The 230,503-nt window shown below is 41.4% G+C and overlaps 3 protein-coding genes and 2 long non-coding RNA genes across 9 annotated transcripts; 3 read left to right on the plus strand and 2 right to left on the minus strand.

The window, feature by feature from the left end:
* Nucleotides 1–12,301: 12,301 nt before the first annotated feature.
* LOC140714336 (dual oxidase maturation factor 1-like) lies at nt 12,302–38,985 on the minus strand. The gene is made up of 8 exons (XM_073025501.1): nt 38,774–38,985; nt 34,378–34,546; nt 31,818–31,875; nt 24,678–24,812; nt 21,043–21,256; nt 18,071–18,285; nt 16,338–16,516; nt 12,302–13,576 (listed from the first exon to the last, which is right to left on the minus strand). Exons 2-8 carry the CDS (start codon nt 34,522–34,524, stop codon nt 13,556–13,558), a joined length of 969 nt encoding a protein of 322 aa, XP_072881602.1. The 5' UTR covers nt 34,525–34,546; nt 38,774–38,985; the 3' UTR covers nt 12,302–13,555.
* A 22,523-nt stretch (nt 38,986–61,508) lies between these two features.
* On the minus strand, nt 61,509–184,244 carry LOC140714337 (uncharacterized). The gene is made up of 5 exons (XR_012095862.1): nt 183,584–184,244; nt 182,044–182,146; nt 119,839–119,978; nt 103,076–103,187; nt 61,509–61,562 (listed from the first exon to the last, which is right to left on the minus strand). It is a non-coding gene; the product is annotated as an uncharacterized lncRNA (long non-coding RNA).
* On the plus strand, nt 89,807–135,767 carry LOC140714334 (sorbitol dehydrogenase-like). The gene is made up of 9 exons (XM_073025497.1): nt 89,807–90,103; nt 96,911–96,944; nt 99,320–99,484; nt 105,129–105,288; nt 116,546–116,664; nt 118,668–118,733; nt 123,048–123,226; nt 127,362–127,483; nt 135,387–135,767. The coding sequence occupies exons 1-9, from the start codon at nt 90,047–90,049 to the stop codon at nt 135,655–135,657; spliced, it is 1,173 nt and encodes a 390-aa protein (XP_072881598.1). The 5' UTR covers nt 89,807–90,046; the 3' UTR covers nt 135,658–135,767.
* LOC140714486 (uncharacterized) lies at nt 146,969–150,396 on the plus strand. The gene is made up of 3 exons (XR_012095883.1): nt 146,969–147,114; nt 147,698–147,982; nt 150,320–150,396. It is a non-coding gene; the product is annotated as an uncharacterized lncRNA (long non-coding RNA).
* Nucleotides 184,245–184,392: 148 nt separating the features above from the next.
* Nucleotides 184,393–229,714, plus strand: LOC140714328 (sorbitol dehydrogenase-like). Of its 5 annotated transcripts, none has more exons than XM_073025487.1 (10): nt 184,408–184,530; nt 187,127–187,302; nt 197,160–197,193; nt 206,322–206,486; nt 211,361–211,520; nt 215,077–215,195; nt 219,642–219,707; nt 224,805–224,986; nt 226,796–226,917; nt 227,919–229,714. In XM_073025487.1, exons 2-10 carry the CDS (start codon nt 187,246–187,248, stop codon nt 228,082–228,084), a joined length of 1,071 nt encoding a protein of 356 aa, XP_072881588.1. In that variant the 5' UTR covers nt 184,408–184,530; nt 187,127–187,245; the 3' UTR covers nt 228,085–229,714. The 5 variants fall into 5 exon arrangements, with proteins under 5 accessions (XP_072881587.1, XP_072881588.1, XP_072881590.1 ...); XM_073025489.1 differs by lacking the exon at nt 184,408–184,530 and adding an exon at nt 186,074–186,135; XM_073025486.1 differs by lacking the exon at nt 187,127–187,302 and having other exon boundaries at nt 184,393–184,530.
* Nucleotides 229,715–230,503: the final 789 nt, after the last annotated feature.

Below are 230,503 nucleotides of genomic sequence, written 5' to 3' on the forward strand. Positions count from 1 at the left end.
ATTCAACAATTGACTCTGTTGTACTCAAATGATTGATGTGTCACCTCCAGATGGTATCAGATGTAACCTTCACTGCGTGGGAGAGCAGTCTAGTTCTGACCTTAATCTTTCTTAGTTACCCACTTCTGATCACCTCAGTAGTCCCTCACCAGGACTGCTTGTCCAGGAGTGAAACATTGAACCTCCTTGTTTGAGGAGCCTTCAATTTGCCTCAGCTGTTTGTCCTGCATCCTCCTTCTGAGAGTGGGATTGAGGAGATCCAAGCATGATCCAAGGGATGACCCGGGAACAGCATAGCTGGTGAGCTGTCGGTGTGCTGCATTGTGATATGCAAGGAAGAAACTGGCAAGTGTTACTCTAGTGTGTTCTCCTGACACTGCTCACAGTGCATTGTTTAGGCTCTGAACAAAACTTTTGGTGTAGATGTAATATATATTATTCCCTTAGTTTTTAGGAATGACTGAAACTGTTCCATCACAAACTGTGGTCCATTGTCACAGATTAAGTGTTCTGGAACACCAGTCCTTGTAAAGAGGGTTCTCAACGCATCGACAGTGGGCTAGGCTGTAGTGGAGGCTACTAGGAATAGTTTTGGCCACTTCATAGCTGCATCTACTACCACCAAGAAATGTGTGCCCATGAATAGTCCTGTAAAATCCACATGAATACTTTGCCAGAGCAATGCAGAGCATTCGCAAGGATGGAGAGGCGCTGCTCTTGGTATCTCCTGGACATGTCAGTATCCCGCGCAGTGCACGGCAAGCTGCTTGATCTGCTGATCTACCCCAGGTCACCTGACAAAGCTTCGAGCCAATGCTTTCGTTTTAATCCACGCCTAGGTGACCAGCACGTGGCTCCGCCAACACTTCAGCTCTCAGCTTGGAAGGTACACAAATCCTCACAGAGGCATCTTCCATCAAGTGCAGGTTCATCTTGGCACTGGTGAAAATGAGGAAACTGGAGATTCTATTGCACATTCAAGCCGCTTTTGGTGTCCATGTAGACCTGAAACAGTGTGCGATCTTTTCTGGTTGCCCTTTGGGAGACTTTTGATTTGCTTTGAGGAGAGCACATCCAGAGAAGTGTCTTTTTTTTTGTAAATTATTCCAGTGTTTCCTTTTCCAAGGGTAAATGGGCCAATCCATCAGCATTTCCATGATTAGTTGTCCTCTTGAATTCAATCTTTTAATTATGTCCTCCAAGAATCAGAGTCCACCTCTGTATTTGTGTTGCTGCTGTTAGTGAAACACCCTTCTGTGGACTGAAAATAGACACTAGCGGTTGATGATCAGTAACGAGGGTAAATTATCTCCCATACAAGTACTGGTTGAAATGTTTTACACCTCAAACCAGACTCAAGGCTTTTGTGTCAATTTGTGTGTAATTTTTCTCTGCAGTGGTAAGGGATCATGATGCAAATGCATTCACTTCCATAACACATGACATGACTGCATAAGGTGAGGCATCACAGGCAAACTTCACTGGACAATGTGGATCATAATATGTGAGAACAGAGTTTGATGTCACCATTTCACTTTCCTTTTTGAAAGCCATCTCACACTGCTTTGTCCATTGCCATTTCTTCCCGATCTGCAATAATGAGTTCAAGGGTGGAGCACAGTAACCGGATTGGCAGGAACCTGTTATAGTAGTTGACAAACCCTAAAAGGGATCACAACTGTGACATGTCCTTTGGCCTTGGGACATCAACCATTGCATGAATTTTCTCTACACACTTGTCTAATCCTTGTGTGTTGAGGGTGTGGCCACAGTAAGTGATGCTTGGGTTAAAAAGTTCACACTTGTCACATTGTGCTCTGAGCCCATAATTTTCTAACATTTTTACTCTGTTTTGAGTTTTTGTAGATGGTCTTTGTCATCCTGACCAGTAACAGTTATGTCATCCAGGTAATACTGAGTGCCTGGGTAGCCCTACAGGACCTAGTCCATAGCTTTCTGCCAGAGTGCAGATGCAGACACTATTCCAGAATTAAGCCTATTATAACGCTAAAGCCCTTTGTGAATGTCTGCGGCGAGAAACATTTTGGACTCTTCTTCCACCTCAATATTTAAATAGGCCTTAGCTAAGTCCACTTTGCTGAAGTGTTTTCCTCCAGAAGGGTTTGCAAATATATTCTCTATCCTGGGCAGAGGGTATTGATCTACTTGGCTCACTGGGCTCATTGTAACTTTAAAATCACTACAGATTCTGACAGACCCATTCTTCTGAGCCATTCTGAGACCACTGACATTGCCCATGGGCTCCACTCGACCTTAGAAAGAATTCTTCCAGTCTCCATGCAATCTAACTCATTGGCTGTTTTATTATGGATGGTATAAGCAACTGGAGGGGCTTTGCAAATCTTGGGTGAAGAATTATCATTTAACACTATTTTACCCTTGATATGTTTGAGTTTTCCAATGGCATCCTTGCCAAGCAATGAATCCTTGATTCCACATCCAGCTGTGGCATCGTCCCGTACCTTTCTTACTTCGCTTCTAGTTGGCTTCATTGCCAGGGATGTGGCATGAAAATGTTGGCTGGATCTCCAATCAAATTGGCTTTGTCTCAGCCAATCATGCCCCCACAATGCCTGTCCTCCCATTTTAGCCACATACAAGCTCAATGTGGCTTGCTGGTTTTTGTATTTCATGGTACGAATGTCATTCCCACAGATGTTATCTTTGCTCCAGTATGAGTTCTCAGCAGGTTTCAGTTTGGTATCTTTGAAATACTGTTCAAATTCATTTTATAGAATGACTGAGAGGAGAGGCTCAGCAATCTTCTCCCTCACCTCCCACAGTAACCTGGGGTATATCTCTTCCGGTCTGAAGTTAATTACCATTAACTTCTTCTCAATTTCTACCTCTCATCCTTAGAGAAGAGACAAATTATAGATGATTGAAAACTCAAGTCAAAAAGAGAGGTTTTGGGAAGCTTATTGGAGGATAGAAATGTCTGTGGGGTGGTAACAAGTAGTTATTTGCATTAATTTACTCATCACTCTTAAATGTTCATTTATGCCCAGCATTTTCCTCCTTTATTTGCTGTCTCCAAGTAAGGCCATCACCCTTGCCACCTTCCCAGAGGCCATGAGCCCACAGACCTTTTCTCTGGTGTTAGTGGCCTTCTGGTAGCTCATAGGTCACCTACTGAAAACATTCCCAGGTTGGTTGTTTGGTTCACCAGAATGAAGTCCCACACCATTGCTTCCCATGTCCTGTCCACAGACAGCCGTTTGTCACAGACTTTACAGAACAGCAGACAGGAACAGGAATCTTTGGATATCCCCCATCGTCCTCGCCAGGGGTCAGGAACATAGTGTTGGGGTTTTGTGCACAGGTGACATTTTGTGCTGTCATAGTAACATTGACAGTATGTTCTCGTAGTATAAATATGCACTGGTAAAAACCTCTGCCTGTAACTGCCGATTTTGTCCTCCCTATAGTGTGAACATCTCAATAATTGGTCAATAAACCACTTCCTGTTATGGTTTGTAACTCCACAACATGAAACTATTTGAAAGAAAGACAAGGGAGCCGGAAGATAACTCTTGTACGTTCCTTTTTAAAGCAAGATGTGCACATGTGATGTGGTAGCGTAATGACATATTCAGTTCACTTATTTTTACATATAATATGTAACAAACTATTTAAATGAACAAGAATGCTTAATCAAACAATACATTTACAATATTTCTTAAATACTACTAAAACATTAAATGCACAACAGTCCTCCTTATAAACACCCTACAACTCAATGTGGAATGTATCACCACTATATACACTGTGTACTATATAATACAAATCCTATAGACATTCACAGCAACAAAATTTTTAAATTGTCTCATTCAGGTCTAATGATTTAATCACTGTGGAGAATTTCATACTCTTGCTCTTGTGGGTAAGCACCTTTCCTGACAAAGGGAATCACTTTGCTTGGCAGGTGAGATTGTAACTGCGAAAACAATCTCAGATTCTGCGGCCTCCTCCATGGTGGATATAGAGTTGTCTTCAAGTTTTCAGGAAGTGGTTCTGACAGCTGTTGGATCTGCTTCGATCCTTTCTTCTCTCTCAATCCCAGCTTGTTTCTCTCTCTTTATCCTGCTCTTTTCTTTTTCACATTCCTTCCTCTTTCACACCTTTCTTTTTCTTGCTCACTTTCATTCTCTCTGTATCGGGTCCTCCAGTCCTGGCAAATCCTTGTTAAGTATTCTCTGTATACTTTCAATCTCATTTGCATCTTCCCTGTAGGTGGGTGATCAAAACTGTACACAAATTAGGTCTCATCAATATCTCATACAGCTTTAACATAACATCACATTACATCTCCTGTACTCAGTAGTTTGATATATGAAGGCAAAAGAGTCAAAAGCTTCCTTAATGACCCCATCTACCTGTGGCGTTACTGTCAATGTATTGTATTCCCAGATCCCTTTGTTCTACCACACTCCTCTGGGCCTTACCGCTCAATGTGTGAGACATATTCTAGTTGGTCCTCCCAAAATGCAATACCTTACACTTGCCTGCATTAAATTCCATCTGCCATTTTTCAGTCCAGTTTTCCAGCTGTCCAGATTCCACTGTAAGCTTTGATAGTCTTCCTCGCTGTCCATTGTATCTTGTGTCATCTGCAAATTTGCTGATCCAGTTAATCACATTATCATCCAGATCACTGATCTAGACGACAAACAACAGCGGATCCAGCACCAGTCCCTGTGGCTCTCCACTAGAAACAAACTCCAGTCAGAGAGGTAAGCAGTTAGTACCACTCTTTGGCTTCTCCTGCAAAATCAATGTCTAATCCAATTTGCTACCTTATCTTGAATGCCGAGCAACCGAACCTCCTTGACCAACCTCCCATACAGGAACTTGTCGAATGCCTTGTTTGTGTAGACAACATTCACTGCCTTACCTTCATCAACTTCCCTGGTAACGTCCTCGAAAACCTCTATAAGATTGGTTCGACATGCCCTGCCATGCACAATGCCATGCTGACTATTGTAATAATGATCAGAGAGACACAGAGAGGTCTTACCAACAAGTACCTTTATTGTTTAAACAAACATGTACATGAATTAATACACTGAATACCTTGTGTGCTCATGCACTAAGTATCCTTGACTTTCCTGAATAGTCAAATAATAGCAAAGGTATTACCCAGGCAAAGGTATTGCTCGTAGCACACACAAAATGCTGGTGGAACGCAGCAGGCCGGGACAAGGAGTCTCGGCTCGAAACGTCGACAGTGCTTCTCCCTATAGATGCTGCCTGGCTTGCTGTGTTCCACCAGCATTTTGTGTGTGTTGCTTGAATTTCCAGCATCTGCAAATTTCCTCGTGTTTGTATTTCTCGTAGTCCTGATTCACTCACCATATGTTCCACGCAGGGTCACTCACACTTATATCTGCGATAATTATTCTTTGAGGTTACTGCTGCCAGCATACACAAAGTGTTCACTTTTATATCCATTTCTTTTCAATTCAACTATTGCATTCCAGTGTCATTGGCCACAGGTCATGTGCTTGACCTTTAACACTTTGTTATTGGCTCTGCTCCAGGCTATCATCCACTTATTGCCCTCTTCCCAGCAAGTGACAGTCGACTATTAATGCCTCTTTGTTCTCAATCAGGCACCAACCCCAACATTGATAAACCTGCACGTTACATCCAAACAAACAAGTAACTTATTTGGAAATGATATCTAGTCCAGCAGATTACCTGGAGCATTATTGTGTCTACCTTAAGACATTGATCATGCCCTCAAAACTGAGACCAGAGTACCTACTCAAAATGGCAACATCCATCCCAAAGCATGCGGCAAGAACAAAGACAATTAGTTTGTTTGCCTCGACTGTCCTCAATTCATTTGAATTCATTGTTTTTTTCACTGTCATTCTTTCTCACCAACACTATTCTTTATCAGTCCATGTCTATCCAAATACTCATACATCGGGTCCTTTAGAACACCTTCCAGTAATGTTCGCACTGTTGAAGTCAGGCTCACTGGCCCATCATTTCCTAGTTTATTTTTAGAGCCTTTCATAAATAGCAGACAACATGAGCTTTCCTCCAATCCTCCAGTACCTCACCGGTCACTAAGGATGATTTAAATATCTCCGCTAGAGCCCTTGCAATTTCCGCACTTGCCTCCCACAGGGTCCGAGGGGACACCTTGTCATTTCCTGGGGATTTGTCTACCCTGATTTGCCTCAAGACAGCAAGCACCTTCTCCTCTGAATTCTGCAGAGAGTCCCTGACGCACATCTATCAATATCGTCCCCATCTACTAAGTAAATACAGATGCAAAAAATCCATTTAAGATCTCCCCCATCACTTTTGGCTCCATGCAAAGATTACCATTCTGATCTGCCAGAGAACCAATTTTGTTCTGTCTAATCCTTTTGTTCTTAACATATCTGTAGAAGCCCTTAGGATTCTGCTTCACCTTGTCTGCTAGAGCAACCTTATGCCTTCTTTTAGCCCTCCTGATTTCTTCCTGACATGTTTCCTTGCATTTCTTATACTCTTCAAGTACCTCATTTGTTCCTACCTGCTTATACCTGCTATGCACCTCCTTTTTTTCCTTAACCAGGCCTCAACATCTCTCGAAAACCAAGATTCCCTAAACCTGTTATCCTTCCTGTTTATTCTGATACGCACATACAAGCTTTGTGCTCTCAAAATTTCACTTTTGAAGTCCACCCACTTACCAAGTACACCTTGGCCAGAAAACAACCCATCCCAATCCACACTTGCCAAATCCTTTCTGATACCATCACACAGCTCTGATGAAGAGCTTTAAAAACCCAGTCTATAAAAGAGGGGTATGGCCTAAAGGAACAGTCATCATGGGAGTAGTCGTCATCGGAGTAGACTGAGTCAGAGTAGTAAGGCTTTGGCTCAATAGGGCTTCAGCAAGAACAGACGGAGGTAAGGTAAGTAGTTAAGTTCATTCCTTATTTCTTTTTTCTTATTTAACTCTTGAGAGGATAGGGGGTGTGTCTACAGGACCAGTGTTCTGTTCTGGGGGTCAGATGTGGGATTTCCAGGACACTCCCAGCCTCCCCGATGGCTGCATCTGTGCCAGGTGCATCAAGATGCAGGTCCTTAGAGACCGTGAGGGAACTGGAGCTGCAGCTCCATGACCTTCACTTGTCAGGGAAAGTGAAGCAGTGATAGACCGGAATTACAGGGAAGTAGTCACCCCAAGGGTACGGGAAACAGATAAATAGGTGACTGTCAGGAGAGGGAAGGGAGAACATCAGATAGAGGAGAGCCCCCCTGTGGCTGTCTCCCTCATCAATAACTACTCCATTTTGAGTACTGTTGGGGTGACGACCTACCTGGGGGAAGCAACAATGGCCGTGCCTCTGGCACAGAGTCTGGCCCTGTGGCTCAGAAGGGTAGGGAAAGGAAGAGGATGGCAGCAGTGATAGAGGACTCTATAGTCAGGGGGACAGATAGGCAATTCTGTGGATGTAAAAAGGAAACACAGATGGTAGTTTGTCTCCCAGGTGCCAGGGTCTGCGATGTTTCTGAGCGTGTCCACAATATACTGAAAAGGGATGGTGAGCAGCCAGAATTTGTGGTACATACTGGTACCAATGACATATGTAGAAAAAGGGAGGAGGTCCTGAAAAAAGAATACAAGGAGTTAGGAAGGAAGCTAAGAAGCAGGACATCAAGGATAGTAATCTCGGGATTGCTGCCTGTGCCATGTGACGGAGAGGATAGGAATAGAATGAGGTGGCAGATAAATGCATGGCAGGGGGCAGGGATTCAGACTTCTGGATAATCGGGACCTCTTTTGGGCAGGTGTGACTTGTACAAAAGGGATGGGTTGCACTTGAATCTGAGGGGGACCAATATTCTTGTGGGCAGCTTTGCTAGAACTGTTGGGAGTGGTTTAAAATAATGTAGCAGGGGGATGGGAATCAGGAGCCGAGGATGAGCCAGGGGGTTTACAAGCAGATGATGGATATAACATGAATATAAGTAAGGACAAGCCAATGATTAAGTACAAATGCAGACAGAGCAGAGTAAAATTGTACCACAGAGGCAAAATTCAAAAGGCTGAAGAACGCAGGACTGAGGGTGTTTTATTTAAATGTACGTAGCATTCAGAATAAGATAGCCAAACTCATGGTGCAATTAGAGATTGGTTGCTATGACGTTATGGGCTTCACTGAGTCGTTGTTGAAAGAAGGCCATAGTCGGGAGCTTAACATCAAAGGATATACTTTATATCGAAAGGACAGACAAGAAAGCATAGACAGTGGTGTGGCTTTGTTGGTAAGAGATGGAATTACATCTTTAGAAAGAAGTGACACAGGAGCAGAGAATGTTGAATCTTTGGGGGTGGAGTTAAGAAACCGCAAAAGTTAAAGAAAACTATTATGGGAATCATATATAAGCCTCCGAATAGTAGCGAAGATGTGGGGTTGAGATTGCAAAGGGAGTTGGAAAAGGCATGCAATGAGAGTAATGACAAAATTGTGATGGAGGACTTCAACATTCAAAGAGATTGGGGAAAATCAGGTTGGTGTCAGATCGTCAGAGAGGGAATTTGTTGAATGCCTGAGAGATGGCTTTTTAGAGCAGCCTGTGCTCAAGCCTACTCAGGGAAAGGCTATCTTAGATTGGGTGTTGTGTAATAATCCAAATCTTATTCGGGAGCTTAACGTAAAGGAACCCTTAGGAGACAATGATTATAATATGATTGAATTTGTACTGTAGTTTGAGAGGGAGAAGTGTAAGTCACATAAATCGGTATTGCAATGGAATAAAGGGAATTACAAAGGCCTGAGAGAAGATGTGGCTATAGGCCCAGGTGGATTGGAAGGGTATACCGGCAGGGAGGACAGCAGAATATAGGTGGCTGAAGTTTCTGGGAACAGTTCACAGGGCACAGGATAGAAATGCCCCACAGTAGAAGTTCTCAATGGCAGGGCTAGGCAGCCGTGGCTGACAAGGGAAGTTAAGGACTGCAAAAAAGCCAAGGAAAGGGCAAATAAAGTAGCAAAAGTGAGTGGGAAGTTGGATGATTGGGAAGCTTTTAAAATCCAACAAAAGGCAACTAAAAAGCTATAAGAGGGAAAAGATGAAACATCAGGGCAAACTAGCCAATAATATACAGCAGGATACTAAAAGTTATTTCAGTTATATAAAGAATGAAAGGGAGTTGAGAGTTGATATTGGACTACTGGAAAATTATGCTGGCGAGGTAGTAATGGGGGACAAAGAAATGACAGATGAACTTAATATGTACTTTCTGTCTGCCTTCACAGTGGAAGACACTAGCTATAGACCAGAGATTCATGAGTGTCGGAGAGCAGGAGTGAATGCCATTGCTATTTCAAAGGAAGAAGTGCTAGGCAAATTGAAAGGTCTTACAATGGGTAAGTGGATGATATGAACAAGAGATGCTGGAAATCCAAACAACACACATAAAATGCTGGAGGAACTCAGCAGGCCAGGCAGCATCCATGAAAAAAAGTACAGTCAATGGTTTGGGCCGAGACCCTACAGCAGGATGATATGAAGATAGGTAAAGGAGTGCTGAGGAAGCAATATGATTGCAGCAGGATTAGACAAGTTGGAAGAATGGGCAAAAAAGTGGCAGATGGAAAACAGTTTTGGGCCTGCACTCCCTGGAGTTTAGAAGAATCAGGTGCATCTCATTGAAACCTATTAAATCTTGAAAGGACTAGATAGGATGGATGTGGAGTGGATGTTTCTTATGGTGGGAGTATCTAGAACAAGAGGGCACAGCCTGAAAATTGAGGGACAATTTTTTAAAACAGAGGTAAGGAGGATTTTTTTCAGCCAGAAAGTAGTGAATCTGTGGAATGCTCTGCCACAGACTGCAGTGGAGGCCAAGCCCATGGGTATATTTAAGGTGAAAGTTGATAGTTTCCTGATTGGATATGGGGAGAAAGCAAGTGTATGGGGTTGAGTGGGATCCAAAATCAGCCCTGATGGAATGGCAAAGTGGACTCAATGGGCTGAATGGCCTAATTATGCTCCTATGTCTTATGGTCGTATTTCATATACTCATCACTTCCTGCATGAAAAAAAGTTGCCCCTTGGTTCCCTTTTAAATCTTTCTCTTTTCATACCAAGTCTATGCCCACAAAATGCTGGAGGAACTCAGCAGGCCAGGCAGCATCCATGGAAAAAAGTACAGTCGACATTTTGGGCTGAAATTCTTTGGCAGGACTGGAGAAAAAAAGCTGAGGACTAGATTTGAAAGGTGGGGGGAGGGGAGAGAGAACCACCAGGTGATAGGTGGAACTTGGAGAGGGAGGGATGCCCCTACGTCGGGAAAAATACTTTACCATCAACCTTATCTAAACCGGGTATAATTTTAAATATTTCTTTCTTTAAATATTTTCCAAGGAATAAAAACTAAATATATGAACTACATATTCTATCTAATAAAGGGAAGGATCCTGATTGTTTTGTGATTACATAAACCTTGCAAACACATTTCTATGGATGCCTCAGATATTAAACCTCAAAGCAACTGAAATGAATTCTGATAGTAAGATCAAGGTGACCAGCACAAGTCAGATGTTTATTGGCCTAGACTACACCAGGTGCCCACTTAATTAGGTATTCCTGCTCGTCAATGTAAGTATCTAATCAGCCAATCATGTGGCAGTAACTCAATGCATTAAAATCATGCAGACATGGTCAGGAGGTTCAGTTGTTGTTCAGACCAAAATCAGAATGGGGAAGAAATGTGATCAAAGTGACTTTGAAAGCAGAATGATTGTTGGTGCCAGACGGGGTGGTTTGAGTATCTCAGAAGCTGCTGATCTCCTGGGACTTCCACACACAACAGTATTCAAATGTATTTATTTATTTATTGAGATTCTGGCCCTTCAAGCTGCACCGTCCAGCAACACCAGATTTAACCCTAGCCTAATCACAGGACAATTTTCAATGACCGGTTAATCTACCTAGAGGTAGGTCTTTGGGCTATGGGAGACAACCAGAGCACTCCAAAAAAACGTACAGACTCCTTACAGATGACAGCAGAATTGAACTCTGCCATTCTGAACTATAACAGCATCGCACTAACAGCTACATCACCGTGGTGCCACAAAGAACGGTGCGAGGAACAAAAAGCATCCAGAGAGCGGAAGCTCTGTGAGTGAAAATGCCTCGTTAATGAGAGAGCTCGGAGGAGAATGGCCGGACGAGTTCAAGCTGACAGGAAGGTGACGGCAACTTGAATAAACAAGTTACATCAGTGGTGAGCTGAGCGCACAACACGCTGAACTTCGAAGAGAATAAGGTACAGCAGCAGAAGACACTCAGTGGCCACTTTATTAGATACAGGAGGTAGATAGTAAAGTGGCCACTGAATGTAACTGATCTTTTGCTCTGTCTTGAAAACAAGCTACTTCTTTCAGGGTTTTCAGTTCACCCTTAAAAAGTTCCTTAGAATGATAAGGTGGATTCTCGACCTCACAGTCTACCTTGTTATGATTTTGCTTACCTGCACTACACTTTCTCAGTAGCTGTTACACTTTATTCTGCATTGTCACTGTTTTATCTTGTTCCACCTCAATGGACTGTGTAGTGATCTGATCTGTGCAGGTAGTGTACAAGACAAGCTTTTCGATTTCTCATTCCAGTGAACTAATTCCCCCTCCCCACCCCTGCTTCCTCTTTTCCCCACTCTGACCTTTCACTTCTTCTCACCTATTGCTTCCCCCTGCGTCCCCTCCTTCCCTTTCTCCTATCAGATTCCTTCTTCTGCAGCCCTTTCCCTTCTTCTGCAGTCCTTGGGTAAGGACACGTTCTTTCCCACCACCCACCTGGCTTCACCTATCACCTTCCAGCTAGCCTCTTTCCACCTCCCTCACCTTTTTTGGCATCTTCCCTCTTCCTTCTCAGTTCTGCAGAAAGATCTTAGCCTGAAATGTCCATTCTCTACTCTTTTCTGTAGATGCTGACTGAACTGCTGAGTTTTCCAGAGTTTTGAGTGTGAAGACTTTTCACTGGAACTCACTACATGTCCAACAACAAGAAACAAGTGCTGGAGAAACCTAGTGGGTCAGGCAGAGTCAATGGAGGCAGAGGGATAGGTGACGTTTCAAGTCAAGACTCTGTGTTGTCTACCATCCCTCTGCCTGACCCATTGAGTTCCTCCTTCAATCTGATTTTTGTTCCAAATTTCAGCATTTGTAGCTTGTGTCCACAGATCATAGAATATGTTACTAATGCCTTCCTCTTATTGAGAAGAGGCATCTCATTTGCCAAGGTACTTAAATACTTAACGTCTCACTGGGAGTATAGCAATGGTACTTTATTTACTTTTTAAACAAATATAAAATAAACATGCTTATTATGATGTGTACATTTACAAAGGACAATGTTTAGATCCATTGACAGCTCAGGAAAATTAATAAAATGTATTATTCTTCATTTTGCGCGCACACACACACACACACACACACACACACACACACACACACACACACACACACACACACACACACACACACACACACACACACACACACACACACACACACACACACACACACACACACACACACACACACACAAATTCAATGATTGTAAAAATGTTTATGTGAATCCAATATGTCCTAAGAAACAAAAAAAGGAAACTTGTGCCAGTGATGAATGAGATACTGAATGTCTGCATTGACTGAAACCACTAATTGCAAAGCAAATCCTTCCACACTGGTAACAATTGAGAAATATTTGCAGGTGCTCACTTTGCATCCGCCTGTCACTTACACTTGCCTGTTCAATCATTTAGCAATAGTGACACCTTTCATATTCTACAGGTACAAGACAATAGACTATAAGACATAGGCGCAGAATTATGCCATTTGGCCCATCGAGTCTGTTCCACCATCCCCTTATGGCTGATTTATTGTCTCTCTCAACCACATTCATCCTATCTTTGCCCTGTAACCTTTGACCCCTTTACTAATCAAGAACCTATCAACATCCACTTTAAATAGACTTGATGACTTGACCTTCGCAATGTCTGTGGCAATGAAGTTCACAGTGTCACTGCCCTCTAGCTAAAGAAATTCCTCCTCATCTCAACAGATTCTACAGGGATGTCCTTCTATTCTGAGGCTGTGGCCCTCTGGTCCTAGACTCCCCCACTACTGGAAACATCCTCTCCACATCCACTCTATCTAGGTCTTTCAATATTCACCGAGATCGCCATTCATTCTTCTAAACTCCTCAAATGTTCCTCATGTTAACCCTTTCATTTCCAGAATCACTCTTGTAATATTTAACTCATGAGGTTTGAGTAGTGCTCAATTTATTTATACCACAATTTGATGTTGATCTAACATTCAACATTCACCTTGCAGAGGCTTCAATTGTGTCCAACTTTATAGTAAATTAGAAATAAGTTTAAAATTATTAGTGTTTCTCTCCTTCCATCTAACATCTGAAATTTCAGTTTTTGCACAGATGTGGATTAAAGTCCAAGTACTAAGTAGATATCAAGTAGATACATATTGGAGACATGGAATCATTCCTCAGCTGTTTATACGGCACCTTCCATACTCTGGAAACAAAGAACACAAAAACATATGTTAGTCATGTGTAATGTTTGAAAGATTAGCATTAAAACGTTTTGGAAATTGTTTATAATGGTGAAATGAAAGAAACAATTGCTTTGAATTTCAAAACATTAATTTCCCAAAGCATGTTATTAGGTTTGTATGAAAGGGTCACTGTTTGTTAGGATTGAGGTTCTTATTCTGTGTGTATTAACACTGGAGCTATAATCATGACTGACAAGTTCATTATTTATTCCCATCCTTTGTTCACTTTGAGAAAGTTATAGCAAGTTAGCTTCTTGCCCTGTCGAGTCTGTGCTGTTAGAGAGAATTAAGTGGAACTTCCTATTAAAGGAGGGGTCCCCAACTCTGGGGTCCACAGACCCCCAGCTCAACAGTATAAAAAAGGTTGGGAACACCTTTCTGAGTTGTGTCCAGACTTGGGTGTGTAATTTGGAAAGTGACCTGGATTTGGTGTTATTCCATTTATTTCTCCACTGGTCTGACAGACCCTGCTGAGAGATTCAACCTCCTGAAAATCCCAAGCCTTTCTTTAATCAACAAGGCACGTCAGGAATGTGCTGCTTTGTTCTCTGCTTGCCTGGATGCACATAGCTCCAGCAATGCCCAAGAATGTCGACACTCTCGGGGGGGGGGGGGGGGGGGGAATGTTAGTCTGGTTGATTGACTTCCCATCGGCCATCTTAAACTTTCATTCCTCCCACCAGTGGCACTGTGACTGCAGAGCCCTCCAACTGCAGATACTTGGACTATTCCAACACAGCTCCCAAATTTGTGACCTTCTGTCACCAAGAAGGACAAGGGCAGAGACAGATGGGACCACCACCACATATAGGCTCCCTTCCAAGTCACACACCATTCCAACAAGAAAATATATTGCCATTCCATTTGATGTGGAAACCATAGACAGGGTGCAGAGGAGACTTACAAGGATGTTGCCTGGATTGGGAAGCATGCCTTATGAGAATAGGTTGAGTGAAATCGGCCTTTTCTCCTTGGAGTGATGGAAGATGAGAGGTGACCTGATAGAGGTGTACAAGATGATGAGAGGCATTGATCGTGTGGATAGTCAGAGGCTTTTTCCCAGGGCTGAAATGCCTAGCAGGAGAGGGCATAGTTTTAAGGTGCTTGAAAGTAGGTACAGAGGAGATGTCAGGGGTAAGTTTTTAAAATGCAGTGAGTGGTGAGTGCGTGGAATGGGCTGCCGGCGACGGTGGTGGAGGTGGAAATGATAGGGTCTTTTAAGAGACTCCTGGATAGGTACATGGAGCTTAGAAAAATAGAGGGCTATGGGTAAGCCTAGGTAATTTCTGAGGTAAGGACACGTTCGGCACAGCTTTGTGGGCCGAAGGGCCTGTATTGTGCTGTAGGTTTTCTATGTTTCTATGATCTTAGTCTTGGAATTTCCCATCTAGCAAAACTGTGGGAGCAACTTCAGCAGAAGGACTGCAGTGAAGATGATTGACCCAATACCATTTATCTTAAGGGTATTACCATGGGTATAATTAGTAGGTTTGCCAGCAGCGCATAAATCCTGAAAGATTATTTTTGAAAAACTTGACAAAGAAAAACTGTCATTTGTTGCCACAGGTGGTGTGGCCAAAGTGCAGTACACATATACTCTAATGAGTCCAAATTTGACTCTGCATGTCACTTAGAAAACAGTCCCAGTTGTTGGTACCAATATGTACCAAGACCTCTGGCTGTTCACCATTCCTCTTTAGAATGCCATGGATCCAATCCAAGATATCCTTGACTCTGGCTCCTGCGGAACAAGCCATCCGTGGGTCTCTTTCACATCCACACAATCCGCTTTCTGCTCCTATAATTATGGAATCCCCTGTCACAACTGTATTCCTCTTCTCCTCCCCTCACCTTCCCTTCTGAGCCTACAGAACCAAACTCAATATTGAGGGGAATGGCTACAGGGGTACCCTGCACTGCCTATTCCCTTTCTCTCTCCTGACAGTCACCCTGCCTCCTGCAACTTAGGGGTGACTACATCCCTGTAGCTCCTGTCTACCATCTTCTTATTTTCCTGTATGATCCAAAGGTAATCGAGCTGCAGCTCCAGTTCCTTAACATGGTCTCTAAGGAGGTGCAGCTCAATGCTCTTTCTGCAGATGTAGTTATCGGGGAGACTAGAGGTCTCCCAAATTTCCCACATCACACTCAAAGAACATACCACTACCTCCGGATCCATCCTCTGTGCACTAGCTATGTACTAACAGAAAAGAAAGTTACTAGAAACTTTCTTACTTACTTAGAAGCTTCACCTGTGCTTGTGTAAGCCTGTTCTTGCCTAAGCCTGTTGAGCCAAAGCCAGACCACTCTAACAATGCCCCACTCCAATAACGGCTGCTCTGCTTACACCTCCTTTCTTTTTATTGGTCCCACACTAATTGCTGCCTGTCAAGAAAAAGTGCTGACAAGTTCCCAAGCTGCTGAGGGATAAATGACGAGAACCTTGGTTACAAGTTACAGGGAAGCATCTTAAAGGAAGAGAGAGAGGGGCAGAATAGATTCTGCATGTGCTGGGGCAACTCTCACACACAAAATTATGGAGGAATTCAGTGGGTCAGGTAGCATCAATAGAGGGAAATGGAGAGTTCATATTTTGGGACAAGACTCCTCATCAAGACAGAGAGGGGTCAGAGGTTCAGGGAGAAAATTCCAACTGAAGTCCACAGCTATCATGCAAGGGTAGCATGGAGATCTCAGAAAAGTGTATGGTCTAGTACTCACTTTCAGTTGTAAACCATTGGTAGGCTTGTTTTCCTCCTGGAAGCTGATATTATAATAATGATCCATCGATGTGTCTTCATCGTTGTTATCGTCATTTATTAGAAATACTCTGCTCAAGATCTTTGGAGCAAAGAAGCTCAGCACAATGATGGTTGCTCCAATGAGTAAAGTCAACAATGCTGTGATAATACAAAAAGAGATAAACTGCTTTCACTTTTCACATTTCTGTAACTCTGTGTAAAAGATTCACAAAACATCGAATAATTCTCTCTCTCCTGCAGAGAGTCTTGTGGTGTTTTTTTTAAACCCCAAACATGGACCAACCTGGTCTTGGTTACCAACGGCCAAGACCCATCGTTTCCCCAATCTTGATTGGCTGGCCATTAGGTAGGCTCAGGGTGAAAGTTCTCCAAGGCCAAACAAATACTTTACTAACACTAGCTCTCCCATTTCAATTGGCCATTCTACTCCCACACTGAGATGTCTGTCCATGGCCTCCTCCACTGCCACAATGAAGCCAGACTAAGGTTGGAGAAGCAACACCTCACATTATTTCTGGGTAGCCTACAACCTAATGCAATGAGTATCAATTTCTCTAACTTCTGGTAATTATTCTCCCATGCCCACTTCTCTTTTTTGCCATCTTCCTTTCTGGTTACTCCCTCACCCCCTTCTCTTCTCTTTACTTGTCTGTCACATCCCACTGATGTCCTTCCTCCTTCCCTTTATTCCACATTGCACTGTCCTCTCCTATGAGAATCTTCCTTCTTTAGCAGTTTAGCTTCTCCACCCATCACCTCCGAGCTTCTTACTTCATTCTCCCCCTCATCTGCCAACCACTCTCTCATCCCCCCTTTCTCCTCTGCCCACCAATTCACCCTCTCCCTCACCCATTTTCACCTATCACTTGTCAGCTTGTACAGCTCCTCCTCCCCCCTCATTTCTGGCATCTGCCCCTTCCTTTCCAGTTCTGAAGCTTGAAATATTGACTGTATTCCCCTCCATAGATGCTGCCTGACCTGCTGAGTTCCTTCAGCATTTTGTGTGTGTTGCTTTACAACCCATAGAGATGAATTTGCCACCTCACTCTGACCTGCCCCATCCATTTCTTTGTTAAAATAGCTCAGAAACTGGTTTTCCTTGAAAGATTGTCTTGAAGCAAGGTTGCGTACATGGTGTGGTGCCAGAATCAACACTGAATTCCACATTTGTTGACAATCAGCCTTGATATCTCACATTTCCGGTTTCAGTATATTTTCTTCCTTATTGTCAATTGTCTCCCATGTGGACCTCCTCCTGGTTTATCTTTATTTTTTCAGTAACTCTCACCCACTCTCCCTCAATTGATTCCATCATTTTAGTTGCTCATTATCACTGGTCTTTATCACAATGGCTGCCTCACCCAATGGCAGTTTTTTAGCATTTCCAGTTGTTCTGACAACAAGAATGAAAGCTTTCCTCTCCTCCTTCCCTTGCTCCCATGGTCCACACTCTTCTCCTATCAGATTCCTTCTTGTTCAGCCCTTCAGCTTTTCCACCTATCACCTACTATCTTTTAACTGCATCCCCCTCGCTCCCTCACCCACCTCCCTCCTCTATCCTTTCTATCACCTGCCAGCTTGTACTGCTTCCTCTCTCCCCTTTTTTATTCTGGCATCTTTCCCCTTCTTTGATACTCTTACTAATCAAGAACCTCTGCTTTGAGTGCACCCATCGGCTGAGTTGGTGCTCACCTATTGCCAATGACAGCCAAAAGGATGGGCCAAGAGCACTGTCCAGCTTCACTTGGTCAAACTGAATATCACAGAGTGGTGTCTTCCTTGTCGTGCCAAAGGAGATCACTGAAAATATCATGAAGAAACCGGATACCAGCATCATATAGGCTCCATATAAAAGGACATTGATCCACAGCAGGATATTGGCCAGCATCCAAGCAACAAGGGCAACCCTGGGAAGTAAGAGAAATAAACAAATTTACACCTTTAATAATTAACTTAATAACATACATCTTTCTTTTGTACAACTTGGAACAGAGGGGTTAAGCAAGGCATGGTAGTATGGTGCGGAGTTTGGCATAATGCTTTACGATGCCAACGATCAGAAGATTGGGCTTCACTTTCTGCTCCTGCTGGTAAGGAGTCTGTATGTTTCACCTGGGACCTTCGGTTTCCTCCCACATTCCAAAAAAACAAACAAACATGAGAGTTAGGACGTGCTCTGTTGGCGTTGAAGTTTGGCAACACTTCTGGGCTGTACGCAGCACATCCTCGGACTGTGTTGGCCATTCATGCAGACGATGAGCAAATCTAATCTTCAAAGTATAGTTTGGTTTTAAGGAGCCCCTTCCAAATCTCCAGGGTCACAGCACCCAAAAAACAATAAAGTGCAGTAACGTAGTGGTTAGTGCCACATTTTACAGAGCCAGCGATCTGGGTTCATTTCCCACTGCTGTCTGCAGGGAGTTTGTACGCTCTCCCCGTGACTGTGTGGGAATCCTCTGCATACTCCGGTTCCCTTACACATCCCTAAAAGGCGTACGGGTTAGATTAGTTGTGGGCATGCTAAGATGGCAACACAAGCATGGCGACACTCGTGGGCTGCTCCCAGCACATCACAAAAGGTGCTGCAAATGGCACATTTCACTGTATGTTTCAATGTAACAAATAAAGCTAACCTTTTCTCTTTCAATTGTAAGGGTTAGATTCACTGTTTCCTCAAATATTTAATCAAGGCTTCTAAAGTTACTTATTAAAGGTGATTGATCGTTATTTAACGCTGTGTACTTCACAGTCATATTGAATTCAATTAAGTGATGCTCAGTCAGTAGACTCCTTTAACACTTCCAGCTTTGTCACATTTATTCCAAGTTTCTGATCTTCCAAATATGGCCAAATCTTTCCTTCAGGTTAGGCCTGTGTGCTTAGTTTGTCCATAATTGTTGCTTAATTTAGACCAGGGGTGTCAAACTCATTTTAGGTCACGGGCCGGATTGAGCAAAATGCAGCTTCATGCAGGCCGAATCAGTCGGACGCGTGCGAACGCAGCTTTCGTTGCCTCCATTTTTTCAGCCTGCTCTCATGTGTCTCAGTCTCTGCTATAACTACAAAGTGTTTCACTTTACAAATTCCATTTCTTATGAAGAAGACTGCCGAATAAACACTAAAAACCCTGAAAACCTGGTACCTGAATAAACTCAGCATTAGCCATATCATACGCCATAGGCGCTTCGATTACTGGGGCCAGCTTTAATAGTAATTAGATATTATCTCGCGGGCCAATTCCACCGCGGGCCGGATTTGGCCCGCAGGCCTTGAGTTTGACATATATGATTTAGACCCAAGGTGCACACAGAGTGCTAGAGGGACTCGACAAATTAGGGAGAATCTATGGAGGGGTTTAAACTGTTGATGTTTTGGAGCAAGTTCCTTCATCAGGATTGGAAAGGAAGGAGAAGCCAGAATAAGAATGTAAGAATCTATTTCTGTTTTGAGTTACCCAGTGACTCCATGATCCTATATTACTTGTTACTATGTTTTTGTGAAAATGCATGTCCTCCTTGCCAATGCCTAGTTTGGACTTTGCCACAACCTTTCAGCTCCAAACCACATGCTGTTGCTGGCTGAATTGAAGGTGGTGATGAGTCAGCCTATAGGAAGGAGACTGAAAACTCACCACCACCAGTTTCAGGAACAGTTATGAACACAGTCTTATAGAGAAGACCTTTCCTTCTCATCTGGTTTCACCAATCACCTGCCAGAATGTATTTCTTCCCCTCCCCCTGTCTTATTCTTGTTTCTTCCCCCTTCCTTCCCAGTTTTAATGAAGAGTCTCAGCCGAAATGTTAACAACTTATTCCCTTCCCTAGATGCTGCTTGACCTGCTGACTTCCTCCAGTATTTTTTTGAAATGAAATGAAATTAATTTATTTTGGTCAGTACAAACATAACAAAAAGCATCATTTACAACAATGATTTCATTACGATGATTTCACTGGACAAAATTACAACAGGAAACACTGCTATTCTTTAAAACAGACCGAAAGGGTGTAGGCTGAAGCTACAGCTTATTACGCCCACCCCTCTTACTGATACAAAAACATATTTGGCGTCAATCATCACATCACAACAAAAAATTTCAATCTTTTAACACAAAATCCAATTCCAAATATCATTTATTTACATTACTCCCATTCATTTAAAATCAATTATTTTATATTTATCCATTAAATAATTTTCAAATAATGTTTTAAACTTGTTAAGTGTGGTGCATGTTTTAAATTCTTACTACAACTGTTCCATAGATTCACCACTCTGTTTGAAATACAATGATTTTTTACATTTGTTCTTATCCTTTGTTTTTGAAATACACATGCTCCTCTCAAATCATGTTGACTTTCTCTCATTTTAAATGACCTTTGGATACTTTGTGGTAGCTGTCCTTTTTTTTTTACTTTATACATAATTTGCATTATTTTAAAGTCTATGAAATCTCTGAATTTTGAAGTGTTTAATTGAATAAATAGTGGATTGGTTGGCTCATAATAACTTGTCTTATTTACAATTCGTATAACTTTCTTCTGGAGTAGAAAAATTGAATTTGTATTTGTTTTGTATGTATTTCCCCAAACCTCTGCACAGTAAGTCATGTATGGGACTATAAGTGAACAGTATAATGTGTGTGTTCTTTGCTTTGTTGTGTGACTTACCACATTGTAGCTGAGGCATAAGTACCAGAGACTCTGTACTGTAAGTAAACACCACAGGGGCTGCTTGGAGTGAACTTTTCTGCTACATACAAAATTGGATCTGGAAGACCCCTCTCCAGCCCCTTGCGATACTCGTTTTCATAGATTCTTCCATTCATCCACAAAAATTCTTCGTTGTAATTGATAGTTTCGTTCAGCTGGTTTTGAGGGAGCCCTGCAAGAAAATTATCATGAGATATCAAATAAGCTCATCGTTCCCTTGAGGTTTAGCCTTACAACGAACAAATTACTTCCCTGAAACCTAATGAAAGCAAGTAAGAGTTTGCCTACAGTACTGATCATTCCTAAATACACTCAGTGGCCACTTTATTAGATACGCATGTACACCTGCTCATTAATGCAAATATCTAATCGGCCAATCATATGGCAGCAACTCAATGCATTAAAGCATGCAGAAATGATCAAGCTGTTCAATTGTTGTTCGGATCAAACATCAGAATGACAAAGAAGTGTGATCTAAGTGACTTTGACTGTGGAATTATTGTTGGTGCCAGATGGGGTGGTTTGAGTATCTCAGAAACAGTTAATCTCCTGGGGTTTTCAGTCTCTAGCGTTTACAGAGAATTGTGAGAAAAACAAAAACATCCAGTGAGTGGCAGTTCTGTGAGAGAAAATGCCTTGATAATGGAGGTCAGAGGAGAATGGCCAGACTGGTTTAAATTGGCACAAAAGTGACATTAACTCAAATAACCATGCATTACAACAGTGGTGCACAGAAAAGAATCTCCAAATGCACAATATATTGAACCTTGAAGTGGACAGGCTACAGCAGCAGAAGATCGTGAGTATACACTCAGTGGCCACTTTATTAGGTACAGGAGGTTTCCAATAAAGTGATGAAAAGTGATGACTCCACGCATACCCTGAGTGATTATGCAAACTCTTCTATTTAATAAAATGTATTTAAATTCTTCCTCTGCTTGTATGTCATTAATGCAAAACTCCTGGCCGTTGAGCCAATTATTAGTAAATTCAGCACTTAAATTTAAACAAACTTAAATTAAAATCTAGTTTGAAAAGCCATTAAATTAGCCACTATGCTAAGTCCATCTCCGTTGCCACATCAATAGACAATAGGTGCAGAAGTAGACCATTCAGCCCTTCGAGCCTGCACCGCCATTTTGAGATCATGGCTGATCAATTACTATCAATACCCGGTTCCTGCCTTGTCCCCATATCCCTTGATTCCCCTATCCATCATACCACGTGCATTTCGCTCGTGCGCTCTGTCTCCACCGACAGATTAAAGATTAGCTTTATTTGTCACATATACATTGAAACATCAAAACATACAGTGAAATGCATCACTTGTGGCAACGACCAACATATTAGGGATGTGCTGGGGTTTGCCCTGGTGAAAGCCCATGCTGTCACAGAGAGAACGTACGAACTCCTAAAAGACAGCGGCAGGAATTGAACCCCGATCTTACAGTTGGCAGTGTAAAGAGCTGCACTAGCTGCTGCACTAATGTGCTGCACACCTGGACCGATTGGCACTCGACTCCATTAATAAACTGTCATGATTTTTAAGATTCTCGTTTTCAACACATTCCATAGTCTTACCCTTTGCTTGTTCTGTAACCTCCTCCAGAATTACAGCCTTATCCCTGCCTCTCTAACCTTGGGCCCTTGAATGTTTTTGAACTTAATCACTCTACCACTGGCAGCAGGAGCTTTGGGTGCCAGGCACCGAAATGGAACTCCCTCCCGAAACCTTTCCCTCTCTCTCAACTCTTCCAAGGTCTTGCTTAAGACTTGATAAACTTTTGGTGTCTTAAGTAGCTTATTCTCATATTTGATTGATAGCATTCTTGCAAAGCACTTTGAGATAATTTTCAATGTTAAAGGTGAGAGTTGTTATTCCTTGGCTTAGACTGAGAATGCTGGCCAATGGAACTCCTTTGTTAAGTCTTGTTAATAGATTCCCTTCCCTCAGGAGAATTTTACATTAATCTGACATCTTTCATTCTCAATCATTTTTTTTTTTAAATCCCAGCACACAAATAGTCAGATTTATTGAATTCACTTTTGCAACTTGCTCTGGAATTATTGTAGAATAGCATTAGGATGTTTGTCCCTCCAAACCCACACCAGCTTTCCTTAGAGCAACTTCAGCTTTCTCTTTCCCTTGCTGTTTCCTCACAGTCCTGTTTATGCCTGTCAGACTTCAGAGAAGTTTACTGTCATATACTGCAGGGTGCAATGAAATTCTTTGCTTGCATGAAACTTCTGATAGCCCTAATCTGTCACGGTCCAGTCCATGAAGTCTGCATTCCGGTTCATGGTCCGGTCCATCGATCCTTATTCTGGGTTTTCCTGTTTTCCCTGGTTCCACTGGGTGCCTTAATTAAGGCACCTGTTTCTCGTTTTGGGCTGGCTCCATAAATAGCTTTGGGATTCAGCTTCAGGCTGTTGGTCTGTTCCCTTCCTTGTGCAGCCATGTATGAAGCCTTGCCTGCCCAGGAGTCCTGCGTCCTGCCCAGGCCAAGGCTCCGTGTTTCCAGTCTCCCAAGACCTAGTCAAGGCTTTGTGTCTCGTCCTGTCCTGTAGCCACGTCTTGTCCTAGCCTAGACCCGGGTTCTGGTTCTGAGTCAAGACCCAGGTTCCTAGTTCCAACCAAGACCTAGGTTCCGGGTCCTTATCCAGGCTCTGTTCTGGAGTACCGTGTTCCAGCCCTGTCCAAGTCTGAGCTCCGTGTCCTCGCCCAGCCCGGTGCTGGAGATTCCTTGTCCTGTGCTGTAGCCATGTCCTGTCCTTGCCATGATCTTAGTCCCATGTCCTCGCCTGGATCCGGGTTCTGAGCCCAAGTCAAGACCCATGCTCCGGGTCCCTGTCCGGTCTCTGGCTCGGAGTCCTACTCCAGGCTCCTAGTTCTTAATTCCTTATCCTGGTCCTGCTTTCCTAGTCTTAGTCCTAGCCCAGGCCCTGTGTCCTAGTCTCATCCAGGGCCTGTGTCATTGTCCAGTGTCGTTTTGTCCCTACTTCCCTTGCTTTCTTCACACACCTAGTCCTGTTCCTAGTACCTCAGTGTCTGTGTCTTGCATTTGGGCCCGCTACCCAGCACCCCCTTATGACATAATCACCTTCTTCCACCACTCTTGCAGGTAGTGAATTTAATTAATATTTTAAAATTCAGAACAGACCCTTCTGGCCCAACAAGCCACACCACTCAGCTGCCCACCTATTTGACCTTGGCCCAATCACAGGACCATTGACAATGACTAACTAACCTTCTAACCAGTATATCTTTGGACTGTGGGAGGAAACTGGAGCAGCTGGAAGAAACCTATGTGGCCGTGGGGTGAACATACGAACTCCTTACAGAAGGTATCAGAATTGAACTCCAAACTCCAACACCCTGAGCATCAATTTTCACCTCTCTCCCTTCTCTGAAGTTTGCCAATCACTTTAAACTTCTGCACTGACCCAAAGCGCCCGGTCTTCACACCCTTGGTTAATAGAAACTGTTCCTCTCTATCAGCTTTCATTAAACCCATCAAAATTTTGTACCAAGCCTGGGTTCCTGATCTAATATCACAGTCATGTTCGGCAGTCAAGGAGGAAAGAAGCCCTACCTTTTAGGGTTATATTTAGTCCTGCTAATCCAACATGAAGCCCGATTTCTGCCACGACATTAGTTTTGCTGAATGATTTATACGTTGTGTTCACTATGGCAAATCCTCTTTCCCAGTTTGTGGTGAAATTAACAACTGCAAGAGAAATAAATGATATGATTGAAGTGCCCCATCATTCATGAAAAAATTCTTCAAAGTCAAGTTTATTGTCAGATGCGCAAGTCCATGTGTGTGCAGGTGCAATGAAGAACATATTTGCAGTGGCATCACAGGTACATCACATCAAATAAGCAGTATCCACAAGAAAACCATAAATATAATATAAATTACATGCAATTTTTACAGGAAAGGACACAATTAGAATAAAAAAAAGGAAGTCCATTTTAGTGTAAAGTAGACATTGTAGTGATCAGGGTTTTGCCAGTTGGTTCAAGAAGGTAAGTGGCAGATCTGGAACCTGGTGGTGTGGGACTTCAGGCTTCTGTACCTTCTGCCTGATGATAGCTGTGAGAGATGGCATCAGTAGTCCCACTTCATTGGATCGTAACTGACCAACATGCAAGGAGGTTCTAATCTAAACAAACGTGTGATTTTGAGTTTCTCTATTTTATATCTAAGTCATCATGATTATGCTTGGAGATTTTCTTTCATTAGGTGGGAATACCGCAAGTCACCGGTTCCTCCCTGCCAGATTTCTCAGGTTCCTGAATTTACCAGTGTCGCTCCAACTGCTACACTATCACGGCACCCTGTGGGTTAGGACTTTATCCTCCAGAGGGTAGGAGAATCGGGAGATTTGATAGGGGTATACAAAATATAGTTAGGGTAAATGCCAGCAGGCTTTTAACATGGAGGTTGGGTGAGAAAAGAACCAGAGGTCGTGGGTTAAGGGTGAAAGGTGAAATATTTAAGGGGAACATGAGGGGGAACTTCTTCACTGAGAGGGTAGTGAAAGTGTGGGAATGAGCTGCCAGTGCCACTATGGATGCAGGCTCAATTTCGACATTTAGAAGAAATTTGGGTAAGTACATACTGTAGATGGGAGGGGTATGGAGGGCTATGATCTGGGTGCAGGTCAATGGGAGCAGGCAGCTTAGTAGTACGGCATGGAATAGATGGGCTGAAAGGCCTGTTTACGTGCTGTACTTCTCTCTGATTCCCATTCATTCAACCTGTAAAAGTGTTGTGTAAAGTACAACATTTTGCCTGGCCACATACTTAAGCCTTCAAGTACTTCATTATGTAAAAATAACTGTTCCTTTATCATTTGCGCAAGGATTTTTTTGTTGTTAGTTCAATAAACTTTCAGTTAATTTTCACAGTTGCCTGCAGCTAACTTCAAGGGTCCATTCCAAATCAGTGATCACTGGGTTTATCTGCTGCCCTCTCCTGGAAACACATGTTACTGTATAATGCCTGTCTAAATACTCCACACCACAGGAGTGTCTTCTTACTGTGGAAAGACATGCCTAATTATTAAGCTAGGGATTTCCCAGAGGCACATTTCTCCCATGATTGTGAATTTCCTTTCATAAAGTACACCTTTATAATTGTCTTTATATAATTGCCTTTATTTTCAGGCTGAATTTCCCCTCTAGCTACTGTGGTATGCTGTGACATTACAGGAACAGGGCTGAACAATTTACATCACTTGAAAAACGCTGCAAAACCACTTGCGTATTGTGGAGATTTTTGGCATTGAAGAACTTGGACTAACACACTGTGTTTTTTGTTTCAACTTTGAAGCCACTTACAGTCTATTTCCTTGTCTTTAGTTGCAAGTTAGTGGAGGCATGGAGTCCTCTAGCACAGAACCAGTCCTGTTGCCCCATCTTTCACACGCCAGTTAAGGTGGTCTGACAGGGTGCCGCAGTAGTTAGAGCCACAAGGGCCCGGTGGGGAAGGACCACAGTCTAGGGTTCTTCTCCCGTGGGAGTTGAGGGGTAGGGGGTGCGGGGTATATACCCCTAAACAAGTGTATGTAAATATGGAATAACAGAGCGCCACATGGGTGGCAAAAAGTGTGAAAATGTAAAGATAGCAACAGTTGTAAAGGATTGAAAGTCATTGAATGGTTTATTGTATATAATTTATTTTTGAATAAAGTATATTTTGGTTAAAAAAAGTAGTGCAGTAGATAGAGCAAATCCCTGGACAATGGGGGCAAAAATGTTCCCAGTGTCACCCTCCCCCTGATGGCCAACTTCGTGTGTGGCTGCATCAGGTTGTGTGTGGATCCCAGGTACGTGGGCACCAAGTACCACTATGTGCCCAGGTTCTACCCGTCACTCTGGCTACGAAGGATGGGTCTGGCCCCACTCCCGTGCAATGCCCCAGTCAGCTGGTTGTTGCCGCCATACCCGTTTTTCATAGAAAAGTTCTTTCAGGTCAACGCCTTTGACCACAGGGCCATCAGGCAGTGGTCAGCACGTAAGGTCCTGCAGGCACTGTAGGAGAAGGACGTGATGGACACAGTGGGGTGGTTCCCTGAGCAGACTGTCCAGTTCATCTGGCAGAATGCCTCATCGCCAGACCTCACCAACAGGCACCAAGACCTCGCCTGGCTGGCGGTGAGAGGGGCCCTCCCAGTCCGATCCCTCCTGTACGCCCGGAACATTGTCTCCACACCCCTCTGCCCACGGGAGGACTGCAGTGAGGAGGAGTCGGTGAACCACCTCTTTGCACACTGTGGGTTCGTGGAGAAGGTGTGGAGGAGGATGGAAGGGACAGTGTCAAGATTCATCCCCAGCAGCTGCGTAACACAGGACTCTCTGATCTACGGGCTGTTCCCGGGGACGCACACCGAGACCATCATCCGGTGCTGCTGGCAGATCATCAACTCGGTCAAAGACGCACTTTGGTCGGCCTGAAACTTGATGGTCTACCAGCACACGGAGATGTCCATGGGGGAATGCTGCCGACTGGCACATTCTCGGCTGCAGGAGTACGTGCTGAGGGACGCACTCAAACTCGGTGCAGCCACCGCAAGGGCCCGGTGGGGAAGGACCACAGTCTAGGGTTCTTCTCCTGCGGGAGTTGAGGGGTCGGGTGGCGGGGAGTTTACCCCTCAACAATGGTGGGTAAAGATGAACCAACATAGGGCCACCTGAGTGGCTGAAAGTGTGGAAATTGTAGAGGAAACGTCTGTAACGGATTGAATGTCATAGAATGGTTCTTTGTAAATAATTTTACTTTTGAATAAAGTATATTTTGTTTAATAAAAAAAAAAGTAGTGTAGTAGTTAGAGTGACATTGTTACTGTTCAGGACAACCTGAAGTTTGGAGTTCAATTCTGTAAGATTTGTATGTTCTCTCCAGGAACTGCGTGTGATTCTTCTGGGAGCTCCAGTTTCTTACCACAGTCCAAAGCCATTCTGGTTAGTGTGTTAATCAGTCATTGTAAATTGTCCTGTGATTAGACAGGTAGCCTGCTGGGTGGTACAGATCATTGGGCCAGAAAAGCCTGTTCCGTGCTGAATCTCTAAGTAAATTTGCCTATGTCTGCCCTACATCCCTCCAAGCCTTTCCAATATATGTATTCATCCAAATGTTTTTTAAATCTATCTTAGATCTGGTATGACCGAATACAGTTTGTGCACGTGACGCTAGCCCAACCTGAAGATTCACTGGTTCTAAAAGAATCCAATGAATGAAAAACATACAAATATATTTTTACCAGGAGTTCAGTGCTCAAGCCTGCTCCACCATTCCAACAGATCATGGCTGACTATAATCTCAACTCTGCTTTGCCATCCACCCTTGATGACCTCTTGTCTGCCAGTAATCTATCTACTTCTGCCTTAGAAATATACAAACGGTATGAATTGTTGCATTTAATTAACATGGACAAGAGTTTAATCCTAATATTCGCCATGTTTCTTGTTTGCAGTAACTCCTGGGTCTGAGAGAAATAAAGATAAGACATAGGAGCAGAATTAGGCCATTCAGCCCATCAAGTCTACTATACCATTCCATCATGGCTGATTTATTATCCCCCTCAACCCCATTTTCCTGCTATGCTTCCATTAGTGGGAGAACCTTGAATGAGAGAACATAGCTACAAGGTTAGGGAGATGTCATTTAAAACTGGGGTGCATAGGAAATCTTTCTCACAGCCCTGTTCCTGTGATGAATCCTTTATGCCTTTACTCCAGAAGGTTGTTGTGGCTAGGAAATCAGTGATATCCAGAGGACGCAAGTACATTTTTAGAAGGTTAGGAAATTAAGGAACATTGGGAATTGGCACAGATAAAGGGACAGGCCCAGGGACAGATCAGGGCCATCTCAGTGGTCTAAATGAGCTATTCCTGCTCCTATGTTCTTGTGTCCTGGGTTTGCCTACACAGAAATTCTGAAATACTGAGTTAATTCTTAACCTGTTCTCTTCCCCTCCCCCCCTCCCCCCACCCACCACCACCTCCACCTGACTGCTGCTCTCACTGTTAACCTAGATCCCTTTCAGAAGAGGAACCCCAGCACACAGTACTGCACCAATATGGGGTTAGAAAACCCATACTTTGAACAGATGACAAATCATTAATAGAACATCATTCCATTCCACAGCAAGCGACAGCATATCAATTAATTTCAACAACCCCATGAGCCGCAAGGTAATGTTGCATATTTATAAAACCCTAGTTAGACCACACTTGGAATACTGTGTTCAGTTCCGGTCACCTCGTTATAGAAAGGATGTGGAAGCTTTAGAGAGGGTGCACAGGAGATTTTCCAGGATGCTGCCTGGATTAAAGAGCGTGTCTTATGAGGATAGGTTGAGCGAGCTAGGGGTTTTCTCTTTCGATCAAAGGAAGATGAGATGAATTGATAGAGGTGTACAAGATAAGGGGCATAGATAGAGTGGACAGCCAAAGACTTTTCCCAGGATGAAAATGGCTAATATGAGAGGGCATAACTTAAGGGTGATTGGAGGAAAGTATGTGGGGGGTGTCAGAGGTAAGGTTTTTTTGGGGGTTTTCTTGCTTTTTTTTAAAAAAACGGAATGGTGTGCATGTAGAGGCAGATACATTACAACCATTTAAGAAAACCTCAGACAATCACATGAATGCAGAAAATTGGAGGGTTATGTACGAGGGAAGGGTTAGATTGAGCTTATAGCAGGACAAAAGGTTGGAACAGCATCAGGGGCTGAAGAACCTGTCCTGTGCTGTTATGTTTTCCGTTCTGTGTTCCAACCCATCAACACTCTGGTATGGTGATTCTAAACATGAGCAGCACATTTCACTATATGTGTTGATATACATGTGATAAATAAACTTGAATCTTGAAATATTCAGTCTCTCCACCATTATGCACTGTGATTACAGGGAGTTCCATCTTCAAAAAGCTCTGCAGATCACCGTTAAAGAAAAGCTCTAAAAATGAACCAGAACATTATAGGCTGGTGAGCCTGATATCAGTAGTGGGAAAGTTACTGAAAGATATTCTAAGGAACTGGATATATGAATACTTGGATAGACATGGATTGACTGAGGATAGTCAGCATGGCTTCATGCATCGTAGGTCATGTCTAACCAATTTTAGAGTTGTTTGAGGAAGTCACCAGGGAAGTTGCTGAAGGCAAGCCAATGAATGTTGTCTATATAGACTTCAGCAAGGCATTTGAGAAGGTCATGGGTTAAGTGTGGAAGGTGAAAAGTTTGAGGAGAACATGAGGGGAAACTTCTTTGCTCAGAGAGCTGTGAGAGGGTGGAACATGCCGCCAGCGCAAGTGGTTCATGGGAGCTTGATTTCAACATTTGAGAGAAGTTTGGATAGGTACGTGGACGGCAGGGGTATGGAAGGTTGTGATCCTGCTGCAGGCCGGTGGGAGTAGGCAATTTAAATCATTTAGCATGGACTAGATGGGCTGAAGGGCCTGTTTCTGTACTTCTCTATGACCCTGACACTCTCATTACTCTGCCTGCACCACTGAGACTTGCGAACCCCACCACTGAGAAAGACAAAGAAGCCCACTGCTCCAGCTTCATCTCCATACTGACCAGAAAGCATCTCACTGTCCCTGTATCATCAGAGGGTTTAAATCCTGGCAATTTCACAGCACGGTGGGAGGACTCCGGCCAGAAGTATTGCAGTGGTTCATGGACAGAGGCTGGACAATGAACGCCCCTTTATTTCTGGGCTTTTCACCCTCATCAGGAAAAGAACATCAGTGTGCCTTACTGTGCCAATGTGTGGTTAGTGAACCCATGACAAACAACCACTCGAGCCTCATTCCATTCATAGCAAGCAACAGCATACCAATCAATTTCAGCAGCCCCGCGAGCTGTGAGGTCACGTTGTCTTTTTCTTTATTTAGAAATACAGCATGGAAGAGGTCCTTCCAGCCCAACGAGCCACACTGCCCAATGACCACCCATTTAACACTAGCCTAATCAGGGGACAATTTACAATGACTAGCCTACTAACCAGTACACCTTTGGACTGTGGGAGGAAACTGGGGCACCCAGAGGAACCCCATGCACTTACAAGGGAAATGTACAAACTCCTTACAGATGGTGCTAGAATTGAATTCTGAATTCTGGAAAGCCATGAGGTGTAATAGAGTCATGCCAACTGCTGATGTTGCATCGCTATAAAACCCTGGTTAGAACACACTTGGTACTTTGTATTGTGTTCAGTTCTGTTCACCTCACTAGGGGAGGGATGCAGAGGTGATTTACCAAGATGCTGCCTGGATTGGAGAACGATGTTTTAAGAAGGTAGGTTGAGCATGCTAGAACATTGCCTTCAGCTGCAACATCACTACTCTGGAATTCCCTCCTTAAACATCTCTATTGCTCTCACCTCCGATAAGACACTACCTTAAACCTTATCTACACTGCTCCAAAGAGTGCTATAAGAGGTCATTCTTACCCTTGGCCATTAGGCCCTAATGAGTCAATCTATAGAGAAGTGATGACTCCCCTCCTGTTAGACTGTTTGAAGTAATTTATTTTATTATTCTTTCTTTCTTTTCTTCTAATATTTGTATTACACTTATAATGCTACTGTGACACTGTAATTTCCTTTGGGAATGATAAGTACCTATCTTTCAACAGCCCTCTCAGCCTGCTATATTTTTTGTCTTAAGAGTTGCTACACAATCAATGTAGAATGACGTTAACAAGAGTTGATACTCACCAACGATAACAACTCCGATAAAAAGACTTAGAGTTACTTTCATAAGCCCATGAAGTCTCTGTAAAACGATCACAAAGAGTTTTAGCACAAAATACCATCCACTAATAAAGAATGCAGATGTTATAATGACTGTTCCTCACCAATATATCAATTATAATGTACATGGAAACCAGTAGATAGGTCAAAAAAGTCTTAGCGATACATTTATTTATTAATTTGTGTTCATTACTACAATGCCATCACAAAAGGTTTATTCCAAACTTCCCTAGTACTGAGGAAGCAGTAAAAGTCAACCATATTGGTAGGTCCAAAGATTGTTAAGGTACTATGTAATCAATGAAATACCATGGATAGAATTGGTAAATAATCAAAAAGCCAAAATGGTTGTTGGACTTTATACACAGAGGACAGGAGCAGAAGAGTTATCGAGCAATATAGCACAAATGCAGGCCCTTTGGTCCAACTAGTTCATGCCAACCACATTGTCCTCTGAGCTAGTCCTATTTTCCTGTGTTTGGCCCATATCCTTCTAAACCCTTCCTCTCCATGTACTGATCCAAATGCTTCAAAATGAGGATAGAAACTACATTCAAGTTATAGGAAACATAGCATAGGCCACATGAGAAATACTATAAAACACAGCTGGCCACCAAATGCAATGGATTTGCAGTGTCGATTTAGCAGAAAGCCACTGCTAGATCAGCACTAAGGTAGCAGAGTGATTAGCGCAATGTGATCACAGCTCAAGGCATTCTGGAGTTCAGAGTTCAGTTCTGGTACTATCTGTAAGGAGTTGGTACGCTTCCCCGTGAACTGCAAAGGTTTTTCCAGGTTCTTCAGTTTCTTCCCACAGTCCAAAAACCTCTAATTAAATCTCCTGTGTTCTATGTGTTATATATGCTTTGTATGTTCTCAGTTCTCTATTAATCTAGTCATAGGTTAAAGACCACGAGGCCACCAAGAACCTTGGGCAGAGTGGCTGCATCCACCTAAATCAGAAAGTGGAGCTCTTACAGTCAATCACACCAACTCTAACTTTGTTGTAGTGTACGAAAGCTACTCATATCATTGGTTCTTATTTCGAGTTAGATAATGTTCAAATAAATAGATTTTTAAAATATCTCAGTTAGAGCAATGGCACAATTAAAGTTTTGTGACTACAATCAGTCATAGCATTTCAAACTAATTACAGTGGATTCCAGTTAGTTGGGACACATCGAGACCAATTACGTTTGGCTCAATTAAGCAACTTTACTTTATTGTCACCAAACAATTGATACAAGAGCGTACAATCATCACAGTGATACTTGTTTCTGTGCTTCGCGCTCCCTGAAGTACAAATCGAAGTAAATATAAATAAAAATTTAAATTATAAATCATAATTAGAAAATAGAAAAGGGAAAGTAAGGTAGTGCAAGTCAGGTCCAGATATTTGGAAGGTACGGCCCAGATCCGGGTCAAGATCTGTTCAGCAGTCTTATCACAGCTGGAAAGAAGCTGTTCCCAAATCTGGCCGTACGAATCTTCATGCTCCTGAACCTTCTCCTGGAGAGAAGAGGGACAAAAAATGTGTTGGTTGGGTGGGTTGTGTCCTTGATTATCCTGGCAGCACTGCTCCGACAGCGTGTGGTGTAAAGTGAGTCCAAGGATGGAAGATTGGTTTGTGTGATATGCTGGGCTATGTAACTGCACCAATTATCTGAATTTTCATGGAAATAGTTAAAAAAGGTATTTTAAAAAAGCCAAACTACTATTTGGCTGATTAACAAATTATGTATTGATGTGAATACAGAACCAATTAGAACACTATCAGTATCACTACAGTACTATAAAACTGTATATTAGTTCATAATGATTATCAACAGAGGAATATCATCTAGTAAATGTTGGCATAGTGCTCAATTGGTAAATTATCCATTCTTAGCCCCTTAAAACATTCATGTTTAACACTTTTTCCAATAACCAACATTTTTTTAATATAGTTCCTAACATAAAAACATAGAAAACCTACAGCACAATACAGGCCCTTTGGCCCACAAAGCTGTGCCGAACATGTCATTACCTTAGAAATTACCTAGGGTTACCTATAGCCCTCTATTTTTCTAAGCTCCAAGTAGCTATCAAGGAGTCTCTTAAAAGTCCCTATCATATCCACCGGCAGCCCATTCCACACACTCACCACTCTCTATGTAAAAAAACTTACCCCAGACATCTTCTCTGTACCTACTTACAAGTACCTTAAAACTGTGCCCTCTCATGCTATCAATTTCAGCCCTGGGAAAAATCCTCTTACTATCAACATGATCAATGCCTCTCATCACCTTCTACACCTCTATCAGGTCACCTCTTATCCTCCATTGCTCCAAGGAGAAAAGGCCGAGTTCACTCAACCTATTCTCATAAGGCATGCCCCCCAATCCAGGCAACATCCTTGTAAATCTCCTCTGCACCCTTTGTTAGGAACCTCTGATCTAAAGCCTTTGATTAAATAAGTCTTCCTTGATAATTCCCATGTTTTTTTAAAACAGTGAATAAAACACCAAACGATACAAGTACTTACTTCAGTTCCACGAATGCCAATAAGTACAATGAGAAAAGCTAGCAGGAAGACTAAAAAGATGATAATAACCACAATTTGAATGGTGTTGAACACGACTGGTGGCCGTGCTATTGGATAGAAGGGGTAACGGCCATCATAAAAGGTCATATTTGCTGTCTGTTGTGGTTGCCTGGAAATGAATGATATCAATACAAGAATCAGAATCACTTTAATGCCAGTTCTGAGAAACATACCAGAATTGATTGTGGTTTGGGAGCCAAGCATAAAACACAGGACATCATAACAGACAACACAATGGCAATCAACAAGTTACAAGACAATAGTGTAAACAGCCATGAGCAGTCAACAGTTTGATTGCGGTCACGTGCAAATGTCAATAATCAACTTAAAGAAATGTGAGCGTATGAACAGACTCAATAATTATCAACACAACAAGGAGAGCAGAAAAGACCATTTAACGGACATTGTGCATAGGGACAGTTAGGGTACTACAGTGAGAGATATCACTGTCACAACAGTGATAACCATTTATACAGATCACTTCATTACAACAATACAAGGTCAAACAGTAATAGAATGCCTCAAAGTGTTGCGTTTACAGAGGAAGTGCACTACAGGCAGACAAAAAGGTGCAAAGCCATGACAAGACAGATTGTAATGTCAAGAGTCCATTTTATTGTACTGGGGCCATTTAAAAGTCTTATAACAGCAGGCTGGAAGCTGTCCTTGAGGCTAGTGGTAAGTACATATAGCTTCTGCCCGAATGCTCGAGCTGAGTGGGGTCTTTGATTACACTCAAACAAGAGAAAATCCGCAGAGGTTGGAAATCTGAGCAACACACACAAAATGCTGGGGGAACTCAGCAGGCCAGGCAGCATCTAGGAAAAAAGTACAGTCGATGTTTCGGGCTGAGACCGTTCAGGAGAACTCCTGCTGAAGGGTTTCCGTACAAAACGTTGACTGTACTATTCTCCTATATGCCGGCTGGCCTGCTGAGTTCCTCCGGCATTTTGTGCTGCCTTTGATTTTACTGGTGGCTTTACCAAGACAGCAAGAAGAGCAGACAGAGTCCATGGAAGGAGAACACAAGAAGTTCTGCAGATGCTGGAAATCATGTGCGACACCCACAGAATGCTGGAGGAACTCAATAGGTCAGGCAGCATCTACAGAGGGAAATAACCAGTGGATGTTTTGGGCTTCACCTTTCCCTCCAGTGTCTGACCTGCTGAATTTCTCCAACATCTTCTGTGTGTTGTGTATAGAGGGGAGACTGGTTTCCGCAATGAACTGAGCTGTACCCACAACTTTCTGCAGGTTCGTACAGTCATGGGTGGAGTCCAATAAGCAAGTAAGCAGATACTGTTCGGATGTAAGGACATTAAGGCAGGTTGCTTTTAATAGGCTGCACTGCTATTTTTGTTACTGGGAGTAATCTTCAAACCACTACCTCAGATGCTGTGGAATTTGAAACTATTTACATTGAACTTTTAATTATTATCTTCCTGGTTGTAGATTGCCACAAGCCTCTAGTCGCTTATCCTCCCACTGGACACCCTGTTGTACTTTTCTGTGACTTCCTCAAGTCTTAGAAAACTATTTGTCACAAGCTGCACGGTTGTCGTAGTAGTTTTAAAAGTCAAATGGCAAGTTCAAACAGTTAACCTTGGTTCTAATCAAGTTGTGAGGATATGGTTCAATAGGTTACAAGCTCTTTAACTATTATACTTGTACCATTATAATGATAAGAGAATTCGATAAATGCCCAGGCAAACTGCATATACAAACCCCATTTCCAGAAAAGTTGGGATATTTTCCAAAATGCAATAAAAACAAAAATCTGTGATATGTTAATTCACGTGAACCCTTATTTAACTGACAAGAGTACAAAGAAAAGATTTTCAATAGTTTTACTGACCAACTTAATTGTATTTTGTAAATATACACAAATTTAGAATTTGATGGCTGCAACACACTCAACAAAAGTTGGGACAGAGGCATGTTTACCATTGTGTTACATCACCTTTCCTTTTAATAACACTTTTTAATCATTTTGGAGCTGAGGATACTAATTGTAGTAGATTTGCAATTGGAAATTTTGTCCATTCTTGCTTGATATAAGACTTCAGCTGCTCAACAGTCCGTGGTCTCCGTTGTCTGATTCTCCTTTTCATGATGCGCCATACATTTTCAATAGGAGATAGATCTGGACTGACAGCAGGCCAGTCAAGCACTCGCACTCTGTGTCTACAAAGCCACGCTGTTGTAGCCCGTGCAGAATGTGGTCTGGCATTGTCCTGCTGAAATAGGCATGGACGTCCCGGGAAGAGACGTTGCCTTGATGGCAACATATGTCTCTCTAAAATCCTTATATACGCCTCAGAGTCAATGGTACCTTCACATACATGCAACTCACCCATGCCATGGGCACTGATGCACCCCCATACCATCACAGATGCTGGCTTTTTGCACCTTTTGCTGATAACAATCAGGATGGTCGTTTTCATCTTTGGCACGGAGAACTCGACGCCCGTTTATTCCGAAAACTAGCTGAAATGTGGACTCATCTGACCACAGCACATGGTTCCACAGTCTTTCAATCCATCTGAGATGAGCTCGAGCCCAGAGAACTCATCGGCGTTTCTGCATAGAGTTGATGTATGGGTTCCTCCTTGCGTAATACAGTTTCAAGTTGCATTTCTGGATGCAGCGATGGACTGTGTTAAGTGACAATGGTTTTCCGACGTACTCCCGAGCCCAGGTGGCTATAATTGTCACAGTAGCATGACGGTTTCTTAGACAGTGCCGCCTGAGGGCTCGAAGATCACGCACATTCAACAGTGGTTTCCGACCTTGCCCTTTACGCACTGAGATGTCTCTGAATTCTCTGAATCTTTTCACAATATTATGTACTGTAGATGTTGAAAGACCTAAATTCTCTGCAATCTTGCGTTGGGAAATGTTCCTTTTGAACTGACTAACAATTCTCTCACGAATTTTGGCACAAGGGGGTGAGCCACGACCCATCCTTGCTTGCAAAGACTGAGCCTTTGATGGACGCTACTTTTATACCCGTCATGATACCTCACCTGCTACCAATTAGCCTGCTTAATGTGGAGTCTTCCAAACCGGTGTTACTTGAATATTCTGTGCACTTTTCAATCTTATGTTAACTCTGTCCCAACTTTTGTTGAGTGTGTTGCAGCCATCAAATTTTAAATTTGTGTATATTTACAAAATACAATTAAGTTGGTCAGTAAAACTATTGAAAATCTTTTCCTTGTATTTTTGTCAGTTAAATAAGGGTTCATGTGAATTAACATATCACAGATTTTTGTTTTTATTGCATTTTGGAAAATATCCCAACTTTTCTGGAAATGGGGTTTGCAGATGTTAAACTGCATCTCAGGTTTAAAGTTAGCAAATATATTGGAGAGACAGACAGAGAGAGAGAAAGATTAAGTCTGCTTCTCTCTCCATAATCTCTGCCTGACCTACAGAATGTTTCCTGACCTATAGAATGTTTCTAGGATTTTTAAAGAGGCAAATGTCCGGAAGTTCAGCTAACAAGTGTAACATGGTTGGAGAAATAAATCTACCAGTTTGATCTTGACAGAGTTAAACTGGCCATCTGCAACATTTTTTGTTTTATTACATTATTTATTCACAAAGGTTTATGCTTCTGACCATGGATAATGGGACCCATTACTTTTACTTTCTACTCTATAGCGTTCAGTGGATCTCCAGTTACAGCTACTCTCGGTGTTAAATACGTGAAATAGACTATAAAATAATCCGGACAACGACTCAAGAAGTCTGCTCACATCAAATTCGTGAGGGATAATAAGAGACCCGGTAATGATTGCTGGCTTTCCCATCAAAATCTAAATTCCAAGTGTTATTAAAGTAGGTTCTCCCTTCACTCAACACACACAAAATGCTGGAGAAACTCAGCAGGCCAGGTGGCATTTTGTGTGATTTTCTCGTTTATGGTTGTCTTCCTTCACTCAAGCTGCCCAGCCCATCGAATATTCACTCTACATTCTCGAGTCCTGTTTTTATTCAATTTAAGATGAGCGGGTGGTTGGCATAAACTTGTTTTTTTTTATTATGTCTTGATATTCGCGGGAACTATTTTCACAGACATCCCACAGTTAATCAGCGCAGCGAGAAGCCCCCGGACCTTCAAAATCAAACAGCATAACTCTCATTTCTCCAACACGTTACACTCCTTTGTTGAACATCTTCGGGACATTTGCCTCTTTAAAAATATCACTAAACTGTTTATATACATTATTTATTTCATTTTACCAAACAAGATCCTCGTGAACTATTACCGATTGCAAGTCAATAGTTTCTCGTTTTGTCGTTATATCTAAGTTCATAAACAGGCACTTACCTCGCTTTAGCAGACAAAACACTTTCAGTATGAACAAGAGGTAGTTTTCTTTGGCAGCTTTGGCGCACGATTTCGGAGTTATTTTATAGTCATTCGTTTCCCTATCCTTTAGAATTATGCAAATATTGTTCCTCCCCTCGAAGATTGCGAGAGGGATGGAATCCAGGCGGCGGAGGACTTTTTCAAAACGAATCTATTTCCTCCTGCAGGAATCCTTGAGCATTTAAAGTTTTGGAATCAGCTGATTCATTTCTTCCATCCCCTGGACAATGGGTCTATTTATGAGCCCAGTAATTGGTACGCCATGTTCCGTAAGGACAATGAAAAGATACTCGATCAGCCTCGGCTTTGTTCTGGATGAGTGAACTTCGAATCTAATCTGCAGTTTCAAGTGGAACTCTTAATGAGCTTTGAATTCGACTGCCACAGATGACCAGAATTAATCTTTGTAAGAGTATTTGGTTTTAATTGTTCGTAGGGTGTTGGCATGACCGATAAAGCCAGAATTTATTGTCCATCTCTACTCGCCCTGAACTTGGGAGGATTGAGAATCAGAAAGTTGAACACTCGAAGAATTCTGAGCCCTACGTACACTCAGTGGCCACTTTATTAGGTACACTTGTTCATAATACAGATATCTAATCAGCCAATCCTGTAACAGCAACTCAAAGCATAAAAGCACACAGGTGTAGTCAAGAGGTTCAGTTGTTGTACAGACCAAACATCAGAATGGGGAAGAGATGTGATCTAAGTGAATTTGACTGTGGAATGATTGTTCATGCTACTCCTGGTAGCTGAGTGTCTCAGAAACAGAAACTGCTGATCTCCTGGGATTTTCACACGCAATGGTCTTTAGAGTTCACAGAGAATGGTACAAAAACGTCCAGTGGGCAGCACCTCTGTGGGCAAAAATGGCTTGTTATTGAGAGGTCAGAGGAGAATGGCCAGACTGGTTCAAGCTGACAGGAAGGTGACAGTAACCCAAATAACCACACTACAACAGCGGTGTGCAGAGAAACATCTCTGAGCGCACAACATGTGGAACCTTGATGTGGATGGGCTACAGCATCGAAGGAGCACAATCATAATCAGTGGCCATTTTATTAGGTACAAGAGACAACTAACTAAAAGGCCATTGAGTGTATAACTACGTTCAGATGTTACAACTCAATGTATAAAAGTAAATAAACATGGTCTTGCAAACAGACATACATCGACTCCATTCTATCTTCCTTGGTTCAGTCCCTTCCTGTCTACATCCGCAACTCTTCTCGTGCTCTTGATACCCTCTGTAGCTTTCAATTTCCTAGCCTTTACTGCCTCATTTTCACTGTGGGCATCAGGTCCCTATAACACTTCTATCCCCTATCAAGAAGGCCTTGAAGCTCTCTGTTTCTTTCTCAATAAAAGAACAAACCAGTTCCCCTCCACCACCACTCTCCTCCGTCTGGTAGAACTGCTCCTCATCCTCAACGATTGTTTCTTCAGCTCCTCCCACTTTCTCCAGACTCAGGGAGTAGCCATGGGCATCGACATGGGCCCCAGCTATGCCTGCCTCTTTGTTGACTATGTGAAACAGTACCTGTTCTATGCCATCCTCAGTAATGCTCCCCAACTCTTCCTCTGCTACACTGGTGCCTGCCTCTGTGCTGCTTCATGCACCCATGCTAAGCTTGACAACTTCATCAACTTTACCTCCAACTTCCACCCTGCCCTTAAATTCACTTGGTCCATTTTTGACACTTCCCTCTCCTTTCTCCATCTCTCTTTCTCTACTTCTGTACACAAAGACAACTGACCTTTTTTATAAATCTATGATTCCACAGTTATCTTGACTATACCTTTTTCCATTCTGCCTCCTATATAAATGCAGCCGTCCTTTCAGAGATATTCTCCTTCTTCGAAGAACAGGGTTTCTCTTCCTCGCCATAGTTGCTGTCCTCACCCGGATCTCCTCCATTTCACGAACATTACATGCTCACTCCATCTTCCCACAGCCTTAACAGTGACAGAGTTTCTTTTGTCCTTACCTACCACCCCTCGAGCCTCCACATCCAACACATCATCATCTGCAATTTCCAACATCTGCAAAGGGATCCTACCACCAAACATATTTTTACCTACTCCCCACTCTCCACATTCCACAGGGATCACTCCTTCCATGATTCCCTTGTCCATTTATCCCTCTCCACTAATTTCCTTCCTGGCACTGATCCCTGCAAGTGGCCAAAGTGCTACACTTTCCCATTCAGCTCCTCCCTCACCTCCAGATGAGTCCTTCCAGATGAGGCAACACTTCACCTGCAAATCTTCCAGGGTCGTCTATTGTGCCCAGTGCTCCCGATGCGGCCTCCTCTATACTGGTGAGACCCATCATTAGTTGGGGGACCACTTCATCGAGCAGCTCTGCTCCATCCGCCAAAAGTGGAAGTTCCCAGTGCCCAAACATTTTAATTCTGGTTCCCATTCCCATTCCAACATGTTGGTCCATGGCCTCCTCTTGTGCCAAGATGAGGCCTCCCTCAGGATGGAGGAGCAACACCTTATATTCTGTCTCGGTAGCCTTCAACCTGATGGCATGAATATTGATTCCTCCTTCTGGTAAAAAATTCCATCCCTCTTTCTCTATTCCTCACTCTGACCTTTTAACTCTTCTCACCTACCTATTAGGTCACCTCCTAATCCCCTTTCTCCTATGGTCCACTTTCCTCTCCTATCAGATTCCTTCTTCTCCAGCCCTTGAATTTTCCCACCCCCTGGCTTCACCTATCACCTTCCAGCTAGCCTCCTTCCTCTCCCCCACCTTTTTATTCTGGCATCTTCCCCCTTCTTTTCCAGTCCTGGTGAAGAGTCTTGGCCTGAAATGTCGACTGCTTATTCATTTACATAGATGCAGCCTGACCTGCTGAGTTCCTCCAACATTTTGTGCGTGTTGCTTCATATTTTGTTGCCTTGCCTCCACGTTATTTTCTTATTATTTTTGCACTATTTAGTTACCTTTGTAATTTATTGAATTTTATGTACTGCCACCTCAAAACAACCCACTTTGTATCATATGTCAGTGATGATAAATCTGATTCCGATTGTTCCAGATAATGTACTTCTCTCAAGTTCAGAATTCCCATCTACAAGCACCCTTCTTATGTACTTACACCTGTGATCTATTTACCTCTAGCTGCTGCACTGTGACCTACACCTCTCTGAACTTGTTGTGTTCTGCCTAATATTGTTATCAAGCCTATGCAACACACAATATGCTGGAGGGACTCAGTAGGTCAGGCAGCATCTAGTGAGGACCTGCATTGGTCAGAGTAGACCTTGGATATTACATCCTAGCTGTCTAGATACGCAAGCCAGGGCAGCACGATATGGAGAGCAAGCTTTGTCCATGTAGCAAGCTCCCCCCCCCCCCCCTCACGCATTTTTATGAACCCAAAGGAAAAACAGAGACTGATACAGTTTGGTGCCAGCAGTGTCGCAGGAGTTGCCAGTCAGACTTGAACTCAACGTAGGACTGCCTCGGGGACTCCAGCTCCAGGTTTTTCCCTCGGGGTTTACTCCCGAAGCTTTCCCCATGAGTGGGTATAGCCACAAGGCAGTGGAGGTTTGAGATCAGAGTTTTCATTCTCCTAGATGAGCTGCTGACCACAGCTAACAAGCCCATCCCCACAGGCAGCATCTATTATGGAAAGAAATAAAGAGTCAATATTTTGGGTTGGGACACTTCATCAGGATTCAACGGGTTTGTTATCAAACCTGTCACTAATGAGTGATGCAGGTCTATTTCGGACACCCCCCTCCCCTTTCTAGATCTTTCTGTTTCTATCTCTGGAGACAGCCTATCCACCGACGTCTACTACAAACCTACAGACTCCCACAGCTACCTAGACTATTCCTCCTACCACCCTGTCTCCTGCAAAAATGCTATCCCTTTCTCTCAATTCCTCCGCCTCCGCCGCATCTGCTCTCAGGATGAGGCCTTTCATTCTAGGACAAAGGAGATGTCTTCCTTTTTTAAAGAAGGGCTTCCCTTCGTCCACTATCAACTCTGCCCTCCATCGCATCTCCCGTATTTCACACACCTCTGCCCTCACCCCATCCCCCCGCCAGCCCACCTATCACCCTACCAGCCTACAGATTCAATGCATAATCCTCCGTAACTTCCGCCACCTTCTACGTGATCCCACCACCAACCACATCTTCCCCTCCCCCCCACTCTCAGCTTTCCGCAGGGATCGCTCCCTACGCGACTCCCTTGTCCATTCATCCCCCCCATCCCTCACCACCGACCTTCCTCCGGGCACTCATCCCTGCAAACAGAAGAAGTGCTACACCTGCCCCCACACTTCTTCCCTCACCACCATCCCAGGCCCCAGACAGTCCTTTCAGGTGAGGCACCACTTCACCTGCGAGTCAACTGGGGTGATATACTATATCCGGTGCTCCCGATGTGGCCATTTATACATTGGGGAGACCCGCCGCAGACTGGGAGACCATTTCGCCGAACACTGGCACTCAGTCCTCCAGCAGTGGCGGGATCTCCCTGTGGCCACACACCTCAATTCCACAGACCACTCCCACTCCGACATGTCTGTCCATGGCCTCCTCTACCGTCAAGGTGAGGCCACACGCAGGTCGATGGAGCAATACCTTATCTCCCGCCTAGGTAGCCTCCTTCCTGCCGGCATGAACATCCAACTCACTGACCTCCATTGATACCCCTGCCCCCCACCCTTACCCCATCCCTATCTATTATTTTAGTCTGGTTCTTTCTCTCTCTTTTTCCCCCCTCACTATAAGCTCCCCCCAGCCCTACCTTTCTTTCTCTTTTATTTCCTATAATTCTCCACCTTCCCCCTAGCCCATTTCCCTCCAGCCTATCACTTCCCAGCTCTCTACTTTATCCCTCCCCCCACTTCTTATTCCCCCTCGACCATCCCATGTTACTTCACTCCTGATGAAGGTTTTCGGCCCAAAATGTCGTCACTACCTCCTCCCATAGGTGCTGTCTGGCCTGCTGAGTTCTGCCAGCATTTTGTGTTTTTTATGAATAAGGTAGAGCAGTGGATGTAGTGTATATGGATTTCAGTAAGGCATTTGATAAGGTTCCCCATGCAAGGCTTATTCAGAAAGTAACGAGGCATGGGATCCAAGGAGACCTTGCTTTGTGGATCCAGAATTGGCTTAACCACAGAAGGTAGAAGGTGGTTGTAGATGGTTCATATTCTGCATGGAGGACAGTGACCAGTGGTGTTCTGTAGGGATCTGTTCTGGGACTCCTCCTCTTTGTGATTTTTTATAAATGACCTGGATGAGGCAGTGGAAGGTTTGGTTAGTAAGTTTGCTGGTGACACAAAAGTTGTGGGTGTTGTGGATAACCTGGAGGGTTGTCAGAGATTACAGTGAGACATCAATAGGATGCAGAACTGGGCTGAGAAGTGATACTTGGACTTCAATCCAGATAAGTGTGAAGTGGTTCATTTTGGTAGGTCAAATTTGAAGACAGAACATAATATTAATAGTAAGACTCTTGGCAGTGAGGAGGATCAGAGAGATCTTGGAGTCTGTGTCCATAGGACACTCAAAGCTGCTGAGCAGGTTGACGTTGTTGTTAAGAAAGCGTATGGTGTGATAGCCTTCATTAACTGTGGGATTGAGTTCAAAAGCCATGGGGTATTGTTAAAGCTATATAAGACCTTAGTTAGACCCCACTTGGAGTATTGTGTTCAGTTCTGGTCACCTCATCTCAGGAAGGATGTGGATACTATAGAGAGAGTGTGGAGGAGATTTACAAAGATGTTGCCTGGATTGGAGGGCATGCCTTTTGAGAATAGGTTCAGTGAACGTGGCCTTTCTTCCTTGGAGTGACGGTGGATGAGAGGTGACTTGATAGAAGTGTGTAGGATGATGAGAGGCATTGATTGTGTGGATAGCCAGAGGCTTTTTCCCAGGGCTGAAACGGCTAACACGAGGGGGCACAGTTTTAAGGTGCTTGGACACAGGTACAGAGGGGATGTCAGGGGTAAGTTTTTCACACAGAGTGGTGGGTGTGTGGAATGCACTACCGGTGACGATGGTGGAAGTGGATACAACAGACCTTTAGATACGTAATAGGAACTTAGAAAAATAGAGGGCAATGCAGTAGGGTAATTCTAGGCAGTCTCTAGAGTAGGTTACATAGCCAGCACAACATTGTGGGCTGAAGGGCCTGTAATGTGCTGTAGATTTCTATGTTCTATGTTCTATGTGGGTTCATTTTAAGAGAAGTTTGGATAGATGCATGCAGATGGGACTAGGCAAAAAATGGGTTGGCATAGTCTTGATGGGCCAAAAGGCCTACTTCCATGTTTTGTGTGTTCAGAGATGCTCTTCTGCACACCACTGTTGTAACACATGATTATCTGAGTTGCAGTCACATTCCTTTCAGCTAGAACCAGCCTGGCCGTTCTCCTCTGACTTCTCTCATTAACAATGTGTTTTCGCCCACAGGACTGCCACTCACCCGATGATTTTTGTTTCTCTGTAAACTCTAGAGACAGTTGTGCGTGAAAATCCCAAGAGATCAGCAATTTCTGAGATACTCAAATCATCCTGTCAAAGTCACTTCGATCAAATTTCTTCCCCACTCTGATGTTTGGTCTGAACAACAGCTGAACCTCTTCACCACGTCTGCATGCTTTTATGTACTGAGTTGCCACCACATGATTGGCCAGTTAGATATTGGTATTAACGAGCAGGTCACTGAGTGTGTTTCTCTGCACTTGCCGGGTGGTGTGGCTACTTAAGAAACTGCAGAGTCATCGGTTTAGAGAGACCGGTTGTGTGGAATAGAGAGAAAAACTTTGTTTTGAATTCTGTTCATTCAGATCATTTCATCACACCATTACATTGAGATAGTCAAGGGATAAACAACAGAATGCAGAATAAAGTGTAGCAGTTACAGAGAAACTGCAATTCAGGATGACGGGAATTGAGTGTGCTCTCCTGACTTTCTCTTCCTGAATCAGTTCCACAATCAATTTCTCAGCTCTGCTGACGTTGAGTGTGACGCTCTCTCTCACTTTATTTTTATAAACAAAGGAGATTTTATTACCTATAGTTTATTTTGTGGGTGCATATTAAACATTAGTGGTACGTTGCATTGTTTGAATAGAAGCGATTGTTTTTCAAAGAACTCCCAAGGTGAAATTGGCAGCCTGTACTCAATAGCGTCCAATTACTGCCGGGAGTTCACAAGGAAACAGTATTTCTCGCCAAAGCTGTTAAATTCCAAAGTAACTTGTAAATGGTTCTCTAATTCAGTGTCAAAATTACATTTTAACCTAATCCGCCAATGTAATACAAATGTTTGTGTTTCCTAATTCACCAATTGCATCTTATCTGATTTGTTCAATTAGGGTCAAGCACCATCTGTGGTGGAGGAGAAAGTGGATGGTTGTGGGGGTGGGGGGGGCAGCGTGTGGAGGAATTGTCCATGTTTCTGTTTGAAACATTACATGAGGACTGTCTAGGACCGTTGCTAAGTTCAGATGATCAGGGTGATTGTTGAGGTCCAAGTGTCCACAGCAGGAGGAGGAAGGGTCAGAAATACTGGCTGACTCTCTCAAAATCCAAAAATGCCTCACTGAAATCATAAGACACAGGAGCAGAATTAGATAACTCGACCCATCGAGTCTGCTCCACCATTTCATCATGGCTGATTTATTATTCCTCCCAACCCCAAACTCCTGCCTTCCCCTGTAACCTTTGACACCCTTACTAATCACCAACCTAACAACCTCTTCCTTAAATATGCCCAATGACACAGCCTGCACAGACATCTGTGACAACGAATTACATAGATTCACCACCCTCTTGCTAAAGAAATTTTTCTTCATCTCTGTTCTAAAGGGATGTCCTTCTATTCCAAGGCTGTGCCCTCTGGTCCTAGACTTCCCCTCTATAGGAAACATCAACTCCACGTCCATTCTCCCTCGACCATTCAATATTCAATAGGTGTCAATGAAATTACCCCCCCCCCCAGTCTTCTAAACATTATACGTCAATGATTTGGATGACGGAATAACATATGAGGAGTGTTATAAGCTCCTCATATGTTAACCCTTCCAGTTCTGGAATAATTCTTGTGAATCTCCTCTGATTCCTTTCCAATGTCGGTGCTTTCCTTAGATAAGGGGCCCAAGACTGCTCTTAACATTCTTAAGTGTGGCCTGACCAATGCTTTATAAAGCCTCAGCATCACATCCTTGTTCTTACATTCTAGTTCTCTTAAAATGAATGCTGACATTGCATGTGTCTTCCCTACCACTGACTCAACCTACAAGTTAAACTTCAGAAAATCCTGCAAAAGGACTCCCAGGTCCCTTAGCACCTATGTTTTTTTGAATTTTCTCCCAATTTACAAAATTATCTATGCCTTTATTCCTTCCACTAGAATGCATGACCCTACACTTCCCTACACTGTATTCCATCTGTCACTTCTTTGCCCATTCTCCCAAACTGTCCAAGTCCTTCTGCAGACTCCCTGCTTCCTCAACACTACCCGCTCCTCCACCAATCTTTGTATCATCGTCATACTTGGCCACAGTCATCAATTCCATCATCCAAATCATTGACATATAATGTGAAAATGAACAGTCCCAATACCCACCCCTGTGGAACACCACTAGTCATTGGCAGCCTCCCAGAATAGGGCCCCTATCATTCCTTAACCTTCCCAATTCCAAGCACTATAGCAGAAGCCAATTCCATGAAACCTTCCCTTATAATCTAACCCTTGAAGCTGTAGTTACAGAAGCACACATGGATGTAAGAAATAGGAACAGGAGTGAGTTCTTCAACCATTCAATTCTGTTAAACATTCAAAAGCATCTCAACTGATTTCACCTTGAACTCATCTCCAATTTTCCAGTCCAGAGACATCAATCTAAGGAAGGATGTGCTGGTACTGGAAGAATGATCCCCGAATGAAAGGCCTAACTTATGAGTAATGTCTCGGGGAATCTATCCAATCTACATTACCTTTGATTCCACTACAATCCACTTGTCTTAATCAAGAACCCTGTGATTAATCCTAATGATGCCAATTTATTGGGATGATTTATAGTGGTCCTGGGATATCTTCCAAACTTACTGCCTCGCTCATCTACACCCAGTATGGAAGGCAAACTATGTGCCTTCCAAGATATAAGAGCAGAATTAAGCTATTAAGCCTATCGAGTCTGCTCTGCCTGTTCAATTATGACTGATTTTTTCCAGCCCCATTCTGCCACCTTCTCTCCGTAATCCTTAAACTCCTTAACAACGTTCTTTCTTTGTTTCACAGCTGGACAGATCAACAATTGCTCTGAGATGGAAACTTTTACATGGCCTAAGTTTTTTTTGTAAAATGCATACTATGAATATTTCAAATGAAAATTAAACATCACATACTTTTGATTTTATTTGTTAATTGAAGGGTATAATGAAATGCAGTTTTGTAAATCACGTTTTGTAAACACTTTCTCATTGGTCTTTATTCCAGCTGCGTGGCAACAAAGGCTACAAGCACGGGAGCGTTTCAGTTATTGCGCAGCCATGCACCCATTCAGCTTAGAGAGAACAGTGTTCCTTACCAGTCAAGATATATACATTTCTTCCTTAATACATCCAAAATGTGGCCTCCAGAGCCTTCTGTGGCAACACAGATTACCGCCCTCCAGTTGAAGAAATTCCTCTTCATCTCGGTTTTAAAGGGATGTCCCTTTACTCTGTCTATCTCTTTAGATCCTAGAATCTCCTGCTAGTGGAGACATCCTCCATACATCCACTCTAAACAGGCCTTTGAGGATCTGATAGGTTTCAGTGAGATTCTCCTCATCCTTCTGAACTCTGTCAAATACTGGCCCTCAGATGCTAGGCCTTTCATCCCCTGGATCATTCTTCAGTACTTCCTCTGGATCTTCTCCAGGGACAACATATTCTTCTTTAGACATGGGGCCTACACTTGCTCACAATTCTGGACCATCTGCCTCCAAAATTTCTCCCAGAACATGGACTACTCCATCACGATCGGGGTTGCAGTCAACTGGCCAAGTTGGTGTCAGCCTGTCTAGGTCTGTCTGCTTGCAGGTATGGTCTGACTGTAGGGAACGGCTGTCCAAAACAACTGTGCACATGCGTGTGTGGAAGAGAGGGATGGGGCTTGTTTTCCTGTTATTGTTCTGTTGCTTGCTGTGTTCTGTGTTGTTCTGCCAAGCATTGTGGATATGGAATGTGTGGTCACACTTGTGGGCTGTCCCCGGCACATCCTTAGGTTGTGTTGGTTGTTAGTGCAAATGATGCAGTTCAATATACATACAGTGGATTCTGGTTAATTAGGACACATCAGGATCAGTACATTTTGGCCCGATTAAGTGGCAGCCTCAATAAGCCGAAGTTTCATGGAAATAGTTAAAATGACATAAAACAGACAAACTACTATTGAACTGACTAATCAATTACTTATTTAATGAAATACAGAACAATTTAAAACACTATCAATACTATTACAGTGCTATAAAACTCTGTATTAATTCCTAATAGTTGTTTTGGTGGTTGTCTGTCGTACTTTAGAATGACAGGAAACCTGTGCAGGAGAGGTTTTAAAGTGGAAAAGCCACTGCACTGGGGCAGTTCCACTCTCTCAACCTCAGAAGTCCGGGTCTAGTGGTACAAAAGTCATCACATCTGGGGCCTTCCTTGGTTGCAGTGGTTGACCATGTCGTTTTCCGTGTCTCATCATACCTTTCATTCTCCACAGAGTGTTGTAGAACCACCTTCCAGGCCGTTGGATCTCACTGTTGATCCCATCTGCCCAGTCTGTCAGAGCTGACTTTGCATGCTAGAACAGGGATGTCCCTATCTCACCGGGCCATAAGGCCTGCTGGCTACCCTCACTTGGCTTTGCCCTCCTGTCCAAGCAGCGTACCTGGGTGTGCCAGCTGTGACACAAAACATCTCCTTTGGGCCACAGGTGAGAACTGAGTGTATGCTGCCATGTTCTTTTGGTTGACTAAAAATAAACAAAATCACCACAGACACCTAGTGTAGATAATGAACTGCCTTCATACCATTTTCAATGATGATTGCCAATATCTTCAAATTCTTTGTAAATCCTAGCTTGCTGAAGTAGTGAAATTGTTTCATTTTCACTCCTGGCCATTTCCGGCATCTCCAAGTCAGAATGCTCCAGACTGCAATGAGCTCTTACTGCTTATTTCTCACTGTTTATCAGTGACAAAAATCACTGTTTTTTAAACAGAATCCCACACAACTGATGCTATTTTAAAACTGTGCACTCATACCACAGTGTCGCATCTAACAGCCACACAAGTGCGAATGTCTGACACTAGTTGGACAGCACAGTGTCCCAAATAAACAAAGGGAATCCCAGCTATTTTCTTGATTAGTTTTTGTCCTTTAAAAGTTATACTAGGTAAGCAGTTACCCAAATTAACCGATGGCCAATTAACTGGAATCCACAATAAATAAAATGAACCCGAATCTGAATCTAACTTTAACGTTTTGTAACCAGGAACCAGCTGACCTCACGCTGGAAGGAATAACTGTATGAAATGATAAATTTCCATAGCAAGGACAGCTGAGCTTGGAACCCTGCCCTGAGGGACTGTAGCAGTGATGTTCTGCAACTGAGGTGATTGGCTCCCAGCAACTACAATCACCTCTCACTATTCAAGGTATGGCACCAACCTTACGTCTATGTCCTCTAGTTTTGATTTCCTTTCCCTGGGACAAAGACTATGTGCATTCTTGACTTTTATGCTCTAAACCCCAGCAATAAGGCAAGCATGCCACGTGGCTTCATCACCCTATCTACCTGTGTTGCCATTTTCAAAGGTGTATGGACTAGGATCCCATGATGCCTCTGTACATCGATGCTGTTAATAATTCTATTAACTGTGTATTTTCCCTTTACATTTGACCTCTTAATTTGCAACACCTTACACTTGCCCTGATTAAGACTTATGAGAACATTGCTTGAGTTCTAAGAAGAGTTTTCATTCCTTGCAGTGTAGGAGACTGACTGGTAACCTTATAGACATGTATAAATCATGAGGGGCATTGAGAGGGTGAATACACACAGTCTTTTTTTCCAAGGGAGCAGAAATCAATAACTGGAGGGCGTAGGCTTAAAGTGAGAGCGGAATAATTTAAAACGGACTGAAGGGCAATTTCTTCATGCAGAGGATGGTGGATATATGCAATAAACTGCCAGAGAAGTGGTGAAGGAAGATAGAATAACAACATATAAAGGACATTCAGGCAGGTACAGTCATTGGAAATGTTTAGAGGGATGTAAACCAAACACTGGCAAATGAGGTTAGGCTGCACTTGAATGCAGTTCTTGCTGCCCCATTACAAGGTGAATGTGGAGGTACTTTGCCAATGCTGCCTGAACAAGAGGGTATTAGCTACTTGGAGAAGTTGGACAAACTTAGATTATCTTTTTCTGGAGGGTAGACTCCAGAAAAAGCTCATAATATTATGAGAGTCATAGATAGGGTCGAAGATATGGAAGACCCATATCTCTGAGAATCAACTCCAACTCAAGAAAAAAACAAATTAACAGCAGACCCTCAGATTCCTATTGCCGGTCAATTCTGAACCAAGAAGTAAGCATACAGATTCCCTTGATATTTATTGCTTTCCACAATAATTTATTGCTAAATTCCAGTGAAATATTATACAGCTAGACTTCAACAAAGAGGTATTGTGCCATTAAGAGAAGTAATAAGTTAATGCAGGATGCAGTATGTCTCAAAAATATTATATATACACACCCTACCACATGAAGTCAGAAGACAATATTGAGCAACAATTATTACAGTATATTAAAGCTACATACTTCTTTAAACTGGTTCTTCAAGTGTACCTGAAATGTAACAAAGAATAATTTTATGTTATGGAAAGAATTTTTGGACCTTAAGTAATTAGTACCTGCAATTTTCTGTAAGATGTATTCTTGAGAAGAGTTGGCTTATTAAATAGACTGAGGCATGTGTTTGCAGAAACTTAAGGAGACTAGCTGATGGAACGCAATGTTATTTGGAATCAAGCTCAGGAACAACTGAACTAGCAAGAATCTTCATGTGTAAAGTAGGCTGACATTCTAGTATCAGAATCAGGTTTATTGTCACTCATGGCCCAACGAGCCGCGTTGACCACCAATCCACCTATTTAACACCAGTCTATTCAAAGAGCAATTTACAATGGCCAAGTAACCAATTAACTGGTTATTTTTGGACTGTGGAAGAACACTGAAGCACCCAGAGGAAACACATGTGGTCACATGGAGAATGTACAAACTCCATGTAGACGGTGCTGGAATTAAACTCCGAACACTGATGCCCCGAGCTGTAATAGCATCACACTTATTGCTAGGCTACCATGGGACTGCAAATTTCATGGTCAACAACATGGAGATGCCAGGAATTGAACCCAAACCTTCATGCATACACAACGTGCATTCTCCCCTGAGCTATATATATTAAAGATACAATAAAAATAAATAAACAATAGTCCAAAAGAAGAATTGGGGGTAGTGTCCGTAGGTTCATGGACCATTCAGAATTCTAATGGCAAAAGAGAACATACAGTTCCCAAAATGTTGTGTGCGAGTCTTCAGGCTCCTGTACCTGAGAGATACAAGCTTCCATAAAAGTTAGTAATATTAATGTTAGTAACTTTTATCCAATTTTAACAATATTGAAACACTTGAAGTGCCAGAAAGAACTTCAAAACACTAAGAAACTACAAAACAGCAACTTAACTTTTCACTCAAGGTTGGTAACCACATTCAAATGGAGTCAACCATCCTTAGTATAAAACCAAAGTGTGGGAAGCTTTTCACATTGGGTCCTATATTCAGGAGTCAGCGGATCATCTCCATTTAGTCAGAGCCTTGGAGTCATGTGGCTGAGTGGGGAGTGGAAGGGCAATGTGCCAGGACCAAAAATTTCACTTCAAGACTTATTCTTGACATGACACCAAGACAATGTAAGGGCTCTCCTGGACAGACCTCATTATGACAGTTTAAAACAAATTCAGCCGAGCATAAACATAAGAGGTTCTGCAGATACTGCAAATCTAGAGCAACGCCCACAAAATGCTGGAGGAACTCAGCAAGTCAGGCAGCATCTATAAGAGGAATAAGCAGTCAATGTTTCAGGCCAAGATCCTTTATCAGGACAAAGTCACTCCACTTGAACATCAGACAGTAACTCCAAGGCTGGAAGGATCCATTTTCTGGACCTTCACAGCCCTATCACCAGGCACTCACGTGTGAATTTGTGCGTGTATAAATGCAAGATGGTGCATGACTCAGATACCAAGTTCCAGGTTAACCTTTGGTGCAGTGGAGTACCAAGGAAGTGGACACTGTCATCTGAGATGCTGAGCCAGATCCACTCCTACCCTCCCAGCTGGGTGGCAAGGTTTTGAGGAGAACCGGGTAGATTTTCCCTGAAGTCCACAATTCTTCACTATTTCAACAGGTTTAACAAAAGACTTTGACATTCCTTTCACCCATCAATTCCTTTCAAACCTCAACAAGTCCTGTATTCCAATATTCCTCTGGACCTTAGAGATACAAGAGACTGCAGACACTGGAATCTGAAACAACACACAAACGCTGGAGGAACTCAATAGATCAGGCTGCATCTGTGGAGAAAACTGGACAGTAGATATTTCAGGTCAAGACCCAAAGTGTCTAACCCACTGAGCTCCTCCAGCATCTTGTGTGTTCCTCTGGATCTTTCCTCCCAACCTTTACCCTTATTGTGTTAATATTACCCCTCCTGATCTCCCCCTTCTGCTCCTAACCAGAAACCTTGGCTTCATCCTACTGTATCCCCTCTCAAGGAATTTCATATGCAGAAAGATGTTGAACTTTCCTTCCGCAGCCTTCACTTCCCTTTTCTTTGGCTAGGAATCTTCATCTCGGCTGTGGACCCCTTCTTGTGTATTGAGAATACCTCATCAAGCTAGTCTCACCCTCCGCAATTTAGCTTCTTACAGTCGCTGTTAATTTATTACTGACTGCTGCTGTGACATTAGAATTATGGAATCATAGGAACATATATGACATGAAATAACCCTATCAGCCCTCCTCATCCATACCAATGTGATACCTATTTACACTAATCCCAAATGCCTTAGTCACATTTTATTAAGTACACCTGTATACCTGCTTGTCAATGCATATATCTAATCAGCCAATCATGTGGCAGCAACTCAATGCATAAAAGCATGTAGACATGGTCAAAATGTTCTGTTGTTCAGACCAAACATCGATTGGGGAAGAAGTGTGATCAAGGTGACTTTGACTGTGGAATGATTGTTGGTGTCAGATGGGGTGGTTTGAGTATCTGAGAAACTGCTGACCTCCTGCAATTTTCATGCACAACTTTCTCTAGTTTATAGAGAAGGGTGCAATTTTTAAAAAAAAAATCCAGTGAACAGCAATTCTCTGGGTGAAAATGCCTTGTTAATGAGAGAGAGAGAGCAGAGGAGAATCCCCAGACTGGTTCAAGCTGACAGGAAGGCAATAGTAACTCAAATAACCATGTATTAAACAGTGATATGCAGAGGAACATCTCTGAATGCACAGCACATTGAACATCGAAGTGGATGGATTACAGCAGCAGAAGACCATGAACATACATACATACATTCACCGGTCACTTTATTAGGTACCTCCTGTACCTAATGAAGAGACCACAGAGAGTACTTGTCTTCTGTCAAAGAGCCTGGAATTAAAAGGCAAGCAGAAAATGCTGGAAACAGTCAGCAAACAATGTAGCTCCAATAGGAAGTGAAACAAAATTAATATTTCAGGTCTGAGGTCGGAGTTCTGATGAAGATTCTTCAACAAGATATGTTATTCTCTTTCCAGAGATGCAACCTTACCCAGTGGGTGATCTGCAGTCACTTATTTTTAAACTTACATCTGGAATTTAAATTATCCTCTCTTTAGCAAACTCAGTCAAACCTGTCCATTGGAGATAAGATAGAAGAATGTCCTTCTGAGGTATTCTGTTAATCTCTGGAGATCAAATGAAAAATAGTTATCAGTGAAGGCTTATACTTCCTGTTTGGTACATCATGTAGACTGACAGATGGTTTGGGGGAAAGGTGTGGCACTCCCAAACATCTTACTGGACTGACTAGTCAGCACTGAAAAGGGAGTATTTTGCTCAAGGCAGCCATACCATTGAAGCAAAGAGTTATAAAACACACCTGTCACTGCTTATGAGCATTGACTAAAAAATCAGGAAGTATGAAAATCAATTGAGAATACTGTATTAATTTCAATCATGTAGTGGAATAACTAAATCCTTGCCAGAGAGTTAGAGTTTGCTTTGTAACACTGTGAATTGTGTTGCCACAAGAAAGCAACATCCATTATCAAGGACACAAAGTTGGGTGGCAGTGTGAAATATGAGGAGGATGTTAGGAGAATGCAGGGTGAATTGGACAGGTTGGGTGAGTGGGCAGATGCATGGCAGATGCAGTTTAATGTGGATAAATGTGAAGTTATCCACTTTGGTGGCAAGAACTGGAAGGCAGATTACTATCTGAATGGTGTCAAGTTAGGAAAAGGGGAAGTACAACGAGATCTAGGTGTCCTTGTTCATCAGTCACTAAAAGTAAGCATGCAGGTACAGCAGGCAGTGAAGAAAGCTAATGGCATGTTGGCCTTCATAACACGTGGAGTTGAGTATAGGAGCAAAGAGGTCCTTCTGCAGTTGTACAGGGCCCTGGTGAGACCACACCGGGAGTATTGTGTTCAGTTTTGGTCTCCAAATTTGAGGAAGGACATTCTTGCTATTGAGGGAGTGCAGCATAGGTTCATGAGGTTGACTCCCGGGATGGCGGGACTGTCATATGTTGAAAGATTGGAGCGATTGGGCTTGTATACACTGGAATTTAGAAAGATGAGAGGGGATCTGATTGAAACATATAAGGTTATTAAGGGATTGGACACGCTAGAGGCAGGAAACATGTTCCCAATGTTGGGGGAGTCCAGAACCAGAGGCCACAGTTTAAGAATAAGGGGTAGGCCATTTAGAACGGAGTTCAGGAAAAACTTTTTCACCCAGAGAGTTGTGGATCTATGGAATGCTCTGCCTCAGAAGGCAGTGGAGGCCAATTCTCTGGATGCTTTCAAGAAAGAGGTAGATAGAGCTCTTAAAGATAGCGGAGTCAAGGGATATGGGGATAAGGCAGGAACGGGCCTTGATCATCAGCCATGATCACATTGAATGGTGATGCAGGCTCGAAGGGCCAAATGGCCAACTCCTGTACCTATTGTCTATTGTCTATTGACCACCGCCATCCAGGCCTTGCTCCCTACTCTCTTCTATCATGGGCAAGAAGTATAGAAACCTGAGGGTTCGTGTTCACCAAATTCAAGAACATTTATTACCCTTCATCAATCAGGCTTCTGGTCTGGTGTGGATAACTTCACTCACCTCAATGCTGAAATGATTCCACAGGAACTCTACAACTCACATTCTCAATATTATTTACTTACCTATTTATTTATTGTTATTATTATTTGTGTTTTATTTCATTTTCACTGTTTGTCTTTTTAGCACATTGGTCCTTTGCCAGTCTTTCTTTGTTTGTGGCTTTGCACTGATTCTACTGTGTTTCGTTGTTCTCCTGTGAATGCCCACTAGAAAATAAATCTCAGGGTAGTAGATGGTGACAGATACGTAGTTTGATAATAATTTTACTTCAAGCTTTGAAACGTAAAAAAAGCAAAAACAATTATTCACACGGTGTCATGTTTTGTAACTTCAAAACATTAAAGTAATTCAAAGGAAGATGTGGGGAATCCAAAATATGGATTTAACTTCATCTTTACTTCAAGTGAGGCGTGTACATATCACTTGGTAGCGGGATGATATATGCAATTAATGTATTTATATATGTAACCCATAATGATTTTTTAAAAATGAACAAGAATGCTTAATCAAACTATATACTGTGTGTATATATATATTTATGCAGATACACACACGATGACTTAGATGTTATTGAAATATTAAACACACAACACACAGTGTTACTGAATAATGTATCGATGTGGTGTCAGGATGAAGAGGTAAGTTCCCTTTCCTATCCTGCACCCTGCTTTAAGACTCTACTCTAAGCAACTTTTATAATCACAGTCTGAAAAAAACATGAGGAAATCTGCAGATGCTGGAAATTCAAACAACAACACACACAAAATGCTGGTGGAACACAAACATGTCAGTTACAGTCATCCCTCCCCATCGCAAATTGTTTGATCAGCTGTGGAAGCTGTAAGTTAAGGGTTAATTAATGTACAAGCAAGAGTTGTTTACAGATTGAGTGCAGGGAATTTCAGGCAAGAGAGTCCTTTGAAGTAAGGCCTTTTATGGATGTAGCACCCCTCTTGCACAGCAGGAGACAGCAGCCATTTTGGCTTACTGAGTCAAGACAAGAGTGTAATGGAATAGTTCAAGGAACACACACTAACTAAGAGACAATTACTTTATGAACTTCAAAGTAGCTTCAGTTGTTAGCTTGTTGTTCTTATTGACATTTAATACATGTATTGTAAATGGGTATTGATCTAGTAAGTAAGGAATTTGAACATACAAAGTTCACTGATATCCATAACTGCTAGTGAATTTTGCATAAAAATGGCATTTCTTTGTTCAGACTTTCAAGCAGTGTGGTGACAGGGGCCATGCCGTTCCTCTTGTGCAGAAGTAAATAAAGTGTGATGGAGGAACAAGCGTGACTTTCCAGAGTCCAGTTCAGCAGCAATGTCACAACAAGCAAAGGCAGATCACCAAGCTGAACACAGAGATAAGAGGGCATAGTCTTGACCTCGACCACGTAAAGGACGATGGCCCTATGTCTTATGCGAGCAGCTGGAGGCTCCCTCCCGAACCACAAAACCTCTTTGCATTTATTTGTTGGCCTTTACTGCATTTACTCTGCAACTGGAACACTTAATTCTGCATTTCCTTCCAAGATGGCGGCGTGACACAGCTTGCAGCAGCCACTCCGGAGCTGATTATCTGTTATTTGTGAAGTGGAGTGCCGTGCGCAATCATAATCAATTGAAAATGGACGTGGGAGCACGGAGGAACATTGGGAAATCTCCAGGAAGACCTTCTTCGTTGCTGCTGCTGCTGTGAGGTCCGGGACTCTGCTGGGAAGAACAGGCCCCCAGTCCTCAGGGTCGCGTTGCCGATGGCCGTTGGTGGGGCCGTCTTAATACGCTCGGCAGAGGATGGTGCTCGGAGAATCTGTGCCGGAGGGGATGGTTGTCGGCTCGGAGGTTCGACGGACTCGGAGTCCGCTGCGGTCAGGTCGCTTTTGGTGTGTGCTGTGTCTGCGAGGCTGGGTTCGACGGAGCTTTCATTGTGTGCTGCGTCTGTGAGGCTGAGTCGGCCGGCGCCGTGGAAGTCCATCGCGGGGGTATTCCCTTCTGCCGCCAGCGTGGGATGGTGAGTCTGTTGGGACCCTGGAGACTTTTGGAAATTGTGTGGTGATTTCTTTTGAACTTACAGTCCTTTAACATCTTTGGACTATTTTTACTGTGCCCATAGTCTGTTTTTTTTTAATCAATTATGCTATTGTTTGCACTGTTGTAACTATGTGGTTTTGTGCAGGTCTTGTAGCTTTAGTTTTTGGTCTTGTTTGTCTGGTGATTTGGAGCTCCTTTCCGGGGAACGCGCTAAGACGGCAGTGCGATATTAATACGCAGCAGCCTCTCCTGACTCTGGATTGGGGATTGCCAAACGTTATGTGGATTTTCTGCTGTAGTCTGTTTTGTCATGTGCTTTTGTGATATCATTCTGGGGGAACGTTGTCTCATTTTTTAACTGCATTGCATTTGTGGTTTCTAAATGACAATAAACTGAATCTGAATCTGAATTTTGCTTTTCATTTTACCTTTTCAATGTACTTATATATGGAATGACCTGCCTGGATGGCATGCAGAAGAAAAGCTTTTCACAGTACCTCGGTGCATATGACAAAAATAATCCAATGCCAACAATTTCAAAATACACTCAGTAGCCCCTTTATTAGACACCTCCTGTACCTAATAAAGTGGTCATTGAGTGTATGTGGATTCCTGTTACTGTACCCCATCTCCTTCAAGGTTCGATGTGTTGTGCATTCAGAGATGATCTTTTGCATACCACTGTTGTAACATGTGGTTATTTGAGTTACTGTCAGCTTGAACCAGTCTGGCCATTCTCCTCTGACCTCACTCATGATCAAGGCACTTTCACTCACGGAACTGGGTGTTATTCGTTTCTCCCACCATTCTCCATAAACTCTAGAGGCTGTTGTGCATGAAAATCCTAGGAGGTTGACAGTTTCTGAGATATTCAAGTCACCCCATCTGGCACCAACAATCATTCCACAGTCAAAGTCACTTAGATCACATGTCTTCCCCACTCTGATGTTTGGTCTGAACAACAAATGAACCTCTTGACCATGTCTGTGTGCTTTTATGCATTGAGGTGCTGCCACAAGATTCGCTGGTTAGATTTTTGCATTAATGAGCAAGTTTACAGGTGAACCTAATAAGGTGGTCACTCAGAATATATTGTCATATGGTCATCATCACCAGATCTAAATCTTCCACACCACCCAACAGTAATACGGGAGCACAATCCACAATTGCCAGAGTGACCATATCAGGTCAGGGAATGTATTAATTTTTCTGAGCTCATTAACTAAATTGTTTAATTTTATTGTTGTTTAGTTGATTAATGGCTATACTTGGTTTACATAACTGTTATCACTGTATCTTATAGATCAAAGTTTCAAATTCTTTGAACTTTTTATGAACTTTTTTCATACACTAAACAGAGGTCAATTTATGGTAAACCAGCTGCTCAAAGTTGTGTAAGTGAAAACATCTTAGCCATTTGATGGCTTAGTGGAAAATGGTAGTCCAGCGGAATATCTGACTGGAATTATCAACAGGAGAAAGAGTGCAGCTGCTGGAAATCCAAAGCAACCCACACAAAATGCTGGAGGAACTTAGTAGGTCAGGCAGTTGGAGTTGTTTTCTCAGCAGAGAATAGAAACTACTCCAGGGAGTCAGATGTATAAAGTATGCCATTCAGCACTGTATCTATCTGAAAAAGTTCTCCTCCATGTTGTATCAGCTGGCTTTATCAAGTAATGGTGATCATTTGTTACAGGATCAGTTTTTCATTTATTTAATAGAAAGAATGTTTGCCGAAAAATCATACTGTTGTTGAACACAATTCCAAATTGGAAATTCCTGTAAGAGGGCTATCTCATTGACTCCAATGATTTCCTCAGAATAGAAGGACATCCCTTTCGAACAGAGATGAGGAAGAATTTATTTAGCCAGACAGTGGGGAACCTGTGGAATTCATTGCCACAGACCACTGTGAAGGCCAGATCATTGAGTTTATTTAAAGCAGTGTTTGACAGGTATTTGATTAGTAAGGGCATCAAAGATCATGGGGAGAAGGCAGAAGGATAGGGTTGAGAGAGGTAATAAATCTGCCATGATGGAATAGCAGAGCAGACTCGATGGGCAACTGGCCTAATTCTGAATTCTGATCCTGTCTTATGGTCTATTGTCTTGTGCCTGTAGAATGTGAAAGGTGTTACTATTACTAAATGATTGAACAGGCAAGTGTACGTGACAGGCAGGCACAAAGTGGGCACCAGCAAATATTTCTCAATTGTTACCAGTGTGGAAGGATTTGCTTTGCAATTTAATGGCTTCATTGGATGCAGAGACATTCAGTATCTCATTCATCACTGGCACAAGTTTCCTTTTCTTTTTATTAGAACATAATGGATTCACAGTTGGTCAATGGACCAACTATCACTAGCTAGTCTCCTCTGCATTCAACAGCTTCTGTCACCAAAATGTCTTCTAGCCTATGATTCTCCCACGAGTTATATATTTCCTAGATACTTACCTTTTCTGCGTCAATGATTGCTTTTGATTAACACTCAGCCATGACACGTAGTTCCCAAATCCTGGAAAGCCTGTCCTCTCCATGTGTTAATCCGTTTTAAAATTGGTTTATTATTGTCATGTACTGAGTAAAGTGAAAAAAAATTGTCCTGCATGTCATCCATACAGATCATTTCAGCACAACAGTGCATTGAAGTAATACAAGGGAAAAACAACAGCAGAATGCAGAATCAAGTGTTACAATTGAGTGCTGGTAGACTGTAAGGCACAAACAAGTACATGACATGGTAGAATGTGACATCAAGAGTCTATTTTATCATAGTTGGGGGAATCATTCAATTGCCTTATAACAACAGGGTAGAAGTTGTCCTTGCGCCTGGTGGTATGTAGTTTTAGACTTTTGAATCTTCTGCCTAGTGAGAAGGGAGAATACCTGTGTTGAGTAGGGTCTTTCATTATGTTGTCAGCTTTACCCAGGCAGTGGAAACAAACTTATTTATGTCATCAATTGCATTAAAACTTCAACAGATTAATGCACACGAGTTGGAAGCTACAGTATATGGTGACTGTGACCTAACTATTGTCAGTACAGTAAACTAGGACTGTTAATGGTAGGACCAAACAAAGCTCCATAAGCTACTTCCTAAACTCCTTCCATAGTGCATGAAGCTCAACATCAGTAGTTAGATGCATTTTCCAATATAGTCAGACTTAGTATTATGTTTTTACCTGTAGCTGTGAAAAGTCCTGAGGTTGTCGTTCATTCAGAAGATCCAGGGACCACTACACCAGGGGGAGAAGTTTTTTAGATATATTCAAGAACAACTTAACAAAGGTTCAAAGGTTCATTTTAATATCAAAGAACATATACAGTATACTACCTGAAATTCTTAATCTTTACAGACATCCAAGAAGTAAGAACCCCATAGAATGAATGATAAAAACATCAAAGCTCCTGAAGCATCCTCCCCCTCACCCTCACACAACTTACCCATTACACAGTAAATTCTGCTTGCTCAGAGTGTGTCCAGTACTTTCTATTACTACCTGGAACACAGAACATGAATGGTATGGCACAGAAATAGGCCCTTCAGCCCATTGTGACTGTATTGATGCCAAATTAAACCCACGTCTTCTGCCTGAACATGCTTCATATCCCTCCACTCCCTGCTAAAAGTCTACCTTGAATCTTAAATCTTGGCATCCAACCCTCCAGTTCCGAACCGTAGGAGGTATCTGAAGAGCAATCCTGATTACCTACTGCTAAATTACAGGAATTATCTTTTGCCAAGTTATTTAGACATTGACGCACCATTCAAATGCCAGATAAAGGTTATTTGAGAGCAAAGTTTTGAGTTGGGAACAGAAGTGAGAATTAAAAGTAATTGTTGGCCCAGTCCCCTGAAAGATGTTGCATTAGTTACTCATAATTTGATTTCTGAGTCAGCTTTGGCTGGTATCGAGAGAGAGAGAAAGTGGAATTAGATGAAGTAATTTGTATTTCCATATTGTGGCAATCTATTATTACAGGAGAAAATATTCAGGTGTAAAAATTCAGCTCTGGTTGAGTTGAATTGAATGGTGGCATCTGAGATTTATAAAGATGTTGCCAGGACTGAAAAACTGTTGCAGGGAAAGATTGGGTGAAGTAGGGGAGGTTGAGTGGAGACTCATTTGAAGGGTACAAAATATGAGAGAACTAAAATAAGTAAACAGATGTGGCCTATCTCCTTTGGTTAAAAATTAGAGGGCATAAACTTAAAACACAAGAGGTACTGCAGATGCAGTAAATCTAGAGCAATACACACAATGTGCTGGAGGAGCTCAGCAGGTCAGGCAGCATCTATGGAAATGAATAAACAGTCGAGATTTTAGTTCCAAGACCCTTCATCCAGTAATGAAGAATGATGAGTGCCCTGATGAAGGGTCTCTGCCCGAAACGTCAACTGTTTGTTCCCATCCATAGTTGCAGCCTGACCTGCTGAGCTCCTCCAACATATTGTGGGCATCAAGTGAAAGTACTTGGTAGGAGAATTAGAGGGTGCCAATAATCTGTTAAGGATCTTTTGAAAAGGTAATGAAGAGGATGGGTGAGGGCAGGGCAGTGGATATTGTTTGTATGGGCTTTGACAAAATTCCGCATGGAAGCCTAGTCTGGAGTGTAGAAGTGGTAGAGGCAGGTTCGATTTTGTCATTTAAAAAAGAATTGGATAGGTATATGGACAGGAAAGGAATGGAGGGTTACGGGCTGTGCAGGTAGGTGGGACTAGGTGAGAGTAAGTGTTCAGCACGGACTAGAAAGGCCGAGATGGCCTGTTTCCGTGCTGTGATTGTTATATGGTTGTATGGAAGGTAGACCACGTGGGATCTAAGGAGAGATAGCCAACTGGATTGGTATTTAGCTCGATGCAGGAAGTAGTGGATGATGGTTAGTTTTTTGAACTGGTGGCCTGTGTCACCACAGTGTGTGTCCCAGGGGTCAGTACTGGGCCCATGGTTGTTCATTGTTTATATAATTAATTTGGATTAGATGGTACAAAATTCAAAATAAATTTTATTATCAAAATATATATTTATGATATATCACCATATTCAACCCCGAGGTCCATTTTCCTGTGGGCATATTCAGCAAATCTACAGAATAGTAATTACAACAGGATCAATAAAAGATCAGCCAGAGTGCAGAAGACATCAAACTGAGCAAATGCAAATATAAATAAATAACAAGAATATGAGATAATGAGATTAAGAGTCTTTAAAGTAAGGTAATTGGTTGTAGAAATATTTCAATGACGAGGCAAGTGAGGGTCACTATCCCCTTTTGTTCAAGAATCTCATGGTTCAGGGGTAGTAACTGCTCTTGAACCTGGTGATGTGAGTCCCAAGGCTCTTGAACCTTCTATCTGATTGTGTAGTGAGAAGAGAGGAAGAGCACGATTAGTAAGTTTGTAGATGATACCAAAATAGATGGCATGGTAGACAGTGACGGTCAGCAATGTTACCGGGGGGGGGGGGGGGTGGGGCTTCTCCTGTTAGATAAATATATCAAGGAATGATAAATGGCATTTAATACACAAAAACATCAGGTGTTGTATCTTGTCAAATCAAACCAGGCAGGACTTTGAATTAACAGGGGGGCATTAGGGAGTGTTGTAGAACAGATCGACTTAGGGGTACAAGTGCATAGTTCCCTAAAAGAAACGTGACAGTTATAGAGGGTGGTGAAGAAGGTAACATAGAAACATAGAAAACCTACAGCACAATACAGGACTTTCAGCACACAAAGTTGTGCCGAACATGTCCCGACCTTAGAAATGACTAGGCTTACCCACAGCATTGGACCACTGGTCATCACCAGTCAAAGCTTTGGGTATAGACCTTGCATTCTTGGGGCATGAATAAAGAATTTTCTCCTGAGTTCCCAACTGGATTTATTACTGACCAGCTTTTTTTTTGGAAAGATTATATTTATTTATCATGTACATCACAACATACAGTGAAATGCGTTGTTTTTATCAAGTCAAATTAGAGAGGATTTTACTGGGCAAACTGCAAGTGTCACCACTCTTCTGGTGCCAACACAGCTTGCTCACAGCTTACCAATCCTAAGCACACGTCTTTGGAATGTGTATGGAAGCTGGAGCAGCCGGAGGAGACCCATGTGGTCGTGGGGAGGACATTCAAGTTCCTTAAAGACAGCGGTGGGTATTGAACTCTTGCCTTACAGCTGGTGCTGCAATAGCGTTATAGTAACTGCTATACTCTGTGCCAACTTTATCCTAACTTACTTTACCTTGTAAGTTAGCTAACTAGGGACCAAAGAGCAAGCAGACTCATCCTAAATTTGCTTGTCTCTTGCGTAAGATGACCTGTTTCTTTGTTTAAACTTTTTGACACTCTGTGGCCACTTTATTAGGTACACCTGTACACCTGCTCAATAATGCAAATATCTAATTAGCCAGTCACGTGGTTAGAAACCCAATGTATAGAAGCATGCAGACATGGTCAAGAGGTTCAGTTGTTGGCGAAGAAATATGATCTGAATGACTGACCGTGGAATGATTGTTGATGCCAGACTGGGTGGTTTGAGTATCTTAGGAACTGCTGATCTCCTGGGATTTTAACACACAACTGTCTCTAGAGTTTACATAGAACAGTGCAAAAAACAACAAAAAAACATGTAGTGAGCAGTAGCTCTGTGGGCAAATTGCCTTGTTAATGAGAGAGGTCAGAGGAGAGTGGCCAGACTGGTTCAAGCTGACAGGAAGGCGACAGCAACTCAAATACTCACGCATTACTTCTGAGTTCTACAGAAGAATATCGACCCTTATGAAATTTATCATGCAAACAAATTTCTTGGAAATGTTGTCAAACATGTTTTATTTGTTAGAAAGGTTAATCACATAATGGATTCGGCGTTTCTATCAATAATGGTATCAGGAAGGCAATGCAGAGCAACAAGCATTGTTCTATCTAGAGCAACTTGATGTTGAACAGATATGCAAAAATGTAAACAGAGGATTCTGCAGATGCTGGAAATCCAGATTAAGAACTCAGCAGATCAGGCAGCATCTATGGAAAGGAATAAACAGCTGACATTTTGGGCTAAGACTCTGCATCAGGACAGGAATGGAAGGGGTCAGAAGCTAGATTAAGAAGATGGGGGGGGGGCGTTGGGGAAGACGTACAAGCTGGCAGGTGATAGGTGAGACCAGGTAAGGGGGAACGTAGGTGGGTAGGGAAAGGAGGGGGGAACGAAGTGAGAAGCTGGGAGGTGATAGGTGGAAAAGGCAAAAGGCCGAAGAAGAAGGAATCCAATAGGAGAGGAGAGTGGACCATGGGAGAAAGGGAAGGAGGAGGGGCACCAGAGGGAGGTGAAAACTGTGTTTGTCTTTCACTTTGTGCTATCTTAAAGTAATGCATTGGAAGTATAGTCATTATTGTAATGTTAGAAATCATTCTGGAATTTACGTACAGCAAATTTGAAAGCCAGTGATAAAATAATAACTTGTTTCAATAACATGGCTAAATGTTGGGCTTGGCACTGTGGGGAACTGCCTTTTTGTACTATAGGAACAAAAGGGGGAATACTTCAACTTAAAGGCACAAGAGACTGGAGGGACACACAAGGCGCTGGAGGAACTTGAGATCAGGCAGTGCCTATGGAGGGAAGTGGGCAGTCAGGACCTATCATCAGGACTGAAAGAAAGAGGAGAGAAAGCTAATATAAAAAAAGGAGGGGGGTTTGAAGGTGCCCACAGTACATAATCCTGGACATTAGAGCATGTAGGTGTCGGTAACACACACAAAATGCTGGAGGACCTGCAGGACTCCTGAAGAAGGGCCTCAGCCAGAAACTTCGATGGTCTATTCATTTCTATAGATGCTGCCTGACCTGCTGAGTTCCTCCAGCATTTTGCATGTGTTGCTTTGGATTTCCTACATCTGTGGACTTCCTCATGTTTATGATTTAGTTGTAGGCAACTCTTTCTTTTCAAAGGCCAGTACGCTTCAAATGGAGCAAAATACCCTTTTCACTTAGTTGATATTCTCTCAGAAGAGACTGGTAGATGTTGTTTTATGGCGGGCAAAGAGCTGAGGGAGACCAATCTGAAGTAGGAAAAATTATGAGGGCCATCGATGGTACAGACAATGAGATAAATTCCCCTTAGCAGAGGGTGTCTGTTATTTCATCTCACCTCCTAAGGAACGAATTCAGATGAGCACCAACTGTTTGTCATGACCTTCACCGCTGTAAATTCGCATTTGCCAAAGACATTCACACCTGTAATTCAATCAGTATCAAAAAGCAAACAGGGAATTTTTGATGTGTGACAGGAGAGTGGACGAGGGACCCTCCCCCAGCTCAGTGAGTTGTCAGTGGACACTGGAGTTGGAGTTCTGTGTTGGCAGTAGGAATAGGTTCTAATAAACCTCGATTCATGAATTGGTGATACCAGAGTCCAAGGCCTAGCATTCACAGTCCCACCATCAGCAGATCCAGAATTTGAGGACCGATGTTTGGTGATTGGCATGTACTGCGTTCAATGCTGAGGGTCGCGGCTAGAGGATGAATCAGAGGTCTGGAAGTCGAGGCCAGCTGGACAGAGCAGAGTTTGTAATCTCTGTGAGTCCACTAGGGCGGTCAAGGGACGGTCAAACTCTGCAACCCGGAATATGTGCCCACTGGAGACAGTCCTGGAGTGTTTGTGAATAGGTGGGAGGGAGGAATGGGGCTTTTCTCGCTGTTGTTGTGTTCTGCATTGTTCTGCCAAGCATTGTGGGCATGCTATGTTGATGTTGGAATGTGTGATGACAATTGAGGGCTGCTCTCAGCACACCCTTGGGCGTATTGGTCATTAACACAAATGCCCCATTTCTCTGTATGTATCGATGTTCACTTGACAGCTTGAGTCTTTCTGCAAGACCACATGATTTTTAAAAACCTTTCAGGCGGCTGACAACTCCCACAAGCCATTCAGAACAGTTTTACTGCTTCAGACCCCTTTTCATAAGTAACCTTCAGATGAACTGATGAGTTGTCACATAGAAAATTCTTTATTACTATCTCACATGTGGTTATTAGGAGGATTCAATGACACAATCGTACAGGTGTAACATACAGTTTTTCCATCATTTATCATCTTATATATTTAAAAAATCTTTAAAGAACATACAAAGATAAAACTGTGGAGGACAATGTTCTCCGGAGATTGTACAACTACTGATACGTGACTTGACCATAAAATTTGGGCAGGGAGTTAGCCATTGTGTAAGAAGCAACACTGCCTCACAGCCAAACAGCTCTGGCAGAAATAACTCCACTGATGTGTAACTAGCTTCAATGTAGTTTTAAGAAAGGAAGCCCATAATAATTAGCTTTGTAATGCATTTTGCAACCCAGCAATTAACCTTGTTACATGATCCAGCAACCTGAATCAAATTTTAAGTTTTGAGTGACTCAAATACTGCCGAAGATGTCTAAACAGTGTTTAAAACAGATTACAAAGTAATTTCATGACTTGATATTAAGGAAGGATTATGTCCCGTGGTTTTTACTAAACAAGTGCCCAATCTCCTGTGAATGCCTCCTCTCAGTCGAGAGGACTAATAACAAAAGATTTCCCGTACTGCATAAATACTTCATTCTGTTTGGCATCCAGATTCAGTAAACATGCACTTTCAAGTTCCTTTTAACACCTGAGACACATAAGATTCTGCACATACCAGAAATCTTGAGGAACACATAGAAAACGCTGGAGGAACTCAGCAGGTCAGGCAGTGTCAGTGGCAGGAATATGAACAGTCAACATTTTGGGCTAAAACCCTTCATCAGGACTGATGACCAATGAAGGATCTTGGCCCACAACATCAGCTACTTATTTCCTTCATTACCGCCTGAGCTCCTGAGATCCTCCAGCATTTTACGTGTGTGTTGCTCCTTTTTAAGTTTGTCTTCTGAAATAGTCTGTATTGCTTTACTGAAAATAAATGGGTGTTTTTTCAGTTACACACTTTGGCAATAAAAAATGGCATGAACTCTGTGGAATGTGGCTATCCTCAAAGAAAGCTTCCCACACAATGAACTCTACTTCCCACACAATGCTCACTTCAGCCTGTTTTTGGATGCCATCGACCCTCCCCCGCCACCCCACTATCTCTATGGCATCCAAAGACAGGTTGAAGTGAGCAATCAAGGAAACTCGAACTTGCCACTAAACTCACAGCCGTTTTAAGTGGAAAGGAAATAAAGAGCATGACGTGTACACGCACTAAGGCTGAAGCTGAGAGAAAAGGAAATAGACGAACATGCATTTTTAGTAGCAATTATAGCTCAGAATCAGAATCAAAATGAAAGAAGATATATATATATATATATATAGTTAAATTAAGTAAGCAATGGAAAAAAGAAAGCATAAATAGTGAGGTAATGTTCAGAAATGTATTTATTGAGAAACAACATGGGAAATAGGCCCTTTGAGTCATGCCACCCAGCAATCCCCTAATTTAATCCTGCCCTAATCACGGGACAATTTACAATGGACAATTAACCTACCAAGTGATACATCTTTGGACTATGGGAGGAAACCAGAGCATCTGAAGGAAACTCGTGCAGTCATGGGGAGAAGGTACAAACTCCTATCAGGCAGTGGTGGGAACTGAACCCGGGTCACTGGTACTGTGGTGTGTTGTGCTAACCACTACGCCCCTATCTGATGTCAGAGGGAAAGAAGCTGATCCTTAAACATTGTATGAGTGTCTTCAGGCTCCTGTATCTCCTCCCCGATAGTTGCAATGAGAAAGTGACACATCCTGCCTGATAGAAGTCCTTAATGATGTATGCCAGCTTTGTGAGGCATAGCTAACAGCAGTAATGACTGACAGCTAACTTCTAGATTTCATGTTTAACTGTGCTAATGAATTGAGCAGAAGACACTCCAAAATTTTCTGCATCAAAACTCTGAAAAGTATACTCAGCACAGATTCTAGGCCATTGTTAACATCAAACTACTACAAAGACAACAATTAACTTTGATGGCTCGCACTAAACACAGGCTTACTTTAAAATATATTTTATAAAGCTTGTATATGTTTTCCAAAAAGTCTAGATAACACTCTTAAACACAAGAGATTCTGCAGATCGTAAACACGAGAAAGTCTGCAGAAGCTGGAAATCTAAAGCGACTCACACAAAATGCTGGAGGAACTTAGCTGGTCAGCCAGTAACTATGGAAACGAATAAACATTTGACGTTTTAGGCCGAGACCCTTCTTCAGGACTGAGAAGGAAGGGGGAAGACACCAGAATAAAAAGTTGGGGGGAGGGTAGGCTAGCTGGAAGGTGAGAGGTGAAACAGGGGGTAGGAAACTTAAGAGGCTGGAGAGGAAAGAATCTGGTAGGAGAGAAGATTGGATCAATGGAGTAAGGGAAGGAGGGGCACCAGAGGGAGGTGATAGGGGAATAGAAGAAGAGAGAGAGGGGAGGGAGTTTTTTTTTACTCGGATGGTGAAACCGATATTCATGCCGTCAGATTAGAGGCAACTCAGACAGAATGTAAGGTGTTGCTCCTGCACCTTGAGGGCGGCCTCATCTTGGCACTAGAGGACACCATGGACCAACATGTCAGAACGAGAATGGGAATTGGAATGATAAAGTTTGGCAATCAGGAAGTTCCACATTTTGCGGATGGAGCAGGAGTGCTCGGTGAAGTGGTCCCCCAATGTACAACAGGTCATACCAATGTAGAGGAGGCCGCATAGGGAACACCGGACATGATGGATGATTTGCAAGTGAATGCAGACACAACTGGAAGAACTATTCAGGACCCTAAGTGGAGGCGAGGGAGGAAGTGAATGGGTAGGAGTAATACTTAGGCCACATGCAGGTGTAACCCTCTCACCAGGCTCGTATGCAAACTCGGCTCGTTAGCTAACTCTGCAAACATCCATGTGACTCAGTGGTGAGAAGGCCTCCTTTCACAAACAATATACGTCTAGGGTTGGTATGATTTGGGGTTCACCCAAACAGGAGTGTCGTGATGTTCCAATCAACGAAACCTCGATTTGAGCAAATGCTGTGTAAATACTGTCCATACACAATTATTGATCGGTAAGAAATAAAAGATCGTACACCACATAAAATTATAATAAGAGGATATTTACCAATTTCAGCTTTATCAAATAGATATTAAAAGAAAGAAAACAAAGGAGAAAAATATATTAAATATGTCCATTACAGTTAAGCCAGTCTAAATGTGCACATGACCATCTCCTCCAAAGCTGGATACAACCATTGCTCACAGCACCAGACCCACAGACTGAGTGAAAGCACTCACTCAATCCTGAACTTCCCTTGAAATCCATCTCGAACAAAGTGGCTCTCTCTCAGGAGTATTGGCCCTTCCTCCTTGGAGCCGATCACTTGCACAAAGAACTTTGTGCAATGGGGACTCTCCTTCCAGTGGCATTCTGTGGCACCTTCACTTCCATCCTGCTCCCTCAAACCGGACTACTGTCTGTCACAGAACTCTCTCTGCCCCGCTCTATCTGGAAGTTTCTCCAGATCCCATCGTCCCGATTGACTGACACCACATTCCTAAGCTGAACATCAGGGCTTCTTATCTTCAGCCGAAACAGAAACATTCTACCAGCAGGACACATCGCTTTTACATAAAACTGTTCATATGAACCACCTCGCAGTATTACAAAAGAAATATTAACCAGGGTATTGTACAGCGATAAGTGCAGGGAGGGAGACTAGTGGGGAGGGACAATTAGACAAGGGAAGTATGGAGGGAACAATTCCTGCGGAAAGCAGAGAGGGTAGGGGAGGTAAAGATATTTTGGCGGGCATTCGGTCTATGATGACAGATGAGAAGAGCTCACTTATCTCATCTGCTCTTTTTATAGTGTCAAGCACAATACAGACAGAGCACCATCACTCAGTGAGAGCCAATCTAGTCACGTGAGGATGGGGGAGGTGATTATCGCACACCCCGGTTACAGTTAGAGTGACCCACAAACATACAAGCGAACAACTGTATAACCCGAGCTAAAATGTAACGATACATGAATATAAATTGCACTTGTACACACTGCCCATACCGATGGGGTCAGCCGTTCCTGGCAAACCTAGAGTCCAAAAGTTCTGGTGGTGGACTATGCCACTGCCTGGGTTGCTCGGGGTGTCTGTAGCCCCTGAGGGGTGGCACTATTTGGCGAGGCAAGAGGCAGGGCATCTGGAGTGTCACTTCCTCTCTTCAGTCTCGCTGGGTCAGTGGTGGCCAACACCAGCCAGTCCCAGTGCAGCACGAGTACTTTCCTCTGCTCAGGCCACTGCACCCAGTAGACCACATCAGAGACATGGACGAGCATCGCTCCTGGCTCCTTCCACTGGCTTCCAAGCATAGGGGATAGGCCCCTCTTCCGGGAGGGGCAGCTGACCCATACTGGGCCCCATCAGGTACTGCTGCATCAGTGCCCTAGACTGGAAGCCTAGCCCTTTCTGGGATGTGCAAGTGTGGCCGCAGTTCATGGACGGCTCCACGTCTTGCCTGCACCCAGGCCAATAGAAGTGTTCACGCAGCTTGCTCAATGTCCTTGCGGTCCCCCACCAGGCCGTGCACTTCCTGCAGCACTGTTGTGCAGAGTCCCCAGGGGACCACCAGCTGCAGGAGATGTATGGCCCCCAAATTCTTAGAATCCTGACTGGCTGCATCACTGCCTGGTATGGGAACTGTACCTCCCTCAGTCACGGGACTCTGCAGAGAGTGGTGCGGACAGCCCAGTGCATCTATAGATGTGAACTTCCCACTATTCAAGACATTTTTAAAGACAGGTCTGTAAAAAGGGCCCAAAGGATCATTGGGGACCCGATTCACCCCAACCACAAACTGTTCCAGCTGCTACCATCCGGGAAATGGTACGGCAGCATAAAAGCCAGGACCAACAGGCTCCGGGACAGCTTCTTCCACCAGGCCATCAGACTGATTAATTCATGCTGACACAACTGTATTTCTGTTATATTGACTGTCCTGTTGTACATAATATTTATTACAAATGACTAAAATTGCACATTTAGACAGAGACCTAATGCGGAGATTTTTACTCCTCATGAATATGAAGGAGGTAAATAATAAAGTCAATTCGATATCTGCTGCCAGCACTGGACAGCAGCTGTGCTCCTCCAGCATGCCCCACTGAGAGTAAACGGCTTTAGTGCCTGGATCCAGGCGGAGATCTCTGCCCATTCCAGCTGCCGTCCCACGCTCAGCCAACCCCTCACCCGGGCCACCAATGGATCACTCACCTGCTCGCTGCTGGCCAACGGTGGGGAGGTCTACATAACCGCTGGCCGCCACCGCGGCTTGCCCCCGGTTCTGCTGTGGTACGTTGGGCCGCTGCAGGGTATGACGCACTGCGGTGGGCTTCTGTGAGATGAGTGGCGGTCATTGCTCTGCCTGCCTTCCTGGCTCCTGGAGCTGGCCTGCCGAAGAGCCACGGCTTCAGTGCTGAGGTAAGAGTGTTGCCCCCAGCCAGACAGCAGTCCAGGCCAATATGCAGGAGCCCTCGATGTTGGCCTGCCACCCCTCAAGCCCCACTGAATTGAATTGAACTGACTTTATTACTTACATCCTTCATATACATGAGGAGTAAAAATCTTAACATTACATTTCTGTCTAAATGTGCAATGTGCAATTTATAGTAATTTATAATAAATATTATGTACAACAGGATAGTCAATATAACATAGAAATACAGTTTCATCAGCATGAATTAATCAGTCTGATGGCCTGGTGGAAGAAGCTGTCCCGGAGCCTGTTGGTCCCGGCTTTTATGCTGTGGTACCGTTTCCCGGATGGTAGCAGCTGGAACAGTTTGTGGTTGGGGTGACTCTGGTCTCCAATGATCCTTTGGGCCCTTTTTATGCACCTGTCTTTGTAAATGTCCTGAACAGTGGGAAGTTCTCATCCACAGATGCACTGGGCTGTCCACACCTCTCTCTGTAGAGTCCTGTGATTGAGGGAAGTACAGTTCCCATACCAGGCAGTGATGCGGCCAGTCAGTATTCTCTCAATTGTTCCCCTATAGAATGTTCTTAGGATTTGGAGGTCCATACCAAACTTCTTCAACTGTCTGAGGTGAAAGAGGCGCTGTTGTGCTTTTTACACCACACAGCCATGTGAGATCCTCAGTGATGTGTATGTGGAAGAACTTAATGCTGTTCACCCTCTCAACCCAGATCCATTGATGTCAATAGGGGTTAGACTGTCTCCATTCCTCCTGTAGTCCACAACCAGCTCCTTTGTTTTTGTGACATTTAGGGAGAGGTTGTTTTCTTGACACCACTGTGTTAGAGTGATGACTTCTTCCCTGTTGGCTGCCTCGTTATTATTTGAAATTAGGCCAATCAGTGTAGTGTCATCAGCAAATTTAATTAGCAGATTGGAGCTATGGGTGGCAACACAGTCATGGTTATTTTTCCCCACTATGCTGCACAGTCACCTCTTCCCTCTCATCGCCACACAGTCGCCGGTGACCGTAGCCAGCTGGACCGCCGTCATTGTCCACCCAGGCTGGGACAGGTGATGGTGATGGTTGACCCCGTGTCCACCAACGCCTGGCATCTGATGCCCTGCACTAGGCAGCCCACATGTAAACCTCTCTCTTCACCAAAACAGCTCACCCGGCGAGGAGACGACAGAGGGATTCTGCTGGATCTCTCGGCTTGTGCCAGCTGCCTGGCATTCTGTGATGTCTGTGGGGGGCGATGGTGCGGGTCAGTTCCAGGCCACGTGGCCCGCCCCGCCACGTTGGTAGCAGAGATCGCTCCATGCCACGTGTCAGGGCTGGTATGGTGCTGGTCAGACCTGTCTCACGGGCTCCTCCCCTCCTCGTCAGTTTCCTTATTTACCTTAGTGACACAAGCCCAGGCTCAGGGCATGCGGGGCAATGCTGAACACCTTGAGGGGCTGAAATTGCTTCTGCCCTCTCTGCCTCTCTCAGAGCCTCGGCCGGTGATGATGGTGATTTCAGGCGAACGTGCTACCGAGGGCACCCTGGCATCAGAGCTTTTAGAAAGGCATGGAGGGCAAGCTCTTCCTGGGCAGCGGGTAGCCGTGCTAAGCACAGCAGTGGAGATCTGCTGCAAACGCCCGGAGGCGTTCTCCCTCACAGCCTGCTGCCCTGTTCTTCCCTCCTTGCTTCTTCCAATGGCCTCTGCTCAAAACCCCGCTCCAGCACCACTACAAAGGTCCTGTAGTCATGCTACTTGGCCGGGGTTAGGGCATCTCCCTCCAGTGCCAGGGCGAGGTGCACCACTGTCTTGCTGGGACTCCACCAGATGTGTCACGCGGCAAGTTTGACTTGCACCAGGTAAGGCTCCAGGCGGCCGGTACCATTGTTTCTGGGTGCTTCAGGGTGGACCCCATGGTGTTAATTGCAGGGACCCTTTGGTCTTCCTCTCTCTCCAGCGATGGTATTGGTGCCTGCCGTGTTGCCCATCCTCTCATGGCTGCAGCATCTTGGATTCCCCTGCATAGGCTGTGAGTGTGGCGGGTGACGTGCTCCACTGCGTACCCTGGGTTGGGAAGCCTGGGTACTCTTGCTTCATTGGGGGCCTCTGGGAGGGCACGATGCTCATTTCTGGGGTCCCTCCAGGTCAGTGTGCCATCTGCGGGAGCCCAGCCTGAGGACGTAGGGAAGGCACACGCCACTTCGTCCCTTGACTTACTCCCTGAGTCATAAGGCGCTCCATCTGACGTCATACTCTTCAATTTTGCTGTCAATTTCTAATTCCTCTCCTGACACCTTTGTGGTGAGCATTCGGTCCATGATGACAAACAAGTAAAGTTCATTTATCCAAACTGTGATGAGCACGACAACAGACAGACCGCCATCGTTTGGTGAGAACCCACTCACTCACATACAGATGGGGGAGGTGATTATTACACAGCCTGCTTACAGTCAATATGTAAAACCCAAACTAAAATGTAACAATAAATACACTCGAACATCTCACCATAATTTCACGAGCGCATTTTAAGACAAGAGCAATAAATAGCACTGGCCACTGGGAATGCTTCAACCATGCCCCTAGAATGCCACGAAATGTTTAGTGGTGGGATCCCTTTGGAGATGGCAAAAGTTGCGGAGGATGTTGGTGTTTGATTCAGAGGCTGATGGGGTGGTAGGTAAGGACAAGAGGAACTCTATCACTGTTAAAGGCGGTGGGAAGATGGGGTGAGCACGAATGTTTGGGAAATGGAGGAGATGCAGGCGAGGGCAGTATCAATGGTGGAGGGATAGAAACCCCATTCTTTGAAGGAGGAGGAGGACAGATACAGAGCATTAGAACCGATGCTCACACCATTAACATTTTCATTCTTTTCCCAAATAGGAATAATATCTTGTAATGTAAATATCAGAAAGGAATACCATCAAAAGTTTAAAAAATCAATTCCCTTGAAGTCCACCATCTGAAACTTCTCTCCAAAATGATTTAAAGCTTGTATATGTTTTCCAAACAGTTCAAATAACACTCTTAAACACAAGAGGTTCTGCAGATACATGCTGGAAGTCCAGAGTAACACATGCATAATTCTGGAGGAACTCAGTAGGTCAGGCAGCACCCAATGTTGATTACATTGTTGTTCCATTTCCCTCACTAAGACTAAATCCTGAACTTCTGACTAGTCCAGGCAGATTTCATGACTCAACCTAGCTTCTCATCTCTACTGCCTTAAGGGCAATTAAGGATGAGTAATTAATTCCAGCAATGCCCAGATCACATAAAAGAAATGGACAAAACTGTGTCAATCCCCTATTACTCATCTGCTTTGGGATGCTCTGAGTACATTTGTGAACAGTTACAAATTAGCAGGATAGGTTAGGTTATGAAATTTCTCTTGATCAAAGTGGGAATTGTCCAAAAGCAGAAATACTCTGGAAAGTTTGTGGAAATGGCCAAGAGAGGGCAACATAGACAGAAGGTAAGAAGAATTAGGAATAGCTCAAAATAGAGTGGATGTGGAAAGGATATTTCCTATGGTGGGGGCTCTAAGACCAGAGGGGAAAGCCTCGGAATAGAAGGGAGTCCACTTAGAACTGAGATGAGCAGGAATTTCTTTGGCCAGAGAGTGGTAAATCTGTGGAATTCATTGCCACAAGTCATTGGGTATACTTAAGGCAGAGGTTGATAGATTCTTGATTGGTCAGGGCATGAAGGGTTACAGGGAAAAGGCAGGAGACTGGGGTTGAGAGGTAACATGGATCAGCCATGATGAAATGGCAGAGCAGATTGGATAGCCAATTGGTCTAATTCTGCTCCTTCATCTTATGGTCTAAAATGCTCTAAAGCAAATTAGTACCTATGGAAGAAAGCACATGCCACTGGACTCAAGGGCAGCCTCTATCCAGCTATTATAGGACTATTGAATGGTCTTCTAATGCAATAAGATAGACAATCTCACATACTATCTCATTATAGCCTCGGATCCTATTGTCTGCCTGCTCTTCACTTCCTTTGTATCTGGAACACTTACCGGTAATTATAATGGTCTGTATGTCTGGATGAAAAGTAAAGATTTTCACTCTACCTCAGGATATGAGACAATAATAAACCAATTTACCAGTTCACCTTTCAGGTTGAGATCTTCCATCTGGACCCTTCATCAGACCAGATGAAGGGTCTCAACCCTAATGTGGACTGTCCATTTCTTTTCATAGATGCTACCTGACCTGAACAATTCTTCTGGCAGCTCTAGAGTCCAACATCTGCATTCTTTGTAAATTCTAGTAAGAATTAGGAGAAGGATTAAGCCATCCTGGCCTTCAGGTCTGTTCCATCAATTGCCAAGACCATGACTGATCAGAATTAGGTTTAATGTGACATGTGTCGTGAAATTTGTTGTTTTGTGGCAGATGTACAGTGTAATATATAACAAGCTTATAAATATCAACAAGAAATAAATATATAAAAATTAATTAAATAGGTAGTGCAAAAAGTGAGGAAAAATAGTAAGGCAGTGTTTGTGGGTTTGTTCATTGTCCGTTCTGAAACCTGATGTTAGAGGGGAAGAAGCTGTTCCTAAAACATTGAGTGTGTGTCCTCAGGCTCCTGTACCTCCTCCCTGAGGTAGTAATGACAAGAGGGTCTTCCAGGGGCAAGGACCATTAAAGACTGGTGCCGCCTTTTTGAGGCATCGTGTTTTGAAGATGTCGTTGAGGCTGGGGAGGCTAGTGACCATGATGGAGCTGGCTGAGTTTACAACTTTTTGCAGCTTCTTCCGATCCTATGCAGGTACCACTCCATACAGACAGTGCAACCAGATGGACTGCTCTCCACAGTACATCACTGACCTCAATGTCTTCTCCCTCCATTATTTACAACTCTATCAATCTATTCTGAATCGGCTCAATGACTCTACTGCCCTCTGGTGGAGAGATTTCATGGGTTCCCCACCATCTGAATGAGGAAATTTCATACTCAATGCATACCAGTTCTGAGACTGTGATCCCCTGATTCTAGACAGCCCAGCCAGGGAAAATTTCTCTCCATATCCAGCTTGTACATTTATAATAAGTTTCAATCAGATCCCTCATACTCTTCTAAATCATGCGGAATACAGCCCTAGTACACGCAATCTATTTATTTGTTTATTTATGTATTGAGATACAATGCAGAATAGGCCCTTCTGGCCCTTCAAGCCATTCTGCCCAGCAACCCCTGATTTAACCCTCGCATAATCATTACACATTTTGCAAAGACTAATTCACTTACCAATTGGTATGTCTTTGGAATGAAGGAAACCAGAGCACCCAGAGAAAACCCTTGCGGTCATGGAGAGAACGTACAAACTCCTCACAGACAGCAGCGGGAATTGAACCCAGGTCACTGGTACTGTAAAGCGTCATGCGTCATCCCTCCTCATAGTACCAGCCGACCGCATCGGGTTGCAGTTTAGTGAGCGTATATAGCATTTCCTCAGTGGTAGGGATATCTTTCTTTGAGGTAAAGAGTTCGAACTTGTGTCCAGTGCTCCAGGTGTGCTCTTGCCAACAGCCTATTTAATTACAGTTAGTTATCTTCACTCCTGTCTCAAACCCTTGCATAATAAAGACCACCATAACATTTTCTTTGCACTTATACACACTGATGTGACTTTATTAGGTACACCTGTATACCTGCTCATGAATCAGCCAATCATGTGGCAGCAACTCAATGCATAAACGCATGCAGACATGATCAAAAGGTTTAGTTGTTGTTCAGACCAAACATCGGAATGGGGGAAAAAATGTAATCTAAGTGCCTTTGACCGGGGAATGATTGTTGGTGCCAGATGGAGTGGTTTGAAGATCTCAGAAACTGCTGATCTCCTGGAATTTTCATGCACAACAGTCTCTAGAGTTTACGGAGAATGCTGGAAGAAACAAGAAACATCCAGAGAGAGGAGGTTCTGTGGGCAAAAATGCCTTGTCAATGTGCCAGACAGGTTCAAGATGACATGAAGGCGACAGTAACTTGAATAACCATGCGTTACAACCATGGTGTGCTGAAGAGCATCTCTGAATGCACAAAATGTTGAACCTTGAAGTGGATGGGCTATAACCACTAAAGACCACGGATATAAACTCAGTGGCACTTTATTAGATACAGGGGGTACCTAATAAAGTGGTCACTGACTGCTTATTTTAACTTTCAATTAACTATCAGCAAAGAATCCCATGTCTCTTTGAACATCAACATTTACTGATCTCACATCCTCTACAAAATACTCTATACTCCTTTTACTTTTATACGCTTATATAAGAGAATAGTTTTGCATTTCTCACCATAGTCATAGAGCACTAAAGCTCAGAACCAGGGCCTTTGGCCCATCTAGTCCATGCTGGACTATTATTCTACCCAGTCTCATTGACCCACACCTGGAACATAGGCCTCCATACCCCTCCCATCCATGTATTTCCAACTTCCCTTTGATGTTTAAATCAAATATGCATTCATTACTTCTGCTGGCAGCTTGCTCCACACATGCGCCACCATCTGTATGAAGTATGAACCCTCACGTTCGTATTAAACATTTCACCTTTCACCTTAATTCATGACCTCTAGTTCTAGTCTCAGCTAACCTCAGAGGGAAAAAATCTGCGTGCACTTACCCATCTATACCCCTTATAATTTTGTAGTTCAATTTTATCTTGAAAGTATCTTCTATTTCTTTATCAATTTATTGGCCATCCTTTGCCAAGTTCTCCAAATCCCCTGAGTTCCTGCTATTTTCAACAACTTTATAAACCTCTGTCCTTGATTTAGTATCGCCTTTAATGTTTTGTGTGATCCATAAGACAGAACACAATTGAGTTCTTCTACCTTAAAGGAATATTGTTTTCTTTTACAAATCAAACATTATTTATTTAATTGTGAGACTTTGTGTGTCTGCTATAATACTTTTTAAAGTAAGTTTCCAGTCAACTACAGTCTGTTCAACACTTATCATTAATTTTGGTTCAAACTACTTCACTTTCAAAGACAATGTAAGTTCTATCACATTGGAATCATGCTTCTCTACAAGATTATTAATTAACACTTTTTCACTGGAAAACCTAAGATCCAAAATATTTCCCATTTTAATTGTTGAATATAATGATCTGCAAAACAATCTGGCATGTAAACCATGAATTTTCCTTTTGCTTCTTGGGCCCTTGGCTCCAAGTGGAGCATAGGCCATTGCAGACCACCCATCTCCATCATCCAAAGTTGACGGAGTTCTTCGAAGTTTCTGTAATCCATTGTATCCATGTACAGGGAATTGGCTTATGCAGCTTCACCAGAGCCTTGTTGGTCGGCCTTACCCATTTCCAGCTCTCATGATGGGTTGGACTTTGAGAAGCATAGGCCAAGAATGTGTCCTCCATTTCATTACCTTAATTTGACCTGTGCAATTCATGTTGCAGACTAAATTTCCCCATAGTTAAAATAGTATATCAGTTTATTATTGTCATGTGTTGTTGTTCATTTCCATGCCTTGTAGCGCATCGGGCAGCAACCTTGCTGCTTCTGCTTCCTGATGAAGGGTCTCAGCCCGAAACGTCGACAGCGCTTCTCACTATAGATGCTGCCTGGCCTGCTGTGTTCCACCAGCATTTTGTGTGTGTTGCTTGAATTTCCAGCATCTGCAGATTTCCTTGTGTTTGCTTCTTTAGTTGCTAGCTCGATGCTCAACCCAGCATGGATGGAAAACGTGAAAGGAGCTGGCCAGGTTCAAACCCAAGACTATTCGCCTCGAAGTCCGGTGTGGTTGCCACTACACCACCAGCCGATATTGTCACATGTACCAAAGTGCAATGAAAAACTTTGTTGTACATGCCATCCAGAAAGATGACTTCATCATATCAGTACAGTGACATAGCACAAGTGAACAAGCAATAACAGAATGCAGAATAAAGTGTTATTGTTACTAAGAAAGTGCGGTGCAGGCAGACAATAAGGTGCAAGGCCATGATGAGGTAGATTGTGAGGTTAAGAATCTATCTTATCATTCAATAGTCTTATAATAACAGGATAGAAACTGTCCTTCAAACCTGTTGATTTTAGGCTCTTGTATTATCTGCCTGATGGAAGGGTAAGAAGAGAGAATGTCCAGGCTGGGTGAGGTCTTTGATTATGCTGGCCGCATTACCAAGGAAGCGAGAAGCATCGGCAGAGTTTACAGAGGGAGTTTGTTTCAGTGATGTGCTGAGTTGTGTCTTCAACTCTCTACAAGCTCTGCAGGTGGGGAAAAGATGTATTTTTCCCTACTTCATTTCTCCCCAAGCACAATTGTGAGTAGCACTGAAACGGAGGAGAGAGACTGGGCCAACTCATACCTGGAACATTTGGGATTTGACCTGGAGTTTCAAGTGATTTAGCAACTCTGGATCATCAAGATTCATGTTAGCCCATATCCCTAGTGAGATGGACAGGTGCCAATATGGACACTAGATTCTAAGCTTATGGCCTCTTATCCATTTCAGGGTAAACTAACAACAGGTGTTCCATACCTTGTTACTACTTGCTGAATTAATGTTTGTTACCTCATTTAACCAATGTCTCTGCAGCCCTTCTCCAATAATGAGGAAGTAGACTGCAGTAAATAGAATGTCAGTGGATTAATAGCTAAGAAAATTTTATTGCCTTTGATGATGGAAACATTTAGTTCTTGTATCATAGCCTGAAAAGAGCAGCTACTGATGCAATGGAATTTTTTACACAGTGCGGTGTGCCAACACCAAGTCATTTATCAGTAATAACGCATGACATTCTAACATGCATTTGGAAGGTGTGGTTGGAAAAGTGTAGTTATCAAGATTTCTCTTGAATGTTGAAATCAAATCTGTATCTGTCACTTCCGCTGGCAGCTCATTCCACACTCTCACTACCCTCTGAATGAAGAAGTTCCTCCTCATGTTCCCCTTCAACATTTCACCTTTCACTCTTAACCCTTGACCTCCAGTTCTAGTTGAGAAGCATCTCTTTTGGGGGTGATGACACCAAGTACTGAGGAAGAACACACAACTCTAGTAGTTGCATCAAAACAACAACAATTCCTCCCTCCTCACCCACAGATGCTGCTAGACTCGCTGAATCCCTCCTGCAGATTACTAGTTACTTCAGTCTCAAGGATGGCAAAATTGTAGTGGTCAACTGGTTAACCCAAAAACAAAGATCTTATCAACAAAAATACTGAAAATACAATTTCTATCATATTTTATGATCAAAATGCAGTGAAGTGGAATTGCAGTTTATGACTAGATTTATTTTTCAAATGGCATTGACATTAACTTATACAATTTGAGACACGGGTATTGCTGCTGTTGTTGAGTGCTGTTGAGTCATCGTTGACTTACGGCGACCGTATGGATAGTGTAGTTGTCCATAGGGTTTTCGTGGCAAGACACAGAAATAGATTACCAGGCCTTTCTTCCACGTAGATACTGTTGCTGCCCAGATTGGGAACCAGCTGGATTCAAACTCAGAACCATCTGCCTTGAAGTTCAGTGCTAATGCCACCACACCACCGACCAATTTACTGTACAAATCAGTATTTATTGTCTATATCTAAATATAGTGCAGTCACTTTGATCAAATATGATGTTCTCCTAAGATGAATTACAGTAAATATATATTAAGTTGTTAAATTAAATAAGCAGTGCAAAAACAGAAATAAAAAAGTACTGAGATAGTGTTTATGGGTTCAGAAATCAGATGGCAGGGGAAAGAAGTGTTCCTGATTGAGTGTGTGCCTCAGGGTTCTGTACCTCTTTCCTGATGGTAGTAACGAGAACGAGGCATGACCTGAGTGCTGAGGGTCCATATTGATGCCTTTTGAGGCTCGCTCCTTGAAGATGACCCGGATACTACAGAGGCTGGTACCCACCCCTCACTCCTGCCCATACCAGACAGTGATCTGTCCATAACCGCTCTGGAAAAGTTGAGGTTTCATATTGAATTACTGCAGGGTGTTTGGTAAAGGCATCTAAAGTGCTACATATAAGAGAGTGATTTTCAGAAATCCAATCCAACAGTAATGAGAAAATGATGTATGTAGAAGGGTGTGTACAGTCTAGTGGGGAAATTGGTAAAGAAGTTTCCATAAAGAAAGATAAGCTTGATCTGCTACTTACTGGAGGTCAAGGACTGGCAAAAAAAAAACTACGCAACAATCCTTGGCATTTTCCAGACATAGAACATAGAACAGAGAAATCTACAGCACATCACAGGCCCTTCAGCCCACAATGTTGTGCCGACCATGTAACCTACTCTAGAAACGGCCTAGAATTCCCCACCGCATAGCCCCCTATTTTTCTAACCTCCATGTACCTATCTAAAGAGTCTCTTAAAAGACCCTATTGTATTTGCCAGTTTAATCAATGTTGAAGATAGCTGATGGACACCAAATCATGCTGTGAAAGGGGTTCGGCTTTTATTACAATTCCATATTGCAATACGGGGCAACCTGACTTTGATAAAATGAAAGTGAGATGGATTATTAGAACGGCTCCACTTAGTTTTATTTGACAGCTGTGGTTAGCACTGACTGCTGAATTTATTTGACCTGCCAGTTTCCATAGAGTTGATCACAATGAAGAAAAATTAGGTTAAATATCAATCAGCGATTTAGGTTAAATTTCAACTAACAATACAAATAAAGAAATAATTATTACAGTGACTATACTGAAGAATTAACTATTACAATGACTGTAAGGAAAAAGTTAAATGTGATTCTTCCTCAGTATACGCTAAAATAAAATGGAAGTCAGTAAGACAAAATGGTGTTAGCTTTGAGAGGCATTGTTTTGGAGAAAGTCAAGGGAGTACAAGTCTTCAGCCATAACTGTGGAAAATGGTGAAAAACATGCTTTTCTGGGGAAGGCAAGGTCATTCTGCAGGTGCAGGTACCAAATGGATGGAAAAGTACCAGTATAGGGGTTTTGAAGGGTATGAAAAGGCGTATTCTTGGTGCAAAGGTGGGAGAGAGGGTTTTGTCCAAGATTTGGTCATGGCTGGTGACGTCCTAAAGTAGAGAAGAGTACGTTGAGATAGTCAAGTCAGAGTTAGACAGTTCTAGAGAGAGAGAGGAGAGGCTGCGTGGAAGCATTTCACAGACCTGTTTGTTAAGAGGACTTTAAGTATTATTTTGGTTTCTGTACTGCCACAATTGTAGAGATTTGTTTTTACTTCTGTATTGCATTTGTAGTAGTTCTAATAAATGTTTTCTCGTGGCCTTTTGTTTGCAAATACATATATGAATACCCTGAGCTGAACCAGAAAAATACACATAACAAAAATAATTTTTCATTACAGTGACTACACCAAAGATTTAACTATTACAATGACTTGGATCTGCTCCAGTTTGCTTACTTTCACAACAAGCCAACAGCGGACGCCATTTCATTGGCTCTTCACTCAGCCCTAGAACATCTGGACAGTGAAGATGCATACAGGATGATGCTTTTCATTGATAAAAACTGTGCATTCAACACCAACATCCCCTCAAAACTAATCAATAACATCCGAGACCTAGACCTCGCTGTGCAGCTGAATCCTTGATTTCCTCACTTGCAGACCCCAGTCAGTTTGGATTAGCAACAACATCTCCACAATCTCCCTCAGCACAGGTGCATCACAGGTGCAGGACTGTGTGCTTAGCCCCTCTGCTCTACTCGTTTTATACAGTACTTATGACTGTGAGGTTAAGTACAGCTCCAAAACTTTATTTAAGTTTGGTGATGACACCACTATTGTAGGCCGAATCAAAAGTGATGATGAATTGGCACACAGGAGGGAGATTGAAAATCTGGTTGAATGGTGCCACAACAACAACCTCTCACTCAACATTAGCAAAACCAAAGAGTTGATTATTGACTACAGGAGGAGGAAACCGGAGATCCATGGGCACCTGCTTATCAGGGAATAGGAGGTGGATAGGGTCAGTAACTTTAAATTTTTTGGTGTTATCATTTCAGAGAAGCTGTCCAGGGACCAGCACATGACTGTCTTTACAGAAAAGGTATGGTAGCACGTCTACTTCTTTAGAACTTTGTGCAGATTTGGCATGTTATCCAAAACTTGGTCAAACTTCTATAGATGTGTGGTGGAGAGTATATCGACTGTACAAACAAGCTGGAGGAACTCAGCAGGTCGGGCAGCATCCATTGAAATTAGCTCATTTCATTGGATGCTGCCCGACCTGCTGAGTTCCTCCAGCTTGGTTGTAAGTGTTGATTTGACCACAGCATCTGCAGTGTACTTTGTGTTTAGTATATTGACTGGTTGCATCACGGCCTGATGAAGGAACACTAATGCCCATGAATGGAAAATCCTACAAAATTTCATACATATGGTTCAGATCATCAGAGGTAAAGTCCTCACCACCACTGAGCACATCTACAAGGAGCGCTGCCACAAAAAGCAGCCTCCATCATTGAGGACCCCCACCATCCAGGCCACGTTCTCTTCCCACTGCTGCCATCTGGAAGCAGGTACAGCAGCCTTAGGTCCTACACCACCAGCTTCTGGAACAAGTAATACCCTTCAACCATCAGGCTCCTGAACCAGTGTGGATAACTTCACTCACCTCAACGCTGAACTGATTGTGCAACCAATGGACTCACTTTCAAAGACCCTACAGCTCTTCCTAAAAAAAATATTTATCTACCTTTCTATCTAGTTATTGTCTATATGTATACAATTTAACTTCTTTTGCATATTGTTTGGTTGTCTGTTTTTGTATATGATTTTGAATTGATTCTCTTGTGTTTCTTAGCACTTACTGTGAAATGCCCACAAGGATTTGCGAATCTTAGGGTTGTATATGGTGGCATATATGTTCTTTGAGAATAAATTTACTTTGAACTATAAAGTAACTATTATAGTGACTATACTGGATGGTTTAAAGTGGTAAATACATTTCATGAAGAAATATGAGCCTGATGACTGTAGTCTAGGTACCTTTTCATCAAGGGGGTCACGATGCCTCTACCTTAATACTTGATACTGGTTTCATGTGAAGCAATACTGGTGTCTTCAGTTGACATCTGACCAACCCAAGACCTTTTCAATGCTTGTAGTCAGTGCATGGATGATTATTCTTCCAGTCTCTGTTGCCATCTTTCATTGGGTGATTTACCAAGAATTGTTTGCAAGGGGCACTGGTCGTTTTCTCAGTGAGAACAAGACCAGAATCAGAATCAGATAGGGTTTATTATCACTGGCATATGTCAAGAAATTAGTTGCTTTGCTGTAGCAGTACAGCAAATTTTAATACATAAAACAATTCTATAAGTTACATTAAGGGGTAATTACAAAATAAGTAAAATAGTGAAGTAGTATTCATGGGTTCATAGACCATTAAGAAATATGATAGCACAGAGGAAGAAGATGTTCCTAGAACATCAAATGTGTGTCTTCAGACTCCTATACCTCTTTCCTAATGGTGGTAATGAGCAAAGGACATGTCCTAGACGGTGAGGATCCTTAATAATGGATGTCGCCTTCTTGAAGCATTGCCTTTTGAAGGAGGCTAGTACCCATGATGGAGCTGGCTGAGGTTACAACTCTCCGCAACTTTTTCTGATCCTGTGCATTGGAACCCCCATACCAGATGGAGGTGCAACCAGTCAGAATGCTGTCCTTTAGGAATTTGCTAGAGACTTTAGTGACTCACATTAGGGCAATGAGTAAATAACATAAGGCGAGGTGAAAAGCTGGTTCACCTTCTCATTTTGAGAAAGTCTTGACACAGAAGTATGAATCTAAGTAGCAGGAGTCAATGTGCTTCGTAACAGCCATTGTTCACGGCTTTTGGACTGTATTTTAACCAGGCTGGTTTAATACAGAAAATGTTAGCAATACTCAGCAGGGCAGGCAGCATCCGTGGAAGGAGAAAGAATTAAAGTTTTGGGCCTGGCTCCCTTCACGGAACTGTTCAATCTGATTAGCATGTCTCTTTCCTGGCCAGCTTGGAGTTTCTGTTTTTGTTTCAGATTTCCAGCATCTGAATTTTTAAAAATTTCATTTGTGGTTTGTGCTGGTTGTCTATTGTTTCTGACTATGATATTTGTCTGTGCAACTCACAGAGAAAAACCTGTGTGGGAGGAGTTTTATAGTGGAAGAGTTTTATAGTGATCCATTGGGGCAGTTCCACTCTCTTGGCCTCAAAACTCTTGGTCCAATGATATGAAAAATCATCACATTTGGAGACTTCTTTGGCTACAGTGGATAGCCATGACATCTCCTGTGCCTCGTCACGAAGCGTTGCAGCACCACAATCTTGGCTGTTGGATCTTGTAGTTGATCTCATCCACCCAGTCTGCTGGAACTGATTTTGCACATTGGAGTAGGCATATCCCTATCTCATTGGGGTTGGAGGCTTCTGGCAGGCCTCAATTAGTTTTGTATCAAGATACTGATCAATGGCATTTCTCATTTAACAGTTATCTCACAGTACTTGTGTATACGTCAACAAACTTGACTTGAAACTGTGAGGTGCGACATAACGTTCAAAAGGTGTGGTGAACTACATATACCTGTCTGGACACGCCCCCTGATGACTGCTCCTGTGGCTCCTCCCACAGACCCCTGTATAAAGGTGATGGAGGTCTGAGCCCGGCCTCTCAGTCTCCAGGATGTAGTATGGTGGTCACTCACTGCTCGTTCCTTCTTCCAGTCAATAAAAGCCGATATCTCGCTTTTACGTCTCAGAGTGAGTTATTGATGGTGCATCAATCAAAAGGCAAGCTGGATTAAAACATCACACAATACTCAACTGTGCAATTAAAGTGTTCACCCTCCAGCCCTATTTCTTGCCCTGACATTTCACCATGACTGACCTGTAACGTTCAAGGAGCAAGCAGCTCTCCCAATGCCTCAGTTCTTTCCCACCACCCCGCCCTATCAATTGCATATGGCAGGGAGATTGATAATCTTTCTGAATGGTGCTACACAAAAACCTCTCACTCAATATCATCAAAACCAAAAAGCTGATTATTGACTACAGGAGGAAGAAACCAGAGGTCCACGAGCCTGGGATCAGATGTGGAGAGGGTCAGTAATTTTAAATTCCGCAGTGTTACTATTTCAAAGGATCTGTCCTGGGCCCAGCATGTAACTGTCATCACAAAGGAGGCAAGACAGCATCTCTGCTTTCTTAGAAGTTTTCACAAATGTGGCAGGTCATCTGAAACTTTGATAAACTTCTACAGATGCACACGGACAGTATACTGACTGGTTGCATCACAGCCTGGTACGGACACACCGATTCCCAAGAACAGGAAAGTCTACAAAAAGCAGTTGACGCAGTCCAATCCTTCACAGGAAAATCCCTCCCCGCCGCTGAGGACATTTAAAAGTAACACTGCCACGAGAAAGCAGCATCTATCATCAAGCACTCACACTGTCCAGGCTATGCTCTCTTCTTGCTGCTGCCATCGTGAAGGAGGTACAGAAGCCTTGGGCACCACACCACCAAATTCAGTAACAGATATTACTCTTCGACCATCTGACTCCTGAACCAGCATCGATAGCTTCACTCACCTCAAATCTGACCTAATTCCATGACCTGTGAACTCACTTTCCTGGACTCTACAACTCATGTTCTCAATATTATTTATAACTTATTTATTTTTGATTGTGTGGATAGTCAGAGGCTTTCTCCTAGGGCTGAAATGGCTAACACGAGAGGGCACAGTTTTAAGATGCTTGGAAGCAGGTACAGAGGAGATGGCAGGGTAAGTTTTTTTTAATGCAGAGGGTGGTGAATCCGTGGAATTGGCTGCCGATGACTGTGGTGGTGGTGGATACGATAGGGTCTTTTAAGAGACTCCTGGATAGGTACATGGAGCTTAGAAAAATAGAGGGCTAAGGGTAACCCTAGGTAATTGCTAAAGTAAGTACATGTTTCAGCACAGCATTGTGGGCTGAAGGCCCTGTATTGTGCTATAGGTTTTCTATGTTTCCATTATTTTTTACACCTGCACAATTAATGTTCCTTTGCACATTGGTTGTTTGTCCGTCTCGGTTTGTGTGTAGCTTTTCATTGATTCTATTGTATTTCTTTGCATCTACTGAGAATGCCCGTAAGAAAAGGAATCTCAGTACAGATATTATGACGGACAGCATACGTACTTTGATAATACATTTACTTTGAACTTTGAATCTTTAGCATTGTAATCTGGCTGTATTGAAAAATGAGCTTTCCATTTCAAAGCTGGATGCAACCAAGTGTCAAACCCAGTGACTGAAGTGACCCTGAGCTTTATGGTAAAGTGTAAGAGAATGAATTCAAAATAAATGTTATTCTCAAACTCCAGTATTTCGTGAGACTCTTGTTCTGTATATCCAAAGCCCCTTCAAATATTATTAATATATTTATCCCAAGCTTGGCATTGCTTTAAGCTTCCACACACTGGATTGGCAATGTGTGTTTGAAACAAGTGGGAAAAAATGTTTTTTTCCAGCAACTTTTTCTGTTCTGACAGCTTATTTTCCTTCATATGACAAGCCTTTCAATCCTGGGATCGTTTTCTTGAAACTCCCTTGAACCCTCTCCAATGTCAGCACATTCTTTCTTAGATAAGAGGCCCAAAACCGCTCACAATGCTCCAGTGAGGCCTCACCAGCGCTTTGTAAAGCCTCAACGTTACATCCTTGCTTTTATATTCTAGTCACCTGGCAATGAATGTTGACATCGAATTTGCCTTCAACCTGCAAATTAACCTTTAGGGAATCCTGCACAAGGACTCCCAAATCAGGCAACGTCTGTAGAAGGGAAAAGGCTGTTTCTCATATAGACGCTGCCTGACCCACAGGGTCCGGCTCCCTTGTGTCCCCAACTACTTTCCTGAAAAGCCCCAGCAGAGAGCCTTTTGGGCTATTGGCTGGAAAGGTATGGGGTTCAGCCAATGAAGACCCAGATCTGTAAGTCATGACAACTGAGTATGTCACAGGCGCAAACATCCCATGCTTGCAATGTCACCCGGTTAGTTTTTGTGACGCGACCGCGTTACAGAAATAAACTCGCAGTACCGAGCTGGGTAACTCATACCGTTAAAACGGTGCAGTGTGCGTTGTACAGACGGGCTGGACGGAAGGAAGAGAGGAGATAGCGGCGCAAAGAGGAACCTGACGGACGGTAACCTTGTTCAGGAATTCCGAAGAGCGGCGACCGACTTCTAACACCTTCGAACGCGTCCAGGAGCCGCGAGTGGCAGCAGTCAGAAGCGGAGAAGATGTCGCAGCCGGAGAACTTGGCAGCTGTGCTTTATGGGCCATGCGATTTAAAATTGGTAATCTATTGATAACGGGCCAGAAACGTCAATTCTCTCACGGTTTCCAGTTTGTGTCCGAGCTGATGAGCATTTCCGGCATTTCTTGCTGTCAGATTTTCAGCCCCTACAACAATTAGTCACATTATAGAAACATACAGCACAATACAGGCTTTTCGCCCCACAAAGCTGTGCCGAACATGTCCCTACCTTAGAACTACCTAGGCTTTACCCATAGCCCTCTATTTTTCTAAGCTCCATGTATCCATCTAGGAGTCTCTTAAAAGACCCTATGGTTTCTGCCGCCGGCAGCCCATTCCACACACTCACCACCCTCTGCATAAAAACATCTCCTCTGTACCTACTTCCAAGTACCTTAAAACTGTGCCCTGCCGTGCTAGTGATTTCATCCCTCAGGGAAAGCCTATCCACAGGATCAATGCCTCTCATTATCTTGTACACCTTCTGTCAGGTCACCCCTCATCCAGGTCTCTCCAAGGAGAAAAGGGTGAGTTCACTCAACCTATTCTCACAAGGCATGCTCCCCAATCCAGGCGACATCCTTGTAAATCTCCTCTGCACCCTTTCTATGGCTTCCACATCCCTCCTGTAGTGAGGCGACCAGAACTGAGCACAGTACTCCAAGTGGGGTCTGACCAGGGTCCTATATAACTGCAACATTACCTCTTGGTTCTTAAACTCAATCCCATGATTGATTGACCTTGCCTCTCATTGTGATCATAGTGGATATAATATAACCTGACTTTGCAATTGTGTATAACATGCTGGCACAATAGTCTTAAGTGATATGGATCCATTATGACATCATACTCAGTGCCCAATTTATTAGGCCCCTTCTGTACCTAAAGAGTGGTCACTAGCTGTATGTTCGTGGTTTCCTACTCCTGTAGCTTATCCACTTCAAGGTTCCACATGTTGTGCCCTCAGAGATGCTGTTATCCCCTGACCTCTCTTAATAACAAGTCACAGACCTATCGCTTACTTTTTTTTTGGGGGGGGGGATTGTTTCTTTGCAGCATTCTCTGTAAACTCTAGACACCGTGTGCGTGAAAATTCCGGGGATCAGCAGTTTCTGACATACTGCAATTCAGCAATCAGTCCACAGTCAAAGTCACTTCGATCACATTTCATCCCATTCTGATGTTTGGTCTGAACTACAGTTGAACCTCTTGTTGAACAAGTCTGCACGTGGTTTATGCATTGACTTGCTGCCATGGCGATTGGCTGATTAGATATTTGAATTAATGAGCAGGTGTACCTAATAAAGTGGCCACAGAGTGTGGACTGACGTTGCAAATCATGTAGTTACATTGCAAACATGTAAAAACATCCCAGCACAATAGTCTTAAATTCTATGGATTCTTTGTGACATTATATAAGACATCCTGTTAGAACTGAGATGAGGGTGAATTACTTTAGCCAGAGGGTAGTGAACCAGTGGAATTCGTTGCAATAGACAGCTTTGAAGGCCAAGTCATTGGAATACAGTATTTAAAATGGAGGGTGATAAATCCTTGGCTATTAAGGGTGTCAAAGGTTATGGGGAGATGTTAAGAGAATGGGGTAAAGAAGGGTTAATGAATCATCCATGATGGAGCAGCCTCGACGGGCCTCCTCCTATGTATTATGGTCTTATTATTGTATAATCAAATAGTCAGCATGGGCATTATGTAATGTTGTAAAATATTCATGGTAGACACTTTATGGTAGATAAGTTTCTTGCAGAAGTATAGCAGAGATTAACTAGAATGTTTCTGAAAGAAAGGGGTTCTATTGAGGTGATAGGGAATGGGAACGGACACTAAAGAGGAGCTGAGATCAGCCAACATCACGTTGAATGTAGGACAGGCTTGGGGGTCTGGTGACATACTCCTGCACATAATTCCTTGCCTTCTTGAGAGATTGGAGATATTAGGTTTGTTTGCCTTAAAGCTGAGAAAATCAGGAAGAAATGTGATGGGGGGTATTTGAAATTGGGCAGAACAAACAGAAACTTTTTCCACCCACTGAAAGATGAACAAACAGCTGGGGTACAATATACAGTTTAGGTCATCAGACCAGAGGATGAATGTGATAGCTCTAGAAAGGGCATAGAGGACATTAACCATATAACCATATAACAATTATAGCACAGAAACAGGTCATCTCAGCCCTTCCAGTCTGTGCCGAATGCTTACTCTCACCTAGTCCCACCTACCTGCACTCAGCCCATAACACTCCATTCCTTTCCTGTCCATATACCTATCCAATTCTTTTGTAAATGACAAAATCGAACCTGCCTCTACTACTTCTACTGGAACTTTACTATCTTCTTTTTCTTCCTTCTCCCCTACATCTTCAGTCTGAGCGCTTGCCTTCTCTATCACCTGTCTATCCTCCCTCACACACTGTCTACAAGCTTTCTCTATTTGTGAACTAACCTCCTCTCTCCTAGACTCTTCAATTTGATTCCCACCCCCCCAACCATTCTAGTTTAAAGTCTCCCCAGTATAACCATATAACAATTACAGCACGGAGGGCCTGTAATGTGCTGTACTATTCTATTCTATGAAACAGGCCATCTCAGCCCTTCTAGTCCATGCCGAGTGCTTACTCTCACCTAGTCCCACTGACCCGCACTCAGCCCATAACCCTCCATTCTTTTCCTGTCCATATACCTATCCAATTTTACTTTAAATGACAATACTGAACCTGCCTCTACCACTTCTACTGGAAGCTCGTTCCACACACCTACCACTCTCTGAGTAAAGAAATTCCCCCTCATGTTACCCTTAAACTTTTGCTCCCTAACTCTCAACTCATGTCCTCTTGTTTGAATCTCCCCTACTCTCAATGGAAAAAGCCTATCCACGTCAACTTTATAACATTCACCAGAATGTTTCCTGAGATGAAGCACTTCAGTTAGGAGGACAGATTGGATAATTTAACAATGAATGGTTGATGCTGTAGCATAACCATTAAAAGGAGCACAGACATCAGCTATGTTTAGGACAGGAGAATAGACAAAATGCAGAGGGACTGAAGCAAGGAAACTCTCAGGTGATCAGCTAACCTCAGTATAAAAAGGACAAAGCTCCATTTATAAATTGAGACTGAAATGTTTACTTTGGAGTGATGATCTGATCTGTAGTCAAGTGGGTGGCATAATAATTAGTGACAAAGTATAATGTAATAAGACCATAAGACATAGAAGCAGAATTAGGCCACTCAACCCATTGAATTTGCTCAGCTATTCCATCATGGCTGATTTATTATCCCTCTTAACCCCATTCTCCTGCCTTCGCTCCATAAACGTTGACATCCTTACAAATCTAGAAACTATCAACTTCTGCTTTAAATATAACCAATGACTGTCTTTGGCAATGAATTCCATAGATTCACCACACTCTGGTTAAAGAAATTACTCCTCATCTTTGTTCTAAAGGGACACCTTATGTTCTGAGGCTGTGCCCTCAGGTCCAGACTCCCCTGTAATAGGAAACATACTCTTAACATCCACTTTATCCAGGCCTTTCAATATTTGGTAGCTTTCAATGAGATCCCTCCTCATTCTTTTAAACTCCAGCGGGTACATGTGGGACAGCTGGTGGTTGTGAATTAGGGTTGCAATTTCTGGTATCAACTGCAAACAAGTTCTTCAAAGGGAGCCTGCAGGTTGCAAATCAGAAAAGCAGCTTGAGTGGGAGCTCTGTTGCTGCATTTTAATTTCTGCTGCTTGGCTGGTGGGTGTATCACAGAAGGTAATGGCTGCCCTGTTCGTGAGCTGGTGATGTTAACCGTTATGAACCCTGACAGCTACTCTGTACCTCAGAGCTCCTTCAGGGTGGGACATAGCAACGGTCAGTTGTTTTGTACATCAGTCCTCTGCAGTGTTACATTTCACATGGAAACATACACTCAGTGGCCACTTTATTAGGTAGAACTGCTCGTTAATGCAACTATCTAAACAGCCAATCATGTGGCGGCAACTCAATGCATTAAGGCATGCAGACGTGGTCAAGAGGTTCAGTTGTTGTTCAGACCAAACATCAGAATGGGAAAGAAATATAAAGTCAGTGACTTTGACTGTGGAATGATTGCTGGTGCCAGATGGGTGGTTTGAATATCTCAGGAAATGCTGAGCTCCTGGGATTTTGACACACAACAGTCCCTAGAGTTTACAGAGAATGGTGCAAAAAATTTTTTTTAAATCCAGTGAGTGGCAGTTCTGTGGGTGAAAATGCCCAGTTAATGGGAGAAGTCAGAGGAGAATAACCAGACTGGTTCAAGCCGAGAGGGACACAAAAAACCAGGTGGTACAATGCGCGCAGAAGAGCATCTCTGAATGCACAACATGTCGAATCTTGAAGTGGATGGGCAACAGTAGCAGAAGATCATGAACATGCTCTTAGTGGCAACATTATTAGGTACAAGAGGTACCTAATAAAATGGCCACTGAGTGTAGTTTTTATTGTCTGAGTGCTCCTTCTGCATATATTCACTGCAGTCTGCAGACATATTGTTTTTGATAGGCTTTATCAAGTGTCTTGATTTTCTTTTTTTTTCTTTAATTTTTTTTATTGAAGTTCATCATCAAACATTTCCATAAGATGTATTTCAGACATTGTACATATATATCATATAATCATATATATCACAAATCTCCACAAAGTATTTATCTGAGGTATACACTTATAGAAAAGAGTGGAAAGAAAAAACAAGCAAAAGGAAAGAACTATGTACAAGTAGGGAGTGATCTTTTTTTTTATAACAGATTCATTGATTTGTGAGAATAAAATCAGGCCTTTGAGGCATTACGTAGTTAAACCATTTTTCCCAGTATGAATCAAATTGTTCCAGCTTATGATTAACAGATGCTGTTATCTTCTCCATTTTGTAAATGTCCATTGTAATTTCCATCTATGCATTTAAAGTTGGGCTCTCCTGTGATAACCATTTCCTAGTAAGAGTCTTTTTACCAGCCACCAACAGTATATTCATTAAATATTTATCTCTTTTCAACCATTCTTGAGGTATATACCCAAAATATATGGCCTTACTCTCCAAGGGTATTTCACATTTAAAGATGTCTTGTAAGGCATTGTGTATCCCCCTCCAATAGTTTTTGATAACAGGGCAGTCCCAAAAAATATGATAACAATTTGCATTTTGATTTCCACAATTTCTCCAGCAAACAGGGAGGTTACTATCATAATGGGATTTCTGAGAGGGTGTAATAAAATATCTTATCAAGTTTTTCCATCCAAACTCCCTCCATTTCTGTGAACTGGTACACTTCCATTGATACCTCCATATTGTTGTCCATTCTTCCTCAGATATAATTATCCCTCCTTCCTTCTCCCATTTTGTTTTAATGTATGAAGTCCAATGTGTTTTAAGATTTGACAACCCCTTATACATGCTTGAAATGATTCTACTACCATTATCTGAATTATATGCTTTTCTAAAAAGCTCTATCAAGCATTTATTTGCCTTGGTTACATTTTTAAGCATCTTATTAACATATTGTCGCATCTGTAAATACCGATAAAAATCTTGTTTTTCTAATAAGTGTTTCTCTTTAAGCATTTCAAAACTGAATAGTGTTCCTTCTTTCATTATGTTGCAAAGAACTGTTATTCCTTTAGCTGTCCAGTCCTTAAATCTAGCATCCAATTTATTTGGTATAAAATCTGAGTCACATGCACACCATTTAAGAATTACAATATCTCCCTCTAGATTATATTCTTTTATAGTAGTTTTCCATATTTTAAGAGTCAATTTCACCCATGGGTTATCAGTAGTATTTATGTACCTTTGCAGGTTGTTATCAGCCAAAATTGCTTGTAGGGGGATGGGATTTTCTAATGACTTTAATGTCATGGCTTTAAATCAGGGCCTGATTTTAAGTTTATTATTGCCTCCAGAGTACCAGGCACAAAATTATCTTTTGATGTTATTATGAACTCTGCTTATAGATAATGCTAGTGGGGTGTTGAGAGTGAATTCCATTAATTTACAGAACAAGATAAATTTTAATGGATGTTAGCTTTATTGATGTACATGTTTTGAATGATGTAAATCATAGACACAAGAGATTCTGCAGATGCTGGAAATCTTGAGCAACACCCATAAAATGCTGGAGGAACTCAGCAAGTCAGGCAGCACCTATGGTGGGAAATAAACAGTCATATTTGTGTCTGTCTTTGGTCTCCTCTATTGCCATATGAGGCTAAATGCAGGTTGGAGGAGCAACACCTCATAATCTGCCTGGGTATATCCTCCAACCTGATGGGATGTTGGACATCAATTTCTCTAACAACTCCCCTTTTGCACCCTTCCTTTTGTTATCCCCATTCTGGTGGTTTTCTCACCTGTTCTCCCCTGTCCTCATGACCTGCCTATCACCTCTTCCCTCCTTCACTGCATTGTCCTATCAGATTCCTTCTTCCTCAGCTCTCAGCTACTCACATCATTCCCTCCCCACTCACCTAGTTTCACCTATCATCTGCCATATTGTACCCTGGTACCATCAATCTTCCCCCCACCGTCTTATTGTGGCTTCTTGTCCCTTCCTCAGCCTGAAATATCAGCTATTGTATAGATGCTGCCTGAGCTGCTGAGTTCTTCCAGCATTTTGTGCGTATTGCTCCGAATGGTGTAAGCCTGTTCGATGGGTGTGAGTTTGCTCCATTAGTGTAATGGTGACCTACATCGATGCAGAAATTGCCTGGTATCTTTTTTTTTATTGTTGGGAGCAAAATCGGTGTTTGTTTCTATTCCAAGGCTAAGAATTTGCTTTTAAAAGTATTTGTTTTCTCTCATTAGGAAAAACGTCCAGTCCCGGAACCTTGCCATGGTGGTAAGCATGCTCTTAGGAAATATTCTGAATAAAACCTTCCTCTATTCTTTCAGAATTATTTATGAACCTGTTGCTAGCACTGCAGCATGCCATAGAAGTCTTCTGAGTCAGAGATATACTGTACTGACACAGGCCCTTTGGTCTGTTGCCACCTAAGATGCTCCATCTCAGCTGGTTCCATTTGCCTGTGTTTGGTGTGTATGTTCAACAAAAAATGTAATTTTATTATAAGATAGTAAAGAGTACAGACTAGGTTTCAGGCTCTGAGTCTTTCATCTTTCACTATTGTCCTGTCTGGAAAACTGAAGGAGAAATGTTCAGTAGTTATAGCACGGTTAAGAGTGGGGTAGATGTTTCTTGGTTTCAACACTCCAACCTAAAAGTCATGAAACAGTTAAGAGTGGAATGGAAACAGCCAAGGCTCTGCAGATTTTGGAAATCTACCGAAAAATACGGGAGGAACTCAGCAGGTCAGGCAGCATCAATGGCAAGGAATAAATAGTCAACATTTCATACTGAAACGCTTCAACAGGACTGGAAAGGAAACCTTAATCTGAAGGTGGGGGGGAGGGGTACAAGCTGACTGGTGATAGTTAAAAGCAGGTGAGGGGGAAGCTGGGTAGATGGGAGAAGGGCAAGGAATTAAGAAGTTGAGAGGTGATAAGTGGAAGTGGTAAAGGGCTGAAGAAGAAGGAATCTGATAGGAGATGACAGTAGACCATGGGGAAAAAGAAAAGGAGGTGGAGCACCAGAGGGAGGAGATAGCCAGGTGTGGAGAAGAGAAGGAGTAAGAGGAGAGCAAGAACAAGAATGGGGAATGTAAAACAAGAGTGCAGGGAGAAATTACTAGAAGTTGGAGAAATTGATGCTCATGCTGTCAGTTGGAGGGTATCTAGATGGAATATGAGGTGTTGGAAGGAGAATAAAAGAGTAGGATAGCTGCTCTATTAGAGCTGAGCATAGATATTTCCGCGCACCAACTTCGAATTTTAAAAACTTTCCATGGACCTTGTTCAGGAAATTCAAAGCATTATGAGAGTCAGATTTCATCTCTATTTACGATTTTGAGAAATCAAATAATTTTTCTCAATATGTTTTTGAATTTACCTGGAAGAAAAATGAGATTCATTTCAAAATTTGCATTTAATTCTGCAATCTCTGTAAATGAGTGTATGAAACCCTCCAAGTAAATTATAGAGTTGTATTTATAATGGTAGCAAATTTAATTTTAATTTTAATTATATTCACAGGCTTTTATTTATAATTATATCAGACTTTTTCTTGGGCCTGGTTTCTCTCTCTCAGCTCTTCCTAGTACATGTTCTCAAAAATGCACCTCTTTGGCACCTTTGCTGAATTAGGGACCTGTGTGGCAGATGTTTAAAGTAAATGTATTACCAAAGTACATATATGTCACCATATACAACCCTGAGATTGATTTTATTATGGGCATAGTCAGTAAATCCAAGAACCATAATGGAATCAATGAAAGATAGCACCCAACAGGGTGGACAGACAACCAGTGTGCAAAATCCAACAAGCTGTAACTACAAAAGAGAGAAAAAAATAAGCAATAAATATTGAAAACTTGAAATGATGAGTCCTTGAAAGCGAGTCCATAGGTTGTGGAATCAGTTTGGTGGTGGAGCAAGTGAAATTGAATTAAGTTATCTTCTCTAGTTCAAGAGCCTGATGGTCGAGGGGTAATAACTGTTCTCAAACCTAATGGTGTGGGTCCAGAGGCTACTGCATTTTCTCCCTGGTGGCAGCAGCGAGAAGAGAGCATGACCTGGGTGATGGGGGTTCTTGATGATGGATGTTGTTTTCCTGTGATAGCACTTGATGTAGATGGCCTTAATGGAGGAGAGGGCTTTACCCGTGATGGACTGGGCCACATCCACTATGTTTGGAGTTAAGCAAGGAAGAAGTGCAACCATGTCTAATTAACAACTTTACACCATCTATCCTTTTATGATCAAAAAGGCTTCCTTTCAGCACTGATATTTATCAACCCATTTGCGCTTAAACATGATTAATAAGAACCATACAAACTCTCTGAACAAAGAATAAATTTGAAATCTAAAGTTAAACATAAATGTACTACTTTTATTAAACTGTACATTCTTAATGGAACAATACAGCACAAAGTAGGCCCTTCGGCCCACGACATTGTGCCAACTTTTTAATCTCCTCCAAGATCAACTCATCCTTCACTCCCACATAGTCCTCCATTTTCTAATATCCATGTGCCAAATGGCATTCTTTAAAAAAAGCATGTGTACTTAAAAAAAGTAGCTATGTTTATACTTTCTTCTGTCATTGAATGTTTTCAGCTTTAAAATACATTTAAGTTTTTGTGTTTGGCTGCCTTTCAGAGGTTCTGCTGAAGATGCATTCAGTTGGGATCTGTGCCTCTGACATCCACTTCTGGCAACATGGCAGAATTGGAGAATTTGTTATGAAGAAGCCAATGGTTCTGGGGCATGAAGGTGCAGGGACTGTGATTAAACTAGGGTCTGGAGTACAGAATCTTAAAGTAGGTGAGTCCACAATAAAATAGAAAGAAAGGGAATGTTTATGTAATGCTTTACTTGACTTTGGAAAAGCTTCTAAGTGCAAAACAGCCAATTGAACTGCTGAGTTCCTCTAACATGTTGTGTTCCTCTTCTATAAGACTCAATCTTCTTCAGCCCTTTAGCTTTTTCACCTATCACCTCCCAGATTCTCACTTCATTCCCCACTCTTCACCTTCCTACCTTTCTCCTCACTTAGCTTCACCTCTCACCTTCTAACTTGAACTCTTTCCCCTCCCCTCACCTTCTTATTCTGGCCTCTTCCCCCTTCTTTTCCAATCCTGATGAAGGGTCTTGGCCTGAAACTTCAACTCTCTATTCTTTTCCATAGACTCTGCCTGACCTGTTGAGTTCCTTCAGTATTTTGTGTGCATTGCTCTGGATTTCCACCATCTGCAGAATCTGACAGGGTAGATGCAAGGTTGGTGATTCTTCTGGGTTGGAGAGTCTTGGACTGAGGGTCAGTCTCAGAACCATTCATGATTGAAATGAGAGGAATTTTCATCAGTGAAAGGTGATGATTCTCATCGAGCACCTCCACACCATCCACCAAAAACAGAACTTCTTGATAGTCAAACATTTAATTTCCATTCCCATTCCCGTTCTGAGATGTCTGTCCCTCAGGGTAGAGGAACTACACCTTATATTCCGTCTGGGTAGCCTCCAACCTGATGTCATGAATATTGATTTCTCCTTCCAGTAAAAAAAAATTCCCTCGCCCTCCCTCCTTCTTCTATTCCCCTCTCTGGCCTTTTACCTCTTCCCCCGGGTCCCCTCCTCCTTCCATTTCTCCTATGGCCCTCTTTTCTCTTTTAACAGATTCCTCCTTCTCCAGCCCTGCATCCACCCTGTCAAACTCTAACAGAATGGAAATTTTCAGCAAGGTCAGCATTGATTCTTCTCAACTTGTGACAGCAGGATCTCAATCCACTTAATCATTCTCCATTCAGCATCCACACCATCCCAGGAATTGTTGTAATCTATTAGAAATTAATCCTTCCTGAAAGGGGGAGACAAGGTCGATACACGATCTCTCAGAAGCAGGTTTAATAGGGGCCCTACACAATTGGAGCAAGATTTCTCTATATTCTTGTTCAACCCTTTCAGCAATGGAGTATTTTCCAGTTATTTTCCGAATTGTTTCCTGAATCTTGGAGTCTAAACTTCAAATGCACCATTAACACGAGGGATTCTGCAGATGCTGGAAATCCAGAGCAATGCACACAAAGTGCTGAAGGAACTCAACAGGTCTGCAGCGTCTGTGGAACAGAATAAAGAGTTGAAGTTTCAGGCCAAGACCCTTCATCAAGACTGGAAGAGGCCTGAATAGGAAGTTGGGTGGAAGGGAAGGTGAACAAGCTAGTAGATGATGGGTGCATCCAGGAGAGAAGGAAGGTAGGATGCGTCGCTTGCTTTGGAGGTGTGCGTGGGTAGGTGGGTGTCACCATACTTTGGCAGCAACATAGCATGCCCACAATTTACTAACCCTAATCTGTACGGCTTTTTGGAATGTGGGAAGAAACTGGAGCACCCAGAGGAAACTGTGATGCTAACCACTAGGCTACTGTGATGCCCCATCTCTTGTGTTCTTGTGTTAATGTGGCGAATGCAGCAGCCTGTATTCACCCAGTGCACTTCAGTATTCTGCACAGTTGGTACCTGCTCTGGTTCTCCTGAACCACATTCTCAGTACATTCAGACAATTGGATTTCATGGTTAATGAGACAAAGGATCTAAACGCAAAAGAAGAAATCCTATTATGGAAACCTGTATTAAAACCAAAAAATTGCTAAAAACACTATTGTAAGTCAGGAGTCCTTCGAAGATAGGCACTTATCGGTTAGGTATTATCTAGAGAGAGCAAAACTGAGTTCTCTCCCTCATCCTCTTCCTCTATTCCCCACTCTGACTTTGACCTCTTCTCACCTGCCTATCACTTCCCCTCGGGTCCCCTCCTCCCCTTTCTCCTAGAATCCAATCAGATTCTTTCTTCTCCAGCCCTTGACCTTTCCCACCCACCTGGTTTCACCTATCACCTTACAGTCATCCCCTCCCATCTTTTAATCTGGCATCTTCCCCCTTCCTTTTCAGTCCTGAAGAAGCGTCTCAGCCCAAAACATCGACTATTCATTTCCGTAGATGCTGCCCGACCTGAATTCCTCCAGCATTTCATATGTGTTGCTTTGGATTTCCAGAATCTGCAGAATTTCTTGTGTTTGTATAACTGAATCAATGTTATGATGGATGAACTTGTATTAGGACAGACCAGATCAGACCAAAATTCTTCAGAAAATGTGGTTCTTTAGGCATACTGGAGTGATATTTTGGGTGAAATGGAAAAGATTCTGAAGATGGAGCTTGAACTGGACCCAGTGTCTTTTCTCTTAGGCTTACTCAGCAGTCATATTATTAATGCACATCAGAAAAGACTTTTTAACATCCTGACTTTTTGTACGAGGAAGAACATTTTACTTTGTTGGATATCCGATAAGGCCCCTGGTCTTTTTGGTTGGCGTAAATTAATCATGGAATACATTCCTTTTGGACTTTTTGACATGTATGGTATACTCAAAAATAAATAATTTTCATAAAACATGGCTACCTTTTCTGCAGTATGTAGATGCAAACCTGTCTGCTATACTAATAAGGGCTTTTGTATAGGATGTTGTGGTGATGTCTATATTTTGATGGAATGTTCTGATAGCTGATATCTGTGAGGGGAAGAAATGTAAATGTAAGTGTATCTGGAAGTTGAAAGTTTTGTTATGCTGAGCAAAAAAAAACGTGGTCTTGCTTTTCACGAGGAAATCTGCAGATGCTGGAAATTCAAGCAACACACACAAAATGCTGGTGGAACGCAGCAGGCCAGGCAGCATCTATAGGAAGAAACACTGTCGACGTTTCGGGCCGAGAGCCTTCGTCAGGACTAACTGAAAGAAAAGATAGCAAGAGATTTGAAAGTAGGAGGGGGAGGGGGAAATGCGAAATGATAGGAAAAGACAGGTGGGGGAGGGACGAAGCTAAGAGCTGGAAAGTTGAATGGCAAAAGGGATACAGAGCTGGAGAGGGGAAAGGATCATGGGACGGGAGGCCTAGGGAGAAATAAAGGGGGAGGGGAGCACCAGAGGGAGATGGAGAACAGGCAGAGTGATGGGCAAAGAGAGAGAAAAAAAAGGAGGGTAGAAAAAAACTAAATATGTCAGGGATGGAATAAGAAGGGGAGGAGGGGCATTAACAGAAGTTAGAGAAGTCAATGTTCATGCCATCAGGTTGGAGGCTACCCAGCTGGTATATAAGGTGTTGTTCTTCTAACCTGAGTGTGGCTTCATCTTGACAGTAGAGGCCATGGATAGACATATCAGAATGGGAATGGGACGTGGAATTAAAATGTGTGGCCACTGGGAGATCCTGCATTCTCTGGCGGACAGAGTGGTCTTGCTTTTGCTGCCCTTGAGGTCGGTTTTAACTGGTCACCAATACTCATGTCTGTGGATTGACAGAAGATGGCGATGTTGAGCACGTAAAAGACACTTTGCACCTCTGTTCTAGGATCATTACCTGTTCTTTAGCAGCAAACTTCCAAATGTCTCACCAAATGTATTTCCAGATTGTGTCCTTCTGAGGGTAGTCTGGTAACACACGAGGTTCATCTCGTTATGGATGTGCAACTCTGAAAGAAATAGCAGTGCTGTAATTGTATCTATTATTGCCTGTGGCAAGGCAGAAAGCTGTGAAGATTGTTGGAAATGACTGAAAATACATACAGTACTGTGCAAAAGTCTTATATATAGCTAGGATGCTGAAGACTTTTGCACAGAGCTGTATATTATGTCTTTACAGTTACCAGATAACACTTAATATTACTGAGCTGGATTGATTAGCATCCATCTGTCTCGAAGGACACTGGGTGATGATGATTATCATCACAGGCCTGAGTGGAAGGTATGGAGATCCTGAGATGCCCAGTCATCAAGATCCCCCTCTCAGCCTCACCAATGTAGTCCGAAGGAAAGCTTATGAAGAATTACGTTTGACACCAGCTTGGCTGCAGGAGCTGCCGGAAGGATGTTCAATGACATCCAGCCGCCTCAGGGGCTCCACAGATTTGCTGTCTGGGTTTACTCCCATAGCCTTCGTCTCTCCCGGGGCTGCCCACAAGGCAGCAGGGCTACGACTTACCCATTGCTGGGGATCTGGTTCATGAGCACCAAGTCAAAGTCCGAGGTCTGCGAGTCTGAGTCTGCTGGAAGCTAGAGACCTGTCCTGGGTGTAGAGTGTGAATGTGTGTGTAACGGAGGAGCGGGGCTTGTTTTGCTGTTGTTGTTTAGCTGCTTGCTGTTGTCTGTGCTGTCCTGCTGAGTTATGTTGGCAACGGTGTGTGTGGCGACATTTATGGGCTGCCCTCAGCACATCATCAGGTATGTTGGTTATTGGTGCAAGTGACAGATCTTATTGTATGTTTCAATATACTTATGATAAAGGAACTTGAAATTTGATTGCTTGATCACCATTTTTGATACTTGAATTTGAAAGAAGACACTAGAAACAACAGATGCTGGAATCTGGTGAAACACGTAAGATCTTGAAATAACGCAGTGGGTCAGGCAGCATCTGTGGAGGGAAATGGGTATTCAACACTTGATTGAGACCCCTCTGCTTCCCTAGGTCCCGCCTGACCCACTGAGTTCCCCCAGCTTCTTGTGCACTGCACGTGAATTTCAATTCCTGGCAATGTATTCTTGCCCATTTTCATCCCCAGTACGACTTCAGCTACTGCCACCCTCATCTGTGATGTAAATACTCTTAGATCCAGCTAATTCACTGGCCACCTGGTTATAGTCCCAGCTTGTATTTTTAAATTTCTGTTCATATAAAATTCAGCTCCCCATGTTCTGACTCCATCTTGCTTTTCATCGACTCCTAGGCTCTGAGAACAAAAGTTTTCTGCCACTGTCGTTCTCTTATCACTTACTCCACTCTTTTTATATTGAACTTGCAGTCATTTGTTGTATGTGTTACTGCAGAATGTAACTTAATATTTAATTATGTCTCCCATTTCCCTTGTGAAGCAACTGCAGATTTGTTAAAGGTGTAATATAAGAAGATATCGCTATTGTTGGCTTTAATTCTGCTACTCATGAAGTGCAGAGGGCCAATCTGAAAATCTGAACCTGTAACACAGTATTGACATAAAAATGAGATTCTGCAGATGCTGGAAATCCAGAGCAACACACCCAAACTGCAGGAGGACTCAGGGGATCAGGTAGCATCTATAGAGAGGAATAAAGAGCCGATGTTTTGGACAGAGACCCTTAGTCCTGATGAAGGATCTTGGCCCGAAATATTGGCTCTTTATTCCTCTCTATAGATGCTGCCTGACCTGCTGCGTTCCTCCAGTATTTTGTGTGTGTAGCACAGTTTGTACAGTCTGATATTAAACAGATGATTTCATTTCATAAGGACAGTATAACTGTCTGATTTGGAAATTAACTTGTCACAGTGGCTCTCTTTAAAGATGGAAATTCCGTGCCAATAAAGATTTCATTAGTGGAACACTAATTGCAGACAAGAAAAATGCATGCATTTATCTCAAGTGTTTTCTCTGCTGCAGGTGACAGAGTTTCTATTGAGCCTGGTGTCCCAAGAGAAAATTGTGAGTTTTGCAAAGTTGGACGTTACAACCTCTCTCCGACAATTTTTTTCTGCGCCACACCTCCTGATGACGGCAATCTTTGTCGGTACTATGTCCACAATGCCAATTACTGTTACAAGTGAGTTGCCTATGATTATTTAGTTGATTGTCCTTGGTAATTTCAGAATCACTGGGGTTAAGAATGGGAAATAAAGGCTCATCACCTTCCAGTTCTGGCACTAGTATGTGTGCATGGGTAAATATGAGTCGAGGACAAGATTAACGTTGTCCATTGGCTGAGAGCACTGACTTGCTCATGTTAAAGATTCATTAAGATTTAAGAATAAGTTTCAAGTTAATAATCTCTATTGTTTAAGTTTCAAATAAACTTATTAGTCATCCAAAAGTTGAACTAAGCAATATACAGTGGCCACTCCTGCACATAATAAAGTAGCAGCTGACTGCACCTTATGGTTCTGCTGCTGTAACCCATCTGCCTCATGGTTCAAAGTGTTGTGTGTTCAGAGAAGCTGTTCTGTACACCACTTTGTGATTATTAGAGTTACTGTCACCTTCCTGTCAGCTTGAACCAGTCCAGAATCAGAATCAGGTTTATTATCACCGGCATGTGATGTGAAATTTGTTAACTTAGCAGCAGCAGTACAATGCAATACATAATCTAGCAGAGAGAAAAAAATGATAAATAAAAATTTTAAAAATAATAAGTGAATCAATTACGGTATATGTATATTGAATAGATTTTTTTAAATGTGCAAAAACAGAAGTACTGTATATTTTAAAAAAGTGAGGTAGTGTCCAAAGGTTCAATGTCCATTTAGGAATCAGATGGCAGAGGGGAAGAAGCTGTTCCTGAATCACTGAGTGTGTGCCTTCAGGCTTCTGTACCTCCTACCTGATGGTAACAGTGAGAAAAGGGCAAGTCCCGGGTGCTGGAGGTCCTTAATAATGGACGCTGCCTTTCTGAGACACTGCTCCCTAAAGATGTCATGGGTACTTTGTAGGCTAGTGCCCAAGATGGAGCTGACTAGATTTATAACCTCCTACAGCTTCTTTCGGTCCTGTGCAGTAGCCCCTCTGTACCAGACAGTAATGCAGCCTGTCAGAATGCTCTCCACGGTACAACTATAGAACTTTTGAGTGTATTTGTTGACATGCCAAATCTATTCAAACTCCTAATAAAGTATAGCTGCTGTCTTGCCTTCTTTAAAACTACATTGATATGTTGGGCCAGGTTCGATCCTCAGAGATCTTGACATTCAGGAACTTGAAACTGCTCACTGTCTCCACTTCTGAACCCTCTATGAGGATTGGTATGTGTTCCTTCGTCTTACCCTTCCTGAAGTCCACAATCAGCTCTTTTGTCTTACTGACATTGAGTTCCAGGTTATTGTTGCAGCACCACTCCACTGGTTGGCATATCTCACTCCTGTACGTCCTCTCATCACCACCTGAGATTCTACCAACAATAGTTGTATCGTCAGCAAATTTGTAGATGGCATTTGAGCTATGCCTAGCCACACTGTCATGTATATACAGAGAGTAGAGCAGTGGGCTAAGTACACACCCCTGAGGTGCGCCAGTGTTGATCATCAGCGAGGAGGATATATTATCACCAACCCACACAGTTTGTGGTCTTCCAGTTAGGAAGTCGAGAATCCAATTGCAGAGGGAGGTACAGAGGCCCAGGTTCTGAAACTTCTCAATCAGGATTGCGGGAATGATGGTATTAAATGCTGAACTATAGTTGATGAACAGCATCCTGACGTAGGTGTTTGTGTTGTCCAAGTGGTCTAAAGCCGGGTGGAGAGCCATTGAGATCGCGTCTGCCATTGACCTATTGTGGCGATAGGCAAATTGCAATGAGTCCAGATCCTTGCTGAGGCAGGAGTTCCGTCTAGTCATGACCAACCTCTCAAAGCATTTCATCACTGTCGATGTGAATGCTACAGGGCGATAGTCATTAAGGCAGCCCACATTATTCTTTTTAGGCACTGGTATAATTGTTGCCTTTTTGAAGCAAGTGGGAACTTCCGCCTCTAGCCGTGAGAGGTTGAAAATGTCCTTGAATACCCCCGCTAGTTGGTTGGCACAGGTTTTCACAGCCTTGCCAGGTACTCCATCGGGACCTTCCACCTTGCAAGAGTTCACTCTCTTTAGAGACAGCTTAACATTGGCCTCTGAGACAGAGATCACAGGGTCATCAGGTGCAGTAGGGATCTTCACAGCTGTAGTTGTGTTCTTCCTTTCAAAGCATTGAAGGTGTTGAGTTCATCTGGTAGTGAAGCATTGCTGCCATTCATGCTATTGGGTTTCGCTTTGTAGGAAGTAATGTCTTGCAGTCTATGCCAGAGTTGCTGTGCATCCAATGTCACCTCCAACCTCATTCAAAATTGTCTCTTTGACCTTGAAATAGCCCTCTGCAAATCATACCTGGTTTTCTGGTACAGGCCTGAGTCGCCAGACTTGAATGCCACAGATCTAGCCTTCAGCAGATGACGTACCTCCTGGTTCCTCCACGGCTTTTGGTTTAGGAATGTACAGTAAGTCTTTGTAGACACACACTCATCCACATAGATTTTAATGAAGTCAGTAACAACTGCAGCATGCTCATCCAGGTTTGAAGATGAATCCCTGAATACCATCCAGTCGACCGATTCAAAGCAGTCCTGTAGGCGCTCTTGTGCTTCCCTTGTCCAAACCTTCTTGGTCCTCACTGCTGGTGCTGCAGTCTTCAGTCTCTGCCTATACGCAGGGAGTAGAAGTGCAGCCAGGTTATCAGACTTCCCAAAGTGAGGGCGTGGAATAGCACAGTAGGCATTCTTGATGGTGGTGTTACAATGGTCTAGTGTGTTCTTTCCTCTGGTATTGCAAGTGATCTGGTGATCGTAATTGCTTAGTGAGCCACTAAGCCATTCTCCTCTGACCTATCTCATTAACAAGGCATTTTCACCCACAGAGCTGCCACTCACTGGATGCTTTTTGTTTCTTGCACCATTCTTTGTAAAGAATGCTGTGCGTGAAAATCCCAGGAAATCAGCAGTTTCTGAAATACTCAAGCTATCCTGTCTAGCACTAATAATCATTCCATGGCCAAAGTCACTTAGATCATATTTCTTCCTCATTCTGATATTTGATCTGAACAACAACTGAACCTCATAACCATGTCTACATACTTTGATGCATTGATTGCTGCCACTTGATCAGCTGACTAGACATTTGCATTAATGAGCAGGTATACAGGTGCTAATTAACTGGTCACTAAGCATATATTAAAGAAGCAGTACTATTCAAAATACATAGGAAGAATATGGGTAAATAATTGATTCAAGATTACCTGTTATTGAGATTGATATTAAATAGAAGAGACATACTATGGGAACTGAGAATTGCTCATGGGGAATGTGATGCAACTATTGCAAAATACCCTTAAAGTCACATTTTCTAGTGAATTCCAATCCATTTAGCAACACTTGAAATAAGGCAGAAACAAATAAACCATTCGGAACAAGAAGGCAGTGGGAGAGGATCTAAGGATTTCCAGCGGGAAGACATTTTGAGTTCTCAGGGGAAGAGAGAGGCCAGACTGCGCAGGTGTGTGATGTCAGCCAGTTGAGCGTGAACAGTTTATAAAGAAGGCAGCCATATCCAGTGGGCAGCGTTGGGAGCGGTCAGCAGAGTGAAAGGGCTTTGGCTCAATGGGTTTCGGCGGTAACAGGACGAGGTGAGGCAGTTGTTGATTGCAAAAGGAGGTAGTATGTGTGTGAGGCCAGTTTTCTGTGGTCAGTGTCAGATGTGGGAGGTCCTGGAGTCTCCCGGTGTCCCGGACGGCCACATCTACACCCGGTGCATCGAGATGCAACTCCTAAGGGACTGTGTTAGGGAACTGGAGCTGTAGCTCGATGACCTTCGTCTGGTCAGGGAGAGTGAGGAGGTGATAGAGAGGAGTTATAGGCAGGTGGTCACACCGGGGCCATGGGAGACAGACAAGTGGGTCACAGGCAGGAGGGGGAAGGGGAAGAGTCAGGTACTAGAGAGTACCCCTGTGGCTGTAGCCCTTGACAATAAGTACTCCTGTTTGAGTACTGTTGGGGGGGGGGGGGGGACAGGCTACCTGGGGGAAGCGACAGTGGCCGTGCCTCTGGCACAGAGTCTGGCCCTGTGGCTCAGAAGGGTAGGGAAAGGAAGAGGAAGGCAGTAGTCATAGGGGACTCTATAGTCAGGGGTTCAGACAGGCGATTCTGTGGATGCAGGAAAGAAACTCGGATGGTAGTTTTCCTCCCAGGTGCCAGGGTCCGGGATGTTTCTGATCGTGTCCAAGATATCCTGCGGTGGGAGGGAGAACAGCCAGAGGTCGTGGTACATATTGGTACCAATGACATAGGTAGGAAAAAGGAAGAGGTCCTGAAAGAAGACTACAGGGAGCTAGGAAGGAAGTTGAAAAGCAGGACCTCAAAGGTAGTAATCTCGGGATTACTGCCTGTGCCACACAGCAGTGAGTATAGGAATAGAATGAGGTGGAGGATAAATGCACGGCTGAGGGATTGGAGCAGGGGGCAAGGATTCAGATTTCTGGATCATTGGGACCTCTTTTGGGGTGGGTATGACCTGTACAAAAAGTACGGGTTGCACTTGAATCCCAGGGGGACCAATATCCTGGCAGGCTGGTTTGATAGAGCTGTTGGGGAGGGTTTTAACTAGTTTGGCAGGGGGGTGGGAATCAGAATGTGAGTGCAGGGATTAAGGTAGAAGAACAAGGGCATGATGCTAAGAGTTCTGAGTTGATGAGGAAGGACAGGCAGGGGACAGAACATAATTGTAGCCAGTTAAAGGGGTTGAAATGTGTCTATTTCAATGCTAGGAGTATTAGGAACAAGGAGGATGAACTTAGAGCATGGATTAGTACGTGGAACTACGATGTTGTGGCCGTTACTGAAACTTGGTTGGAGGAAGGGCAGGGTTGGATGATGTAGGTCCTGGGGTTCAGGTTTTAAAAGGAATAGGATGGGAGGTAGTGGCATTGCTGGTCAGGGATAGTATCACGGCTATAGAAAGTGAGGACGCTGCAGAAGGAGTGTTCACGGAGTCAGTCTGGGTGGAAGTCAGAAATAGGAAGGGATCAATCACTGTGCTGGGAGTAGTTTATAGGCCCCCAAATAGCCCTCGGGACACCGAGGAGCAGATAAGCGGGCAGATTTTAGAATGGTGCAGGAAATACAGGGTAGTAGTTATGGGTGATTTCAACTTCCCTCATATTGACTGGCATCTCCTGAGTGCAAGGGGGATAGATGGGGCTGAATTTATCAGGTGTGTTCAAGAAGGATCCCTGACACAGTCTGTGGACCGGCCGACGAGAGGAGAGGCTATACTTGATCTAGTTCTGGGTAATGAACCTGGTCAGGTGACAGACCTCTTGGTGGGGGAGCATTTTGGTGAGAGTGACCACAACTCCCTTAGCTTCAGCATAGCTATGGAAAGGGATAAAATCAAAGGAAATGGTAAAGTGCTAACTGGGGAAGGGCTAATTTTGAAGGGATGAGGCAGGAACTAGCGAGAGTAAATTGGAAACAGATGTTCAAAGGGGAAGGCACAGAAGTATTGTGGGAGAAGTTTAGGGACCACTTGAGCTGGGTTCAGGATAGGTTTGTCCCACTGAGGCAAGGAAAAAATGGTAGGAAAAGGGAACCGTGGCTGACAAAACATGTGAGGCAACTCGTCAAGAGGAAAAAGGAAGCATATGTTAGATATAAGAAGCAGGAAGTAGGAGGGGATTATGAGAAATATAGGGTAGCCAGGAAAGAGCTAAAGAAAGGACTTAGGAGAGCTCAAAGGGTGCATGAGAAGGCCTTGGCATGTAGGATTAAGGAGAACCCCAAGGTGTTCTATGCATATGTGAAGAATAGGAGGATGACGAGAACAAAGGTGGGACCACTAAAGGATAAAGAGGGCAACATGTGCCTGGAAGCGGAGGAGGTTGGGGAGGTCATAAATGAATACTTTGCTTCAGTATTCACAAGTGAAAAGGATCGTGATCAGGATGAGGTCCAAGTAAAACGGGCCTGTGTGCTGGACAATGTGGAGATTAAGGAAGAAGTAGTGCTGGAGCTTCTTAAAAACATTAAGATTGATAAATCCCCAGGGCCGGATATGATACACCCCAGGTTGTTGTGGGAGTTGAGAAGAGATCGCAGGAGCATTAGCTACGATCTTTGAATCCTCTTTGGCTGCAGGGAAAGTGCCGGAGGACTGGAGAATGGCAAATGTAGTTCCCTTGTTTAAAAAAGGTAATAGGGAGAAACTTGGGAACTATAGACCGGTGAGTCTTACGTCGGTGGTATGCAAACTACTAGAAAGGATTCTTAAGGATAGGATCTACGAGCATTTGGAGAAGTACAGTCTACTCATGGATAGTCAACATGGCTTTGTGAAGGGAAGATTGTGCCTCACGAGCCTGATTGAGTTTTTTGAAGAGGTAACAAAAGAAATTGATGAGGGTAGGGCAGTGGATGTGGTCTACATGGACTTTAGCAAAACATTTGACAAGGTCCCTCATGAGAGACTCATCCAGAAAGTCATGAGGCATGGGATAAGTGGAACCTTGGCTGTTTGGATAAAAAATTGGCTTAAAGGAAGAAAGCAGAGGGTAGTTGTGGAAGTCAAGTATTCTGCCTGGAGGTCGGTGACTAGTGGAGTGCCACAGGGATCTATCCTGGGACCCCTCCTATTTGTGATTTTTATAAATGACCTGGATGTGGAGGCGGAAGGATGGGTGAGTAAGTTTGTGGATGACACGAAGATTGGAGGAGTTGTGGATGGAGCTGTAGGTTGTCGAAGGTTACAAGAGGATATAGACACGCTGCAGAGTTGGGCAGAAAAATGGCAGATGGAGTCCAATCAGGACAAGTGTGAGGTGATGCATTTTGGAAGGACAAACCAGAAGACTGAGTACAGGATTAATGGTCAGTTACTTAAGAGTGTGGATGAACAAAGGGACCTTGGGGTTCAAATCCATACATCCCTCAAGGTCGCTGCACATGTTGATAGGGTAGTTAAGAAGGCCTATGGGATGCTAGGCTTCATTAACAGGGGGATTGAGTTCAAGAGTAGCAAGGTCATGTTGCAACTCTACAAATCTCTGGTGAGACCACACATAGAGTATTGTATTCAATTCTGGTCACCTCATTATAGGAAGGATGTGGAAGCTATGGAGTGGGTGCAGAGGAGATTTACCAGGATGTTGCCTGGTTTGGAGAACAAGTCATATGAAGCAAGGTTAGCAGAGCTGGGACTTTTCTCTTTGGAGCGTAGAAGAATGAGAGGGGACTTGATAGAGGTTTACAATATTATGAGAGGCATAGATAGGATGGATAGTCAGTACCTGTTTCCCAGGGCACCAATAGCAAACACCAGAGGGCATAGGTACAAAATTAAGGGAGGGAAGTTTAGGGGAGACATCAGGAGTGTTTTTTACACAGAGGGTTGTGAGTGCCTGGAATGACTTGCCAGGGATGGTAGTGGAGGCTAAAACATTAGGGGTATTTAAGAGCCTCTTGGACAGGCACATGGATGAAAGAAAAATGGAGGGTTATGGGGTAGTGTGGGTTTAGTACTTTTTTTAAAGGATTATATGGGTTGGCACAACATGGAGGGCTGAAGGGCCTGTACTGTGCTGTAGTGTTCTATGGTTCTATGGTTCTATTCCAATACTTGGAGATAGGGCATGAGACAGGCCCCTCCTGCATAGCCCAGCAGCCCATCTATTTGATGATGATAACTAGTTCTTCATTTGCAAAAATCAGGAGGGAAAACTCCATCGCTGTAGGACTTTTCTTCTTGCCTGTGCTACATAGGTTTAGAACGAGGTTTGGTACATGTGGACAAAATCCACTCTTTAGGCAAGGAGGTGTTCCACAATGGTACAGTGAACTGTGATGATTGCAGTGGCCATGAGGCTGTATAATGAGTATGGGAGTATTAGACTGCCTGGCAAGGCTAACGAGTCCCATCCACCTGGGTTTGGGATCACATTTGTCCTTCTCCTCCGCTGGCTGCCAATGAAGGCTGATGAGCCCAGCCTGCCCACCCAGTTATTCCGCTGAACACTCAGTTGCGCCATGGCGTAGCGTTGCTATGGGCACGGTAGTGTAGGAGAGATCAAATGTGAATGACCTGCACGGCAAGCCTATCAGTGGTCCTGTGGTGATCACTACACCCGGAAAGGAGAGGCTGTGGAAGACACTTCACCTTCCCTAAGTGAGCAGGATGTCCAGCCCAGGACTCACCCATCCCCTACCTACATATATAACCCCAAACTAATCACAGGGCAATTTACAATGACCAATTAACCTACTAAATAGTACACCTTTGGAATGTGGGAGGAAACTGGAGCACCTGGAAGAAATCAAAATGTTCACAGGGAGGAATGTGCGAGGTCCTTACAGGCAACATTGGAATTGAACTCCGACCTGTGACCCCAGCTGTAATAGCATCACACTAACTGCTATGCTGCCATGGCATCCTAATAGGTAATTATTAAAGCTACAGGATTTCCAGATCCTTCCCTACCTCTTTCCCCAATGCTCCATAATAAATTTCCCCCTTAAGCAATGACTGAATCTGTGCTTCCTTTTGCAGGCGGTGAATCCAGTAATTATTCTATGTCAACACGAGTGAATCTGCAGATGCTGGAAATAAATAAAAAACACAAATTGCTGGCAGAACTCAGCAGGCCAGACTGCATCTATGGGAGGAAGTAGTGACGACGTTTTGGGCCGAAATCCTTCATCAGGGGTCATGATGAAGGGTTTCGGCCCGAAACGTCGTTATTACCTCCTCCCATAGATGCTGTCTGGCCTGCTGAGTTCTGCCAGCATTTTGTGTTTTTTAATTATTCCATGTCACCATGGTTTGTTTTGCCAATCATAGTACACCTGTGTTTCAGCACTTTCCAGCAACAGAGAACAGCTTATGTTTATTCACCCCGACTTGATCCTTGATAAGTTTATATATTCCTAGCAAAATATAGTGTGTTGTACTCTTTCACTGTTTAGAAAGCCAAGATCACTTGGGCATATTTTTAAAATTGCATATTCGACCTGCCGTCTTGATAATCTATGTGCATGCACACCAGGATTTTCATTCCTGCAGCTGCTTTACAATCTGTGCCCTTTCAATTCATGATACAAGTAGCCAAATATGGATTTTCAAGGAGCAACAACTCATTATTGTCTGTGTGCAGTGCCCTGCCCCAGAACATTAGGATAAGAATTAACAATAAGGCAGTAGATATTCAATAGAGTTATAGAGCACTACTACAAAGAAGCAGGAATTTCTGACCATCTAGTTAGTGCTGAACTTATCTTTTTCATCTTATCCCATTAACCTGCACCTGGACCTGTAGCCCTCCATACTCCTCCCGTCCATGAAACTATCCAAACTTCTTTTAAATGTTGAAATTGAACCCGCATTCACCACTTCTGCTGGCAGCTTGTTCCACACTTTTACCACCCTCTAGGTCAGGCATGGGCAAACTACGGCCCACGGGCCATATGCGGCCCGTTAAACTTTTTAATCCGGCCCGCAGAACTTGATGAAATTATATTAATAAACCTTGTTAACACCTCAGATCCATCCTGAGAATCGCCACAACAAAACTAAATCCAGACTTTGATGCGCTGGCTAAAAAGGGAGACCAACAACACTGTTCCCAGTGAAATTAAAAATAAGTTTCTTCGTTGTGTTATGTAAAAAATGCATTTGAAAATATTTTTTTCAATAAGCCTTACATGTTACATGTCATTTCTGTTAAGTGATAGACATGAGTAGTGCGCAGGTGCACGTACGTTCTCAAAATAAAAAATGCGCTCCAGATCAAATAATGCGCTCCGCATACTGGACACTGTCCTGTCCTTGTGCTGGTCATTGTTGAGTTTTGGCACAGGGGACAATTGAATAAGAAGGAGCAGGACAAGTAGACCTGCATCTCCTACCGTTTTTGAAATAAAGACAGTCAGGAGGAGAGTGATGATGATAATATCTTGAAGGATAACAGAATTTTCAGTGCTTTAAAATAATAACTTACTATTAAAAAAAGCTGTATTTTATTCATTTAATTTTCAGTGTTTTAAAAGTCATTTCAATAAATAGCTAAATACCATGGGACTTCAAAGACAGATATTTTGTTGTAATGCATTTGTTCATTTTCAATTGAAATTAAAGCACATGTTTTCTACATATCCCATGATATTTTATTTTCTCTTATGAGGTGTATTACCAAAACACTCCGTCCATCTGCTCCTGGTCCGGCCCCCCTGTCAAATTTTAGAACCCTTTGTGGCCCACAAGTCAAAAAGTTTGCCCACCCCTGCTCTAGGTGAAGAAGTTCCCCCTCATGCTCCCCTTAAAACATTTCACCTATCGCCCTTAACCCATGACCTCTAGTTTTAATCTCACCCAACTTCAATGGAAAAACTCTGCTTGCATTTACCCTATCTTGTTGTTCCTTTCTGTGCTTTGGGGCACCTCGGGCAGCAACCTTACCACTTCTTTAGCATTTTGTCTGTTTTTTTACAAGGCCGAGTTGCTAGCTCAATGCTCGACCCAGCACGGATGTAAATTGTGCAAGGAGACAGTCGGATTCGAACCTGAAACCACCCGTCTTGAAGTTCAGTGTGGATGTTACGACACGACCGACCTATCTATACTGTTCATAATTTTGTATACCTCTATCGAATTGTATACCTCATTCTTCATTGCTCCAGGGAATAAATATTTAACCTTTCCCTATAACTCAGATCCTCAAGTACCGGCAATATCCTTGTAAATTTTCTCTATATTCTTTAAGTACAGAGAATGGATGAGTTAACTGCAGAATTCTTAAAAGTGAAATTTAATCAGTCTATTGACATCGCCTGTTGGGGTTTCATGTTTTTGCTCTGTTTTTGAATATCGTCAAATTGATTTTGAATAAACTTTCAAAGCAATATTAGATGCTGCCTGACTTGCTGAGCTCCCCCAGCATTTTGAGCGTGTTGTTCAAGATTAACCTCATCTTCAGAATCTCATGTGTTTATGTTATATGTACTGTCTTTTTAATTTTAAAGGTATCTTGAAACTATTTTATCATGGTTTATCAACATGACAATGTTCTATTTAATTAACTATTGTTGCCTATAAATATATTTGTGGATAGGGCCTTTCAGTGAATGTATTAAGTATGAAGAGTTAAGAGATGATGTTGCTTGATAGGTTGCTGCTAATATTCTATTCTCTAATGCAATGTCACCCAATGCTAAGCACAAGGATTGACAAGGAAAACTTCATACTAATGATTACGTGTTTTAAGTAAGGGAAGTTTAATGCCTGTCACTTCTCTGTAGGCTTCCTGAATGTGTGAGTTTTGAAGAGGGTACATTGATAGAGCCTCTGTCTGTAGCGATCCATGCCTGTCGTAGAGGTGGGGTAAATGTGAGCCACAAGGTCCTCATCTTGGGTGCGGGTAAGTAGTTTACGTGATTGTTAACCATGAGAGTTTTCATAACGACACACACAAAATGCTGGGGGAACTTAGCAGGCCAGGCAGCATCTATGGAAAAGAATAAACAGTTGATGTTTTGGGCTGAGACCCTTCACTAGGACTGGAAAGAGAGGGGACAATTCAGAGTAAAAGGTTGGGGGGAGGGGAGGAAGAAATACAAGGTGATAGATGAAACTGGCAGGGGGGAGGGGTGAAATAAAGAGCTGGGAAAGAGATAAAGGACTTGAGGAGCAGGAATCTGATAGGAGAGGATAGTAGACCATGGAAGAAAGAGAAGGGGGAGGAGTACCAGAAATTTGAGGTACATTGATCTGAAGAGAAAACGGACTAAAGATTGTAATCTCATTTTGCCAACATACACACACACCCTTCCAAATGAATTGAGAAGGTATTTGAAAAATTTTAGAAGCCACAAAAGCATTAAGACCATAAGATATAGCAGCAGATATAGGAGCCTTTTGGCCAATTGAGTGTACCCTACCATTTCATCATGGCTGATCCAATTTTCCTCTCAGCCTCAATCTCCTCCCTTCATGCCGTGACTAATCAAGAATCTGGGGCCCAGCTGGGTTTGAACATCTGCCTTGAAGTCCAGTATTGATGCCACTATACCACCAGATGGCCCTGGAACTCACTACCTAACTTTATAAGGGATGCAGACTTAGTTAACACTCTTAAACGCCAGCTTAAACCCTATTTATTTAACCTTTCTATTAATGAACATCTTTTATTTTCATACTTAACCCATTGTAAAGTACGTTTGTACTTTGAATTACATTGTTTATATGAAAAGTGCTCTATAAATAGGTTGTTATTATTATTACCTAACTAGCTAGGGGGCAGCATGAGAGTGTGACAGTTATCACAACACTTTACAGTGCCATCTGTAAGATCGGGATTCAATTCTGTCTGTTGTCTGTAAGGAATTTGTATGCTGTCCCTGTGATTGCAGGGTTTTCCTCTGATTTCCTCCCACATTCCAAGGATGTACGGTTGGGGTTCAGGTTAGTTAGGTGTTGGCTTGCTATGTTGTGGGCTGCCCGCAGCACAATCTCTGGACTGTGATGGTCATTGACACAAATGATGCTTTTTATTGTATATTTCAATATTTCAATATACATGTGACAAATAAAGCTAATCTTTTTAAAAAAAAATCTATTAGCTCCTTAAGGTTTTCACAGCCAGGGGAGGTAGTGGAGATAAGCTCCCACTTCCTATTAAATACTTCCAATGGCATGCATCTCAAATAGCCTCTGACAACCATATCGAGTTCCTAGCCTTCATATGTGGCTTAGCTACTAAGCTAAAAGCAGGTTACTGACTCCTTAAAACCAGTCGCTTCAGGCACATGGATCTCCTCTGCCTTTCATCTATACCTACACGTGTGGAAGGCTTCAGAAGTAAACCCTGAGGATACACCTGGAGCTGGAGTCCCTAAAGCAGTCCTACGTTGAGTTCAACACTGACTGGCAACTCCTGTGACACTGCTGATGCATCGGCTGCATAGAGGGGAAGCCTGCTGCACGGACAACAGCTTGCTCTCCATATCGTACTGTCCTGGCTTGCATGTCACATAGACAGCTAGGATACAATAGTCATGGTCGACCCTGACCAGTGGAGGGCCTCAATTAGTCATCTATAGGAACAGAGTTTTTATGTGGTCTAGTTGTAGCTGTGCACTGAATATATACAATGAAATCCTGAAAGAGAGTTACAAATCCTAGTCCTGATGAAATTGTCTTTCCTCAGTCAATTACTCTTGTTCTTTTCCGCAACTATATGGGCAGATGGAGAACCTCACAGTAAAGAAAATCAGTTCTCTCTCTGATCTACCTGTTGTTGTTGAGTGACTTTAGGTGGATTGGATAAGGTTCCTGAATTCAGAAAGTTTACCAGACATAGAATGTGTATTTGAATTAAATATATTTTAGACATAATACTTGTATGATTTGTCTTTTATTTAGGGCCAATTGGACTTATGAATCTGCTTGTCGCCAAGTCAATGGGAGCATGTCCAATTGCTGTTTGTGGTAAGGTTATATATATATAAAATGTTTGTTCAGAGAACTTAGTTAACTGCACAGCCTAGAATTACCCCGTGAACTGAACACCATGCTTAAAGAATATGAATGAATTGGATGAGTGTTTAATGACAATCCAGTAGACTGGTTTTCCAGATTTGAGTTATCTAAATATGATTGTTTGATTTAAACTTGTATCCTCAGGTTATTAGAATGGCTTTTGAGATTTTTTGTTCAGCCATGTACCATCAAAATGCCAAATTTTCTCTTACTTGACCTTTCCCATGCTACCATTTTACTGCTCACAGTGAAGCACTGTGAAGGAGTTCACATACTTATAATGCCTTACAAGCAACATATTGTTGCATTTCTTTTTGCATTTGCTTCTAGTTCTGGTTTTCCTGTTTTAATTTTCTTGGGCTTCTTCAAAGAACACTCTGCAAATAATTGGGATCTTATTGTACACCAGACCTAGTTGGTAACATGGTTCATTACCTTACACAATGGGTAAAAAAAAAACCTGCACTTTGTCTCCACCTGTCTTTGTTCTTGTTTATCACTGAAAATGTGGCATGAGCAGCTCAAAAATGATTTGCATTTTTTTAAAGGTCTTGTTGACCCAGGATATTTTTCAGAAAACACACACAAAATGCTGGTGGAACACAGCAGGCCAGGCAGCATCTATAAGGAGAAGCACTGTCGACGTTTCGGGCCGAGACCCTTCGTCAGGACCCTTATAGATGCTGCCTGGCCTGCTGTGTTCCACCAGCATTTTGTGTGTGTTGTTTGAATTTCCAGCATCTGCAGATTTCCTCGTGTTTATTTTTCAGAAATGAGGCTTGAGATTTTCAAGAGCATTGATTTCAGTCTCTGAAGCCAATGTGAGAACATCCTTCAGGAGAATGAACTCCTGGAAACCAACCAGACCAGATGGGGTACCTGGCCAAGTACTAAAGACCTGTGCTGATCAACTGGCTGGAGTATTCTCTGAGATCTTTAACCTCTCACTTCAGCAGTCTGAAGTACCCATTTGCTTCAAGCAGGCTTCAATTATACCAGTGCCTAAGAAGAACGTGGTAACCTGCCTCAATGCCTATCATCCAGTGGTACTTACATTCATAGTGATGAATTATTTTGACAGTTTGGTGAGGAAACATCAACTCCTGCCTGAGAAGACACTTGGATCCATCCCAGTTTGCCTACCGGTCCACAGCAAATGCCATCTCATTGGCTCTTCATTCAAGCTTGGAACACCTGGACAGAAAAGATGCATACATCAGGATGCTTGTTATCAGCTTGGCATTCAATACTGCCACACCCTGAAAACTAATCAATAAGCTTCAAGGCACTGGACTCAATACTTCCTTCTGCAGTTGTGTCCTCGATTTCCTCACTGCAGACCCCAATCAGTTTGGATTGGCAACAGCATCTTCTCCACAATCTCCACCAGCACAGACACACCACAAGGCTGTGTACTTAGCCCCCTGCTCTACTCACTTTATACTTAGGACTGTGAGACTAAACACAGCCTGAATGCCAGATTTTAAGTTTGCTGATGATACCACTGTCATTGGCCAAATCAGAGGCGGTGAAGAATCAGTATATAGGAGGGAGATTGAAAATCTGGCTGAGTGGTGCCACAGGAACAACCTCTCACTCAATGTCAGCAAGAGCAAGGAGCTGATTATTATAGGAGGAGGAAATCAGAGGTCCATGAGCCAGTCCTCATCGGAGAATTAGTGGTGGAGAGGGTCCGCAACTTTAAATTCCTCAATGTTATTAGTTCAGAGGACCAGTCCTGGACCTAGCATGTGTGCACAATTATGAAGAAAGCACTTCTACTTCCTTTGAAGTTTGTGAAGATTTGGCATGACATCTAAAACTTTAAGTTCTATGGATGTATGGTGGAAAGTGTATCGACTGGGTGCATCAGAACCTGGTATGGAAACACCAATGGTCTTGAACAGAAAATCCTATAAAAAGTACTGGATATGGCCCAGTCCATCACAGGTAAAGCCCTCCCCACCCGTGAACACATCTACATGGAGCATTGTTGCAGGAAAGCAGCTTCCATCAATAGTGAAAATTCATGCTCTCTTCTCACTACTGCCAAAGAAGTAGGAAGAAGGTACAAGAGCCTCAGGACTCACACAGCCAGGTTCAGGATCAGTAATTACCCCTTAACTATTAGGTTCTGAACCAGATGCGATAACTTCACTGAACTTTACTTGCACCCCCCCCCCCCATCCCCACTGAACTGTTCCCAGAATCTACGGACTCACTTCTAAGTACTCTTCATCTCATGTTGTTGGTATTTATTGTTTGTTTATTTTTGTGTTTCGTGTTTGCACAGTCTGTTGTCTTTTACATGTTGGTTGTCCGCCCCTTTGGTGTGATTTTTCATTGATTCTATTTTGGTTATTGGATTTATTGAGTAATGTTATGTTTTGTAATTTCAAAACATTAAACTAATTCAAAGGAGGACTCTGGAGTCTGAAATGTGGGTTTAGCTTCGAGTGAGGCACGTATGTATCACACGGTTGCGTGATGGCATGTGCAATTCATGTATTTATACATATAATCCATAATGTATTATTTAAATGAACAAGAATGCTTCATCAAGCTTATATATGCACACACAAGATTACTCAAATATTACTGTACTTAAATATTAAATACACAACAAATATCTCTTCTAGAAAATGAATCTCAGGGCTCTATATGGTGGGATATTTGTACTTTGATAATAAATTTACTTTGAACTTTAATTCCCACATTCTCATCTCCATTGTTCCCAGTAAAAAAACTATCACTTTTGAACTTTGCAATGTCTTTTTATTCTTGCAATTTAATTTCAATTATTTATCCAATATTATCTATTCCATTCGATTTTCACTTGAAGATTACATCATACACTTAGTGGCAACTGTGTCAGGAACAGGAGTGAAACCCAGTGGGTTCTATGGCTGCTGGAGCCCATCCACTTTAAGGTTCGAAATGTTGTACATTCAGAGATGCTGTGCTACACACCGTTGTTGTAAATGTGTGGTTATTTGAGTTACTGTCACCTTCCTGAATCAATCTGGCCATTCTCCTTGGACCTCTCTCATTAACAAGCCATTTTATCCACAGAACTTCACTCACTGGTTGATTTTTGTTTCTCGCACCATTTTCTATAAATTCTAAAGATTGTTCTGCGTAAAAATCCCAGGAGATCAGCAGTTTCTGAGATACTTAAACCAGTCTGTCTGGCACCAATTATCATTCCACGGTCATAATCACTTAAATCACATTTCTTTCCCATTCTGTTGTTTGACTATCAACTGAACCTCTTGACCAAGTCTGTGTGCTTTTATGCTTTGATTTGCTGCCACTTGATTGACTGAATAGATATTTTCATTAATGAGCTGGTGTACAGATGATGAAATGGCTAGTGTGTGTAGGTAACCCTTTGGTAAGGCTCCCTCTACAGTGGAGTTGGTTACGTGTCACTTCTCCCCATAGCCTGAGTGACTATACAACATGTGGTCCAGCCATGGATTTGTCATTAATTGCTATGAGGTTTTTAGGTGCATATGTTTTTTTGTAAATAACATAACCTCCAGTACAAACTTAAATTTTACCATCATCTGGCATAACATTAGGTAAGATTAATTTTTAAAAATAATTTGTATCAGCATTTCCTTAAAACTGCGAAAAGAGTTCATAGTATGTGGAAATATCTGATATTATTGCCAAAGTATCTGAGAAATTGGTAAACTGGTAAATCAAAAAGGTGGCATCCATTATTCTGCCCAGGATAGGAACATAGAAACAAAGAGAAATCTACAGCACAATACAGGCCCTTCTGCCCACAAAGCTGTGCCGAACATGCCCCTACCTTAGAAATTACCTAGGGTTACCCATAGCCCTCTATTTTTCTAAGCTCCATGTACCTATCCACAAATCTCTTAAAAGACCCTATTGTATTAGAAAGGATATGCCCTTTCACATCACTCCCATCAGAGAGGACATACTGGAGCCTGAAGACACACACTCTATGATTTAGAAACAGCTTCCTACCATCTGCCACCAGATATCTGAACGGACATTGAACCCATGAGCACTACCTCTTCTGTTCTCTTCTTGTACTACCTACAGTACGTTTTATTCATTGCACTATAGGGCAGCTGCAAAATAAATGATAATGAATTTCAGGTTGACATCTATATGAACTTTGATAATAAATCTGATTATAATTAAAATTGGTTTTTTAAAAAAAGGCAAATTATTCTGATATGTCTAATCACTTGAAGATTCATCAGGTTAATTAAATTGTTCCAGATTTGATACAAGAGCGACTAGATATGGCAAAGTGCTTGGGTGCCTCTGCTATCTTTAAAGTAGAAAAGAATACCTGCCCTCGGGACGTGGCTCAGAAGGTGAAGAATGCTCTGTGTGGCATGCCAGATGTAACTATTGAGTGTACCGGCGCAGATCAAAGTGTTCAGACTGCTGTCTGTGTGAGTATTAAAGTCGTAGGACTGGTGCATATATGGTCAAAGCTGTACACGATTAGCTGTGGGTTACATTGTCCTGACTTATGAATTGGTCATTTTCCTGTTTGCTGAAGTCTATTTGGTCAGTTTTGTACCTGGTTTACATCTTGACTTGATAACTTGGAACTAAGCTCACCGCTCATGGGTTGCTCATTATCACAACCATTGTTCCTTCATTAAAGATCACCTTTAGACCATAGGGCATAGGAACTGAATTAGACCATTCAGCCTGTCAAGCCTGTCCCACCACTCCATCATGGCTGATTTATTATCCTTCTCAACATCATTCTCCTGCCTTCTATCCATAACTTTTGATGCCCTGACTAATCAAGAACCTATCAACTTCCACTTTAAATATAGCCAATAACTAGGTCTCTGCAACCGTCTGTATCAATGATCCTACATCTTCCGAACTTACATCACCTCTTTCTGATTTGATTTCACATTTTACCAACACAGCAACCCTATCCTGGTGCCTAGATGCTTGTCCTTTTGATACAATGTATATCCTTTGAATGTTAAGCTCCAAGCTATGATCTTCTTTCAGCCATGATTCAGTGATGCCCATAACGTCATACCTGCCAATTTCGAACTGTGCTACAAGATCGTCTACCTTATTCCATATACTATGTGCATTCAAATATAACACCTTCAGTTCTGTTTTCATCAGCCTTTTTGATTTCTTTTCTCTCATGTTATACTTCAATTCAGCCCACTGACTGCAATCTTTCCCCATCATCTGATTTCCTTCCTCACAGTCTCAATAGATGCTGTATCTGCTTGTATACCAACTGTCCCATCTTCAGCTCTATCACACTGGGTCCCATCTCCCTGTCAAATTAGTTTCAACCCTCCCCAACCTGCCCATAAGCATATTCATGCTCTTGAGTTCAGTTGTAACCCTCCCATTTTGTATAGGGCATACCTTTCCCAATGATCCAGAATTAAGAAATCCACAATGAAGAGATCCCAATGATCCAGAATTATGAAACCCTGCTCCCTGCACCACTTCCTCAGCCGTGCATTCATCTGCCAACTCATCCTATTCTGACTCTCACTGGTGTATAGTACAGGTAGCAATCCAGAGATTACGACCCTTGAGGTCCTACTTTTCAGCTTTCTACCTATCATCCTATATTCTCTCTTCAGGTCTGCATCCCCTTTCTTACCTGCGTCATATGTACTCTACACTGGCTGCCTATTCCCTTTCTCTCTCCCGACAGTCACCCAGCTACCTGCCTCCTGCAACTTAGGAGTGACTACCTTCCTGTAGCTCCTATGTATCACTTCCTCATTCCCCTGTATGAGCCAAAGATCATCTAGCTGTGCAGCTCCAGTTCCTTAACACAATCTCTAAGGAGCTGCAGCGCAGTGCACTTCGTGCAGATGTAGCTATCAGGAAGACTGGAGGTCTCCCAGAGTTCCCACTTCTCACTAATCCTAGATCCATTCTCAACACACTAGCTATATGCTAATTGAAAAAGAAAGAGAAAAAAAAACTTAGTAGAAACCTACTTGGAGCCTCTCTGCTCTCGCCAAAGCCTTTATTCGTCATATACACTTATATTTATTAGGAATTTGCTGCAGTGTTTTAATCAGGTTGCAACACGCAACAAAAAAAAATGCTCAACAGTTGTAGAGGATAAATAACTTTGTTTTTTATATAATTAGAGGTTAAAATAAAATATGTATAAATATATATGTATGAATATGTATTAACAATGTAAATAGCATAAAAAGTGGTTTAAAGTGTTTTAAAAGTGAAAAAGGATCTAGTACTTTAAAGTGGTTTAAAGGCAGATACAATAAGAACATTTAAAAAAAGGCTTGTATAATAGAAAAATAGCGGGCTATGCAAGAGGAAATAGTTTGATCAATCTTAGAGTAGGTTAAAAGGTTGACACAACATTGGGCCAAAGGGTCTGTACTGTGCTGTTATGTTTTATGATTACAGTGCAGTGTAGTGGTGGGGTAATAAAGGGGAGCTTTTGGGAAAGTTTGCAGGGTTATCTCGTAATGTTAGTACAAACTTATGTATGTATTCACTTAATTTTGACATGAACATTACATAGATCTCTGGGATTCTCTAATGATAAAACTTGATATCATAGTTGTGCTGCCACTATTTCCGTCTTGAAGAACTATTTGGTGAGCCACTAAATATCCTGCACTGTTCCACCTGGTGGTTCCCACCGATGTATCATTGGGACATTTACCGTTTCTCTATACTGGCTTGTTACAACATCATCTGAAAGCACATTGTGTGTTTTATCACATAGCCTAATGATATCAAGATCTATCTTACCATTTAATTTGAGCCTCTTAGCTGTATCTAAAATGTCAAACAGCTTTCTGATACTTGGAGGTAGATGAGCTGAAACTTCCCCTATTTTTGGTTCCCAACAGACTTTTTCCAACCACTGCCTTTTGGCCGTTTACCATGTAACTGTTGCTTCAGATCATATATCCATGTTGTGGTTATACATTATAATCTGCTTCCCAATTTCTGTCAATTTTTCCCTCATTGACCTTAAAAAGGAAACATGGTGGTAAGCAGTAAATTCCAAATATTATGTACATTCAGGTACAGAAGGTACCTCTTGTTCCTAATAAAGTGGCCACTAAGTGTGTACTTTCATGGTCTGCTGCTAGTGCAGCTCATCTACTTCAAGCTTTGATGTACTGTGCATTTAGAGAAACTCTTCTGCACACCACTGTTGCAATATGTGGTTAATTGAATTACTGTTGCCTTTCTGTCAACTTGAATCAATATGTCCATCCTCCTCTGACCTTTCTCATTAAAAAGGCATTTTCACCAACAGAACTGCCTTTCACTGGATTTTTTATGTCTAGAGACTGTTGTGCATGAAAATCCCTGAGATATTCAAACCACTCTGTCTGGTACCAAAGTCATTTAGATCCCATTTGGTATGAAAAACAACTGAACCTCTTGACTTGTCTGCATGCTGTCTGCTTTTATGCATTGAGTTGCTGCCACCTCATTGGCTGATTAGATATTTGCATTAATGAGCAGGTGTACAGGTGTCTCAATAAAGTGGTCTTGAGTATATAGTTTTAGAAGCAGTTTTTAAGTGCTGGGTGTGTCAACATCTCTGAAGATCTATCCTGGGCTCATCATATTGATGAAATTATGAAGAAGACACATCAGCAGCTATGTTTCATTAGGAGTTTAAGGAGATATGGTATGTCACCACAGGCCAATGTTCCCTCCAGGGTGTGCCATGTATACACACACACACACACACACACACACACGCACACACACACGCACGCACACACGCACGCACGCAGGCACGCACACTATATTTCATGATCATACACAGTCACATTTCCTTTTCAGGTTTCTGATGTGGACAGTGTTGACAACGTGGAGTTTGCAGTGATTTGTCTGCATTTAGAACTGGCTTCCTTATACTGTTTTTATTTAAGAAATTATTCTGAGTGCACATGTTGTTGTCACTGGGCAAAAAATTGCACAAGATTTTTGCACACACTGCTCATTACAAATTAGAAGGAATGTTGCCATAGGCTCTAGAAAACTTCCACAGATATACCACGGAGAGCATTGTAACTGGTGGCAGCACCGCCTAGTATGGTGGAGCAACTGAACAAGACTGGAAAAAGCTGCAGAGCATTGTAAATTCAGCCAGCTCCATCATGGGCACTAGCCTCCCCAGCGTTGAGGATATTTTCAAAAGGTGATACCTCAAGAAGGCAGCATCTATCATTAAGGACCCCCATCACCCAGGGTATACTTGTTTCTTATTATTTACCATTAGAGAGTAGGTACAAGAACCTGAAGATACAGCTTCTTCCCCTCCGCCATCAGATTTCTATATGGTCAATGAACCAACCCATGAACACTACCTCACTATTTTTGGTCTCTCTTTGCACTAATTTAATTTAATTTTAATATACATTTCTCATTATAATTACAGTATAGTAATTATTATGTATTGCACTTCAGTGCTGCCACTGAACAACAAATTTCATGACATATGTCAGTGATATTAAACCTGATTTTGATTCTGAATTAAGAAATGTTTTTTATTCCGAGTTCTTGCCCCATTTTTTTCAGGCTACTAAGCCGGGAGGAGTACTAGTTATGGTTGGCATGGGCTCATCATCTATAAATACCCCTATGTTAACGGCAATAACCCGGGAGCTGGACATACGAGGATCTTTCAGATACTGCAACACGTAGGTACCAAAGAAAATATGATATACAACTAAATAAATATTCACTCATTTTGTAGCCAATGGCTTTTGCTGTAAAATTTAGAGTTACATAGGATTTTATTTACTAATGTTTCTGGTTCTCTCAAGTTTCCCCCATTCTTTTATTTTATCCTATCAACATTTTTCTATACTATCCTCCCTTTTGTGTCAATTACCGTTCCATTACGTGCAATTTTTTTTTAACAGTTCCTCAGTCTCTCTTGTGTTTCATGTTTTCTGTACACTCTGGGCAAGCAATTTTCCCCTGAATACCTTTGTGAATTAATTACCCAGTTTCATGCTCTTTACAAGTGGAATAATCTTTTCTAGATCTTAAATTATGTAAACAATTTAATTCACATACAGTGGTACTTTAGATTTAAGTTATTATTTCATTATCATGGAGCTTACACTGGGTAATGTTGTTTACAGTGCATCAATGGATTAGACCAACTATAAAACATTTCTTGAAAACTGAGAGTTATTGCTGTGGATTCTCAATCAACTTAACACATGGAATTATTTATGAGTTTCTATTTACTTTAATATTTAAAATTGAAAACCTATTATTTGACTGAGGGATTACAAGGCCATTAGACATTGGAGCAGAATTAGGCCATTCAAGTCTCTCCACCATTCCATCATTGCTAATTTATTATCCCTCTCAACCCCATTCTCTTCCTTCTCCCCATGACCTTTGACATGCTTACTAATCAAGAATCTATCAGCCTTCACTTTAAGTGACTTGGCCTCTATAGCCATCAGTGGCAGTAAATTCCACAGATTCACCACCCTCTGGATAAAGAAATTTCTCCTCACCTCTGTTCCAAAGGACCATCTTTCTATTCTAAGGATTTAAACCTCTAGTCCAAGACTCTCCCTCTATTGGAAAATCCCCTCCATGTCTACTCTCCGAGGTACCACCACCTTGAGAACCTGAGTGTGATGCTGCCTGCAGCTTTGCGCCTGGTAGATCACCCATGGCTGTAAGGTCAAGGGGGAGGAGTCAGTTGAAGCGCAGTCCAACCAAGACCTCAACAGCAGAGCAGGCAGAAGATGGTGGTAAATTAGAGTGTCATGAATCTCGGAACTATGAGGACCACCGCAACAGCTGTGAAGGGGGAGGGGGGAGGTTGCAGCAGAAGATGCCCCCCAATCATCTTGGTCTCCATGTCATTGGATTCTGGCTCTATCTCTGTCAAGGACCATGTGGTGGCTGCTTGTGCATCAATCTCCTCATGTTAAAAGACCTCACACACAGGAATTTCTCCTGGTTTGGTAATCCAATCAACCAACTTGGACAAAGCCCGTTGGCGATCAGGAAATGGTGACAGGGGCAGGACAGTGAAGTCTGGGAGCTCCCAGCCACAACCTGGAACACAGGCTTTGGGTGTTAGATACAGTCGTCTTGCTCTTGGATTGAGGCAGATGGAGCTTTTCGACAACTGCACCCGTGACTGAGCAGCCCTATTCAAGATGCACTCTACTCACCCCATATGGGGAAAGGGCTAGAAAAGGTGCCCTAAAATTAGCCTGCCTCTTCACTTCTGACTGGATTACCACGTCCACAGAGATCACCAAACTGCAGTTTGAAACAAAAGCATATAAATTTTGGAGCCTGGAATGTGCAGACACTTATTGTCAGCAAAATCAGTGATTGTCCTGAAAAGCGTACTGTCATCATCTCGAGAGCTGAGAAGATCAGTAACAACCAAATGGCGACAGCTGTGAGTGTCTACGCTCCAACCCTAGACTAACCAGACAATGTTAAGGAGACCTTCTACGCTGGCCTAGACTGCATACTATCAGATATTACCAAGGAAGATAAAGTCATTCTTCTTGGAGACTTCAATGCTAGAGTTGGCAGGGACAGCAACTGCCAGAAAGGCACAATTGGGAAGGAAGGTATTGGCAACATCAATTCCAATTGAGTGCTCTTACTCTCCAGGTACACTGAGCATGATCTGTCCATTACCAACACCCTTTTCCGCCAGAGAAATAAGGTGAAAATTTCATGGATGCATCTCTATTCAAAGACTTGGCATCTTATAGATGGCGCCATTATTTGGAGGAGGGATCGCAGAGAGGTAAAGAATACAAGAGCGAAGATTAGTGCTGATGATGGCCGGACTGACCATTGGCTTATTCACTCACAAATAACCATCAAAATCACACGGAAGAATAAAATGCAAAAGAAGCTGAGTTGTCCCAGGTTCAACATCAAACGCCTAAAATACACAGTGTAGGTACAACATCTTCAGGCTACCCTTTCTGAAAGACTCCCAAAGTAGTATCCGGAGGGCACTGAAGCACACTGGACCACATTGAAGACTACCATCCATGATACTTGTGAAAACATCATTGGATACAAGACCAGGATAAACAAAAATTGGTTTGATGAAAGTAACAATGAATTAGAAGAGCTAATCAACAACAAAAGGAAAGCTTTTTGTGCCTGGCAGAAGGACATCAACTGCAAGGTGAAAAGAGAAGCCCACTCCAAAGCTAAGGTCATAGTCCAGCGTAGAGTAACAGAAATAAAGAATCGGTGGTGGACTGAGAGGGCCCTAGAAATACAGCAGCTTGCTGACTCTGGTGGTATCAGGGGTTTCTTTATTGCCACCAAGGCAGTGTATGGCCCAAACCATCATGGCCTAAACCACCTTTGCTCCAAAGATGGACAAGGGCTGCTAAAGGATAATGATGCCATCAATTATTGATGGAAGGAACACTTTCAGGAGCTATTTAATCATAATGCCACTGCTGACATTGAAGTCATCAACCAGCTCCCACAATGACCCATGACGAGGACATGAGTAAGCTTCCTAGTATCAAAGAGGTGCAGACAGCTTACAAGAAATTGAGGAACAACAAGGCCACTGGGCCTGATGGAATTCCAGAAGCAATCCTCAAGGAAGGTGGTACAGAACTTTTAAATCATATCCATAACCTACTTGTCAAGACACTTCAAAAAGGATGACAAAGCTGACTGCAGAAACTATAGAGGCATCTCCCTCCTCTCTACAACAGGAAAGGTACTCACCCAAGTTTTATATGATTGGCTTTCACCTCTGGCAGAAGATCTCCTGATTGAGTCTCAGTGTGGTTTCCGTCTGGCCAGAAGAACATCAGACATGATATCTTACTGCATGTCAATTGCAGGAGAGAGCCCAGGAACAAAATTGCCCACTTTATATGGCCTTCATAGACCTTGTAAAAGCACTTGACTCAGTAAATTGTCCTGCCCGTTGGCAAGTACTGTCCAAACTCAGGTGCCCAGAGGAATACCTTAAGGTCCTGCAGCTCTTACACAGTGATATGAGTACAACAGTCCTCAGCAACAGTGGCTCTGAAACAGCACCTTTTAAGATTGAGACCGGGGTCAAATGGGTGCATCATTGTCCCCAATTCTGTTTGTCATTTTCATTGCAACCATTCTTCATTGCACAGGCCAAGGCCTCCTACAAGGAGTCCAGATTCTCTATAGGACAGATGGAGGGCTCTTAACCTTAACAGGTTCAAGGCAAAGATCAAGGTGTCAACTACTTCCATCATGGAGGTCCAATAGGCAGATGACAACGCCATCGTAGCTCAACTTGAGGAGAATCTGCAGTGTATAATGGATGCTTTTGCCAGAGCATACAAGCTTCTGGGACTTGATCTAAACATCAGGAAGACCCAAGCCCTGCTCCAGATCAAGCTCCTAAACCTCTAACCATCCAAGTTGACAACATCCCTCTGGAGAACACTGATCATTTCCCATATCTTGGCAGCCTTCTTTCTTCAAGAGTCAACATTGACCTTGAAATAAATCGCAGAATAGGCTGTGCAAGTGGAGTTTTCGCTAGGCTGAGAAAGAGGATTTTTGAAAATTGGGATATCAAGACCAACACTAAGCTTCTGGTCTATAAAGCTATAGTCCTCCCCTCCTTGCTATATGGAGTGGAGTTAAGGACAACATACAGCTGGCATATAAAATCCCTAGAAACTTACCATCAAAGATACCTCCAAAAATCTCTGAGAGTTAGCTGGAAGAACAGCCGTAGTAACCCCAGCATCCTGGAGGAAGCTAACATTAACTCCATAGCCACAATCGTGATGGGTCAGCCACATCATCTGTATGCCTGATTCCCGCCTCCCTGAACAACTCCTGTTCAGCCAACTCAAGGATACAAAGTGTACTCCTGGAGGGCAGAAAATGCATTTCAAGAACAATATCAATTCCCAATTCAACCTGAATGGATGGGAGAAATTAGCACAGGATAGGAAAATCTGGGGAAAGATTGTCTATGAGGGGACTGCACAGCTCAAAGAATACCTCCATCGTGCCGCAGAGACTAAGTGGCTTCAATGTAAGAAGAGATGGGGAAAGACCCATATAGCTACCTCCACCACCACTTCAATGATCTACACCTATCTTCACTGCTACAGGACTTGTGGATCACGGATCAGCCTCCTCAGTCATCTCAAGACCCACAAGTGACCAGATCAACCACCAGGAGAAGAAACATACTTGATTACGAGTGATCGCTGATGATGATGAGACCTTTCAATGTTCGAAAGGTTTCAATGAGATTCACCCCTCATCCTTTTAACACCATCAAGTACAGGTCCAGAGACCTTTATAAGTTAAGCCATTCATGTCGTGAACCTTCTGTGGCCTCTCTCCATTGCCAGCTCATTGTTTCTTAGATAAGTGGCCCAAAACTGTTCATTATACTCCAAGAGCAGTCTGATATTGATTGCCTTATAAAGCCTCAGCATTACATCCTTGCTTTTATATCTGTTTATTTACAGCATTTCCATTATCTTTAGAGGGGCAAGATGCTTTTCTATCCATGTATTTCTGCACAAATATTTTTCTTTTGGAGGTGCTTGTTTCACATATTTACATGCTTGTAGGAAAAGTTTTAATTTCAAGCGTTCATAAAAAGCCAGAGTCCATAAGTTAACAAACCTATTCAAGTGTACCTGATTCTGGCATTCTATTTTGTAATTGCTACCAGCCACCTGAACACTAAATAGAGAAAAAACCCTAGAGAGTAAGCAGAGGGTGGCATTACATTTATGGGAGGCTAACAGAATGGCCATCAGGAAATGAAATCTGATAACAGACATACAATGCTAAGTCTAGAAGCCTTTCTCTCTCCCTGTTCGTGAGGCTGTGCCCTGGTGCTGTGGTTAAAAATGTACACACCTCAGTCATCGTGACTTTAGGAAACATGGATCTTAAACAGTAATTCTGGATGCAAGGAAATATAAAATGGTGGAAACAATACAAAATAATTCTCTAAGATAAAATGCTACGTATAAATTTTTGGTATTAAATAACTTTATCGTTACCAGGTACCCATCATCTACAGTGATCGGGAACAAGCTACATGAATACATTGAGAACAGTTCAGAGACTGGGTCTCCAGTGGAATATTATTCATACCCTATCTCCCCAAAATTGATCCACCAGCTACAAAACAGAAGTCAGGGGTGTCATGGGATAATTTTCCTTTGCTTGAATGAATGCATTTCAACCAGCAGGAAGGAGTTTAAAATGATACAAAAGAAATCAGTCCATTTGATTGGCACAATCTCCAAAGTTCATTCCCATCAGTTTCACGCACTGTGATAACAGAGTACACACACCATCAACAAATATGCATTGCTACAGTTCAGCAAACCCTCTGTGGCAATGAACGGTTCATTCACCGTCAAGTTGTACATTCTCCTGACCTGGAAATATGTCACTATACTTTCATTATTGATTCATACAGATTAAATTATTACACAGTGCGCTAAAATAGTACAAGGTAAAACAATAACAAAATGCAGCATAAAGTGCAACGCCTACCGAGAAAATGCAAAGCAGGCAAACATTAAGGTGTAAATTAATTACAAGGTAGATTGTGAAGTTAAAGAGTCCATCTTATTGTAATAAGGAATAGCCTTAAATAGCACGGTAGAAGCTATCCTGGAGCCTGGTGGTACGTGCTTTCAGGCTTTTTTATTTTCTCCCTGATGAGAGAGGGGAGAAGAGGGAATGTCTGGAGTGGGGTCTTTTGATTATACTGGCTGCTTTACTGAGGCAGCGAAAAGTGGAAAGAGTCCGTGTGAGGGAACCTGGTTTCCACTTCTGAATTCTGCTGCTGGTTTCTGGGATGGATCATTATCCTGGTAGTCCCCAGAGCACAGGATGAACATCTTCATCACATGATCTCCAGTGGTTTGAGTCTCATCATCATCTTCCTAGGACAATTAAGAATGGGAAATAATGCCATCATTATCAAAAAATCCCACTTTTTGTAAAGAAATAGAAAAATCTTTGTGATTTCCAAAATTCCAAGATGGCGGCGCGACGCAGCTTGCAGCGGCCACTCCTGAGCTGATTATCTGTTATTTGTGAAGTGGGGTGCCATGCGCAATCATAATTGATTGAAAACGGACGTGGGAGCATGGAGAAACATCGGAAAATCTCCAGGAAGACCTTCTTCGTTGCTGCTGCTGCTGTGAGGTCCGGGACTCTGCTGGGAAGAACAGGCCCCCAGTCCTCGGGGTCGCGTTGCCGATGGCCGTTGGCGGGGTCGTCTTAATATGCTCGGCAGAGGATGGTGCTCGGAGAAGCTGTGCCGGAGGGATGGTCGTCGGATCGAAGGTTCGACGGACTCGGAGTCTGCTGCAGTCGGGTCGCTTTCGATGTGTGCTGCGTCTGCGAGGCTGGGTTCGACGGAGCTTTCATTGTGTGCTGCATCTGCAAGGCTGAGTCAGGTGGCGCTGTGGAAGTCCATAGTGGGGGTATTCCCTTCTGCTGCCGGCGTGGGATGGTGAGTCTGTCGGGACCCTGGGGACTTGTGGAAACTGTGTGGTGATTTCTTTTGAACTTATAGTCCTTTAACATCTTTGGACTATTTTTACTGTGCCCGTGGTCTGTTTTTTTTAATCAATTATGCTATTGTTTGCACTGTTGTAACTATATGGTTTTGTGCAGGTCTTGTAGCTTTAGCTTTTGGTCTTGTTTTGTCTGGTGGGTTTGGAGCTCCTTTCCGGGGAACGTGCTAAGACAGTAGCGCGATATTAATACGCAGCAGCCTCTCCAGACTCTGGATTGGGGATTGCCAAACGTTATGTGGATTTTCTAGTGTAGTCTGTTTTGTCATATGCTTTTGTGATATCATTCTGGAGGAACATTGTCTCATTTTTTAACTGCATTGCATTTGTGGTTTCTAAATGACAATAAACTGAATCTGAATCTGAATCTGAAATTCCACCTCATTTTAGTTATCTATGTTAAAAGAAGCCAGAAGTGATCAGTTATTTTTATTTGATTATCAATTCCACTTTAATGGGGAGGGTTACTGCTTCACTCAGATGATGCTGTGAATGTGGAATGAACTGTCAGCAAAAGTAGTGGATGCTGGTTTGAATTCAGCATTTAAGAGAAGTTTGGATAAGTACACGGATAGGAGGGCTACGGTGGGCTATATTCCAGATGCCGGTCAATGGGACTAGACAGAATAACAATTCAGCACAAACTAGATGGGCTGAAGGGCCTGTTTCTGTGCTGGACTCTTGCCTTGTACCTCTGCAGATTATATCTCCAAATATCCATCCATGTATTTCCTGATTGTGCTGAGGATTTCTGACAATGACTGCCAGACGCCATTACATATTATGCAAAGGAAGAACAGCACAAACATTAAAAACATTAAATATCTAACTTTTCATATTGTCAGTGGTATCTTCTAGGCTCCTGGTAAATAAATATCTAATTATGTCTTTGGGATTATTCATTCTAATATAGATGAATTAGCTGGTGTATACATTTTTTCTAAATTCCAGCTACAGTCCTGTAAGAAATCAAACTATCACTTAACCTTTTTGTTTTGTATCTTAGGTGGCCTACTGCAATTAACATGGTGGCCTCGCAGAGAGTAGACGTGAAGCCTTTGATCACACATCGCTTACCCCTGGAACAGGCCACAGAAGCGTTCGAGTTGGTGAAGAAAGGTGCAGCTCTCAAAGTGATTATGTTGTGCGAGGAGCAACAGAAGCAGCAGGAGGGAAACACACTGGAACAATGCCGACAGCAATGTCAGCAGCTGCTATTGCAGTGTCAACAGCAGTGCCAGCAACTGAAAAACCAGTGTGAAGATGGCCGCTCTTGAGTGTGCTTGTGCTCTTACGTTCAATATGAAGTGACATCTTTAGCACAGGCCTCGCTTGTTTTCTCCAATTAACAACTGTCCCAAGTCTGTAATAAACACACTGAATGATAGCATTTGTCCATGTATTATTTGGAAAAGTTTATGATTTCCTCTCAGATTTAATTTTTCCGTGTAGCAGTAGGTTGCACTTGTGTATATTAGCTCTTTAATATGTTAATCCTGCAGCATTTTAACAGGACTGATAACAGTGAAAATTTGAGCCAGAGAGAAGTTAGCCAGTGGACTAATCCTAGTAAAGAAAATAAGGAATCTGTAGATGCCGGAAAGAAAAATGGGGTTTGAGAGGACTGAACTAGATAGTACATTAACAAAAGCGGGCCACATATTGCAGATACTGAAAATAAACAGAATGCTGAAAACATTCTTTTTTCAGAGTCCTAACGAAGGGTCTCGACCTGCAACCTCATCTGTTTATTCCTCTCCATAGATGCTGCTTCATCTTCTGATGTCCTACAGCCTATTAAATATTTTTGAACTGCAAGCACTGTTGAAATGTAGAAATGTAACATCCAGTCTGTGCACTTCAGATGTTCAACACCTGCAGTTTGATTTTCATGTAATTCCTAATAGATAGGGATTTCATTCAGCAGTTACTAAGCTAGCTGAAGACAAAGAGACGGCAGATGCCAGAATATGGATCAAAAGAAGGATCTTAGTAGCAGAGCAGCATCTGTGAGGGGGATTAAGAGGTGTTGACACTTTGTATTTGTGGTGAACTACATATACCTGCCTGGACACGCCCCCCCCCCCCCACTGACTGCTCCTGTGGCTCCTCCCACAGACCCCGGTATAAAGGCGATTGGAGGCACAGCCCCTTCCTCAGACTCCAGGATGTTGTGTGGTGGTCACTTGCTGCTTGTTCTTTCTTCCAGCCAATAAAAGCCTATATCTCGCCTCACGTCTCTGAGAGTTATTGATGGTGCATCAATTTTATTGGCTGTAAGTTTTAAAACATGGAGAGTATTTTACGTCCGGAAAAATTAGACTTGGACCCTCAAGCTCCAGAAGCAGCTCTTGCCTTTGAACTCTGGCTTGCATGCTTCCAATCATACTTGGAAGTGATTCCCGTGACTGAGCCTGCCACAATGCACAAAATCCTCCTTTCCAGGGTCAGCCTGAAAGTATTCTCCCTTATCAGGGACCTGCCGACCTACCAAGGGGCACTGGATGCCCTCAAAAGACAGTACCTGCGGCCGGTGAACATCATCTACGCAAGACATCGTTTAGTGACATTGCGGCAGCGAACCGGCGAGTCAAGCGGTGAGTTTGTCCGAGCCCTACAGACATTCGTGCGGGCCTGCGACTGCAAGGGACTGACGGCGAAACAGCATGCGGAGCTCCTGGTATGAGACGCCTTCGTTACGGGGATCAGGTCAGTGTACGTGCGCCAGCGGCTGCTGGAAAATACCGATCTTACCTTACGCTCGGCGATCGAGACGGCCGACACGCTGGAGGCTGCTCTGCACAACGCTGATGCTGTCCAGCCGCGCGATCCCCCACTGGTTCTGTGGACGCTGCAGACCCCGCCACCCGCGAGTGAATCAACCTCGGCTGCTGCCAGTCGCGAGTCCACGAGCTCCCTGAAACCGACCACGGCTCCTGCCAGTCGCAAGTCTGCGCAGTGCTACTTCTGCGGACTCGAAAAGCACCCCCGAAAACGCTGCCCGGTCCGAGAAGCTACCTGTTCCAGCTGCGGAAAGAAGGGCCATTTCGCCAAGGTCTGTAAGTCTGAACCACGAGCGGGGTCGGGCAGCACTGCATGTGAGGCATGGGGGCCGCCATCTTGGTCGCCGCCATCTTGCCTGCCCGCCTTGTGCGAGACATGGGGGTGGCCATCTTTGTCGGTGCCACCTCGCCCCACCCCCGACCCACGGGTGCTTACCGGGCACCAAGACGCTGCTTCAACTCTGGCCTCCGTGACCCTCGACCAAAGTGCCCCACACCAGCTTGCAAGGTCAATGATGGACATCCTGGTGGAGGGGCACAGGACTAGCTGCCTGTTTGACACGGGCAGCACTGAGAGTTTTATTCACCCAGACACAGTGCAACACTGCAGACTCGTAACACGGCCGGTAAGCCAGAGGGTCACCATGGCTTCTGGGTCGCATTCCACAGACATCCGGGGGGGTTGTGTAGCGACATTGGTGGTGCAGGGCACAGAATATCGGGACTTTGCGCTACTGGTCATGCCTCAACTGTGCACGCCTGTGCTATTGGGGCTGGACTTCCAGAGCCACCTCAAAAGTGTGACTATGGCATATGACGGGCCCCTCCCACCACTCACTATCAGGAATCCTCAGTTTTGTGGGACTTCGTCATATACCCCGCTACTGACCACACACACACACCGACCCGCACATCCCACCCAGCACCATGCCGACAGCTGCACTACTGACACCACTTGCAGCCTCTCCACCCTCAAGATCCCTCCCCCACCGCTGTTCGGCAACCTGACCCCCGACTGTAAACCTGTGGCAACTAAATGCAGGAGGTACAGCGCAGGGGACAGGGCCTTCATTCAGTCGGAGGTGCAGCGGCTGCTCAGGGAGGGGATCATTGAGCCAAGCACAAGTCCTTGGAGGGCCCAGGTGGTCGCTGTTCGGAACGGGGAGAAAAATAGGATGGTCGTGGACTATAGCCAGACCATCAATAGGTTCACGCAGCTTGATGTGTACCCCCTACCCCGCATCGTGGATATGGTCAACCAGATAGCTCAGTACAAGGTGTACTCGACCATAGATCTGAAATCCGCTTACCACCAGCTCCCCATCCGCCCGGAGGACCGCCCCTACACTGCCTTCGAGGCGGGAGGCAGGCTCTATCATTTCCAGCGCGTCCCCTTCGGTGTCACGAATGGTGTCTCTGTCTTCCAGAGGGAAATGGACCTGATGGTGGACCAGTGCCAACTGAAGGCCACATTTCCCTATCTGGATAACATCACCATCTGTGGTCACGACTGGCCGGATCACAGCACCAACTTCCAACGATTTTTTCAAGTGGCCAAAGCCCTGAACCTTACTTATAACAGGGACAAGTGTGTGTTTGGAACCACCCGACTCGCTATCCTTGGGTATGTCGTAGAGAACGGGGTCATTGGCCCTGATCCAGACCGTATGCGCCCCCTGTTAGAACTCCCTCTTCCCACCATCCTCAAAGCCCTCAGACAGTGCCTGGGCTTCTTTTCCTATTACACCCAATGGGTCCCTCATTACGCAGACAAGGCCCGCCCCCTGGTCAAGTCCACCACATTTCCCCTCTCTGCCGAGGCCCGCGCGGCCTTCAGCTGCATTAAAGGGGACATTGCCAAAGCAACGATGCATGCGGTGGATGAGACCATTCCCTTCCAAGTAGAGAGTGATGCTTCGGACTTCGCGCTGGCTGCTACCCTCAATCAGGCAGGCAGGCCAGTAGCATTCTTCTCTCGTACCCTTCAAGGCCCTGAAATTCGGCACTCCGCGGTGGAGAAAGAAGCCCAGGCCATAGTGGAAGCTATTAGGCACTGGAGGCACTATCTTGCCGGCAAAAGGTTCACCTTGCTGACCGACCAACGCTCAGTTGCGTTCATGTTCAGCAACCAACAGCGGGGCAAAATCAAAAATGATAAAATTTTGCGGTGGAGAATAGAACTCTCCACCTACAACTATGATATCCTGTACCGGCCTGGAAGGCTCAATGAGCCCCCTGATGCCCTATCCCGGGGAGCTTGTGCCAGCGCGCAGCTCGACCAGCTATACGCCCTCCATGCAGATCTTTGCCACCCAGGGGTCACCTGATTTTACCATTTTGTGAAAGCCTGGAACCTGCCTTACTCCCTTGAGGACATCAGGACGATGACCAGGGACTGCCAAGTCTGCGCTGAGTGCAAACCGCACTTCTACCGTCCTGACAAGGCGCAACTTATCAAGGCCACCCGCCCCTTTGAGCGACTGAGTGTTGACTTTAAGGGCCCCCTTCCCTCCACCGACTGCAATGTCTACTTTCTCAACATTATCGACGAGTACTCGCAGTTCCCCTTTGCCATCCCCTGCCCCGGCACCACTGCCACATCCGTCATAAAAGCCCTGCGCCAGCTCTTCACTCTGTTCAGATATCCCTGCTATATCCACAGTGATAGAGGGTCCTCCTTTATGAGTGACGAGCTGCGCCAGTACCTGCTGGCTAGGGGCATTGCTACTAGTAGGACCACGAGCTATAATCCCTGGGGGAATGGACAGGTGGAGAGGGAGAATGCCACAGTGTGGAAGGCCACACTTTTAGCCCTTAAGTCAAAAGGGTTGCTGGTCTCTCAATGGCAGGAGGTCCTCCCCGAGGCACTCCACTCTATCCGCTCCCTGTTATGCACTTCCACCAATGCCACCCCTCATGAGCGACTCTTTTCTTTTCCCAGGAAGTCTGCCACTGGGACCACCCTACCAGCTTGGCTGATGTCCCCAGGGCCAGTGCTGCTCCAGAAACATCTGAGGAGCAATAAATACTCCCCAATGGTCGAGAGGGTTCACCTACTACATGCGAACCCCCAGTATGCCTACGTGGTCTTACCTGATGGGCGGGAGGACATGGTCTCCGTCTGCGACCTGGCGCCCGCAGGAGCAGCAAACCACTACCCTGAACACTCCATGGTAGCTATGAAACCTGTACCCAAGGTGACACCGCGCACACCAAGCCCTACACAGGCTCCTCACGACACTCCCGTACCGGGCGCCTCGCACACGCATGACGGATCACTGACGCCTAGTGGGCTGACACCTCCAGTCAGGCTGGAACCAGCACAACCACCGTCTCCGGTGCAATCACCACCGGCACCTGTGCAATCACTGCCGGTGCTACATAGATCGCAGCGACAGATTCGACCACCTGATAGACTTAACCTGTAAATATACTTGTAAGAAACTTTGCTCCATGGGGACTCTCTTTTAAAACAAAGGGGGTGTGAATGTGGTGAACTACATATACCTGTCTGGACACGCCTCCCCTGCTGACTGCTCCTGTGGCTCCTCCCACTGACCGCGGTATAAAGGTGATTGGAGGCACAGCCCCGGCCTCAGTCTCCAGGAAGTTGTGTGGTGGTCACTTGCTGCTTGTTCTTTCTTCCAGCCAATAAAAGCCTATATCTCGCCTCACGTCTCCGAGAGTTACTGATGGTGCATCAGTATTAAAACTGCATCTGACTGAGAGTGGAAAGAGGAGATAGCCAGCATAAAGAGGAGAGAGGGATGGGTGAGATAGGCCAGCTGGTGATAGGTAGACTGAGGGGTGTGGAGGATGAAGGGACAGATAGAGCCAGGTAGGGAGTGGAGTGGAATGAATGGAGTTGAGAGACAAAGGCAAGTAGGTGACAGGGGGAAGCTAAGAGAAAAAGGCAAATTAAACCTGTGTAGGTATGAAAGGCTGAAGATCAAAACAACTTCTGGAACGTGGTAAGCAGAAATACAAAGGCAACCAGTACTGGTATCTGAAAGTAAGGAAGGTGATAATCAGAACCATTAGGGAAGAGGTTGTGCCATCCCTTCTCAAAGTTTCTTCCAAGAAACTTTCAAGATGAGCATTCCTGAACATTTGAAATGCCCTTTTACATAGATATAAAGTACTACAGCACAGAATTCAGCCTGCCTAGTCTCATCTACCTGCACCTGGAGTATATCTCTCTAAACCCCTCCCATCCATGCACATAATCAAAATTCTCTTAAATGTTACAATTGAATCAACATCTACCACTTACTTTGGCAGCTCATTCCACACTCGCATTACTCTTTGCGTGAAGATTCCTTTGAGATGCCTTAAATAGTTCATCTTTCACCCTAAACCTATGACTTACAGTTCTAATCTTACCCAAAATTATGGGAAAAAGCTGGCATGCAGTCACCCTATCTATACCCCTACTAATTTTCTATATTTATAAAAGATCTCCCCTCATTCTTCAGCCTGATGCGGACACACGCATTCTCCCACCCCGGAAAGTACCCAGAGCAAGCAAGTGCTGACCCCAGTGTGGGCTTGGAGCTGGTGCACTTCTTCACCCCAGTGTGAGCCCAGACTGGACTGGACCCCCTTAAGATGTGTCCAACACCAGTCAAAGCTAAGATTTTTCGTTCATAGTGGATGTGTGGAACACCCTGCTAGGGCTGGTGGTAGAGGGAGATAAGTTAGGGAGAGTTAAGAAACTCTTACTTAGATAGACACACGGATGATAGAAAAAAATGGAGGACTATGTGGGAGGGAGAAGGGTTAGATTAATATTAGAGTAGCTTAAAAAGGTCTACAGAACATCTTAGGCCGATGGATTTGTATTGTTCTACATTTTTCTGTCTGTAGAGGGAAATAGACTATTGATATTTTGGGTGGAAACCCTTCATCTGGACTGAAGGTATATAGGGAAGAAAGTTACCATAAAGAACTGAGAGGTCTCAATGGCTCAGAGACTTTATGTCCTGCTTAGACTTTGAAAAGATTAGTTATTCACTTCTTAATTCGTACATAAAATTCCAAAAGGAATGTGGGGACCTTTTCTTGAATATTCTCATAATTCCCTTTTAGATTAAGGGTGCATCCCTCCCTTTTTTCTTTTGCATTTAAATCCCTTACTTCCAGCTTCTTACAGGTAAGATTTATGTTTTTTTTTATGTGTAAACATATTATAGTTCAGGTAGTAGGCAATATATCTTCTTGTAAATACAGCTCTGTCATGTTAAAAGTTCTGATTAACTTTTTTATATATCGTAAGGTTGGTTTGGAGTTGGGTAGTGGGAGGGTGGGGTGGTAACTAACTTTATACAATTCTACTATGGGTGCTTTTTCTTCATTGTTATGAACTTTACATTTGAAATATTGTTTTGCACTGTATAAACCTTATTTTACTATCTTTTTGTTTTGTCGCATTGTAGAAACTCATAAAAATTAATTTTAAAAAAGAACTGAGAGGTAGGGATGGAACAAAAGCTGTTAAGTGACTACTAATGGGTGGAAGAGAGATCCTGATGATCCTCTTAACAGTCCTCACACTTCTTTGTAAGGACGCGGTTAGATGCCTTGCAATTCCTGTACCTGTGTACCAGATGGTGATGTAGCTGTTCAGGGCACTCTCAAAGGTGTTCCTGTTAAAATTGGTTAGAAGGGATGAGGGGAGCATCACTCATCTCAGTCTCTTTGAAAAATGGAGACACTGCTGTGCTTTCTTGACCAAAGAAGTGGTGTTCAGAGACCTGAGATGATTCATTATGTGCATACCCAGAAACCTGAGAGTGCATATAGTTCTTTCCACGGTGGAGGCGTGTATGTGCAGTGGAGTGGTCAGCCTGCACCTTCGTAAAGTCCACAGTCATCTCTTTGATCTTGTCCATGTTGAGACTCAAGTTAGTGTACTAGCAACATTCACCTCTCCGTCCACCTTGCCTTATGTTATGAGTGATGGAAGTGAACACCCCATAGCTTTTGCATCACATTCCCTTATCACTGCAGAGAAAAATTACACACAGATTGACAGGGAGACCTTGAGTCAGGGCTGGGGTTTAAAATGTTTTAATCAGTACTTGTATGGGAGAGAGTTTACCATCATTACTGATCATCAACCACTAGTGGTTCTGCGGATTTTCAATCCTCAGAAGGGTGTTCCATGAACAGCAACAACACAAATGCAGAGATGGGCTCTGTTTCTTGGAAGACACGATTACAAGATTGAATTCAAAAGGACGATTAATCATGGAAATCCTGAGGATTGTCCCATTTGCTCATGGATGAGGAAGTACTAGAAAAATTTACAAAATAAGACACACCTCTTGATGTATTCTGCCTAACGCAAATCAAAAGTCTCTCTATTAAGGCAGAGATGATCCAAAGGTACACCAGAACAGACCCAACATGGTCACAAGTCTCCACAGCCACCCAGAATGGTTGGAATGTGCAGTAGAAACTGCAGTTTCCCCATTTTTACCAGCACTGCGATGAACTTGTCCTTGGTGGAGGTTGCCTTGTGTGGAGATTTGTACCATTCAACCTGAGAGCTAAAGTGTTGCAAGAGCTACATGCTGGCCATCTAGGCATAGTTAAAATGAAAATGTTAGCTTGAAGCTTTGTCTGGTGACCTGGGATAGATCAGCAGATCGAGCAGCTTGCCGTACACTGTATGGGATGCCACCATGTTCAGAAGATGCCAAGAGCAGCGCCTCTCCATCCCTGGGAATGGCCTACATTGTCCTGTGGAGGATTCATGGGGATTTGGCTGACTTTTCATGGGCACAGATTTCTCGGTAGCAGTGGATTCAGCTACAAAGTGGCCAAAAATGTTCCCAGTAGCCTCCACTACAACCTCGCACTCTGTTGATCTATTGAGAAGTCTCTTCACAAGGACTGATGTTCTAGAACACTTAAGTCAGTGATAATGGACCACAATTTGTGGCAGTACAGTTTCAGTCATTCCTAAAAAGGAAAGGAATAAGACATATTACATCTGCGCCGTATCACCCAGTTACAAATGGCTGGGCGGAAAGGTTTTTCCAGAATCTAAAGAACACTTTGCAAGCAAAGTCAGCAAAGAACACACTATACTAACACTGAACCAGAGGTTCACCAATTTCCTCCTTGTCTATCCTAATGCAACACATTCCACAACCAATGACTCTCCAGCTATGCTATTCCTCGGTTGTTTCTTACATTCACACTTGGATGTCCCCAATTCCCATCTCAGAAGGAGTATGCAGAACAAACAGCCGAGACAAATTGAGGGCTCCTCAAATAAGCAGGTTTGATGTTGCACTCCTGGACAATCGGTCCTGGTGGGGGACTACAGAGGTGATCAGAAGTGGATAGTTGGAAAGATTAAGGACAGAATGGGACCGGTCTTCTACACAGTGGAGATCGTGCCTGATATCATCTGGGGATAACAACATCCATCAGTTGAGGAGAGCAGAGTCAATTGTTAAAGTGGAAAGTTGACTACTGCTATCAGAGCTGCTTTCTGCAATTTCAGAGTCAATGCCTGCAACCACCACAGAGGAGTTCCCAGAACCTGTGATTGTTTCCCTGCCACAACTCTCACCTGCCAAACTGAGTGATCCCCCTTGTCAGGAAAGAAGTTAGCCTAGAAGAGTAAGAAACCCACCACAGCAATTAAATCTTAGGCCTGAATGGGGCAATTTAAAATTTACTATGCTGTGGATGTCTGTATACAGTATAGTAGTCATGCATTCTACATTAAGTTGGAGTTTATAGCTAAGCAGGGAGGAGTGTTGTGTATTTAATATTTCAGTAAAAGTTGAGTTATCTTGTGTGTATATATGTATAAATTGATTAAGTATGCTTGTTTATTAAATAATTCATTTTGAGTTACTAGTATACGTCATCACGCTACTATGTGATACGTGCCTGTCTCATCGCAAGTAAACTCGAAGTTGAGATCGCAAGTCTGAATCCAGTGTCTTCCTTTGAATTGGTTTAATGTTTTGAATTTACAAAACCTAAAACTGATGGCGCGGGGCAAGAACCGATGCTGACCTGAGAGCTGTTTTATTCCCCAATCTGAAGGCAGCACCCCGATCCCTCAGCCACGATCTGGATCCCTGCTGTCAGCCACGGCTTCCGATTTGCTCCCACACAGCTGTGTTTAATAATGAATGTGCTTCTTGATGTAGCCAGTCAATCACAGATCTCATATTAACATGATGGCTGTAGGTAGTAAGTACCCGGTAATCATTGTTTTCAAAATGATGAAATCCTCACTATTACAAAATGCAACCTCAACTCCAGAGGAAAGCAGAGAAGTTAACATGTTTTGTCATCCTTTTTATTTTACACTTGGGCTGTCAGATTGCTGGGTATTTCTGTGCAAAGTTAGTGGGGAAAATGATTAATAGACCAGTGATGTGATATTATCTCCTGAAATTGTCACAGGGTAACTGGCATCTTAGTAGCTAAAGTACAAAGTATTAATGAGAAATAAGAGAGAAGAAAAAAAAAGACAACAAAGATGGACAGATTTTAGACTAGGAAGGGAATGCAATAAAAAAATGATTTCTGTTTACTGTAGCAAACAATCTACAAAAGGAGCTCGGCAGATTGAACAGCATTTGTGGGAGGAAAGGTATTGTTGATGTGTTAAGACAAAACCCTGCTTCAGGTCTCCAGATTGTACTTTCTAACTATGATAAGGGTGGAAATGGAGCAGAACAGAGTGGGGAAAAAATCTTTTTCGCACAGTATACAACAAAACTGTTCTTGAACCTTCTATGTTCAATAATATAACCAATGATGTGCCACGTTAGATGATCTGGGCAGGACTGGAAGTTATAAAACTGATTTCTGCTGAATTTCCCCACCTCTGATCTTAATGCTTCCATTATCTGGCTGAGACTTGTGAAATACTTACACATTTCTGTCACTCTTGCATATTTTTCCCTATAAAATGTATTCAAATGTTTCTATTTGTGCTGTTTTCCAGTAAAAATGCACATTCGAGTCATCAGCTCAGTGTTAAAAGGGCCTTTGGACTCATTTAGAATTGGTCATCAACTGAAAGTATAAACTATAGACTGAAGATGGCACACCATAAGAGCCTGTCTGTGATGCTCAATGAAAATAATTATCTGCGGCTGGTAACCAATTTGCTCCTTTTTCTGTTGTTTTGTAACTTTATAACTGAAGTTAAAAGTATGAAAGTGATAATTTTGCTGTAGAAAGACAAATATAGAAGCAGCATTTAATTACATTTTCTCATCACTGATAATTTGTGGACAATTGTAAATCCTAAAAGAATAGGGAAATTCACATGTAAATATTAAAGTAATTTACTTTATTTATCTGATTACTCAAACATTAACAAATTTATTAGTTTTTAATCTTGTTACTTGAAAATGAAAAGCATAAAGTTGTTTGGCTTGGTTTAACTTTAATTGCTCTTGACTAGGGGTATCTTGGACTTTGGACAGATTTGAGAAGAACAGTGGCTTGGGAGTGACCATGTGATGATTCTTTAATATATAACTGAAATGAACTTTTTGCTGTATAACCTTCATGTTTGTCATGTACAAAAAAATTTGTAAATTATTCTGCTTGTTTTAGAACATGTTCACAGATCAACTTTGCAATTTTTTCATGACTGTATAATTAGATTTCAGAACTGATTAAAAATGAGAACTTTTGTCAAAAATTTTTAAAACTCATTAAAATATGAAAATGCATTTATCCCAAATATCTTTCAGCTCACAGTACCATTTAATAATTTTGTTGTATTTGATGCACCATCAATAACTCTAGGACACTGGAAGTGAATGATAGGCTTTTATTAACAGCAAAAAGGGAGCACGACCATGTCGAAGACTGAGGGAGGAGCAGTGCCCCAATCGCCTTTATACAGGGGTCTGTGGGAGGAGCCACAGGAGCAGTCAGCAGAGGGGCATGTCCAGACAGGTATACATAGTTTACCACAGTATTTAAATACTTTTTATCCTGCATGGTGATGTGCTACACACAAAGAGTTATATAACATATTTAAAGTTGTGCAGTTGTTAAGTTTGGTGCTGTAAAGGATTCTATCCATGAATTAAGTTCTGCAACTTCATTGAATTCGAGACTTGATATACAGTGAGTGCTGGCACTGCAAAATTAGAAGTTCAAAGCTAAGTTATTATCAAAAATCACTGTATACTACCTGGAGATTCATTTTGTTGCAGGTATTCATGATTAAAATGAAGAAATACAATAGTATCAATGAAAAACTACATAGAAACACTGACAAGCAACCAATGTGCAAAAGAAGATGAACTGAAAACACACAAAAAAGCAAATAATAATAACAATAAATAAACAGAGCAAACTAGGAGTTTCAGAAAAAAGCTCCATAGGGAGTTGTTAAGAAACTAATCACTTTACTGGAAATTATGTTAGAAGTTGAATCCTTTGTAGCAATTATAATGCAAGAAATGGTGCTCGAAAATGATAGTTCTTGGGCAATATGCCAAAAGCTCTTTTTTATGACCCTATCTACCAACAGGAGCTCAAGAGATGCCACTATGATTTATGTAGAGCTACCAAGGTGGAAAAATGGCAACACAGCAACAAAATCCAGTCACAACTCTGCGACAATGATACACCCAGTGTATGACAAGGACTGCGCACCATCACGGACTTCAAGAAGTAATGCAGCAGTACAGCCAATATTGCCACTTCACACCCACACAAGCTGAATGTTTTTTTATGCTCGATTTGAGGTGAATAAGACTGAATCCCCGAGGAGAGTGCCAACAAGACCTGCTCCTTGGCATTTTCTGAGGCTGAGGTACGTAGAACATTCCAATGTGTCAACAGCCGTAAGGCAGCGGGGCCGGACATTTTTAATCTCTCCCTCTCAGTGTGTATTACTCTTCTGTTTCAAATTGTCCATCATTGTCCCCATACCTAAGAAAACCAAAGTAGCATGCTTGAACAATTGGCACCCTGTCGCACTCACCTCAATTATAAACAAATGCTTTGAGAGGCTGGTTAAAGACCACATCTGCAGCATGCTACCACCCACACTGGACCCAGCTAGCTGTTCCACTCCTCTAAGTTCAACGATCTGTTGGATGGTCTATAATACAGACCCATACATTTCTTATTCCTCAGTCCTAAGCATAAGACCTCACAAGACAAGCTCTCCAGTCTGTCCTGACAGTGCCATGACATTTTCCCTGACTAGTAATGCCATCCATTCCCCTTTAATCCCTCCTGGTCTATCATTCTTAAACAACTGAACCCCAGAACACTGAACTGCTAGTCCTGTGTCACCTACAACCAAGTCTCACTAATGGCTACAATGTCATAATTCCATGTGCTGATCCATGCCCTAAACTCATCCACCTTTCTGACAATACTCCTTGCTTTGAAATACACACAGCTCAGAAAATTAGTCCCTCCATGCCCGACCTTTTGATTCCTGACTTTGTATGTAGATTTAACATCTTTCTCCGCAACCACTCCATTATCTGTTCTGGCATTCAGGTTTCCATCACCCTGCAATTCTAGTTTAACCCTCGCCTCCCATGCAGCACTAGCAAACCTTCCTACAAGGTATGACATTAGTCCCACTCCCGTTCAGGTGCAAACTGTCCATTCTGAAAAGAGTTCAATGATCCAAATATCTGAAGCCCTAAGATATAGATAAGGAATAGTAATTAAACCTTTAATTCAAACTGTATAACTGGCTTTTGCCAGCTATGGAAAAAATAATTGTATAAAGAATATATTAAGTTTCCCTATGTACTGTTCACTTAACTTGAAACTAAATTACTTCTAATTACTTTTGTCTAAAGATCAATCTTTTCACAGCGTTTGCTTCTAATCTCATGATTCTCAAGTTTTTCCATCTGACTTCTTGTGTCTGGGTCAACCAGAACAAATGCCAAACCTTTACAACAACAGAACAAGACTGACCTTTATTTGTACAGCACCTTTAACTTGCATGAGTATTATCAACTAAAATCTGACAACTGACATAGGAGACATTGGGTAGATAAAAGCTTAGGCATAGGTAGGCTGTAAAAAAGAAAATTAAGGGAACAATGCAAAGAAGTTATGAGGAATTTCCTTATCTTATACAATTGAAAACATGGCTACTAATAGTAGTGCAATGTCATATGGAGCAAAACTACAAAAAGTTGAAATGGTTGCTTCACATGGAACAATAGTTAGCAAGAATAGGTGAATGGGACCTTGGAGACAGCAGCAGAATTTTGAATGTCATCAAGGTTAGAAGCAGGAAGAGTAAAGCTGACAGAAGTAGATTGCACTAGTGATGCCTAGAGGTATTCAAGCATTCAGTTTATAAAACCATAAGACATGAGCAAAATTAGGCCATTCAGCCCATCAATTATTCAGGGTGATGCATCAGGTGAATTAATACAGGGACAGCGTTGGGAGGTGCTTTGGCCATGAGGCATAGATATTTGTCATAGTCTTCTCTCAAGCTAATATAACCATATAACAATCACAGCACGGAAACAGGCCATTCCGGCCCTCCTAGTCCGTGCCGAACTCTTAATCTCACCTAGTCCCACCTACCCGCACTCAGCCCATAACCCTCCACTCCTTTCCTGTCCATATACCTATCCAATTTTACCTTAAATGACACAACTGAACTGGCCTCTACTACTTCTACAGGAAGCTCATTCCACACAGCTATCACTCTCTGAGTAAAGAAATACCCCCTCGTGTTTCCCTTAAACTTTTGCCCCCTAACTCTCAAATCATGTCCTCTCGTTTGAATCTCCCCTACTCTCAATGGAAACAGCCTATTCACGTCAACTCTATCTATCCCTCTCAACATTTTAAATACCTCGATCAAATCCCCCCTCAACCTTCTACGCTCCAATGAATAGAGGCCTAACTTGTTCAACCTTTCTCTGTAACTTAAGTGCTGAAACCCAGGTAACATCCTAGTAATATATCTCAGTAAAGTTGCAACTGTCTTGTTCAGCTACCTGGGTGAGGTCTAGTGAAGGGAGTTTCAATGGGGAGAAAACACTGGCTTCAGATTTCCCAATAAAGAGTCCAGAATAAGTACTGGTGAGGTTTATTGGTAAATGTTATCAGATTATTTGTGAAAAATGACATTATGTTTTCTTACAATTTTACCGAGGAGCAACATGAAGATCCTTTGGGGGCAGAGCTATCACACATAACTGTGCTAGGTGACTGGAGAGGTTAGAATAAAGTAAGTATCTTCCCGCACATCTGGACAACAGTTGGCTGAGATGATGAGGAAGAATAGATAACCGTGTCACTATCGTATTATGAAATTTATAAGAGATGTTTTGGTTCTATGACAAGGTAGCAAATTTCATTGTATGTGAATCAATGGTCCTTTTCAAAGGGGAGTCAAGCTAATTAATTATTATTTACAGCCTAAGGAGCTACAAATATAACATTTTTCAGTCATGTTTTATTGTATTGTGACAGCTTTTAATTTTACCGTTTCCCATCTGCTTGTCCCTCTCTCATGTTATCTCCTTGCCCTCCCATCCTCCCTCTGGTGCTCCTCCCACACCACTCCCTTTCTTTCTTTTATGGTCTTCTGTCTCTTTCACCAATCAGCTTCCTAGCTCTTTGCTTCATCCTTCCTCCTCCAAGTCCATATCCAAAATGTAGAAAACCTGGGTAACATTTTCTGGGCATAGCGGCAGGCCTTTCCCTCTCCATAGCAGAGTGACCCCACTAGCAATCAAAAGCAGTTTTCCACCTCTGGCAGCAGAGTGATCCCCCCAGTGATAAAAAGGCAGGCAGCTGATGGTCACCTTCCACATTAACCTCAATATTTCAATCTCCCTCATCGCTTTAATCAGCGCTCAACGGAAGATTTAATCAGTGAAATAGATTTAAATATAGGCTCATGCCCCGTCCCACAGCCCCCTTGCCTCAAGGTTCCTGCCCAATGCCTCTTCTCCTGGAATCCCCTTGAAGACTGCAGAGCGCCGAAATGCACAAATGACCTCCAAACTGCAAACCACAGGCTCTGAGAGTTCTAGATTCACATTCAAGATGAAAAACAAATGTAAACAACATAAAAGAAGTGAAATATATGGTTACATGATCTATTCAGAAGATGTCAACCAAAGAAGAGTTGAACACAGGCGCCATCTTGACCGGAAAAGCTGCCATTAAATTGGAAAGAATTCAGAAGGGATTTACGAGTATGTTGCAGGAACTTGAGACATTAAGTCATGAAGAGAGGTTGAACAGGTTGGGACATTTTACTCTGGGTAATACAGTATGTAAAGGTGTATAAAATTATGAAGGACATATAGGGTGAATGCCCACAATCCTTATCCTTGTGGCAAATCAAGAACTAAACGGCATAGGTTTACGGTGAGGGGGCGGCGATTTAATTGGAACTTGGGGGGACACCTTTTTATGCAGAAAGTGGTCTGTATATAGAATAAACTGCAGAGGAAGTAGTTGAGGAAGGTATATTAACAATATTCAAAAGGTACTTGGACAGGTAAATAAATAGAGGGATATGGACCAAATACAGGCAAATTAGACTAGCTTTGATAGGAAACTTGGTCAGCATGGATCAGTTAGGCCAAAGGGCCTGTTGCCAAACCATATGATTCTACAATTTTAATCTGCATTTCAGCTATCCAAGGCAGATATTTAATTAGAATTCATCAGTGGATTTGTGGCTCAAATTTTATATCTAAATCATCAGGTTGTTTTCCCAATCAAATAGAGATTCAGAGATAGGCATGCTCATGAATGTCTTTTTTCTGCTCTTGTGTATGGGTATATGTCTTGTTGTTTGGAATAAACCCCCTTTATATGATGTAGCAATATTTTGATGTACATTATTAAATTAATTAATTTCCCTGCAAACTTCATGCGAAGATGTCATCCATGTTGCTATAAATATAATTTGTTCAAGTGTATCATCCACACAGTATATCTTCATGTGTATATTATATGATCCAAAATTTTCTCTGCTGCAGTTGCCATTGAACCAGGGATCCCCAGAGAAAATGATGAGCATTGCAGAGCTGGGTGCTACAACCTCTCCCCAACAATTTTCTTCTGTGCTCCTGCATTTGATAATGGACACCTTAACCAATACAATACTCACAATGCCAACTATTAATGACATTTACACAGACAGGTGCGTAAAAAAGGATCATTGGTGATCCGAGTCACCCCACACAAACTGTTCCAGCTGCTACATCTGGGAAACGGTACCACAGCATCACAGCATAAAAGCCAGGACCAATAGGCTCTGGGGACAGCTTCTTCCACCAGACCATCAGACTGCTTAATTCATGCTGACACAACTGTATTTCTATGTTATATGGACTGTCCTGTTGTACATACTATTTATTAAAAATTACTATAAATTGAACATTTAAAAGGAGACACAATGTAAAGATTTTTACTCTTCATGTATGTGAAGGATGCAAGAAATAAAGTTAATTCAATTGTTATAAGTAAGTCATCAAAATGTCAGCTTTTGTTGAGTAATGTCCCTGGCAGCTTCACTTAAGGCATTATGTTATGGATCGCTATTATTGTGTATTTATGATGGTAGGATAATTGACTATTCCCATCTATGAAAATTACTGATTGAAATCTTCATTTAAAATCTGAAGTAAATCTTACTTTTACCATCAAGCACTAAGGAAATTAGAATTCAGGACAGAATAATTCGTTTTTATTCTGCTCTTCCCAAAAGTGAGTGCCTATTGGCCAAGTCTATGATCTTAATGTATTTTTCTTCTCACAGTAATCTGAGGTGATGTGTCCTGAATAAAACAATAGATCCATCTGTAATTTTCTGGAGTGCATGTTCCTTGACTCTTTATGTAATGATGAATATGAAAATGAGACTATCAAACAGGTTATTCAGATAAATATTTGTAGAAATAAGGTATAACTGGGTTTGATATCCCTTCATAAAAAGACTAAACAAAAAATAATGCAAATGCTCTGAATCTAAAATAAATATCAAAAATTTAGGAAATACTAAGCAGGTTAAGCGGCATTTGTGGAGAGAGGAACAGTTTATATTATGGGTAAATGGGCTTCCTTCAGACCTGAAAAGATTAAAAATCAAATAAATTCTTTGTTACAGGAATGTAGAACAGACATGATAGAAGGAAAGGGATGGAACAGAGTGGAGTCCAGTAAGTCAAAGATTTTGTTTTTCTCCCATTGTTAGGCATTATTATTTACCCTTAATTACGATGGCAGTCAATGCTGTAATAGAAGGAAAAATGGCATTCAGTTTTCTCATAGCAAATCTTAGAGAGTAGTATAACAATGTTTAGATAATCTGCTTTTTTTTTAAGTAATTTTAGAAAACCTAAAGATGTTTTCCAACGTTGTTGTCTACATTGTCTTAAAATACAATTTGTTTTAAAAGCAGTAAGTAAAAAGATTACTATTGGTGATACATTTCAAAAGTAGGTCTTCCATTGTAGAAATGCTCGTTAGAGTTGAATACTGAGTCCATTGTTCTTAATTTCTATCCAGAACATGAGGCTCTGTCCGAAGTTCTAACTTGGACGCTTACTAACTGAAACTTTGTGCTGTGAAAGCAATTTCATAAATCTTTGCTCTATTTCAGACAGTCAGTTTTTGACAGGAAATATTGATATTTCTTGTTTCAGGCCCCCTGAGTCCATGAGCTTTGAGAGAAGTGTTGATAGAACCACTTTCTGTTGGAGTTCATGCATACTGCAGAGGAGGAGTAACAATTGGCAGCAAAGTCTTTATTTTAGGAGCAGGCAAACAATCAATTTGGTAGCCCATTTTTTGCATTTTTATCTTTTTAAAAATGCCCTGAAAAGATGGACAATTTAACTGGCAGATGCAGATGTTTTCAGTCATCTATTTTTTTCTGAAAATTTGGTGCCTCTGAATCTGTTACTAAGGTTTACTTTGTATGGAATCATCTATTGACTCAGATTAAATTGTACAGGACTGTTGCTCTGATCTTTCAAAGTTAAGTCAATATTTATTTGTTCTTGGCAATTTTAGGTCAGACCTGGAGCCCATGATCTAGGCAGTAGTGCTTCAATATTTTCAAATATTATTGGTCAGATTGTTCAGGCCGATATTAACAATCCTCAAACATTATTTGAAGAAAAAAATTATCAAGTATTATTATTTCAGTGCAGATTAACAATGGTTCCTCATCAACACATTCTATAAAACATCTGGTCGTAAAACTTGTTAACTATTTGAGCAAGTAACCAAATTAAGCTTTGCATGCATAATAATTGTGACTAGATGAATTACAAGAATTTGAGAAGTAAAAAAAGAAACAAATGAAGAATGTTGGAATGAGCCATATGAGAGATCCCTCCTCATTATTCTGGACTCTAGAAAGTACAAGCCCAGAGCCATCAAACACTCATATGTGCTAGTCCTTTCATTCCTGGGATTATTCTTAGTGAACCACCTCTAGGCCATCTCCAATTCCAGCACATCCTTTCTTAGTTAAGGGGCCCAAAATGGCTCACAGTACTCCAAAAGTGGTCTGACCAGTGCCATATAAAGTCACAGCATTACATCCTTGCTTTTATATTCTAATCCCCTTGAATTGAATGCTAACATTGCGTTTGCCTTCTTTACCACTGACTCAGCAAGTTAACCTTTAGTGAATCCTGCACTAGGACCACCAAATTCCTTTGCACCTCCAATTTTTGAGTTTATTCTTTGTTTACAAAATAGTCTACACCTTCATTTCTACCAAAGTGCATAACCATCTGCCATTTTTTTGCCCATTCTCCTAATTTGTCTAAATCCTTCTGCAGACTCCCTGCTTCCACAACACTCTCTGCACCTCCAACTATCTTCAAATCATCTGCAAACTTGGCAACAAATCCATCATTCCATCATACAGATGACTGAAGTATAATGTGAAACGAGGTGTTCCCAACACAGATCCCTGCGCAACTCCACTAGTCACCAGCAGCCAGCCAGCAAAGGCCCCCTCTATTCCCACTCTTTGCCTTATAGGAACTATTACAACTTGAGGACACATGAAGCCATACTGGCACTCCCATAGTGTACAGAACGGATCCCTGCTAGTATCCCCTTCCATTCAGCTTTGGACAACTCCTCTCTCGTGTATTTATAGTTCCAGAAATTCCTGACAAATCAATTATAATGCTTACAAATAACTTGTATTGTAAGTATAAGAACTGGAGAAATTAATTCAGCTTTTTACTAAAATTAATTGCTGTCAAAAGATCTGGTACCAGGCAAATTTGACCTATCCTGCCCATATTGTTTTTCTTAACTTGACTTTTTGTGTATATATTTTACGAGGCAATTGAGCTTATGAATCTGCTGATTTCCAAGGCCATGGGAGCATCTCAGGTCTTAATCTGTGGTAAGTTGTTTGTATAATTTTAGGTACATACAATAAGAAATTCTAGGTCAAGAAAATGCCTTTTAATGCATTGTGTGCTCCACTCAGAATCTATATGCTATTATTCTGTTGTAGACTTTAAAAATGACGATTGATCAGTCATTGCTATGTCTGTACATGGGGGGGGGGGGGGGGAACGGAAGACATAACCTAAAATTACTATATATATTTAAATGCCACAGAGCTTTTGTTCTCTATTACTGCCTTTGGTTCATAAAGTTCCCTCACATATTTTTACCATAGGGTCCCTATAAAAAATGTCATTTTCTCCATAGGGTCTTTGCCATATTTATGAGTAAAGCTAATCAAAGCTATTTCTGTGTACAATATTAAAATGTATCTTTAAACTGTTTACTTTTTTCCATTCTCATTTTGTCTTTAATAAAATTATACTGTATCCTAATAGTACAGAGACATTACCTCAGTTGGCTATAATTAACAAATGGAGAGCCTATGATTAAATAAATTCATAACTAGGCTTCAACCCAGTACAATGGTATTTTGGAAGATTATGAGACCATAAGACAAAGGAGCAGCATTAGGCCATTCAGCCCATTGAGTTTGCTCCACCATTCCATTGCGATTGATCCCTCTCAACTCCATTCTCCTGCATTCTCCCATAACCATCCACACCTTTACGAATCAAGAAATATCAACCTCCGCTTTAAATATACCCAATGACTTGGTCTTCATAAGACAAATTTCTTTAGGCAGAGTATGGTGAATCAGTGGCAATGAATTCTATAGATTCATCCCCTTCTGCCTAAAGAAATTTCTTCTCATCTCTATTCTAAAGATACGTTGCTTTATTCTGAGGCTCTGTCTTTTGGTCATAGACTACCTCACCAGAGGAAACATTCTCTCAACATCCACTCTATCTAGTCCTTTAAATATTCAATAGGTTTTAATGGAAGCATCCCACCCCCTTTCTTCTAAACTCCAGCAAATACAGACACAGAGCCATCAAATGCTCCTTTTACATTAACACATTTTAGTTCTGATGGTCTTTCTTGTGTAATCCTCTGGAAACCCTCAAAACCTGCTTTCAATACACCAAGTGCAGACTGAGCAATGCCCTATAAAGCCTCAACATTACATATTTATCATTTCCCATAATCACACCTTCCTCTCCAACCTTCCCTGGGTTCTCTGATTTAACACTATTTGGTTTCAGCTTCTCCCCACTTCCCAGTAATGTGACTCACTGGAACACCATACCTGGAAGGCTGAAGGACAAGTTTATCCCAGAGGCCTAGCCTTTCTTCAGCCTTCACCCAATTAGAGGCCATCCTTTTCCTCCACCTCCAACAAATCAGAGGTCCTCCTTTTATACCCTCCACCCAAGCAAAGGTCATCTCTTTTATTGTGCCTCATCTTCTTTGCTGACTTTTACTCTACCAGACCTAGAAATTGAACCTGGCATTTCCTGATGTAGATTACCTTGTATATCTCACATAGTTTCCACAGGAGGAATATATCAAATTGCATCATTCCCCGTTGTTAAACACTCCCAGGCCAAATAAGTTTGTGCAGTTCAGGACTTGTATCCATTATTGTTTTGGAATCAAGGCAGGGGCATAGTCAGGCAATGTTTGAGTGGGGTAACAAACTGGCAGGCTTAGTGAAGATGCCTTCAGGGTGTAGTGCAATGAAAGAGCATGCAATAATCCTGAGAAACTTATTTCTTGTCCTTTTATCACCCATTTTTATTGCATTATCAATTTGTTTGCCCTTAATTTCAACACCTCATCACAAGTCTTCTCTTTTAGCTCCCTACCACCAAACCTCTTTTATCACCACCCATCCTTCTTCGGCCTTCTCTTCCTTCACCCATTATCCACAACACATAACAGACATTTTTTGTCATCTGTCTATTATCTGCCTTCCCTTGCTTGGCATCCAGCCTATCACATCTTCCCTTATAACTATAAACCTACTATTGGTTTTCCTTTTTACCAAATATCAACCAATCATAGACCTTAGCTTTCAGTCCAAGCCACCTGTCCTTCTGTTTTCCATAATCCTGTCCCAACTGCACAACCTTTCCTCAAAGAATAAAACAACTTCAAGTGCTAGAAATCTGACAAAAATTCTATATATTCCAACAAAAAATGTTAGAAATACTCAGCAGGTCAGGTGACATTTATGAGGTAGTAGGGTGAGACAGTTAATGCTTTAAGTTGATGACCCTTAAGTAAAACTGAGAGCATTTGTAGAGGAAGGAGAGGGGTGGAGATAACAAAAGGAGTATCTATGATAGGGGAAGGCCAAGAGAGATTGCATGGCATGATTGGTGGTGGTGTTGGATAAAACTAGTCAGGTTTGTTATTAACATATAATCCTCCAAGTAGGCACATGATGACAATTTAGATGGTAACTAGACTAATTATAATTACCAGCAGGGAGTTAAGCTTTTCATAGACAAAGGAAATTGAAGAATGAGGTAGAGCTGATACACAGCCATAATTTTGGCAACTTGAAAGAAATTCCATTTGACGTTAAAGACTGAATATACGGTACAGAGCCAATGTAAGACTTTCCCAGATAAAACCCAGGTATAAGAAACTCTGCTCTATTACAGATCTATTAGAAAGTTGGTTGAAAAAGGCAAAGCAAAAGGGAGCTACTTCCACCATTGCTGTAGAGAAAAACATGAGCAGTAAGGAACTGAGCCAAAAACATAAGAGATGAATTTGGTGGAGCTATGGCTGACACATCTATTAAGTGCACTGGGGCAGAGTTATGTATCCAAGCAGGTATTTATGTGAGTACAACTTATGAAATTTTACATTCTGTTAACTGTGCAATTTTAAATTCAGATTTAAGTTCAGATTTATGGCCATTCAGCCATATACATGTATACAGCCAAACAAAACAACTTTCCTCTGGACCAAGGTGCTCAACGCAGTCCATATAACTCACACAAAACACACAAGGTAAAATTACAACAAATACATTTTCAAATAATGTGCATTTGTGACACGTCACAAAGTAAACAGAATACGTTACTGGTGCTTCATATATGATAAGACCTGGATGCTTCCAGGGAGTTCAATAGTCTCACAGCCTAGGGGAAGAAGCTGTTTCCTATCCTAACAGTCCTTGTCCTAATGTAACGGTACCTCCTGCTTGATGGTCAGGGGTCAAAGAGATTGTTGGATGGATGGGAGGCATCATTGACAATGCTAATGGCCTTGCATATGCTGTGCTTCTTATAAATGTCTCGGATGGGTAAAGGAAGAGAGACCCTGATGATCCTCTTGGCAATCCTCACAATCATTTGTAAGATCTTGTGGTCAGATGCCTTGCAATTCCTGTACCAGATGGTGATGCAGCTGCTCAAAACACTCTCAATGGTGCTTCTGTAAAAATTGTTTATAACGGTGGGGAGGGGGGAGCTTCACTCGCCTCAATCTCAGGAAGTGGTACTTTTTTAGCTAAAGGGGTGGTGTTGAGGGGCCAGGGGAGATTGATTGTTATGTGCGCTCCCAGAAACTTGGTGCTCCTAACTCTCTCCAAGCAGGAGCTCTTTATGCACAGTGAGAAATGGTCAGCTTGCACCTTCCTCAAGTCCACAGTCATTTAATTTTGTCCACATTGAGATTCAAGTTCTGCTTGCACCATTCTACCAGCTGCTTTACTTCCTCTCTGTATACTATCCCGTCATCATTGTTGATAAGGATCTCTGATCACTGTTGTGTCATCATTGTTCTTGATGATTCGGTTGAACTGGACCTAGCAGTATAGTTATGCATCAGCAGTGTGAACAGCAGTGGACTGTGCACACAACCATGGTGGGCACCAGTGCTCAGCGTGCTGGAGCTAGAGATGTTGCTGCCAACACAGACAAACTATGGTCTTTCTGTCAACAAATCCAAGATCCATTTATGGAGAGGTGTTGAAACCCAATAAGGACAGTTTACCCATGGGCTTCTGCAGAATGGTCATATTAAATGCTGAGCTGAAGTCAATAAGCAGCATCCTGGTATATGAGGCACCATTTTCCAAGTAGGACAGGAGGGAATCGAGTGAACCGATTTGAGTGATAAGTGATAGCAGGGAGATGGGATTTAATGCAATCCATAACCAGCCTCTCAGAACACTTAATTATTGTTAAGGCAAGTGCAACTGGACAGTAGTCATTGAAGCAGATTATTGTTGCCCTCTTGGGCACAAGGATGATGGTGTCTGCCTTGAAGACTGCGTGGACAATGGACCGTTTCTGAGAGATGTTGAAGACATCTGTTAGAATCATTTTTAGCTGAACTGCAGAGTCCCTTGGCATCCGACCAGGTACGTTATCTGGCCTCAAACTTTATGTTGGTTGACCGTTGGGGAAGAGGGACCTTCCTCGCCAGCATATCGACCCATGCATCAAACCATGCATAAAAGACATTCAGCCTATCAGGATGAGAGGTGTCACTGTCATTGAGGCGCAGAGTGGATTTGTAGTACATTTATGGTCTCAATGCCCTGCCACATATGCCTCCTGTCTCAGTAGTCACTGAAATGGCTGTGCAATTTCTGTAAATAATTATGTTTTGTCTTCCTGATAGTGCGATAAAATGCAACTGTTTGTGACCTGTGAGCCTCTTATTCATCAATCTGAAGGCTGCATCCCAATCTCTCAGCAGTACCTGGATCTCTGCTGTCAACCTTAGCTTCTTATTTTCTCTCAGTAGATGTATTTAATAACATTACATCCTCAATATACTTTTCTATATAGCTAGTGACAGATCCTGCATATTAATAGATGTTTTTACAATAATTGTAGATAGTTGCCTCCCTGAATATGCTCCAGTCAGTGTTTTAAAAACAGTTCTGCAATGCTGAGGTTGCTCCTTCTGGCCAGGTCTTTATCTCCCTTTGAGCTAGTTTGATTTGCTTGATCAGTGGTCTGTGTGCAAGAATTAGCATAACAGATAAGTGATCAGACTATGCAAGGTGGGGGGGGGGGTGAGAAGCATAAAGATGCAGCAGGGATGTTGGTATAAATGTGTTCTCACCTCTGGTAGCAAAGTCAACATGCTGATAGAATTTAAAAGCATGGTTGAAGTCGCCAGCAACAATAAATAAACCGTTGGGGTATGTAGTTTGCAGATCACTAATGGCGTCATAGACCTCACACAGCGCATACCCAACATTAGCATGGGGGAGGAGGGGGGATGTATACAGCCACAATCAGTGAACTCCCTCGGTAAGTAGAAGGGTCTGCACTTCATCTTAAAAACTCCACCAGAGGTGAACAATTGGTCGTCACCACCAAAACATTCACACGCCACTTCTTATTAAGGTATTGTAGATACATACGCCTCCACTGCACGTCTTGCCAGAGGTCGCAGGATTTCGCCCAGAAAGAGATAAAACCTTCTGGCTGGACGGCCGCTTCAGGGGTGGTATCCTGGATCCACATTTCTGTCAGGATAAGCGCACGGCAGTTCTTCATCTCACACTAATTCAGACACGGGTAATCTAGTTTATTTTCCAGCAATCAAATATTTGAAAGTAGGAGCGACGGGAGAGCTGGCCTACAGTCTTTAGTCTTGCACGAAAACCAGCGTGCCTAGCACACTTCTGTTTCCTTGCATCTGATGCCTTCTCCCCTGGGTGACTGTACCAGGTTAAAATTACGATTTGCAATAAGCACATATTGCACACCTTCTCTGTTATACAACAACTTGCTGGTGAGGCAGACTTGCAGTATTTGGTGTTCTTACAGAGCATAAGAAATACATAAATGACAAACAACTACATATTACTTAGAGCCGGAGAGGCCACTACAACTGGGCGTGCTAACATTTTGAAAGAAATTAAATTAAATTAAATTTGGTCAGGAGCCAGTTATTAAATACATGAATGCAGGTGGAAAACAGACATTTGCCTAGCTCAGCAGTTGACATGAAGGTCACAGGCCCCTTTTACCCTGTGCTAAGTTGTAGGGATGAACTTTACAACTAGTTTTGCCTCATTGAAAAAGGAAATTTCAGCCATTTCAAGCAACAACTATTAGTGGTGGTAAACATGCATAAATAACAAATGAGGACTATACTAGGCTTGACCATGGTTCTCAATGACAGGATAATCTGCTTACATGAACAATGAAGGCTCCTAATGATAGCAACTGATAAAACCAGCAGTTTCAGGATATGACTACTGTCAAATGATTCTAGTTGCTCAAAAGCTTGAGATGCTGGTGAGCACTGGACCAATCCAGAATTGAAATAAAACACAAAACACTCAGCACACCAGGCAGAGAAACAGAGTTAATGAATTGTGTTGATAACTTTTCTACAGAAATAGTAAAAAATTAACATAAGTAGGCTTTAAAGTGCACCTAACAAATAGGGAGGAGAGAGCAAAAAGCAAAGTTTAAGATTGTGTGATGATGCAAGAGCTTAAATTACAACACAAATATTAGTAGAATAAAGTTTTAAAAACTCAAAGCAGCAAATCAATTTCTAAGATTGGCAAAAGAATGGGGAAGAGATGGTGAATATCTGGGATTAAAGACAGTGTCCATTATTAAGGACTTCCAGCACTCAGGGCATGCCCTTTTTTCACTATTACCATCAGGTGGGTGGTAGACAAGCCTTAAGGCACACACTCAGAAATTCAGGACAACACACACAAAATGCTGGTGGAACACAGCAGGCCAGGCAGCATCTATAAGGAGAAGCACTGTCGATGTTTCGGGCCGAGACCCTTCGTCAGTTCTCCTCTTCCTGACATTCCTCACGCAAATCTGTCTGGTGTTGCCCTATCACTTTCAATGTTTTGTTTAGTGCACAATGCCCCAGCCTTAACCTAGTCCACAGTTTCCTCTCTTCTGTATCCACTGCCTACCCTAGTACCTGTAACACTCTTTTGTATTTGATATAAATGCCTCCCTTCCCCCTCTCTGTCCCATCTTTCGACATGTCCTGACGAAGGGTCTTGGCCCGAAATGTCGATAGTGCTTCTCCTTATATATGCTGCCTGGCCTGCTGTGTTCCACTAGAATTTTGTGTGTGTTGTTTGAATTTCCAGCATCTGCTGATTTCCTTGTGTTTGCTCCAGCAATTCAGGAACAGCTTCTTCCCCCTCTGCCATCCGATTTCTAAATAGACATTGAATCTTTGGTCACTACCTCACTTTTTTTTTAATATACAGTATTTCTATTTTTGTAAGTTTTAAAAAAAAATCTATTCAATATATGTATACTGTAACTAATTTACTTGTTTATTTCTCTCTGCTAGATTATGTATTGCATTGAACTGCTGCTGCTGCTAAGTTAACAAATTTCACATCACATGCCAGTGATAATAAACCTGATTCTGATTTTGATTCTGAAAATGGTAGTATAATGATTCAAATGGTAGAATGTGGCATTCAGTCCAGAAGGCTACAACTGGACATCTGAGTAGGCTTAGTAAACTATGTAGGGTTGGTGCAAAGAAATGACATAAGAAGCTAGTTGGAAGATTAAATGGTGTTCTTTGCTTTTGCATTGAGTTTTGTTGGAACAATGTATAAGGCCAAAGATAGAAGTTGGAGTGATAAGTGAGTGGAACTTTGGGATCACTACATAGGCTGAATGTTGTACTGCAAACTGGTCATTTAATCTGCCTCTGGTCATCCCCACTCCCCAAGAGGAAGAAAGATCCTAAGGGGAGTAAGGGGCAGCCGTGGCTGACGAGGGAAGTAAAGGGCAGTATAAAAATAAAAGAGAAGAAGTATAACATAGCAAAGATGAGCGGGAAACCGGAGGACTGGGAAGCTTTTAAAGAGCAACAGAAGATAACAAAAAACGCAATATGCCAAGAAAAAATGAGGTACAAAGGTAAACTAGCCAAGAATATAAAGGAGGATAGTAAAAGCTTCTTTAGGTATGTGAATAGCAAAAAAATAGTTAAGACCAAAATTGGGCCATTGAAGACAGAAATGGGTGAATTTATTATGGGGAACAAGGAAATGGCAGATGAGTTGAACAGGTACTTTGGATCTGTCTTCACTAGGGAAGACACGAACAATCTCCCAGATGTAATAGTGGCCAAAGGAACTAGGGTAAAGGATGAACTGAAGGAAATTTATATTAAGCAAGAAACAGTGTTGGATAGACTGTTGAGTCTGAAGGCTGTTAAGTCCCCAGGACCTGATGGTCTGCATCCCAGGGTACTTAAAGAGGTGGCTCTAGAAATCGTGGACACATTGGTAATCATTTTCCAATGTTCTATAGATTCAGGAACAGTTCCTGCTGATTGGAGGGTGGCTAATGTCGTCCCACTTTTCAAGAAAGGAGGGAGAGAGAAAGCAGGGAATTATAGACTGGTTAGCCTGACGTCAGTGGTGGGAAAGATGCTGGAGTCAATTATAAAGGAGGAAATTACGACACATTTGGATAGCAGTAGGAGGATCAGTCCAAGTCCGCATGGATTTATGAAGGGAAAATCATGCTTGACTAATCTTCTGGAGTTTTTTGAGGATGTAACTATGAAAATGGACAAGGGAGAGCCAGTGGATGTAGTGTACCTGGACTTCCAGAAAGCTTTTGATAAAGTCCCACATAGGAGATTAGTGGGCAAAATTAGGGCACATGGTATTGGGGGCAGAGTACTGACATGGATTGAAAATTGGCTGGCTGACAGGAAACAAAGAGTAGTGATTAACGAGTCCCTTTCGGAATGGCAGGCTGTGACCAGTGGGGTACCGCAAGGTTCGGTGCTGGGACCACAGCTGTTTACAATATACATTAATGATTTAGATGAAGGGATTAAAAGTAACATTAGCAAATTTGCTGATGACACAAAGCTGGGTGGCAGTGTGAAATGTCAGGAGGATGTTATGAGAATGCAGGGTGACTTGGACAGGTTGGGTGAGTGGGCAAATGTATGGCAGATGCAGTTTAATGTGGATAAATGTGAGGTTATCCACTTTGGTGGCAAGAACAGGAAGGCAGATTATTATCTAAATAGAGTCAAGTTAGGAAAAGGGGAAGTACAACGAGATCTAGGTGTTCTTGTACATCAGTCAATGAAAGCAAGCATGCAGGTACAGCAGGCAGTGAAGACAGCTAATGGCATGCTGGCCTTTATAACAAGAGGAATTGAGTATAGGAGTAAAGAGGTCCTTCTGCAGCTGTACAGGGCCCTGGTGAGACCCCACCTGGAGTACTGTGTGCAATTTTGGTCTCCAAATTTGAGGAAGGACATTCTTGCTATTGAGTGAGTGCAGCGTAGGTTCAAAAGGTTAATTCCCGGAATGGCGGGACTGTCATATGTTGAAAGATTGGAGTGACTGGGCTTGTATACACTGGAATTTAGAAGGATGAGAGGAGATCTGATTGAAACATATAAGATTATTAAGGGATTGGACACGCTGGAGGCAGGAAGCATATTCCCGCTGATGGGTGAGTCCAGAACTAGAGGCCACAGTTTAAGAATAAGGGGTAAGCCATTTAGAACAGAGATGCAGAAAAACTTTTTCACCCAGAGAGTGGTGGATATGTGGAATGCTCTGCCCCAGAAGGCAGTGGAGGCCAAGTCTCTGGATGCATTCACGAGCGAGTTAGATAGAGCTCTTATAGATAGCGGGGTCAAGGGATATGGGGAGAGGGCAGGAACGGGGTACTGATTGTGTATGATCAGCCATGATCACAGTGAATTGCGGTGCTGGCCAGAAGGGCCAAATGGCCTACTCCTGCACCTACTGTCTATTGTCTATTATTTGCTCTGCACTGGGACTCATGGCCAAGTCATGAGCAGAAAATACTACTTTTGATTTGGTATTCTATATAAGTAAATTGGTGCTTTACATAAAAATAATATTTGAGGCATTGAAAAGTCGGAAGGAAACGGTGATGAGAAAACTGATGGGACTGAAGGCTGACAAATCCCCAGGTCCAGATGGTCTGCACCCTAGGGTACTAAAGGAGGTGGCCCTGGAAATTGCGGATGCATTGGTAATCATTTTCCAATGTTCCTTAGATTCAGGATCAGTTCCTGAGGATTGGAGAATGGCTAATGTTATCCCACTTTTTAAAAAAGGAGGGAGGGAGAAAACAGAGAACTATCAACCTGTCAGCCTGACATCGGTGGTGGGAAAGATGCTAGAGTCCATTATTAAGGATGAAATAGTGGCATATTTAGATAGCAGTGATAGGATTGGGCCAAGCCAGCATGGATTTACCAAGGGTAAATCATGTTTGACTAATCTGTTGGAGTTTTTCGAGGATGTAACCAGGAAGTTAGACGGGGGAGATCCAGTGGATGTAGTGTACCTTGATTTTCAGAAGGCATTTGATAAGGTCCCACATAGAAGATTGGTGGGTAAAATCAAAGCTCAGGGCATCGGGGGAAAGGCATTGACATGGATAGAAAACTGGTTGGCAGATAGAAAGCAAAGGGTAGCGGTGAATGGGTGTTTCTCGGAATGGCAGGTGGTGACTAGTGGGGTGCCACAGGGCTCGGTATTGGGACCACAGCTGTTTACCATTTACGTTAACGATTTGGATGAAGGCATAAAAAATAACATCAGCAAATTTGCTGATGATACTAAGCTGGATGGCAGTGTGACATGTGATGAGGATGTTAGGAGAATTCAGGGTGACTTGAATAGGCTGGGTGAGTGGGCAGATACTTGGCAGATGGCATTTAATGTGAATAAGTGTGAGCAAGGAAATCCTCTTGCATTTGTACAGAGCCCTGGTGAGACCACACCTGGAGTATTGTGTACAGTTTTGGTCTCCAGGGTTAAGGAAGGACATCCTGGCTGTAGAGGAAGTGCAGCGTAGATTCACGAGGTTAATTCCTGGGATGTCTGGACTGTCTTACGCAGAGAGGTTAGAGAGACTGGGCTTGTACACGCTGGAATTAAGGAGATTGAGAGGGGATCTGATTGAAACATATAAGATTATTAAGGGATTGGACAAGATAGAGGCAGGAAATATGTTCCAGATGCTGGGAGAGTCCAGTACCAGAGGGCATGGTTTGAGAATAAGGGGTAGGTCATTTAGGACAGAGTTAAGGAAAAACTTCTTCTCCCAGAGAGTTGTGGGGGTCTGGAATGCACTGCCTCGGAAGGTAGTGGAGGCCAATTTTCTGGATGCTTTCAAGAAGGAGCTAGATAGGTATCTTATGGATAGGGGAATCAAGGGATATGGGGACAAGGCAGGAACCGGGTATTGATAGTAATTGATCAGCCATGATCTCAAAATGGTGGTGCAGGCTCGAAGGGCCGAATGGTCTACTTCTGTACCTATTATCTATTGTCTATAAAAGAGAAGATATGCAGGAACTTTTTGCATCTCATACTCAGGGTCCTTCCTTCCTTCTTCTTGTTTTACGGCAGTTGGCACCCAGCTTAATGGTGCATTACCACACATTCTGCTCCGGAGTGTAGATCAGATGATAGACTTACATTTTAAATCCCTTCACCAATTCACACACACACACCCATACCCTAATGTACACGTTATCCTTCCTTCTTTGGTCATCCTAGTACCCTATTCCCGCTTATCCATCATATCCTATAAAAAAAACCCTGTATCCCTTAAGAAAGCTAAAAGTAGCCTGACCTATGCTCTCACCCATGCCCAGTAACCAGTAACCCTTTTAATGTGAATTCCTGCACCCCCAATTCCCTTAGATTAATTCTCATCATCTCTCTCTGTATCCCATACTTCCTGCAACTCAAAATTACATGTTCTACTGACTCCTCTTCTTGACATTCCTCACACAAACCTGTCTGGTGTTTCCCTATCATTTTCAATGTTTTGTTTAGTGCACAGTGCCCCAGCCTTAACCTAGTCCACACAGTTTCCTCTCTTCTGTATCCACTGCCTACCCTAGTACCTGTAACACTCTTTTGTATTTGATATAAATGCCTCCCTTCCCCCCTCTGTCCCATCTTCCTTGCCACATTTGGATGATTTTTTCCCAGATTATACGCTTAGCCTCTGCTTTGCTGATACTAATGTGCATTTCTATATCTTCTTTCTTTAACACCCACTTTGCCAACTCATCCATCCTCTCATTCCCCTTCACCCCTACATGAGCTAGAACCCATAGAAATTTAACCTGACCTCCCTGATTTGCAACTCTTGTGGCTGACTGAAGGACTTCATAAAGTACATCTTGCTGGCTGTTTGAGTGAAAGACCTTAAACTTGCTAGAACTGAGGATGAACCTGAGTAAATCAACACCTTGACTAGTCTAGCTTTCTCCACCCATCGCAACACAACCAACACTGTCAACATCTCCACTGTATACACTCCTAACTTATTAGATGTTCTTCTGCTGATTCTAATTTCTTTTGCTGGTATAGACACCCCAAACCCTGTCACTCCTGTTTCAGGTTCCTTAGCACCATCCGTATAAATCTGAGTATAACCACTATGCTTTTCCATCACATGATAATTAAATGCACGTACCAAATCAGTTTTATAGTTTCCTTTCCTTTTTACCTCTAACAAATGCCAGTCTATGTCAGGCCATACAATCTTCCATGGAGCTACAACTGGATAAACTACTGAAGGACTTATCCTTAGATCAAACACTCCACATTCTTTAGCAATATCATTCCCTACCCAACTAAAGTTATCCCTCTGAAACCTCCCATTCTCCCAGCACTCCTGCAACACTCCTTTTGCAGGGTGAGAATCATTGTGCCCCTGCAAATTAGCCCAGTAGTTTGCCATCAATTGCTTCCTTCTTAGTTCCAAAGGCATTACTCCCAATTCTACCTGCAGGGCTGATATTGGTGATGTTTTAAAAGCCCCACTGCACATTCTCAAAGCCTGAGCCTGAATCACATCCAGTTTCCTTATAAGAGACCTAACTGCTGATCCATATGCTACATTTCCATAGTCTAACACAGATCTTACTAAAGCCACATACATTCTCTTCAACGCTGAACAACTTGCTCCCCATTCCCTACCAGTCAAACATCTCATCTCATTTATTACTTTTTTACATTTCTCCTCAACTTTCCTGATATGGTCTGCCCACGTTAACCATGAATCAAATATAAATTCCAGAAATTTAAATGATCCAACCCTTTCTAATTCAATCCTATACATCCTTAACTTCTTCCCTACCTCAATTCTTTTCCTGGTGAAACATACAGTTTTGAGTTTTTTCTACTGAAAATCTATATCCCCAATCATAACCCCACTCCACCACTTCATCAATTGCTCCTTGTAGCTTCCTGATTATATGCTCCATGTTCCTACCTCTTTTTCTGCAAGGCCCCATCATCCACAAACAGTGGCCTACCTATATCCACTGGTACCTTTGTGAAGACATCATTGATCATAATGATGAAAAGTAACAGGCTAATCATACTACCTTGAGGTGTGCCGCTTCCCACTATGTACTGATTTGATCATTCGGACCCAATCCGAATTTGAATTTTCCTACCAAACAAAAAATCTTTTATCCAATTAAAAACTCTCCCACCAACCCCCATCTTGTGCAGTTTAATTAACAATCCTTCCTTCCACATCATGTCATAGGCTTTTTCTATGTCAAAAAACACTGCAACTACTGACTCTTTATTTGCCTGGGTCTTTCTTATTTCAGTCTCTAACCTTATCACTGAATCCATGGAATTCCTTCCCTTCCTAAAACCACTCTGATAACTTGCCAGCATTCCTCTCTTCTCAAGATCATACAATAACCTTTCTGTTATCATCCTTTCCATTATCTTGCATATATTTGATGTTAATGCAATTGGCCTGTAGCTAGTGGGTTTTGACGGATTCTCGCCAGGTTTCTTTATTGGAATTACTACTGCTTCTTTCCATGCACTTGGTAATCTTCCCTCCTCCCACACTCTGTTATAAAGATGGAGCAAATTCAAGAGCGATCCTTCTCCTAGATTTTTTAGCATAACATATCAGATCTTTCCCTGAGGAGATTGGTCTCGATCTCTTTATTGCTCTCACCATCTCGAACAACGTAAATGGTTTTCTCAGGGTCCTAATCAATTAGCCTAATCAATTAGGGAGGAATTACTATTCTGCAAATTAAGAGTTTTTAAAGTTACATTTCTTTCAAAAGTGTGTAATTTATAATAACACAGTTTGAGCAGTAAATTTCCCACCAGAATCTGAGCATTTAAATTTATGAAATCACCTCTCCTTATTGCCATGATTTGGATTACAAAAATGTTAAGGACATATGGTAGAAAATAACAATAATCCAAGGAACAATGTCAATAACTCAAGGTTGTTTTAATACTGATTAATGTGGTTGACACTTGCATGGCTGCATTTACAGGTGATCTTTTATTGCTTTGAGAAAATAGCTAACTTCTTCAGAAGTAATTGTCTAATTATTTAACTTCAGAAGTAAGCAGCCCCACACAGTTTACCAAGCCTACACAGATTTTCCATCTAAAGTTCTTGAATATACTTCTTACAATCTAGAGCACTGATATGAAAATGAAACCAGAATGAAATCTTATTAATTTTGATGTATTCTCTATGTGTTCTGTTTCCCACATATACTGGATAAATTTGTAATATTTGTTTATCTTATATGGAATAAATTAACAAATACAAAATATAATTTGCAATAAACTTAAAGGGATTTTGAATAAGAAATTCCCTGTTATGAGAAATTTTTGGCTGTAATTGCACAAATTGGGTTAAGTTTGACACAAATTTAACTGGACAGCAAACTTTTTTGGAAGTGCTGTTTCCTCAGATTTCTTTATTTATGGTAGACCACTTGAAGCTGGATGCAAGTATAATTTCAGATTACTTGTATAACATAAGAATTTGGAGAAACAAGAAATTAACTTTTATTGAATATAATGGGTTTAATTGCATTATGGCACAGATGCTTTGCAATAGTTCAACTAAGCTAAAAATGTTTAGTCAATAATTTTCATTTGTACTGAGTGTCTGAGGCGTCTCGCTTAAGTGTTCAACAATAATCAGCCAGCCTTGATGGATTCCAATTGTCCCGATACTGTTTCTGCATGACTGCAATGTCCTGGTGAAAGCTTCCACCATGCTTCTCACTGACAGTGGCAAGATTTGATGAAGAAATGTAAATGGGAATGCAGAAAATGAATCTTTAGTAGCACGTTACACTTCATGGTTTTGTATGCTTGAAGAATGTTGTCAACCAGCTGTATGTGGTTTGATGCTCTGTAGTTGCCAAGAAAATTTTCAACACCATCTGTTCAAGGATGATCAGCCAGCACTGATGCTTCCATGCAATTTTCTCTGGCCCCACTAGAAGTTCCTTGAATTACCTGTCATTGTTGACTTATCTGATTTGTGAACAAACAAAAATGCATTTCTTAGTTGTTACGTACCCCATAACTGGGGGTCTTACCAGCAAAGATAGAAGTATCCGTTGGAGTCTGGTACTATTTTCAAAACAGTGTTTATTAGTAAAATATACAAATCAATATCAACAATGCAAATATACAGATAATACACGTTAGCAATACTAAACCTAAAAGTGTGGGTATAATAATAATCAATAATAAACAAGCTCTATCGTTGTCTAGGGGATAATGAATTATCATGGGAAAGTATAAAGTTCAGTTCAGTTCATGTAGGCTGAGGTAGTTGTCGGTTCTTTTGTTGTAACCGTTGGAGGGAGAGAGAGGGCGAGCAAACAGTGACAGCTACAGTCAGTCAAACCTTCCTTTACATTCTTGATCTGTCGATGTGTTGTTGTGGCCATTCAGGTATGACCCCTCTGTCCTTCAAAGCTAGACCGTTCTTCTGTAGTGGACTCGTCACCCAGGCAAGGGTGGACACACACACAAACCCCCACCGGCCTCGCTATAAACACTGTGAGTTAAAATTGACCGATCCTTCATTTGGTCTCCGATGCCCCACACCTTCTCGTGGGTTCCAACACTTAAGCAGTGCTCACTAGTGTATCTCCTGGTGTGTCTGACGGGTGTCAGACCTCACTTTTATCCCTACTCATGGGGTCTCAGGTGTCAATCAGTTTGGAATGGCTTAGCCCATCAAACCAGCCCACTCCGGCTGTCCACTGAGGAATTTTAATGAACAGAATGGTACCAAGTAAACAATCCTTCTCAGAAGCCATAAGTCTTTCAGGAGTCATAATATGGTGGAACAACAAGTCTCTCTCTCCCGGTGTTATCTCTCCCTTATCTGAAGCAAATGTTCCAGTCCCAGTATGTTTTCCCTTTTGTCTCTCTTTCTCTCTCATTAGCAGCGTGGTAACAGTAACAGTTTGTGATTCTCCCGGGAGGAGGGGAACACATGGGCAACTCTGTACCCTTCTGCCCATCAGAGCTGTTCATCCTTCGTAACATAGTCTTGCCATCAGTTATTTTGGGAAACTGGCATCTCAAATATCAAAATCCTTCACAGAAGTGTTTGTGCCTGTTGGCAGCAGATTCCATCCTTGCAGACTTGAACCCAGTAATTCTGCTTTTTCCTTTGACAAACCCAAGTCTCTGACCAGGTCATTTAACTCAGACTGTTATCAGGTGAGGCTCACTTGACATGAAGGGTTCAAAATCTCTCAGTATCAGTGTTTTTTTCCGTTCCTGGCTTGTGTATCATGACATCTTCATCTGCCTCCTTTGGGATCCATGTTTCTGGTGGCTTCGGTACTGAAGATTAGAGAATTCAATGGATTTCTTGTTTTTACAAGAGAAACCAGACACACTGATCAGATAAAAGTAGCAGTCTCTCACATGATCCCTCTGCTCTTACCATTTCATTGGGACAGTGAATGGCAAAATACAAAATGCTGGAGGAACTCAGCAGGCCAGCCAGCATCTATGGAAAAGAGTACAGTCGACATTTCGGGCCGAGACTCTTCGGCAGGACTCTGCACATTAACATGATCACAAACCGATATACATGTAAACACAGTGCATAGAATCATGTGTGAATGATGCTTTTATAGCCTTTCTAAAACCTGTCCTGCCAAGCAGCATCCGCCCTGCTTAAGCATCCTCAGGCATGCCTGGACAAGATGGAAAACTTTTCAGTTTACATTGTGGGTAACATTTTAATTGACTTGAATTATGAATTGAAATAACAAATATAGGTGATTTCGAAATAATGCTGTGTCATAGGAAAATTTCATGGTGATTTTCACGATCAGCAGTCCAAAATCCACAAGATACACCCAAAAGATTTCAGGAAGCAAAATCTTTGTTGTCCTGTGATTTTAATGATCTACTAAAATTTTGATCACAAACAAGAGAAAATCTGCAAATGCTGGAGGAACTCAGCAGGCTGAGCAGCATCTATGGATAAAAGTACAGTAGATGTTTTGCGCCAAAACCCTGCCAACTGTACTTTTTTTCATAGATGCCGTCTATGGAAACGAAATCTCTCATGGAGCCAACCATTGATGGAGCACAGTACAGATGCCAACACTGTTCCTCCAAGTCAGACCTTTTGTTTCCAGATATGAAGACAAAACATTAAATATATCTTGGCCTTTGGTTGTTTTGGGCAGCTCTTTGCAACAGAAAAAAAGTTTTCTTTGAATTTCACCAGCATTTACTCTTACAAATGCTACAACATGACACTTACTAGTGAAATCTGTTGACTCAACAAGATAGATAGAGAAGTTGTTTTCAGTTTATCACACAAAACCTCTTCAGAACCATGTGGCATATCATCAATACGTCGTCTTATCGCACTGTTTGAGAGTGGCTGCCGTCTCGACTGAACAAAAACCATGCCAAAGCCTATTCTCGAGCTACTATATGCAGATGACTGTGCTCTGCTCACACACACAGAGGACACGCTACAAGCTGCAGTCACAGTTCACCAAGGCTGCAAGGGCTTTCGGGTTAACAGTCAGTCTGAAGAAAACAACCCACCTAAGTGTAACTTAGATCACCAGTCCGTGTAAAACCCTTTGATAAATAGCTTTCATTGTAAAGATGGATTTTTTTTGTGTCCGTTTTTGCACTAGTGTAGTGAAATGACTCAGAAGATTGTAATTCAAAAATTGCTACATTGGATCATCAGACATGTCTGTAAAACACAGTGGTTAATAAAATACAAAAATGGGCGTGTCCATTCAATGCTCTGAAAATATACTTCACGCTCCTCATCAGCCTACCATCCTCCCCTCCGAGCAATACAGCACTCACCAATTATCAACGACCTCCCCTATCTCACTTTAAAAACAGAGAATGAACTCAACCAAATAAACACAGTCCTACAGTGCACTGCCATACTGGGTTGCGAGACCTCTAATGAGATTGTTAACGGGCTGAGCAGTCACTGATCACCAATGCGAGCGTTAGTATCATGTGTCATGCTGAGTTCAAAAAACGATGCTTATTTTTTTAATCACAATCTCTCACGAAACCCCCAAGCGGCCTCTCACTGAACCCTAGTGTTTCACAGAACCCCAGTTGAGAAACACTGCTCTAACCACCCTCAATTTTTCACGTATGTCTAGCTTTCCCAAGTCCCTTCTTAATCACCTTCTTGCCTACTTTATAATTCACAAGAGCCCTATCTAATCCTTGCTTCTTAAATCTTGTGTGCTTCCTTCTGACCGTTGATAGGGGATGTTCCACATCTTTTTGCAAACATGATTCCTTCACCCTATCATCCTTCCCCCAGCTCAATGAAACAAATTTATTCAAACCCTCATGCAAAGGCTCCATAAACAAACTCCACTTTTTAATTGTAAATTTTGCTGAGAACATCTGTTCCCAATTTATGCTCCCAAGTTCCCACTGATAACCGCAAACACACTGACTCTATAGACAATCCCTCCATGATGCCTTCTTTATATGCGGATGTGATACTTACCTGATTACCAAAGCCACTCCCCCACCTGTTACCGCTCTCCCTGTCCATTTTGAAACATCTAAACCCCAGAATACCCAGCATTCATTTGTGTTCTTGTGACAGCCATGTCAGTAATGAGCACTTCATCATAGATCCATGTACTAACTTTTAAGTTCAGCAGTCTTGTTCCTGATACTTCTCAGCTTTAAATATACACACTTTAACCATCCCACAGACTGCATTTGTGCATTTTCCATTGCCTATCCTTCTTCAGTCTCTCTTCTTGCAGCACCGACCTTTACATTAACTTCAGACCTATCATTCTGGCTCCCATCCACCTGCCAAACTAGTTTAGACACTCCCCAAAAGCTCCAGCAAATCTGCTGACAAGGACATTGATCCCTCTTGTTCATGTGTAACCAGCCCTTTTGTATAGGTCATATCTTCCCCAAAAGAGATCCCAATAACCACAAATCTTAACCCCCGTCTCCTACATAAATTCTTCAGCAATACATTCATCTGATATGGCAGATGAATATATTATGTCATTCTATTCTTACCCTTATACGTGCATGGCACAATTAGCAACCAAGAGGTTACTGTTTTTAACTTCTGTTTTTAGGTTCCTTCCTAGCTTCCCCCCTTCACTCTTCAGTGCCTCATCCCTTTTCCTAATTACGTCATTGGTACCAATATGTACCACAACTTCTGTCTGCTCACCCTCGTCCTTTAGAATGCTCTGGACCTAATCTGAGACATCCCTGACCCTGGAGCTCTTGAAGACAATATACCATCTGGAGGTCTCTTTCATGTCAATGAAATCTCCTGTCTGCTCCCCTCACTATTGAATTTCCTATCACTACTACTATGCTCTTCTCCCCTCTAACCCTGAGCCCCAAAGCCAGACTCAGTGCCAGAGACACTGTGAGTCTATACACAGACACACAGGTCTCTCTGGACATCAACATATTTCAATCTTTAAATATTAAGAAAATACTCTGCCTTTCTATTTTTCTTCTGCCAAAGTCAATCATTTTCCATTTTCCTATGCTTCTATCATGCACACTCAGTTAGCCTGCCTACATCCCCAAATCCACTCTACATTCTTGTAAGACACACTTGTTATCATCAGTAAATATGAATATATTACACCTGATTTCTCCCATCCCAATCACTGATATATATTGTGAAGAGTTGGGATTCAGCACCAAATATTACAGCATCCTGCTTGTCACAGCTGTCCAATTCATACATGTCATGTTTTGTCTGTTAACCAATCTTTAATTTTACAAGCTTCTGATTTGTTTAATGAGTGCCATGGTAGCATAGCATAGCATCACAACGCTATTACAGCTCGGGGCATCGAAGTTCAGAGTTCTGTTCCACTGTCCTCTGTGAGAGAGCTTGTTTGTTCAACCTGTGTGAACATGGGTTTTCTCCAGGTGCTCCGGTTTCCTCCCACAGTCAAAAGACAAACCAGTTAATAGATTAATTAGTCTTTGTAAATTGTCTTGTGATTAGGTTAGGGTTAAATCAGTGGGTTGCTAGGCAATGCAGTTTGGTTGGCTGGAAGGACCTGTTCTGCACTGTGTCTTTAAATTTAAAAAAAAGTCCATTAATTCCCTCATCCATTCTACATATTACAAACTCAATAATGTAAAAGTGACATCCATGAAATGTAGGTTTGTCTTTCCCTACATACTTCTCACCAATTCTCCATAATCTATTATCCTGGAAATGTTAAAATGTCCTAAAGGATGAACTAGATGATTATTTCAATCATAAACGCAAGAGAATCTGCAAATGCTGGAAATCCAGAGTAACACACACAAAATGCTGGGGGAACTCTTAGGTCAGGCAGCATCTATGGAAAGGAATAACGAAGCAAAATTTCAAAACTGGTAAAGGGACTCAGCCCAAAACATTGACTCTCTACTCCTTCCATAGATGCTGTCAGACCTGCTAAGTTCCTCCAGCATTTTGTGTACGGTTTTTGCAATGCTAGTCTTGGGCCTACTGCTTTAAATTTATTAGGAAACAGGAGCTTCAACGTTACTAGACTAGTGTGGCTTTTTTTGGGGGTGGGGGGAAATGTGCTGCCTATGACCAAGCTCGGTGGATGAAAAGATCAGAGGTTGTCCTTTGGACTTAGGTCTGGGATATGGGACTGGCAATCAGGTAGCATTTGAAACTGAGGCCTCCTTTGGATGGATCTGCAGCTCAGTTTATTGTATATTAATAATGGGTATTTATAATCAACCTTTGAGTGAAGTGCATTTCATGGCTGAGGTGACTAAAGAAATAGCACTGAGTTTTTTGGGGGTCCCAGTGTGGCATTTTTCTGACAAGACCTTGTTGTCCTGGAATGATAATGAAACTCAGTCTCATGGCAACATTGTGCCATTCTACCCTTGATACAACCCGCCATCACCTTCTCCCTCCCAATGTATCATAGCACAGGGAATGCTCATTTGGTTAAGGTCAGAAAATATTTTGGTGGCGGTACATTGTCAGCTAAAATGTGTTTTGCTCAGCAGGGGTGATTTTTTAAAGTTCAAAAGTCCTGTTTTTGAACTTAACTTTAGGCACATAGACTTCCTATTCTGTGTGAGATATTTACCAACAAATCCAAAGCAAAATATATTGGTCTAGGTCTGAGTAGTTATTGAGATTGATGAGCTTTATTTGTCAAATGTACATGGAATCATACAGTGAAATGCAGCATCTGTGTCAATGACTTAGTATGTGCTGGGAGCAGTCCGCAAGTGTCGTCATGCTTCCAGTGCCAAAATCTACGCTTTACTAACCTTAACCCATACGTCTTTGGAATGTCAGAGAAAATGAGCACACTTGGAAAAGGAAGAAGGTATGAACTCTTTAGAGACAGTGGCAAGATTTGACCCCTAATCTGAACATTTGTGCTGTAAAGCATTATGCTGACTGCTATGTTACTGTGCCACCCAACTTGATCATGGATCCAACAGTTTTTCACCTTCTCCCATGAGTGGCCCTTTTTGTGCTGTTTATACACCGACCTGTGGGATGAACAATCTGAAGTATAAAGACTAGTAGCAAGTTGCATATGGTTTACTTGCAGCTAATTGAGAGAGAAGCAGAACACAGGGGGATTGGCTACATGCACAGTTCAGACAGACTTTGTTATATCTTGGAAACCTCAGGAGGTTCACCTTAATTTACTAGATGGTGGCTGATCATTGGAAAGCCAATTGGACCTAATAGGCAGACCTGCTGGATGCTTTGGAAATAAGTGCAGAGATCGTTATTTTCCATCACGATGGTTGAAAGGTTCTACCTGAGACAAATGGGTTCTCTTACACCTGCTTGTAAATGCAGCATTGTACGCAGCAAGCTAGACCATACAAAAAGGAAGAGAAAAACAAAGGATTTGATAGCAATAGAGGATGCAGAAAAGAGTCATTAATATGTTGTCTGGAATGGTGGTGTGTAGTTACAATGAGAGACTGAATAGTCTGAAATAAATGAGGCTGAGTGGTGACCTTATAGAGGTTTATAAAATTATGAGTGTCATAGATAGGATAGACAGAGCCTTTTTCTAATGGCAAAGAACTAGAGGGCACAGGTTTAAGGTGAGAAGTGAGAAATTAAGAGATCTGAGAGGAATTTAAAGGAAATCTGGCAGCAGCCTATCAGAGAAATTTGCTCAGTTCTACCCATCTCTCGCTTTTTCCCACCTTCTCTGCATCTTAGACTAACTTATTCCTCACTTTTTCAATTCCAGTGAATGGTCCTAGACCTGAAATGGGTGGTACAGTATTATAACAGTTAGCTTAATGCTTTACAGTGCCAACGATTGAGGTTCAATTCCTGCCACTGTCTTTAAGTTTATATGTTCTCCCCATAACCACATGGGTTTCCTCCCAGTGCTCCAGTTTCACCCTATTTTCTAAAGATGTATGAGTTTGGGTTGGTAAGTTGTGGGCATGCTACGTTGGCGCCAGATGCATGGCAACACTTGTGGGCTGTCCGCAACGCATATTTGGACTGTGTCGGTCATTGATGCAAGCGTCACATTTCACTGTATATTTCAATGTTTTGATGTACCTGTGACAGATAATGCTAATCTATGCTCTGCTTCTCTTTCTAGAGATGGTGCCTGACTTGTTGATTGAACTTAAGTGTTTGGCAATGATCTTACTTAACTTGCATTTGGTTTTTCAAGTTCAGAAGAAACTACATCATAAGCAACAACATCATCAAACAAAAATGAAAAACTACAAGTGAATTACTGCATCAGCTGAAAAATGTTCAGCACTTGATTATGGGAAGAGAGGAGGTAAAGTGACAGGGTTGTCATCTTCTGTGGCTGCACAATGGGGAATATCTGACAAGAGCTGGTATGGCACATCTTGCTTCCTGTCTCAGCCAGTGCACGTTGGCTGGAATCAACGATGTACTCTTGCTATTCAGTAACAGTATCATCATTATGAATGGTGGTTGCCTTTGAATTAATACTCAAACGGAAACTGGGAAATTAATCTCTTAATGTCACATGTCCTGAGGTATAGTGACAAACTTTGTTATATTTGCCATCCACACAGATCATTTAATCAGATCAGTAGATTGAGAAAGGCAAGTACCGGTAGATAATAGCATGAAATTCAGGCAAACCATAACTCCTGTGTTTCCTGTGCTCTTTCATATGATCCACCTCAGCTCTTTCCATATTTGTCCCATTTAAGCCCCAACATTCATATTCATCCCTTTTCCCATCCACTGCTAACCTCACATTTCACTCACCAGATCCCCTCCCTCAATTGGTTCTTTTTTCCCTTCTTTCCCCTGATAGATGTAATTATTAAAGATTAAAGATAAGATTAGCTTTATTTGTTGCATGTACATCAAAACATTGAAGCATACAGTGAAATGTGCCATTTATGTCAATGGTTGATATGGTGTGTTGGGGAAAGCCTGCAAGTATCGCCATGCTTCTGCCACCCCCATAGCACGCCCTCAGCTCACTAACCCTAACTTGTACATCTTCGGAATGTGGGAGGAAACTGCAGCACTTGGAGAAAACCCACACAGTTATGGATATAAACTCCCTAATATTTCTCATACCATCTCACTGGCAGCAGGAATTGAACCCTATCTTATTACACTAATCAGTATGCTACCATACTGCTCCGTTCTTTATCAGTGTGTTACTTTCTTTATCAGATTCCTTCACTGATAGCATTTGTGATTCTGATTCTCCCCTTCTCCTTCACCATCACCTCTGCCACCTCCTCCATCTGCTCCTTTTGTTTCTGTGTCTGCTTTCATTGATCTTCCACTTACCTCTGTTTCTAGACTCCAACTCTCCTGTCACCTGGTTCCTAGTTCATCCCTTCACTCTTCATTATACAGTACTATCATTCTTCTCCACTCTCAGCCCTGATAGTCTTGACCCAATTAGTTAAGTTTCTCCTCCACTTCCCCAACAGTTGTTGCTGGATCCCCTAAGTTCTCCAACATTTTGTTCTTTGCTCAATTAGCTGGTAGTTGTGGAAAATGGAGTCATCTTATTTCTATATCTGGCTGGTGTGCTTAGAGGTTAATACATGTGGTTTGATACAATAATATCTCACTGGCATTTTTGAGATTTCAACTGGTTGCTAACTTCTGCTATTTAATAAAGTTTCATTATCATTTTGTTTTCATCAAAATCAGAATCAGGTTTATTATCACTGCCATGTGACATGAAATTTGTTAACTTAGCAGCAGCAGTTCAATGCAAAACATAATCTAGCAGAGAAAGAAAATAATAATAATAATAAATAAAATAAAATAAAACATAATAATAAATAAACAAGTAAATCAATTACGTGTATTGACCAGATTTTTAAAAATGTGCAAAAAAAAACAGAAATACTGTTTATTAAAAAAAAATGAGGTAGTGTCCAAAGCTTCAGTGTCCATTTAGGAATCAGATAGCAGAGGGGAAGAAGCTGTTCCTGAATCGTTCAGTGTGTGCCTTCAGGCTTCTGTATCTCCTACCTGATGGTAACAGTGAGAAAAGAGCATGCCCTGGGTGCTGGATGTCCTTAATAATGGACGCTGCCTTTCTGAGACACGACTCCCTAAAGACATCCTGGGTACTTTGTAGGCTGGTACCCAAGATGGAGCCGATTAGATTTACAATGTTCTGCAGCTTCTTTTGGTCCTGTGCAGTAGCCCCTCCATTCCAGACAGTGATGCAGCCTGTCAGAATGCTCTTCATGGTACAACTATAGAAGTTTTGAGTGTATTTGTTGACATGCCAAATCTATTCAAACTCCTAATAAAGTATAGCTGCTGTTTTGCCTTCTTTACGACTACATCAGTATGTTGGGACCAGGTTAGATCCTCAGAGATCTTGACACCAAGGAACTTGAAGCTGATCACTCTCTCCACTTCTGATCTCTCTATGAGGATTGGTACGTGCTCCTTCATCTTACCCTCCTGAAGTCCACAATCAGCGCTTTCATCTTATTAACATTAGTGCCAGGTTGCTGCTATGGCATCATTCCACTAGTTGGCATATCTCACTCCTGTATGCCCTCTCGTCACCATCTGAAATTCTACCAACAATGCTTGTATCATCAGCAAATTCGTAGATGGCATTTTCATGAGAGCAAACAAAATTGTCTTTGGCACATGTTTTCTCAAAGGCTGGAGCTATAAATTCTAGGATCTTCCCGTGCAAGAAAGATAAACATATCTTATTAACTACAAGACATAATTTAAAATAAAGAGATCCATCTTGCTATTATTACTTAAAGGCATAGATTAGTCCAGAATTTTAATGGTGTTTATCTTCTCATATTAAAAAGGGAAACAAACTGAGAAGCATTTTAAAGCTTAAAATAGTTATGAGGGAAACCACATGATATCTTTAAATAGACAGGATTATATTTCTGTCTCTTATTGCTGTTTACCTGCTAATGCAATTAAAAATCTGATATTTTACTTCTTCCCACCCCATTCCCTATTTTGCTGCCTATAATTTCATCACTGTTCCTTCAAAAATAAATTAGTATCAAACTAATCCAATCCCTACAAAATATTCCATATCCACACTGCAACTCCTCCACTCTCATTATTCCTCCACCCTTATTACTCTGTTCAAAAATTTAAAGCCATAATCTCAACAAGCTTCTAAACAAAACGCTGGAAGCTGAAATGAGCTGCAAGTCCATGAGGCAGTTCTCATTAGGGGATCAGAGATGGAGAGGGTAAATAGCTTTAAATTCCTTGGTGTTAACATATCAGAAGACCTGCTCTGGGACATGTGTGTAAGTGCCATGACTGAAGGAATGAAGCACCTCTTCTTTCTTGGGAGTTTGTATAGATTTGGCATGACACCAAAACCTTTGGTAAACTTCTATAAATGCACAGTGGAGAGTATCCTAACAGGCTGCATCATGGCCTGGTATGAAAACACCAATGCCCAGAAAAAGACAACAGAAAGTGATGAATACAGCCCAGTTTATCACAAGCAAAGCACATATATACGGAGCGCTACCACAAGAAAGCAGCATCCATTATCAAAGACCCCCACCATCAAATCCCTGCTCTCTTCTCACTACTGACATTGGGCAGGAGGTACAGAAGCCTTAATTCCAATACCACCAAATTCAGGAACAGTTATTACCCTATAGGGTCTTGAACTGGGGTGGATAATTTCACTCACCTCAACTCTGAACTGATTCTTAGATCCAGTCCAATTTGCCTACCGGAGCAACAGGTCCATAGCTGATGCCATCTCATTGGCTCTTCAGTCAACCCTGGAACATCTGGGCAGTAAAGAAAATCCAGATGTATGCACCTTCGTTGACTGCAGCTCACAATTCAACACCATTATCCTCTCAAAACTGATTAATAAGCCCCAAGACCTTGGTTTCAATACTTCCTTGTGCAATTGGATCCTGGATATTCTCACTTGCAGTCCCCAGTCAGGTCAGATTGGTAACAACATCTCCTCCACAATCACCATCAGCACAGGTGCACCACAAAGCTGTGTGCTTAGTCCCCTGCTCTACTCACTTTACCTTTATGACTGTGTAGCTAAGTACAGCTCCAATGCCATATCCAACTTTGCTGTCATAGGCCAAATCAAAGGTGGTGATGAATAAGCATATAGGAGGGGGATGGAATCTGGTTGAGTGGTGTCATAACAACAATCTTTCACTCAATGTCAGTAAGACAAGGAACTGATTATAAACTTGAGGAGAGTGAAACCAGATTTCCATGAACCAGTCTCTTCAGAGGATCAGAGGCGGAGAGGGTTAGCAACTTTAAATTCCTGGGTATGACTATTTCAGAGGATTTGTCCTGGACCTAACACGTAAGTGCAATTGCGAGGAAAACACGGCAGCGCCTCTACTTCCTTCGGAGTCTGCTGAGATGTGGAATGACATCTAAAACTTTGACAAACTTCTGTAGGTATTTAATGCAGAGTATATTGACTGGCTGCATCACAGCCTTGTATGAAAACACCAATGCCCTTGAATGGAAAATCCTACAAAAAGTAGTGGATATGGCCCAGTCCATCCCAACTATTGAGCACATCTACATGAAACACTGCTGCAGGAAAGCAACATCCATCATCAGGGACCCCAACCATCTAGGCAAAGCTCTCTTTTCACTGCTGCCATCAAGAAGGTACAGGAGCTTCAGGACTCACACCACCAGGTTCAGGAACAATTACTACCCCTCAGCCATCAAAGGGGATCACTTTACTCGCCTATCATGGAAATATTTCCACAACCAATGGACTCACTTTCAAGGACTCTTCATCTCATGTTGTCAGTATTGCTTACTTATTTATATTATGGTTCTTCTTTTTGGATTTGCACTGTTTGTTGTTGTTTGCACTCTTATTGAATGCCCTAGTTGGGCAGTCTTTTATTCATTTTGTTATAACTGATATTCTATAGATTTGTTGAGAATTACCACAAGAAAATGAATCTCATATGTGTACTTTGAAAACAAAATTAAATTGAATTTCAATTTTCAATCATCTAACCTTTCCATTCACAAGCCCATCAAACCCTGCCCCCATGACAATATGCCACAAATGCATCCCTACAATCTCAATGATCCATGCAATGTAAAACACCAAATCTCAACTCACTGGATCCTAAACAGTGGACTTCTCAGTTACACAAATTGATGCAGGAATGGTTGAAAATACATTTCATTCTGGGAGAAGTACATGTTCAAGCACTCACCATTGAATAAGCAATATTAATGTGATCAAATTCCCAGTAATAAGGAAACTGTCCAATTCTGTGAATATTGTTGTGGGGTCTCAAAATCCCCTCCCAAAAAACAATCTCACCCCTTCACACCAATCTTACTCACTCTGCAATCTTGACATCACACAATGTCAATATCCATCTCCCCGACATCTTTGAATCCCTTATCTCACGTTACCTCTCTTACTTCTCCCCTTTCTCCCTCCCACTCACCCCACCATCGCCCTAAGATAATCTTCCTCATTTCCTTATGGCAACCTCCTCCTCCCACCATGTGAACCCCTCTCCACCTATCACTGATCCTCTTGATTCGTGTTACCCTCTCCCCTGATGTTCTTCCCTTCTGTATTTCTACCTCCTCCACTATGTTAACGTCTCCCCAGTGTTGACTTCTTCTCTCTGTCAAGCCCTAGCTTCGCGTCTTCCTCATTCCCCCACCTCAACCTTTCCTCCCCATTTCAGCCGTCCCTCATGCCAACTCCTCTTGGTATCAACCTCACTCCAAATTCATTCCTGTCTCCCAGCCAACCCTGGTCCCCTATGTCATTCTTTCCATGCTATTCCCACAGACCATGCAAGCCATACGATCCTCCTTCCTCCGGGCTAATCCTGTCAACCCTTTCCCCACGTTAACTCCCGAGCCACATTAACCCCCTACCCTCTTCTCCCCATGCCAACCCCCTCCCCCCACCCACACGGGGCTTCCGTTCTGGTTGGAGCGCGAGCCGCAGTATGACGCCACCGTATGACAAGCGCGCGAGGCGTCTCCAGATTAGCCTCGCGCCTGACCAATGGGAAGGCGGCAGCGGGTCCGCCCGGCAGTTCAGTGTGTCCACAGTTCATTCCCCAGGACTCTCGGAGGACAACGGGCGGGTGCGGGTCCGGGTCCGCCGCCCTCACTTACGGGATCCGTCCGGCAGGTCAGTGTGTCCGCAGTTCATTCCCCAGGACTCTCGGAGGACAACGGGCGGGCGGCGGAAGGGAGAGTGTGCACTGCCCGCCAAAGAAGCAGCGGCATTCTTGGCATTTTCCTTCATCCTGTGCCCGGAGTGGGCCGCGGCGCCGCCCCCGTTGCGAGCCCGGAGCTGTCGCACGCTTTACTGGTTGTGTGTCCGCAGCCGTCTCTCGCCGGAGTGTTGCACCGGCTGAGTTCCTCCAGTATTTTGTGTGGGTTGCTTTGGATTTCCAGCATCTGCTGAGTTTCTCGTGTTTATGACAGAAGGTGGGTTGGAGGGTTGGTGAATGTGAATGGGAGGAACTGGTGAAATTGGAGAGGTGAATTGGTTTCATGTTTTCAGGTTGTAGGCTTCCTAGGCAGAATATGAGCTGCTGTTCTTCCAGTTTATATTAGGCCTCACACTGACAATGAAAGACGTCGAAAACAGATAGGTCAGAGTATGAATGGAGAGGTACATTAATGTACTTACAGGTACAGTTGGTACCATTCTGAAATTTATTCTGAACTATTTAATGTCTGGGTTAATAAGGGCGTGTTTAACATGGGTACGTCCAAAAATTAACCAACATAATGAATTAAATGCCACTCAGTAAACAATCATTGCTTTCAGAATGATGAAATCCTCTCTGTTACAGAATGCAGTCTGCACTCAACAGGAAGGCAGAGAAGTTAACATGTTATGTCATCCTTTTTATTTTACACTTAGGCTGTCAGATATCTAAATACCATTGTGCAAAATAATTAAGAATAAGGATTATTAGACCAGTGATGCGATATTAACTCTTGTTATTGTCACTAGCTAATTAGTAGCTAAAGTACAAGGTATTTAAGATACTTGAGTGAAATAAAATAGATAAGAAAAAAAGACAACAAAAGTGGACAGATTTTAGATTTAGAAACTAGATTTTAAAATTGGTGGAACTGTAGTCATTTGGGAAGGAAGTCCAATTACAAAATAAAACAAATAGATTCTATTTGCTGTAGCAAATAATCTACAAAAGTTGAACAGCATCTGCGAGAGGAAAGGCATTATTAATGTTAGGCTCCAAATCCTGCATCAGGTCTCTGGTTTATATTTACTGCCTACAATTAGGATGGAGAATGGAGAGAAAGAAAAAGTATCTCTGGCACAGGATGCAACAAAGCTAGTTTTTGAACATCTGTGTTAGACAAACCAACATGATGTGCACCCACATATGATCTGGGCAGGACTGTAAGTCGTTGTTAGGGAAATTAATTTGCTAAGGAATTCCAATTAAAGTTGGTCACTAATGAATTGGAACACAGACTTCGAATTGTGTAGAGAATACCTTTATTCATGAATAAGGGAAGAATAACTCGCTAACAGTGCGATCGTCAAGACTTCCAAAGAACAATAGTCAAAGCCTTTTTTACATACACACACAGAAAGTCAATTACATCAAAGTTCAAAAATGTCAATCCTGTGCATCTTATAAATTCCAATGAAAATGTCAGTCTCTTTTCTGCCCATAATGCACAGATGGGTTATCAGAGCATCCTTGAAACTAAGATAGATTACTAAGCGTGCTGGAACCCAAGCTGAATGGTGAGTATTTATGCTGTAAAGAAGGTTCATTAAATCCTTAGATCCAGTTAGTCATTAAAGTACAAAAGTATAATTTGTTTTATATGTTAGTGCCAGATAGGTGAAGGAAAACCATACAAACTCTTTAATTGTCAGAAACTTGACAGCCCATAAGGTCCTCCCTACAAATTATGGCCTTTACTATCTCCATCTTGTTCACGCTGTTGCGTTGTGCACTAAGATCAGCACTAGGCATTTTGCTAGTTAAAGAAAGGTTCAGGATGTTAACAACTCAGATGTTTTAACCCTTTATTCAGAATTTCCTTCCACAATTAAGTCACGTAGTTCGTGGTGTACAGCAGTAGGCTAAAGGGCAGCACTGTGGCGACCCACTTACTAGCACACTCGAACCGGCTTACAATTAGCCAGCGTGCAGGCACAAAGGCTAGGTCTGCAACAAAGGGAGAAAACCTGAGGGGGTGTCAGTACGTGCCTCTCGAAGCATCCGCGCGGGGGAAAGCGGATGGAGGGAGGTTTGAAAGCAAGGCTGTGAAGTTCGAATAAACTTTATCTTTGACTGCAGTTTACCGACTCCGTGTCGTTATTTTAGTGCTGCGTGTAGCACACCGCTACAGCACCATGATTCTCTGCTGATCTAGGCAGTAAGCAATACAGACACGCAATTCTATAGTCTCACAAAGGTATTTACTTGACCCATTTGACCAAGGTCCTCCATAGTTATAAAACTGGTTTCAGCTGAATTTCCCCCCCTCTGATTCAAAGCTTCCACTATCTGGCACATTTTGAAGTAGTGAATTGTCTTGACTTATGGGCAAAAGAGAAAAAAGTGGATTGAGAAAAGTCCATTTGATTATAGTATTTTATATTTAGTTTGGGCTCCACTATTGCTTTGCTCTATTGTTTATAAATTGGAGCAATGAATCTCTGTAATTAGTGAAATGCCTTTAAATCCCTATCACTTCTGCTTGTTTCTATTTGTGCTGTTTTTCAGTGAAAACACATCGTGTCAAGGATACGTTCAGTGATAAAAGGGCCTTTGGACTCATTTAGAATTGTTCATCGGCTGAAAGTATAAATTAATGCAAACCCCTTTAATCAGTGAGACTGGCAATGGCACAGCATGAAAACCTGTCTGTGGTGCTCTATGAAAAGAATGATCTGAGACTGGTAACCAATTTATCTTTTTTTCTATTGTTTTGTAACTTTATAATTGCAGGAAGTGAAAAGGGTGCAAGTGATAATTTTGCAGTAGAAAGGATTAACAAGCAGCATTTATTTACACTTTTATCAGTGATAATTTGTGAACAATTGTAAATCCTAAAAGAATAGGGAAATACACTTGTAAATAATTAAACTAATTTATTTTACTTATCTGATTACTCAAATGTTAACAAACTTAATCAGATTTGAATCCTGTTACTTGGCAGAGTGTTTTTTTCAGCCCTTCTAGGTCCTGGGATCCCCAAGGGATATACTGCACTTGTCCTGATCCTTTAACGAACAACGGCATCATTCTTCCTCCTTCTTCCCACCTGCCCTGGCTCTCCTCCTCGCCTGACTCCCCATCTGTCTCAGGGTATGTCTTTACTGCCTCCCACACAAATTTCTCCGGGGTCCTCCTCTTCCCTCGGTCTCCCTCTGGAGTCCTTCCTTTCTGTCTTGATTCAATACTTGGTTGGCCCCTGGAGTATTTTTCACATCTCCTCTGGCAATCCTCTCTCAGTAACTTATCTAGCTCTCTCTCTAGTTCCGCACGTTGCTTCCCTACCACCTCCTTTTGCTCTTCTAGGCTTCTGCCTCCTACCTCTTCCCCACAAATTCTCACGTCCTCTCTCTCTCTCTCTCCACTTAACTCTTGCTCCTCCAATGAGTCACCTTCTCTTTCTTCCTGACCGTGTCTGTACACCTGTGGCAGGGACTCCTCATGATCCTTACTCGTGCTTGATTCCCTTCTCTCTTGTGTTTCTCCAAGACAATCATCTCCTATCTTTTTTCCACTTCCTCTTGAATGCCTCATATCTTCCTGCCCTGATGAGCCATTTTCTTTTCTAGTCTGTTTATTTCTATGGTATAACCGATACTCCTCATACTCCTTTTCCTCTCTCAAGTATTTCATCCGTTCAATTTCTTCTTTCATTTCTCTCTTTGCCTGTTCCACATTTATCCTTTCTGCCTGTATCTCCTTCCATATCGCCGCTTTTTCCTTCTCGTATTGTCTTTTTTTCCTCCTCATTATCCCAAACTTGTACTTCTCCCTGCACGTTTACTGTTCCCGTCAGCAGGGGGCACTGCTTAGGGGTTCCTTCCTTCCTCATTATAGGGAGGGGGCTTTTCTGTTTCTTTCGCATCTGGGTACGGAGCTGAAGCCAGCTTCTCACTGTACCTTCCTCTCTCTCTAACAGGCTGTTTCTCTAGCACCTTAGTGTCTTCCTCGCTTGTAATCAATATTCTACCTGTCCTCCTCAGCCTTTCTCCCTCCGTTCTGAAGAGTTTTAGCACTTCCATTTCTCGTTCTCTTTTTTGCCCTCTTAGATTTATCTTTTGGTTTGTAATTTTTAATTAGTGCCTCCATTTCTTCACACAAGCTTACATCAAACGTTCCTTCTCTTGGCCATTTTGTGACCAGGTTTTTGGTTCTCTTTTCCCATTTTCCTGAAGTTTTTGTGATCTCATATTTATTTACCGGGATTTTTTTGCTCAGAATCGCTACTGCCGTTCCTTTACCTGTCATGTTGTTCTCTCTTTTTAAGGTATTTCAGAGATTCACAGTTCGTTTACTGGATAATATTTACTGTAATTCTATGCCTAGTCTATCGTCTATCTACCAGCACTTTAAACTATATATTGGACTGTCCTTGTTTCCTATTCTGTTCTGCCCGTACAGACCTCTATTCAGAGCAGTATCCACAGAGCTTTCTCTTTGCACCTCGTCTGTTCAGACCCTTATCTCTTAAGGCGGTATCCTTTCCCTGCCCGTTCAGACCTTCATTTCATACGAAGCGGTATCCACAGGGATTTTCTCTATTTTCCCTTTCCCTGCCCATCCGCCACTATTGTTTCTACCCATTGACTTAATCGTGTTCTAATCTACATCTCTTGGCTACCTCTCTTTTTTCTTTTTAAATCTTTTTATTAATTTTTAAGCAAACATAAATAAAACATGAATACAAAGAGTTTGAGAGTACATAGTTAATAGTTTAAGTAGACATTCAAATATATAATAATCAATATATATAACCTCCCAAACTCAGTATTTATGAACAAAAGAAATAAAAAGAAAAAAAAAACCAAAAAAAGAAGAAAAAAACACTAACTGTATAACTGTATTTACTGTATAAATATATACAGTAGTGCCAATAACTCCGAACCTCCATCCAAATAATTAAGGATAATAAAAGTGAGGTTTAGGAAAAGACAATTTAACTCATATGAAAATGTTGAATAAATGGTCTCCAAGTTTCTTCAAATTTAACTGAAGGATCAAAAGCAACACTTCTAATTTTTTCTAAGCTCAAACAAGAGATAGTTTGAGAAAACCACTGAAATATAGTTGGAGGATTAATTTCTTTCCAATTCAATAAAATAGATCTTCTAGCCATTAATGTAACAAATGCAATCATTCGTCGAGATGAAGTGGATAAACAACTATTATCCACCATTGGTAAATCAAACATTGCAGTAATAGGATGCGGTTGGAAATTGATATTCAGAACTCTTGAAATAATACTGAAAATGTCTTTCCAGTAATTTTGCAAACAAGGACAAGACCAAAACATATGGGTCAATGAAGCAACATCAGAATGACATCTGTCACAGGTTGGATTAACATAAGAATAAAATTGAGCAAGTTTATCCTTAGACATATGAGCTCTATGTACAACCTTAAATTGTATTAGGGCATGTTTAGCACAAATAGAAGACGAATTGACTAATAGTAAAATTTTCTCCCACTGCGCAGTAAGTGAATGAATAAGACAATGAAGTTCTTTTTCCCATTCCTTAATTTTTTCTGATACTTCTGGCTGTATTTTCATGATCATATTATAAATGACAGCTACTAAACCCTTTTGACAAGGATTCAGAGCTAAAATTCTTTCTGTAATGTCCAATGGACATAGTTTTGGAAAAGTCTGTAACTCATTATACAAAAAATTTCTAACTTGCAAATATCTAAAAAAATGAGTTTTAGGTAAATTATATTTATTAGATAGCTGTTCAAAGGACATAAAGCTATCATCCAAAAACAAATCATGAAAACATGTTATACCTTTTTTCCATAAAAGAAAAGCTTGATCCATAAAAGAGGGCCGAAAAAAATAGTTAGATATTATAGGGCTTGATAAAATAAACTTATTCAAACCAAAAAATTTACGAAATTGAAACCAAATTCGCAATGTATATTTGACTATAGGATTAGTTATTTGTTTATTTAATTTAGATAAAAAGGAAGTGAAAATCCTAAAGTTGTAAAACAGTGAAAAGTCTTGTACAGATTTACATTCCAAATTAACCCATTGTGGGCAAGCAGCTATAGTCGATTCTTGTGTCCAAAATATTAAATATCGTATATTAACTGCCCAATAGTAAAATCTCAAGTTTGGCAAAGCCAAACCGCCCTCCTCCTTAGGCTTCTGTAAATATTTTTTGCCTAGTCTAGGACTTTTATTCTGCCACAGATAAGATATTTTGGAGTCAATAATATCAAAAAAAGATTTAGGAATAAAAATTGGTAATGCTTGAAATAAATATAAGAATTTGGGTAGTACCATCATCTTAATGGCATTAATTCAACCAACCAATGACAAAGATAGTGGAGACCACCTGGTAGCAAGTTGCTTAATTTGGTCAATTAAAGGTAAAAAATTAGCTTTAAATAAATCCTTATGTTTTTTAGTAATTTTAATACCTAAATAAGTAAAATAATCTATAACAACTTTAAATGGTAAATGTTTATAAATTGGAACTTGCATATTTAATGGAAATAATTCGCTCTTATTAAAATTCAATTTATAACCAGAAAAGTTACTAAACTGAGCAAGCAAGGACAAAATAGCAGGAATAGATCTCTCGGGGTCAGATATGTATAGTAACAAATCATCAGCATATAATGATAACTTATACGTCCCCTCCCCACGAGTAATACCCAAAATATTAGGTGATTCACGAATGGCTATAGCCAAAGGTTCCAAAGCAATGTCAAATAGTAAAGGACTTAAAGGACAACCTTGCCTGGTACCACAGAATAACTGGAAAAAAAGGAGATCTTTGATTATTGGTAAAAACCGAAGCCAAGGGTTTATAGTATATTAATTTAATCCATGATATAAATTTTGAACTAAAATTAAAATGCTGCAATGTATTAAATAAATATGGCCATTCAACTCTATCAAATGCTTTTTCAGCATCTAAGGAAATGACACATTCTGGTATTTTGGGTGAAGGAGTATAAATAATATTAATTTTCTAATGTTAAAAGATGAATAGCGATTTTTAATAAATCCAGTCTGATCTTCAGAAATGATTCGAGGTAATATATTTTCTAATCTAGTAGCCAAAATTTTACTAAAAATCTTAAAATCCGTATTCAACAAGGATATAGGCCGATAGGATGCACATTCAATAGGGTCTTTATCTTTTTTAAGAATTAAAGAAATAGAGGCTTCATAAAAAGATTGTGGCAATTTGCCTATAATTAACGCATCTTTAAAAATTTTACAAAGCCAAGGAGAAAGTGTAGAGGAAAAGGATTTTAAAAATTCTGCAGTATAACCATCTGGACCAGAAGCTTTACCGGAATTCATTGGAAAAAATAGCCTTTTTTATTTCAGTTTCCGTAATAGGTGTATCTAGGAATACACTATCCTCTACTGTTAATTTTGGTATATTCAATTTCCTTAAAAATTCATCTATTATAGAAGAATCCTCAACAAATTCTGATTGATATAAGGAATTATAAAAATCTTGAAAGGCTTTATTTATCTCTTTATGGTCAATCGTCAGAGTGCCATCTTGTTTACGAATCCTAGTAATCTGTAGTTTAACCGAAGCAGTTTTCAATTGATTAGCCAATAATTTGCCAGACTTGCCTCCATGTACATAAAACTGGGTTCTAGATTTAATTAACTGATTTTCAATCGAAGAGGATAATAACAAACTATGCTCCATTTGAAGTTCCACTCTTTCTTTATAAAGTTCTTTGCTGGGGGTCACTGAATAAATCTTATCAATTGCTTTGATTTTATCAACCAATGTTAATATTTTAGAATTAGTTCGTTTCCTAACTCCAGCAGAGTATGAAATAATCTGTCCACGAATAAATGCTTTAAAAGTGTCCCATAAAATTCCACTAGAGATCTCTGCTGTAGAATTTTGTTGAGAAAAACAAATCAATTTGTTGTTTAATAAAATTAATAAAGTCTAAGTCCTGCAATAAAATAGAGTTGAACCTCCAAGATTTAGCATTAATAGATGAATCCATTATCTTAATAGATAGCTTCAAAGGTGCATGGTCAGAAATGGTAATAGAGTCATATTTACAATCGATAACATCTATAAGTAAACGGTGATCAATAAAAAAGTAATCAATTCTTGAATAATTATGATAAACATGAGAAAAGTATGAAAACTCTTTGTCATTGGGGTGTAAACAACGCCAAATTTCGAAAATTGCTGAACCAGTCATAAAGGAATTAATAAGAGAGGCCGATTTATTCGGAAGAGCTTGGGTGGGCTTGGATCTATCCATCGAAGGGTTTAAACAACAGTTAAAATCCCCACCCATTATCAGCCTGTACTGATTCAAATTGGGAAAGGATGTAAATAGACACTTAAAAAATTCAGGACAATCAGTGTTTGGAGCATAAACATTAACTAAAACAACTTTTTGATTAAAAAGTAGACCAGTAATAAGCAAAAATCTACCTTGTGGGTCTGAAATTGTTTCATAGTGTATAAAGGAGGTTGAAGAATCTATAAAAATGGAAACGCCTCTTACTTTGGCTTGAGAATTCGAGTGATATTGTTGGTCTTTCCAAAACCTAAAAAAGCGTTGACTATCCACCTTCCTCACATGAGTCTCTTGTACAAAGATAACATTAGCATTCATTCTATGGAATACTTTGAATATTTTTTTCCGTTTGATCGGATGATTTAAACCATTAGTATTCCAAGAAACAAAATTAATAACCTTATCCATATTGACAATATTTATTACAATTAATACATAAGGTTAAAAAAAAAGATGAACTCATGAATCCAGAAGAGGGAAGTAAGTTCAAGGAGGAACTGGAAGTCATGACACTGCAACCATTTTTGTAGTTTCATATGAGCCCATGAAGTAAAACTAAGCATAAAGCAAGCAAAAAGAAAAGAAAGAAGAAAAATCCCCCTCCCTCCACCCTCAAAACCCCAGGAAAAAAGCCAAAAAGAGGCAAGCAAGCAATCTAACACTAAAATTACCCCCATGTCTCAAGACGGCAACTCAAACAAAAAAAAGTTGAATAAAAGATACAAACCACCCATATTATAAGAAAGGGTTGGTATAGCAAAAATTAAAATATAAAATTAGTATTATATATATATATATATATATATATATATATATATAAAACAAAAGGATTTAAAAAAATTAAAACGATAAAACCCATAAATGAATAATATTGTATTAGTGTTTTAAAAGAAAGTTTTAAACTTATTCAAACACATCAAAACGGATGTGACGTTCCAAGCACTAAGGTCGTTCGGGAAGAAGAAACAACATTTTATTTTTAAAAAACCTTAATATTTAAACGTTAAAAATATAAAAAAGTGTATATGAACTTAAAAGAAAACCCTAATGAATTACTTTCAAAACTAACAGATTAATAATATGAAAAAATAACAAACTCAGAATAAACCAAAAACAGACTTTTACCATGTATAAGAAATACATGTAAGCCATACGTAAAAAAAAAAACATTTTATAAAAGATCCAAATCTATAAACTAATTATTACATTAGTCAACCCGTAAAAACAATAAAATGTTATTCTTCAAGAAATCTTTGAGCATCTGCTGGAGATTTGAACAGCCGGTAAGTTCCGTCTTTGAGAGTAACTCTCAAATGCGCTGGAAATAACAGTGCTTGCTTGTAGCCTTCCTGATGAATTTCCGACATAACCGATTTAAAAGCCATTCTTGCCCTTCAAACTTCGAGACTGTAGTCTTCCAGAATATGGAATTTAAAACCTTGAAAGCTGATCATACCCTTTTTCCGGCCAGCCCGAATCAAACGCTCTTTGGTATGAGGATAATGGATCCGGAGAATTACTTGTCGTGGTTTCAAACTTGAATCTGAATGAAAACGAGAAATGTGATGTGCACGGTTGATTATTAGAGGGGAATCCAGTACTTCTGAGCCAAAGACATCCATTAAAAATTTGGAGGAAAAAACTGAGATCGTCATTCTCAAATTTTTCCGGAATCCCAATTAACCGAAGATTTTGTCTTCGAGAGCGGTTTTCAAGATCAGTGATTTTAGATTTATAAAGATTCATCTGTTGAGAAGTCGAAGCTTGCTGTTGTTGCAAAGTTTCAATTATACGATCTCTGGCGAGCGGCTTCTTCAAGAACTAAAATACTTGCTTGTTTTTGTGAACCCAGTGTAAGTGCTTGAAGTTTTGCGTCAAATGTCTTTAAAATTTCATCGAACGTAGAAAGCTTTGCGGTTTACTCTCCAGTTTTCCAAGTCTGTCGTCCATAAGATTCGCAATTGCTTCTAAAGTTAACGGTTCTTTCGTCTGTTTCAATTCCTTTGGTCTAGACATTTCAGCGAGTTGAAAATGATTCAAACAGTTGAAAAAAATTTCATATGTTTAAACCCCTTTAGAATAGGTATAAAAAGATCAATTAGGGGGCGTTTGTAGGTTTAATAAAAATAAAAGGATTGGAGCAAAGCCTAAAACAGCTTCACTCCATAAGCGCCATCTTGAGACTCAGCTACCTCTTATTAACACCCCATTATCTTCTACATTCTTAAGATTTTGTTCTCCTTCTAAACTGGATACATGCATAGCAAATAGCAAACTCCAAGGTGACTACGTAATCTACATCTCTTAGCTACCTCTCATTAACACACCATTGTCTTCTACATTCTTAAGATTTCATTCTCCTACTATAAATTGGATATATGCATAGCAAATAGCAAGTTCAAAGCTGACTACATAGTTTTGGTTACACAGCAAACAATGCAACTTTTATACTCCAATACTACCACTCTCTGAGTAAAGAAGTTCCCCCTCGTGTTACCCTTAAACTTTTACCCCCGAACTCTGAACTCATGTCCTCTTGTTTGAATCTCCCCTACTCTCAATGGAAAAAGCCTATCCACCTCAACTCTATCTATCCCCCTCATAATTTTAAATATCTCTATCAAGTCCCCCCTTAACCTTCTACGCTCCAAAGAATAAAGACCTAACTTGTTCAACCTTTCCCTGTAACTTAGGTGCTGAAACCCAGGTAACCTAGTAAATGTCTGTACTCTCTCTATTTTGTTGATGTCTTTCCTATAATTCGGTGACCAGAACTGTACACAATACTCCAAATTTGGCCTTACCAATGCCTTGTACAATTTTAACATTTCATCCCAACTCCTATACTCAATGCTCTGATTTATAAAGGCCAGCATACCAAAAGCTTTCTTCACCACCCTATCCACAGGAGATTCCACCTTCAGGGAACTATGCACCATTATTCCTAGATCACTGTGTTCTACTGCATTCTTCAATGCCCTACCATTTACCATGTATGTCCTATTTGGATTATTCCTACCAAAATGTAGTACCTCACACTTATCAGCATTAAACTTCATCTGCCATTGTTCAGCCCACTCTTCTAACTGGCCTAAATCTCTGCAAGCTTTGAAAACCTACTTCATTATCCACAATGCCACCTACCTTAGGTGTCACCATATACTACAGTAAGATTCACTTTCTTGCAAGCATTCACACTAGAAAAATGGAATACAATAGAATCAATGAAAAACTACATTCACAAAGACTGACAAGCGACCAATGTGCAAAAGAAGACAGACTGCGCAAATACAAAAAAAGCAATAAATAACTAAACAAATAAATAATACTAAGAACATGAATTGTAGAATCCTTGAAAATGAATCCATAGGTTGTGTTCAGTGATCAGTTCGGTGTAAAAGTGAGTGAAGTTATCCTCGCTGGTTCAGGAGTCTGAAGGGCAGTAGCTGTTTCTGAACCTGGTGGTGTACAAACCTTTGTGGCAGGGAATGGTAGAGCAAAGATTGCTTTTTTGAGTCTTTGCCTGTGGTCCTACCTTGTTCCAAATGGGAGTTTCAGAAAATAATGTCCCATTGGGAGTTAAGGAACTAATCACTTTACTGGAAATTACATTAGAAGTTGAATCCTTTGTAACAATTATAATGCAAGAAATGAAGTTGGAAAATGATAGCTCTTGTTAAAAGCCTGTCAAGGCACAATGGAAAGGGTGGTCTTGTATGCAACTCCTATTTCCTTACAAACCATCAGGCTTTTCCAATTGTCACACAAATCCTATCAATCCATTTTCCCAACTATTTCCCTGTAACTAATTCTATCCTACATCCCTACCACTCAACTGCACTAGAGGTAATTTATAGTAGTTTACCAGTTAAAATTTCTTTGGGATATGGGAGGGAACTGGAGCACATGGGGGAAACCCATATGTTTTCACAGGAAGAACTAACAGACCAACACATAGTCCCAGAGGGCAGGATTGAACTCAGATCACAACTGTAATTGCAAGATCATTAAATACAAATGAATGATAACAGTCATTTAATTTAGTGCATAATCCAATAGCTGCTGATCACAATATGCAGGCCGTTCTTAAATGGCTTTAATAATACAGCTACCATGTATTCCTGCTTGTCATTCCATTTTATTTGTAAAATTGGAATTTTCACCTTTTATTATTTGAGACAACCATGATGGCTCTAATCTCTCTCAAATACATTCTCCATTTTCTCCATATTCACAGGAATATCGACCAATTCCAGAGCCAGAATCTAATGGTAAGTCTTTCATGTCTTAACTCATATTTATTTTTGTAACTGGCACTGTAACTTAAAATAGCAGAAAATATTGGACTGTAATATCAAATCCCAGTTTAAGTCAAATAATTAATTCTAAATAAAAAAAGCTGCTGAATCTGAAATTAATATTGAAAACACTAGAGATATTCAGCCGACCAATTAACAGCTATGTAGTGGCAAGCAAGGTATAGTGTTAAAAATTTATACCTCTATATCATCTGTATCATTATCCAGTTCTAATGAAAATGACAATAACCTTTATCCACTTGTGGCTGCCTGACCAGCAGAACATTTCCAGTATTTTATGTTTTTAAGTCCTATTCCATCTCAATTAATTGAATGCTGACAATTTTACCATTTTGGGGGTAAATTTTTAAAATTGTTTATTGAGAAACTTAAGAGTGACTTCTGTCTCTTTTATAAACAGCTGTATTTTATGAATAGCAGGAACAAAATTACTTCCTAAGAAGGAAACTTGACTATTTCTATAGTTTTGTTTTTCTGAACATGTTAACTTTATAAAAAAAATATAATTTAACTTTAATTTATGTAATGAATGAAAGGATCTTTTTATATAATAAAGATACTGTTATAACTTTGTATCAACCATGAGTACCTTCTATGAGTCACTTTATTGACTTAGTAGCATGGTGATATAATCAAAGTATGCATGTGTCCTTTGCACCTGTTCTTCTGGCTTCTTGGTTTGACGCATACATTATTAAGATGATTTATTTTTAATATATAAATAAGGGCTGGTGATTAAATCTAATTCAAACTGTATAACTTGCCTTTGCACAGCAATGGAAAATTTAATCATATAAAGAATATATTAAGCTAACCTATATACTGTTTACTTAACTTGAAACCAAATTATTTCTAATTATTTTTGTCTGAGACCAATCTTTTCACAGCTTTTGCTGCCTATCTCATGGGTTTCAAGAGTTTCCACCTGACTTCCTGTGTCTGTGTCCACCAGAACAGATGCCAAGCCTTTCAAGAAACGAACAAGATTGACCTTTATTTGTACAGGACCTCTAATTTGCATGATACAAAACTTTACACCAAATGACACAAGAAGACAATGAGATAGATAACCAAAAGCTTAGGCATAGGTAAGTTTAAGGAGTAGACTGGGGGGGGCATCACGTGATGACATAGGGTCGAGACGTTGGGAATCCAGCTCCCTCGTAAAAGTAATGAAATAGGGTTCAAATGAAGAAGAGTTAACAAATACCTACTACCGGTAGTAACTATAAGCAACTCAGGATTATTTTTAGATATGGCTCCTAAACTGAAACAGAAGAAAGCTACTACTTCGAAGACTGCGCAAGTCGGCGGGGAAAAAGGCCTAACCGTTTCGGCGAAGCCTCGTACTCAAGTTGGATCTCCTCCCGGAGAAGTGCATGGCACTTCTGATGGTTCGGGACAGGAAGTTGCGGCAATGTCGGCGGTCTCTAAGAAGAAATGGCAAGAACAACACATGCGCGAAGAAACAAGTATGCATGGACAGATATTAACAAAACTACAAATCCCAACTACGGCTGGAAGTGAATCGGAAGTGGAATCAGATTCTTTGGGAAACACAGATGAAGAAGAAGAGGAAAAGGAGATTAAAGGAGACATAAGAGATATCCTGATATATATGATGAATGAATTAAAAGCTATAAGAACAGATATAAGAAGGATGCAGATTACACTCAATAATGTGGTGGAAAAACAAAAGAAGATGGATAATAAAGTTAAAGAGATGGAAGTAAAAATGGAAGAAAACACTGAAAGAATAGATAAGATAGAAGACAGTAATCTTGCCTGGACAACAGAAAGAAAACAGATGTTGGAAAAAATAGATGCGCTTGAAAATTCTAGTAGATGAAATAATATTAAAATTGTTGGTCTTATAGAAGGTACAGAGGGAGAAAAACCAATAAAATTCTTCCAAGAATGGATTCCGAAAATTTTGGAAATGAAAGAAGGAAGTCAAGTAATTGAAATTGAAAGAGCACACAGAACTTTAAGACCAAAACCTCAACAAGATCAAAATCCAAGATCAATATTGATAAAATGCTCAAGGTACCAAGATAAAGAAATGATCTTGAAGGCAGCTACTCAAGGTGCTAAAAAGAGAAATGGGCCATTGATGATAGAAGGGAAAAGAGTTTTTTTTTTTATCCAGACATAAGTTACGATCTTCTGAAGAGGCGGAAGGAATTTAATCCAGTGAAAAAATCTTTATGGGAAAAGGGCTATAAATTTTTATTGAGCTACCCAGCAAAATTGATAATTTTCTTGGATAACGAAGAAAGAAGATTTTTCATTGATTACCAGAAAGTGGAGAAATTTGTACAAGAACTACCTGATATCCACGAGGAGGGGTAAAGAATTATAGAAATGAAGTGGACTAATGATGAAGACTGAAATAAGTTTGGACTTGACAGACATTTATAATGAATAAGAAGAAAAAAATAGTTGAGTATTAATTGGGAGTAGAGACATTAATTATTTTTTTTCTTCACTAATATATTCTCTTTTTTTTTGCGGGGAAGCTGGAGGAGCTTCTGATCGATGGCTGCGAGTTTCACGTGTACAATCATGGCGATTGCCATGACCAGTAAAATGGGGGGGGGGGCGGGTAATGTGTTTATTTTTATTCGCAACATTAGTGGGTTTTTGTTTTTTTTTCTTATATATTAGTTACCTTTCTTTTATTTTTCTTTTTTGCCTGGATGGTTGGGGAGAGACACATAGCAACATGGAGAATTTTAAAGAGTTCCCAAGGTATTATGAATGATTAATTAATTTTTTAAGTTTTAATGTTAATGGACTTAATGGACCTGTGAAAAGAAAAATAGTTTTAACATATATTAAGAAAATGAAAGGAGATATAGCTTTTCTACAAGAAACACATTTAACAGAAACAGAACATAAGAAATTAAAGAGAGATTGAGTTGGAAATGTCATTGCAGCTTCATTTAATTCAAAATCGAGAGGAGTTGCAATTTTGGTTAATAAAACTTTACCAATTAAAATACAAAATGTAGTAATTGATTCTGTGGGGAGATATGTGATTATACATTGTCAAATTTTTTCAGAATTATGGACTCTTATGAACATTTATGCACCAAATGAAAATGATGCAAAGTTCATGCAAGAAGTTTTTTTGAACTTGGCTGATGCACATGATAAAATATTAATAGGTGGAGACTTTAATTTTTGTTTAGATCCAGTTTTGGATAGGTCAACTAAAGTTGCTACAAAATCAAAAGTAATAATGAAAGATTTAAATCTGATTGATATATGGAGAAAAATTAATCCAAGAAAAAGAGACTATTCATTTTATTCAAATAGACAAAACTTATCCAAGGAGTGATTTTTTATTTTATTATCAAAAAATATTCAGTATAGAGTGAAAAGTGTGGAATATAAAGCAAGAATACTGTCAGATCATTCCTCCTTGATAATGACAATGATAATTATGGATAAGGAGGAATCAATCTATAGATGGAGATTTAATTCAATTTTATTAAAACGTCAAGATTTTTGTGATTTTTATGAAAAAACAGATCCTTTTTTTTTGGATACAAATTTACATTCAGTTGAGGATAAAATTGTATTATGGGAAGTGATGAAAGCATATTTAGGGGTCAGATTATAAGTTATACATCTAAAATTAAGAAGGAATACATGGCAGAAATAGATCAATTGGAAAAAGATATCATAAAGTTAGAAAAAGAATCTCAAAGATATATGACAGAAGAAAAACGAAGACAACTTGTTAATAAAAAATTACAATATAATACACTCCAGACATATCGTACAGAAAAAGTAATTATGAGAACTAAACAGAAATATTATGAATTAGGTGAAAGATCACATAAGATTCTTGCTTGGCAGCTGAAAACAGAACAGGCTTCTAAAACAATAAATGCAATTAGAACAAGTGCAAATAAGGTTACTTATAAACCTTTAGAAATTAATGAAACTTTAAAAATTTTTTATACTGAACTACATCAATCAGAATCACAAAATAAGATTGCTGAGATAGATAAATTTTTATCACAAATAACCCTTCCAAAATTAAATTTGGAAGAACAGAAAGGATTAGATATGCCCTTTACATTAAAAGAGGTTGAAGAAGCTTTAGGATCACTTCAGAGTAATAAATCCCCAGGAGAAGATGGTTTTCCTCCTGAATTTTATAAAAAAATTTAAAGATTTATTAATTCCTCCTTTTATGGAATTAATATATCAAGTGGAAAGAATGCATAAACTCCCACAATCTTTTTTAACAGCGATCATAACTGTATTGCCAGAAAAAGATAGCGATCCTTTAAAACCAACATCATATAGGCCTATTTCTTTGTTGAATACAGATTATAAAATTTTAGCAAAAATTTTATCTAATAGAATATCTAAATATTTACCAAAATTAATACATACGGATCAAACAGGTTTTATTAAAAAAGACAATCAATGGATAATATAACCTGGTTACTTAGTATAATTCATTTGGCACAAAAAAGAGAGGAAATGAGTGTGGCAGTTGCTTTGGATGCAGAAAAAGCATTTGATAGATTGGAATGGGATTTTTTATTTAAGGTATTGGAAAAATATGAGTTAGGAAAATTTTATACAATGGATTAAAACCTTAAATACTAATCCTCAAGCTAAAGTAGTTACAAATGGTCAGATTTCAACACCATCTTGCTTAACGAGGTCAACTAGACAAGGCTGCCCATTATCGCCTGCTTTATTTGTATTGGCAATAGAACCATTAGCTGAATTAATTAGAACAGATCCAGACATTGGGGGCTTTAGAGTTAATCAAGAAGAATATAAGATTAATTTATTTGCTGATGATGTTTTGATTTATTTAACAAACCCATTGCAATCTTTGCAAAGACTATCTTTTAGATTGGAAGAATATGGGAAAGTATCAGGGTATAAAGTAAATTGGGATAAAAGTGAAATTTTACCCCTTACCAAAGGAAATTATAATCAATGTCGATTAGTAACTCAATTTTGATGGTCAATAAATGGGATAAAATATTTAGGTATTAGAGTTGATAATGATGTAAAAAATTTATATAAACAAAATTATATGCCATTATTTAAAAAAAATAAAATAGGATCTTGATAATTGGATAATGTTACCAATAACATTAATAGGTAGAGTTAATGCTGTAAAAATGAATATATTTCCTAGATTGCAATATTTATTCCAAACTTTACCAATACAATTGCCTCAGAAGTTTTTTCCAAGAACTGAATAAATATGTAAGGAAATTTCTTTGGAAAGGAGAGATGTCGAGAATATCATTGGAAAAATTGACATGTAAATTTGATTTAGGAGGGTTGCAACTTCCAAATTTTAAGAATTATTATAAAGCAAATCAACTTAGATTTATTGCGCCTTTTTTTGATGAAGAAAAACTGGCATGGATTAGAATAGAATTAGATAAGATAGGAAAAAACATACCAGAAGATTTTATATATAAATGGGAATCCAAATGGATATGGGGGAAAAAAGAATCTCCTACATTAAGACACTTGATTTATGGAATAAGGTAAATATGGACGATGAGATAAAGAAATCTTTATTAGCAAAAAGAACTTTAATTCAAATTAGACTTATTCCTTTTACAATGGATAATAAACTTTTACATAATTGGTTCCAAAAGGGGAATTAAATATATAGGTGATTGTTTTGAAGGAGGTATATTGATGTCGTTTGATCAATTAAAAAATAAATATAAAATACCAAATAACACTCTTTTCTGTTATTTTCAATTAAAGGCTTATTTACAAGAAAAGCTGGGTCAAACAATGTTGATGCCAAAACCTAGTGAAATAGAAATATCAATTCAAAAAGGAAAAATTTAAAAAAAATACATCCTGTATGTACAATTTGATTCAAAAACAGACAATTAAATCAGGAATTCATAAATCAAGACAAAAATGGGAATCTGATTTGAATATTAAAATTGATGGAAAAAGCTGGTCAAGATTATGTTCTGATAGTATGATAAATACAATAAATGTTTGACTTAGATTAGTACAATATAATTTTTTACATCAATTATATATAACACCACAGAAAATAGATTAAATTCAAATATGTCTGACCAATGTTTTCGATGTAATCAAGAAATTGGTACTTTTTTACATTCTACTTGGTCTTGTTTTAAAATTCAATCATTTTGGACAAATGTAAGACTTTTATTGGAACAAATTACTGGAGTACAACTCCCACATAGTCCAATATTATTTTTATTAGGAGATATTGAAGGGACAATACTGAAACTTAAATTGAATAAGTATCAGAAAAAATTTATAAAAATTGCATTGGCAGTAGCCAAAAAAGTTATCGCAGTTACTTGGAAATCTGATTTATATTTAACTATGGATCGTTGGAATAATGAAATATATAGTTGTATTCCACTTGAAAAAATTACATACAATCTAAGAAATGAATATGATATATTTTTGAACATTTGGCTCCCATACCTACAGAAGATAGGATTAAATACATAGGTCCTTTGAAGATAAAATTATAAAGTAATTGGGGAAAGTAAAAATAAAAATTATTTTGAACTCCATGGAGCATGTGGGGATCCTCCGATATCCAGGCAATCTTTCTCTTCTTTCTTTTTTTTTCTTTCTTTAGACAAGGGTTAAGGGGAGGGGGAGGGTTAATATTTTTTCTCTTTCTTACTATTTTATCATTACATTTATTCTTTGTAATTTTCTAAAAATTTAATTAATAAATAAATAAGGAGTAGACTGAAGGAGGAAATAAAGGCAAAAGTGCAAAGAGGTTATGAAGGAATTCTAAATCTTGTACATCTGAAACATGGCTAATAGTAGTAGTGTAATTGGACTGGTTTTGGAAGAGGTCAGACTACCTGGATATTTACATGGCTAAAAGTGATAGAGTGGAGCAAAGCCAATTGGATTTGAATTTTAAAGGACTTTTATAATCAATGTATTGTTTTTCAATGCAGTAGTTAGTAATTATAGATGAATGAGACCTAGGGCATAGCAGCAGAATTTTGAATGTCAAAAAGTTTAGAAAGAATAAAGCTGATAGAAATGGATTGGGCTAGTGATGCCTAGAGGTATACAAGCATAGGATTCAAGTTATGCATCAGCTGAATCAATACAGGGACAGAGCTGGGAGAAGCTATGTCCGTGGGGGTGTGGATATGTGCTCATGGGTGCCACAGTAGCATAGCTGATTGTGCAATGCTATTACACCTTGGGTGTTGGAGTTTCAACGTCATATGTAAAGAGTCTTTATGGCTTCCCTGTGGAATGCATGGGTTTTCTCATTGTGCTCTGGTTTCCTCCCACAGTCCAAAGACATACCGGTTAGTACATTAATTGGTCATGGTAAATTGTCCTGTGATTAGGCTGGGGTTAAATTGCGGGTTGATGGGGTACACTGCTGATAGGGCTGGAAGGGCCTATTCTGTGCTGAATCTCAATAAATAAATAATCTCTCAATATATACAAAGTAAATTTATTATCAAAGTATATATATGTCACCATATACAAGCCTGAGATTTATTGTGGGCATATGCAGTAAATTTAAGAAACACAATTAAATTAATGAAAGACTATACCCAACAGGACGGGCAAATAACCGATGTGCAGAAGACAGCAAACTGTGCAAATACAAAAGAAAAAAAACAATAAGTATTGAGAACATTACAGGAAGGATATTAATAAGGTTGAAAGAGTGCAAAGAAGGTTTGCAAGGATGTTGCCAGGACTTGAGAAACTGAGTTACAGAGAAAGGTTGAATAGGTTAGGACTTTATTCCCTGGAGCGTAGAAGAATGAAGGGAGATGTGATAGCGGTATATAAAATTATGATGGGTATAGATAAGAGTGAATGCAAGCATGCTTTTTCCACTGAGGCTAGGGGAGAAAAAAACCAGAGGTCATGGGCTAAGGGTGAAGGGGGAAAAGTTTAAAAGGAACATTAAGGAGGGGCTTCTTCACACACACAGTGGTGGGAGTGTGGAATGAGCTGCCAGATGAAGTGGTAAATGCAGGCTACTTTTAACATTTAAGAAAAACTTGGACAGGTACATGGATGAGAGGTGTATGGAGGGATATGGGCCAGGTGCAGGTCAGTGGGACTAGGCAGAAAAATGGTTCGGCACAGCCAAGTTGGCCTGTTTCAGTGCTGTAAGGTTCTATGAGATGGAGTTCTTGGAAGTGATATTTCAGCAATGTTGCAACTGCCATGTTCAGATGCCTGGGTGAGGACTGGGGAGCAGCTTCCGATTGAGAGAAAAGTCTGGTTTCAAATTTCCCAGTATGTCAGACGAACAGGCTGAGTCCTGATGATTGCTCTTGGCCTGAAATGTTGACTGTTTATTTCTTTCCGTGGATGCTGCCTAATCTGTCTTCCTCCAGCATTTTGTATGTCTTAAATAGGCTAATAACTTCAAATAAGTGGAGAGGCCAGAAGTAATGGTGAAGAACGGTTAAATGTTATCAGCTTATTTGTGGAAACTGATGTTTTCTGACAGTTTTGCTGAGGGACAACATAAAGATCCTTTGGAGGCAGGGCTTGTAGAGGTAACTATGTCAGAAGACTAGAGAGGTTAGGATAAAGGTGAATGGAACCAAGTAAGTGTCTTCTAGGCCAGCTGAACATCAGTTGGCAAAGGTGTTGTCCTGTGTCTAAAAAGTTAACTGAAATGATGAACAATGGATAACCTATGTCACGATCACAAAAGGTGCCATTATGACATTGATGATAAATGTTTCGGTTCTATGGCAGGATTGCAAACCTGATCGGATGTAAATCAATGATCCTGTTCAAAGGTGAGTTGATGTAATTTGTTTATTATTATTTACAGCCTATGTTTGCAGCAACAAGTTTTTTTTCAGTCTTGTATTATTGTATAATGACAGAACTTTTAGTTTTAACCTTGTATGGATGTTCTCTCCTCATAATCCAACATTAAAGTTCTTTGTTTTGACAAATTATTTCTTTGGAGTCACCAAGTCTTTCAGGAATATAATCGGTGCCCACTTTAAGATGCACTGTTGCAATGATTTTAATTTTTGATAATTACATGGCCCTTTCAGAAGTCTTGCTGAAGATGCATTCCGTTGGGATTTGTGGCTCTGATGTCCATTATTGGCAAAATGGAAGAATTGGAGATTATGTTGTGAGAAAACCTATGGTACTCGGGCATGAGGGCTCAGGAACAGTATTTAAAGTGGGACCTGGAGTACAACATCTCAAACCAGGTCAGTCACTAATCCAATAAGTTTTATTATGCCACAGTAGATTCCAATGTGTGACGTGGATTTGTGTAGGCAATCGTAACTGCTCGGTCTCTGGTTTGTGACTATTGGTCAGTGAATGCTCTTCAAGTATAGACATGAAAGCAGTCAATCGTAATAATTCCAGCAATGAATGTGCCATCAAAAGGGCTCCTACATATTTCAAAAAAAATAAAATTGGCTTTCTCAAACTTGGAACACAGAGACAAGTTTAAATTATGGTCACCCTACTATAAGAAGGATGTCATTAAGCTGGATAGATGCAGAAGAGGATATTGCTGGGACTTGATGGACTGAGTCATGGAGAGAGTTTGATCAGGTTGAGATATTTTACATTGGAGCATAGGATACTGAGGGGTGATCTATAGGCTGACTGCACACAGTCCGTATCATGGAGTTGGAAAATCATTAAATACAGAGCATGGGTTTAAGGTGAGTGGGGAGGGATTTAATAGGAACATTAGCCGCACCCAGAGAGTGGCCAGTATATAGAATGAGCTACCAGAGAAAGTGTTAAGACAGGAGTAGTTGAGGCATGTGTATTAACAAGATTTAAAAGGATCTTGGACAGTTACATGGATTGGAAAGGTTTACAGTGATATGGACCAGATGTGGCAAAAAAGGACTAGAAACTTGACCCATTGGACCAAAGGGCTCGTTTCCATACTGTAAGACCATAAGATGTAGGAGCAGTGTTAGGCTATTTGGCCCATTGCATCTGCTCCGCCATTTCGTTATAGCTGATCCAGTTTTCCTCTCAGCCCCAATCTCCTACATTCTTCCCGTATCCCTTTACAGAATTCCACAGATTCACCACTCTCTAGCTAAAGAAATTCTTCCTCATCTGTGTTCTAAAAGGATGCTCCTCTATTCTGAGGTTGTGTCCTCTGGTCTTAGACTCTTCCTCCATAGGAAACATCTTCTTCACATCCACTTCATCAAAGCCTTTCACCATTTGATAGGTTTCAATGAGGTCACCCCTCATTCTTCTGAATTCTAGTGAATACAGGCCCAGAGCCATCAAATGCTCTTCATATGACAAGCCATTCAATCCTGGAATCATTTTCATAAATCTCCTCATAGCAATCCTCATAGAGGGATCAGAAGTGGATAGAGTGAGCAGTTTCAGCTTCCTGGTTGTCAAGATCTCTGAGGATCTAACCTAGTCCAACATATTGATGAAGTTATTAAGAAGGCAAGCCAGCGGCTATGCTTTATTAAGAGTTTGAAGAGATTTGATATGTCAACAAATACACTCAAAAACTTCTGTAGATGTACCGTGCAGAGCATTCTGACAGGCTGCATCACTGTCTGTATGGGAGGTGCTACTGCACAAGACCGAAAGAAGCTACAGAGGGTAGTAAATTTAATCAGCTCCATCTTGGGTACTAGCCAACAAAGTACCCAGGACAAGTTCTGAAAGGCAGTGTCCATTATTAAGGACCTCCAGCACCCAAAGCATACCCTTTTCTCACCGTTACCATCAGGTAGGAAGTACAGAAGCCTGAAGGCACACACTTAGTGATTCAGGAGCAGCTTCTTCCCCTCTGACATCCGATTTCTAAATGAACATTGAACCTTTGGACACTACCTCACTTTTTTTTTAAATATATAGTATTTCTGGTTTTTGCATGATTTTTAATCTATTCAGTATATGTATACTGTATAAAGTATACTGAATAAGATTTACTTATTTATTATTTTTTTCCTATATTATGCATTGCATTGCACTGCTGCTACTAAGTTAACAAATTTCGCTTCACATGCCGGTGATAATAAATCTGATTCTGATTCCTTTGAACTTGCTCTAGTTTCAGCACATCCACCCTAAGAGGACCAAACCTGCTCACAAGATTCCATGTGAGGCCTCACCAGTACTTTATAAAGTCTCAACACTATTTCCTTGCTTTTATATTCTAGTTCTCTTGAAACTAATGATAACATTGCATTTGCCTTCCTCACCACAGATTCCACCTGCAAATTAACCTTTAAGAAATCCTGCACAAGGACTCCCACGTCCCTTTGCCTCAGTTTTTTTGTAGTTTCTCTCCATTCAGAAAATAGTCAACCCTTTTTATTTCTTCTACCAAAGTGCATGACTGTATATTTCCTGACACTGTATTCCATCTGCCATTTCTTCACCCATTCTCTTAATCTGGCTAAGTCCTTCTGTAGCCTCTCTGCTTCCTCAAAGCTACCCAGCCCTCCACCTATCTTCATATCATCTGTGAGCTTTACAACAAAGCCATTAATTCTACCATCCAAATCATTGACATATAACATAAAAAGAATCAGTCCCACGCAGACCCCTGTGGAACACCACTAGTCACCAGCAGCCAGCCAGAAAAGGCTCCCTTTATTCCCATTCTTTGCCTCCTGCCAATCAGCTACTGCTTTATCCATCCTAGAATCTTTCCTGTAATACCATGGGCTCTTACCTTGTTAAGCAGTTTCATGTGTGACACCTTGTCAAAGGCCTTCTGAAAATCCAAGTATACAACATCAACCAATTCTCCTTTCTCTATCCTACTTGATATTTTTTCAAAGAATTCCGACAGATTTGTCATGCAAAATTTTCCCTTGAGGAAACTATGCTGACTATGGCCTATTTTATCATGTGCCTCTTGGTACCCTGAGACCTCATCCTTAATAATCCATTCCAACATCTTCCCAGCCACTGAGGTCAGACTAACTGGCTTATAGTTTCCTTCCTTCTGCCTCTCTCCCTTCTTGAAGAGTGGAGTGACATTTCCAATTTTCCATTCTTCTGGAACCATTCTAGAATCTAATGATTCTGGAAAGATCATTACTAATGCATCCACGATCTCTTCAGCTACCTCTTTCAGAACTCTGGGATGTATACCATCTGGTCCAGGTGACTTATCTACCTTCAGCCCTTTCAGTTTCACGAGAACCTTCTTTCTAGTTATGGTAACGTCACTCTTTATGCCCCCTGACACCTGGAACTTTTACCATACTGCTAGTGTCTTACCGAGTGAAGACTGATGCAAAATATTTACTTAGTTCATAGCCATTTCATGGTCCCGCATTGCTACCTCTCCAGCATTGTGTTCCAGCGGTCTGATATCCACTCTTGCCTCTCTTTTACACTTTATGTATCTGAAGAAACTTTTGGTATCCTCTAATATTATTGGCTGGCTTACTTTCATATTCCAGCTTTACCTTCTTAATGACTTTTTAGAGTTGCTTTTTGTTGGCTTTTTAAAATTCCTAATCTTCTAACTTCCCACTAATTTTTGCCCTATTATGTGCCCTCTTTTTAGCTTTTATATTGGCTTTAACTTCACTTGTTAGCCATGGTTGTATCATCTTTCCTTTAGAATAGTTCTTCCTCTTTGGGATGTATATATCCTGTGTCTTCCAAATTGTTTCCAGCCATCACTGCTTTGCTGTCATCCCTGCCAGTGTTCTTTTCAAATCAATTCTGGCCAACTCCTCTTTCGTGCCTTTGTAATTCCCTTTACTCCACTGTAATACTGATATGTCTTACTTTTGCTTCTTAAATTTCAAGGTGAATTTGATCATATTATGATCACTTGCCCTTGAGGATTCTTTGACCTTAAGCTCCCTAATCAATTCCGGTTCATCGCACAATACCCAATCCAGAATAGCTGATCGTCTAGTGGGCTCAACCATGAGTTGTTCTGAAAAGCCATCTCATAGGCACTTTAGAAACTCCCCTTCCTGTAATCCAGCACCAATCTGATTTTTCCCAATCTAGCTGCATATTGAAGTACCCCATGACTATTGTAACATTGCCCTTTTTCCATGTATTTTCTATTTCCCATTGTAATTTATAGACCAGATTCTTACTACTGTTTTGTGGGTTTGTATGCAACTCCCATCGGGGTCTTTTTACCCTTGTAGTTCTTTGGCTCTATCCACAAAAATTTGACGTCTTCTGTCTCTGTGTGACCTCTTTCTAATGATTTGAATTCAGCTTTTCACCAACAGAGTAACACCGCCCCCTCTGCCTTCCTGCCTATCCTTTCGATACAAAGTACATCGTTGACATTAAGTTCCCAGCTATAATCTTTCAGCCATAATTCAGTAATTCATACCTGCCAATCTGCAACTGTGCAGCAAGTTCATCTACCTTATTCCATATACTGCGCGCATTCAGATACAACACCTTCAGTATTCATCCTTTTCAAATTTGTCGCACTTCTATGTCCTCATGCAATGCTTCTGTCATCCACTTCCCTGAGGAGCTACAGTAGGTTGCAGTGCTGTGAGGGTCTGCTCCATGCAGTAGGCTGTGAATGTGCAGCATCTTAATTATTCGGTTTGCTAGTGAGGTAGACTTGCAGATTTTAGCGTTCATTGTAATTTTTTCAATCATACAGAAGACAAACAGGAAAAGAAATTTTAGAGTTGATTAGAGCCAGAGAGTTCACCACAACCATATGCACCATCATCTTGGGGGAAAAAATCAGATTGTTTTCTGAATCATGTAGATATTTTCTAAGATAGGCTAGCCCATGATTGTCTGTTGCTCTTGATTTAGTGGGTACAGTTTATCTGAAAACAAGAGGAATAATTCCTTTATAATATGTAGCACATTTTAATGTACAGTAATAATACCTGATGAAGAGTCTTGGCACGAAACATCAACTGTTTATTCCTTTCTGTAGATGCTATCTAACCTGCTGAGTTCCTCCAGCATTTTGTAAGTGTTACTCTGGAATTCCAGCATCTGCAGAAACAATTTTGTCCATGTCATCCACAAACATAATTTGTCCAAGTGTGTCATCCACACAGTATATCCTTATACTGATATGTTTATATTATGTGACCGAACATTTTCTCTGCTGCAGGTGACAGAGTTGCCATTGAACCAGGGATCCCCAGAGAAAATGATGAGCATTGCAGAGCTGGGCGCTACAACCTCTCCCCAACAATTTCCTTCTGTGCTACTCCACCTTATAATGGACACCTTTGTCAATACCATACACACAATGCCAACTATTGTTATAAGTAAGCCATCAGAATATCAGCTTGTGTTGAGGAATGTCCCTGGCAGTTTCACTTAAAGCATTATGTTATGGATGGTTAATACTGTGTATTTATGATGGTAGAATGATTGACCATTTCCATGTTTGAAAATTGCTGCAGTTTTTTTTTATATTACACTGGACAACAAAGATTTTGCTTCCTGAAAACTTTTGGGTGTATCTTAGGGATTTTGGGCTGCCGATCATGAAAATCACAATGAAATTTCCCTATCATGCATCTTTTTAAAAATCCCCTATATTTGTTATTTTAATTCATAATTCAAGTCAGAATAACTGATGCAAATATTAAGGACAAAAATGCATAGAAGGCATTAAAGAATGTTGTCAAAAATTTTCTTGGCAACTACAGAGCAGCAAACTACGTGCAGCTGGTTGATACATGCTTCAAGCATACAAAACCATGAAGTGTAACATGTCATTAAAGATTCATTTTCTACATTCCCATTTAGACTTCTTCCCTGCAAATCTTGGCGCTGTCAGTGACAAGCACAGTAACAACATTGTGGTCGTGGAGAAATGGCATCAGGGCAACTGGAATCTATCAGTGCTGGCTGATTATTGTTGTTCACTTAAGCAAAAAGCCCCAGACACTGAGTACAAATGAAAATCATCAACAAAACATTTTTAGCTTAGTTGACCTATTATGCAATCACCATTATGCAATTAACGGATTATACCCAATAAAAGTGTACGTGATACAAGTAGTCTGAAATTATATTTGTGTTCAGCTTCAAGTTTTGGAAGAAGCAACACATTCGAAAAAGTTTGCTGTTCAGTGTTATCTAAACGTTTTAAATCTGATGTAAATCTTATTTATATCATCAATCACTAAGGAATTGCGAATTCAGGACAGAATAAATTGTTTTTTATTGTGCCCTACCCAAAAGTGAGTACCTATTGGTCATGTCAACGAGTTGAATATGTTTTTCTTTCTCAAAGCAATCTGAGGTGATGTGTCCTGAATAAACAGTATAATTTTCTGTGTTGCCTATACCGTTACAACTCCTCCATGGACGGCCTCAAGCCCAGCTGCTAAGGGAGGAGGGTTGGGCATGGGGCTAGCAACCCCATCCCATTTAAAAACCTGTTGCTTCAGAAGCACCAATAGAAGCTCCGAAGACCGCATTGCTGGGAGAGGAGGGATGTTTGCCTAGAAATCGTATGAAGTCATAGAAACATAGAAAACCTACAGCACGATACAGGCCCTTTGGCTAACAAAGCTGTGCCAAACATGTCCTTACCTGAGAAATTACCTGGGTTACCCATAACCCTCTCTTTTTCTGAGCTCCATATACCTGTCCAGGAGTCTCTTAAAAGACCCTGGGTCATGTGGTGAAAATGAAAGCCATAAACCACTCAACCTTCAATCAGCCCAGGACACAGAACTCTGAGCTGCTGTTGATGGCCTATGCCCTAATAGGGATGATGGGCTGAAGGAGGAGGAGCAGAAGAATTTCTCTTGACACTAAATGAGATTTCCATAATTACCTACCAAGCAGGTTATTCAGATTCAACACTTGGCCTAACAGTGTTTTACATCTCTTCATATAACAACTAAATAAACAAACTACAAAATAATGCATATGCTATAAGTCTGAAATAATATCGAAAATCTTGGAAATACTGAGTAGGCTAAGCAGCATTTGTAGAGCGAGGAACAGTTTATATTATGGGTAAATGACCTTTCTTCAGAACTAGAAAAGGTTAAAAATCAAACAAATTTGATGTTGCAGGAAAGGAGTGTAATACAGACATAATGGAAGGGAAAGGACAGAGTCCAGGAAGTCAAAGACTTGGTCTGTTTCCCATTGTTCAGAATTATTATTTACCATCAAATATGATTAAGTTAATTAAGTCCCTTTGGTGTGCAGTTGCTGCTGTAATAGAAGGAAACCTGGCACTCAGTTTGCTCACAGCAAATCTTACCGAGAGTAATATAACAATGTATAGATAATATGCTTTTTTAAGTAATTTAAGGAAATCAAAAGATTTTTTCACAATGTCTATGTTGTCTTAAAATGCATTTTGTTTTAAAAGCATTAAATAAAAGATTACTATTAATGCTGCATTTCAGACATTGGTCTGCCATTGTGGAACTGCCTGCTGGAGTTAGATGCAGAGTCCAGTGATACATAAAACAGTACAGCACAGGAACAGGTCCCTTGGCCAATAATGCCGTGCTCAACCAAGTAAATTAGTGTTCAACTAAATAGCAAACTAATCTTTTATGCCTACACAATGTCTATATCCTTTACTTTTCCTCACATTTATGTGCCTATCTCAACATCTCTTAAAAGTCCATAATGTACCTGCCCCTACCACCATTCCGGTCACCCACCACTTTCTATGTGGAAAAAAAACACCAAAAAAATTGCCTCTCACTGCTTCTTTAAAATTACCTCCTCTTACCTTAAGAGCATGCCCTCTGGTTTCAACCCTGGGAAAAAGATAGTGTATGTTGACTCTCATGATCATATAAACCTCTATTAGATTCTGCCTCCACCATTCCAGAGAAAACAATCTAAGTTTGTCCAAACTCTCATAGTTTATGACTCCCAATCTAGGCAGCATCCTGTTAAACTATTTCTTCACCCTTTCCAAAGCTTCGACATCCTATAATTGAGTGACCAGAACTGTATGCAATGCTCTAGATGCAACCTAACTAGAGTTTTATAAAGCTGCAACATCTTGATTTTTGAACTCAGTGCTTCAACTAATAAAGGCGAGCATGTCAAATTCTTTCATAACCACCTTATCGATCTGTGTAGCCACTTTCAAGGACCTATGAACTTGGATCCCAGGATCCTTCTGCTCATCAACACTTCAGGGTTACTGTTACTGCCCTCAATAGTAAACTGTCTCTTTACATTTGTTCTACCAATTTGTAACTCTTTACATTTGGCCAGGTTAAAATATGTCTGCCTTTTTCCGCCTGTGTCTGCAACTGCAGCTGTATTCTTTGCTAGTCATCTATGCACTCCACAAAACCATCAAACTTCATATCATCTACAGACTTACTAATCCACCCATTTACATTTTCATCCAGGTCATTTATATACCTCACAAACAGCAAACGTCCCAGTACAGATCCCTGAAGAACACCACTAATCACAGACCTCCAGCTAGAACAAGTCCCTTCAACCACTACCCTTCATCTTCTATGGTCAAGTCGGTTCTGAATCCAGGTGGCCAATTCACTATTGATCCCATAATCTTCTGGAAGAACGTCCCATGAGGGGACTTGTCAAATGCCTTAGTAAAATCTATGTTGACAACATCCACAACTGTACCTTGATCACATTTTCAAAAAGTTTGCACAAGTTAGTAAGATATGACTCACCCTGCACAAAGCCATGTTGGCTTGCCCTGATTCCAAATGCTCATAAATTTTCCATCGAGGATGTGTGATCTTTGTCTAAAGTTGTAACTTCAATGCTTATTGATTGAAACTCTGCTGTGAACACAATTTATAAATCCTTACTCTGTTCAATGTCAAATTTTGACATTTATTGTTTCAGGCTCCCAGAATCTCTGAGTTTTGAGGAAGGTGCATTGATTGAACCTCTTTCTGTTGCAATTCATGCCTGCCGCAGAGGAGGAATAACAATTGGTAGCAAAGTCTTAATTTTAGGAGCAGGTAAGCAATTGTCTAAGTGACTATTAATATCTATTTGGTGTTTGAGTTATCAATTTGCATTTTTACGTTTTAAAAAATTGCCACTGAAAAGATAGACAGTTTAACTAGCACATGCAGATGTTTTCAGTCATCTATTTCTATGTATATTTGGTGCTGCTGAAACTGCCACTGAGTTTTACTTTGTACAGAATAATCTGTTAGGCTCAAACTACCCTATGCAGGATTGTTGCTCTGATATTTCATCACTATGTCCTTTGTTCACAGCAATGTTAGGTCAGAAATTTGTGAGTTGTCATCCCAGTCCAGGTCTTGAGTGCCTCAGATGGTTCAGGCTGATACCAACCATTCCCAAACATTACTTTTTAAAAATTTCTACCTGAGTGCAGGTTACTGTTCATCGTACAATACAGTATAAATAGCAAATTGTTGATAATTAAACATGCTAATTATGTGAACAAATAACAAAGTTAAGCTTTATGTACAAACTAATTGTGACTGCAAATCAATAAAAAGAACTTGAGAAGTAAAACAAGATGTAAATGTAGAATATTTGAATGAGCCATATATGCAAACTCTTGTATTAATTCTCATAGATGCCCTGTTGTGTGCAATATTTAAGTGCAGGCACTAATGATTAAATACAACACATACACACACGCTGGAGGAACTCAGCAGGCTAAACAACATCTATGGAAATGAAAAACAGTTGACATTTCCAACTGAGACCTCTCTTCAGGACTGGAAAGGAAGAGGGAAGACCACTGAATAAAAAGGTGGGGTGAAGGGAAGGAGTATAATTTAGAAGGTGATAGGTGAAGCCAGGTGGGTGGAAAAAACTAAAGGGGTGCAGACGAAGGAATCTGATAGGAGAGGAGGGTGGACCATGAAGAGGGGGGCACCAGGTGTAGGTGATAGGTAGGTGAGAAGAAGGAAGTAAGAGGCCAGATTGGGGAATAAAAGGAGGAGGAATGAGGAGGGAACAAAAACAATTAATGGAAAGAGAAATTGATGAATTCAAACAATCAGGTTGGAGGCTACCTAGATGGAATGTGAGGTGTTGCTCCTCCAACTTGAGGGTGACTCATCGTGGTGTGGAGGTGGTGAGGTGGGAGTAAAGATGTGCTTGATGGTAGGATCCCGTTGAAGATGGCGGAATTTACTGAGAATGATATGCTAGATGTGGAGGCTCAAGGGGTGGTAGGAGAGGAACTGTTAAGGTGGCGGGAAGATAGTGTGAGTGCAGATGTCCAGGAAGTGGAGGAGATGCAGGTGAGGGCAGCATCAGTGGTAGAGGAAGGGAAACCCCATTATTTGAATAAGGAAGCCTCATTATGGGAATAGATGCAGCGGAGACAAAGAAACTGAGAAAAGTTAAAAGCATTTTTACAGGAGTTGGGGTGGGAAAAGGTATAGTCAAGATAGCCTTGTGATTCAGAGGGTTTATAAAAAACTATCAGTAGATAGTTTGTCTCCAAAGATTGAGAAAGGTGTCAGAAATGGACCAAATGAAGGCTGGAAATTGGAGGCAAAGTTGATGAAATTGCCAAGCTCAGCATGGGTCTATGAAGCGGCACCAATGCAGTCGGTAGTGTAGTGCAGGAAGAGGAACATTATCAGGGAAGGCTTGGAACATGGACTGTCTATGTAGCCAATGATAAAGCAGACATAGATGGGGCCTTTGTGGCTACCTATGGCTACTCCTTGAGTTTGGAGAAAGTGGAGGAGTTGAAGGACAAATTTTTTCAGGGTGAGACCAGTTCTGCCAGATAGAGGAGGGTGGTTGTGGAGTGGATTTGATTAGGTCTTTTGTTGAAAAAGCAGAGAGCTTAAAGGCCTTCTTGAGGGGTGATAGAATTGTATAGTCTAAATGAGGTAGTCAGGGTGTTGAAAATTGTTGAGGAGATCGAAAACGTGAGGTGTCATGGATGTAGGTGGGAAGGGACTGCACCAAGGGGGATAGAATGGAGTCTAGACACGCAGACACAAATTCAGTGGGGCAGGAGCAGGCAAAGACATTGAGCCTATCTGGATAGTCTGTTTCTTGGATTATGGTTAGAAGGTAGCAATGAGCAATGCGAGGTAAAGGGACAATGAGTTTGGTGTTAGTGGATGGGAGCTCTCCAAAGTTGATGAGGTTAGGGATGGTGTCGGAGACAATATTCTGATGTTCCTGAATGGGGTCCTTTTCAAGGGGTATGTAAGAAGAGCTGTCTGTAAGTTGTTGCCCGGCCTTAGCAAAGAATCAGTCCACCACACAACAACAGCGACCCTTTTGTTTGTGGGTTTGATGCTCAGGTTGGGATTGGTATGGAAAGAATGGAGAGCAGTACATTCACAAGTGATAAGGTTTGAAGAGAAGAGAGAAATGCTGAAGTCAAGCTGGTTGATATCTCATCATGAGCTAGATATAAAAAGATCAGGGTGTCCAAGAAGAGGAGGAGGGTTGGAGACAGGGAGTAAGGGTCATCAGTGAAGGGTGGGGAATTGTTGCCAAAGAACTGGGCTGAGAGACTGAGGCAATGGAAGAAGACCCCGGCATTGTGGTAGGCATGGAACTCACTAAGGTGGGTGTGATGGGGGGCAAAGGCCCTTTCTGAGGACAGAATGTTATGCCTTATAGAAGCCATGGTCAGAGGGAGTGGTGAAGACATAGCAGGGATTAGAGCTCGGATCAGATGGAGAAAGAAAGTTTGTGGAGTCAGGGGAGAGGATTGTTGGTTTAAAGATTAAATAACTGGTTTAACCATTAAAAATGCTTTGGGACAAAGTACTTCACAATTTATAAACTCTGTGACCTCTAAGCATTTAATTTGCTGAATATGTTAGAAAAGAGAAGACAATTGTTTAAAAAGATAGAAATTATGTTCATAACATTAATATATATCCTTATGTGGAATTGTTTAGTGTTTGTTTAGAAAGATTCCCAATATATAAGACCATAAGACATAGGAGCAGAATTAGGCCATTTGGCTCATTGAGGCTTTTCCATCGTTCAAACATGGCTGATTTATGATACCCTCCCAACTCCCTTCTCATGCCTTAACTCTGTAACCTTTGATGTGCTTACTAATTAAGAACCTACTAACCACTGCTTTAAATATACCTAAATGACTAGGCTCCCACAGCCACCTGTGGCATTGAAATCTACAGATTGACTTCCTGGCTTAATAGATTCCTCCTCATTATGGAAGAAGGAATGAGGGTATAAACTATTTTGCAAACGTGGCACAAATTCACAAATTTGGCTGCAAAAGGACTTGGTAGTTTCATGCAGGATTCACTAAAGGTTAACTTGCAGGTTGAATCAGTAGTAAAGGTGGCAAATGCAATGTTAGTATTTATTTCTAAATGGACCTCCTTGCATTCTGAGACTGTGCTCTATGGTCCAAGAGTGTCTCACTTTTGGAAATATCCCCTCTTCGTCAACTCTAGATAAACTTTTCAATATTTGACAGGTTTCAAAGATATCACCCCTCATTCTTTAATTGTCTCATGAGTACAGGTCCTGAGCCCTGTTATTTCCAGAATCTTTCTCATGAACCTCCTCTGGACCACCTCTAATGCCAGCACATCCTTTCTTGGATAAGAGGACCAGAACTGCTCAAGGCACTCCAAATGTGACTAATCAATGCCTTATAGAGCTTCAGCATTACATCCTTGCTTTACTATTCTAATCCTCTAGAAATAAATACTGACATTGCATTTGCCACCTTTACTACTGATTCAACCTGCAAGTTAACCTTTAATGAATCTTGCATGAAACTACCAAGTCCTTTTGCAGTCTAATTTGTGAATTTGTGCCGCGTTTGCAAAATAGTTTATACCCCCATTCCTTCTTCCAAATGCACGAGCATACACTTCCCTGCACTATATTCTATCTTCCACTTCTTTGCCTATTCTAATTTGCCCAACTGCTTCTGCAGAGTCCCTGCTTCCTCAACACTACCTGCACCTCCACCTATCTTTATATCATCTGCAAACTTGGCCACAAAACAATCAATTCCATCATCCAGATTATTGTCATATAATATGGAAAGAAATGTTCCCAATACCAGACCCTGTGGAACTCCACTAGTCACCAGCAGCCAACCAGCTAAGGCCCATTTTATTCCCACTCTTTGCCTTATGGAAAGGAAATGATGACAAGTTGGGGATACATGAAGCCACACTGTGGAGTATAGAGCCCCCCCTGCCAGCATCCCCTTCCAATCAACTTTGGCCAGCTTATCTCTCATGTCTTTATAGTTCCATAATTTCTGACAAACCTGTTATAATTCTTACAAATATGTTGTAAATATAATAACTGGAGAATTTAGTTCACCAGAAAATCAAGGACACCTTTTTTCTAAACTTCATTCTTGTCAAAAAGTCTGGTACCAGGAAAATTTGTCCTATCCTGCCCACATTGTTTTTTTTAAATTTGACTTTTTGTGTATGTATTTTCAGGGACAATTGGGATTATGAATCTGCTTGTTTCTAAGGCCATGGGAGCATCTCAGGTTTTAATCTGTGGTAAGTAGTTTGTCATAATTTTAGGTGGATAAGAAATTCAAAGTCAAGAAAGTGCCTTTTAACGCATTGCATACTCCTCTCAGAATCTACATTAAGTGGCCACTTTATTAAGTACACTTGTACTACTGATCATTAATGCAAGTTTTTAATTAGCTAATCATGTGGCAGCTACTCAAAGCATAAATGCATACATGATCAAGAGGTTCAGTTGTTATTCAAACCAAAGATCAGAATGGGGAAGAAATGTGATCTAAGAGACATTGACCATAGAATAATTGTTAGTGCCAGACAGGGTGGTTTGAGTATCTTAGAAAGTACCGACGTGCTGGGATTTTCATGTACAACAGTATCTGGAGTTTACAGAAAATGGTGTGAGAAACAAAAAAAAAATCCAAAGAATGGCAGTTCAGAGGGCAAAAACTCCTTGCTATTGAGAGTGGTCAGAGGAGAATTGTCTGACTGGTTAAAGCTGACAGGAAGGCAACAGTAACGCAAATAACAATGCATTACAACAGTGGTGTGTAGGAGAGCATCTCTGAACGCACAATACGTCGAACCTTGAAGTGGATGGGGTTCAGTAGCAGAAGACCACAAACTTACACTCAGTGGCCATTTTATTAGGTGCAGGAGATACCCAATAAAGTGGCCACTGACTCTAAACCTTTGTTTAGTGAGAGCCATCAAAGTTAATTGTTCGTTGTCTCAGACTCACGTGGACAATAAACTAGACTGGACTAAAAATACAGAGGCTCTGTAGAAGAAGGGGCAAAAATGACTGACTTTCTGAGAAGGCTGTGCTAATTCAGCATCTGTAGTACTATGCTGCAAATGTTCTATGACTCTGGTGGCCAGCATTCTATTCTATGCCATAGTTCGCTGGGAAAGCAAGGTGAGAGCAGCTGATTCCAAGATGATGGATAAGCTCATCTGGAAGGCTGGTTCTGGGGGTGGAACTGGATTCCCTGGTGGTTGTGTATGAGAGGAGGATAGCTGCAGAAGCTAAGGATCGTTACGGACAATCCCTCTCATCACCTCCACGACATACTGGACAAACAGAGGAGTACCTTTAGTAACAGATTAATTCCACCAAGATGCACCACTGAATGCCACAGGAGTTCCTTTTTCCTTGTGGCTATAAGACTCTACAACACCTCCCCCTTAAGTATGTAAGTATATAGCTTCATTACATAGCTATAGTTTGCACTATTACTTTTGAATGCACATTTTGTATTTTTTCATACCTAAATGCTTAAATTTTGTATTTTAAAGTATATGTTTCTGACTGAGCAACCTTGCAATGGTAATTTCCTTTAGGGTAAATAAAGTTTTATCTTGTAGTTTGATGTTATCACTGGCCTAGAATCTGTGTTGCATATACTTCTCAGAGTTTTAAGGCAGAATATTTTGCAGGGCCTTTTGCTAAATGCATTTGCACAGTTAAGCACAAAATCTAGAAGTTGCTGCCTGTCGTTACCTTCTCCTTACTGAGCTTCATCAAGACAATCAACATGGAATCAGTTAATTGCTGTGATTTTATTGTTGACTGTCAAAATGATTGAATAAACTTTACTGTACCTATCTAGACATGGGAAAACACTTAACATATAATTATATATTTGTAAATGATACTGAGCTTTTGTTCTCTATTTACTGCCTCTGCTTCATACAGAGAAGTAGATTTGGTTCCCTCATATGTTTCTACCATAGTATCCCTGTAAAAGGTGTCATTTTTCCATAGGGTCTTTGCCACATTTATGATTAAAACTAATTAAAGCTCTTTCTATCTACAATATTAAGATGCATCTTTAAACTGTTTACTTTTTTTCCATTCTTGTTTTGTCTTCAATAAAATGATACTGCATCCTAATAGCACAGTTCAGAGATGGTCCCTTAGATTGCTATTACTAAGAAATGATTAAATAAATTAATAACTGGGTTTCAGTCTGGTAGAATGCTATTTAGGAAGACTGCAAGATCATAAGACACAGGACCACATTTAGGCCATTTGGCACATCAAGTTTGTTTTGCCATTCCATCCATCATAGCTGACTTAATACCCTTCTCAGCCCTGTCTCAGATCTTGCATCATCAGCATGCAGATTATAGCTCTTTTTGAAACTGCAACTCGACATTTTATCTTTTTCTCTTCCCTGTGCAGTCCAGTTATAATTGTCTCCCCAACATGCTCTTTGTATGTGTCCTACTTTGCTGAATTTTTGCAAGTTTTGACTTTAAACCTGCATTGGTTTGGGGTATGTGAACCTCTGCTAGTTTCTGTGTTAAACATTGCAATTTTGTTCATGCTTACTTTCATTCCTGACTGCAACTCAGTTGTGCCTCACTCTGCTGTTTCCATTGATCAGCTATTTCAACTACTCTTTTAAACGGTACTTGTGCTTCAGTTAGTAGCTGTTTTGAATACTTTCTTGCAAGATTCCACAACCTATATGATCTGTTAGTGCATCATTAAGCTTATCATTGAACTAAACAATGCTCAGACAATCTCATCAACTCAGCCACATATGCTGAAATGGGCTCCCTTTCCTTTTGTTTCCACTTATGAAATCTAAAGAGTTCTGCAATTAACAGTGGTTTCGGTTTTAAATATTCCTGAATTACTTTCGTGATATCAGCTAAGCTAATTTTGGCTAGTTTGGTCGGAGCAGTCAAACTTCTAAGCAAGCTGTATGTCTTTAAACCCAATACATTCAGCAAAACTAGTACCCTCTTCTCATTGGCTATTTCATTTGCTTCAAAATACTGCTCAGTTAGCTCAGTGTACACGAATCAGATATCTATTGAGTAATCAAATGCATCTATCTTTCCCATGAAACCAGCCAATGTTTTTTTTTAATGATAATTATCATCCGGTACTCACTGTTTTTGATCCTGTGAATTCTATTTTTTGCCTTTTTTAAAACTCTACATCATCTTTCCTTTTATGAAGAAGATAAAAAGATGAGCTGTGCTTTTTTTTTAACTCAGCTGTCTTGCTGTGCTTTTTTTAAAAACTCTACATCTTGCTGCACTTCAACAGGTAGTTAATTATTGCATGTTTATTTAAAACTTAATCATTGCCACTGTCATGCTTTGTAATTCTGAAACTAATTGAATGCAAAACAAGGAGCCAGGAGATGAGCATGTCTACTTTGATTTTACTTTAGCAAGGCATATAAGTATGATGTAACCTCATGACGTATGTAAACCACTTATTTTTTGCAAATAACTCAATGTTTTATTGATTTTAAATGAACAAGAATGCTTAATCATACAATATATTTACAATATTATTCAAATGATACTGGAATATTCACTACACAACAGGGACTGCTTAAGATGAGAACCAGTGGTATTACTGGAAAGACACTACCATAGATTGGCTGACCGCCAGGAGGCAAAGAGTGGGAGTTAAACAGGGCCTTTTCTGGTTGACTGCCTGTGACTAGTGGTGTACCGCAGGAGTCAGGGCTGGAACTACGTCTTATGTCACTAACTTCGATGACGGAATTGATGACTTTGTGGCCAAGTTTGCGGACGATATGAAGATAGGTGGGGAGGCAGGTAGAGCTGAGGAAGCAGGAAGTCTGCAGAAGGACTTGGATAGAATAGAAGAATGGGCAAAGAAGTGGCAGATGGAATATAGTGTAGGGAAGTGTATGGTCATGCACTTTGGTAGAAGGAATTAAGGCATAGACTATTTTCTAAATGGGACTTCACATTCTTCATGCAGAATCCCCGAAAGGTTAACTTTCCTGTTGAGTCAGTGATAAGGAAGGTAAATGCATTCATTTCGAGAGGACTAGAATATATGAACAAGGATATAATGCGGAGGCTTTATAAGACATTGGTGAGACTGCACAGGGTATTGTGAGCAGTTTTAGATTCCTTATCTAAGAAAAGTTGTGCTGGCATTGGAGAGGGTCCAAAGGAGGTTCACGAGAATGGAAGGGCGAATGTATGAGGAGTGTTTGATGGCTTGGGGCTTGTACATGTTGGAATTTAGAAGAATGGGGGGGAGCTGGGAGGATATCATTGAAATCTTTCAAATGTTGTGAAAGGCCTAGATAGAAGTGATGCAGAGAGGCTGTTCCCTATGGTGGGGAACCTTACTAGAGGAATATCCATTTAGAGCAGAGATAAGAAACAATCTCTTTGGCTAGAGGGTGGTGATTTTGTAGAATTCATTGCCACGGATGGCTATGGAGGCCAAATCATTGGGTGTATTTAAAGCAGAGGTTGATATGTGCTTGATTAGTCAGGATGTCAAAAATTATGAGTAGAAGCTAGGAGAACAGGGTTGAGATGGATAATGAATCAGCCATGATCAAATGGCGGAGCAGACTCAATGGGCTGTATAGCCTAAATCTGCTCCCATGTCTTATGGTCTTATACTGTAGCCCATCCACTTTAATATTTGGCATGTGCGTTCAGGGATCCTCTTCTGCACATCACTGTTGTAACACGTAAACTAGTCTGACCATTCTTCTCTAACCTCTCTCATTAACCTCCAGCAGTGGCGGGATCTCCCTGTGGCCACACGCTTCAATTCCACAGACCACTCCCACTCCAATATGTCTGTCCATGGCCTCCTCTACCGTCAAGATGAGGCCACAGGCAGGCTGATGGAGCAATACTTTATCTCCCGCCTAGGTAGCCTCCTACCTGCCGGCATGAACATTCAACTCACAGACCTCCGTTGATACCCCTGCCCCCCCCCCCCCTTATCCCACCCCTATCTATAATTTTAGTCTGGTTCTCTTTCTCTTTTTCCCCCTCACTATAATCTCCCCCCAGCCCTACCTTTCTTTCTCTTTTATTTCCCATAATTCTCCACCTTCCCCCTAGCCCATTTCCCTTCAGGCTATCACTTCCCAGCTCTCTACTTCATTCCTCCCCCTACTTCTTATCCCTCCTCGACCATCCCAGGTTACTTCACTCCTGATGAAGGGTTTCGGCCCGAAACGTCATCACTACCTCCTCCCATAGATGCTGTCTGGCCTGCTGAGTTCTGCCAGCATTTTGTGTTTTTATTTATTTCCAGTGTCTGCAGATTCACTCGTGTTGCCTCTGGATATGATAAAGTCTGCTCTATTACAGATCTTATAGAAAGTCGGTTGAAAAAGGCAAAGCAAATGGGAGCTACTTTCACTATTGCTGTTGAGAAAAACATGAGCAGTAAGGAACTGAGCCAAAAAATAAGAGATTCATTTGGTGGAGCTATGGCTGACATGTCCATTGAGTGCACTGGGGCAGAGTTATGTATCCAAGCAGGTATCTATGTGAGTACAACTGAGTATGAAATTTTACATTCTGTTAACTTCAATTTTAAAGAAATTCAATTGAATTAATTTGGTCCGGAGCCAGTTATAAAAACATGAATGTACATGTAAAACAGATGTTTGGCTAGCTCAGCAGTTGACATGAAGGTTGCAGGCCCCTTCTACCCTGTGCTAAGTTGCTGTCCTCCTTAGAGTTTGGGGATGAACTTTACAATTAGTTTTGCCTCATTGAAAAAGGACGTTTCAGCCACTTCTCACTGGATTCCTAACAACAACTATTCTTGTTGATAAACATGCAAACTTACTAATGTGGATTGTACTAGGCTTGACCATGGTTCTCTAAATGACAAGATAATGTGTGATATGAACAGTGAAGGCTCCTAATCATAGCAATTGATAAAACCAGCAGTTTTAGGATATGAGTACTGTTACATGATTCTTCTGCTTTGAAGTTTTGTTCAAAAGCTTGAGGCTGTCATGAACACTGGACCAATCCAGTATTGAGACAAAAGACAAAATTCTCAGCATATCAGGCAGAGAAACAGAAATAATTATTTGTGTCAATGACCTTTCTACAAAGATAGTAAAAAATTAACATAAGTAGGCTGTAAGGTGCACTTAACAAATGGGGAGGAGAAAGCAGATGAAAAGGTTTAACATTACATGATGATGTGAGAGCTTAAATATCAACACAAATGTTAATAGAATACAGTAAAAATCCCAAAGAAGCAGCAAATCAATTTCTGAGATTGGCAAAACAATAGGAAGGACTGGTGGCTATCTGAAATGAAAATGCTGGAATAATGATTACATTTTAATTGATGCAGTCTAGAAGGCTACAACTAGACATCTGCGTAGGCTTAATAAATTGTGTAGGTTTGGCTACGTTACTTCTGAAGAAATTACTTCTTAAGAAGCTAGTTGAAAGATGAATTGGTGTCTTTGGTGTTGCATTGAGTTTTGTTGGAACAATGAATGAAGCCAAAAATAGAAACTGGAGTGACGAGTGGGAGTTCGGCATCAATGAATAGACTGAACGTTATATTGCAAACTGGTTATCTACTCTGCCTTGGTTCTCCCCATCTGCTCTGCACTGAGTTCATGGCTGAGTCAAGAGCAGAAAATACTACTTTTAATTTGGTATAGTATGCAAATAAATTGGTGCTTCACATAAAAATACTATTTGAGGTTTATGAAATCACTTCTCCTGGTTGCAATGATTTGGATTGCAGAGATGTTAAGGACATATTGTAGGAAATAGCAATAATCCAATGTCAATAGCTCAAGGTTGTTTTAATACTGGTTATTAATTTTGAAGATGTGATTGGCACTGCTGCATTTACAGGCAATACTTTGCTTTAAGAAAGTAGTTAACATCAGAAGTAATTGTTGTATAACTAGGCCAAAATAGTTTACAGTGTACCAAGTGTACACAGAATTTCTCATTACTAAATAAAACAAGTTATTGAATCTACTTTAACATTCTGGAGCCTGTGTAAGTGGAGCCAGAATTGAGTCTGCTTCATTTTGTTTTAAAAATTTTGATTTATACTGTGTACTCTTTCTCACATAATCTAAAATATTCTTTTGATTCGAGAAAACAGTTGGATAATTTTTTTAATATTTATCTCAAATGGAAGAAATTAAATGAATATAAAATGTAATTTCTGACCAATTTATAAAGAGATGTTGAATAAGAATTTCACTTATGAGAAAACCTTGACTGTCATTGCACAAATACATTTTAGTGACCTATTAAAATTTTAAATATAGTTGTGTTATTTATCATTTTTAAAAATATTTTCTTAGGCAACTAAGTCTGGAGGGGTTTTGGTTCTGGTTGGTATGGACAAACCTTCAGCAAACATCCCTGTCTTAGAAGTGGGAATTCGGGAAATTGATATTCGGGGGGTTTTCAGATATTGCAACACGTAAGTATGAAATAATAAATCATATATTTCAGCCAATTTAAAATTGAACTGGTGACTTCTTTTAATTAGCAGCAAGACCCCTTGAACAATGTTTCAAAAAATAATACCAGGATGCTGCCCTGATTAGAGAACATGTCTTTTGAGGATAGGTTGTGTGAGCTAGAGCTTTTTGGAGCAAAGGAGGATGAAAAGTGTTTTGTTAGTAGTATTTAAGTTGATAAGGGGCATTTATAGATTGGACAACCAGTGCTTTTTTTCTCATGGTGGCAATGGTCAATACCAGGACATCCATTTAAAATGAGTGGAATAAAGTTTGTGAGAGATGTCAGAAGTATATTTTTCCACACAGAGAGTGGCAGGTGCCTAGAACATAATGCTGAGGATGGTGGTAGAGGCAGATCCAATAGGGATATTTAAGGGACACTTAGATTGGCATATGGATTTAAGATAAATGAGAGGTTATTGCGTTATGTAAAAGGAAAGAAGTAGATAGTGTAATTGGTTTATATTAGTCGGCACAACATTGTGAGCTGAAGGACCCGTTCAGTTCTACATTCGATCTCAGTCCAGATTGTCCCAGCCCAAGATGTTGACTGCCCATTTTCGTTCCATAGATGTTACCTGAGTCACTAAGTTCCTCCAATACTTTGTGTGTTGCCCCATATTTCCAGCATCTGCAGTCTGTTGTGGCCCCAAGGAGAATGGAACTGTCAGGATTGCTCTACATAGAGCCAATATAGACTTGATGGGCTAAATGGCCAGTGCTTTTCTTTGGTTCTAAAGTATAAGCTATTTATCCTAAAATTTATTTTCTTTGCCATTTTCTTAAACTACTATGTGCAATACTTCGGGACTCTTGCTTTCAGAAAAGGCACTATATAACTGCAGTCATTTCATTGTGAAAATAATCTACAGTTTAAGTGTAAAAACTGGAAGTTGCTCCAGGTAGAATAATCAAGTAAAGTTGTATGTTATTCCCTTTCCATTGTTTTTGTTGACAGGTGGCCTGTGGCAATTGACATGCTGGCTTCAAAGGCAATAGATGTGAAGCCTGTGGTCACACATCGCTTTCTCTTGGAAGAAGCTATCAAAGCTTTTGAAACAACAAAGAAAGGTGTGGGAATAAAAGTTATGCTTAAGTGTGATTCCAGTAATGAGAATCACTGAGAATATTTTTTTGTGTGCACGTGATTTCAACTGTTATCACGAGGTTGCAACCAATGACAGATTTGACTTTAGGTAATCCATTAAAAGGTAATTTCCTGGATAATTTGCACATACAAATAATCTTGTTAGTTGATCCAGTTTTAATTATATTTGGTTAACAATCATGTAAAATACATGCAAAGTAAATCAGGGGTCTGTTATGAGGGAACAGGTTCACAGGTTTGCTAAGTGAGACAAAACAATGATTATGAATAAGCACATTAACCATTTATTTACAGACAAACAGTAAAACATTCAGTACCACTTCAAACTCAGCAGGTGCTCCATTGTCTCCCCAAGTTACACAACTATAAAACTAAACATTCAACAAACACACCTTAGCTAATTGTGTACGTGGGCCTTCCTTTATGTATCTGCAGCATGCTTTCCCAATGTTTCTTCAGCACTGATCATGATCTCAGTGTGATGATGATACCCTGGAGACAAAGGAAAGCCAGTCAGTCTTTCACATGTGCTATTCTTGTACCACTGAGGCGCCTGAAACTGGTCAGCAGTGCCACAGAAGCAGCTTTTGACCAACTCGTAAACTTACCCTTTAAATTACATGGTGTCAGTTACAATGCTTACGGAATTTATTAAGTGACGTACCAAAATCCTGTTTTCTTTAGCGACCCCTTAGGATAAAGAATAACTTGCTTCCTCTACATTTCTGGCAAATGAGTCAATGCAGGAACAGCAGACTGGGGCAGGTGGAGTTTGATGGTTTGGGTGAGTGGGTTGCTATGTGCTTCTGCCATTGGCAATTTGCCTGCCTACAGACTTACTGGACAGACACAAAATGCTTGGTGTCTTCCTGTGTGCTTCTCCATCATTTTGAGAAATCTTTGGGCAAGCATTCTCAGGAATAAGAAAGGATAATGCTACTGTCTAAAGCAAACACTAAGACCATCCTTGAAATGTTTTCACTGTTGTGACCGAACTCAGAGTAGAGTGCATGTTTTGAATAACTGGTGTCAGGCACGTGGATGATGCATGATCAGAAGTTTTATGCTTGACATAAACCACTGAAGTTTTTTCACCCATCCTGCCAATGCATTTGAAGGTTTTAAATTTGTGGTGTTTATCCAGTGCTTTAAGGTGTTTGCTGTAGCCTAACTATTTCTTCAAAGTAACCAGGAACTCAGGGATCACTGCTACTCAATGGACCATCATCTTCCTGTCAGGTTTAAGGTCTTGATCTTCAAATGCTCTTTTTACTAGGTGACAAAATGCATCATTTGTATAATGACTGACAACTTGGATTGTGCACAGAACAGACACTTAATAGTACAGTTCAGATATTATTAAAAATAACATGGATGGAGTTCAGTGGTTGTGAATGCCAAGTGGCTCCACAACTTGAAATTTATTTCCAGCTTTTTCTTAGCCCTTGAACATATCAGGTTACCTTCACTTTAATATTAGCAAGTTTTAACATGATGTTGTAATTCAGATTATATGCACAATGTCATGAGAGGGAGCATTTGATCTGTCAAACAGCGGAATTTGACCTGACAATTACAGAATATTGTATCACACAATTAATTCAAGGATGAAAATGGAGAATAAAGATGATTATGAAGATAAATAATCTGGACTTTTGTTTCTGTGCCTTTAGTTACCAATCACAACACAACTCTTCTGTGTATATTCATAAATATGTAAGGAATTGAAGAAGGTGTAGGTTATCTGGAATATGATTCATAGATTTTACACCATGGAAGCAGGTTCTTCAGCCCAACTCATCCATATAGAACATGATACATAGCTGAGCTACTCCTTTTTGCCTATATTTGGCCCATATCTCTCTAAGCCTTTCCAAATTCATTTATCTGTCAAATAGTCTTTTAAACATTGTAATTTTACTTTCCTCTACTACCTCCTCTAGTATCTTGTTCCATTCACTCACAGTCTGTGTGAATAACTTGCCCCTCAGATCCTCTTTGAAATGTTCCTCTTTCACTTTATATGTATAACTCTAACTCTCCCATTCAGGGGAAAAAAAAGATTGTGATTATCTACCTCATCAATGCCCCTCATTTTATAAATCTCTAAAAGGTTCCCAACTTTTTTTATGCCATGGACCCCTACCCTCCCAGGACCCCAGGTTGGGAGCCCTTCTTTATAAAGTCAACCTTTAGCCTCCTTCACTCTGGGGCTATAAGTTTCTGTTTCCAATCTTGCCATTAATAATTATATTGACATTACAAAGTATTCTACCACTATTCAATGTTCTAGGTATCCCACCCCACTACAGAGTTCAGTGCTTTACCTTCTGGAAAGATATCCATGGATTTGGCATATAACTTAAATACTTGAGTACTCTCATATCTCAGTTACAATGTTCACTATTGGACATGTTCTGTACCTGGAATCTGCA

Source organism: Hemitrygon akajei, chromosome 21 (assembly GCF_048418815.1).
Source record: "Hemitrygon akajei chromosome 21, sHemAka1.3, whole genome shotgun sequence".
Taxonomy (NCBI): domain Eukaryota; kingdom Metazoa; phylum Chordata; class Chondrichthyes; order Myliobatiformes; family Dasyatidae; genus Hemitrygon; species Hemitrygon akajei.

Bases quoted from the DNA above. Each gene is read 5' to 3' on its own strand.
- LOC140714328 (XM_073025486.1), top strand. From the start codon at position 184,402: ATGGGAAGGCGGCAGCGGGTCCGCCCGGCAGTTCAGTGTGTCCACAGT. The intron at 215,196-219,641 runs GTAAGCAATTGT...ATGTATTTTCAG, and splicing joins AGTCTTAATTTTAGGAGCAG to GGACAATTGGGATTATGAAT. The intron at 219,708-224,804 runs GTAAGTAGTTTG...GCTCTATTACAG, and splicing joins ATCTCAGGTTTTAATCTGTG to ATCTTATAGAAAGTCGGTTG.
- LOC140714336 (XM_073025501.1), bottom strand. From the start codon at position 34,524: ATGACCTTTTATGATGGCCGTTACCCCTTCTATCCAATAGCACGGCCA. The intron at 24,813-31,817 runs GTGAGTATCAAC...TTTCTCTTGCAG, and splicing joins TATCGGAGTTGTTATCGTTG to TTGTTAATTTCACCACAAAC. The intron at 13,577-16,337 runs GTGAGTACTAGA...CTTTGTTTCCAG, and splicing joins CCAATGGTTTACAACTGAAA to AGTATGGAAGGTGCCGTATA.
- LOC140714334 (XM_073025497.1), top strand. From the start codon at position 90,047: ATGTCGCAGCCGGAGAACTTGGCAGCTGTGCTTTATGGGCCATGCGAT. The intron at 99,485-105,128 runs GTGAGTCCACAA...TCTCTGCTGCAG, and splicing joins AGTACAGAATCTTAAAGTAG to GTGACAGAGTTTCTATTGAG. The intron at 116,665-118,667 runs GTAAGTAGTTTA...TCTTTTATTTAG, and splicing joins GGTCCTCATCTTGGGTGCGG to GGCCAATTGGACTTATGAAT.